This window comes from Myotis myotis, unplaced genomic scaffold (assembly GCF_014108235.1).
Source record: "Myotis myotis isolate mMyoMyo1 unplaced genomic scaffold, mMyoMyo1.p scaffold_m19_p_2, whole genome shotgun sequence".
NCBI classification, from domain to species: Eukaryota; Metazoa; Chordata; class Mammalia; order Chiroptera; family Vespertilionidae; genus Myotis; species Myotis myotis.
Genome location: NW_023416324.1, coordinates 86,210,384 through 86,479,277, shown reverse-complemented (window position 1 = coordinate 86,479,277; position 268,894 = coordinate 86,210,384). Strand labels below are relative to the sequence as shown.

The 268,894-nt window shown below is 38.1% G+C and overlaps 2 pseudogenes; both read right to left on the bottom strand.

The window, feature by feature from the left end:
* Nucleotides 1-11,541: 11,541 nt before the first annotated feature.
* LOC118675586 lies at nucleotides 11,542-15,451 on the bottom strand (annotated as a pseudogene).
* A 22,688-nt stretch (nucleotides 15,452-38,139) lies between these two features.
* On the bottom strand, nucleotides 38,140-192,392 carry LOC118675585 (annotated as a pseudogene).
* Between the last annotated feature and the right edge of the window lie 76,502 nt (nucleotides 192,393-268,894).

The following is a 268,894-nucleotide window of genomic DNA, read 5'->3' as shown; positions in this document are numbered from 1 at the left end:
CCAAGTACATTTTTAAAAAAGCATTTGTTAATGTGCAGTTGCAAAAGCATTCTAGATATCCTGATACATCTTTATATAGTACCTTGGTTATTTAGTAGTATTCTACAAAAACATTCTAGATATCCTGATACATCCTGTATAATAAAAGGCTAATATGCAAATTGACCAAACGGCAGAATGACCGGTCGCTATGACACATACTGACCACCAGGGGCAGATGTTCAATGCAAGAGCTGCCCCCTGTTGGTCAGTGTGCTCCCAGTGAGGGAGCGCCACTCAGCCAGAAGCCCTGAGCCGGGCTCACAGCTGGTGAGCGCTGTGGCAGTGGCGGGAGCCTCTCCTGCCTCCACAGCAGTTCTAAGGATGTCCGACTGCTGGCTTATGCCCACTCTCCAAGGGGAGCAGGCTTAAGCCATCAGTTGGACATCCTCGGAGGGTTCCCGGGCTGTGAGAGGGCACAAGCAGGGCTGAGGGCCTCCTTCACCAACTGCACAAATTTCATGTACTGGGCCTCTAGTTTTTATATAGTTATCTTCATTATTTAGTAGTAAAATTTCATGTATGACATACATTCAGAACGCACAATTGCTTAAAAGTAACAGAGTAACAAGACTGATACTTACAATTTTTCCATTATATACTTAACATGAGGAAATGTACATAGTGAATATTAAAGTTCAAAAAATGAGGTCAAATACAATTTTGGGTTTACCCTATCAAACAGATATATACTTTTTATATTTTAAAACATGTTGCATATTTTGCAACATTTCCTGAAAATTCCATACCAATAAGAATTAAGTTACTTAACAGAAGTAGTTATACTACTATATTATGAGAAGCCTCATTAGTTTTTCTTTGATAATTAGCTATAACTGCACCAAAAATTATTTAGCTATAATGGCTCAAAGGGTCTCAGGAAAGTCAGCACTCATGAATATGTGTTGTGAGTAAATTGAATTGAAAAAGCCTTGATTAAATAATACATACCCGATTTCACATAAAAGTGCTGATTTCTCCTTGAAGAACAATACAGTCTCCATTAAAATGGGAACATTTCATATGAATATAAAATTAATTTTAAAAATGTATTTCTATTATGCCCCTGACTAGAATAAAAAGCATATACTATCTCACACATATTCAAATTTGGGTGAATTAATATTGCTGTCATACATCAATAATCCAATTACCAAATCTTAGTTAAACAGGTTCATTAAATACAATAGAACCAATTGAAAGACTTCTCTTCCCTTAGCACAGTCTTAGAATTTTTTTTATATTATAATTGGATATATACAAGGGTGGGCAAAAGTAGGTTTATAACCCTGGCCAGTGTTTCTCAGTGGTTGGAGCATCTTCCCATACACCAAACGGTTTCAGTTTCAATTCTCGATCTGTCCACATACCTAGGTTGTGGATTCGATCCGCTGGTCAGGGCACTTACAGGAGGTAACTGATCATATCAATGTTTCCTCTCTCTCTCTCTCTCTCTCTCTCTCTCTCTCTCTCCTCCATGCTCTCCCTAAAAATCAATAAAAGCATGTCCTCAGGTGAGGATTTCTTTTAAAAGTAGGTTTATAGTTGTGAGTACACAAAGCACAGAGTTAATAAAGCTATTGTAATAATCATAACCTGCACTTTTCATATGAACCTCTTATTCCATATGAACAACAGTAAGCCTACTTTTGCCCAGCCCTGAATTGTTAAGACTCATAATATTTTTAAAGGAAACTTGGCTAAAAAGAATGAAATGGAAAGCAAAGAGGGAAAAAGAAATGTGAAATAACGTGAGAGTAACTGGAGCACATGCTTCCCAGTATTCATACCGATAGGCTGGACAAAGGCCTTCTTAATGTGCACTCTAAGCACACTTTGGCATATGTATTTCAACACTAGCATCCTTTTTAGTATGAGCCTTGAGGGAAGTTTGCAGATAAATTTCAGACCTAATTTTTATTACACGTTCACAGGATATACTGCATGGTGATGAGACACATGTAAGCAAATAGGGAAAAGGATTTGTGTGATATAAGTATTTGGTGCATCATCCTTCCCTAGATCCCTAATCCAAGTACCCCATCCAGTAATAGTGGTTATGGATATGGAGTGGTCCTTTGCTTCATCCTTAATAATATTCTAGCTCCTCTGCTACCTATAGGTAATGAATTCCTCTCTATGCACAAGGTAATCTGAAGATCAAGCTTAACTCTCCAAGATCAAGCCATCTTCATTTGAAAGTCAGCCTACTTAAACCTGTGATTAACCAGTTATACTGTAAATTTGAACCTAATAAAAAACAATCTAATCTTGGTCCTGCTGTGAGTTCAGGAAAAACAGCAAAAAGATAAAGGAAAGACATGCAATATTATTTGATTGATCTTGATATCTTCTTGTCCAATGTCAAATTTACCAGACAATTATATTAGGTTGTTTTCTGTTTTGTTATATTCATGGGATCAGCCTCCAAGAAAACATTTCCATATATGCTTCACACATCAGTTAACAACCAATATAATTTAGCTGCTATAATTTATAAATGCTATTCAACTTTATATTTATATTATATTTTTCATATATCATTACTCCTCAAATAGATTCTGACTATTTAGAAGTAAACATCTTGTCATAGATAGATTTTTAGTTCCACACCACAATTCTTATGTATGGAAAAATGTGAATTTAAGTAGCTCACTAAAAAATGGTCACACTTATAAATATTAGTTATTGACTCTCTATTAAGTATTGCAGGGGAGTCCAACCAGTTTTAGGCTAGGATTATTAAATGGAGTTGAACTTGTTCGATATTTCTAGTTATTCTAAACTAGGAGTAGATTTGAAGTAATTCTTCTATTTTAAAATTATTTTTCTTCAAAAGAGCCAAGATTAACATAATTGGAAACTGTGACATGCTAACTTCCCAAGATGGGCAGCAAAGTGACTGGTTGTCATTTTGCCCAGCCTTTGTTCCTAAAATAGATGTGTGTGTTTTTTTCCATCATGAAAATTATGACTTTCTTGTTAAAGCTTTATGCATACAACCGGAATTAAAGAAATCTGGCCTGAAATGTTGAAATAAAATAATTTCTGTTTATTTGCCATAAACCAGCATTCCTTGCTTCACTTTAAGGGGATCTGTTGAAAAAGAAAATAGACTCAAATGATTTTCAGATGTGAATGGATTTCTATGTAGTCACCTGGTCTAGGAAACAATCACACTTTGTTTACAATCTATTTACTGTTACAAAGTCCCCATGCTCACCATGCTTCAATGGCCATAGCCTTCCAGACCATTCTTCAGGTTTCCTTGCTCAGGTCAATGGAATCAATACTATTAACTTCTTGCAATGTTGTATGTGCTAAATGAATCCCTTCTTGGAGAAATGTTATCAATGTGCTATGAAAGGAAATGTGAGCTTAAGGAATCCCAGGGTGGGAAAGGAACTCAAGGATCATTTACTTTAGTCCACTGAAATGTGTTGTGGAATCCCCCCTCCATAATATTTGACAAGTCCTCATGAGGTTTGGACAAGAAAACTTTTTTTTGTTTTTTTTTTGTTTATTTTTATTAAATCTTAATTGTTCAGATTATTACATTCGTTCCTCTTTTTTTTCCCCCATAACTCCCCTCCTTCCAGTTCCCACCCCACCCTCCGCCTTCACTCCCCACCCACTGTCCTCATCCATAGGTGCACGATTTTTGTCCAGTGTCTTCCTGCATCTACCACCCCCCCCCCCCCCCCCCCCAAGAATGGTCAGTCCATTCCCTTTCTATGTCCCTGATTCTATTATAATCACCAGTTCATTCTGTTCATCAGATTATTTATTCACTTGATTCTTAGATTCACCTTGTCAATAGATGCATTTGTTGTTCATAATTTGTATCTTTACCTTTTTATTCTTCTAACTCTTCTTAAAGGATACCTTTCAGCATTTCATATAATACTGGTTTAGTGGTGATGAACTCCTTTAGCTTTTCCTTATCTGTGAAGCTCTTTATCAGACCTTCAATTCTGAATGATAGCTTTGCTGGATAAAGTAATCTTGGTTGTAGGTTCTTGGCATTCATCACTTTGAATATTTCTTGCCACTCCCTTCTGGCCTGCGAAGTTTCTGTTGAGAAATCAGCTGACAGTCCTATGGGTACTTCCTTGTAGGTAACTGACTGTCTTTCTCTTGCTGCTTTTAAGATTCTCTCTTTGTCTTTTGCTCTTGGCATTTTAATTATGATGTGTCTTGGTGTGGTCCTCTTTGGATTCCTTTTGTTTGGGGTTCTCTGTGCTTCCTGGACATGTAAGTCTATTTCTTTCACCAGGTGGGGGAAGTTTTCTGTCATTATTTCTTCAAATAGGTTTTCAATATCTTGCTCTCTCTCTTCTTCTGGCACCTTTATAATTTGGATATTGGTATGCTTGAAGCTGTCCCAGAGGCTCCTTACACTATCTTCATATTTTGGGATCTTTTTTCTTTTTTCTTTTTCGGTTGGGTATTTTTTGTTTCTTCGTATTTCAAATCTTTGACTTGATTCTTGGGATCCTCTTGTCTGCTGTTGGATCTCTGTATATTATTCTTTATTTCAGTCAGTGTATGCTCAATTTCTAGTTGGTCTTTTTTCATATCCTCCAGGCTATTTTTTTGCCTATTTTTTCATTGAAAAAAAATTGCATATTGAAAACCCCCTGAAATGCCATATTGTTAAGCCAATTCTATAGTATAACAGAAGCTTACAATTTGGGTTTTGTGGTTTGGCTTCTCTTCTCTTCTCCTCTTCTCTTCTCTTCTCTTCTCTTCTCTTCTCTTCTCTTCTCTTCTCATTTTTCTCTTCTCTTCCTTCCTTCCTTCCTTCCTCCCTCCCTTCCTTCCTTCCTTCCTTCCTTCCTTCCTTCCTTCCTTCTTTCTTTCTTTTTGAGTTTAAAGCTTCCTATTTTATTTTTATATTTTTTAGTTTTTTTCTTTTTTTAATTAAATCTTTATTGTTCAGATTACTAGAGTTGTTCCTCTTTTTTTCCCCATAGCTCTCCTCCACCCAGTTCCCACCCCACCTTCTGCCCTTACCCCTCCCACTGTCCTCATCCATAGGTGTACGATTTTTGTCCAGTCACTTCCTGCACCCCCACACCCTTTTCCCCCCAAGAATTGTCAGTCCACTCCCTTTCCATGCCCCTGGTTCTATGATATTCACCAGTTTACTCTGTTCATCAGATATTTTATTCACTTGATTATTAGATTCATTTGTTGATAGATATGTACTTGCTGTTAATAATTTTTATCTTTACCTTTTTCTTCTTCTTCCTCTTCTTAAAGAATACCTTTCAGCATTTCATATAATGCTGGTTTGGTGGTGATGAACTCCTTTACCTTTCCTTATCTGTGAAGCTCTTTATCTGACCTTCAATTCTGAATGATAGCTTTGCTGGATAAAGTAATCTTGGTTGTAGATTCTTGTCATTCATCACTATCTTCGTATTTTCAGATTCTTTTTTCATTTTGCTTTTCTGGTTGGGTGTTTTTTGCTTCTTCCCATTTCAAATCTTTGACTTGATTCTTGCGCTCCTCTGGTCTGCTGTTGGGAGTCTGTATAGTATTCTTTATTTCAGTCAGTGTATGCTTAATTTCTAGTTGGTTCTTTATCATAACATCGAGGGTCTCATTAGATTTCTTGTAGATCTCATTAAGTTTATCGGTGGCTTCTAGACAGTTCTTGAGAGACCTTAAAAGTGTGGTTCTGAACTCTATATCTTCCATTGACAATTTTGTCCTGTTTCTTTGTCTCCGCATTTTTTATGATTTCTTGGTGCACCCCCTAGTGGTCTTTGTGCGCAGTCTTGTTGTAGTTAAGCCTTGACTGTTGTAGTTAATACTGGGGGGATTTGACCTCCAGGCCAACTGGCTGTGAGAGTCAGCTGTGTCTGCAGTGGGAAAACTTCTGTCCTCTGGGGAGGTGCTAATCTAGCCTTTGCCTGAGGCTATCTGGCAAATGGCTCTGTGCAGGGCTTGGGCGGGGCGGGTCGCACGGGGTCAACAGAGTGGGTGGAGGGAGCCATTATGGCTGCTCTCAGTCCCGTCCCCAGAGGCTCTGCCTCTCAGAGTCCCAGCAACCGCTGCAAACCTCGGAGAGAAAGATGCCCTCGCGTTCCGACCGATGCCAGACAGTCCCGCTTCTCCTGTATGAGTCTGGGTCCCTAGAGACTCACCCAGAACTGCAGCTCAGGGCCTGAGCCTCCCTCCCGATTGAAAACGACAACCGTGCCCTCAGCCACCAGCCCACTCCTCACGCACCTCCGCACCTTTGTATTTTCCACACTGTGCCTCCTCTGAGTCTCAGTATGCTGTTCTCTTTCCTTCTAGTTGAAGAATTTCCCCTCAGCCAGCTTTCCTGTGGTTCTGGGTGATGTCTGTTCCGTCTTTTAGTTGTATTTTTGAAGTGGTTGTGCGAGGCAGCATTCTCCCGTATTTACCTATGCCGCCATCTTGGTTCTCTCGACAAGAAAACTTTTAATGATGTCATTTATGTTCATGTGTAAGGAATAGAAGTATTGTTTCGCTCTCATGGTCTATGGCATTTTCCATGTCTTAGTCAGTGGAATCCACCATTGTCAGTGTAACTCAGCCCTGATAGCTTGGAAGAAGGCCTAGATAGAGTGAAAAGGTTGGGCAACTTTCCTCTCTACAAGACTCTAAGCACACCCAGTTTCCTAAAAGTGTAGAAATTCTTAATTAAGAAATATAAATTTATATAGATTCTGTCTTATCTACCTGGTATAATTTGAGCAGGTCAGAGAAGGCTATTCAAATTGCAAAGCTCATAATTCCACCATAAAGAACCTTTCATTTTGTTAAACAGTAGCCTTTAATTTTTCTGTAAAAAAAAATAATTATGGAAAGGTTTAGGTTATAAAGTTGATTATATCTATCTATCTATCTATATCTATATCTATATCTATATATATATATATATATATATATCTATCTATCTATCTATATATTATATGAATGTCTCTCTTACAGAAATGACTGACCAATATATAAACAATTAGAACAACAACAATAACAACAACAAACTAAAGAAAGGGGAGAAGATGAACCTGGAGAGAGAAGGTACCTATCTAAAACATAGTGAATAGAAATGGCAACTTCAGAACTTCAGGGAAAGCCTGGTCTACATCCACTCTGAGCTACCAGATAGCCTTTTACAAGTCCTTCCATTATACTCTGGTTATTATAAACCAATAGGCTCAATCATATTGTCAGTAGCTATCGCTTAATTTTTCTTACCACTCTATGGAACCATATGACATAATCCATAATAACTTTAGACAGTGGCAGGTGGGATGTGTAATTCCTACTGATCACAGAGTCTCAGACATTGCTATGACCTGGACCCAGTCTCTACAGTCTGTCAGATAGCAAGCTTTTATTATGTACCTGCCATGTGCCAGCCACCAGGTAGAGTTCAGGTCAGGCTCCTGAAAGACAGCGAAAGACCCTGCCCTCATAAGGCTTAAACCCTAGAGATAAAGAGGGACATTCGGTAAGGCACAGAAAGCCTATCCCAAGGACCACCTTATGTCTCTCCCCCAGTAAGAGTGCGGAGGAGTGTTACCTGGAAGAGGTACTGGAGAGCCACAAGTGTACTCCAGGTTCAGGGAACACCATGCCATGGCCTGAGGCAGGAAAGGCAAAGATGCTTACAGGGAAGAAACCAGGAGGACTAGAACAGAGTGAATGGGTGTTCCAAGGGCTGAAGCTGGACATGCACATCACGCAGGGTTTTGTATAGCAGGGGTTTGAGATGTGAGCTTCAGTGTGATATATAGTTATTAAATGACTCTAAACTATCTGGTGACTGTGTTAGAATTATTGTCTTTTACTTTAAGTGTACCTCTGGATACAATTTTCAAATTGAATTGAATAATGTATGATAGGAGGTGGAGGCAGGTACAAAAGATTGGATATTAGTGACCTAAATAGGATATTACCAAAGAAAATATTAGTGACCTAAACAAAGAGTGATATTAGAAATAAAATGAACACATTCGTACAGTATGATACAGAGAAGGATAAATGATATGAGGATGAAGCCAAGGATTTTGAATATTGGGTGTAAGGTGAAACCATATAATTAATAGGGAAGAGAAGGAGTTGCTTTGACTAGGAGGTGGGGAGATCTATGAATAATCATATGGACACTGATTCAAGAGGAATTGTGTGGACGTTTGAATCTGAGAGGTCTTTGGTGCAGAAGTGAGATCTGAGCTCTAAATTAACATTTGGGAAAAGGTATATTTGAAGCCTCCGGAAAGCCACTATTTACTCCCTCAGGGAGTAAATACAAGACAGTAAAAGAGGAGTCCATTGAAACTAGCCTTGTGAATGTCAACATTTAATGACTGAGTTGATCTGAGAGGAAAACAGCAGAGATGTATGGAGGAAAAAAATCAAAAACAGAAAAAGAATCACAAATACCTGACATTAAGGTCATTTAGAACCTAACTCATCCATATGTGGTAAGTGGTTATCTTTTAGAATATTATGGAGAGATTAAATTGAAGACTAAAAAATTTCTATTGATTTAGTGACATGAAGGTCATTGGTGAACTTGGCAAGCTATGTGCAATTAATTAGCAGATATATAAAAACCTCAAATCCTGAAGGAATGATCATTTTGTCCTCAAACTCTTTTAACAGATAGAAACAGGTTTAGAGCATTTAAGTAAGTCTCCCAAAGTCACACAGCCATTTCATAGAAGAACGTGAGCTGGGTCCTCTCCCACCATTCTTCCAAGTACATTTTGGTCACTGATATTTTTTAATCCTGCAGTATCAAGTGTAAGTTTTAATTAAAATGCACCTACGATTACTCAAAACGGTAATAATGGAGTTCAATTATTTAGAACAATATAACTTTTTCCCTAAATATTAATAGGATTTAGTAAATGAAGATATTTCTGTGCAAGAACTCAAGAAGTGCTCTACATCAAAGGGTCCACCAAAGATGATCAGAAGTGTCCAGTCTGGATAGAGTATGAGGCATGTGAAAGACATCTTTTATTTTGACATTTAAGAAAAGCTACCAATGGCTCAGTTAAAAATTACAAACAAACATCCTGTAAAACGTCATGTCAAAACAAAAAGCTCCACACACCATCTCACAGTGGTTTATCAGAAAGTATTTGAAAATGGTTACATGCCATTACTTTTTTCATTTTGGTAAGATGAAAACAACAACACAATTTTTTTGTGTGTGTTAACAATGTACTCTCTCAGACTAAGACCTTGTATTCCAACTTGAAGCCTAGGGCAACATTTTTATAGCTGAATTATAAATCTCTGAAAATAGAGATTTATAATGGAAATTCTACAAACCCATACCTAATAGATCTCTACTACCTGGAGACTCTCTAATGAAAGGCAAGCTCTAAGACTTTCTCCCAGAAAACTTTGCTAATAAGATTAAATGATGAAAGGGTGTCCAGACAAAATATTTAAGATATAACCTTTTTTTTTTTTAAATCAGCCCATTACAGTGGTTATTACACACTGAAAAACATAAACAAAAGAATCTGTTACAGCTGGATAGAAGAATTTAAGATATGAAAAATTCTTTTAGGAAATGATGGGTTATTAAGGTATGGACTATAATATCATCGTCAATCTATAAAACTTTTACAACCTAGTCTTATTTGCACAGAGATTACATCCCCAAAGCTCAGTGCCAAAGACACATGTTAATAAGCTCACAACTTTTAATTAAGCAATATGTAATAGTAGATTCCCATTAAGCTGTGATTTGTGGGCTAGTTCATTACAGTGGGCCCCAACCGCCAGACACATATTCAATACGAATCAAGCAGTCTGCATATTATTCAGCTTAATGTGAGCTTACCAGTAATGTTTTATTGCCAGTTCAGGAGAGTGGTTCATAGAAAGCATTTTTCCCCAAAAGACTAGGACAGAGATCAAAGCCTAATGACCCCATGGTGCTTGTTTAATGAAACGACTCATCTGCATTGTTTATTTGCATAACACAATAATTACTCATAGAGTTAATTATCATACATATGATTATCTGACCTGAGGGGTTAGAGTTTTTATTGTCATAAACCCATAGAGGGCAGCCCTGGTAGTTGGTTTGGGTAGTTGGGAGCAAGATTAAATTCCCTTTCATTTTAGTTTGGTTGGGAAAGAAAGTGTTATGCAATTAATGGTCTAAGGAGAATTGGTTAAGTGCAAAGAAAATGAGGCTAAATCTTTCCTCCATAACGTAAATTCTCCAGGAAGTAAAGTGTTAATTCTAAAAAATAAAGTCATGGAAAAATAATGGGAGAGTATGATCCATAATTGAGAACATTTTTGGTGTAGAGAGGGGGACCAGATAGAGGAAAAACCTATATTTGACTGCATACACAATAAAAACTCTTTACATAAAATATAATTACCAATACCTTTAAAAAATGAATAAGGTATAAAAACTAGAGTAGTAATATTTGAATTAATCATTTAATCAATAATCCAATTACTCATTGAATAAATATTTATTCAACACTAGTGTGCCATTTTATCTGTTACATTTATACATTAATGTACATACAATTATTATTTATTTGATACACACATAGATATATATTTTATATATATATATATATATATATATATCTTAATACAGACAAAAATGCTTTACCAAATATATCAAATACTTTTTTAAATACTTTTGTTAATTTTTTTAGAGAGAGAAGGAAAGGGAGAGAGAGAGAAACATCAATCCATTGCCATCTGCATGTCCCCCACTGGGGATGGAGCCCACAACCCAGGCATGTGCCCTGACCAAGAATCAAACTGTGACCTCCTGCTGCATGGGTCTACACTCAACCACTGAGCCACACCAGCCAGGCTCATTTTTTTCTATTGATTATGCAGTCCTAATCTTAAAAATTCTCTCTACATACTTCTGGGTGTATGGAATGATGCCCAACCAACTGAACCACACCAACCAGAGCACAGACATCAAATTCTTATACTTGTTTTGTGCTTATTTTCAGTTTTTTACTCAATTAAATTTATTTGTCTACTTATATCTATTTCAGTAAAGTATTTTGAAATTAATGCTGTTGTGTGTTTATTTTGCTTCAGCTGCTGTTTATTGAGATACAGGTAGGCTCTGTAGCAACAGGCCCAGAGGCAGCTGCAGTAGTGGGGGAAATGAAAGCGAGGGTGTCTGCACCAGCTGAGTGGAGCAGGAACAGAAGCGCACAGTGCAGGACAGGTGGGAGTGTGGCAAGCTGAGGGGATTGGAGAAGCAAGTGGAGGGCGGGCCAGAGTCTCGGGAAACTGGAACCACTGGCCTCTCCAGCTGGCTCTCTCCTGACCCCAGGCCAGGCTTGGGGGTTCTCTGGAAACTGAAGGGAGTGCACAAAGGAGGAGAAGCAGGATCTTTGCCCTCTGCTAAGCTCTGGAGCATCCAGCCCTACACCCTGCCCCTGTTGCTTGGGTGGGGCCGTAAGATGGGCAGCCTGGCTCTGGGCTACCTCACCTGAGCACGATTTAAAAATGGCCATGTTTACAGAGGCATCCATCTTCTTCCTTGGTGTCCCAGCCCACCAGTGCCACACGGCAGCCCCAAGTGCACTCTACCCTCATTGCTGGCCTAAGGGATGGGTTGTGGGGAGGAGATGAGAGGGGGCTGAATGAGGGGCTCTGAGGCCCATCACTGCACAGGCACCACAGCATGGTGTTGGTGAAGCCTGAGCCGGATGCCACCCAGTCAGCATGATGACCCCATCTCCCTTTTTGAAGAAGCCTCAGTCCTTGCCAGCATTCATGGCCTAGTTCACCCGGAGGTCCACTGGGCCAAGTTCTCAGTCCAGGCATCCTGCACTGGGTCCTTATACACCACAGGGAAGATGCCACGGTACAGGTGAGCCTGGAGGGCTGTCTGATGATTACGGGTCACAGCAATGAGGAGAGCACTGGTAAGTACCTGGTCACCTGATGAGCAGACCTGCCAGGCGTGGTGAGGACAATTATGACCCCATTGGGGTACTTGAAGAAGGGCCCCACAGCGCCCTAAGCAGCGGCTTCTGTGGGGAGTGGGAGCCAGCCAGTTCCTCAAATAATTGCAGGTGGTAGATGCCGCCTCTGCCTCACCCGCCATCAGGCGCTGCATGCACACAGCCTCCAGGGTTGGCCCCCCATGTCCGTCTCTCCGGACAGCATGACGCAGTCGGCTCCATCCAGGACCACATGGGCCACATCACTGCCCTCAGCCCCGGTGGGACCCGCTGCTCTCCAGCACCTGTGTGGCACAGATGAAAGGCTCCCCGGCTTGGATGCACCGTCTGATCATTATCTTTTGAGCAAGGAAGACCTTCTCTGCAGGAATCTCAATGACTAGACCCCCACTGAGTTACCATGAGCGCATCACTGACTTCCAGAATCTCATCAAACCTCCGAACCCCCTCGTGGTTCTCGGTTTTGCGGATTACCTTGATGTTCTTTTCCTTTCTTCCAGAACCTTTCTGACTCAGTGGACATTGGATGCCTTGTGGATGAAAGAGACACCATATCTGCATCCTGCTCTATCCCCAAATTCAGATCCTGGATGTTCTTTTCTGACCGGCAGGCATGTCCACAGCAGTGCCAGGGAAGTTCACACCCTTCTTGCTGCCCCAAGAACCACCATTCTCCACCCCTGTCATCAAGAAGTCAGCACCTTTCTTCTTCGCCTGCAGAGACATAAGTCCACCATCCACGTAGATCTTGCTTCCCACTTGCCGGGAGCCAGTCCATGCTTGCTATTTCAAGGGACCTGGCATATATGGCATACTGTTCTTAATATGTTTGCTCACCTTCTTGGCACTATGTGTTTTAACCAAGGTCTCTGAGAAAGGTTGTTTCCCCAGGTAGGGATTTTCCCCTGAAGTTAGGGAGGGAATAAAACCTCTTAACTAAGTGCCAGGTGGGTAATTAATCACTTTAACTACGAACAATCATGCTTAAGCTACATAATCTTTACTCCCTGGAATGGAGATAAGAAACGCCCTAACCTTTGAAATAGAGATTGATAGGATTGGAATCAACTGGTATAAATACAGATGTAAGAAGACAGAACCAAGAGAGACAGAACCTAGGCACAGAACCTACACAGAACATTCTCTAGAGACAGAAGAACTTCGCTGGAGAGAACATGGCAAAAGTTCCTGGACAGAAACTGGCCTCAGAACCTAGAGACAGAACCTAGCGAGAGAACATGGCAAAAGATCCTGGACTGAACCTGGCTACAGAAATTGGCAAGAGAACCTGACTAGAACCTGGTAACTGAACCTGGCTGGAGAAGCTGGACAGAACCTGGCTGGAGAACCTAGTGAGGGAACATGGACACAGAACCTGGCTGGAGATCCTAAGCAGAACCTCTCTGGAGATCCGAACCAGAACTTCGCGGGAGATCCAGACCAGAACTTGGCTAGAGAAACTGCCTGGGCTGCTGATCAACTGAACGCTGTCTCCGTGTCCTTCCTTCTTCGCCAACTCCGTCCACACCTTTGGGGACCCCTGGACCTGCTGGGGTTGGACCCCGGCACCCACTTCCATCACCTCGCAAATGTTCTTGGAGTCCATCCACACGGTGTTTTCCTAACACTCTCACATATGCCTCATCCAGTATGATCTTGAGAGTGGCCCCTTTTTTTTCAGCTTCTCCTCCAGGGTCTTGCTGCCCTTGATGAGCCCAGTTTGGATCTCAGGTCCTTTAGGGTCCAGGGTCACAGCAACAGGCCGGTAGAGAACAGGATCAAGAGTAAAGCTTTCTGAGGCCCTGCATGTTCTTGATGGTCTCTGCATGGTACTCGTGAGTTACAGGAAAGAAGTTCATAGGAGCCACATTCATTGCAGACTTAATCATCTCCTTCAACATCTCCACTGATCGGGAAGCCGGGCCAAAAGTTGCCAGTGTTCCGAGCTGTGATGAATGGCGAGTCAATGTCAGGGCCACACCTGTGCTCCAGGAACGCGTCAGCCCTGGCCACATGCAGCTGCTGGGTCTGAATGAAGGCAACGAGCACATCACTGTGGGGCTTCCAAGTGGCTCCTCCCTGGTGGTCCAGCTCAGGCTGCTGCAGAGAGAGAGGTTTGGAGGCTCCCAGGGCAGTGGTGTTGCTCCTGTGCCGAAATAAATGCTGTTTTAAAATCCATTTTAAATTATGTTTGCCCAGGTCTCTTTCACTATTTTTTTTCTCTTTTGTGTATTAATAATATAGTGGAATATGTTGGAGATATTTGTTGGGTGGAAAAAAGATATATTCAGGTTTTTTTGCCCATTTTCAAATGAATTATTTGTGTTTTTGCTATTAAATTGTATGAGTTTTTAATGCATATTTGGGATATTAATCCCTTCTCAGATATATGGCTTGCAAATGTTTTCTCCCATTTTATAGGTTGTCTTTTATTTTGCTGATGCCTTTCTTTGCTGTGAAGATGGTTTTAGGTTAGATGTTGATTACTGATAATTTTGTTTGTGCTTTTGGTGTCATTTCTAAAATATGCCAAGATCAATGTGGAGGAGCTTCTTCCCTGTGTTTTCTTCTGGTACTTTTATGGTATTTGGTCTTGTGTTTAAGGCTTTGATCTATTTCAAGTTAATTTGTTTAAATAATGTAAAATAGAGATCCGATTTTATTTTTTGCTCTTTTTTTCCCAACACCATTTGTTGAAGACTCTCCTTTCCCAGTTGGGTGCTCTTGGCTCTTTTATCAAATACTAGAGGCCCAGTGTATGAATTTGTGCATGGGTTGGGTCTGGCAGGCCTGTCCTGCTGGGGGCCCATCAGGCTGGGCCGGCCTGGGGAGGACCCAGCCATCCCCGCCCTCAATCAGGGTGGGGTGGCTGATCCAGGATGGGGCCAGTCAGGGGGAGGAGCCACAGATGGTTGGTGGGGCTGATGGGGGCCCCCGATCTGGCCAGTTGGCTGCCACAGTGTGCGTCATAGTGACTGGTTATTCTGGTTGTTCCGATCATTCTGGTCATTCCCATGTTTTGGTTTCTTGGCTTTATATAGAGAGATTATTTAACTGTGTATGTGGGAGTTTAATTCTGGACTCTAATCTTTCCCATTGGTCTGGTCTATGTATTTATTTTTATTCCAGTAATATATAGAGTATATACCTATTTTTACCAGCATATTTTATATTTTCATGTTTACTGTTATTGATTACTATTTTTTTGTTTCAGCTTGAAGATTTCTGTTGAGTATTTCTTATAAGGCAGGTCTAGTGGTGATGAACTACCTTGGCTTTTATTTGGAAAAGCCCTTATCTCCTCTAAATTTCTGAAGAACAACTTTGCCATGTAAAATATTCTTGACTGGTATTTTTTGTTCTTCATTCAGCACTTTCAATATACCTTTCCACTCGCTTCTAGTCTGCAAGGTTTCTGCGGAGAAATCTGCGAGTTACCTCATGGTAGTTCCCTTATATGTGTGGAATTTTCTTGTCTTGATGTTTTTAAAATTCTCTTTGATTTTAGACATTTTTTTATATAATGCATTTTGGGGAAGATGTCTTTAGGTTGAATCTTTTGGGAGACTTATGAGCTTTATGAACTTACATATCCAAATATTTTTCCAGATTTGGAAATTCCTCAGCCATTAGTTCTTTAAATAATTAAAGAATTAATTATTGCATAGAACTTTCTGTCCCTTTCTCTTTCTCTTCTTCTTTCTTGGACTACAATATACATAGATATTTTTACTTGATGGGAAATAAAAATTCACATGAGCTTTCTTCATTCTTTTTCCTTATTTTTTTCTTTGTTCTCTTCTGACTGCATAGTTCCAAATGACCTGTCTTCCACATCTCAAATTCTTGTTTTCCGCTTGATGAAGTCTGTTGTTGGCACTCTCTCTTTTTCTTTTATTTTAGCCATTGTATTCTTCAACATAAAGATTTTCCATTTAGTTCCTTTAATGATTTCTATCTCTCTGTCAGTCTTCCTATTTTTTCATATATCATTTTTCTGATTCTATTAAATTATCTTTCTGTTTTCTAAGAGGTCAATGAGCTTCCCCAAAATAACTATTTTGATCTTTTATCAGACAAATTGTAGATCTCTGTTTCTTTGGGGTCCATTGTTGAAATATTATTGGGTTTTTGGTGATACTATGATTCCTTGATTTTTTATATTCCTTAGTCTTGAGTTGCTTTCTTTGCATTTGAAGAAGCAGTCATCCATTGCATTCAATGTTTAAGCATTAACTTCAAGGATAAAAACACCTTCTATCAATCCTGCCAAGAATTCCCAGGCTTTCTAAACTTCCTATAAATATAACTGCTCCACATTTCTTCTTCCTCTTGCTGGTGGAAATTCTTAAGAATGTGTGATTTTACTTGATCCTGCAAAGCCAGGTCAGGTTCTGACAGCCTGCTGTTTGCTTTCCCTGGGATGCAGTTAAATGCTCAAGTGTGTGTGCTTCCTCCCAGTCCTACAGTCAGGCTGGATTTTGGCATATGCTCACTAGCTGTCTGCACATATTTGCTCTGTCTACTCTTTGGAGAACAAATGGAGGTCTAACCATGAGGTGGTGGTGCTGCGAGTAGGGGGGTTGTGGGTGAGACAAGTGGAGCACTGGACGTGACCATGGGCCAGTTGGAGAGATACTCAGGTGAGGTGTCTCCAGTGGTTCACGGGCAGAATTCTTAACCGAGACTCAAAGCAATTAGGATCTGCATGTTTTTTATTATCTTTAAGCCCTGGCTGCTGTTCTCCACACCCTTCTTTGCCTTTTAGTTGTTCAGCACACCTCAGTATTTTGGCTGGGGCAAGTGGAAGTAAGGCTCATTGACACAGTTGTGCACAGCTAGAGAAGCTGGGCACTCACTTGCAAACTCATTTTCCTGTGGACAAAATCACTGGCCAAGAGAGTTTCTCCTGGCACTTAGCTGTGCTTCAGGTAAAGTGAAACTGTTCCTCTTACCCTCCTAAATGTGGCTAATCTTGGATTTTATTTTTAACCCAACAGTGTGCTGGACTTCAGGACTTTCACAAGGTATTCTTCCCTGTGTTTGATTATAAAATGTTGTGTGATTTGGGGTAAATATGGTAGAAAAGTCCTGCCCACGTTTTTGCTGATGTTACTTTTCTAAATCCTCCCAAAACAACTTATTGAATCAGCCTTCCCTTACTAAAATATTTGAATGGATAATAAATTCTATCAATAATATTTTTTTAAATTTTTGCTTACTAATATTATGCACTGTATTAATATATTTTAACATGGGGGGGTCATTGCTCAATGATTTAGCAAACCCTATTTAGGAACAGTATATTTTTCTTAATTTAGTTCTATGCAAAACTTGCTAATATTTTCTTCAGGTGTGTAATTATTGTGTATGTGTTTGTGTGAGTGTGTATGGATATGTGTACACATTATAATTAATGGTTATCCATCAGTCTTAAATATACATATACTAGAGTCCCAGTGCACAAAAATTTGTGCACTCGGAGGGGTCCCTCAGCCTGGCCTGTGCCCTCTCACAGCCTGGGACCCCTCAAGGGATGTCCACCTGTTGGTTTAGGCCTGCTCCCCCAGGGTGTCGGGCCTAAGCTTGCAGTTAGACATCCCTCTGGCAGCCCAGGAGCCCTCGAGGGATGTCCATTTGCCAGCAGGGACCAGGCCTAAGCTGCAGTTGGATATCCTTAGCGCTGCTGAGGAGGCGGGAGAGGCTCCTGCCATCACTGCTGTGCTGGCAGCTGGCAGCCTGGCTTTTGGCTGAGCAGAGCTCCCCGTGTGGGAGCGCACTGACTAATAGGGGGAAGCTCTTGCATTGATCGTCTGCCCCCTGGTGGTCAGTATGTGTCATAGTGACCAGTCATTCCCCGTCGTTCTGCTGTTAGGGTCAATTTGCATATTACCCTTTTATTATATGCCTGGTGCATGGGTGGGGCTGGCTGGTTTGCCCTGAAGGATGTCCCGGATCAGGTTGGGGGTTCCACTGGGGTGCCTAGCCAGCCTGAGTGAGAGGCTGATGGCTGTTTACAGGCTGGCCAAGCCCCCCAGCGGGGACCATCACCCCATGAGGGTGTGGCCATCCTGGGTGAGGTGCTAATGGCTCTTTGCAGGCTGGCCACAGGCCCTAGCCACCCAAGCTCCCAGTGGAGGCTGGCTGGAAGCAGGTATCCAGGATTTATTTATCTTCTATAATTGAAACTTTGTTGCTTTTAGCAGAGGCCACAGCCGGCCAGGGCAGGCGGGAAACTTGGCATTCTCCATCGCCAGGGCAACCAAGCCTCCTGCTTGCTCCAGCTCTCTGGCTCCCAGCCACCATCTTGGTTGGGTTAATCTGCATATAGTCACTCTGATTGGCTGTGGCTTGGGGCATAGCAAAGGTACGGTCAATTTGCATGTTTCTCTTTTATTAGATTAGATAGCTTCAGAGTCTTAAAATCATTAGCAACTCAATTCTTCAGTTATCTAGAATCCTATATAATAAAAGGCTAATATGCGAATAGACAGAAAGGCCAAACAACCAAACAACTGAACAACCAGTCGCTATGATGTGCACTGACCAGTGAGGGCGCACGTGGAACATGGTGAGCATCAGCAGCAGGAGGCAGAGTGTGGAACATGGCAGGTGTTGGCTGCAGCGGGATGGTGGAGCAGGTGAACGGGGTCACCAGACTAAGGCGGGGTGCCAGTGGCTGTCATCGGGGTGAGCTTTTGGTGGTTACTGAAAATTCTTTGCTCCTGTGTGCCGCAGTCCAGCCCAGTTCTTGCACTTGCTGCCAGCACCCAGTGCTGACTCCAATTGCCCCTCAGGGCTTCTTCACCTCCCTCCGGCTCCTGAGGGGAGATTGGGGCTGGCAGCCACCTCTCACACCTGCTGTCAGTAAAGATCCCACTCACACCTGCTGCTGGCACCAGAGCTGCCATTCACACCTGCTGCTGGCGCCTGGTGCCCGGTGCCAGTCCTGATCACTTGGCACCATCGGTGTGTGCAAGCAGTGGCTGCCAGCCCTGATTGCCCCTGAGGGCTTCTCCACCTCTCCCTGCTCCTGAGGGGTGATCGGGGCAGCATCCTCCACTCGCACCCCCTGCTGGCGCTGACTCCAATTGCTCCACACCATCAGCATGTGGGAGTGGTGGCAGCAGGAGCAGGGCTGCTGGCAGACAAGAGATCCGGGCCACATTAGGAGGGCTTGGGCAGGGGCAAGAAAGATGGGCTGAGACCCACCCCTGTGCCCACTGCAGCCTCACGGCCCACAGTTCCTTTCAAGGTGCATGAATTCGTGCACTGAGCCCCTAATAATTTAATAACATAGGATTCATCAGTTCCTTAATGAGTTTACTTAAATCAACCTCAAATCCATCTCCTCTAAATGATTTTCTGAAAGACATTTTGCAAAGTATGTTAAAAATGTTTTTCAAGTTTATTAATTTAGGAACTCAATCTCTCTAAAATAAATTTGATACTTTAAATAATTATTTATCCCATTAAAATATTTTTATTATCATTACAGAACTATGTATATTAAACTCTTAAATTTTAACTTCTTTTTTACTCCTGCAGTTATGTCACACTTCTCCGATTCCTAATGTTGTGTGTCTGAAACTTTTACTTTTCTTTTTCAATCTCACCAGAAGAAAAAACTAATATTGAACTTTATCATTTTTTAAAAGTATTAAGATTAACTTCTGTTTCTATTTTCTGAATGACTTTCCGTTTTGGCAGGTTTATTTTTTCTGTCATATTTTTTCTAGCTTCTAGATTTTATTTTTTTAAATAATAAAAGTATTTTTATCTGAAATAACTTTGGCCATATCTCATAAGTTCTAATATATAATATTCTAATTGACTCATTACCATTAATTACTTAATAACTTGTGATTGTGCTGTTTACTTCCACTTTGATGCAGAAGTAATTTTAAAATTTCCTCAATATCTACCTTTTTGATATAAACTTTCATAAGTTTTATTGTTCTCATGCATTATTATATACTTCTGTTGTATATGATTTAGTGATTTTTTGGGGGGTTTAGAATCCTAATATATATATATATATATTCACTTTGCTTTTTACATTTTTATTTTTTAACTTTTTATTTTATTGTTGATGCTATTTCCCTACCTTTGCCCACCTCCACCCAGCACCCATCCCCCCTTCTCTCTGGCCATCACCACACTGTTGTCTGTGTCTATAGGTTATACATATATATATATTCTTTAACGAATCCCTTCACCTTTTATCCAGTCCCTTCCTTCCCCTCCCTTCTGACAGCTGTCATTCTGTTCCGCGTATCATGACTGTTTCTATTTTGTTCGACACTTTAGTTTCTTCATTTGATTCTACATGTAAGTGAGATCATATGGTATTTGCCTTTCTCTGTCTAGCTTATTTCACTCAGCATAATAATCTCCAGGTCCAAAAGGTAAGATTTCCTTCTTTGCTATGGCTGCATATCATTCAATTGTATAAATGTATCATATCTTTTTTATATACTCATCGACTGATGGGCACTTGGACTGTTTCCAGATCTTAGCTAGTAAGTAATGCTACTATGAACATAAGGGTGCATATATTCTTTATGATTGGCATTTTGTTTTTTTAGGAAATATTCTCAGAAGTTGGATCACTGGGTCAAATTGCAGTTTCATTTTTAATTTTTTGAGGAAACTCTATACTGTTTTACATAGTGGTTCCCTTTTCTCTACATCCTCACCAACACATGTTATTTGTTGCTTTGTAGCCATTCTGGCAGGTGTGCAGTGATATCTCATTGTGGTTTTAATTTGTATCTCTCTGCTGATTTGTGATGTTGAGCTTTCTTTCATACGTCTATTGGCCATATGTATATCTTCTTTGGAGAACTGTCTATTCAGGTCTTTCACTCATTTTTTTCATTAGATTATTTGTCTTACTGGTTGGTGAGTTATATAAGTTCTTTATATATTTTGGAAATTAACCCCTAATCAGATGTATTATTGGTGAATATGTTCTGAAAGCTTCAAGTCAGTGGCGTACAGGAAGGCTATATGAATTTATTTAAAGAAAAAGGGTTGGGAGTTGGGGATTTTCAAAGGGAAGGTCTACATAGCACTGAGAAAAAGGGTATTAGGTCTGGGCTGCTTTAGCTCACTGAGAAGTCAGAGAAAAGGGGGCCTTGGAGACAGGTTCAGGAGGGTAACCCAGGACGAGCTACTGCTGCCCATTGCTCCCCTGGTTGCAAGTCTCAAGGGGTCCCTTAGAGGTTGGGAGATACATGCCTGTGTGGGAATGGCACAGCTGTGCTCCTCAGAGGGAGAGCACACCCTGGGTCCTTTGTCCTTAGCATATTTATATCTTTCTTGCAAGTGGAAATCTTAGGGGAAGTCTCAGGGGAGGTTCTTAATAGAATATTAATTAGTTTTCCAGATTTGCTCTTGCAGGGTTTGGTTCTCCACTGATTGGCCAGTGCAAGGGTAGGGGGTCATTAGTCAATTTAGCTGGTCCTGAGGCAGCCAAGGCACCACTTGTCTGCTTTGGCTGCTTTTCTAGGCCAGGAGCTAAAATACAACTAAGGCCTAGGTATCTTTACGGAGGAAAAGGTCAGGGGGTGTAAACTGCCTGATCAGTATATGCTAGAGGAGTATAGGTTACCCTGGGGGCGGGGTTCTTGTTTTGCCCCTTTCTAGGTACACAAGACTTTCTGTCCTGGTGAGTTTGTGTACCTGGCTCATCATCCTTGCTCTGGGCGGAGGGGTGGGAGAGGATCCAATATGTTCTCACATAGAGTGGGTTCTCTTTTCACTTTGTTGATGGTTTCCTTTACTGTACAGAAGCTTTTTTAGTTTGATATAGTCCCATTTGTTTATTTTTCCTTTGTTTCTCTTGTCCTACGAGATATATCTACAAAAATATTGCTACGAGATATGTATGAGATAGTACTGCCTATGTCTTTGTCTAGGATGTTTATGATTTTGCAACTTACATTTAAGTCTGTTATCCATTTTTTATTTATTCTTGTGTATGGTATATGGTAGCAGTCTAGATTAATTTTTTTTCATGTACATTCTTTACACCATTGTATGCTTTTGCCTCCTTCGTCAAATAGTAATTTACAGTAAAGGCATGGGTTGATTTCTGGACTTTCTGTTCTGTTCCATTGATCTATACGCCTGGTCTTGTGCCAGTACCAGGCTGGTTTATTTTTTTAAAAATATATTTTACTGATTTTTTACAGAGAGGAAGGGAGAGAGACAGAGAGTCAGAAACATCGATGAGAGAGAAACATCGATCAGCCGCCTCCTGCACATCCCCTACTGGGGATGTGCCTGCAACCCAGGCACATGCCCTCGACTGGAATTGAACCCGGGACCCCTCAGTCCACAGGCTGACGCTCTATCCACTGAGCCAAACCGGTCCCAGCGACCAGACTGTTTTGATTACAATGGTTTTGTAATATAGTTTAATATCAGGTATTTTGATATAATATATTCTTATAAGTATATCATGAGCAAAGAAAAATGTATTATGTTGACACTGACAAAATTATCCTGTTTTATTGCATTATTCTCTCTCTCTCTCTCTCTCTCTCTCTCTCTCTCTCTCTCTCTATATATATATATATATATATATATGTGTGTGTGTGTGTGTGTGTATATATATATATATATATATGTGCGTGTATATATATATATATATGTATATATATATATATATATATTGAGTGGCCAGATTATTATGACCACCTGACGTTTGTAGGCAAATTAGCTATAATATCGCGCTGAAGTTGCTAGAGGGCCAGACCATTATAAATAGGGAAGCAGGTTGTTTACCATGACAGAAGTGATTATTTTCTGAAGATATGGGTAAATAACGTGATTTAACAGCCTTTGAACGTGGGATATACTGAGTGGCCAGATTATTATGACCACCCCGTAAGTACTTCAGTACTTTGTTGGGCCACCTTTTGCCTTCAATACTGTAAAAATTCTTCTTGGCATTGACTCCATGAGATGTTGAAAGGTGATGCGAGGAATCTGACACCATGCCTGATGAATAGTACTGTCCAGTCTGTGAGATTTGATGGTTGTGGAACCAGCTGCCTGATGGCTCTTTTAACTTTGTCCCACAAATGCTCAATTGGATTGAGATCTTGTGATTGGGGGGGCCACCTAAGCAAGGTAAAGTCTCCCTCATGTTCTTGAAACCACTCTTGCACAATACGAACACCGTGGCATGGCGCATTATCTTGTTGGAAGAAGCCATCTCCATTGGGATACGCCATCAACATGATAGGATGAACCTGATCAGCAATGATACTTAGGTATGTTGTGCTATTCAGACTTTGTTCCACACGAATTAAAGGTCCAAATCATGCCAAAAAAAACATGCCCCAAACCATAACACTGTCCCCACCAGCTTGAAGGGTTGTACACATGCATGTGGAGTGCATGATTTCATGCTGTTTCCACCAAATTCTCACTCTGCCATCTGCATGATGCAACTGGAAACATGATTTATCAGACCACATGACTTTTTTCCAATGCTAGACTGTCCAATCCTTGTGTTCCTGTGCGAATTGGAGACGTTTTATCTTGGTAACTGCAGACAGCAAAGGTGTTTGAACAGGCCTTTGGCTTTCATATCCCGTACAATGCAGTGTACGGCTAATTTGCCTACAAATGTCAGGTGGTCATAATAATCTGGCCACTCAGTGTATATTAGTCAATATATGCAAGTTTTTCATAATTACATTCAATGCATTTTTAAAATACAGATTTCCAGGAAATACCCATGTCCTCCTAATTCACGGTATCTAGGAATTTGTTTCAGAATTATTTATTAAAATCTTGCTTCCTGATTCAATTAAGTTGGAATTTTATTATTTGTTTGTTTTTATTTTTGTTTGTTTCTTCCTTCTACTTCACCTGTACAGATATTTTTTCTAGGGAGAATATTTGGTGAGCAAATGCTTTCAAAAGCCTCTTCATGGGTTGCTGCCTCAGCTGCTGTGCCTAATGCTGGGATAAATAAAAAGGGTTAAATAGACCTTCATAAGAAATAACATAAGACTTAGGGGCTGTGAGACTACAAAAAAAGTACATCAGATTTAGAGAAGTCTCTAATGTGTGGTTGTGAGATTCAGTTTTCAACTAGAGGAGTCAGTGTTAGCTTCAGTGAGAAGGTGCCATTTGAGCAAAGACAAGAGGCAAAAGAGTTAACCACATGGACCACTGAGGAAATTTAACAGTGTGGATATTAGCTTGAACAGAAAGCATGGAATGATCATTTAGGCTGAAAGAACAGCTATGTTTGGGAAATAGGAAAAATTCAGGATGATAGAGCATAGTAAATAAAGGCAAGAGCATGTGTAAATGAGATCAGAAGATGTAATGACTGGGGGATTAAGTGTGACTTGAGGTCACCTTTATGCTGAACTAATGGAGAGTTATGCACTCCCACCTGTGACCATGTAACTTACTTTGACCATAGAAATGGAAGAGACACGGTTTAATGTCCTTCTGGAAGCTTTAAAAGCCCATCATTCTGCCTTCTATTCCTTTTCTCCTCATTGCTATGAACTTGATCAATCTGGACACAGAGTGAGAATGATGACAATGCTGTGCAGTCCCCCAGGGACCTATGATCTATACTAATAAAAGGGTAATATGCTAATTACACCAGATAGACCAGATGTCTTCCAGATGACCTTCTGACATCCTTCCTGACAAAGCTGGGGCCCGGGCGGCACTGCCCGGGGTCCTGGGTGCCTGCAGCCAGCCCAGGTGGTGCCACTTGGGATCCTGGGTGCCTGCAGCTTGCCAGAGGGAGAAAAGCCTGGGTTTTGGGTGCCTGCAGCTGGCCAGAAGGAGGGAATCCTGGATCCCGGTTGCCTCCGGCTGGCTGGAGGAGGGAAGCCTGGGTCCCAGGTGCAAGGGCTGAGGCAGAGGCAGTTAGTGGCGATCAGGCAGGCAGGCAAGTGGTTAGGGGCAATCAGGCAGGTAGGTGAGCAGTTAGGAGCCAGCGGGCCCGAATTGCAAGAGGGTGCAGGCCAAGCTGAGGGACCCCTCCCCCGATGTATGAATTTCGTGCACTGGCCCTCTAGTGTATATATAATAGCAGGTGCACGAAATAACCTTTTCTTTTTAAACTAGTAATTGTTGCCAGAAATCACTTGAAAAATATCTAATGAGCTTATATATCCTAGGATCTTAAAATATGGGGAAAACAGAATATTGGTAGCATGTGTTAGATATACTGACTGCATTTGACAAGTACTACAAAGAGATGAGCTTAAAAAGAATTTGCTGGTTAGCAAACAGAAATGAAAGGGGAGTGAAAAAATGTGGATATTTGTAAAACTGGAATAAGCAACTGCTTTTCCCCACCCACCAGTATAAAATAAACTTGAGAGGGTCTTAAAGCAAAGAAAGCCCTATGGCAAGGATCAAATCAATGGTAAGCCCTTCACTCCCATCGTTATTACCTCTGGGTGGATTATGATGGTACTCAGCTAATTTAGCAGAAAATGATTCAGGAAAACCATGTAGTTTTCCCACAGTGCTTAATAAGCTCAGGGCACCTGCAATTGGTCATGTCTCAAAAAGAACTTAAGTTCTGTTGGAACATGGAACTGACTGGAATCAAATAAACTAAAAACTCAAAAAGTTTTTGAGACAGTTGTGCTGTCAAAAAGAGACACTAACCTGAAATAAAAGACACCATGATTGTTTGAGACTTAAAATAACCTGAGGCCCCAAGGATCAGGAAGCAGTTTGACAAAGCTGCTCAGACTCCAGAGGACATATCCTCTGAAGCTCACTTCAGATGTGGCTACAGAGGATAATCTCAGAGGAAGGAGCTCCCAGAAGGTGGAGCCAAGAGTCATAGAGAAGAGTAAACTGGGGGAGCTTATACCATGAAGCAGAATTGAAGACTAATCAAAAATTATTCCTTAAAACCAAAGAAGAAAGACCTTCCCAACTGTCTCTGGGGTTTCAGTATGGCTCAGGGATTGCCATGTCTCTTTTTGAACAGGAATATCTACTGTGGCCTCATCTCTGTACAACCATCGTATACCTGGTGCAGAACTTAATACCTTTATTTTTGTGGTTCTATATTTCTCAACTGAGTAGAGCTATATTCACACCTGATATAGAGACTACCTGGTACCACCTCTTCCTATTGTGCATCATCAGTCATCTTAATGTATTATTATGAACATTTTAACATATACTCAAAATTAGAAAAAGGAGTACAAATGAACTCTTATATATCTATTATCTAGGTCCAATATTTTTCTTAATGTTGTGCTTTATTTGAATTCTACCCTTTGGACAGCAAATCTTTCTCAGTAGTATGCAATTTAATCATAGTTTGTCTTTGATTCATTTATGAGCTACATCAATTAATGGAGCCTGGTGTTGGCATGAGAATAAAAAATAAATCACATTCTAGGAAAAATACATAACCTATAAGTGCTTATTATACAATAAAAGTGGCATTTAAAAATATAAGAGAAATTCTATAGTATTAAATATAAATGTTAAGAAAACAAAGAACATTACAGATTAAATTACATAAAAATGTAAAGTTCTTTTGCAAAATATATATTAAAGCAAACTGAACAACTTTCAACCTTGGTATTTTTAGTGACAAGAAATATATAAATACTAGAGGCCTGGTGCATGAAATTTGTGCATGGAGACAAGGGTTCCCTCAGCCCAGCCTGCTCCCATTCCAATTGAGGACCCTTCTCACAATCTGGAACAACTGGCTCTTAACCACTCGCCTGCCTGCCTGCTTGAATGCCCCTAACCCCTCTGCCTGCCTGCCCAATTGCCCCTCACTGCCTCTGACTTCCTGCCTGATCACCCCTAACTTCCCTCCCCTGCCGGTCTGATCTTGCCACCAACTGCCCTTCCCTGCCAGCCAATTTGGTTCTGATTGGTCAGTTTCTATGCCAGTCAGCGTCAAAAGCCCCGCCTCCTAGGCAGCCATTGGCTCCTTACATTCCCAGATTTGGTTATGATTGGTCAGTTTCTATGTTAGTCAGAGTCTCTGGGCCTATCAATGGGGCCTGGTCAGAAAGGCGGGGCTGATCAGCAGCCCCAGTGGAGGCCTGGAGAGAAATGGAGGTGTGGCTGTTGGCCAGGCTGGGAGGGAAAGAGAGGCAAGCTCTGATTAATGGCTACCACAGAGGCTACGGATCAGACCCTGCCTCTCTCTCTGCAGGCCTCTCTCCAGGCCTGATCTTCAGCCTCCTAGGCAGTCAGTGCTGGGTCAGGGCACCCCAGCACTGACTTCCGGTCTGGTCGAGCCTTCGGTAGTAACGACCCTAGCTCTTTATTATATAGATTTTCACTGCACTTAATATATAAAGAGCTATTAAAGATAAATAAGAAGTTGTGAGTTTCAATAGTAAAACCATTCATTTTCATCAATCATACAAATAATATTTATAATGAAATGATTTTACATTTTTAGTAAGAAGTTATTTTTACTATTAATACTTATTATTAACAGTAGTCTGTAGAAAGAGGTTATTTCAATTACCATATGTGGATGGCATGGAAATTTGTACAATATTACTGAAATAAAATTAGCATCCTATATAGTAAAAGCCCAGCGACCAAAACAGCAGAAAGACCAGAACGACCAGAGACCAGAACTACCATGGCCCCTCACCCCAGCTGGCTGCTCCCAGAAAGTGGTTAGGGGCAATCAGGCAGGCAGGCAGAGTGGTTAGGAGTGATTAGGCAGGCAGAGGCAGTTAGGGGCAATCAGGCAGGCAGGTGTTTGGAACCAAAAAATGATGGCCAAAACAAAAACAATATAGCTGTAATCTATAACGATCTCCGGTGAACTAAAAAACAAACAAACAAACAAACAAAAAACCACCCCAATAGAGAAATAGCAAATGCCATAAGCAAAAAATTCACAGAAAAATGAAAATAAGCATTAAACATGTGAAATACTTTTGAGTCATTAGCAATCAGAGAAATACAAATTAATTTTGAAATTTTCTTTCAGACTAGAGGCCTGATACACAAAATTTGTACAAGAGTAGGCCTTCCTTCCCCTGGCTGCCGGCACTGGCTTCCCTCTGGCACCCGGGACCCAGGCTTCCCTCTGGCTGCCAGCAGGCACCCACCACTCAGGATTCCCTCACAGCCCCAGCTTTGTCCATCTGGAAGGACGTCCAGTATAATTAGCATATTATACTTTTATTATTATACTAGAGGTCTGGTGCATGAAATTTGTGCATGTGGAGGGAGTCCCTCAGCCTGGCCTGCAATCTCTCCAATCCGGGACCCCTTAGGGATGTCCAACTACTGGCAGTCGGACATCCCTCTCACAATCTGGGACCACTGGCTCCTAATTGCTCACCTGCCTGCCTGCCTGCCTGATTGACAATAACCACCCTGCCTGTCTGCCTGATGCCCCTAACTGCTCCCCTGCCTGCCTGATAGCCCCTGACCACCTCTGTCTGCCTGCCTGATCAGCCCTAACAACCTCTATCTGCAGGCATGGTTGCTCCCAACTGCCCTCCCCTGCAGGCTTGGTGCCCCTAGTTGCCCTCCCTTGCTGGCCTGGTCATCCCTAACTGCTCTCTCCTGCTGGCCTGATCGGCCTTAACCACATCTGCCTCGGCTCCCACCACTGTGGCTTTGTCCAGAAGGATGTCTGGATGGATGTCTGGAAGATGTCTGGCCTAATTAGCATATTACCCTTTAATTATATATATTAGTATAACATATATATATATATATATATATATATATATATATATATATTTTTTTTTTTTTTCTTCCAAGTAATAATTGTGATGAGTTTTTCCAGCTAACAGTTCATGAACAACTTGGGAAATGCCTGCTGTACATTGCTTTGGCTTGTACATTAATTGAAGACTTTCTCTTTTTACTTTTTTTATATGTTAAATATGTGTGTGTGTGTGTGTGTGTGTGTGTGTGTGTGTGTGTGTTGGTATGTGTGCATGTGCACATGTGTGAATACTTAGTGATTAGAATAAACCAATTTGGAGACATCTTGAATAAGCACTTTTAAAATGGAAATGCCATAATGCCATCAATAATTTTTCCTCTGCTTATCCAACCATTATCAGTTGATTTATTTAATAAAACTGAGGACCAAGAAGGACTGAATATACAGCTTTCAATAGAGTGCTCTCATGCTGTGGTTGTTGAAGTGATAAGTAATTTGCTTTTAATGCTAGTGCATACTACTTAGCATCATACTTAACTAAAGGATGAAAATCACTCATTTTTCATCCACTTGCTCAACTGACACTGAGTATGATCTATGTATTGTCACCAAATTTAATACAAAGAACATTTAACAGATCTCACTTTTAAATTTATGGCAAACATTTAAAATTTTAATTCCTTTACGAATTTCATTTCAAATGGATAATATATTTAGGTAATAAGAACACAGTACATACTAATAAGAATGATCTACTAAAAAGGTTCTTTTAAGATATAGTTTTCAATTATAACCATTTTGTATTGTGTATTATTTCTGTATAATAAAATATAGATATAAATGGCACAAGTAAATTTCTAGCTGTTATATAAAGCAAAGCTTGTTTTACTAGTTACATTCTTAAAAAAACAATTAGTAGCACTATAAATTACACTCAATATATGGAGAAAAACTGATGACTGAATTCACAGATATATATATATAGATATAGATATAGATATAGATATAGATATAGATATAGATATAGATATAGATATAGATAGATATAGATATATATATAGATATATATAGATATATAGATAGATAGATAGATAGATAGATAGATAGATATAGATATTTATACACACACACACACACACACACACACACACACACACACACTAGAGGCCCGGTGCATGAAATTCTTGCATGGCATGTGTGTGTACCTCAACTCAGCCTGCACACTCTCCAATCTGGGACCCCTCAAGGAATGTCCAACTGCTCGATCCCTGTGGGATTGAGCCTAAACCGGCAGTTGGACATCCCTCTCACAATCCAGACTGCTGGCTCCCAACCGCTCTCCTGCCTGCCTGTCTGATTGCCCCTAACTGCTTCTGCCTGCCAGCCTTATCACCCCCTAACCACTCCCCTGCCAACCTGATCGATGCCTAACTGCTCCCATGCCGGCCTGATTGCCCCTAACTGCCCTCCCCTGCCAGCCTGGTCCCTCCCAACTGCCCTCCCTTTCAGGCCTGGTCCCTCCCAACTGCTCTCCTCTGCAGGCCTGGTCACCTTATGGCAGCCATCTTATGTCCACATGGGGGTGGCCATCTTGTGTGTTGGAGTGATGGTCAATTTGCATATCACTCTTTTATTAGATAGGATATACTCCAAGAAACCTGTCTTTAATTTTGAAATAACACTTTATATAAATATGTGTATACTGCTAAGGGGATATACTGGTAACTCTTATGTTAGAGCTCTGTTTTGTAGATCATCTATTTATAAAAGCTTCCCAATCTCTCCTTACCTTTGGAATTATTTGTCCAGTTCATGAAGGGCCACATAAAATGAGAGGAATTGATCATAATAAAAGTTTCTTTTTTTCTTTGCTTAATCACTTTACCTTTTGCACCCAGCCTCCCAACCCCACTTCCTTTTGATAGCTGTCAGTCTGTTCTCTGTATCTGTATGTTTCTATGTTTCTATTTTGTTTATTAGTTTATTTTGCTCATGAGATTCCACATGTAAGTGGGATCATAAAGTCTTTTTCTTTGTCTGACTGGTTTATTTCACTTAGCATAATACTCTCCAGGTCCATCCATGCCACTGCAAAAGATAAGATTTCCTTTTCTTTGGATGAGTAGTATTTCATTGTGTCAATGTACTACAACTTTTTTATCCACTCATGTACTGATGGGCACTTGGGCTGCTTCCAAATCTCAGGCAACAGTATGGCGATTACCAGAAGGAAAGAGGGTGGGGGGAGGTGGAAGAAAGCAAATGGGGGATAAATGGTGACAGAAGGTGACTTGGGCTGGTGAACACACAATACAACATGCAGGTGATATATTACAGAATTGTATACCTGAAACGTACATACCAGTAATTTTATTAACCAATGTCACCCAATAATAAACAATATAAAAATATAGATGCAAAACCAATTATCTGCAAATGTAATCAAATTTTTAAATAATGGGTTATTAAAAAAAAGAATACAAAGTTCATTTTTTTCTTTATTTATTTTTCTATTAAGAAACTAATGGTACATGTACATCCAAAAATCTAAATTAAATAAGTTATTTCAATACCAATGCAAATGGGGTGTTTATTTCAAAGGTAAGACAATGCCAAGATCTTATTTCAACATTGGTGTGAATTATAGCACTGAGCCCATGGACATTTGAGTGTTCCTTTTCAATAAGAAAAATTAGTTCTTGTAAAAGCATGTTAGTAAATCTCTACACACCACACACACACACACACACACACACACAATATATATATATATATATATATATATATATATATATATATATATATATATATGTATATATTTTGGAAGTGTGAGACTAACTCATATGTTGAATTTATTATTTGATACTTAATGATCAGTAAGGTTAGTTCAATAGCAAGGGAATAAATATAAAACAACAAGAGCAACAAAAATATTCTATAGACTTGCATTTTAAAATTCTGAACAACTCATGCTGTGCAACAATGTAGTAGGAGATTCCTTGAATTAGGAAATATACTGTAGTCATGGGCATCTTTCAGGGGCCAGAAAATATTGCTTTTCTTAATTACACCCATCCTTCAACTGGAGCCACTAATTCCTAAAGGGAAAACACACAAAAAAAGAAAAGTATCAATTGATTGCTGATCTCTATATTGTTCATTCAATTCATTGTCTTATAGCACAGTAAATATAAAGTTAAATAAATGTGGTCTATAAGTTTATTGTTTAATTCAATAAAAATGTATTGAGCATTTACTAGTTCAAAGTATAGTGTTAAAGGATGAGGGAGGGGAGCAGTAAAGAAAATAGACAAAAATTCCTGCCATCAGAGATCTTAAATTTCAGTAAGGTAAGTATAAAAAAAAAAAATCCCTGCACAGGTAACTCATGGTTTAATGGGGAAGGTAAAACCATGGGCTAAAATACACATCTATTAAGTGAAAGTGGAGGTAAGTACCTAGGGATCAGAGTTATGAGTAATAATATTTGCAAAACTGGAGGTGTGAACGGAAAGAAGTCAGTGACAGTGACACTCAAGTGTAGTCTTAAAGGAAGAGCCTAGTTGCATGAGGTGGTGTAGGCACAATAATTAAAACTCCTAAAACATGTCCAGAATATTTATGAGTTTTTGTAAAGTTGAGATTTGTTGACAGGGATATTAATGTATGTTGATCTGTCTTCAGTAATAGCCACAGAGGATGAAAAATATAGACAGGTATACATATACTAAATTATGCCAATAGAGGGAACACCTAGTGAAATACTTAATGTGTCTTATATTAGCCTGAAGATATCATAATACTTAGACAATGATTAAATCTGGGGATTGAAAAACCACCAGGATCAAATGTATCCCCATGTTTCCTAATTATAGGTATAAATTTGACCCCTCCAATAAGCATTGCTTTCTGTTTGAGAGAAGTGGCTGCACAGAAGATCAGGGCCCTAAATATACACTGTTCGTTTTGCTCTGTAATGAGGACAAAGGATTCCATAATGATTCAGCGTTTATTATGACCCATCAACCCTCTGAGGTTCATTGTCCATTTGTGGTCATAAATTTCACTCTAAACATTCAGCTGGAAGAGAGGAAAGCAAGGGAGTAAAGAGAAAAATGGATAATATAAGAACTGTAAAGGCAGGTGAGCTACTTTGATCCCATTAGAAAAAGTTGAGGTGTATGCAAGGAGTCCAAGTCTGAGCCAGTCAATTTGGGGTTAGGTGTTGTTTTCTTAGAATGTAAAATATCTGCTTTGCTTAACAACTCATTTAAGTAACTTCATGTCCTTGTTATATAACTTTTTCATATTTTTTCTAAGAAAAAAAAAGTGAAAAATTTCCAGGTAAATGGAGAAGGGGTTTATTTAGATTTGGTTATATCATCTTCTGGCCATTCTCCTTATTCCTCGTGAATAAAAGAGTACTACTATAAAAATAATGTGAAAAATGGCATCCTATTCCTCTTCAAATTCCACAGTAGCCAAGCAACTCTTTCTAAGTTAACAAAAATTAGAAGGATTTTATGCTGTCTGAAAACATATTTAGGATAATAATGATTTTTAGCTATTGTTTCTAATACATACAGAAATTAGTGAGGGGAAAATACCTTTTAATTTTAATGGATTCTTCTCATGTTTTTTGTTTAAACATCAAAGGAGTCTTCCAGTGTACTGTTCATTTCCTGTATATGCTCCTGAACAGCTAGGACCACTTCATTAGGGATAAACTTTAATACACTGATAACACCAAACATTTGAAAAAAAAATAGCATATTATCTTACCGTGCTTCAGAGAAAGATTTAAGTAGACTGAATAAAAGCTGTATTTTTTTGCCTATTTTTTCATTGAAAAAAAATTGCATATTGAAAATCCCCTGAAATGCCATATTGTTAAGCCAATTTTATAGTATAACAGAACTTTACAATTTGGGTTTTGTGGTTTGGCTTCTCTTCTCTTCTCTTCCCTTCTCTTCTCTTCTCTTCTCTTCTCTTCTCTTCTCTTCTCTTCTCTCTCTTCTCTTCTCTTCTCTTCTCTATTTTTCTCTTTCCTTCCTTCCTTCCTTCCTTCCTTCCTTCCTTCCTTCCTTCCTTCCTTCCTTCCTTCTTCTTCCTTCCTTCCTTCCTTCTTTCTTCTTTCTTTCCTTCCTTCCTTCCTTCCTTCCTTCCTTCCTTCCTTCCTTCCTTCCTTCCTTCCTTCCTTCCTTCCTTTTTCTTTCTTTCTTTTTGAGTTTAAAGCTTCCTATTTTATTTTTATATTTTTTAGTTTTTTCTTTTTTTTTATTAAATCCTTATTGTTCGGATTACTACAGTTGTTCCTCTTTTTCCCCCCACAGCTCTCCTCCACCCAGTTCCCAACCCACCTTCTGCCCTTACCCTTCCCACTGTCCTCATCCATAGGTATACGATTTTTGTCCAGTCCCTTCCTGCACCCCCACACCCTTTTCCCCCCCAAGAATTGTCAGTCCACTCCCTTTCCATGCCCCTGGTTCTATTATATTCGCCATCTTGGTTTCTCTCTTTAGTTTTTTCTTTATAAAGGTGTTACATATGTGTCCTTATCACCCCATTAGCTCTCTGCCCCCACTCATGCCCTCACCACCCTAGTGTCTGTGTGTCCATTGTTATACTTATATGCATGCATACAAGTCCTTTGGTTGCTCTCTCCTCCTTACCCCCACCCTCTACTACCTTCCCTCTGAAGTTTGATGGTCTGATCAATGCTTCTCTGTCTCTGGATCTGTTTTTGTTCATCAGTTTATGTTGTTCATTATATTCCATAAATGAGTGAGATCATGTGATATTTATCTTTCCCTGACTGACTTATTTCACTAAGCATAATGTTCTTCAGGTCCATCTATGCTGTTGCAAATGATAGGAGTTCCTTTTTACAACAGCGTAGTATTCCATTGAGTGGATGTACCACAGTTTTTTAATCCACTCTGGATTAAAAATGCTGATGGGCACTTAGGCTGTTTCCAAATCTTAGCTATTGTAAATTGTGCTGCTATGAACATTTGGGGTGCATGTATCCTTTCTGATTGGTGTTTCTAGTTTCTTGGGATATATTCCTAGAAGTGGGATCACTGGGTCAAATGGGAGTTCCATTTTTAGTTTTTTGAGGAAGCTCCATACAGTTCTTCACAGTGGCTACACCAGTCTGCATTCCCACCAGCAGTGCAAGAGGTTTCTTTTTTCTCCGAATACTTGCCAGCACTTGTCATTTGTTGATTTGTTAATGATAGCCATTCTGACAGGTGTGAGATGGTACCTCTTTGCCATTTTGGTTTGCATCTCTTGGATGATTAGTGACTTTCAGCATGTTTTTGTATGTCTCTTGGCCTTATGTATGTCCTCTTTTGCTGGAAGCCAGTCCATCCTTGCTGCTTGACACGGTTGCTTAAGGGAAGAAACATCTGCACAGCATATGTCTCGGGGGACCTGGCATATATGGCATACTGTTCTTGATGTGTTTGCTCCCCTTCTGGGCACTACGTGTTTTAACCAAGGTCACCTCTCTGAGAAAGGTTGTTTCCCCAGGTAGGGATTTTTCCCTGAAGTTAGGGAGGGAATAAAACCCCTTAACTAAGTGCCAGGCATGTAGTTAATCACTTTAACTATGAGCAATCACGCTTAAGCTACATAATCTTTACTCCCTGGAATGGAGATAAGAAACACCCTAACCTTTAGAATAGAAATTGATAGGATTAAAATCAACTGGTATAAATACAGATGTAACAAGACTAAAACACAGAACCTGGTTGGAGATCCTAGACAGAACTTGGCTGGAGATCCTGGCTAGAGATCCTGGCTAGAGAACCTGGATAGAACCTGGTTATGATGATCACCTGAACGCTGCCTCTGTGTCATTCCTTCTTCACCGACTCCGTCCACACCTTTGGGGACCCCTGGACCTGTTGGGGCTGGACCCCAACACTCTTTTGAAAAGTATGTATTTAGGTCTGTTGTCCATTTATTGATTGGATTGTTTATATTCCTTTTGTTAAGTTGTATGAGTTCCCAGTAAATGTTGGAGATTAAACCCTTATCGGAGATAACATTGGCAAATATGTTCTCCCATGCAGTGGGCTTTCTTGTTGTTTTGTTGATGGTTTCCTTTGCTGTGCAGAAGCTTTGTACTTTGATGTAGTCCCATTTGTTTATTTTCTCTTTAGTTTCTATCGAGGGGGGGACACTAGGAGCTGTGTCGGTGAAGATATTGCTTTGGCATATGTCTGAGATTTTGCTGCCTATAGATTCCTCTAATATTTTTATGGTTTCCCATTTTAAATTTAAGTCCGTCACCCATTTTGAGATTATTTTTGAGTATTATGTAAGTTGGTGGTCTAGTTTCATTTTTTTGACTTAAAAAGTATTTAAATCATTTTTTACTTTTCAAGTACAGTTGACAGACAATATTATATTGGTTTCAGGTGTACAACCCAGTGATCAGACATTATATAGCTTACTAAATAATCATCCCAATAAATCTCATACCCATCTGAAACCATACATAACTATTAGAATATTATTGACTATATTCTGTATGCTATACTTTACCTCCCCATGACTGTTCTATAACAACCAATTTGTACTTCTTAATCCCTTCACCTTTTTTACCCATCCCCCAAATCCTCTCCTATCTGGCAATTGTCGAAATGTCTGCTGTATCTATGAGTCTGTTTCTGTTCTGCTTATTTATTTTGCTTATTAAAATGTTTATAGATATATATTTATCACCATTTTATTGTTTTTAATTTCTTGCTCTTTTTCTTCTCCTTCTGGCACCCCATGATGCAAATATTGATACCCTGGAAGTTGTTCCAAAAGCTCTTTACACCATCCTCATCTTTTAGGATTCTTTTTTTTTCTTTTTGTTTTACTGATTAGGTGTTTTTTGATACTTTATATACCAAATCACTGTTTTGATTCTCAGCTGTTTTTGATACTCTATTGTTGAGTCCTTGTAAACTATTTTTTTTTTTTCATTTTAGTTACCATAGTCTTCATTTCTGACTGATTCTTTTTCACAGTTTCCACGTCCTTTTTAATGCTGTTGAGGTTCTCACTAAGTTCATTGAGCATCCTTACAACCAGTGTTTTGAAGTCTGAATCTAGTAGATTGCTCTCTCCATTTTGTTTATGTTTCTTTTCTGGAGTTTTGTCTTATTCTTTCATTTGGAACATATCTCTTTGTCTCATAATCTTGGCTGCCTCTCTGTATTATCTAGAGTTGCTATATCTCCCAGGCTTTGCAGAGTGGCTTTATGTAGTAGGTGCTCTCTAGGGTTCAGTGGCTCAGCCTCCTTACTCACCCAAACTGGGTACTCCATGTGGGCACCCCTGTGTAGGCTGCGTACACTCTCTTGATCAGTAGTTAAACCTTGATTGACATTGACACATCAATGAGAGGGATTTATTCCCAGGCCAATCAGCTGCAAGGACTGGCTGTGACCACCATGTCTGCCTCTGGTGCCTTTTAAGCTGCTGCCCCAGCACTGGAACTCAGAGGCAGTGAGTTTGAATTTGAGTTAGTCTGTGCATGGGCCCTCTAAAAGGAACTGCCTGTGACTCCAGCAGTCTCTGTCTCTCTCAGACACATTCCCTGCTTGTTTGTATAGCCAGAAGTTACGAGGACTTCTCTTCCTGGCCCTGGAACCCTGGGCTGGGTCCATGATGTGGGGCTTGGACCCCTTATTCCTCAGGAGGGGACCTCTGCAGCTGAGGAATGTCTCCCAATTTTTATCTGCCACACAATGGCATTGAGCCAGTTCCTTTCACATCTCTGCCCCTTCTACTAGGCTCAATGTAGTTCCTTCTTTAAATCCTTAGTTGTAGGACTTCCATTCACTAGGTTTCAGGTGGTTTAGAATGATGGTTTTTCTGTAGTTTAGTGTATTTTTTTTCCTTTCAAGGGTAATAAAAATTATTTTTGAGGAACTTCATGCTGCACGTTTTTAGAGTCGCATAAGAAAGCAAAAATGTTATCCTCCCCTCATCTAGAAAAAAAAAGAGCATAAAATTACTTTTTAAATCATGAAAGTTGGAAGTTTAGCACCAGCATCCAAAATGAACTAGAAAAGGGAACAAAAAAGCATTTACTATATATTTCAGATTTCTTTGGTTGAGGTTCTCCCCATGTTGTATTAATATTTCTTCTTTCAATTCATATGACCAAAACAGTAAAAACCAAGAAAAAAATATAAACCTAGTGGTTGCCAAAACTGGGGAGGTTGCTCTCTTGTCTTCTGTGCAGGCATTCCAGAAAAATTGCTGGAAACATTGGCTGACATTCTAGTTTTGAACTTGTTTTGTAAAGAATAATCATAAACATTCCAATGTCCACGTCTTGGTTACTAGTCTTCCAGTTTATTGCTTGGATATTTCTTTAGTATTGGTAAGGTTGAGTCTGCTCTTTGTTTCATTTTTTGGATGGTCATTCATTCTTTAGGTCACCCAGTGATGGTGAAGGTGCCTGGGGAGCCTGGTGTTACTGTTCTGCTCAGTGGTCAGAGCAGGGTTCTCAGATGGCACGTCTCTTGGTCTCTTTGCCATCTTGTGAAGGAGCATTGGGAGGATGGGGACGGTGCCGATAGTTGTACGGGCATTGGTATCCGTGGTGAACAGATGGCTGGTTTGGACCATTGGCCTCTTGTTGATTCTCTTTATCTTCATCCTCTCCCACAGCTGGGACAGGTCGTGGGCCAGAAGGTCACCTACAGTACCTTGGATGGTAAGTTGGATTTCGATGAACCAGTCCCTAAAGTTGAGCTCCCTCTGGGACTCCATCCTTGATCTCTCCAATCTCACCAGCATTATGGGGAGGTCCATGGAGTCTGCCATAGTGACCGTGTCTGTGACGGGAACTCCATCTGGGCCAGTCACATTGGCTGCTTCGGCACCCTTCTCTCCTTCGACCACATCAAACCCTACAGTTTCTCCATCTCCCACACTGCACAGGTATTTTCGTGGGCTATTCTTCTTGATAGTGTATAATTTTTTTTTTAATTTTGTAAAATTAATTTTAGAGAGAAGCCGAGAGAGAGAGAGAGAGAGAGAGAGAGAGAGAGAGAGAGAGAGAGAGAGAAAACATCAATGTGAGAAACATCTATCGGCTACCTCCCAAACATACCCTGATGGTATCAAATCCGCAACCTGCATATGTGCCCTGACAGGGAATCAAACCCTCCAACCTTTCGTGTACTGGACGACGCTCCAACTAACTGAGACTCACCATCCAGGATTACTTATAATTTTGATGTAGTTGTGGAGGAGGTGAGTACTGCATTTACCTATGCAGCCATCTTGCTCAGAAGCCTGGTTTCATTTCTATTTTCACAATAATTTTAACACACACCAAAATATAAGTAAAAATGTATATAATATTTACTAGTATATAGAACACAGGAAGTAAAAATTTGTATAATATTTACTAATATATAGAACACAGGGTTATTAGCAGTTAAGACACATTTGAAAATGAATTACCCTAATCTATATATCAAAAAAATTCCAAACTCAAATACAACACTGGGATTTTCTTTTTTGCCTTTAATAACTTTTGTGTGATGAAATGGATAGGAGGGGGAAAAAAAAAAACAGTTGAAGGAAAACACAAGACAACATTCCTTTTAGTAGGAACTCATTGTCCCTAGAGAAGCTCTCTGTATATACAAGACTAATTATCTTTGAGCACCACTAGCAATCATGCCAACATCCTGTTTCCCTTGTCACACACAGTTTGGGTTTATTTCTGGGATGTTTATAATAATCATCAATTTCACTGACTTCATATGTCTCTTCTACATCTTGAAGGTATCTAACATTCCCAAGCAGGCTGTTGAAGAATTGTTTTCTGCAGAACTCTTGGCCTCTTGAACAGGAGGCTATTCTGATGAGAAAGGCAGTGAGGCATGTCCACATCTACATTGGCAAACTGAATGCATTTCTCTGGATAGCAAAGAGGATATCTGCTTATCAGACAAGCTCTTCTTTTGGTTACAGAAGCCATTTTATCTTTTAGAGCTACTTTTCCAGCTCCCATTGGAGCTATAAATCATATATCCAGCCAATCAGAAAGCCTCTCTCTAGGGGTGGGCAAATGGGCAGAAAGTACAGATTGGGATACTAGGGAAAGAAAATGCTCTTCCAAATGCTAGGAATAATAAAAGCCTGGATCTATGCTACCTTATGAAAAGACATACACAAGAAGCCAACATAAATGAAAACAGAAGAGGGAGGGAAGGAGAGAGGGGAGGAGGAATGGAGGGAGGGAGGGGAAGAGGGAGGGAAGGAGAGAGATAGATATTTGAATCAATTTCTTTTAACTGAATTTAACCATTTCATCGAAATATCTATTATAATGTGAATTAATAGATACATTTTGTGATTACATAGAAAAGATTATATGTCTGACACATACAAATAAATAGCACGGAGAAAAATAGGTATCTTTGGACACCTTAATTTTTCCTGTCTTGTTGAATCTCTCTTGCCTGGCCTTCTTAGAGTCCTCTTCCCCCACTGGAACCTAAAATGTTGTGGTCTTTTTCTATCATTTGCTTCCCTGTCATTCTTCTTAACCATCTCTTATATTTATTCTTTATTATATATATTTTTGGACTTACTTGTATATGATCTTTTAAATTTTATTGGGAAATATTCTGTGCCATAATAACATCTATTTAATTGCCTTCTTTTCTTTCATATCAAGACTATCTAAAATGTAAGTCAGAATCGCAATTCTTGAGCTTTGTCCATGCCTCTTGAGATAACTTCCCTTTTAGATCCTCATGTCGTGAACTATGCCAATTGTTCTCAGAACTGAAATACACATTCTTAATATCAAATTGGGTAGCACTCAGCCTTTGACAGAATTAGGAATTTCAAAAAACAAGGTCACTGTGTCCTAAGTGTCCTGTCATTTAGTCTTCCTTTGTTGTTGAGAATTAGATTCAGAGTAACAACTTCAATCATCACTCTATCTTCTAGGAAATGAATTATTGGGTATCTCTATACACCATAGTATGTCTTCATTAATTAGTTTCTCAAAGATTCCACAGTGTGTGGGTAGATAAGGGATGTGGGAGCAGAACTGGTAATATTCGCTGGACTTGTTACCTGGAAGCATTTCTCTATCTGCTGCACAACAGCAGGGCCACAAACCAATAGTATGTAGCTTCTGAGTCACATTGAATCTTCTAATTCGCTCATACAATTTTAACTATGTCCCTTGTCTTCATCACAGCTGCCACTGTAAAGTATCAAAAATGTACTCCTATAAAATGACTTGGATGCATGTATACATCAAATTAACAAATGGATTTTGCTCTGATAAGTTTGGGGAGGAGGAAATACACTATTACTATCCTTAATTACAGTTGCTAAAGAAACTTATTTGTTGTCACTTCTGAGTTAATCGTTGTACAAGACAGTTCACTTTTAATTACTGTAATGTGATGAGAAAGTGATTTTAGAATACTTTTGTTATCAATCTATATAGAGTCATTCATTTCAAATAATTTCTGCTAGAAAATAAGCAAATAATATCTACACTAATAAAAGAGAAAGATGCAAATTGACCATAATCCCGACACCCTTCCCATTGGCTAATCAGGGCGATATGCAAATTAACTGCCAACCAAGATGGCGGCCGGTAGCCAGGCACCTGAAGCAAACAGGAGGCTTGCTTGCTCCAGTGATGGAGGAAGCCAAGGTTCCCCGCCTGCCGCTGCCGGCCTCTGAGCTGCACTCTAAGAAACAATGTTGCAATTATAGAAGCTAAACAAGCTCCAGAAACCTGCTTTCAGCCAGCTTCAGCCTCAGAGCTTAAAGCAGCAGTGATGGCAAGAGTGTTTCAATTATAGAAGCCAAACAAACTCCAGATACCTGCTTTCAGCAGCCGAGGCCTCAAGCTGGAGCCGGCCTCAGAGCTAAAGCCGGCTCTTAGCTCCAGTGACAGCCATAGAAAGTAAATAAATCCCAGAATAAAAAAAAAAAAAAAAAAAAAAAAAAAAAAAAAAAGACAAAAAGGAGAGGCTGGGAAGTTCAGTCACCCACTAGCCTCAAAACGGCCCTCAGGCCCTTACCCAGACTGGCCAGGCACCCCAGTGGGGACCCCCACCCTGAAGGGGGTGCGGGAAGCCTAAAAACAGACATCATCCCCTCATCCAGGCTGGCCAGGCACCCAAGTGGGACCCCCACCCTGATCCAGGACACCCTTCAGGGAAAACCAGCCGGCCCCTACCCGTGCACCAGGCCTCTATCCTATATAGTAAAAGGGTAATATGCAAACTGACCCTAACAGCAGAAGGACTGGGAATGACTGGTCACTATGACACACACTGACCACCAGGGGGCAGATGCTCAATGCAGGAGCTGCCCTCTGGTGGTCAGGGTGCTCTCACATGGGAGGAGCTCTGCTCAGCCACAAGACAGGCTGATGGCTGCCAATACAGTGGTGGTGGTGGGAGCCTCTTCTGCCTCCTCAGTGGCACTAAGGATGTCCGACTGCAGTTTAGGCCTGCTCCCCACTGGCAAGTGAACATCCCCCGAGGGCTGCCGGGCTGCCAGAGGGATGTCTGATTGCCATCTTAAGCCCAATCCCCTGGGGAGCAGGCCTAAGCCAGCAGGTGGTCATCCACTGAGGGGTCCCAGACTGTGAGAGGGCACAGGCTGGGCTGAGGGACCCCTCCTCCCCCCCTGAGTGCACAAATTTTTGTGCACCGGGCCTCTAGTTATAATTATAATTACAATTTTATTTTATGGGTTGCTTTGTTTATTGGGAAGAATAGTGCTAAAAATAAATGTTAAAACAACTAAAATCCCTTGACATACCTGTATATAAAAATGTGTCACATTAATGAACACCAAAAAAAAAAAAAAACCCTAACCATGTAGCACAGTGGTTCTCAACCTTCCTAATGCCGTGACCCTTTAATACAGTTCCTCATGTTGTAGTGACCCCCAACCATAAAATTATTTTCGTTGCTACTTCAAAACTTTAAATTTGCTACTGTTATGAATTGTAATGTAAATATCTGGTATGCAGGATGTATTTTCATTGTTACAAATTGAACATAATTAAAGCATAGTGATTAATCACAAAAACAATATGTAATTATGTATGTGTTTTCCGATGGTCTTAGGCGACTCCTGTGAAAGGGTCGTTTGACCCCCAAAGGGGTCGCGACCCACAGGTTGAGAACCGCTGATGTAGCATTTTTCAAGGACAGAAAATGACAATGAACTATGACATTCAGGTGGCCTCATATTTCAAACATAGCACTATCCTACTAAGTTAAAGTGAGCAGGATCTGTGTGGCTGTAGGCAAAGAGATTATCAAATGTTGTGTAACCTTTCCATTCACTGCAACTGTGGTTATATATTTGTTCACATTTTTGGAGGGCAATTTGAAGATTATCCTCCTTACCATATTTATAATATATATTTATATATCCATATATCATGTAAGTATGTAGCAAATATACACATACATATCTATCCTTTTTTAATTTTCACATCCTTTGATCTAGTAATTTTACTGTCAAAATCTAGCTTTTAGAAATAAAATGGAACATCAATGAAAATGGCAGAGTAAGAAACTCTAAATTCTACCCTTTCATAAAATCAACACAAAAATTGGCAAAAACTCTCACAACCATTCTGGAGGAAAACTAATTCTGGCAAACTACGTGGCTGAGGCTGAAGCCACTGAGGACTTGATTAGCCCTCAGGCCTCTGTCCCTGGGAGTTAGATATTATGATTGTGAAGGAATGGAGTGCAAGTCTGGATACATCTCTGTGCCTTTTATAGGCATTGGGAAGGCAAAAGACTGCAGAGGCAGACAAGGCTCCCTCAGACCATGTGGAGTTGGTATCCAACAGTGAGGCCCACTGCCATGGCCACAGCAGCAGGCTGAGTTACTTCTGTCTTATGCTTGAAGCAGGCCTGTCTCTCTTTGGAGTCAAGAAGTCCCTGGATTTCTTATAAATTGTGTGGCTAAAACAGGCCTTAGGTAAGAGATAGTGAATTCTCTGCTAATAAAGGCAGATATCTATCTCCACAAGTATCTAACTGGAAAAATGAAGCTGACTTTATTTACAATCTAGCTGGTGAAATAGGTCATACGCAGCTGCCAGAAATACAGATCGATAAAACTCCAGTGAGAGGACATTATAAACACAGTGAGAAGGACTAAGATGAGGAATAATAAAATAGATACAACATTCTGGATAACTTTTGTTTTACTTTGCCAACTGTTAAGGACGCGTGTATGCATAACACTAATTCACTGTGGCAGCACAGCAGTATTTGGAGGCCTAGTTAAACCCATCATGGCTCTGGAATGAAATGTACTTTTCTCCCCATGAAAATCAGATTCCTGTGCCCGAAGTACAGCAATCTGAACTAGGGGTAAGTAGAATAAGATCACAACTATAAATTTCAAAACTAGAACTAGAAAGAAATGACACTCTGTGTAAGTAATAGTTGAATCAACATTATTTTAGAGAAAGAATATTTTGCATTTTGAAAAAGTACAGAACAAATGTTAATTTCCTCAATCAGGTGAGTAATGGCCGACATTAGTGATTTAGTGATGATGGCTGCTGGTAGTGGTGGCCGTGTTGATCATCACAGCTGCAAAGATTACAAGTCACAGAATACAATCCTGTCATTTCTTGCAAAAGTATACTTACTTGGTCGTAAAATATTCATAGTTCTTAAGATTAAATATCTGAATATTGTTTCTGAAGGAGCAGCTGTCATCTTAAATCTAAAGTCTAGTTTGTTTACTGACTGTATTTTATATCTTTTAGAAAATGACACAAAATGGCAATAAAATCGTAGTAAGTATTCTGCAGGGGAATATAAATGCCCTTTGGTTACAGTGTACATATCTTTATACATAATTCCAGTTTATTTTTCTTGGAATTATGTTAAATATGTAAAAAGCCTTTTCTCATAAAGGTAAAATGCTAGATGTTTCCTTGTTGCAATTTAGCATTAGTGTCAAGATTGCTTCAGAAAATAAGCTCCTGTTACTGTTTCAGTCTTTTAAGTGTCATTCAGCATTCTATATGTGATTTTGCACAAAATAAACTTACATGGTTTTATGTCAGTGTTTTAGAAAATGTGATATTAAAAATAATTTATTGAGTACAAGTATGTAAAAATGACTGACATTGAGCAACTGGGTTTTATACTGTTTTACCATATAATCATTAAATAATTTGGGGAGGTAATTATGAAAGAATTTGTTCCATAAGCTAAAAAAGAGAAGCTAATACTCATATCTATGGATTCTTACAGAGAAGAAATCAATGCATTGGTAGGTAGTTTTTAGATTAATATTGAAACAATTATGAAAAGGATCCAAATATTTTCATAATATTTCTGTATGTAATTATAAGAAAAATTATGTTAAGGATTTTGTCTCTTGCTTTTTGTTTTTTCACAAGTGAATTCTCTGACTTTTTAAGAAATCAGTTTTAGGCAGCCTTGTCAAATGGAGTCCAGATAAAAATCACTGATCAGCAGTATCACGGCACATTTTGAAAGTGCTCAGCTCAAGCACGGACTTTTGGATGCATGGGTTTAAATTAAATTTATAAGGCAAAAGCTCAAAAACTTTCCAACTTTGTGGTAACAAAATTCATAAATAAAGAGAACCACAAAGATATTTTTCCACATTTAGAAGGTCGCCCTTCAAGACATAGTTTCCAAAGTCCAATACTATAAAAGGTAAAAATACACAGAATCAAAAGTAGACATATTTTTATTCAAGGTAAAACGTTTAACCTTTATTAACTGTGCAAAAGAGATTGAATTTTTTACCTTTATAATGCTTTACCTCTAAAAATCTTAGACATTTATCTCTAAGTTTTAGTTAATATTTTAGTTAGTAAATAGGGTTTTTTTTAAACTATCATTTTTATACTTAATATACCTTCTAAGACATTTCCTATGGTTTGAATTCCTAATAATTTTTTTCTCCAATATAACATATGTATATATGTTATTTCTGGTAGATATATGAATACAATACTAGAACAAATATTTTCTGTGAATTTTCATAAGTTACAATTATTTGGAGTGTAAAAAGAAATCTAAGATGCTGAGGATTATTAGGTATTTTCAAAAATATGTATTTAATCATCCTTTTGCTTATACACACAAATTAAAAAGTCTGAAATCTGTGAAAAGGGAGGATTACTAATAATTGATTGTCTCAAATTATTAGTAAAAATGCATTTTAGAGACATTTAATATTTTAAAAGATTGGATAAGAGCAGTTATTTTAGAAAAGATCTATAGAATTTCAAACATGTTTCTAAAAATCACACCTCAAAATATAATAAATAGACTCAAAACAGTTCTTCATGATTTTCTAAGGAAATCAGACATAGTTATACTAAAATTAATTATTTACCAACAGTTCATATTTGACCTTATGACTGAAATCATTTAAAAAAATAAATAACTACATTTCTTGAAAACCTATGGAATCTTTTGTATTTATTTTAAAATTATAATGTACTAATAATAACAAAAAATGTGATATTTCCCCTTTATAAGTTAACAGTAATATATATAAATGATGAGTCAAGCCTGAGCAGAAAATTACATGACTTACTCCTTTTGAAAGGCAAAACATTTCATGGCAAGTTACACTGACCATTTATTATGAACAAATAAAGTAACTTATTTTAAAACATACCTTTGAGAATAATTTTTCAAGTAGTTTTTAAAAGGTGATAAATTCGTATATATATTTAAATTATTAGCAAGTGCATCTATTTAAATCTTTTCATGATATGAGAATGTCTTGTAAGTGACAGTATATTCTTATGCTATTCTGATAATTAAATTCATCTTCGCTTTGCATTCTGTTTTTTTTTTAAGATATTGCTTGTAACAGGATGTACATTTCGGATATAACAAAATGATGACCCTCTATAGTTCACTAAAAGAGCCCATCAGTCTTAGTGAAAGGAAAATTGGATAGGACCTTACGTTTAAAAATCAATAAAAGTGTCAACTGTTAAGTTTGAATTTGAAAACCAGAAATAAAGACATTATTGTACTTGATATTTTAGCAATATTTTATGCAGAGCTGTAACTATTGCTATTATTACCTCATTTTAATATGTATTTTCAATATTGTCATGTAAGCAAAGTGCCAGAAGACTTACTGCATCTTTTCTGCAGGTGCAGGAAATGTAAAGTGTTCTACATTTGGGGAATGAAAACATGACTTTCTTTCATTTGCATAAATGAATTAAGCTTACTCTTTTCTTTGGGTCAGCCGAAATCTATGTGCCATGAGGAACACAGCCGAAATCTATGTGCCATGTCTTTGCCCCTTCCCATATGCAATGACTTTCATTCAAAAAATTGAACGAATAAATTTCCCCCCTTAAAATGTATTCTATCATGAACAATTTATACGCATTTAATAAATATTTTCTATAGATTCCAATTTTTCTGCATTTACTTATTAATTTCTCTTTCATGTTATTCTCGCTCTTTCTCTCTCTCTCTCTCTCACACACACACACACACACACCCCTCAAACTGGTCATTGTAGCAGATGAATATAAGAATTTCCAAATACACTAGAATATCTTTTCTGAAAGATTTTAAAATAGAAGAGTTAACAATAAAACCGGCAGTTATTTGTATGAAGTTTTTCCCTGCAAACTATGACTCCCCTGTCCCCAGTTATTCAAAGCTTCGTTCAGATTTGCAATATACAGTCAGCGTCATCTGCTGTCTTCTCATTGAGGGTAATGAGGCGAGGTCCAGTCTCTCCACCCCTGCTCTTTGCACTGTGTGGTCACTCAAGTCCACGAGCAGAAGAGAAATCCAGAGCTGAGTAAAACCCAGCTATGATAACATTGCGCTTCCATTTTTCAGTTTTGCCTTTCTTCTCCTGCTGCTTTCTATCAGCAGAGCACTTAACAACCTCTAATTGGTTAAGCTGTTATTTAGGCAAATTTTCATATTCTCATTTTGCAGACAAGGAATCAGGCTTCCTGCTGTGTATCGCCTGGCCCTGGGTAAGGAGCTCTTCAGATGGGAGATTCAAAGTAGGTGAGCCGTCCTCCTGAGGCTGAGAGCTGCCTGGAGCCGCGCAGCAGGGCCTCGCAAGCCTCCGAGATCGCTGAGTTCCTGACTCCCACTTCTCGGCTCAGACCACCAGGCGACACTGCCTCTAATGACAGAAACCCTTTTCCCATTCCACCCAACCAATGCCCCAAGGACTTTCTTAATTGCGACGGATGCCCTGGGATTGAGAAGCTTATTTGTGACTTGATGAATCTGCACTAGTCTTGCCTAGGTTTCTAGGTTTTGTGGCACTAAAAACTTTAGAGTAACTTTGTACTTCCAAAAAAAAAAAGAAGCAAAAAGGAAACCCTCAAGACATCCTACCTACTGAACAGAAACAAAGCATTGTTCTGCGGAGAAACGATGTAATGGCTGATCTCAGAGGAGCTGATGAAAATGGAATTAGGAACATATGCTCAGGCCTGACCGACCCATGACCGTTTCTGACAAACATGGAGATTTTATTTTTTACTGTAAGTAAGGGCCTTGCCATCTTGGGTCACAAACCTGGATGGAAAAAAAATGGGGAAAAGAAAGCCATAGGAAAGATTGTTTGTAATACAACTTCTATTTCAGACTCACGAAATGTGACCTCTTTAGTGCAGAAATCATTCTATTCCAGAAGCATGGCTTTCCACAAAAATCAAAACTTGAAGATAATTTGTTGAAACTCAAATTGCTAGAGTTTTATTGAGCAAAAAGAAAAGGTTAATGTGTGACCTATATTTCATATTAAAGTAAGGACAGGTGTAGAAATCACTCTTGTCACAGGTTAAGTGTAAAAAGAACCCAATAACCTGATACCCTATTTAATGAAAACCCACCATAGAAGCTTTGAGGCTAGAGTTCAATTTATAAGAGTAAAGCAAAATTGTATTCATTTATTTTAGTCGTTTTTTGCCATGTGGATTTTGTAAATAAATTAGGCCCAGACACAGCTGCCTGTTTCTTTCCATATCAGCGTATGTATCACAATGTGGCCTGGTCCTTACCGGTGAGTGTAAGCGTGCCTCAGTCATTTCCTAGGTGTGGGTTCCCTCGATTCACACAACGTGGGCATTCATGACAAGGATAGCGTGGTGCCTAATTACCAATCACATAGTACACTTTGTCATCCAGAATTCCAATGCAGTTAATAGGTTTCTTTGAGCATCATCAATGTACCCAGTACAGAAATAGGCAATTCAAGGACAGAAGTTAACTTTAATCCAAGTGGTTGACTAGTTATAAACCATCTTTAACAGTCTAATAGATGATTGCTTGTTTTTAATCCAGAAAGTAGAATCTACCTAGGTGTTGATATTTGAAAGTTCTCCACGATGCATACATCTTTGAGAAAGATAATACATGAATTTCATTTCTCACTGAGTTTGCAAAAGACCAGTCTCAAATCACTTCCAATTTCAGGGTTTATAGCTTAAAAACCATTAATGGGCCTGGCAGTACCAGTTAGGGGTCAGAAGAGGTATAAAGGAAAGTAAGAAGGTCATTGACTAGCCAGACAGGTGGCTGAAAGAAAATCTGCCTAATCCTCAATATGCTCTGGCATTATTTCATGGTTTCCTCCCTCTAGGAGACACAATTCAATGCCGGGAACAGGCTAAGAAAGGATAGTAAACTCTAGCACACGCGATAAGTGTGAGAGAAGGTGCAATGGGGATAGTTTGGTTCAAAACTGAATTTCATAGAGCAGAAAGCAGGCCACATAAACATGAGAAAGGACTTGGGTAGTTAGCTGGCAGACACAGGGGTGAGCAGGACCCAGTGCATTAGTTGGGACCAGAAAGAGGGGAGGCGACTAAATATTTGCTAGAATATCAGTTAGGCAGAGGCTCAAAAGTGCGCAGGTGCACTTCCACCATCACTGAAAACAGGCAATGGAAGTTAGATGGGCCAATAATACCGACTGCCCCACCACTCAACCCTTGCAGAAGTGAGTTTACTTTATTTTTAGCATAATGTTACTATTTGTATTAGAAAAAAATGTTTATAATTAAATGAATTTTGCATGATCCATATTACTTTATAATCTTTACTGCACTGTTTTTAGGAAAGCTAAAATAACTTTGCAGATATTATCTCATTAATTTGCCCCAAATCCCTACAAGGCAGGTAGTATAAATATTCATAACCCAGTTTTCCAGATAAGGATGTAGGCAGAGTAGTGGGAAATGACTAAGCCAAGGTTCTGAAGCAAATGCAGGAGTGAGTGATTCAAAAAGCCCTGTTGATTGTTCTGCTCATGAGAGCAGGCCACCCTCCCCCTGGGCCTCCAGTCAGGCCTCACTGCTGAAGGGCTGACACCCCTGGCATCCTGGCATCCTGGCTTATTTCAGCTCATAGGGGTACACATATTTAAGCACATGCCTGTGTGAATTAAAAAAAAAAAAAAATTGATGGCAGTTTTGCTCCACAAGGAAGTCTCTAAAGTAAATGCTGCTGAAGTCTGAAAAGGATTATATACAAAAGTACCAACAGCAGCCGTAACCCACGCCCCCAAGGAATGACATCAGATGCAGTCACAACCTGCCTGCCTGCCGCTTCACTGCGGTATATGCAATTCCCTCTGACATCCCGCCTCAGCATGGGAAAGAGGAGTTGAACTGAAGGGAAGATTGATTGTAAGCACATCTGTGCTTTACTGAATAGAGCAGCGGTTCTCAACCTGTGGGTCGCGACCCCTTCGGGGGTTGAAGGACCCTTTCACAGGGGTCGCCTAAGACCATCGGAAAACACATACATAATTACATATTGTTTTTGTGATTAATCACTATGCTTTAAGTATGTTCAATTTGTAACAATGAAAATACATCTTGCATATCAGATATTTACATTATGATTCATAACAGTAGCAAAATTACAGTTATGAAGTAGCAACGAAAATAATTTTATGGTTGGGGTCACCACAACATGAGGAACTGTATTAAAGGGTCGTGACATTAGGAAGGTTGAGAACCACTGGCATAGAGTATCTAAATTACTCAAGCACCCAAACACTGTTGCAGACTGGCGCAGTAGAAAGCAGCACCCTATTTGCAAGACCGAGTAGGAAATCATTAGAAATTTCTTTCAAGGTTATATTCAAAAGGGGTTTTTATGAAGACGCACTTTATCAATTTTATAACAAAAACAACAATGACAAAAGTCCATAGGGAAAATGTGGTAGGAGCAGAAATATTTTTATGCTGCAAGTTCTTACCAACTAATATTGTGCCACTTTGCTGTCAGCAAGACCAGGGAACAAAAACTCAATATGTATTTGAATTTTCCTTCTCCTCTACCCTTAATTTCCACCAAATATGGGGAATAACAATCTTTCAGACTTCATGACTCAACAACACTGATGCTAATGAGACCATATCTATGATTTTGACCTGCCTAGCAGTTTGGATTCTGAGAATATGGTTGCATGTGAGAGATTTTTTCCCCTAGTCAGTAAATTTACCTAAAAACTCTAACTTTTTAAGAAGAAACATGACTTCAAGATCTTTGCCAAGTGCTAACTTAAAAAGCTTTTAAATATTTAGAGATGGGGCTTTTTATTTTTTTAAGATTTTCATTATAGAAAGAAAGAAAAAGAAATGCCACTCTCTGGTTTATTTTGGGTGAGATCACTTAAGCAAAGGGCGGTGCACTTGGCCGAGGCATTGAAGTGTCCATGACCTCAGAGAACCCTTTTTATAAACCTGCTGATGTTTGCAAATGTTACCCGAGCCAAAGTTTTCACAGGCAGAATTCTGAATTATTTCACTTGTTTCCTGCCTCTCTCTCATATAACTATGTGCACAGTCATTGTTTTACCTTATGCCGCACCTTTGCTTCTTTAGGAAACACAGAAATACATCTTCAAGGCCACTATGGTATTAGCAACATTCATTGCAATATGTTCTCCAAGTAATTTGAAGCCTTGAAATAAAGTATAAACACACACAAACACAAATGTACATTTGTGCACTAGAACATACTCAGCATTTACATTAAATATTTTCACATATACATACCTCAATAATAGCACCACCAGGGAGTCTTAGAAAATAGAGTTCTTGGAACCCACCGGGGTAAACGGTGTATATAGACACACGAGAAATAATGTCTCCTGGACCAAGCGCAGATGCAGAAATTGTACTTCGGTGCTGGAGCTCACAGCTGGAGATGCCGGACTGGACACTAGGCTTTTCCAGATATAATCATACACTGCCACCTAGTGAGACACCCCCTGGCCCCCCAGACCCAGAAAAGATGAGAAAAAAAATTAATTAACTTCTGGCAAGAGCATAAGCAATTTTAAATGATTTTACAATAAATCTGAAACTCTGCCTTCTGCAGTGCCTGCACTCCATTCCATGCATATCTTTATGACATATATCTAAATAGTGAAGATAGAGAAATCCCCGGTGTGTGCTCCATAAAGTTAATTCTACACAGATGAATCTGTAATTGGTTCCCATATTAACCCAAAGTAGGAAGATCAAGCAGGCTGCGACAATGACAGTGTTGATTAAAAAAAAATGCTTCTGAATGGTTTTATGAATGGATGTTTGTGCTTCCCCATCCAAAATAAATTTTTGCTCCCCCCCCTTATTGACATTGTGCTAAGTGTTAAGTTTCTGACATCCTCAAAAGAGTGTACAAGGTAAAATAATGATACATTACACTGAAGTGCACAGGGAAGGAATTGTGCATATGTTATGTATATATCTACTATTTTTCCTTAGTAGCAACCTGGCAACCACAACTTTTATTATACTTTATTGGACTTTATTTTCTAGTAGGGTTTTTCAAGTAACAATTCCATTATTTAATACAATGTACCTTGTGGGGCCTTCATCAATGTAAGCTGAATTATGAATGAATTGAAAAGACACTGTCCTATTGATGGTTTAAAATATTGGTGATGAAAATTAGGGTAGTCTGCTCCAAAATTTGTTTGAGACTGATAAACATTCTGGTCTCTAAATATCTTCGTTATCTCTTACTGTAACTGCTGAGCGATATCGGTTCTTTCTATTTCCAATCTCTATAGTTAAAGATACCAGTAGGCTCAGAAATAGAAAGAGGAAAGTATCCAGTGCAATTCTTTCCTCACAAGCTCTTTCTGAGGCAGAAAACACTTGTCTGTTGTTGCACAAAGCCTGTATCAAACACTTTCTCCAAAGTTAATTTCTCCTAAAATGATTTACAAATAGTTGTAAACCTCAGAAATGTGGAAAGATTTAATAATATGAAAGAAAGTTCTGGCCAATTACTGTCTAATTCAAGTCTATAATTGACAAATTCCCAAGACTCTAGCTAGCAATTTTTTTCTTTGAAAATAAAAAGGCAAGATTAAAATCTGGATGAACAGGTAACGAAGTAGTAAATATCCTGAAATGGCTTGAATTAGAGAAAAGATCAAGGTTTGATACAATAAAAAAATGAAGTTATCTGAGGACCATTCTATGCTAGGGTTTTGAGAAAATAAAAACATGCTTCAGGAACTAACTATCTAGCAGGAATTCACAGTCTCTACCAGCATACAATCAACTTAAAACAGTGAGAGAGTGGTGAGTGCACAGAGGAAACTTGCTGAGGACGTAAGGTTTGATCTGGGTCTCAAAACCTTAATGAGATTTCTTTCTCTCTTTATCTGTTTCTAATGACATATTTATTTTAGCTCTTTTATTCGTTTATTTATTTATTTATTTATTTATTTCCATTCAATTTTATTTTGTATTGATTTCAGATGTACAGCTTAATGGTTAGAAAGTCATATACTTTACACAGTATTCCTCTCTATATTTCCAGTATCCCAATTGGCACCTTAAATAGTCATCTCAGTATTATTGACTGTATTCCCTTTCCTTTAGTTACATCCCCTATTTTGTAGCTACCAATCTGTGCTTCTTAATTTCTTCACCTCTTTCACCCAGTCCCCAAATCCTTTCCCATCTGGCAACCACCAGTTCGTTCTCTGTGTCTGTGTCTGTTTGTTCATTTATTTTGCTCTTTAGATTCCACATATAAGTGGAATCATATGACACTTGTCTTTCTCTGACTAACTTATTTCACTGAGCATAATACCCTCTAGGTCCATCCATGCTGTCACATACGGTAAGATGCCATTCTTTTTAATGGCCTAGTGATATTTCATTGTATATGTATACCACCTCTTAGCAGGATTTGAATAGGTAAGAAGAGTGTCAAGTGCTTCTGGCAAAGGAGCAGGACTCACCCAGCACTGATAAGGGAAAGTGCCCAGCAGCTCAAGGGCCACTGAAGTATCAGTGGACGGGATTATAGGAGAAATGTGAGAACCAGCATGTGAGACTGGAAACACTGTCTGGCACTGGGAAGATGCTGCATGCTGTGCTAAGGTATTCTGAATGTAATTCATGAAGGGGAGATGCTGCTGGAAGATTTTGAGCAGAGAGAGGCTTGGTTTGATTTCTTCCCAGAGTAATCCAGAGAAGACTGTGTGAAGAGTAGACCAGAAGTTTGAGAGAGTAGAGTTCATCTCACCAAAGGTAGATGGGGAGATCCTGCATTTGGGCAGTGGAGGTTGAATTGCAGACAGAATCAATATTTTTTTCTTGAGGTAGCATCATTAGAGTTTGGTTGCTAGCTAGGTATGAGCTGTGAGTGAAAGAGACACCTGAATGGTGACAACGGCATGAGATACCTCTGGCTAGTGAGGCCACTAAAATAGGACCATTGCACGCAGGCAGGGCAGGTGTGAGGAGGGACAGTAATCAATTCAGCATTGAATAAATCTGAAGGAGAAACTCATTGAACTATGTCAAAACTGTGGTAGCGAATTTGGGGACATTAATCAATTTATATAATAAATTCTCAATCTGCATGATAGTCTAGTGAGGATGTTAAATGACACCACACATCCCCAGGTAAAATGAGGAGGTAGATGATGACAAGATGCTTTTCAGGCCCTCAAGAAGTCTGTGCACTGAGGCAGGATCAGAACCGAGGCCTGCTAGCTCCCCAGCCTGCATACACAGCTCCAGGCCAGGTATTACGTTTGTCTCATCTCTCCTTTGCAGTCAGCTCATTCACTGATGCCTCCCAGCCTCTGGGTGTGAAAGGACAAACTTCAGGTGAAATGGAGAAAAAGGGATGAGGAGAGAACAAGCATGCTCTGTCCTGGAGAACCACAGGGTCTCTGCTCATTACACCAAGTACTGGGAGGCACGAGTTAGGCAGGAGCCTCTATAGACAGGGGCCCCTCAGCCTTGGAAATGCAATATACTATACAACAAGCCCAGTCGCACCCTTGGACACCACTCACATGGTGAAAGGACTATGAAGATGTATTTATTTGTCTGAAAAGCGGCAACTCTTGTTTTGGAAGCTGATTTCTTTTAAAAGGTAAGTGTTCTTGAAATTTTGGCAGTAAACTGTGCAAAGTAGATTTTTAAAAATAATTATTATTCACTTTGATATGTACTTCCTGCTTCCTCTCCTTTTTAACCATCTCTAATCCTGGGAAAGAGAGGAGTGAATTGCCTCCAGCCCAGACTGATTTCAGAGAAGGGGTGGCTGGTCCAGAAATGATATTCGCACTACTTGGGGCAGTGTACACACACACACACACACACACACACACACACACACACACAAGCGCGTTAATATTCAATGTTACAATTCTGTCAGATTGGTATTATTATTCCCATTTTATAGATAAGGAAACTAAGGTTCATAGATGCTAAGTAACTTGCCCAAAGACACAGTCATATGATGATATTTACTAACATAATCCTTACTCCTCCAGCTTAGATTGCCCTACTCTAGGCTATCTCTCCCCACTTCACTTAACCTCCCCACTCGGGATTTTGAAATAAAAATCAGAGTAGTCCTCCTTACCCCATCCTGCTGTTTTGTCTAGTGTGTGTGTGTGTGTGTGTGTGTGTGTGTGTGTGTGTGTGTGTGTGTGTTGTGTGTGTGTTTTGTTTCCAGGCTGCCCCCCGGAAGTGCCCACATTATCTGCATGTTCATAGTCTAGTTTCAACAACAGTAGGCCTCTTCTGAGATAACTTTGCAGCTCAGCTCTGTCTGTGGGAAGGCTCCTTCGTTATGGGCTGATGAATTAGAAAGCACCCTTGGCTGCTGATCTAGAGTCACATCTTCCAAACAGCTTGTTCGGGAATGAGTCTGACACTTCTCTTTCTTTCAGTCAGGTTACTGTGTTTCCTTAATTTTCTCAAATAGTTCAGTTAGGGAAAAGATGTATATGACATAGTGGTCCCCGGAGGTTCCGACGGGAGCCAGGCAGCTCTGATACTTGAACCCAGGTTGATCTAACCGTTACGCCTATGAGGTTTCAATTACATCACATTGTAAAATGTTTGATCGTACGGTACACTGTTATCACTGTGCAGTAGCATGGATGCAGGATGGGAATGTGTCTGAACATGATTCTGAATGCTGAACTTGCCCGTGAAGTAAGTGGTCATGTGGAAGAATCAGAGGGAAGATTCTTTTATCCTGGGTCTGAGCAGGAACTTTGCAAACATTCTTATTAACTCAAAAGGGGTGCAGTGTAGCTTGTCACAGCATACAGAAATTCAGGCAGCATCAAAATCACCACAGGTTTCACTAATATCCCATGGAAGGTTCTCAAGGTTCTTTGAATTAAAGATTAATTAGAAAAATACAGGAATATGTTATTTCCCCCTTTGGGGGATCATAAAGTTCTAATACTAAAGCAATTGTGGTCATTTCCAGCATTTCTAGCTAGCAGCTCTTGAGAAAGTTGTGATAATCAAACACCTGTCAACAATGAGGCCTGTGGATCAAGTTAAATCCTATTATTTTACTGTATGAATATACACCTCCTTTTGGAAAAGAAGGTAGAACCCAACAGAAGTGAGGGAGAATGACCCATAAAACCTCACAGAAATGGTTAAGAATATGAACCAGATGCTCACACAGAAAATAATATTTTCAGTTACCTCCTAATATATTGAACATTCTCCCATTGGCCATGAATACACTCTACCCTACGGGTAATTGCTTTATATTCTGACTTACAACCAAAGACAGCCTGAAGCAATTGGGGATGCTTAGCATTGAAACCTTCTTAAAATCCTCCCTAGAGTTAAGAAAGTAGGACAAGGTAAAAAAAAGAAAGAAAAAAAAAGAAGAACATGGATATTTTATAACAGGAACTAAACGGGAAGAGAGGCAGATCAGAGGATGATGGACGTGGACGAAAGGAATGGTGAAGAAATTATCATTAGATTTTTCTTAGGTCCTTAGGTTTATTTCTGAATAATCTATGTTCTTTTCGCTTTTAACTCTATTTCTTTAAAACCAGCTGTTGAGTAACCAGGTGCTCAGCAAACTGACCTGTGATATTTGATCACCAATGTAAATGTCCACATGCAATATTTTCCATTTAATTTTACTTCAGGTCATGAAGGCAATTGAAATAGAGGAAGGGGAAGATTTGTTAAGGCATATACCAGACAACCAGACAGTCTCAACTAGAGTAAGTGAAGGATGAGAAGAAGGAAGCAAGATGTGATTTGTATATAAACTGCATTTTCTATTGATGCTTTTGTTTCTAGAGAGTAATGGTTAAACTATTTGGCAGCCTAAATAATATCCATGGAAAATTTTAGTTCACTAGTATTTCTGCAGTGATGGGCCAGAAGACAGCTACTGTGTCCTACAATATCTGAAGTTAGCTCCACAAGTTAACTCTCCTGCCATCTGAAATCTCTTTCATTAGACCAATCAAATATGTCCCTTCATTTCCCGGAGAGCCCAGAGTGAGCTAATAAATCTATGGAGACAAGGGAGTCGAGAAACTGCACATATAGGACACATCTGAGGAGCTAACACTGGCCTTTATCTGGAGGCACAACAGCTTAGAAGAACCCACAGAATGCCAGACCACTTATAGTAATTCTTAAATGAAATTCATCGTTCAACAGAAAAACAAGTTAAGGGCAGTAATTCAATGGTAGATGAAACAGGCCAGAACAGGTTCAAATGCTGCATATTTCACAACAGAGCTTAATTAAAACAGGACTATGAGGCTGTTAATTGCATTATAATAGTTCAGCATGAAATTAGGGCTGATGTGAATGTCCTTTCAGTGGATTTGTTTATGTTATTATAATTACACAGTGGTATATAGATTTACTGCATAGATACAATTGTAACAGCTCTTGGATGGATTTCTTTTCTTTTCTCTCTCAAATTTGCACTCTATTTACGAGTGTGGAAAGTTGGCAAGAGGGAACCAGGGTCAGGAAATTAGGTCATACTGGATGATCCAGTTGTTCCCCTGTGTATTTGAAGCTTAAAACTCCAAATAAGTTGTGCCTTGATGATTGTGATTTTATTCCCCATTATTTAGGAGAGAATATGTCATTAAAAACTGGGTCTCAGTTAAATGGGCATCTTACCCATGAATGCTGTATTTTGTTAGAGAAAGCAATATGTACCTTCAAAATTAATGAGTGCAAATGTGTGACTAAGATTGTGTTTGTAGTTCCACAATATCCTATACTCAGTGTACATAAAATGTCAAAATTTCAGAGATTGTGTCCATAAAAATACCATGGTAGTTTCTGTTCACAGGATGGAAGGACATAGCAAGTGTTAGTATTTCAAATGGTAAAAATGAATGCTCTTCCTTGATCCACTTTGCAGACAAAGACATAACTGATTCACATAAGAATCTAACCTATGACCTTGACTTCAACACTGAAACCTGGGATAACATCAGAAGTTTGGGAAGCATATACATGTTTGCTGATGTTTTTAATTTTCATGCAGCCTATCTACTAGTATATCAGCAAATTTATATATTCTTTATTTTTTGTGTTGCTTTGAAATAAAAGGGCAAAAAATTAATGGAAGATTACTTACAAATAAATTAGGTCAGCAAAAACGATTATGCCTTGATGGTCTTTTTTGTTAACATAACCACTGGAGTATAGAACAAGCACTTAAATATGAACCAATCTAGAGAAAGGTAATAAACTATGTTACATTTTCAGAAAGCCTTACTTCTAAACAAAATTATATGTGCTTAATTTAGATAGAAATTATGCAGTTGGGAAAAGCTAATGTCTACCCGTATATGTTTGCATACACATTGTATAGTAAGTTTTGATATAGTGAACATCTCTAATTTTGGTAATCTCAACATTTTACATCTTGCATCTATTAGCAGAAAGATGTGCTTTTTATACACTACTGCAATATTCTTAAGAAACACACTAGGAGACCACAAAGAACTTCAACTTTTGGTTATGAAAGTTTTCAATGTTTCTGGAGATAGAAATAAATACAGGTTATTTCGTGCTAGTAGAAAGTCACAGAGCTTAGCAGTATAGCCACAATTTTGTGTATATATGTATGCAAATATTAATAATAGTATTAATGCAACTATATGTGAACAAGCTATAGATTTGTTTCAGAATGAGTGTGAGCACAGAGCAAAATCCCTCTGCTACTCATGCTCTCTCACTGTGCATATGAAGCACAAGTTACCAGATGAAGAGTGGATGACCAGAGTGAATACACCCCACCACAGACCTGAAATTAGGAACTGAGAGGAGAATCAAAGGATGACAGAAAGGAGAAAGATAAGGAAAAGGGCAAGACTTGTTGGCACTGGCCATCCACTTCTCTTTGAGATAATCCTACAGGTTGTAAGTATGTTGTTTAAATGTTAAATAGTCATGATATTAAAAGAGACTCTTTTCCTTCTTCTGAATTTCAGTAAGAAGAAAACCATAAAGTTTGGAGGTTATTTATCTGTTTGATCTAATATTTAGTTCCTGGTTTTACAGAACTAAAGAAAAATAATTCAGTTGACTTAGTTAAGGCAACCAGTTTTAGTCCAATTGCCAGCAATGTGGTACATAGACCTGGCTAAAGTTTTCTCAAATCCATTAAAGCCACTAAGCCACTAAATATTGGTAATGTGGACTTCAGATGTCTACGAATATGAAGATTACTTGCCTTTTCTTTTTACAATCATTATTCAGCCAGCACCTCTATATCTGCTTAGATGTGACAAATAGAAAATGGAGATAAGGGTTGTTTTCATGTGTATGTAAGTGTGTGTGTGTTTTACCTTATTTTCAGGATAAAAAAAACAACAACAATATTTAGTTGTCCAAATATTTTTGTATAACTAACATGAACAAAACTATATAAATTATAATTTCTTTAAACATTCAAAACTAAGTAATATAAACTGGCCGAAAGTCAAGGAGGGAGAATTGGAAGGAGCAAGTGTGAACTTACCAAAGACCAAGTTTCTACAGGAGGTTTTGTAATGGCTATTGCAAGAATCCTCCTCAACCATCCACTGGCTCACTCCCTTCCTTCAAGGTGCTACTCAAATGTCACTTTATCAATGGGGTCTCTACTGAACCCCAACATGAAATGCCACCGCCAGCCTCAACCATCCTCTCTGCCTTATTTTCATCATCCTGTAAGTGTTACTACCAAACACATTCTATAATTTCTTGTTGATGTCTGTTTTTAAGCTTCATGAGGAGAGGGAATAGAGAGACTGGTTCATTAGAGGCACTGAATATACTTTGTTAAAAAAAAGTAATAAATGAAGTATGTGATTTAAATGAATTGAGTATTTAAGGCAATCTTTTGTTGTTGTTGTTTTGTGTGTTTTTTTTGTTTTGTTTTGTTTTGTTTTTGTTTTTTTTTGTCATGCCTGTCCTTGAATCTGCTGAAATTGGTTCATTTATGCCAACTGCAAAATTGATATGCAGGACAATTGCTCTTTTATGTCAGTTTTCTAATAGTACTAAGGTCATTCCTTCAGAAGTATCAGTGATGTGAATTCTCTACCAACTTTCCATAATGCAAGTTTTAACCCCCTATTTCTTTTTTTTTATATATTTTATTGATTTTTTTACAGAGAGGAAGGGAGAGAAATAGAGAGCTAGAAACATCGATGAGAGAGAAACATCGATCAGCCGCCTCCTGCACATCCCCCACTGGGGATGTGCCCGCAACCCAGGTACATGCCCTTGACCGGAATCGAACCCGGGACCCCTCAGTCCGCAGGCCAACGCTTTATCCACTGAGCCAAACCGGTTTTGGCACCCCTATTTCTTAATTTAGTGAGTTTGTTCAGCTGCTGTCTTACCACATCACCCGCCTACTCCACCCACACACCAAAGATGGCCCATGTCATAACTCTCCTAAAATAATACCCCTTTGCACGCATATCAAACTTTTACTCCAGAGCTACCATGCATTATGTGATGATTAATTGCCTCATTAAATAGTCCTACAAGTAAGAAAGTATTATTTTGATTTTATGGATAGTAACTCTGAAACAAAGGAAATAAGAACCACATTCCTACCTTTATAAGAATACTGAAGAGACAGAAAAGATGAACTAAGTCTATCTTCATGCAAAACAGATTGTATTTAATTTAAATGTTCCCCTCACAGGAAAGTGTTTTCTCATGATTTTTCACAACTATAAAAGAAATCAATATGTGTAATTTGTGCTTTAAGAATAAATAATTTTTTATTATTCAAAATCATTTTTAATCACTCATTCAAGTTAGATGTCTTGATATATATAGGAAAAAATATATATGTTATTTGCTTACATGAAACTTACACAAATGCAAATAACTATAATTTAAAATAGTAAGTTTTAAATGCCCTATGAGAGATTTAAAAATTTTAAGGCTTTTGATGAGTGATAAATTATATTTGTAAATAATGAAAATACATGGCTCATGTTGGAAATCTGTTCTGGGCTGGGACTTAGAAGAAGGGAGAGAAAAAATACCACATATGTGAAGATACATAATTTTTAATTAAAAATAATAATGGGGCAATTTGGTATTCACTTTACTTTAGTGACTTTCAGTGAGTCCAAGTTTCCAGAATGTTAATACTTTTTGAGATTCCAAGGATATTGTCAGTTTCCCATTTCATTGTCATACTTGAACATTAGATCTCATGCTTTATTTGAATGTAGCTCTCTCTTTGAGCATGAAATTTCCAGAGAAGAATATAAAGGGAGTAAATTAATATACAGATAATTGACCACATCATTAACTATTTTGGGAAATATTTATTATGAATAGAATTACAAATAAACATATTTGGGATTTTTTATGTAAAAACCTTTGTTCAAAGCACAATTCATGCATTAGTTCATTCATTCAACCATCTACTCAAACCTATTTACTGAAATCCTTCTTTGTACCAAAAGAATATGGAGACACAGAATTGAACCACAGAAACAAAGTCCTTGCTCTACTTAAGCTGACATTAATGTCTGAATAAAGTGAGGGTATGAGTCATGTATCTAACAGGAAGAATAGCATAAGAAGAGGAAACAGCAAGAATGATTTTGAGGGAGTACATTTGCCTCATGTTTAAAAAAATGCAAAGAGGCCAAAAAACTGAAGCTAAATGAACAAGGCTGAAGCTAAATAGGAGGTAAGACAAGAGCAAAGAGACTGGGGTTGGGGGGACGGGGAGGAGAAAGAGAGGAACCTGAGCATTTAGGTAGGTGTAGGCCATTGAGGAGTATGGCTTCTGTTATGAACGAACTAGGAAATCATTGCACATTGTTGAACAAAGTAACATATATGACATTATTAAAAGAATATCTCTGGCTGATATTGAGGGATAAACTGGGGATGAAGACAATGTTATGGATTCAATCATGTCTCCCTAAAAGGTATACAGTCTAAATTTTCAGTACCTATGAATATGGCCTTATTTGGGACTACAGTTTTTGAGTTAATCAGTTAAGATGAGGTCAATAGGGTGTACCCTGATCCAGTATTTCTGTGTCTGTAAAAGAAGAGAAAATTTGCCACTGAGACAGAGATCTACACACAAGGAAATTCCCTGTGAACATAAAGGCAGAAATTGGGGTGATGCATCTATAAGCCAAGGAATACCAATGATTGTCAATAAACCACCAGAAGTATGAGCATATTCTCCCTCATTACCATCAGTAGGATGGTGACATCTTGACCTTGGCCTTTGAGGTGCCAGGATTATGAGACAGTCAGTTTCTGCTGTGTAAGCCACACTGTTTGTGGCACTTTGTAATGGTGATCCCAGAAAACTAACACAGTCAATGACCCATTTTATAATAACGACTAGAGGCCCAGTGCACGAACTCATGCATGGGTGTGGTCCCTCAGGCTGGCCGGCGATCAGGCCAATCGAGGCCAATCAGGGCTGGCCGGCTAGTGGGGAGGGGGACCGCAGGAGGTTGGTCAGCCACGAGAGGTTGGCTGTGGGAGCGCACTGACCACCAGGGGACAGCTCCTGCATTGAGCATCTGTCCCTGGTGGTCAGTGCATCATCATAGTGACTGGTCAACCAGTTGACCGGTCATTTGTTGGACTGGCCATAATGGTCACTTAGGCATATATATATATATATAGCATTCACTCCTCATTATAAACTTGGGTGATTATCATTATCACAAGTAAGAAGGGTCAAGTAGATTATCTAAGATGAGAGTTACTTACTAAACTATAGAGCCAAAATATGGCCATAGGCCATCTGACCCCAGAATCCAGGCTACTAAACTCTGTAGCCACTGCCTTTTTAAAAGGCACAGTTTAAAATTGTAAAGTAAGCAGAAAATATTGCCAAAGTGCCCATTTCAATAGAACTAGGAAATTATATTCATTTTAAAACATATATATATATATTACCCAGCTTTATCTGTGCTTTTTATTATTAAGGCTGTGCTGTAGAGAACAAGTGTTTGGAGAGGATTTTGTTGTAAAGAAATATCTCATATATTTGTTTTTCCCTTAGGAAAAATACTGCCCTGGGGAAAAAAAAGGAACAATTATACCTGCCTCAGTCACTAGTAAACCCTGGGTCTCAGTTTCTTCATCCATAAATTGAGGAACTTGGATTAAAAAAAAATTCTAAGACATCTTCTAGGCCATGTATTTTGTCCTCTATTTTGTTTGAATTATGTTTTTGAACGTTTTTAAAGGTAAATAATATATTCACCAATAATATCATACTGCTTAAGATATAGAGCATTTCAAACTACACAAAAGTTTTCCTGTGCCTCATTCCATTCATTACCTACCACCAATTCCTGCCACTTCTGCAGCTTCCTGCCTGAGTAAACAATGATTTAGAACATCTATCAAAGCAGTGTTTTCTCTATCATTAAACTTCAGATAAATTAAACCACATAGTACATACACTTGTGTGTCTGATTTTTCACTCAACATAATGCCTTAAAGATTAATTCGTGTTTGATCAATATCTTTTAATATGTGCGGGTTTTTGAATTATAATAAAATAGGTCAGATTAATCTGTTATAACTGTTTCTACATTTTCAAATTAATGAGTGTAAAAAATTGTCACCAGCAGACCTGTACTACAAAAGGAAATGTAGGTAAATGATAAAATATGAATATTTGTATCTATAGAAAGAATAAATCATGCTGGTAGTGGTAAGTAAATGGAAAAATATAAAATAAATGTTTATTTATTTTCACAAATTTACTTGAAAAACAACTACCCATTTAAATAAAAAGGGGATTATAACACATAGAAATAAAAGTTATCACAACAATTTTAAAAAGAATAAGGGGAAAATAAACAAAATTATACTTTTGCAAGTTTACTGCATTTATGAAGTAGAATGTGGGAAGTGAGAAATGCCAGATATGAAGTTAGACTGGGAAAAAGGGAAATAGGAGTATGAAGTGTCAGATGTGAGATGTGGAGTATAAAATAGTAAACTATTGACACCTTGACTTTAACTAGAGTCTGATAATTTAAGGATGCATACTTTTGTCCTTTAAAAAAAATCCTAAAATCTAATAAAGTAATGTAAAGGAACATAATATTAACCAAACTAGAGGCCCAGTGCACAAATTCATGTACAGGTGGGTTCTTGCCCGCCCACCCCAATGGGAGCCCATCAGGACTGGCTGAGGAGTGGGAGGGGACTCAGGCAGTTGGCTGGCCAGCCCCACTCACAACTGGGGGTGGGGATGATTGGGGCTGGGCTGGCTGGGTGGGGGCGCCAATCAGGCTCCAGATCAGGCTGGTTGGCTGCCACAGTGTGTATCATAGCCATCAGTCATTCCAGTTGTTCCAGTCACTGGGATTTTATATATATAGATATTTTGTATTAACCCAAAAGAAGAAAATAAAGGAGCAACTGAAGAATAGAATAATTGAAGGGACAAATAGAAAACAATGAGATAGTCAGTAGACTTAACCATAAACTTACCAATAGTTACTAGTATATCATATGTAAATAGACTAAAAACTTGAATTAACCATATTTTTCCATGTATAAGACACCCCCATGTGTAAGCTGCCCCCACTTTTTCCAACCCAAAATTAAGAAATAAATGTTTTAAACATTTTCCTGGTTTTCCTCTTAAGGCCTTCTTCTTTTTTGGCATCTTAAGGAGTTGTTCTTCCTGTTTTCTCCACTGTGTGATCATACACTCAGTGGGAGGAGGTTCAAATTATCTCTCCGCAGATCTATTTCCATGCTCTTTTGCATTGCTGATTACATTCCATTTGAATGTAAGACAATCACTTATCAGTATTTATCTGTTCATTTTTTGACATCTTTATGGGCTCAGAATGCTCCGGTCCCTGTTGTATCTGTGTACTCTCCACCTCATCAGCCAGGCCCGATGGGCCCCATTGGGGTGGGCGGGCAAGAACCCACCTGTACATAAATTTGTGCACTAGGCCTCTAGTTTTGTTAATATTATGCTCCTTTACATTACTTTATTAGATTTTAGGATTTTGTTTAAAGGACAAAAGTATGCATCCTTAAATTATCAGACTCTAGTTAAAGTCAAGGTGTCAATAGTTTATGGCATCAGCTGAGGTAGTAACAATAAGGCTCATGATTGGAGGAAGCCTGTTTGACAAGGTATGGGTAGTTATGCATCCCCTGAGGTTCCATCCTTGGCTGACTTCTATATATAAGATGCCCCTCAATTTGAAATTGAATTTTTTAAAAAAAGACCCAATTATATGTTTTTATCAAAATATGTATTTTAAATATAAAGACACTGACAAAATGAATGTAAAAGGGATGGTGGGGAAAATATACCATTTAAACCATAAGCATACAAAAGATGATGAGCTTGTACAGGCAAAATAAATGTCAAGACAAAAAAATTACTAGAGATAAAGAGGAATATTCCCTGATGAGAATGAAGAAATTCACTTGAAAGGCATAGCTATCCTAATGTGACAGAGCAATGTGAATGGAGATGCACGCTATTAGCAGAACATCCCTGTGGAACCCCTCCCAGGACTCCATGTTCTCTTCCACCCTTAGTAATGCTAATGATAGAACAATCCTGAAAGCCACGGTTAGGCAACATTGGGTCCTTCCTGCTTGTCCTCATGGAGCTGAGTAGCCCTCTAGCCAAGAACATCCAGCTCATACTGAAACATGAAGCTGTTATTTCTTAAGCTACTGATTTTCAGAGGGTGGATATTTGTGTAGCAAGCAGAGCAGTCATTCTGTTATAACACTTAGCTTATAGGCAAACCCAGTTTGCAATGGTTTATACTATGCCACAGAATGGTTAGAATTATTAATCTGGTTAACAGAAATTTGAAATGAGGTATTTTTTGACTTCTAAAATATTGGCTCTAGCCCTAACTGGTTTGGCTCAGTGGATAGAGTGTAGGCCTGCGGACTGAAAGGTCCCAGGTTCGATTCCGGTCAAGGGCATGTACCTTGGTTGAGGACACATCCCCAGTAAGAGGTGTGTAGGAGGCAGCTGATTGATGTTTCTCTCTCATTGATGATTCTAGCTCTCTATCCCTCTCCCTTCCTCTCTGTAAAAAAATCAGTAAATTATATTAAAAAAAAAAAGATTGGCTCTAATTTAATGCAAAATGTTATATATGTTCATTTATAAATTATTCTTATTGGTGTTCCCTAAGGCGAGTCATCTAATACATATTACTTACATTAAAAAACTTTAAAGGCAAATAAGAAAATATTGAAAAAATGCATCCCCCAGTTCCTCTCTTAGACTAAGATAAAACCCAACACACTTTAAATATGTTAACCTTGGATTGTTTAGTTAAACCCAGTGTAATCATAAAATATGTAAACATATATAATATTTTAACATTTATTGTAATATAAATATCAATAAACCATTGATTTTGCCGATGCTTCTGGCTTATCATCCTCCCTTATCTCTGGAAAGTAGTCTTCTGAAATAGTCATGAGAAAAAAATTCTAGATTTGAATTCTCTTCATTTGGGCAAAATTCTTCATTTCTCTTTTCTCAATAGTAAAATGAAGTTATTATTCTTAGTGGTTTTTAAGATAATTTCAATATCTGAAATATAGTAAAATATATTAAAGTATGAACTAGAATGAAAATACATATGAAATCTAAATCTGAAGGATATAGTATTATATAAAGTAATATTTATAGTCATGTTCCTAGAGATCAGCAAATCATGACAAACTTACTTTTTAACAAAACTTTTTTTCTTCTACTTTGCTCATATCTGAAAGAGTACAATGCCAAAATACTAAACATGATCCATAAATATGTCCATCTTAGGAATCATAAAATCAAGACTTAAGTGACAGGATCATGATTACCAAGTATTTCTCAATTAAAGTCTACAGGAAATAAAATAATTCCAAAATTTTAGTTAAAAGATTAATTATTATCATGAGTTAATTATAATTATAATAAATTAGAGTTTTTAAAGACATATAAGTTGATTATAAAAATTGATTTCAAGGGGCATCCAAGATGGCAGCAGAGTAGGTAGAAATTACATTCACTCCTCCAAGGACCAAACTGGACTTACAACTAAAATATAGAACAATAAGCCTGAATAACCAACTGAAGACTAGCTGTATAGAAGTCTTATACCCGAGGATTAATAGATGAGGTTACTTTGAGACTTGTAAGAATGGTGAAACAAATAATTCAAAAAATTTTATGGAACCACAAAAGATCCAAAACAACCACAGCAATCTTGAGAAAGAGGAACAAAGTTGGAGGAAATCACTCTATCTGATATCAAACTAATACTCAAAACAGCATAGTATTGGCTTGGAAACAGACATATAGATCAACAAAAAAGAATTAAGAGCCCAGAAATAAACTCATGTCTTTATGGTTAATTAATATTTTACCATGGAGGCAAGAGCATACAAAAGGTAAAGATAGTCTATTCAATACATGGTGTTGGGAAAACTAGACTGATTCATGCAAAAAAAGAAAAAAGAAACCAGACCACCTTCTTACACCACATACAAAAATAAATTTAAAATGGAAAAAAAGACTTAAATGTAAGAGCCCAAACCATCAAACTCCAAGCAGAAAATATAGATAGTAAAATATTACTAATATGACTTAGTAATATATTTTTTCTCTTATATCTCCTGGCCAAGGGAAACAAAAGCAAAATAAACAAATGAGATTACATCAAGCTGAAAATATTTTTCAGAGCAAAAGGAAACCATCAACAATTAAAAGCTAACCAATTAAATGGCAGATCACATCCTTCCATGATACATCTGATAATGGATTAATATCCAAAATTTATAAAGAACTCATACAACTCAACACCAAAAAGGAAACAATCCAATTAAAAAATGGGCAAAGGATCTTAATAGACACTTTTCCAAAGAGGACATACAGAGAGACATGTGAAAAGATGCTCAATGTCACTAATCATTAGAGAAATGAAAATTAAAACCACAAGGAAATATCACCTCACACCTGTCAGAATGGCTATCATCAATAAAACAGCAAATAAAAAGTGTTGCTGAGGATATGGAGAAAAGGGAACCCTTGTGCACTGTTGGCGGGAATGCGGATTAGTGTAGCCACTATAGAAAAGAGTATTGGAGGTTTCTCAAAAAATTAAAATTGACTTCAAAACTCATGAATTAACTAATTAAGTTATTAAATTGCTTTACTATTTTAGCTAAAAGTTAAAAGACTTAACTTTTATTAAATTAGCTCAATGAAGAATATTTACAGACTTTTTAATCAGTTTTGTTGAAAATGCCCAATTTAAGTTTGCCAGTGATTTTGTGGTAAATATCTTGAACTAAGGCAGGAATTTACTTGTGGAAAAAACAGGTGTTATAGAAGAGTAAGCTAAAATCTGGTTTAATATTTGAGTAATTGGGGAATCAATTGATCCACTGGAGATATTTTAAGAATAAGCTAGAAGGCTGTGCATGATGTGCATGATTCACATGAGGCAAGTCATTCTGTCTCAGCCACAGCTCTAGGAATGACTGAGCAGAGCTCTTCAAATAGGCAGCTGCACTTGATATTTTGAATATTTATTCTTTCAGGTGATTTTAATTTGAAGGCCACCTTGTGACACATACAGTTTAATGAGTACAATGACTGATAGATAAATAAGTCAATGCATGTTTATACACAGAAAACAATAGGAAACACTGGATTCAGGATTACAAAATAACCTTGTACCTAAGTTTACTTTAGGTGACTGTAATTGTGTTGTTATAGAAATTTATAAAGACTTTGTGTTCGTATGTGTTTTCTGCGCACGTATAAATTTTTTTGGGTGGTAAAGATTAGAGTGTGTAGATGAGGATGATAAAGAGGAATAGTTGAAGGAGAAAGATATGAAAAAAAACTGGTAAGAATTTACTATTAGGGGCATTATTTAAAGTAATTATCATTACAATTATTAACCAAGGGATAACAATAAGAAGAAAAAGGAAAAGGTAAAGTAATTCTGAAGAAAATCAAGCCAATTACTTATAAGGTGAGAATTCTGAATATAATCATATGATATGTCTTCAGACATGACATATATAATGGAAAAAATATCCCAAGAGGAAAATAAAAATGGCATTAGAATATGATCATTGAAGTACCTGTGGGTTGAAAATCATAAATGTGTTTTTCAACAAGAAAACAATACAAGGCAGGCTAAAAGGGGCAGAAGTTCAAAATTTTGGAACAAATAGTTATCAAAAAAGATTTCTCAAGGGCTAGAAAAGAGAAAGACAGATGCAGAGAGCACAAAAGTTAAAGAAGAAACGAGCATTTAGAGAGAGATGAGGTGGAAGAGCTCAGGAAAGGCTGTCAAAAAACACATATTGTAAAACACATGATGGATCAGTTCTATTATTTAACTTTCCCAAAGATGTAACAATGCAGAGATATGCTAACCTTCGTAGTCAGCATTAATTTACAGTGGGAGAAATAATTAGAATCTCACTTTTTCTGAAGAATAGAGTGAAAATGTAAACAATGCTTCCCTCCAGGCAAGTGCTTTATCAAGTTGACAGGTGCATTTGAATTTCCATGGGTGGGGGATATAATAGGTTATTTATGTGTCATTTTAATAGAAAGACCCAACCATCAAGATGGACAGCAGACTTTATCAGTACTGCTGTTTGCAACTAATCCACCAATTTAGTACCCCATGAAAATACCTGCAACAAAACCTGTCCATTTTTCTTTTACACTCCATTATGGAAAAATCAATATAGGCGCTATTCATCGCAAATCTACTTGGCGGGTGCCTGAGCCACAGAATCGGAAAAAGCCTGACAGTTCAGCACTGTGTGTGGCAGAGCCTATTGCTTATAGTTTTATTCCACCTCTTCCTGCCATCCACAATGATCCAATCGGCCTGAATGTTCTAGGATCTAATATATGTTGGACACAAACCCTGAATCTGATTACTTAAGTTGAACTTCATCTGGAGTTAGTTTTAGAGCAAACATAGGAACTAGTTGACTTTCAAACTTGACAGATTTAATTCCTCTGTTTTTACTATTCAAGCAGTGAATAATAATTGTTAAATTTAAAATAATAATTCAGTCAAGCAACCCATGATACAATAACAATATTTCACTATTCAACCAGTGTTATCAAAGACAATGGTCTATCTATTTTTCAGGAAAATTGTTTTTGTGTGTCCTTCAAAAGAGCTCCATCAGGTTTATATTCAAAATCATATTTTCAATGGGAAGAATTCTACTACATCCCACAGTTTATTACTGTCAGCTACACATATCCAGGACACTAATTATCAAAGTGTTTAAGCTTCAACACATCCTCCATGGAAGCATCTTAAAGGCAGAACGTTTGCTTGGCTCCTCTTTGTTTCCCTCCAAACCACCAACATTACATATTTTCCCAATAATTTATAGATCAATGAATGTTTAATGAGGCAAGGATTTATACATTTATTTTTGCTATTGGATATGTTAGCAAAAGCTGAACATTATAGAAAAATGCTAAAAAATACATACATGTTTCTTATGCAGCAATATTTTAATTTACCTAAATTTAGGGCAATTGAGTATATTTCATGGAGTTCTGTACCACATCCTTCAGACTGGCTCACTCAACATACACTCCAGACTTAGGACTACATTTACAAGACTCCCTTTCAACCACAAGTACCCTTTTTACATTATTTTCCTCTCCAACTAGCCATAGGAATTCTGTTCTCAGCAACTCATAACCCTTACCAATAAGAGGTTCAAGAACTGCCCGTGATGCTTGCTAATTAAATAATAATTATTAATTCCTTTTTGAAATCATAGTTTTGTGTCCTTTTGACTTAAAAGTTGGAATTCCACAAATTTTCAACTCATAATATTTATATATTAGCAACTTTGCTTGCTTTAATGACTTTCTAAAAACCAAGTTACTATATTTTATCAGTGCCTTTCTTTTAATCATAAAATAACTATGTATCTGAAGACATTATCAGAAATAATCTGATGCTATTTCCTAGTATTTGTTGTCTCAATGAAATAATATTTATTGAACATTCTATTATATTCCAGACACATTTTCGAAGCATATTGTGTGAATAAGGACAGAGTCCACAAAGGAAAATAATTTCAAAATGAGTGTTTTATTTTCATGATGTTTGATTTGGAGGCAAGATAAGCAACCTCACATTTTTCAAAGAAAAGCCCTGTCCCATAGACTGGGTTGCCTGTGTGGTGTGGAAGAGAGTGATGTGGAGTATGATACTGAGTCTCCTTGGTCACATTTCATACAGGCAGAGCAGCGGTGCCAACAGGCCAGAAAAATTTATCAGTGCACTCGTTTTATTGGCCTCAATTCTAGGGACTATTTGCTTCCAACAGTTCCTCGGGTGATAATAAAACTGATTCATTTGGAGACAAATAAATTCTCTGATATAAACAAATTCTGTAAGAAGTGACATTACCTCTGAAACTTTTTGATATGTAGATATGCCTCATATCATATGGGCACACATGTTTCCTCAGGGTTATATATACACTGCAAAACCACACCAAACAATTGAGCAATTAATTGTAACTGCTACTCTATGATTGTTTTATGTGTTTAATTTTTGTCTTACACTACTGGCTAGTAAGCATATTTAGTACATACTTTATATGTCTTTACATTCTTCAAGGTATTTATTGTAGTGTTGGATACAACAATGGCCCACTAAATGCAAGACTCACTGTCAAGGATATTTGACCCTTTCAATAATTTTTAAAGATTCAAGTAGGTATATAGTCCTGCGATGTCTTATTAGTAGTATTTTAGTTTCATTGTCCTCTTATAATGACCTGCAGAATTCCTTCATTAATGAGCCAAAATTGCACATTCAAAACACAGCTTCCAGTCTTTTCAACTAGGTGATCAATGTAACCCTGAAGAATTCATGATAACTGAAAATACATCAGGAAAGAGCAAGTGAGGACTTATGGGAGCAAGTAGGAGATTTATTAACTCTCAGCAAATCATATCTGATTAGCGTTCATTTTGTAGTCATGACTATTAATAGCACTGTTCAAACATTGCTGTGTTATGACATACCTCACTCTGGATTTTCTAAATAATTTCAGTCCCTGCCTTTTCTGTCATGTGACTGGTCAACATTGTCTGGGCACAGGTGATATGATAATTTGTTGTAGCTACTGTGTTTTATTATGATGATGATTGGAAAGGATGTGTTCCTAAAACAAAATGAATCATTTTCATTGAACCATTTTGACACAATATAGAGAAAAGAACGTTAATTGCACCTGGGTCAGAATGGTCAAAGTTTGAATGCCATCTCAGTGCTTTACATTAAGTTGCCTGGGCTTCAATTCCTCCATTAAGAAGGTAAGAATTATACTCTACTTTTCATGGTTTTACAAAGATGAGATATGGTAAAGCAAGTAAAATTATGTTGATGTTTTTTAATGATTGTTGTTATCATTATTTTAAAACAATCATTATTTTTGTTAGCAAATAGATAATTATACTTAAGTAATTTATCAAGTTAACATGTTATTAATAATCCATAGGCAATTGAAAATATAAACATTTAATGAATGACACTTTAGTTGGAATTTTTTTGCATAGTAATTTAGAATAAATTTAAAAAAGTGATATTTATAACCTAATTTTTTCTCAATAGGCCTCCACCAAAACAGTATACAGGTATTGACATTGATGTGCAATCTCTTTATAGTGGATTTTGGGCCTCATTTCCTCAAAGCAGGAAAAATCAAACATGGAAATAAAATACACATTTATGCATATTTCTCCTAAATATATATCTCAAGACTGAATGTTTCTTATGAGTTAAGTTTTATATTTTTATTATTTTTTTTATTTTATTTTTTTTTTAAATATATTTTATTGATTTTTTACAGAGAGGAAGGGAGAGAGATAGAGAGTTAGAAACATCGATGGGAGAGAAACATCGATCAGCTGCCTCCTGCACATCTCCCACTGGGGATATGCCCGCAACCCAGGCACATGCCCTTGACCGGAATCGAACCCGGGACCCTCCAGTCCGCAGGCCGACGCTCTATCCACTGAGCCAAACCGGTTCTGGCAAGTTTTATATTTTTAGTTGCATGTTGAGCTCTGGTTTCCCTTTGTTGGAGGCTGTGTTTTGGGGCTTAGATTTGTACACCAAGGGTCACAATGCACTTCTACAATGCAAAGGCCCATCTAGTCTCATAAGGCTTCTCCTTTAGTGGCATAAGGCTCCTCCTTTAGTGGCATGGAAGGGTGGCAGAAACTTTTCAGTAGAGTTATTTATTTTATGCTACTGTATATATTTTTAAAATCTGCTTACCATTGGTTCTCGACCTTCCTAATGCCGTGACCCTTTAATACAGTTCCTCATGTTGTGGTGACCCCCAATTTCATTGTTACAAATTGAACATAATTAAAGCATAGTGATTAATAACAAAAACAATATGTAATTATATATGTGTTTTCCAATGGTCTTAGGTGACCCTTGTGAAAGGGTCGTTCAACCCCCAAAGGGGTCGCGACCCACAGGTTGAGAACCACTGGCTTAATGGCTTCATTGGTCACTTTTAAAATATCCCTGATTTCTTACCTCATTTATGCCATTCTAAAAGAATTTAGAAATAGAGGTCATTGTATTACTATCTTATCTCACCTATTGTGTGGTAGGTTCCCAAAAGAGGTAAAAACTTCATAACTTCTAGGTTTCAGAACTTTGGCAAATAGGTGAAATGATAAACGATGAAGCCATCTTTGATAATTTCTTTAAACTTAACTCCTTTCCCCTTCATTATTTTTTAAATATATTTTTATTGATTTCAGAGAGGAAGGGAGAGAGAGAGAGAGATAGAAACTGCCTCTGGCATATCCCACACTGGGGATGGAGCCCATAGCATGTACCCTGACTGGGAATTGAACCATGACCTCCTGGTTCATAGGTCAATATTCAACTATTGGGCCATTCCAGCTGGGCTGCCCTTTTTTCCTTTAAAAGTTACTTGATTTGTGACTGCACGCCCACACTTTTAAGTGGAAACGATGAGAAGAAATGCTGCATTTAAGGACTACATATTATTATTCTGTTTATCTTAATACACATACTTAAATTCATATTAAAAATAAGATATACTTTTGTCTTGGAGAAATCATTTAATTAAACCACCCTATATAATAAAAGGGTAATATGCAAATCAACCAAATGGTGAAATGACCGGTCATGATAATGTGCACTGACCACCCGGGGGCAGACACTCAATGCAGGAGCTGCTCAGCCACAAGCCAGGCTGATGGCTAACAATTGCAGCGGCAGTGGCGGGATGTCCGACTGTGGCTTAGGAATGTCATGCACTGGGCTTCTAGTTACTTAATGAAAGAGAAAAGTATGATTCCATTTGGAATATAGGTCTCTGAAAACATGTGGGACAACTGCTGAGCCTAACAATATAAACTATTGTCTTCATTGTATAGAGTTGCATTTCCCAGATAACTTCCTTTTGGAAACAATCATATTTTCTTGTTGTGAGTTTCATGGCAGTGAGATACTACACTGTATGTAGAGTAGAGGAGATATGCACAAAAAGCTAAAACAGATTAAAAATAAAACTAATAATTTATTTCTATTACCCTGGATCATAAGGTGATTAAGGGAGGGGAAACAGAGTGTGATTTGCCTTCATGTTATGGAAGGATAGATAAAAGTCTCTGTATTACCTTACACTGATCTTTAAAACTATTAGAAAAAAAACACATAGGCTCAAGAAATTGAGTAGAATTGTCTTGGTTGTAGTTCCTTGCTTTTCATCACTTTAAATATTTCATGCCAGTCCTTTAAGGCCTACAAAGTTTCTGTTGAGAAACCAGCTGACAGTCTTATGGGAGCTTCCTTTTAGATAACTGTCATTCTCTTGCTACTTTTAAAATTCTCTATTTGCCTTTAATCTTTCACATTTTAATTTGTATGTGTTTTGGTGTGGGCCTTTTTTGGTTCATCTTGTCTGGAACTCTGTACTTCCTGGACTTGTGTGTCTATTTCCTTCATCAGGTTAGGGAAGTTTTCTGTCATTATTTCTTCAAATAGGTTTTCAATTCCTTGGTCTCTTTCATCTCCTTCTGGCATCCCTATGATGTGAATGTTAGTATGTTTTAAGTTGTACCAGGGACACCTTAATCTATCCTCACTTTTTAAATTCTTTTTTTCTTTTTTGCCATTCTGATTGAGAATTTACTGCTATTTTACTTCCACATCACTGATTTTATACTCTGCTTTATCTAATCTACTGCTGATTCTTTCTAATGTATTCCTCATTTCAGTTATTGTATTCTTTATTTCTCACTGGTTCTTTTTATGTTTTTATTTATCTCCTTTTATATGTTTTTTTGTCTCTTTGTTTAAGTTTTCACTGAGTTGACCTATTCTTCCCCTAAGTTAACTGAGGATCCTTATAATCAATGTTTTGAATTCTGCATTTGGTAGATTGCTTGTCTCCATTTCACTTAGTTCTTTTTCTGGAGTTTAATTCTGTTCTTTCATTTGGGCCATGTTTCTTTGTCTCCTCATTTTGACTGCCTCCCTATGTTTGTTTCTATGTAGTAGGTAGAGCTGCTAGGTCTCCTGGTCTCAGTAGAGTGGCCTCACATAGTAGGTGTCCTGTTGGGCCCAGTAGCACAGCCTTCCTGATCAATTGAGCCATGTGCTCCAGTTGTTTCCCTTTTGTCAGTTGTGTGTGCCCTCCTATTATAATTGAGCTTTGATTGCTGTTGTCACATCAATGGCAGGGATTGACCCTCAGGCTAATTGGCTGTGAGAACTGGCTGTGACTATAATGGAGGAGCTATTGTTCAGAGGCTGACCCTACAGAGTGAGATTCATTTTAGCAGAGCTCTTGTGCTTAGGGAGTTTGCCCTGGATGTGTCATTGGTGGAGGTAGTAGGATGGTGCTCTGGTGGGGTCTGATGTTAGCCACCAGGTGTGTTGGTTCTGGGGCCTCTTTGGAGGGACTCTGGTGCAGGCTAAGGTCAGATGCTGACTTTGCTCTGCCGGAGGTCACCAAGTATCAGCTACAAAGTGATCTGCAGATGGTTGTTGCTTGCAGGTGCCTGGGAGAGGCTAAGCTTCAAACCAAGGCTGGATGCCACTGGGGGCACTTAGCCAGAAGTACTGAGCTGCTAAGGCCAAATGTTGCTTATTTAGAGTTTGTGAACCTTTGAGAGATTTTAGGATTGTCTGCAGCATAAGCCAAGGCAGGTCATTTGTATGGAAAAGCCACTGGAAATGGTTTGGATGGGCCAGCAAGTTGGGTGGGGCAGGGTCTCAGGGAAGTACCATCGTGGACTAAACAGTGTCATTCAAGCTGATTGAGACTCAGATATGATGCTGTCCTGTGCTTGCAGTGGGAGGGTCCAGCAAAGTAACAAAGGTTTCTGCCAGTACATCTGTCTATGGGAAGGCTGCCATTCTAGCTCTCACCCTGAAGCCAGACAATAGTTCTTCTTCATGTTTCCTTCATGCTCTATGAGTTGTTGCTCCTGAACCAGAACTCAGAGCAAGTGAGTCCATCAACAAGTAAGTCTATGTGCAGGCCCTTTAAGAGAAACACACCTGGACTCCAACAGTTCTCTGTCTCACTTAGCAGTATTATGCTGGTTTTCAAGGCCAGAAGTTTTCGGGGTTTTGGTTCTGGCCCTGGAATACTGGGCTTGGTAGCCTAATGTGTGGCTGGAACCCCTCACTCCTCAGGGGTGACCTTCACAGCCTGAAGTATCCCTCTTGATTTTTATATATCACACATGAGTGTGGAACCAAACCTTTTGAATCTCCTCCTATCAGTCTCAGGTGGCTTCTGTATATTCTCAGTTACCGAATTTCTGTTCAGCTAGACTTCATTTGGTTCTTAAAGATGGTTGTTTTGTAGCTTAGTTATAATTTTGTTGTGGTCCTGAAAGAAGGTGAGCACAGCATTTACCTACTCTGCCATCTTGACTGAAGTCCCAGACACTCAATTCAAATGAAAAACAAGTAAGTGATACTCCTTAGTGCTATAGAAATTATCCTGAAATTATATACAATTTTAATTCTATAAAAGATTAATTGAAAATAAAGAATATAATCATCGGAGCATAAGAGTGGGCAAGAGTTGCCTTACTATTCCAGAAAACTAAAGAGAATAAATAGAAAAAAAAGTCTCTTTTAAATTAATCAGAGAATTCAGAAAAGAAATCAAACACAAGATAAATATCTTACTAAGTTAGTAATTTTCCTATCAAAGATTTAATGTAATAATGTTTATTTGAAGTATATTGAAAACAACTAGGAAATATCTTTTCTTTAAATAATTTTATTGATTTTTTACAGAGAGGAAGGGAGAGAGATAGAGAGTTAGAAACATTGATGAGAGAGAAGCATTGATCAGCTGCCTCCTGCACACCCCCTACTGGGGATGTGCCTGCAACCAAGGCACAACCCTTCAGTCCCCAGACCGACACTCTATCCAGTGAGCCAAACCAGCTAGGGCAACTAGGAAATATCTTAAAATATATCCAACCTATGTAAAAACTATAATATTTCCTTCATAGATATAAAAATGAAAATATTTAATTAATGTATATGCTTGGAATATAAATTGTAAGTTATAAATATTTTAGATGAATATTATTCCCGGATAAGGTTATTGATAAAATATATTCACAAACTAATTTATATATGTAGTCCTCACTTTGCACAGTACTGTTAATTGTATATTGAACAGAATCCTTACTTTGCACAGTCTTGTGGTATGACTTTCAGTTAACTATGCAGTGAGAACTTTCTGTAAATTTAAAGCAATTTCAGTTACAATCCTGATAACATTCTTCCTAACCTTGATAATGACTTTAAATTTCATCTAAAAGAATGTGAAATTGTATGTGATATATTTGAAATGCAGAACAATGAGAATAAGAGTATATGATTCAATATGAGAATTAATGAGAAACAATGAAAATCCTATGGTCTACAACAAGTGATAATGAAGGTAGTAGAATATTTAGCCCCCAAATAGGGCCTAGTATATACAAGTCTACTTAAGAGGAACTTGACTGATAAAGAAGTAATGAATTCTTAACTGGATTCTCCTGATGCTACCCACACACCAAAATAAATTCTCACATACATCAAAGGTTTAAATGTTTAAACAAAAAATGTTTAAAACTAGGAATGATCTTAGCCAATTTAACTAATTTTGGAAGTGGGAAAGACTCAGAAGCCATTAAAGCAAGGAAAAACTCAGAAAGAACTAGTCACTAAGAATTGAAGCTCATTTAAAAAAAAATCATAGTCATTAGTAAAAGGTTAGTGACAAACTGCAAAGGTGTTTAGAACCAAAAAATGTTGGCCAAAACAAAAACAACATAGCTGTAAGCTATAATGATATCTGACGAACTAAACAAACAAACAAACAAACAAAAAACTCCAATAGAGAAATAGCAAATGTCATAAGCAAATATTCACAGAAAAATTAGAATAAGCATTAAATATGTGAAATACTTCTGAGTCATTAGCAATCAGAGAAATACGAATTAATTTTGAAATTTTATTTCAGATAGGCAAAAGAGTGGTTTTTTTGTTTGTTTTTTGTTTGTTTTTTTGTTTTTAATGGGTGACAAATATCACCTTTATTAGTGGTAGAGTCCAGGTTGAAGATGTGATTTTAGGTAAGTAACTCAACAGATTTTATAACATTGCACCTGAGAAAGGTTTTTCATCTTTAAAAAGGATTATACTCAGTGCTGGTGATGATGGGTGAGGATGTACACTACTCTACACTGTACACTGGTGACTTCTGGAGAGTATTTTTATAACAGGCCTTTTAAAATTTTATACTTTTAACTTGCTAATTTGACCACTAGAAAATGAACATAAGAAAATCATCTCATAAGTCGAATAAGATTTATGTACCAAGATGTTAATTATTATTCATAATAGTGTACAATTAGAGAGAAAAGTACTTAAATGCTAAATAATAAGAAATAAATGATATCATTGTTGATACTTCCATGCAATGTAATATTCTATATAAGTATTAACATTATGTTTTTACAGAACCTTTAAGAACACTGAAAAATACTATAAGTATATTGAAACACACACACATACATAGTATGACTTAAATTTTGGTGAGATTTGGATCATCTTTATTTTCTCCTTTATACCCTTTGTTCGCTCTCCAAATTTTTTCTAGATCGAGCATGTATTGCACTGACCAGCAGAAATCTAATAAGCATATTCAAAAATAAATATCTCTCAAGAAACAAAGGTGCTCACTTTGAGGCCCTTGAGATTATTTGTGTAATTTAAGAAAGAAATCATGTAAAGATGTTAACCATTTATCATGCATTGCAAATGAAATACTGGGGGTTTTTTTTTGTTATTATTTTACTGTGGTGTTTTACTTTTTGGTTGTACTGAAGTTTTGTGTTTAACACAATCATGTTCTGTTTTAAAAAAAGAAAGAAATCCTGTTTCTTTAAATTCCAGTTCTGCATTGGGCCGCCACTGGGAGGTAGTGCTGAATATCCTCCATTAAGCAGTTTCCTAAGGAGAAACCACCTGATCAAGCACTCATTGCACCATTTCTTCAGATTTTTAATTTCAAAACATTTCACTTGGCAGAGGCAGACCAGGGAGCCCTGTCAGTGACTGCTGGTATTTGGCAATGACAGTGGAAGCACAGGAAGGAACCAAGCTCCAGAGCAAGCCAGCACACTTTAATCAGCTTCTAGTCATGGAAGAGCCAAGATTTACAAGGGCCCCACACCCTTATGTATAAGCAAAGTGACACACTCCAGTGTAGCTGCGAGCTTTCATAGTGATGTTATCACTCAGAGAACAGAGACATAAATGCAGAAGGGTTGGAAGAAAAGTACATAATGTTTTCACACACTAAGCTTAATTTCAATATTGTTTCATGCTCCTGGGGCTGCCTTATGAATGACTATAAAACTCCATCGTTTTGAAAATTAGTGGATCACAAAGAAAATTGCACCTTTGACGACTCTGGTGTAATGGGTTGGCATGCTGAGGGCCTCGCCTCACACCAGGGCATGCTGAATTGGTCCTAGCTTCAGGAGAAAGATGTGCAGAAAATGATAAAAGATGAAAACTTTTTTGCATTTAACACAAAATAAATTATAAAAGAAAGAAAAGCATAATGCCAAGAATATTCTAAGGAGTCATGGCCATCATTTAAAAATAGCTCTAGGCTATTTCTAACTTATATGACCGGTATGTGCTATACGGGGTTTGGTGACACATGCAGCTTTTGAACTTGACAGCATTACACAGATAATGTTTCCATAATCTCCCCCATTTCTGAACAATTTCTTGTTGTATTATATATTGTATCTACAGCTGTGCTATGTTCAGAGGCCATAAAACCATCCATTTGTGTAATCTCGGGGCAAAAGGCACCACAAAGAGAAGCAATGGGACTGGGAAAATGATCCATCTTCATTTATGCATTTAAAATTTTCCTCACTGTGATAGCCTGGTGAGGTGGATATCTTCTTGTGAAAACCACAGAGAGCCAGCTGCCTCTTCCTAGTCCAACAAACATCAGTAGAGACAATAACATTAAGGATTCATAATCCCACATAGAAGTACAAAACATTACCCTAACTAAATTTTCTCCTTTTGCATGCTCAAAGACTTATTAATACACAGGATAAAAAGCTATGGGAGCTCGAGCTTCCACAGTGTGTGTGATGGATCTCATACTCCAGCTGTTCAGTTTGGAAGCTTTTGTCCCAGATTCATCAAGTTCTAGTGGAAATAAACAGAATGTGGATATCTGACTCTCACAGTTTGCCTGAGCATGCTTTCTTCATTTCTCCTCTTTTCTGTGCCAAAATATTACCTAAATCACAAATGCTCTCAACGTCCTCAATTCTACAGAATTTTATTGCCATTGAGTCTGTGTTTTCCCACCAGACTGATAAATACCTCAAGTATTTCCAGTCCTTTCCTGGGGAAGATACACTGTAGCTACACGGTGATGCAGTCTCCTTCACAAGACCTCTACACGGTGCCTTTAGGTCTGTAGTCTTCTCCCTGTGGGCTCTCAACCCTCTCTTGACATACTCTTCCTAGACTTCAAATACCCTGGACATGCTGATGACTCTCAGATTTATGTTGCTTTTCCAGACTTCTTCCCCAAGCAACCACAGACTTTCTATTCAACAATTGGAATAGAACTATTGATTTCCACCCACCCAACCCTTTTGAAAAGGAAGTTCCTCGGGTCTTCGCCATCCCCTAACACCTGGGTGTCACCTTCCGTTTCTTGCTCTTCACATTCTAAATCCAGCCACTCCATCAAAACTATTTCACAGAGACCTTTCTGAATGACTCACTCATTTATTATTTTTAAAAATGTCCCTCCTATGAATTTGCTTCTCTCCAAAGAGTCAGAAGAGATACTTCAGAGACTTGTGGGAATAAAATATGCTTCAGGTAATGCGATGGTGCAAGGACAAGGAGCAATTGGTTCTCCTCAGTATCCTTTCATGCCCTCTGGCTGTAGAGGCAACCTTCCATACTGCCTGGTCACTGCCTGTCCTGCTGAAGTAAGCAGTTGATGTAACTCAAGATAAAGCTCTCTGGTTGGTGGTGGAGGCCCAGTGGTGGTTCCTGGATGATTCAGCCAACCCTCAGCTCTTACTGATGCTGCTGTGACCCCACCAAGTTTCTGTCATTACCTCTATCCAACCACTGGTCTTGCTGTTTACCCAGAAGCTGATGGTATGGAATGGCCACAGTGGACCTCCATGGAGGCCCAGTGGCACAATGATTGTCTCTCAAAGTGGCTGCTCTTCCAGCTTCTCCCATCAGCACCATGCTCCCAAGAATAGGCAATCTCCCTTCTACCATGGTTTGTATCCTATATTCTTTTCTTTTTTTTAATTAAGTCTGTATTGTTCAGATTATTACAGTTGTTCCTCTTTTTTCCACTCATAGTTCCCCTCCACCTGGTTCCCACCCCACCCTCTGCCCTTACCCCCGAGACCCACTGTTCTCATCCATAGGTGTACAATTTTTGTCCAGTCTCTTCCCACCCACCCCACACTCCTTTCCCCCCCGCAAGAATAGTCAGTCCACTCCCTTTCTATGCCCCTGATTCTATTATATTCACCAGTTTATTCTGTTCATCAGATTATTTATTCACTTGAATTTTAGATTCACTTGTTGATAGATGTGTATTTGTTGTTCATAATTTGTATCTTTACCTTTTTCTTCTTCTTCCTCTTCTTAAAGAACACCTTTCAGCATTTCATATAATACTGGTTTGGTGGTGATGAACTCCTTTAGCTTTTCCTTATCTGTGAAGCTCTTTATCTGACCTTCAATTCTGAATGATAGCTTTGCTGGGTAAACTAATCTAGGTCGTAAGTTCTTGGTATTCATCATTTTGTATATTTCATGCCACTCCATTCTGGCCTGCATAGTTTCTGTTGAGAAATCAACTGACAACCATATGGGTACTCCTTTGTAGGTAACTGATTTCTCTTGCTGCTTTTAAGACTCTCTCTTTGTCTTTTGCTCTTGGCATTTTATTTATTTATTTATTTATTTATTTATTTATTTTTAAATATATTTTATTGATTTTTTACAGAGAGGAAGAGAGATAGAGAGTTAGAAACATCGATGAGAGAGAAACATCAATCAGCTGCCTCCTGCACATCTCCTACTGGGGATATGCCCGCAACCCAGGTACATGCCCTTGACCGGAATCGAACCTGGGACCTTTCAGTCCACAGGCCGACACTCTACCCACTGAGCCAAACCGGTTTCGGCTGCTCTTGGCATTTTAATTATGATGTGTCTTGGTGTGGTCCTCTTTGGATTCCTTTTGTTTGGGGTTCTCTGCACTTCCTGGACTTGTAAGTCTATTTCTTTCACCAGGTAGGGGAAGTTTTCTGTCATTATTTCTTCAAATAGGTTTTCAATATCTTGCTCTCTCTCTTCTTCTGGAACCCCCATAATTCGGATGTTGGTATGCTTGAAGTTGTCCCAGAGGCTCCTTACACTATCTTCATATTTTTGGATTCTTTTTTCTTTTTGTTTTTCAAGTTGGGTGATTTTTGCTTCTTCGTGTTTCAAATCTTTGGCTTGATTCTTGTGATCCTCTAGTCTGCTGTTGGAACTCTGCATAATATCCTTTATTTCAGTCAGTGTGTGCTTAATTTCTAGTTGGTCTTTTTCATAAACTCGAGGGTCTCACTAAATTTATCGGTGGTCTCACTACATTTATCGGTGGTCTCATTAGATTTCTTGAGGGTCTCACTAAGTGAATCAGCGGTTTCTAGAGAATTCTTGAAAAACCTTAAAAGTGTGGTTTTGAACTCTATATCCAGTAGTTTGTTTTCCTCCATTTCTGTCATTTGTGACCTGTTTCTTTGTCTCCACATTTTTTATGCTTCCCTGTGTTGATAGAGTGGCTTTGTGTGCTAGGTGTCCTATAGGCCCAGTGGCTCAGCCTCCCCAATTACCTGAGGTGGACACTCTTGGTGCACCCCTTTGTGGGCTTTGTGCACAGTCTTGTTGTAGTTAAGCCTTGATTGTTGTAGGTATCATTGGGAGAAACTGACCTCCAGGACAACGGCTGTGAGAATCAGCTGTGTCTGCAGTGGGAGAACTTCTGAGCTGGAGACACCCTTCTGGAGCAAGACTTACTTCAGTGGGGCTTTGGTGCTCACTGAGCCTGCCCCCTGAGTGTGTCCCTTATGGATATGAGGAGTTATAAAGTGGATTGTCCCACTCTGACCACTGGGTACACTGGCTCTTGGATCTCTAAGGAGGTGCTAATTTAGCCTCTGCCTGAGGATACCCAGCAGGAGCTATGGAGAGATTCCTCTTCTTTGTTTGGGGTTTGGAGGTGCCCAGATGAGCCCCAACTGTGAAGCAATGCAAGCTGCTGTGGGGCCTTGGACCTTCTTTTGGAAGTTCTGGGTCTCTCTGATTCAGCTGCAGTTTGTTAGGTAATTTTCAGGTTGCAAAGGGCCAGGCCTTTCATATGCAAAAGTCTCTGCCCACAGCTTGGGTGGGGCAGGGTATCAGGGGATCAACAGGGCAGAGCAAACAGCTATGGCTGCTCCCCAGTCCTACCCTAAGAGGTCCCGCATCTCAGTGTCCCAGTAATCGCTGCAAGCACCTCTGAGAGAAAGCCACCCTTGAGTTCTTCCCGATGCCAGATAGTCCAGTTTCTCCTCGTATGAGTCTGGATCCCCAGATACTGACCTGGAACTGGAGTTCAGAGCAGTCAGGAGCTTGAGACTCTCTCCCGATTGAAAAAGACAACTGCGTCCTCAGCTGCCAGCCTTTTCGGCATGCACCTCCGTACCTCTCTGCACTTTACTTCCACACCTCCTCTGAGTCTCAGTGTGCTTTTCTCTTTCCTTCTAGTTGTAGAATTTCCATTCAGCCAGCCTTCCTGTGGTTCTGAATGATGTCTGTTTTGTCTTTTAGTTGTATTTTTGAAGTGGTTGTGGGAGGCAGCAATTTCCGGTGTTTACCTATGCTGCCATCTTGGGGTTTTTTTTTCTTCTGTATCCTATATTCTTAGTGCATGGTATATAGGAGGGAGGGAGGCTTCCCTCTGAGTTTCCATCAGCTACTTTAACCCACTTCCTCTCTGGACCAAAGACAAGATAGAACACAAGATAGAGAACTACATACATGTCAGAGAACCTGCCTCTGTTGGTTCTAATGCTATACCTCTCACTCTTATCTACCAGTTCCTAAGGAACAAAAGGGACAAGCTTCAGGCTCTTGTCCTCTTTAAATAATATACTCATGCACCCAAATTCTGATCTCAAAACTAACTTTATATGAATTGGGTAAAGGAGAGAGAAACCAGCTCATTTACTGGGGAGACTAAATTAGGAAACATTTCAGAAATCTTGCACTGTTGCAATTGCATGGCATAAATAATTACAGGTATTTATGCATATTATTTAAAATGTGCATTTTAATCTTATCAACTAAATTAGAACATTGCACTTAAAATTTTAGGTAGACACCTTGAACTCCTGGGAATATGAGCTGTTACAATATTACACATACACTTTAGAAGAATTTTGCTGGGTGATGTGGCAAATAAACATCAACAGTATGATATGATTTATGAATATAACATCATAATACTAATATAATCACTTGAGGTTTTTTGTTAGTGTTTGTATACTTGAAGTGAGACTGACCTTGAACAAATAAAACCGATATTCAGTCAGATGTAGCAAAACCCCTGGGCACAATGTTTGAAAGAGATACAAGTGGAGAATTCAGAAGGTTTCTTCAGCCATTGTGGGCCAATAGGATGCATTTTTTTTAAATAAATGAAGCTATTCAAAGCTTATCCTTCAAAGCAATGACTGACCTGCATGCACCAATATTAATTATCTCCTAACTGAAAGAACTTTTTGCTAAGGGCTGTGCCAGGGATTTGTGCTTGGTTTGCACATGTGGTTATTACCTTAATTCCAATGTTACTTTTTCTCTGTATACAATCAATATAAAGCCATATCACAACAATGTAGCAATAATGCGATGTCTGTAAAGCATAATTCTCACTACTTGTTTTCTCATCAGCATAACAAATCAAGTAAAAATCACAATCTCTAAAATGTTTTTCTTCATCATTTTACTTTTAATTTATCCATGTTATTACATTTAAAGTAGGTTCCTTGTCGACATAGTTAGATATGTTGTGGGATCTTTTTTCAATTTGATAATTACTGGATTTTAGTTGTTGTGTTTAGACCATTTGAATTTAGTTTCACTATTGATTTGTTTGGGTCCAGGTACACCATTTTATTATTTTTCTCTATATCACCTCTTTTTATCATCTCTTCTTTTCTGACTTCTTTTGGATTATTTAAATATTTCCTGTATTCCATTTTAATCTACATTTTGGATTTTTTACTAATATTTTAGTACTTACTCTAAGAATTATAAATGTAACTCCTAACTTTCCATAGTCTAATACAGTTAATATTTTACCATTTGAAGTGAAACATTGAAGCCTTATACACATATAGATTCCTTTATTCTTCATCTTTTATATTATTGTTACTATACTTATTGCATCTGCATGCATTGAAGACAATGTCATGCTTTAAAAAAATTAAAGTCATGCATACTTTATGGAATTTTAAAGCAGAACAAATTGTCTATTAAATTTGCCAAGCTATATTGCATTGTGTTGCCCTACACCATCATTACTGAATTTTCTAATTTTCTTCTGATATCCTTTCACTTCAGTCTGAACAAATTCCTTTAGCATTTCTTCTATATCTGATCTGCTGGAGGAACTCTTAGTTTTTCCACACAACAGGATGCTTTATTTAACCCTCATTCCTGAAGGATATTTTAATTAGATATCAAATTAGGGCTTGACAGTTATTTTCGTTCAATACTTTAAAGGTGTTCTTTGACTGTATTCTGGCCTACATTTTTTCTGATAAGTAATGCCTTATATGTAATGTTATTTTGCTCCATCTGATTTCATGATTTGTTCCTCTATCTTTGATTTTTAGCAATTTAATTATGTTTCATGAAAGCTTTTTCTACCTTTTTCATGAAACCTTCAATATTTCCATTTATTACAGAGTTCATGAAGGATGATCAAAATAGCTGATTCAAAGTCTAACATCTGGGTCATCACAGGGTAAGAATCTGCAGATCATACTTTCCCTTGAGAATTGGTCATATTTTTCTGGTTCTTTGTAGATTGTGTAATTTTGCATTATATCCTGGACTTTTAGAAATATCTCTGGAGAATATCATTTTTTTTCTTTTATTTTGTTTTATCAAGCAATCAACCCAGTCAGTGTTAGAGCAAGTTCTGTCTCACCTTTGGGTGGTTGTCTTTATAGCAATTTAAATTTCCAAGACCTTGTGAATACTGTTTTCATATGCTGCCTGCATGTGACATTCAGTTTGGTCTAAGACAGCGGTTCTCAACCTGTGGGTCGCGACCCCTTCGGGGGTTGAACAACCCTTTCACAGGGGTCACCTAAGACCATCAGAAAACACATATATAATTACATATTGTTTTTGTGATTAATCACTATGCTGTAATTATGTTCAATTTGTAACAATGAAAATACATCCTGCATATCAGATATTTACATTATGATTCATAACAGTAGCAAAATTACAGTTATGAAGTAGCAACGAAAATAATTTTATGGTCGGGGGTCACCACAACATGAGGAACTGTATTAAAGGGTCATGGCATTAGGAAGGTTGAGAACCACTGGTCTAAGATTTAGTTAATTTCTAAAAGCCGTTGCTATAGCTCTTTAAATCTGTTCAACACACATACATCTTGGTAATGGACTCAGCATTATGTCAGCTCATATACAAGATCCCATACACATCACACACTCTTCACACACCAAGGATCCCTTTGTTCTTGTTTCTCTATCCAGAGCCATGTTGTGCCCAGATTTCATGATTCCCAAGAACCCACAGGGAGCCAGCGAGTCCGATGCAAAAGCAAAGAGTCATTCATTTCAAACCTAGGTTTGGCTCCCCTGCCACACTCACCGATGCAACGGTAAGCTCCAGTGGCCGAGAGAGAGAAAACTCTGTGTGGAGAGAGCTTTTATAGGGGGTTGGGGTAAGGGGAGGAGAAAAGACTGTGGGCCCTGCCAATTGGCCAGGTGCAAGTCGGTGTCTCATTACACAGGATGTGGTCATAGTGATGGCGTGCACTTCCCTTGACTATCTTCCGGGAAGAAGCTTGCTGAGCACATGGCCAAGGTAAGATGGAGGGCATAGCCCTTACCCTGGGGCAAGGTGGAGGGCGTAGCCCTTACCCTGGGGCAAGGTGGAGGGCGTAGTCCTCGCCCTTTCAAGCCACAGGTGTGTTTTTCTTCCCTCAGGGTTTTAAGGCTCCCTTCTGGATGTTTCACGTAAATATAATGATACAATACATGGCATATTAGATTTTTATTGCTGTGTAACAAATTCTACAAACTTAGTAGGTTAAAACAATACCCATTTTGATCATACAGTTTCTGTAGGTCAGAAGTCCAGGCTAATTGGGCCCTCTTGGTCAGTGTAATACCAGCCACAAACAAGATATTGCCACAGCCTTTTGCAGCAAGGGTTCAGGAATCTGGAGAAGCAGCTGTGCATAAACGAATACTAGACAAAATTATAAATTTAGAAGGCATGGGGGAAAGCCAGGCAGAGATCTCACCCTCTAGTGGCGTGGCCCTCTGACTTTCCTGTCCCCTTTGCTTTTATATACTAGAATATACATTTGCCCTTTAGCAAAGCAAACACACATATCAAAGGTAAGGTTTAGTAAACAGTAAGGGGATTCAGATTAGGGGATTGCCTAGAGCCATTCATTGTCTTGACAGAACAATCGGAGCATAGCTTTTAACCCTTGCTAAAAGCCCAAGGTCCTTCAGCCTTCTGAAGGACTTCTTGCATAATTATGACCTGCTGGTCTTAGCCTCCAGCAAGGTATCATCCAGGCCCTTATGAGGGGCCTGACCAAAGAATAAGCCATTTCCATGCACATTTGTTTTTTGGCGGATTTAGTTGCCTGTGGTTGTAAGACTGAAGTCTGTTTTCTAGCTAGCTGTCAGTGGGGGACTGTTTTCGGTTCCTTAGGTTCTTGACACATGGCCTCCTCCATAGGTAGTTAACAACAAGTTTCTTCAAGGCCAATAAAAGGATCTCTATTACATCAAATCTCTCCTTCATGAAAGGCCTGGACTCACATGAAAAAGCTCACCCATATGGGCCCAACCAGATAACTCAGTTGGTTGAGCATTGTCCCATATACCAAAAAGGTTGCAGTTTCAATTCAGTCAGGGCACATACCTAGGCTGAGGGTTCGATCCCTGGTCAAGGCTTGTACACGAGGCAACCAATGGATGTATCTCTCTCACACTGATGTTTCTCTCTCTCTCTCTCTCTCTCTCTCTCTCTCTCTCTCTCTCTCCTCTCTCTCTCTCTCTATAAAAATAAATAAACATACCCTTGGGTGAGGATTTAAAAAAATAATAAAATAAAGCTCACCCATATGGTGACAGAAGGATACTTGACTTTGCAATATATAGATGATACATTATAGATTTGTATACTTTACATCTTTATAATCTTATTAACCAATATCACCTTAATAAATTTAATAAAACAAAAATTATCATCTGAGAAAAAATACATTTTTAAAAAGCAGAATTTGAACTGGTAATACTAGACATGGGCTCTATCCATGGCCACCTGTACAAAGATGTCAAAAAGACACAGGATGCAAATAAAACATTTAAAACTACTAAGATAAATATGGTTTCATGGAACTAACAACAAGAACAATAAAAATTTAAAAATTGAGAAACCCCATAAAGTAAATTTAAAAATAAATACATAAATAAAAAAATTAAATGGTCACCCAATTAGGTCAGGCCCACCCAGAAGATTCTCCCTTTTGATTAATTCAGAACCACATGATTTGTAACCTAGTTATAGCTGCATAATCCCTTTTCCTTTACCGTCACCAGCTAATGGGGATTTTAATGATCTGTAATTTTTGGCCTTTGTGAATAGCAGAGCTATAAGGATTAATGTGCAAGCATGTTATTTTTTTAGATAAACACCTATAATAAAAATTCTGGGTTGTATGATAAATTTAAAGAGAAGCATATCTTATCATGTCCTGATTTCATATCCCAACTCCATTCTTAATAGCTGAGTAATCTTGAGCAAATTATCTAATTTCTCTGTGCTTCAGAATCCTCATCTGAAATGGTACTTATCTAACAGTCTGACTCTGAGCATGGAATAATCCATGTGAAGCACTGGGCATAGCTTGACACAGAATAAACACTCATCATTAGCTACCACTAATATGTATTTGACAACTTAGTAGGCATTCAGTATATATCATGAATGCCTGACATGTTAAAGACGGTTTTGCTGGATGATCTGTCCTGTAACTAAAGCTTCTGATCTATCCTCAGTCTAACAGGGGTTCAGATCTCTTCTTCCATTTCTTAATCATATGGCCTGTGCTTTGGATTAATTTTATGATTGATCCTTTGAGAGGTTTTGCCAAATATCTAACACCTGCAGATCCCCTAATAAACATCACATATTTTTAACTTTCCAAATAAAAATGCAAATAATGAGAATATACAGGCTTCACATTTCTGTAGTGACTTTTATGAAAGGAAGTTTACACATTTATAATCCTATTCCCACATGTGACTTTTAATAACTGATCTATAACGTCAAATAAACCCTGAGGTTTTGGGTATTTGATTTTTTTTAACTACTGGCTGGTGGTCTGTCTGGGACAATCTTTATGTGTGAGGAAAAAATAAAATTTTATTTGCTGCTTGCAGACTAAATAATTCTTTTAAAGAAGAAAGTTTATTGATGTTATAAGCAACATGATGCCTCTCGGGAATGAGGGATGACCTGGCTAAAGCACCTCCCCACCTCCCTTCCTCTCTTTCCTCACATTCTTTTAATTAAGAAGCCTGATGATTACAGGTTCATTAGCAGGCACATTTTCTTTTCTTTCTTTATTTTCACATTTTCTATTCTTGGGAAAATAAGGTTATTTTCAGAAGTCTAACGGGCTCAAGATATTATGTTAAATAATAGTGCCTCCTCTTCTGTGTGGCACTCTTCAGGAAGCATATTAAAACTTTTTCATTTTTTTCAAATTGTCCCCTTACTATGACTTAACAGTATGGTAACCTCCCTCTGCTTGTGGTAATACAAATACACAGTTTCTATTGTAGAAATATTATAATTACTTGAATGGGATTGCTATATCACTGAGCTTGTATGGGATAATTCTGTTCCCAGAAAAAGAAAACTTGAACTTCTCCCTGAATTCAGCTTATTTATCCTGTCAGTCATCATAGGTTTGTAAATCGGCTGTGGAAAAACTGTTTCTCTCAGACCAGAAAACAAACTCAATAAAGATCCTCGTTAGCCACCTTCAAGGACCCTAGGAGATTGTTTTCAATCTCATGTTGGCTGTAAAGAGTTTTCTCTGTTTAGCAGCAAACTGGGAGTTAAAAAGCAAGGAAGTAGGAAGTTTCTAAAAATTTATGTGTTCGTCAGGGTAAAGGTGTGGTGGCTGGGACTCTGGTATGAGGTTTAATAGATCAGGGTCTTCCCACTGAGCAAATTAACTACGGTAGGAGGGTCATAAACTGCTTTGAAAGCTCAGAACCTTTTACATTTTCATCTTGTTTTGCCATTGTTCTAAGTAGTTATTATTTTTGTAAGTTAAGGGCTACTAGAGCTATCTATAAGAAAGGAAAGCGTGCCCGAACTTCTGTTAGTTTGAACACTTGGAACACGGGAGGAAGGCAACTCTGCATTTCAGCCACTGGGAGCAGCAGTAATTCCTGCGAGAATCCAAGAGGAAGATAACAGCAAGGAGGACATGCCTGGTGTCACGTGATGCAACCACTGTCCACATCTGGACAGAATCATTTTAGTGGTGAGATCTGAAGGCTTTTATGTGTAATTTTTAAGAAGTAAACAATTTCTCTCATACTACCTCCAACCTAACGTGGCCCCTGATGCTCCAGCTTCTACAGTACTGGCTCATTATCACATTGTAACAATTGCCTTAAATTGTTTTCTACTTAAAAATGTTTATAATTTCTATCTATTTTCACAGAACAATATGTTCTTTGAAATTATTTGCTATTTTCTCATGAAGATTATAATATACTGTGGGGTGTGATATACATAGTCAACATTTTTAGAAGGTAGATTATAACCTAGATATTATAAAGTTATTTTTAATGTTTAGTTTAGTGATTTAAATTTAATAGATTAAATTGTATCATAGTCAACAAATTAGTAAACTCCATCCAATTCTTTTATGTGAGATACCTTAATGTTAAATCATGTCTTATTATCAAATTCAAACAACTACAGGCAAGAGCTCTGAAGAGCAAACCTGTTTCATTCTGGGCTTTGGTGCTTATCAGAAACTTGTCCACATGTCAGTGCCTTTCTGAAGTCTTCACTTCATTATTAAACAGAAAAATAAAATCCTTCTATTAAGTTAGAGTATGTCATTGAAATTATGAATGTGAAAGTGCTTTATTAAATTATTTACAGTGTGGAGTAGATGCAGTAGTAACAGCAGCATTGAATCAATAATTACATCAGGAACTAACCACGCATTTTTATAAGTTTAGCTAGAGATGTTCTTTAATAGAAGGATATAAAAGTATTACAAGTTAAATACTAAACTTTATAAAATAAAGTAATAATACACCCTAGATGTATTTTATAATATAAACTGAAATAGTCATAGTCACATTCAATTATATCAAATGGCTTAAAGAATATACCCAAATGAGGGTCCCCAATTACAAATTTTAAATTACAAAAATCAAGTAATTTTCCCTCTTCCTTTAAGAGAGCATTGCCATTCAGTAAACAAAAATACATCAATAATTTAACTAGTAATAAATAAGTAAAAAATGCTAATGACAAAAGTGAAAACAAGGCAAAACAAACAAGCAAAAACACTCTAAACTACAACTGAAAATATCCTTTATCCTCCCATAGGTTAATTCTACTTCACACACTAGATCAGGTGTCCAAGCTGATGCTCAAAATTCAGTAATATGCAGTTCCTAAAAAGAGTCATCTATGCTTGCAATGAAACTTCCCTCTTAAACTAACCCAATCTTGAAAGCAGGGCTAATGTGTTTCAGATCTGGCTGTTTCACATGCAAAAGTACAAGTGTTCTTTCCTAGCCCATGGCTTCCAAATATCCCTGCAATTGAAATCCTCAGTGTTCCTTTACTTAACCTACACATTGCTTCAAACACTGTTGTTTATAAAGCAATAATTAAAATAACAAGTCTATAAACCTGAGTTTAACAGCAGGGGCTTGGGGCTCCCAGGTCTTCAGTCCCTAGTTTATGCAGTGATTTATATCTAGTGGAACTAAGGAAACAGTATAAAGAAGGGAACAGTCAAAGAGGCCGTGTGTGTGTGTGTGTGAAAGAGAGAGAGAGAGATTGAGAGAGAGAGAGAGAGATTGAGAGTGAGACAGAGAGGAAGAGAGATATGTGTAAATGTGTTGTCATGGAAAGGAAATAGTGGGAGGAATAAGATGATTTGGAAGAAAAAAGCTCAGAGAACTTTGACCAGGAAAAAACTTGGCTATGACCAAAATATCATGCGGTATCTGTAAATATGCTAAAAACCCTACAGCTATGTGGGGTGACAGAATGCACTTACAGAGTAGCAACTGCAGGTTTTCTATATACATAGGAGGAGGTTGGTGGTATTTCCTGTTTGGAAGTGAGCAAGGGTGTATATTTTGAAACTGTAAGCAGTTTTGAGTGAGGTTATAATTTTGGGAAGATTGTCTAAGGGTGAGAGGCCAATGAAGATAATTGGAAAAAGAGTGACATTTCCATTTATACCTGAATCTTCATTTATATCTAAAGGCAAAGGGACTGAAGACAGATGTACTGTGTGATTTCATGCATTTTCCTGGGCCTTGATACCAACACAAACTTTTTTAAAAAATATGCTTTATTGATTTTTTACAGAGAGGAAGGGAGAGGGATAAAGAGTCAGAAACATCGATCAGCTGCCTCCTGCACACCCCCTACTGGGGATGTACCCGCAACCAAGGCACATGCCCTTGACTGGAATCGAACCCGGGATCCTTCAGTCTGCAGGCTGATGCTCTATCCACTGAGCAAAACTGGTTAGGGCAACACACAAGTTTTTATGCTGCACTTTTTTTGTCATTGTCACAAGGATACAAGAGTGTGTTAAAAGTAGAGAACAAGCCTGGCCAGTGTTGCTCAGTGGTTGAGTGTCAACCTATGAAACCAGAGGTCAAAGTTCGATTACCAGTCAGGGCACATCCCTGAAGTTGCAGGCTCAATCCCCAGTAGGGGCCCTGTGGGAAGCAGCCATGGTTCTCTCTCATCTATGTTTCTATCTCTATTCCTCTTCCTCTCTCTCTCTAAAACCAATAAAAAACATACCTTTAAAAAAATAGAGGGCAAGATATCCAAAGTTATGCAATCCAAATTTTCTTTCATCACCATATATAATTGTTGTTAATCATTGTCATCCCAATAAGTGTTTAATTTAAGAAATAACTAAAGTTACACTATCCGGATCCCAACTCCATTCTGTGAGTTTTTAACTTCCAGTTGAGACAGTGACTCTGAATGACAACATAAAGTCAAATAACTGCTTTGATTGATTTTCTTCTTTTGAACAGAATTGGCCATTGTTTTAATATTGAACTTCAATCTTTGAATTTATTTTTTTGCTCATAAAATAACATTTTCAGCTTTTTTAGTCTTGTTTCAGGAAGACAACTTTAAAAAAACATTTACTTAAATATTTTGAGACACATAAATTATGAATATGACTTTTAAATTTTCCTCCATCAAGGGTGCAGGATTCAGGTAAAATATGCTATTCTAGTCCTGTGAGTGGTCTTCTATAATCTGGAAACACTCCTAACCCACTGAATCTCAGCATGGGTATCTGGGTAGTTCTTTATTGGGTCTTACTACAGGATCAGACCCTGCTCCAGATAAAGGTTTTAGGAGCAATATTTCAATTTCAAGTTGATGTAGAATAAAAAACTAAAAACCCACTCTCTAATGCTTGACTATTGATGTTTGGGCAGATAAGCCGAGATTCCTGTGGTGAAAATCTAGCAGAAAACATTCTACCATTCATCATTTTCAGATTTCAAAGCAAGGACAGCCCAGTTGGTGTAGCTCAATAGTTGAGCATCAACCTATGAACCAGGAGGTCACAGTTCGATTCTCAGTCAGGGCACATGCCTGGGTTTAGGCTCGATCCTCAGTAGGGGGCAGCCAATCAATGATTCCTTCTCCTTATTGATGTTTCTCTCTCCCTCTCCCTTCCTCTCTGAAATCAATACAAATATATATTTTTTTAAAAGGCGAGTAAAATGTCATATAACCTATTTACAAATTATTTACTAGAAATTATAACATTAAAGGCAAAAGGTTCTTATTCAGGAGGGTTTCGTCCCTTTCCTGTAACGTTCTCACTGATACAAAAATCATGCCTAGAACAATGCCCTAGATTTTAGTCCTGGCTGGGACATTTATTATGAGGGGCAAGTCATCTCTCTGAGGCACATGGATTTTCCTCACCTGTGAAATTTCCTGACCTGACAATCTCAAGGATTTTCTAAGAAGCAAATAATTATGTTGACCGCAAGCAAAAGATGCTAATATATGATATTAACGTAAGGTACTGTTATTCCCTTCAATGTTTTAAGTTAAAATATAAAAATTAATTGCATTTACATCAATATTAACATAACCGTGTAGATAATAGAAGTAAAATCTTTTAGGTGGAAAATTTTAAAGGGGCTGAAGAAAAGACATACCCTTCTCTAAAGTGGCTCCATTTTCTTAGGATTGCTTTTCAGCACTGAATTGTGAAGCAATATTCCCATCTATATATTTGTATGACACTCCTACAATATAAGGCAATTCTTCACCCCAAATCAAAGCAGATATAAACATTTCCTTCCACTCCAATGACATAACAGCATAACTTTCTATACTTTGCCACTCATTGGGAAGCAGTTATAAATTAGTTGAGGCTGGGGAAGCTTTTATCGGAAACAACATAAATGAATTACATAAATAAATACTTGCTGAGTGTTTCTGTTTTTTTAACATGTGAAAATCATATTTATACTGCCTCTGATATATCTATTAATGAAAAATCAATTTGTATGTTTACACTATACAGACTATTATTTGCTAAGTCAACAAATTCATAATTATTAGGCTTATGAAAGAATCTAAACACAGATGCTTCTTTCACCATTATATTCTCATTCAGAAATGTCAGGATTGGCTGTCTTGAGGTTGGAATGACAATTAACAAAAAGTGATTCAATTCAATTGTTTAGCTAACTGCCATCATATTCCCTCATTATATCCCACTTTAAAATTTTTACTGGTGCTAATTTTCCCAAATACTGAAAATGGGAAATACCAGTGGTTGACAGAATCATTTCAAAGAACGCATAGGCATTTTCAACATCATAATTGTAAAATGGTTTGCTTAATACTTGAGAGTGAGGATTATATAATATAGCTTTGATTTCTAACCAAAACCAAGAAAGTTGTTATACAGAGAATTGCTCAAAGAATGAAGAAGAGAAGAAAGAAAGGAAGGGAGCAAGAAAGCAAAGAAACAAGAAAGGGAGAGAAGGAGTAGGCAATGAAGAAAGGAAGAATTACTACTGCCTAAGCTAGTAAGTGGCTTAGTCCATCTATAACATCGCCACTTAGTGTTAAAAATTAAACCTTTCTCTAACATTGATTCATGTAGATGGAGGGGATTTGCTTCTCAGTGAATCCACATCAAATACACATTATCCTGGTGTTGGAATCCCTTCACCAAAATAAAGTAAAACAGACTCAAGAAATACATGGTGTCGATGTTATGCTTCGGAGGACTGAATGTCACATTTTATTTGTAGAGGTTACATTTGATATTAATTATTCTTGGTGAAGAGTAGGCAAATGCATTAAACTATAAAGTAAATCAAGTTTTAAGTTACATGAGATGGCATATGCAGCATGTCCTGCCAAGAATAATGGAAATATTTGGCACTGTCAAGAGGACAGAAACCCTGTGAGTTCTCTCCTGTTTACATCAGCCCCTTGGTGACGAAACATTCCTTTGATGAATTTTCAACAGTTTGGCTGATGGACTCAAATGATCTTGGAGAATTTGAGAAAAATGGGAGGCAAAAAGAGATGCAGCATTTTCTTAGCACTGTTGTCAAATAATCTTCAGGACAATCAGTACATTAGTTTGTGACACTAAAGTTCTTGGTGAGTTATGACAAATTTCAGTACAGTATACTGTTCCTCCATGACTGACTCTGGACTCCAATATATTGCAGAAAATAACCACTCCCTTCCAGGTATGGTAATTAAGAGAATGATGTTAATTGGGCTAATCTCCACCACTGTTTACACATAATTATTAAATCTGCTCCAGCATTGAAATTGTTCTATACTCTAGTTAGGAAGAGAAAAAAAGTACTACTATAAATGGTGTTTTAAATAAAAACCGTAGTAGGTTTTAGCTTTGACCTTGAAGTTATGATAAAATGAGAGCTTCAGAAAAGCACAATTTTCATAACAGAACCAATTTCCTTTTGATCCTGATGATCTTAGTGCTACTTCCTCTTACATGGCCATATGCTATGCAACAACGGAACATCATAAGAGCTTTCATGAGGCTCAAGAGAAAAAATCCTCATACTATTAATAACTTTTTTATTATTGAACCTTGGGTTGGAAGTCCTCTAGGCTATGTTGCTCTAAAATCCCCCAAACAACAACAATAAACCTTGGGGTGGGGGGGGTGGGGAGAGACTGATTGGATTCTTCAAGCTTAAAAAAAGAATATAGGTTATGTATACATAATGTTATACATGAATTCAGAGTATGCAAATATCCTATGTAGTAGGCTGATTCCTAGAAAGCAGTGAGGGAGAAGCAAGCAGTGTATATTCTTGTCTCTATGGAATCTACATGAAGCTTCATGGGAACTTGCATGGGAGGGGATTGTTTTTGCTTATTAAGCCCCAGACAAATAAGAGAAGAGCCAGAGATGGCTTTCTCATGAGGAAGTGGGCTTCTACTAAGACATATTTAGTTCAAGGATACATTATTTGAATATTTAATGTATAAGAGTTCTTAGTCTAGCATTGAGAGGAAAACATATTTTGAAGAAATAGGGGAAATAAAAAAATTTAAGAATTTTTGATTACTAAGGAACTAGATAAAATTAACTAAGAAAACTAAAATATGATCAGAATATAGTCAGTATAAAGTTCTTAATTGCTCTGAATACTTGGAGATGGAGAAGTTGATTTCTGTTGGATTGTGAGGTAGATCCTGCAAAACTTGACAAACTAGCTGATATCCAGCCTGCCCCTTGCATGGGGAGGATTTGACTAGACAAGATTGTGGAGAGGGGAACTCCATTAAGGCAATCTGACTGCAAAGGCAGAGTCTAGCATGGCCTTTACATTTTCAGAAAAGCAAATGTCGGATATCTGCTTTAGAAAGGTGTTTTGTTTGTTTGTTTGTTTGTTTTTGTGTGTGTGTGTGTGTGTGTGTGTGTGTGTGTGTGTGCTGAACTCTTTAGAATCCCCAGGTTTGTCCTATACCCTTAGGTACTTGGAACATTGTTACTTAAACTGGGAACCAAATATGTTTTCTCAGAAATCAAAGTTCTATGAGTTTTATTTTTAGATTAAAATTTCTATTTTCATGATAATATTTGAAGTGATAAAAATGTTCTAATTAAATTATTGTGGTGATTGCTATGAACTGGATAAAGACCTCTGACTTAAGCACTTTAAGTTTATGGTATATAAACTATATCTTAATAAAGCTGTTAAAGTTTATTTTACTCATTTTTTCAAAATATATTTTATTGATTTTTTACAGAGATGAAGGGAGAGGGATAGAGAATTAGAAACATCAATGAGAGAGAAACATCGATCAGCCGCCTCCTGCACACCCCCTACTGGGGATGTGCCTGCAACCAAGGTACATGCCCTTGACAGAATCGAACCCGGGACCTTTCAGTCTGCAGACCGACACTCCATCCACTGAGCCAAACCGGTCAGAGCTATTTTACTCATGTTAGACAGGCAAATATATTTTTAAATAATGAACTAAGACCTTCATTACTTAACTCAACATTTCTCTTAGTAGAGTCTGCTGACTGCTATGAGGGTTTTAGCAATATTTTAAGGGATGCCCAAGGATTCCTTTAAAAGGAGTTTTAGATTATTCCTAGGATATACATACAAAAAAAATGAAAATTTAAATATGAAAACTCCAGATTTTAAAAGTAGAATATTGATATTAAAAGAATTGGCAATAGAGACAATTTGATTTACAAATTAAAAGTTCCATTGGCAATACATGCTCTAGAGAAATGGTGTGATTGGAACCAATGCACTGTGTATGTATCAGTATCTCTATCCCTGAGTAAATCGTGACTATTCCATGTAGACTGCCCAGAGTTTGAAGTCAATTACCTTCAATCAAGGGTATTTAACTTTCTCTATTTAGATTATATTGCTCTTTTGTTTTAGATTTTACAATAGCTAAAGCATTCTATATAATAAAAGGCTAATAAGCAAATTGGCCCAACAGTGGAGCAACCGGTTGCTATGACACACACTAACCACCAGGGGGCAGAGGCTCAACACAGGAGCTGCCCCCTGGTGGTCAATGTGCTCCAACAGGGGAAGTGCTGTTCAACTGGAAGCCGGGCTCATGGCTGGCGAGCACTTCTCCTGCCTCTGTGGCAGCGTTAAGGATGTCTGACTGCCAGCTTAGGCCTGCTCTCCATGGGGAGCGGGCCTAAGCCAGTGGTTGGCAAACCGTGGCTCATGAGCCACATGCAGCACTTTGGCCCATGTGCAGAAGTTGGTATTTTGTGGAAGAGCCACACTCAAGGGACCAAAGAGCCACATGTGGCTCATGAGCTGCAGTTTGCCGAGCTGCGGTTTACTGACCACTGGCCTAAGCCATCAGTCGGACATCCCCTGAGGGCTCCCGGACTGCAAGAGTGCGCAGGTCGGGCTCAGGGATGCCCCCCTCTAAGTGCATGAATTTTGTGCACTAGGCCTCTAGTATATAATAAACAAAAAACAACTAAAGGTTTAGTTAAAGCACTGCAGTCTTTGTTTAAAAAAAATGAGCAACTTATTGACATGGCTCATTCCATCCTAATGATGGAAACAGGCTTATTACTCATGACTTTTATGTTCTATGTGTTGACTGAGACAATTAGAAGAGACCCATATAAAGAATATGAGCTAAATGTGAAAAACCAAAGATTTGAAGGCAATCTAGAAGGATCAAATGTTTAGATAGGGAAAGATTTATTTATTTAATGAATCATAGAATATTTACAAACCATCCTGCCTCCCAGAAACACACTTTTCATATCAAGAAATTAAAAATAAGCAAGTATCTAAAGCAAGGGGACAAATGAGCCTTGGACTGAGTTGGTGACAGGCTGCAGGGTGACATTGTGAGCTTGTCTAACAGCTTGCCTGAGAAGCCAAGGGCTCAGCCTGGAAACCAGGAACGAATTGTAGATGGCGTGTGTGTCACTTGGAGTGCAGCATGGTGACTCTGTTCCTGCCAAATGTACAGCAGGAACAGCCACAGCAGCTTAGCTGGGTTTTAGGACCTAATTGAGGCATAAACCACAACTGTTGCTATTGGCGGTGACAGTGGAAACCAAATGGTATTTCTAATTGGAAAGGAGTAATTGGGGACAAAGAAACAACCAACTAAATCTCTCATCTGGAGAAACAAGGTGTGACCAGGTTCTACGACCAAGTTAAGCAAGGTACATGTTTCATCATCTCTTGAAGAAAGCAATCAGAATATGTGAGATACACTATGAACATGTTAGCCAATATGTTCTTAAAAATGGATGCTTTCTGATTTTCTTGCCTCCATGAGGCCAGTATGTTACACACAGATTGTCATGGCTCAGACACCCATTTGTGAGCATAACATGGATTGCTAGTTTTATCTGTCTCATCTTCTTTCTATAGCATAGATGTTCCTCAGTGGTATGCGATAGTGGCTTGTAAAAGATTTTAAATTGTGTCTGATAGTTTTCTCTTTCACAGATCATTTTTATAGGTCTTTTTTGCTAACTATGAAAAAATTCATCAGGAAAATTAGGGTAAAATTTAGAAAAGCACAAAGAATATAAGATAAATGTCCTGTACTCCTACTATATATATATAATTATGACAATTTTGTGTATGTCTTTATAATTTTTTACTTCATTTTATAGTTCTCCCTGAGTCAGATATTTTTGCACCAGCTCATATTTAAGTACTGGGTACTATGGTTTTAGAATGGACACAAAGTTAGATACTAATATATATCTATTCCTTGCCTATTTATCTAAGCCTGATACTTCCTTTTGCCTACATCGGTTATTTTTCCAGCCGCACTAAACTCTTTTCTGTTCTCCAAAATACCATGATAGTTCATTCTCTGCTTGGAGTGCCCTTTCTTTAGGTGCCCAATTGTCCTTTACCTGCTCCTTTTTTGTCCATTACTACTCTCCATCTTAAATACCTATCTCAATTAGCTTTTCCTTTGGAAGATTTTTAATGGCTCCTTTAAATAGGTTAATACTATCTTTGTTCAAGCTACCACCATACCACCTAACATAGCTCCTCTCCATTCTCTTACTGTATTTCTCCTTATATTCTCATCTATTATCTTCCTTACTAGACTATAATGGAACAGATACTGTTTCATATTACAGCACTTTCACTTGTACCTAAGAAGTGGGCCTATTATATAAAACATGATCAATAAAAAAGTGGTAAAGAAATGAATGGTTGAATGAATGAAGGTCACTTATCTCTCTGAGTCCCATTATTTTTATCACTAAAATTAGAAAAATACCAACCATGTATATTTATTATTTTTTTTAATTCTCTTTGATTAATTTCCTAAAAATGTGAGTTTTAGGAGTCAAACAAATGATTTTTCTGAACAGTTAGCAATAATATGGTGACATGTTTGCAATATTAAGTTATCCAAGCTTTGTGACTATTAAAAGCCCAAACAACCCCCTATATAAATTAGGTATAGAAAAAATGAACAAAGAGTAATAAGAGAGATAGCATTTCAATAGTTTTATTTTAGTCTCATTAAAGCTATACAGATACAGGTAAAGTTGAAGAACTTGTGTTTATAAAATAACAGTAAGATATGAAAGAGTGTTTGACTTTCATTCTTCCTAGTAAAGAACAATGTACTCCCAAAAGGGGGAAAAAAAAGCAGACCGTTTAATGCTTTACACAAAATTCCATTTCCTACCACATAATTATTAAAATTATTAGTAGCTCCTGCATTATGAATAAGAATAAATAATAAGATGGCAATTAAATAACTATCATTAATGACTTGTTCATTAATATATTAACAGTTGGCTGTTTTATCATGAAGAGAAATTAGAGTAAGATATTAGAAAAATTCAGTGTATAATGAAACAGAAAACTGTATTGTGGTGCATTTAATTACAAATATATCTGATTTTTAGGGAACTCTAAAAAAGAAATTTGCATACTGAGTACAGAAGTAGTTCAAAGCTATAGGTGCTTTGTTATAAACAAAACTCTCTCATGTCTCTTTGAGTTTAAGTTGTTTACTCTTAGAAAAACTTGATTTCCTGTGTCTGAGGAAAATAAGCTTATAAAAAAAGATGAAAAGGCTGCTATATAGCACTCCAGTAAAGGGATGCTAACAAATTAAGTGTTAATGAATCAAAAACATATGGATTACACTTCACTTCAAATAGAAATAATTTTAGAATCAAGGGGGAAAGTACTTAACAAAATGTAAATGGATTTGTCAACCTTAAAATGCAAACATTTGAGGTATCTTCAGAAAACTCCTAGTTCTTCCTCTCTTTAGACATTATCTATCCTTTCATTTTATAGACAAGATAAATTTCTCCATGACCAAATGGCCTTTGGAAATTTTAAGGATGTATTGGGTAAGTTTTAAACAAATATCCCAGAAGTTCAGAGATTAAAAAAAAAAAAAAGATCAAGGGAGAAATGCATATCATTAACCCAATCCACCATACTAACACAGAGCATTAGCCTCTGTTCATTGCTTATCATAATTCAAGTCAACTAAGCAAAAGAGAAATAGAGAAATGTCAGATGTCATATACCTTTTTCAATCACCCTCATAAATAATAGCTAAGATTTATATTTTCAAATTAGTTGGGTTAATATTAATCTTCATTGTCGAAGAATTGGATTTTTTATAATATTAGTAGTTCTAAATACAATCCATATTTATATAAAACCTTTAAAAGATAACTGTCTTTATGCTTCTGTAGAATTGGGAATTTGTTCAATGCAGGAAAAAATAACACTAGATAACAAGTTCAGAATATATATTTGATTACTGAGCAGAAACTTGCTTATTTAAGATAACGTAGGCATACTTTTGGCTATATTCTTCTGGGTCCCTAAAGTATGTTCTTTACTGAAAAAAAATTAAGGATCTTCTTCAATGCAACAAAGTTATGTTTTTAACATCCCATGTACTGTCTTCCCATCAAAGAGCAGTTCATTTATCTCCTACATTGCTGCTTATGTCTCTTTCACTCAAAATTCTGTTTTGGAGTGCATGATGTCTATTTATTATTGGTGGATACTTAATTCAGTGCCCAGCATTTAGTGTAAAAAGCCTTTCAGTCAATTTGGAAGTGGGACCTCCACAGGTAAAGCCTGTGAATATGATTTTCCTGGAATTGCAGTCAGGGACCAGAAGCATTACATGTAGATGGTTTGAGGGGTCGCCTTTTGTTCTCTTGCTATGATGAATTAAAGTGCTCCTTAGCTCTAATTGAGTTATGTTCCTGCTTCCCATCTCTATAATCAAAGCAGCCTGTTTATGCTTTGAACCATCAAGATTCAAATGTCCTTTGTTTTAAAGTAACTATTCTTGCCATCTACCATTTTTGGTTCAGTTTGACTCCTGATTTCCATTTCTACTATCTCCCACACTCCATTCCTAATTTCAGATTTGAGTAGGTCCAATTCAGCTTGTTATTTATCTTCACCTACCTTCAGGTCTCCAACAAGCTCACAAAATGCTCGAAACCATGGGCCTGTCCTGTTGCTGCAAGCCAGGATAATGACTACTTGATGACACATAAAACACAATCTGTAAGTGATTGTGGGATTGAATTGAATGGGGTAGTTCGGAAATGGCATGGATAACTTAGAACTTCATTGAATAAACACTCTCAATGATGGAAAATTGAACTATGTATTAGACAGGGTAGATTGAATTAATTACTTCCCAATAGGCAAATGTATTAATTGGAGCTTTAAAATAAGCAATTTATAGAGTTCTGTTCAAAGGCAACCCAAATTCTTAACTAAATGAGTTACTTCTTTTCATTAAAATTTCCATTTCTATTTCCTATGATAAAATATAGTCCCCACTAATTGTGCGCATTGGCAATTTCAAGTCTACCTCTACAGGCTGATCTCTCCCCTTCTTCCACCCTCTGTCCTCTGTGCTGATCAAACGAATTGCTTTCAGTTTTCAAACTCGTCTTGGTATTTCCTGTCACTGTAACTCTATTAGCTGTCTTCTTATGCACGGAGAAGTCTATCATCTGTCTCCACCCCCAATCCTTACCAACATGCTTCCATTTTATCTGTTTGCTACCACCTTGCCATTCATGACCCCATCAAAGCTTCTCCTTCTCCATTACTCTATTCCCCAAGTACAAACGAGTAATACTTATAGGAAACACTATAGTCATACCATGACAACACTGTCCACAGTTTTCTGTCAGTAAAAAGGCATAGTTTTACCTCTTCAGTGCTAAATGTAGGTTCAGCTTCTTTAATTAACTCATTTTATTAAAAAATTATAAATTGCAACCCTAGCCAGTTTGACCCAGTGGATAGAACATCTGCCTGTGGACTGAAGGGTCCCCGGTTCGATTCCAGTCAAGGGCATATGCTTGGGTTGCAAGCTTGATCCCCAGTAGGGGGCATGCAGGAGGCAGCCGATCAATGATTCTCATCATTGATGTTTCTATCTCTCTCTTCCTTCCTCTTTTAAATCAATTAAAATATGTTAAAAACAAAACCATAACAAAACATTATAAATTGCATATAACCTTCATAACAGAATTGCATGAAGACTGAACTAAAGAATTCAAGTAATTATGATCACTATCCAAGTGTGCAAAAGGAATAGATAAATAGCAACTCTTATGCAAAGCTGAGGGAACAGGGTATGTTTCTGTGCATAATGTTTCTCTCCACACATTCATGATAAAAGGTGGGCATCTCCTTCTCAGAGAACCTTACATGTTCCCATTGTACAGGCATCTATTAATAAAAATGATTCTAACATACAACAACAAAAATAATCTTCATTAATTGCATATGGCGGTTCTCAGATAATATAGATGCTGGAGAAATAGACATTTTAGTTTTTATTTCCAATTATACTGCTTGAATGGATTTCTAAGTTTATACTCCAATGTCCCATGAAGCACAACTTTCTGTAAACCTCCATCTCTGCCTAACATCCTGCTATTTGTATGAGCCCCAATAGCCCATTTTAAAGTGGTAGTTCTTTAAGAAAATAATTACAATGTAAATTAGTCTTCAACAAATAGTAAGGCACATTTTGGAATTAAATTCCCAAGTATTGAAGCTTTGTTTCCTGATATGTTAAAAAACTATTATATAAGTTTAACCATGCCCATTCAATCTGTGTACCTAGAAATATCATTTCTTCTGTTGCTAATGAAAGTCCTACGGCACAAATTTATTAAAAGTATACATTTGCATGGGATAATAATTGGGTCGATAATATTAAATTCATAGGCTCATTATTTAATTGCAAGGGCAGATTATGAATACAGCTTCTAAAATGTATTTTAATGAAAAACACTACATCCTGACCTAATCATATCAACCTTATGCTATCTAATTAAAGATGCAGAAAATCATTAGAGTTGCAAAATATTAGTTCCAGCTCCATCAGGCTGTGAGCTGCCCCTTCATGAATATATATATTTTTTACTCCATGATAAATAGTTAATGAGGTAAAAATGACAAAATTTGCATGTAGGCAAATTAGTTTAATAGAATGGTGTCTTTTCTGACTACTGAAAGTGACCTTTTCCTTCTAAAAAAATTAGCTAAAATACTTTGAAATTATCATCTGGCTGTCTTTTCACAAATGACAAATTGTATATATAAACAATATAAAAATTACAAAACGCAATAATCTTAAATTCTCATCATACTGTAAATGTGTTCTGTGCTTTTGCATTTATCAAGTTAATAAAAGGAAATTAAGCATATTATAAAGTGTCCATTTATGTAGCAATTTTTAATCCAAAGCATAAAAATGAGAAGCACATGCTTAATAGTTGGCACTATGGCAAAGATCTAGTTCAAAATTTTAAAGTGCAAGAATTCTAGACGACTTACTTGAAATACTTTTATATTAAAATGGCTAATCCACTCTCAATTTAGCATTTTAGATTACAGATAATTGTTCTCAATTAAACTGGCATTATAACTTGAAATTAATACATCAATTATTCAACAGGGCTACCTTGCTTCCCTATTGAAATAAACAAAACAAGCAAAATTTATGTACATCAGAAACCAATATAATATTATACATCAAATATAATTTAAAATAAATTTCAAAAATATTCCATCCGGCTGTTCCTGAGTTATATTAAAATGATTATTTTTTTTTAAAATATATTTTATTGATTTTTCACAGAGAGGAAGGGAGAGAGATAGTTAGAAACATCGATGAGAGAGAAACATCGATCAGCTGCCTCCTGCACATCTCCCACTGGGGATATGCCCGCAACCAAGGTACATGCCCTTGACCGGAATCGAACCCGGGACCCTTCAGTCTGCAGGCCGACGCTCTATCCACTGAGCCAAACCGGTTTTGGCTATTAAAATGATTATTGATAGTTGAATTAATATCTATAAAAAAAAGCGAATATAAAACAGTTTATGAAGAATGACATGTAAAAATTTAATCAGGAAGTATTCATGGTGTAAATGCAAAGTCATGAAGAGACACAACGAATAAAACATGTATGTCTATGGAGCTCAATTTGAGAATATTTCTCCATGCTTACCTAACTAACCCCAACAACAAGAAACAGTAGGTACTCTTGAAATATTCAAATGAGTTCCACAAACGTTTCTGAAATCGCATTACTGATTGATTCCAAGTCTACACATTCTAGAGACAGCAGCGATTTATCTAGCTACATTAATTTATCTGGATATATTAATTTCTGTTCATGGCCCAACAGAATCTAAGCCAAATTATTTTACTTAAGATACAAATGCCTTTGAATAAATTGTCTGATTTAATTACATTTAATCAAATTGTCTTTTCTTTGATTTCAAGGTTTGAGGCCTCTTCCTAAGTTCTACTCTTTTTCTTTTTCTTTGTTGATTAAGGTATTACATATGTGTTCTTATCCTGCCATTGCCCTCTCCACGCTCCACTCAACTCTCAGCCCCTGATATCTGTGTCCATTGGTTAGGCTTATATGCATGCATACAAGTCCTTTGGTTGATCTCTACCCTGTATCTCAACCCTCCCCTGCCTTCCCTCTGAGGTTTGACTGTCTGATCAATGCTTCTCTGTCTCTGGATCTGTTTTTGTTCATCAATTTATGTTGTTTAGTATAAGTTCTACTCTTGTCCTTCATGGGAAAGCTAAGCTATTTTACAAAGAAGGGAATAAACATTAAATGTAAAGAATTTAGAAATTTTACAATCCCCTTTACTTTTCCTTCTAGTACCTAAGAATGTTCTTTTATCCTCCTCTTCCTCCAGATCCCCAATTCTTTCTCCCTTCCCCCCTCCTCCATCTACCTCTATCATCCTCCTCCACTAGCTAAAATAATAAATACTAAAATAATTTTCTATTTTTCTTTGTATTCTCTTGTTAGGTACTATTGTTCAACTCAAATTATTTTGGTACTCAATTTTGGATTGCTTCCAAAGTGCTAAACTTCCATATTGTGAAACTTAATAATAAAATAAAATGTACTCTACCTACCCCAGGCACTTTGTAATTATCCTAGACAGATAATTCTCTTAATTTTAAAGAAAATTTTGACAATTTTGGCCTTTTAAAGATTATGCTGCTAGACAAGAATTTTTGAAGAAGAAGAAACCAACATAAATATATGGTAAAGTGGAATTTGTTTTATTTCATCAGGGACTGTGATCTTGCACATGGCTGCTATAATGATATATTAACTATTAAATTAACAGAAGTCAATACTAATTGAGTATATTAATAGTAAACCCATGTGGAATTTTTTTTAAAATATATTTTATTGATTTTTTACAGAGAGGAAGTGAGAGGGATAGAGAGTTAGAAACATCGATCAGCTGCCTCCTGCACACTCCCTACTGGGGATGTGCCCGCAACCAAGGTACATGCCCTTGACCGGAATCGAACCTGGGACCTTTCAGTCCACAAGCCGACGCTCTATCCACTGAACCAAACCGGTTAGGGCCCATGTGGAATTTTTTAAGCTACTAGTTAGGTTTTTATCAAGTAGAGAACAAGATGAGATAGATTATATGTTCATTATGTAGGCAAACTATGTTCAATTGTTCAATCATTCATACATGCAGTCTTTTATGTATTCAACAAATAGACAGTAAAGATGTGCTACATCCTGCAGACCCTGTTAGAGATTGAGGACACATAGACAGAGAAGCCAATCTTTTATTCTCTAAGAAGATCTGAGTCTAGCCCTACCTGGTTTGGCTCAGTGAACAGAGCCTCAGCCTGCAGACTACAGGGTCCCAGATTAGATTCTGGTTAAGGGCACATGCCTGAGTTGTGGGCTTGATCCCCAGTAGGGGGCGTGCATGAGGCAGCCAATGATTCTCTCTCATCATTGATGTTTCTATCTCTCTTTTCCTCTCCCTTCCTCTCTGAAATCAATAAAAATATATTTTAAAAAAAAAAAGAAGATCTGAGTCCGAAAAGGAAGAGGGATATGCTAACAGATGAGTTTCTTTTGTTCACGTGAAAAGCAAATCTACTTCAACCCAAATCTACTCACCTTCTGTCTTTCACCATTAATTCCTCTCCATCGCTCAAACTTTTTTGACTGTACACTGAGTGGCCAGATTATTATGACCACCTGACGTTTGTAGGCAAATTAGCCGTACACTGCATCGTATGGGATATGGAAGCCGAAGGCCTGTTTGAACTCCTTTGCTGTCTGCAGTTACCAAAATAAAACGTCTCCAATTCACACAGGAACACAAGGATTGGACAGTCAAGCACTGGAAAAAAGACATATGGTCCGATGAATCACGTTTCCAGTTGCATCATGCAGATGGCAGAGTAAGAATTTGGCAGAAACAGCATGAAAGCATGCACCCCACATGCATGAGTACAACCCTTCAAGCTGGTGGGGGCAGTGTTATGGTTTGGGGCATGTTTTCCTGGCATGATTTGGGCCCTTTAATTCATGTGGAACAATGTCTGAATAGCACAACATACCTAAGTATCGTTGCTTATCAAGTTCATCCTATCATGTTGATGGCGTATCCCAATGGAGATGGCTTCTTCCAACAAGACAGTGCGCCATGCCACGGTGCTTGTATTGTGCAGGAGTGGTTTCAAGAACATGAGGGAAACTTTACCTTGCTTTAGGTGGCCCCACAATCACCAGATCTCAATACAATTGAGCATTTGTCGGACGAAGTTAAAAGAGCCAACAGCTGCTGGTTCCATAACCATCAAATCTCAGAGAACTGGACAGTGCTATTCATCAGGCATGGTAACAGATTCCTGGCATCACCTTTCAACATCTTGTGGAGTCCATGCCAAGAAGAATTGCCACAGTATTGAAGGCAAAAGGTGGCCCAAAAAGTACTGATGGGGAGGTCATAATAATCTGGCCACTCAGTGTGTGTATATCCCACATTCAAAGGCTGTTAAATCACGTTGTTTACCTATATCTTCAGGAAAAAATCACTTCTACTGTCATGGTAAACAATCTGCTTCCCTATTTATAATGGCCTAGCCCTCAAGCAACTTCAGCATGAAATTATAGCTAATTTGCCTACAAACGTCAGGTGGTCATAATAATCTGGCCACTCAGTATATAACTTAGCTCCTGATTGGAAATCTCCAAATCATATGGCATAAAAAACTTGGTTTATGCACTGTGGATGTGCTGAAATGCATCTAATATTCAAGAATCATTGTGCAATCTAAGGACAAAATTCATGTTATCTGTTTTTTCCCCAAATATTGTTTACTTTTGTCTCAAAAGTGAGCAAAGGAGGGATAAATGGGGATGGAAAGAGACTTGACTCTGGGTGAAAGTGCACAATGCAGTGTGCAGATGATTTTTTTTCTTTCCTTTTCTTTTTTTTTTAGTTGTACACTTGAAACCTGTATGATTTTTTTAACCAATGTCACCCCAATAAATTTAATTAAAAAAGAAATATAAACCGCTCAAAATCCCACCAATAGCGATAACTATTAACATTTTGTTGAACATCCTTCCAGACATCTTTCTTTGTCTGTATAGATATAATTTCATAACAGTAGGTATTTTCACATTCTGAGTCATACCCTGTTTCTTTTTCCAATAATATTTTCTGACTTCTTTTCACATCAATAAATAAAAATTGACTTGATTTTTTAAAATTATGATTTTTATCAATTTCGATTTATTTAGTTCATTATTTCCATTTCTTTTCCAGAAATTATTTGACTTAGATTTCTGAAATAATTTAATAATTTCCTCCACTAAATAGAATTCAACAACAATCTGGGTTTTTGCAGTTATCTCCAATAACCCTATTACTTCTGAATTTTGATGTCTAAGTAATAGATTGTAGAAATATGAGAAATATTTAGCTATTAACTTCTATTATGACCATCAAATTAGTTCAAATGTGAAATAGTTGTCAAAAGAAGTTTAAATTTTGATTTATTTTTTCTCCATGACTTGGTGCTAGTGCCCTATAATAGAAACTCCATTTGCCGAAACCAGTTTGGCTCAGTGGATAGAGCGTCGGCCTGCGGACTGAAAGGTCCCAGGTTCGATTCTGGTCAAGGGCATGTACCTGGGTTGCGGGCACATCCCCAGTAGGAGATGTGCAGGAGACGGCTGATCGATGTTTCTCTCCCATCGATGTTTCTAACTCTCTATCTCTCTCTCCCTTCCTCTCTGTAAAAAATCAATAAAATATATTTAAAAAAAAAAAAAAGAAGAAGCTCCATTAGACCAGCCCAGTCAGCAGGAAGGTTTTGCTTGGTTGGAAGTTTTCAAATGTGAATCATAAATAGATCAATTTGGGGAAGCACCTAACCTGATGAACTACTTATTTAATCTTTTCCCACTTTCCAAAACAACTCCAAATATTAATTTAGTAAAGTACTTTTTTTCTTGTAATACTAGTAAAATGACAACGAAATATCATACTGTAAAACATTATAAACATTAATTAGATCAATACTTATAAAACATTTGCATTAAATATCCTTAATTTCAGAGAATAGAAACTATATCTTAGCCCGTGTTGGTCAGTATATTTGTTTTAAGATAATGTTAATTTTTACTTTGAGTAAAATTGAAATGCTTGAGAAATATTATAGTCATTCTCCTTGCCTAGAGCATATTTACCTTACCAAGTACATCTGGAACTAGTTTAAGAAGCACAGAATTGTGTCGCTAAATAGTCTGTATATAAAGAATTCTAATACAAAAACCAAGATGGAGAAATAGGTAAACACCAGAAATTGCTGCCTCGTACAAACACTTCAAAAATACAACTAAAAGATAAAACAGACATCATCCAGAACCACAGAAAGGCTGGCTGAATGGAAATTCTACAACTAGAAGGAAAGAGAAAAGCACACTGAGACTCAGAGGAGGTGCGGAAGTAAAGTGCAGAGGTACGGAGGCGCACGCGGAAAGGGCTGGCAGCTGAGGACACGGTTGCCTTTTTCAATCGGGAGGGAGTCTAAAGCTCCTGACTGCACTGAACTCCAGTTCCAGGTGAGTCTCTGGGGACCCAGACTCATACAAGAGAAACTGCACTGTCTGGCATTGGTCAGAACTCGAGGGCAGCTTTCTCTCAGAGATACTTGCAGTGATTACCGGGACACTGAGAAGCGGGGCCTCTTAGGGTAGCACTAAGGAGCAGCCATAGCTGCTTGCTCTTCCCTGTTGATCCCCAGAGACACCACCTCACCCAAGCTGTTCGCAGAGGCTTTTGCATATAAAAGGCCTGGCCCTTTGCAATCTGAAAATTACCTAACTGCAGCTGGGTCAGAGAAACCCAGAAATTCCAAAAGAAGGTGCAAGGCCCCAAAGCAGCTTGCATTGCTTCACAGCTGGGCTCCTGCTGGGTAGCCTCAGGCAGAGGCTAAATTAGCAGCTCCTTAGAGATCCAAGAGCCAGTGTACCCAGTGGTCAGAGTGGGACCATCCAGATTACAACTCCTCAGATCCATAAGGGACACACTCAGGGGGAAGACTCAGTGAGAACCAAAGCCCCATTGAAGCAAATCTTGCCCCAGGAGGGTGCCTCCAGCTCAGAAATTCTCCCACTGCAGACACAGCGGATTCTCACAGGCAATTGGCCTGGAGGTCAATTCCTCCCAATGATACCTACAACAATCAAGGCTTAACTACAACAAGACTGTGCACAAAGCCCACAAAGGGGTGCACCATGAGTGTCCACCTCAGGTAATTGGGGAGGCTGAGCCACTGGGCCCTATAGGACACCTAGCACACAAAGCCACTCTATCAACACAGGGAAGCATAAAAAATGCGGAGACAAAGAAACAGGTCACAAATGACAGAAATGGAGGAAAGCAAACTACTGGATATAGAGTTCAAAACCACACTTATAAGGTTTTTCAAGAATTCTCTAGAAACTGCTGATTAACTTAGTGAGACCCTCAAGAAATCTAGTGAGACCCTCGAGGTTATGAAAAAGGACCAACTAGAAATTAAGCATACACTGACTGGAATACAGAATATTATACAGAGTTCCAATAGCAGACTAGAAGATCACAAAAATCAAGTCAAAGATTTGAAATACGAAGAAGCAAAAAACACCCAACTGGAAAAACAAAAAGAAAAAAAGGATCCAAAAATATGAAGATAGTGTAAGGAGCCTCTGGGACAACTTCAAACGTACCAACATCCGAATTATGGGGGTGCCAGAAGAAGAGAGAGAGCAAGATATTGAAAACCTATTTGAAGAAATAATGACAGAAAACTTCCCCTACCTGGTGAAAGAAATAGACTTATAAGTCCAGGAAGCACAGAGAACCCCAAACAAAAGGAATCCATAGAGGACCACACCAAGACACATCATAATTAAAATGTCAAGAACAAAAGACAAAGAGAGAATCTTAAAAGCAGCAAGAGAAAGACAGCCAGTTACCTACAAGGGAGTACCTATACGACTATCAGCTGGTTTCTCAATAGAAACTATGCAGGCCAGAGGGGAGTGGCAAGAAATATTCAAAGTGAGGAATAGCAGTAACCTACAACCAAGATCACTTTACCCAGCAAAGCTATTATTCAGAATTGAAGGTCAGATGAAGAGCTTCACAGATAAGAAAAAGCTAAAGGAGTTCATCACCACCAAACCAGTATTATATGAAATGCTGAAAGGTATCCTTTAAGAAGAGGAAGAAGAAGAAAAGGGTAAAGATACAAATTATGAACAACAAATACTCAGCTATCAACAAGTGATTCTAAAAATCAAGTGAATAAATAATCTGATGAACAGAATAAACTGGTGAATATAATAGAATCAGGGGCATAGAAAGTGATGGACTGACAATTCTCAGGGGGAAAGGGGTGTGGGAGTTGTGGGAAGAAACTGGACAAATATACTACACCTATGGATGAGGACAGTGGGGGGGGGGTAAGGGCAGAGGGTGGGATGAGAACTGGGTGGAGAGGAGCTATGGGGGGAAAAAGAAGAACAAATGTAATAATCTGAACAATAAATATTTAATTTTAAAAAAAGAATTCTAATACAACACCAATTTGAGAAGTAAATTTTTACAAAATTCCCAATATATAAATTGGACAGTGATTAGAGTATTGGCCCATGGATTCAAAGGATTTTGGGTTCAATTCCTTATCAAGACCATGTACCTTGGTGGAAGTCTTGATCCCTGGCCCAGGAGGCAACCAGCCCATCTCTCTCTCTCTCTCTCTCTCTCTCTCTCTCTCTCTCTCTCTCTTTCCCCTTCTTCCCTCCCTTTTACTTTCTCTCTAAAAAAAATAAAATACAAGATAGTTAAACATCACATGGAAGTGCCTTTGCACACAAAATACAAAATTAAGTATTTTATTTCAATGATCAGAATAAATATATTTTGCTTTAAATAAACTAGATAATCAAAACTAAAATTTATTGATTTCCTATTATAATGGCAATTTCACATCCATTGCATTATCTAACTTTAATTAATCATCTTTTACATGTTAATACACTAAAATGAAAAAGTTAGCCTCATTTATAAGTTACAGAATTTAAACTCAAAGCGAACTTCAAAGTTTATTTCACCCATTATCTTAACTTTCAGTTAAAATAACTGATATAATGCATGTCTTCATTTTATGACCTCTATCTTGATTCTTTCCAAAATAGTAAGATATATTTTTTTGAGTCTAACTTCCAAATGAGATCTGTTTGTCTTTTCCTTTCCAACTGTTTTCATTCATCCCAGAATGGAAATAAAAGCAGAACTGCCACCAGCATCACTGATGGTCCAAGATAGGCCATCTGGCTTGGTGTCAACTTGAAATGCAACTACTACTCTTACTGTGCTTTGAGATTCTAGCTCGGCCATTTGAATGATTTGTTAGTTGCATTTTTAAACAAGAACTAGTCTTTACCATTCTCTTAAGCTTGTTTAATGTAGCATTCATCTTTTTCTTTTACTGGTAATAAGATTTAATGTAGTTAAATTACTCTCAATTTGCTGCCATAACATTTTCTATATGAAGATTTTAAGTGCAGCATTATCAACAATGCAATTAACTTTGAATTAATTAGGAATCAGAGTCCTGTTTCTTCTAGCTTCTGTTTCTTTGGCCCAGAAAATGTCTGTCTCATCCTTATATCTTCTTCATTCTGTATGAAAATATAATTATGTTACATTCACACTAAGATTCACAGGATGGTAAACAAATGTTTTAACAGAGAACAAAATGGCACACTGGAATATGGAAAGCTGTAAAAAGATTAATTGCATTTTAGTTTTGTTAAAAAAGTTTTTTGAGGTTTTTTTTTTGCATTTTTAGTGGCATTTTCATGATGGGTTGTTAATGACTCAACTTACCAATCTTTATTAGTTTTTAGGACATTTTTCAGCTCAAATGAACCAGCTTACACAGACAAGGAGAAAATAGCCTATAATTGTATATGCCAAATTTTAAAATAATATATAATTGTTGATAATTTTGTGATTCATTTGGATAATATGATTAGTCAAACAATATAATATTTATCCAAAAGTGAATTATTTTGTCCTTTTGAATATTTTTGCAGTTCACATTGATCAAAGTTAGTGCTTGCCTATTGAACTTTCACTTTTCTGATTCTCTTAGAAAGTGAGTCCAACTAAATGTTAGGAAAATTTATGTAAAGATAAACATTTTTTAAAAAGTTCCAATTTCATAAGTAAATTGGGCATTGGTAGACATTTATAAGAGAGAAACAAACTATTCTCTCTGTATAGGCAACATTAGAGTAATTCAATAAATATTAAGTTTAAACTTTCCATGATCATATTTAATTATGGAAGTGTTATTTTCATATAGTTCACCAAGAGTCTTCATGCATTTTATGCCATTTTGGGGAGTGTTTAAGTATAAGATTGAATTATATAATATGGAAGATATTAGATCATTTTGGAAGAAAGAAGAGAAAAACAAATAACAATTTAATAATTAGTGAATCTAGGAGAAAAATTATAAGTTCATTGTCCTTTATTTGCAGCTTTATAGATTTGAGTTGTTTTTTAATATAGAGCTAAAATTTTATGATATTCTATTGAAATATACATTATTATATGGTGATGGTTAAGAGTATATCTATTCAGTATGTCTGAAAAAATTTAAATTATTTTTTTCAAAGTGTAATTAAAAGAGAAACTACATTCTACCTGTCTGTAAAGCCTTAGGCATTATTGTTTGTAGAAATAGGTCACATATCATGTCACAGGTTTTGATGATGGCCAATAAAACAAAGTAATTTACAAAGTCCTCTGCCCTGTGTCCTACATTTGCAGCAATTCATTGCTTGGTGAGTGGCAGAAGCTATTATGTTTGGTTCACATCTGAATGTGGGTCATTTACAGAAACCTAGCATGTGACATTTCTTTTAAAGCTAAAAGGACAAGTGTGAACATTTAGCTAATATGGTATTTTAAGTGTCATAAAAAGAATGGAATCTATAATTTTAAATTGTTTTAAATATAAAAATGAAGAAGAATAAAATATGATTGCTTATTTCTAATTCTAAATGTTACACATAGTATTAGCAGTATGGCTATTGTAGTAAATGCACTTATAAGTTGGAAAATTATTATCTACTTATATAATAACATTAGAGGCCCAGTGCACAAAATTCATGCACTGGGGGTAGGGGGTGGGTATCCCTCAGCCCAGTCTGCACCCTCTCCAATCTAGGACCCCTCGGGGGATGTCCAACTGCCGATCCCTGTGGGATCAGGCCTAAACCGGCAGTTGGACATTCCTCTCACAATCCGGGACTGCTGGCTCCCATCCGCTCACCTGCCTGCCTGCCTGATTGCCCTTAACTGCTTCTGCTTGCCAGCCTAATCACCCCCTAACCACTCCCCTACCAGTCTGATTGATGCCTAACTGCTCCCCTACAGGCCTGGTCCCCCCCAACTGCCCTCCCCTGCTGGCCTGGTCACCCCTAACTGCCCTCCCCTGCTGGCCATCCTGTGGTGGCCATCTTATGATCACATAGGGGTGGCCATCTTTTGACTACATGGGGGTGGCCATCTTGAGCTCACATGGGGGCAGCCATCTTGTGCGAGGGCGTGATGGTCAATTTTCATATTACCTCTTTTTTATATAGATTGGAAGGGTGCTGGTATAGCTTTGAACAGACAGCATGTAAGTAGTCAAACTTCTTTTTAGCTTGACCAGCAAATGCTTGCCAAAATTCATTCTTATTTTTTAATGTTAAAATCCACATATCAGAATTGCAACAACTCGATGAAATGAATGACATTAAGATTGACTTTCTAGAAACCCATGAGAACTCACCATTCTGTTAAAAATAAAAATTCAAATAGCTTTGGTTTGAAATTGTACCAAATAGAGGGAAAGGGAAATACAAAGAAGGAATGAAGAGAAGCAAGAAAATAAATAAGGAAAAATAATTTAAGAAAAAAAAAAGAAATAGAGAAAATAAAAATGTGCACACAATGGGAAGTAGTAAAAAACTCCATCCCCATTTCCAGAAACAGTCTTACTATATGTTCCTAGTTATGAAGTATCTACCCTTCAGTATATGTATAGGCTCACGTTTACAAGGGGCAAATCCTTTGAATTCATTCCCTATTAATTTATTCATTCAGTCCACAAATATTCCCATATGCCTACCAAATGCCAAGTACTTGCTAAAAGCTTCCAGAAGGGGAGAGGGTGGTGAGGATTCCAGGAAGGTAGTGGAGAGGAGCTGCATGTGACGATATCAGAGAGATGAGAACTCGGAGTATTAGGGTAGTACATCTGGAGAAGGCAGGGCTCAGGTCAAGAGAACTATTATTATAAGAACAATAGGAAGCAATGAAATGGATTTAAGGCAAGAGTGATATAAAGATTTTTACTTAAAAATCAATCATTATAGTGAGGAGAATAGATTAAAAGGGGCAAGAAGAAATATAAGGAGACTAGCTGGAATATTAATGCTACAGTAAGTAACGGAAGAGATTAGGGCATATTGGACAGAGAAAGGAGCCTGTGTATAGAATGACATGAACAAGACCTAAGGAACTGCCAGAACCTGGAGAAGATGGATATGGAGGATGAGAGAGAGGACAGATTTGAGGATTCTCTCTGGAGTTATTTTCCCTTCACCCCTCCCTTCCTCTCTCCATTCTTCCCTTCCTTCTTTCTACCTTTTCTTCCATCTTCCGTTCCTTCTTCCATTTTTTTCTTTCCAGAATGAGTGATCTTGGCATTTTACTAAGATAGTGTACCCTAGATGAAGAGGTAATTTGGAGAAGACAATTAGTTTCTTTTCAGAATGTTGTGTTTTTTAAAAAAATCTTTACCAGAGGATATGCTCCTATTATTAGTAGTATTGATTTAGAGTGAGAGGAAGGAGGGGGAGAGAAAGAGATCTGTTGCCTCCCATATGTACCCCTACTGGGATTAGAACCTGCAACCCAGGTATGTGCCCTGACCAAGAATCGAGCTTCAGCTTTTTGGTGTATGGAACAGTTACCCAAACAACTCGGCCACTTGACCAGGGCTTAATAATGTTGATTTTAAATCCTGTTGGCATGTATATTTGGAGTTATCAAAGTTAATTAAAGGTTCTAATTTGTTTAGCTAACATGTCCACCTTTAAAGAATTAAATTAAATTGTGTTTTAAATTTTAAAACTAAACTTAGCTGCCTAAATTATAAATTTATTAGAAATATACACTTAAAATCAATGAATTAATTCCCAAATTAGAAAATAAAAGTTTTATGCTTGATTCTACTATTCATATTTAAAGATAAAGAAACAGTCTCAGAGGTAAAACTATTGCCAAAGGTCACACAGTTAGTGACAGAGCAAAATTCAAGCCAGGCCTAACTGCCTTTAATCCAGGTATGGAACCAACACATCATACTCATTCATGTGGAGAAAATTAAACCCAGATGTAAATTTCAAGTAATCTTTTTTTAATTAAATATTTATTGCTGTAAATATTACCTATGTCCCCTTTTTTCTCTCATTGGCCTCTTCTAGCCAGCTCCGGTCCCTCGTCCCAGGCCTTCATCACCCCATTGCCTGTGTCCAGGGGTTATGCATATATGCATACAAGTTCTTTGGTTGATCTCTTCACACCCACCTACCCACCCACCCTTGTCTTCTCTTGTTTAAAAAATGTTTAAAATATGATAGACAAGTAATACTTAAGTTTTTAGAGTTGCAAAGACTGCATGAGAATATCAGCTGAGCCACTGGCCTACTGTGTGATCTCAGCCAAATTACTTAAAGTCACCAAGGCTTGGTTTCTTCACCTATGAAAGCAGATGGCAGTAATGTCCTGAATCACAGATCTATTGTAAGGATTAAATAATCTATATACTGTATGTTTCTCACATAGTGAGTGCTCAGGAAATGGTAGAAATGACAGATATTACTATTCAGTAACTGGAAGAAAAACATTAAAAATGCTCTGTGTAATCTTTAATGCCAATTTACATGGCATATGATGGAATATTTTTTGAACCTATACTTGGAGATTCTAAGATGGTAGTGAGAGCCAGTAACATATTAGTTAGGATTTGGAGTCTATTCTTCCTAATCCGCAAGTTCTACATTCCCATATGGGTACTGATGCAGGCTGTGAAGGTGGATTGGTTTTATTAGAGAAACCCGAACTACAAAGAATAAGGTGAGCCAGACCTATGGCAGTCTTTCTCAGGTCACGCTCATCGGTGGGCTCTTAACCTCTGGGAAAGCACAGAGCTAATAGAGGTGCTGGTCTCATGGTGAGTGTTAGTGGCAAAGAAGGTGCTATTTAAGCACTAGACCCAGACTGAAGGCTGAGGCAACTTCTATCTGTTGTGCAGAATGACAGCTCCTGTGCAAATATGACTAAGATCCGTAGGAACCCAACTGTGGTTTTGAGCATCCAAGCATGCCTCACATTAGCTTACACACCAGATCATTAAAGAGAAAAGACAACTTGTGGAGGGAGGTGGAATATAGGGGTTGGGATAGTGGAATGGAGAGGAGGGAATTGGTAAAAAAAAGGGGGAGTTTAGAGAGCATTCTGCTTCTGTGATGTGGGTCCTTTGAATTTTTTTACATTTACTGCCTAAATGTTTTGCATTTCCCCTGCTATGTACATCACTGTGACCCTTTTAAACTTCTCCTTCCACATTATGCTGCAATTTTTTAAAGTTGGCTGTTTCTAAAGGATTTAAACTAAAAGCCTATTCTGTCCACTTTGATAAGTCAAATTAACACACATGAGAGCTGTGTGTATAGCCTTCACACTTCTTCATTAGAGTCCAGCTGAGTGTTTAAAATGAACTGTGATCCACATTTTATTTGAAAGACAAGGTGCTTTTTCATCACTAAGAAAATGTACTTATTCTAGTTTTTAATTCACCAAAGATTTGTCGTGTGTCTGTTGTGTGCGAGGCACTGTTCTGGGGAAGAGAAAGGAGAACTCAAGGGTCAACAGCCTTGCCCTTCATTCCCAGTGCAGTGTCATGGTTTTTGCCTCTGTATTTTTTATGCTCACTTGACTACTTATATAACATTTAAAATACATGTAAGATTCACTGGCTTCTTGCAGCAAAACAAAATAGCTGTTCTTTTTGTTTGATTATTCGTTTGTTCAATTACTTTAGTGATAAGTATGAAGCAAGTCCTCCAGGAGGCTTTGTAGATATTGCATAGTGCTGGGAGTGAAGTGGGGATTGTCACCGGCTGGTGCACAGTACCTGCTGTCAGGTGCAAGTACTTACACGGAGTGGAAAGGGCAATGTCTCACCCCAGCAGCCTGCAACAAGCTCAAGCCAGGGATTTGGACTGTTCCAATAGGCCTGCACATGGTTACTTCATCTGGGTACATACACTTCTCACATGTGTTTGTTCGTTGATCCAAACTCACTTGCCCATTTTCCCTCAAGTTTGAGTTAAAAATAGAAATTCCAAAAGATTATTTTTTGGTTTCTTTTATCCTAGAAGTATTGAAAGCAGGCTCATTTACCAAAGGCCAACTCATCAGAGGACCAATTAACAATTTATACTTAACTGATCAGCTTTTATTTTATCTTTTTAAGAGAACATTGTGGCAAGGAATGCTGCATTTGTCTCTGACCCAGCTTCCTGCAGCTACAGATGAGGATCATTGAAGTAGAAATAGATCCCTCTGTTTGCTGAAGAAAAGATAAAAGGGGACTCAGCATATAGGCAGCTGCCCACACCAGAGAGCTTAGGGTCTGAGGAACAGTCAGGGGATCCTAGTGGCTTGTGGCAAATGGGCAATCAGTGAATGTATCTCCACCAACAGCAATAAGCTCTTTTGGTTACAATTATTCAGTTTACTGGAGCTCCCACAATGTAACACCCAGATCTTTAAATAGGTGTACCCCTATGCACACGTGCCACAATGTGCACAGCTCACCCTGCCTATCCGGGCACAGAGCGCCCACAGCTAGGTGATAGTTTCAGGGAAGAAGAAAATTGTTTAGCTCTATATTAATTAGATAGCTTTTAGAAAATTTCCTCTACTTGATAAATAATATTTTGCCTTTAGTAAGGAACATAGTAAAGGAGATTGATTCAGAAAATGGAAAACCTTTGATTATCTGATACATATTCCCTAGACAATGAATCTGCTCATAACATTCTCATCAAAACCTGCCTTTAAATTATTTTAATCTAAATTAATTTTTCTAAGTAATAAATGACAGCAGCTAAAACTTATAAGGCTATTTGAAACTATTAAGTCAATGATTAAGAAGGCATCAGCACCCCCACAACTAATTAACTCGAGTACCAACCAGTCTCTCAGACTTGTGTACAGCTTCCAGGAACGGAAAAGCTTAAACAAATCAGACATGTGAATAGTGAGTGTTCATTCTCTGCATATTATAGAAAAATATGTGAGAGCCTGTAGATCTTTCGGACTATTCAGATAAAGGATCAAAAATTAAAGGATCCATGGGTAGAGGGGGGTAGAGGGGTAAAATGGAAGATATCTGTAATACTGTCACAATTAAAAGATATTTTACATACCAAAAAAAGTTAAAGGGTCCATATAATATCGACAAAAGCTTTACTCAGAAGGTTTCTGGGGGATGCTGCAAGTCCAAATATGAAGCAAACATCATGAGAGGTGCAGATGGTCCTCACAGTTTTCCCTAATGCCAATGCCTATAGAGGCCATCTATAAAAGGGTGGTAAAAATGTATTTTTTTTTTTTTAAAGAAGCTCTAGAAAGAGAAGCTCTGTCCATGACACTGGAAACATAGCTGATGAATTTAAATTACTTAAAATAAAACCCAGTAAAGCAAAATGACAAAATTGCTAATATCTAAAGGTAATACCAACTTAAAGAACAGACCAGTAAAATCCTATATAATAAAAGGCTACTATGCAAATTGACTGAATGGCCAAATGACCAGTCACTATGATGTGCACTGACCACCAGGGGGCAGATGCTCAATGCAGGAGCTGCCCCCTGGTGGTCAGTGTGCTCCCACGGGGGGAGTGCTGCTCAGCCAGAAGCTGGGCTCGTGGCTGGCTAGCGCAGTTGTGGAAGCCTCTCCTGCCTCCGTGGCAGTCAGACATCCCCCAAGGGCTCCCAGACTGCAAGAGGGCACAGGCTGGGCTAAGGAGCCAGGCGGCGTTGAATTGCAGGTTTTGGCCCAATCCCCGCAGGCCACGCCGAGGGACCCTACCTGTGCACAAATTTGTGCACTGGGCCTCCAGTAAAAGATAAAAAGATTTCTGCCCTGGCCTGTGTGCCTCAGTTGTTTGGAGCATCACCTCATGCATCAAAACATCTCGGGTTTGATTCCTGGTCATGGCACACACCTAGGATTCAGGTTCAGTCCCCAGTGGGGCTCACGAGGGAGGCAACAGATTGATGTTTCTCACCTCTCTCTCTCTCTCTCTCTCTCTCTCTCTCTCTCTCTCTCTCTCTCTCACTTTTCTCTCTAAAAATTCACAAAGATATCACCAGATGAAGATTTTAAAAAAGATAACTGTGTAGGGAACAGTATCCTAGGCTGGCAAGAGCTTGCCTCTGCCTTGGGCACCACATTGCTTTTGGCCTGCACCCTCATTTCTGCCCTCCTGGTGGTTAGTATGTTGGGAAACTCATCTTAGTTCCTGTGACACAATTGTCTCAAAAGCCATGGATGAGTGTCTGATCTCCGCTCTGGCAGCAGGATCTGTGCCCTTCCCCTGCCCAGTCTGGTGCCTGCCCCACATTGTACCAGATATTGGGTGCTGCACCCCTGCCTCCTTTGCTGTATCTCCCCTTTGCTTCATGTCACTCAGCTCTTACTGTATCCAGCACCACAGAAACCTCAGTGTTTGTCCTTTGCTAGGTTTGGGGCACAAGGAAGCCTTGTGGGTGTGGGAAGAGGCTGTTCTGCTTAGAGTTTATTCCCAGGCCAGGGGCTGCCATCTTCTTCCTGATCCCACCCCACAGACACCCCAGAAAAAGGAAGCCCCTTTGAGGTGAGGACTTCATCTCAACATAGGCTGAGGATGGGGAGAAAGGAGACTTTTTTTCTTTTTCTGTTTTGTCTTCTTGGGTTTTTGTTTTGTTTGTTTTTTTGCTAACATATTAGGAGTTGATGTTGCAAAGAGTAGTTTATATCTTCACTTTCTGGAAATGTTTGAATTTAAGATTGATGTATCTGTGCCAAGCATGCCAAGAGTGGCAGGGGCCTTTGGAGCTTGCCACTTCACACACACCTTCCTCTCCTGGAGATCCAAAATCTGAGACACGAAGCAACAGCCTGCCCAGATCCTTCTCTTCATCCTGTATCCTCCCAGGATTGGTCCATGCCAACACAACCTTTGGGCAATGAACACCACAGAAGGGCTGTGTGGCTCAGCCCTGCTCAGGGCAGGTTTCTCTTTCACCCTCTCCTGAACCTGGGAGCAGATGAACTACCTGTAGAAAGGGGCTGCCGGGCCCTGCCCCACCCTGGACCCTGGGGCTCAGATCAAGGTGCTGAGCCACATGTCTTGATGATTGATTTAGAAAAGAATGTAAGCTGCTCAGAAGGCCCTAGAATTGGGGGTGGGGGGTGGGCAAGGAAGATGACTAGCTAGGGAGGGTTGGTTTTTTTGCCAAAAGCCTGGGTAGAGCAATCTGGATCATCTGGAACCCTCCTGAGTGGGACCCCATAGCATCTCCTATGTGGAGGGTCCCTGGACTTGCCCCAACCCCACCATCTCCTTCAACCATGTTGACAACAGTGTCAGAGAAGATAGGAACTTATAGCCCATTTCTCACTGGAGAGGAAAACATGTCACCTGGCTTTGCAGAGAAGGTTCCACCTTGTGCTCATAGTACATTACCTTACCATGTGCAAGGATATCACAAAGGACAAGCAATGTAAAATACTTGAATGAACTTGTATTATAACAGTAATATTATTGAGAGTATCTGCTTTCCAGGATGATTGATTCATTATTCTAATCTGCTTTAGTCCTTTGTAATTTGTGGTAATTATGCTTTTCTTTTTAATACAAAAAAAGTATAAAAATAAAAACTTGAAAAGACAAAAAAATAAAAGGATTTTTCATTTTTTTATTTATATCTTGACACTATTCATATCAAATGAAGTCTATATGTCTTATATAAGGAATTCAATGAAAAAACTTGAAACTTCATAAAAATAGAAGTAAATAGTTATAAAATTTCTGAATGAGGAAAGTTTTTTTAAATTAGAGAGTTATTTAAATATCATAAAATGAGCAAACTACTTTACTGTATATAAATTATAAATATCTATTTTTAATAAAATTGCATTTAAAATGTAATTATAAAATGAATAAAATATCTTTAAAATATGATAAATTAATATATATGTATATAAATCACATAACTCAGTAGAAAAAACATTTGAATAGCAGTGGTTGGCAAACTCATTAGTCAACAGAGCCAAATATCAACAATACAACGATTGAAATTTCTTTTGAGAGCCAAATTTTTTACACTTAAACTATACAGGTAGGTACATTGTTATTAACTTAATTAGGGTACTCCTAAGGCTTAGGAAGAGCCACACTCAAGGGGCCAAAGAGCCACATGTGGCTCGCGAGCTGCAGTTTGACGATCAGGGCTCTATAGGAAGAAAGGCAAGAGAACACATAAAAGGAAATTCACAGGGAGGAAATACAAATGAATGACACGCACATTAAAAATAGTTAGCCCTAGCTGGCTTTGCTCATTGGATAGAGCATAGGCCCTTAGACTGATTTCAGTCAAGGGCACATACCTCAGTTGCAGACTCTATCCTGGCCCTGGCCAGGGCAAGTGTGGGAGGCAACCAATCGATGTGTCTCTCTCAAATTAATGTTTCTCTCTCTGTGTCTCTCCCCCTCCCTACCACTCTTTCTAAAAATCAATGGAAAACTATCCTTGGGTGAGGATTAACTACCAACAACAACAACAACAAACAAACAAAAAGAACACACCCAAATGTGTTTAATTACCAGTAAACCAAGAAATACAGTTGGAGAAGAATGAGACTCCTTACATTAGATCATTAGAGGTTAACACATGAGGTGAGTATAGTTTGGAAAATTCCCTCATGCATTGCTGTGGACGTGCAAATCCATACAACTTCTCTAAAAAACAATTTTGCAGCAGTTATCCATTGTCTTAGAAATATCATACTCTCTAAATCAGCATTTCTGGGTGTCTAGGACACTATTCAAATAATAATTTAAAATGTGAACAAGCCCCTGTGTCTTAATATGTTCATCAGAATTATTTATAAGATGCACAAAAATAAAACAATCTATTTTCCAAGAATAAAGAAATATTTAAATATTTTATGCTGCTTATATAGTATAAAATATTATGTAGGCATTAAATGTTCATGAAGTAAGTAAAGAATATGAAAATATTTATCACAGAATATTAAGTTTAAAATCAACAGATAAAGTTATACTTACATTATAATTTCAATTTTGTAAAAATAAATATACATGAGAAAAAGAATAAAATACAATTCAAAAAGATTAATAGTGTTTTGTCTAGATGGTGAGCTTGTTGGTGGTTTTTACTTTACTTTTTGATTCTTTTTATTTTTTTATTTTTTTTAAACATATGTTTTTCCTATAATAAGAAAAATCATTTAAAAGATTAATGGTTTTTTAAAAGCCATATAATCCAGTTCAAATAATTACACCCAGCTCAAGAACCTCCTTGAATGGAGGCAAGGAACTGGCATGCCAGTCAACTTTCCTACTAACTACGGGGGTGAGAATTTTTCTAGTAGAAACCCTTCAGCAAGAAATTACTCAGTTCCTGGAGGAATGAGATCCAATCAGCCAAACTCAATAGTGGCCAAGCTGAAGCTTGCTCAGCCAGTCCCCATAATGTGGAGCTTCCAGTGCCCAGAGCTAAGCAAAATTCTCCATTAGCAGCCTGAACAACAGACTTCATCTCCTCTGGACTCCTACAATGCTAGCACATGTTTTGACAGCACTGGTCCAAGAGCCCAGAAAGAGTTAGAATTGTTGCTTAAACATTTGGATTAAGAATGCTAACCTAAATCACTCCACATTCCCAAATCCACATTGGCATTTATCACTAAGTTCTTATGATTTCCATGTTTCTTTGCCTACGAAGAGCAAAACTCCACTTCATTGCCCAGATACATCCGATGAGGACAGTGTGTGTTTCACGGGAGAATTGAGTTGCCTAGCTCTCCACTACTGCAGATAAAGGTATTTTGCAAACCTCAAGAAAGAGAGATTTTTCAGTGGGCATATGGAGTGATTTTATTTATTCATATAAAAAATACAGATATTTTCTCCATGGAAGATCATTGTAATTCTATCATTATCCAAAATAATATTAAGTGCATCTGCTTCTAAAATACAACAAAACCTGCTTCAGGTTACTGAGCATGCCTAGATCTGAATAGGATAGGTTAAGCAAAGAAGATAATTAGGTGCTAGGTTAGGATAGTGAACGAAACTTATTTATTCACCCTGGATCTTTATAGGTTCATTCTCTATGATGTCCAGAAACTTTATCTTTGCTTTTTCTTTAATCAGTTATCCATCCATTATAAACCTTCTCACTTCTCCTGCTCAAATTTACCCATTGGGTAATGTTTCTGTTTTATTTTTAAGACACAGCTATTTGTTTCAGGTAGCAAAAGATTAGAATCTAGTTTTGGGTTTGTTTTTTTTTTTCAATCGTCACCTGAAGATATTTTTCCATTGATTCTTTTAAGAGAGAGTTGAAGGAAGAGGGAGAGACAGAGAGAAACATCAATGTGAGAGAGACACATCAATTGGTTGCCTCCAGCACACACCCCAACCAGGGCTGAAGAACCTGCAACCAAGGTACATGTTGCAGAATCGAACCTGGTACTCTACAGTCCACAGCCAATCCACTGAGCCAAACTGGCTAGAGCAGAATCTAGTTTTTAATGCATACATTCTGAGCTTACTTTTTCATACTTCAGAAGTTATCTGAATAATAAAAATGTAGACATTGGACAAAGAAAATCATAGTTGTAAGTGAAAAGAGATGTGTTGATATGGAAATAAATATCTGATAAATTTTTAATCCTACAAAATTCTGAACTACATGGTATACTATTTTATTTCCTTAACTTCTCTAGTACATCCTAGTCATTTAAAATAATAATGATTCATGGAGAGTCTCTTCTAAGATCTAAACTATGTGTTCTCTTTGCCATGATACACAATAAAATGCCTTAAAATCTAGCAAATAAACATCCTTGCCCTATGGCCATATAAGACGTTAGTAGTCAAATGAAAACTGAATGATCATGGAATACTTCCTTCCCTCTCCTAGGAAAGTAAGTGCTTGGAAAAAATGACATGCAGTGCTCAAGACATGTCAAAGTATAAAGCAAGCCTATGCCAAAACAACATACATCCCCAGAAGAATTAGACAAGTTTACTACAGCTGTGTAAGGGGCCTCTTCTATCTACTGAAGGAAGAATTGAGGAGTGATTTCACCTCCCATTACATAGAAAATTGCCGGGGTCCAACCCCAGCAGGTCCAGGGGTTCCCAAAGGCGTGGACGGAGTCGGCGAAGAAGGAATAACACGGAGACAGTGTTCAGTTGATCAGCAGCCTAGCCAGGATCTCCAGCCAGGATCTCCAGCCAAGTTCTGGTCTGGATCTCCAGAGAGGTTCTGCTTTGGATCTCCAGCCAGGTTCTGTGTCCATGTTCTCTTGCTAGGTTCTCCAGGTTCTCCAGCCAGGTTCTGTAGCCATGTTCCCTCGCTAGGTTCTTCAGCCAGGTTCAGTCACCAGGTTCTAGTCAGGTTCTCTTGCCAATTTCTGTAGTCAGGTTCAGTCCAGGATCTTTTGCCATGTTCTCTCCAGCGAAGTTCTTCTGTCTGTAGGTTCTGTGTAGGTTCTGTCTTCTAAGTTCTGTGTGTAGGTTCTGTCTTCTAAGTTCTGTGTGTAGGTTCTGTCTTCTAAGTTCTGTCTTCTTACGTCTGTATTTATACCAGTTGATTCCAATCCTATCAATCTCTATTCCAAAGGTTAGGGCGTTTCTTATCTCCATTCCAGGGAGTAAAGATTATGTAGCTTAAGCATGATTGTTCGTAGTTAAAGTGATTAATTACCCGCCTGGCACTTAGTTAAGAGGTTTTATTCCCTCCCTAACTTCAGGGGAAAATCCCTACCTGGGGAAACAACCTTTCTCAGAGACCTTGGTTAAAACGCATAGTGCCAAGAAGGTGAGCAAACATATCAAGAACAGTATGCCATATATGCCAGGTCCCTTGAAACAGCAAGGATGGACCGGCTCCCGGCAGAAAATAATAATGGCTATCATATGAGAACCCCCTCAGCACCTTGTCAGGGACCTCTATGTATTTGCATTCACCCTCCTTCTTTCCCTATTACATCAAGAAACAAGACCTTTTCCCTAAGTTCAAGGTTTGTGCTCTATCTTGTGTCTTCAGAGACCTTGCACAATCGTTTATTATCCCCTGTTTAGTCAGTTTCAATATTCTTCTTTCTTTTAGAATTTTCATATATGCACATATATGAGATGGATTAAAGACTTAAATATAAGACCTCACACTTTAAAATTTCTATAAGAAATGATGAGGGAACGCTTCATGACATCGGTGTTGGTAATTATGGTATGGATATAAAAATAGTTTTTAAAAGTACAGAAAAGAAAACCAAAATTGGACAAGGGAGACTACAGAAAACCAAAAAGTTTCTGCACAGCAAAGGAAACCATCAACAGAGTGGGAAAATTTCCTAGAATTTTTTAATACTGCCTTGTACTTGTTGCTTTTCTTCAGAAGATTCATTGCTTGCTAAATTAACAACCTGGCCTGCCAAACTTTTAGATATTCAGGATCAAAGCTGAAGTATGATTCTTCTATTTGTGATATTGTCAGGGGTGAGGAGAATGGGAAGAAAGTGTGTTTGAAGGAGAAAATGAAAGCTTCTCAAAAAAATGTTCTGGAATGTCATTGGATTTTAAGCGATTATCTTTATTTTTTGTTGGTCCTTGGTTTGAAGAAACATGTACTGTATACAACAAACAAATTTATAGCAAAATTAGTTTTCTCTATTATCTAAAAAACATTTCTCTGAAAGTCAAACATTTCTTGACTGGTCTTCATGACAATTGTTACATACAACCAAGATTTCTACCTTAACCATGTAGACATGGTTCTAACTTCTCTACTTTAACCATGTTCTCATCCATAGCCTAACCATATAACAAAATAACTGAACACTCGAAAGAACAAAAGTACTGAAGCACCTTACCTGAGACAATCCTATATAATGAAAGGCTAATATACAAATAGACAGAAAGGCGGAACAACCAGTACTGAATAACTGAACAACCAAATAATCGGTGACTATGACGTGCGCTGACCACCAGGGGGCATGTGCAGAACATGGGCGGTGTTGGCAGCGGCAGGATGGTGGAGCAGGTGAGTGGGGGTGCCAGACCAAGGGCACCAGTTGCTGTCATTGGGCCAGCCTCTGGTGGATACTGAATATTCTTTGCTCCTGCACACCACGGTCCCACCAGAGCTCACACCTGCTGCCAGAGCTGGCCCCACTCATACCCGCAGCTGGAGCCAGAGCTGCCACTCGCACCTGCTTCTGGTTCCTGGCGCCAGTCCAGATCACTAGGCACCATCAGTGGGTGTGAGCGGCGGCTGCCAGCCTTGATCGCCCCTGAGGGCTTCTCCACCTTCTCCTGCTCCTGAGGGGTGATTGGGGCAGCAGCCACCACTAGCACCTGTTGACAGCACTGGCCCTAATACACCCACTGCTGGCTCTGGCCCCAATTGCTCTGCTCCATCAGTGGGTGCAAGTGGGGCTAGCATAGTCAGCGCGTGGGAGCAGCGGCAGTGGGAGCAGGGCTGCTGGCAGACAAGGGACCGGGGCCTACGGCAGGAAGGGTTGGGCAGGGTCGCGGAGGATGAGCTGAGACCTGCCCCTGTGCCTACTGCAGCCTCAGGCCCACAGTTCCTTTCAAGGTGCACGAATTCATACACTGGGACTCCAGTACAAATATAAAATAAAGGAAGCAATGATGAGCAGGAGAATGTAAATCAGCACCATGAGCATTATACCAAGAATCCCCGATTGCTTGGTTCTTACAAACGCCCAGTACAGCTTTTCTGCATCAGCGAAAAGAGTCTCCTCATTATGTGTAAGCCGCTGACAAAAGAAAATATAAATGTAAAACATAAGGATGGAAATATTGATCATCAAGTCAGATTAATTTAAATTCACAAAACTCATATAATACCATGATTTATTTTTAAATAAAAATTTTAAGGTATTGAAGATTACCAGGTCTTCATCTGCTACAAAGGAAAAGAAAAAGACTGGGTTTGCAAGGTTGGTTCACCAAGTTTTTCTCAATTTACTTATAAGCCTTTAAATATGTAAATTCTGTATGCAATTCCTGGCATTTTTTAAAAAATATATTTTATTGATTTTTTACAGAGAGGAAGCGAGAGGGATAGAGAGTTAGAAACATTGATGAGAGAGAAATATCGATCAGCTGCCTTCTGCACACTCCCCACTGGGGAAGTGCCCGCAACCAAGGTACATGCCTTTGACTGGAATCTAACCTGGGACCCTTGAGTCTGCAGGCTGATGCTCTATCCACTGAGCCAAACTGGTTAGGGCAATTCCTGGCATTTTATTTATGTACCATGGAGTTCTGAATTTAGTGAACACAAGATATGAAGAAATTAAATATGACGATGGAAAGATTTCTTTCTGCAGCATGTTTTAGAGGAGTTTAATTTCTGCTATGCATAGCATATGTGGCTTATTTTAGAAACTTATAAAAAATGTTAGCAGGCTACCTACTATGGGCTTGAAATTCAAAGTTTATGTTAGGTCAATTTAACAATAAGTCCTTATTTTAAGCAAGAAAAAAAAATCTATGTTGGGTTTGAAATAAATTCAAGGTCATGAGGTCTTTAAAAACAAATATAAAATGCTATGAAATGAAAGCATTGTCATATGACATCTTTGACCTTTGAGTTTTATAAAACATGATGCTATTTAATTATGATGCCTATGATATCAAGTGGAAGTAATTTTCAATATATATGTAAAGAATTATACTTTTTCTCTAATGTACCAGAGAAGAAAGAATTTCTTTACTTTTTAAACTGACAATTATATAACTGTAGGTTAAAAATGCATGTTCAAAACTAGCTAATACAAATCACATGCAAATAGAAACCTAGAGAGGTTAATTTGTATTTTCCCTACACCAAAATAGCTATTAGTGATTGGGCAGTGACCATTATTTAGGTGCTCCTATTCTCAACTACGGCTTTTTTCATCACCTCACCAATACCTTCTTTTATATCTGTACTTATTAAGTGGTCTACCTCATAAAAATGCGAGTCTGTTGCTAGGATTTTAGGCAGCAAATCTGCAAAGGTTGTCATGGATCTCTCCTATTCCAGATCTCAACTTTTTCTGCTCTATTTTAAAGGTAAAGAAATAGGCATGGGATTCATCAGTGAAACAAACAACAAAACGATATATGTTTGATGCTAATAACATAATCTAATCAATAGATACTAATTGTTCATTTGACCCACATGTAGTATATTAAATATCCACTATGTATCATTAAACTCAAGATAAAAGAGTGAATAAAATTAGACAAAAGCTTTACCTTTTTGGAGCTTACATTTAAGTGTGTTTGTGTGTGTGTGTGTGTTGGGTGGGGGGAGGGAATAAGCATATAAATAAAATGAAGTAATGTACAGGGTATATTAGAGGAGAATATTGTGAAGAAAAATATAAAGCATAAAAAAGTATAGGAGATATGGGGGATATCATTAAATATTGCTATCAGAAAATACGTCTTTGAAAAGGTATCATTTGAACAAAGACCTAAAACACCACAACTGACATTTATTACACACTGCTCATACTACCTCTTTTGTGTGTCTATTTTATTCCCCAGCTAGATTGCAAATTCCTGCCTGGACTATTGGGGCAATGGCTGTTACATATTGCATCATCTACAAAGCATTAGTTACTATTTCATCATAATCCTTACCTTTTTCCTTTAATTTCATATGTATGGTGCTTTGAATTTTTCACAGTTTATACCCAGTTGCTGTCATTTGATTCTTCCAACAATGCAGTGAAATGAGTAAGGTAGGTGTTAATATTTGTAGGTACTATTACTTTTGTGATATATATAAGGAAACTGAAGATTAGTGAAGTTAACTGACTTACCCAGCAGAACAGAGCTATCAAATGGCAGAGGTGGCCCCAGAACCCGGTTCCCCTGATTAAATCTGTGCTCTTTCTGTTACTGCACAACTACTGCTAATGGATTCTCAAGATTTACTAGTTGAAAGAAAATGCTTGCATTTTACTTTTGTTTGATCTTTGTTCTTGCATGTTATTCATATCTATATTGAAGGCAGGCACAATGCCATATTTATTCTGTGTCTTTTAAAATCCTGTGCAGGGAGCATATAGTCAATACACACATGCGGCTCAATTAAGACATTCAATAGAAAATGTTCCCTCTACTTTTTATCTACATTATGGCATAGGCAGAGAAGGAAATTATGAACTCAATGAAACTGGTGAGCATAGTGTCATCAGTGGGGGTCAGGGAATGCATTGCCAACTTCTGAGCCAGCAAACTGAGAGAATAATGAAGTATTATTAGAAACCTCAACAGCCACTCAATGCTTCAACCTCAAATAATCCCACTTGCCACATCTTCTTTAAGATTGCCATGAGAAAAAATAATTTAGAGCAAAAACTAGCAACACCATTAGGTAGTATCTCTTTTTGGCTAGCTGACCTGGATCAAACATAGGTGATCCTCAGCTTGTTAAAATACATTGCCCCTCCCAGAGGCTGGGCCCTTCTTCAGAGTGTTTGACTCAGTAGATTTGGTTCAGGGCCTTAGATTTTGCATTTCTATTATGTTCCATGGGAAACTACAGCTATTGGTCCAGAAACCTCACTTGGTGAACCACTTCTTTGGAGCAGTACTTCCCAAAATTGAATGTGCTGTTGAATTATTGGAAAGCATGTTAAAATGGACATCTTGATGAATTGGTGGAGGGTCCAAGTGTGGACTCCAGTGCTGCTGTTCTGTGGATTATATGCAGCTTCAGACATTTTTAAAGATAGTAAAAGTAGATGTTGATACATGATAGTTTCTAACTGGAGAGTCAATAATTGTTCAAATTGTAAATGAGCCTTCAGCTTTTCTTTCTGAGTAGAGAAAGATGTGGGTTATACTCAACTATTAGCATCCAAGTTAGCATCCAACAATTACAGACTTGTGAACTGGCCATGCTAGAAGCTACTTTCCTTTATATTGCATCAGAGGCCCCAGAATAAATTAGGGCTGCTCAGTTTCTTCAGTTGCCTTAGATAGAGTGCACCATTCAGCTACTAATCTCTCAGGGGGACCTGATTGGAATAAGGGAGAAATTCCTTATGAGATCTCAGAAGATCATAAGGGCCCACTGCTCAGCCTCCCCAAGTGGTGTTACCTGTGGTGTAGCAATAGAATGAGACTGGCACTCCGCTTGCTCCATATGCACAATAAGCCTCTATGAGGAACTGTGAGATGCCATGGGATCCGAGCCGACCAGAATGCAGACAGCATTCATCTCTACATCTGCTGCTCAACTCACCTTGATGGCACATCTCCTCATTAACCTAGAGTCTAAGAGAAGTAGGAATGGGAATAAAATCCAATTGGCTCCAGCTGAATTCATTTGATCAGAATGAGGCTAATCTACAGGAATAGAAGACACAGCCACCTGGACTGACAGGGCTCCCTCTTCTGTCTTGTCATCAAGCTGTTCAATGGTACTGGGGCTTCAGTGTATACTCACAGGCTAGAACCTGAAACAAGTCAGCCTTCCAAGTACTAATATGTTTTCTTGAGACAGGGCTATGCTTGTAATTCCTAGCAGTGGAACTAGAAATTAGATGCACTGATAGTCCCGATGTTCCCTGCCTTTAATTCACTTTAGCAATGTTAAATGATCTATGTGGCTGTAGAGTCAACCATCTCATTTTCCTCCAGTTCCTAAGCATTTCCAGCAGAGGTCAAACTACTCAGAATAAGCAGTCAGGATTCTCCCACAAAGCTTAAAAAAATGATCAGGCTCAGTGCATCAAGGACTTTAAGAGGAGATCAGAAACCCTGAGCACGTGAAAGTCCAGCTTAGCTAACAGCAAAGGGAAGGGAGAGGCCTTCTCAGTAAAGCATCTCGCACCTGGTGTATGGAACTAGAGTGAAAATACTGTTTTTGTCATTTCATAAGTGTCCAAAAGTCTAAATAAATGCCCATAAAGTAATTTCTAAGAAATGTTATTACTTAGAAAAGTTTAAAAAGCTGTTGTTGTTGTTCTTCTTCAATATATTTATTACAGAAGGGTAAGTGTTATATCCCAAAGCAAATAAATAACCTAAACAATTACAGGAACTACTGTATGGTTACTTTTTTCTAAAGTTTTACTATAAAAATCCATAATATTAAAACATAGTTACCAACAAAATGTTATGAAATAAAGCTTCTATGAAAATGTGCCAATTAGCTTGTATTTAATCTCCAACATTATTTTCTGCTAATTTAGCAAGTTTTAATTTAAGATAGTTAAAATTACACTTCAATTGATTATATTACACATCCATAATTTTTATTATAAGGAAAAACTTTAAAATTTCATTTTAAGATAAATATTGAGTCAAAACCGGTTTGGCTCAGTGGATAGAGTGTCGGCCTGCGGACTGAAAGGTCCCAGGTTCGATTCCAGTCAAGGGCATGTACCTGGGTTGCGGGCATATCCCCAGTAGGAGGTGTGCAGGAGGCAGCTGATCGATGTTTCTCTCTCATCGATGTTTCTAACTCTCTATCTCTCTCCCTTCCTCTCTGTAAAAAATCAATAAAATATATTTTAAAAAAATAAAAAAAATAAATATCGAATTAGGCATGCTTACTGAAACTTCCCATGTCAACTGATTCAGGAGCTAAAGCTAAATTCTCTGTCAAGGACTCATATTCCAGTTATTTTATTTGACTTACTCCCAGGACAGTATCCACTATAAACACTGCCAATGGGTCTAGAATTGTCCATAGTTCCACAATAATTATTAACTTTGACAAGACCTCAAGGCAATAGGCAAACAGTAGCTGACAGCCCCATCTGATCAGAACCAAAGGAAGTATCATTGCATTCCGCATTAAAGGCCTCACCACAACTACAAACAGCTCTTCTCTGAAGTGAAGTGATGAAGGTGGGTATCAAAGCTCAACTGTAAAGAGGGGAAAAATCGAACTCATGGGAAAACAAAGCAAATAGTTGTGTAAAAAGGAATTATATAAAATGCCAGGTGTAAAAAACAATTAAAAGAATCATGTGCTTTGTTTCATTTTTTTAATATAGAAAACTTGAAACTTACTAGTACTCCAAAATAAAGTGGTAGGAGTCTTCATATTTTTCTGAACCCCAAGTACCACCTTAACAGCTCACTTTTAAGGAAAAGACAAATTCTACCTTGTCCATTTTTCTTGTGCCATATGCAACCGTAGACAGAATATCAATTTAGCCACTGAGCAGGTCATTCTATAGACTAAGAACTTTCTTATAGTTCACACATACTCATCAGTTGGTTATTTTAAATGCAAAATATACCAGCAGACTTACTAATGGGTCCACTACTAAAAAATTAGAATACAAATAAATCTAGTAATTCTTCAGAGTTTTAGCTTAGCTGATTAATTTTGCTTATGATTTCTCTAGATAGACTCATAATACAATAATAACAATAGTGTTAACAAGAAAAATGTCAAATATATTAGTTGTTCTAAAGGAGGCAACTTGGCAAAACCTAAGGACATAAGGTTTAAATCCATGCTGAGGCCAGTAATTCAAGTAGCCAAGACCAGGCTTTGCCACCTTCCCTCCATGCAAAGTGGGACTTTGCTGCACTCTAAACTTCTCCTCCCCTGCATAGCAACCTTTATAAAGCTGTTTTGTAGTTAATCCTGCTTGTCGATTCTACTTATCAACTGCCCACTAAAAAGTTCTTCATTTTATCCACTCCTAATCTTTGCTTTAAGTTTTATACTTTGCTCTAATGCTGATGTGAATATCAAATAGAGTAAGAGCAGAAGAAATGCCCATTGTTGTTATAGTTGTCGTCATATCTCAAAACTACAAGGTGGGGGATTCCAAAATGGCAGCAGAGTAAGTGGGAGCTACACTGACACTGTCCCAGGACCAAACTGGAAACAGAACTAAAATACAGAGAAAAAAAAAAAAACACCCTAAAAAAATCTATTAAGGACTAGCTGGAGAGAACACTGATAACCAAGGATGGAAAATTGAGACCACATAGAGACTGATAGAAAGTGTAGAGGTGCAAAAGGGCTGACCGAGATCCCACAGGCAGCAGCTGATGTTCTGGAGGGATATCTCAGCTCTGGGGGGAGGGGGTTCCCACTAAGCACTCTGGGGTCTAAACCACAAACTGGGCTCCCCAGACCAGGGAACCAGAACTGACAAAGGTGCCCACATTATAACTGGCTGTGATAAGCAGCAGGGTTGCTGTCTGACAAAAAATGCGGGCACTCTCTTAAAGGGCCAACACACAAAATTTCGTGTGCAGCAACTCACCTTGGGCTCTGGCAGAGGGAAGGCAGGGTAGACTGGAGCTGTGCGAGTGGAAGCAGGATTCGGGGCTCTGGAATTAGAGCTCAGAGGGCAGCCACCCCGATTTCCTATACTGAGACATTCCCTCAAACTGCAGACGACATCTTTCTCCTGAGAACCTTTGCTAAGCAGGAAATTTTTACTTGGGGGGAAGGCAGTTTCCCCACCCTGTTGAAAGGCCTCTCACCCCACCCTGTGGTCGATAACCTGAGGCATATAAAACCTAAGTGTCAATCGGACTGCAGGAAGAGGCAGGTATCTAGATGTTTTGAATCTTTGCCTGATCTAATCCAGGAACCAGGGCTAGGGAAAGCAGACCTTGGGCACATCTTGGTCCTTTCCAAAAGCACCCAGCCCAGCAGAAGGAGGCACAGCTGTGGATTGCTGATAGCCCCAACCAGGGTACTCAGGGCCAGTCAGAGTGTCTGACAATGTCCTGCACTAGAGATTGGGAATTGTAGCAGATCTACCTAATACACAGACACAAAGCCAAACCAACAGCCAAAATGGGGAGACAAAAAACAAGCCCCAAATGAAATAATAAAAGAATTCCCCAGAAGAAGTGCTAAATTAAATGGAGATAAGAAATTTATCAGACATAGAGTTCAGAATAATGATGGCAAAGATTCTCAACAACATGAATAAAGATATAGTAACTATGAGAAATAGCATAGCTGTAATAAAGAACACAGTGGAAGGAATACACAGCATATTAGGGGAAGCTGAGGATCAGATCAGTGAATTAGAAGACGGTACAAAAAAAAAATCATTCAATCAGGACCCCAAAAAAAAAACACCAAAAAAAAAAAAAAACAGTTAAAAAACAGGATAACAGCTTAAGGGAGATGTGGGACAACATTGAACTTAACAATATTCACATAATAGAAGTGCCAGATGGGGAAGAAAGAGAGTAAGGGATGTTTGAAGAAATAATGGCAGACAACTTCCTTAACCTGGTGAAGGAAGAATCACATGTCCAGGGGTCACAGAGAGTCCCAAGCAAGAACCCAAACAGGACCACCCCCAGACGCATCATAATTAAAATGTTAAAAATTACAGACAAAGAGAGACTCTTAAAGACAGCAAGAGAAAAGCAATTTTTTAACTACAAGGGAGCTTCTATAAGAATGTCAGTTGATTTCTCATCAGCAACTCTACAGGCTAGAAAGGAATGGCATGTAGTATTTGAGGTAATAAAAAGCAAGGATCTGAAACCAATATTACTACATTCAGCAAGGCTAACATTCAAAATAGATGGTGAAATAAAGATCTATCCAGAAAAAAAGGGCTAAAGTTTATCACCACCAAATCAGCACTGCGAGGAAAACAAAAGGGACTGCTATAATGAGAAGATAGAGAAAGAGAAACATAGGCATGAAGAATTAATAAGAGCTACCAATAATAACCTTAATCATAAATGTATTAAATTCTATAATGAAACAACATAGGTTAGCTGAATGGATATAAAAACATGACTTAATTATATGCTTTCTACTAGAGACACACCTCAGAACAAAAAAAATTTCCATGCAAATAGGAAAAAAAAAAAAACTGCAGTAGCAATACTCATATATGAAAAAATAGATTTCAAAATGAAGGCCATGACAAAAGACAATACAGGTCACTGCATAATACTAAAGGGCTCAGTCCAGAGGATATAACCCTGATAAACATATAAGCACCCAATATAGGAGCATGTAATATACTGAAAAACTTCTAGAGGACTTTAAGGGAGAGATCTACAACAATCCTATCTAAAAAAGATATGCTAATTGACCCTCACACTGTCACAAAGATGGCGGCGTCCACAGCCATTAAAGAGGGAATATGCTAATTGACTGCCCCACCCTCAAAGATGCTATGCTATTCCTAGAAACATACAATCTTCCAAAACTCAATCAGGAATCATAAAAAAAACCCTGAATAGGCCAATAACAACTGATGAGATAGAAGCAGCAATCAAAAACCCCCAGCAAGCAAAAGCCCTGGTCCGGATGGCTTCACAGGGGAGATTTATCAAACATTAAAAGAAGAACTAATATCTATCCTCCTCAAATTATCCAAAAGAAATCAAAGAGAAATAAACACTTCCAAGCTCTTTCTATAAGTCCAGCATTATCCAAATTCAAAATAAAACCAAATAAAGACACTACAGAGAAAGAGAATTACAGGCCAATATTCATGATGTACATAGATGCTAAAATCTTCAAAAAATATTAACAAATTGTTTCTAGAAATATCCTAAAAAGATCATGCACCATGACCAAGTTTGATTTATTACAAGGATGCAATGCTGATACAATATTTGCAAATCAATAAACGGGATATATCACATAAACAAACTGAAAGATAAAAATCATATGATCATATCAATAGATGCAGAAAAAGCACTCATTTTGATCAAAAAAATTCTCAGCAAAGTGGGACTATAGTGATCATATCTCAACATAATAAAGGCTATATAGGACAAAATTGCAACAAATATCATACTCAATGAGCAAAAACTAAAACCATTTCCCCTAAAGAACAGGAACAAGACAGGGATCTCTGCTTTCACCACTCTTATTTAACACTAGAGGTTCAGTGCATGAAATTCAGGCACAGGAAGGGTCCCTAGGCCTGGCCGGGAATCAGGGCTGATCATGGCCTTCCAGCTGCTGGCCAAGACCTTTCTTCCTCAACTGCTGGCAGCTGCCTGGAGCCTTCCTTAGCTCCACGCTGCCCCCTGATGGTAAGCACACATCATAACGATCAATCGAATTCCCAATCTACTGGTCAAACACCCATAGGGGCAATTTGCATATTAGTCTTTCATATATACACATAGTACTAGAAGTCCTAGCCACAGTGATCAGAAAAGAAGCAATAAAAGGCATCCAAATTGGAAAGGAGGAACTAAAACTCTCATTATTTGCAGATGACATGATAATGTACATAGAAAACCCTAAAGCAGTGGTTCTCAACCTTCCTAATGCTGCGGCCCTTTAATATAGTTCCTCATGTTGTGGTGACCCCCAACCATAAAATTATTTTAATTGCTACTTCATAACTGTTATTTTGCTACTGTTATGAATCATAATGTAAATATCTGATATGCAGGATGTATTTTCATTGTTACAAATTGAACATAATGAAAGCATAGTGATTAATCACAAAACAATATGTAATTATATATGTGTTTTCCGATGGTCTTAGGCGACCCCTGTGAAAGGGTTGTTCGACCTCCAAAGGGGTTGCGACCCACAGGTTGAGAACCGCTGCCCTAAAGAATTCCACCAAAAAACTACTAGATTTAATAAATGAATTTGGCAATGTAGGTGACTACAAAATTAACACCCAGAAATTGCTGGCACTATTATACACCAATAATGAATTCTCAGAAAGAGAAACTAAAAAAAAAAAAAAAAAAAAAAAAAATCCCATTTACCATTGGAACAAAAATATTAAGATAGTTGGTAATAAACTTAACCAAGAACGTAAAAGACTTGTACTCAGAAAACTACAGGACATTGGAAAAAGAGATAGGGAAGATATAAATAAGGGGAAGAAAATGCCATGTTCGTGGATTGGTAGAATCAACATAATTAAAATGTCTGTACTACTCAAAACAATCTACAGATTCAATGAAATCCCTATTAAAATACCAATGGTATATTTCACAGACCTAGAACAAATACGCCAAACATTTATGAAATAAAAAATACCCCAAATATCTGCAGCAATATTGAGAAAGAAAACAAAGTTAGAGGGGTCATAATACCAGATATCAAGTTATACTACAAAGCCACTGTAATCAAAACAGACTGGTACTGGCACAAGAAGAGGCATATAGACCAATGTATGAAACAGAAAGCACAGAAATCAACCCAAGCCATTACCCTCAATTAACATTTGACAAAAGAGGCAAGAACATACAATGGAGTCAAGACAGTCTCTTCAATAAATTGTGTTGGGACACCTGGAAAGGCACATGCAAAAAGATGAAACTAGACCACCAACTTATACCATACACAAGAATAAACTCAAAATGGATAAAGGACTTAAATGTAAGTCATGAAACTATAAAATTCCTAGAAGAAACCACAGGCAGTGAAATCTCAGACATATCTCATAGCAATATGTTTACAGATACATCTAGGGCAGTGGTTGGCGAACTGCAACTCAGCAAACTGCGGCTCGCGAGCCACATGCGGCTCTTTGGCCCCTTGAGTGTGGCTCTTCCACAAAATACCAACTTCTGCACATGGGCCACGAAGTTTCAATCGCACTGTACGTGTGCGCCCGCATGTGGTATTTTGTGGTATTTTGTGGAAGAGCCACACTCAAGGGGCCAAAGAGCCACATGTGGCTCGCAAGCCGCAGTTTGCTGACCACGGATCTAGGGCAAAGGAAACTAAGGAGGAAATAAACAAATGGGACTACATCAGAATAAAAAGCTTTTGCACAGCAATAAAAGCCTCAACAAAATAACAAGAGAGCCCACTGTATGGGAGAACATATTTGGCAATGATACATTTGATAAAGGGTTAATCTCAAAATATATGAGGAACTCATACAACTTAACAAAAGGAAGGCAAACAATCTAATAAAAAATGGGCAAAGGACTTAGACACTTCTCCAACGTATACATACAAATGACCAAGAGACATATAAAAAATGCTCAAAGTCACTCATCATCAGAGAGATGCAAATTAAAACAACAATGAGGTATCACTTCACACCTGTCAGAATGGCTACCATCAATAAATCAACAAATGACAAGTGCTGGCAAGGATGTGGAGAAAAAGGAACCCTAGCACACTGCTGGTGGGAATGCCAACTGGTGCAGTCATTATGAAACACAGTATGGAGTTTCCTCAAAAAATTAAATATGGAACTGTGATTTGACCCAGTAATCCCACTTCTAGGAATACTAGTATATCCTAAGAGCTCTGAAATACCAATCAGAAAGAATGTATGCACCCCTATGTTCATGACAGCACAATTTACAATAGTTAAGATCTGGAAACAGCCCAAGTGCCCATCAGTAGATGAGTGGATACAAATGCTGTAGCATTTTTATACCACTGAATACTATGGAACAGGAAAAAAAAAAGAAGGATCTCTTTTGTCTTTTCAAATACTTTTGAGACAGTATTCGGGGACCTGGAGAGTATTATGCTAAGTGAAATATACCAGTCAGAAAAAGACAAGTATCTCATGATCTCACTCATATGTGCAATCTAGTGAACAAAACAAACTGATGAACAAAATAGATCCAAATACATAGAAGCATGGAACAGACTGTGGAATCTCAGAGGGAAGGCGTGGGGCAGTGTGAAGAAATTAACCAAAGAACTTGTATGTATATACTAGTATGCCTAACCCATTGCCACTGACAATAGGGTGCTGAAGGCCTGGGCAGGGGGTGGAGACAGATTAGAATAGGTCAATGGGGGTCAAAAAGGAGACATATGTAATACTTTCAATAATAAAGATTTGTTAAAAAAAATAAGAACTACAATGTGACATGTAACTAATGTGTGATTCAAGCTGGTGGATATAGACAATAGCCAGCAAAATACCCTATAATACCTCTGTTGCTTAAGAACTTGGCTATACTAAGTTGTCAAAATATTCTTTGGTTTTATTTTATTAACAACCATTAAAGATAGAGTTTCCTTTTCTCTTGAAAAAGTGAAATAGTAAATATCAAAAAGCCACTAGCTCAAGAATATAACATTTGTTATTTCTGCTTTGGAAACCTACAAACAAAAGAGAGAGGGAAAGGGAAAGAGAAAGAGAAAAAAGAAGAGAAAAAGAGAAGGAATATAATATTTATGTAAAAGTTCTCCCTTGAAAATACAGTTGTTTAGTATATATACATTTGCATATTTTCTAATACTCAGATATTTGTAATTTTTTGTAAATGATCAAAAACTGTATGTGTGTGGATGGATGGATATTTTTTCATGGAGTCCCAGAGTTGTTTGAAATCTTCTTAATTGAAACTGTACACACATCTTTATTTTTATATATACCATCTACATTTGAGAAAATAAATTTTACTAGTATTGATATCTGTTTGCCTACCTATAATGTCTATGGAATCATGTTTATGGAGAGATAACCTTTAAAGTGTCTTTTCCCAGAGGATAATGGCTCAGAAAGCTGCCTGAGCTTGAGTTTGTAATTGCTTGAATTCAATCATTTTGCAGAAGAAGCAATCTTTGCTTCTCTGAGTATAGGTGATAAATCATACTTACATTGCTTCTAAAATACCTTTAGCCTAAGTCACTCTGATAAAATCAAAATAGAATAAAATATTGTTGCTAAACTCTGTTTTGGATTTTTCTCAGGTATTATAACATATTTGAATCTGTTAAAGTTTAAACATATATTGATGTACCAGTTATATATTTGTATATATAGGCCCATCAGATGTGTATATAACTGTAATAGACATTTCTGCTCTTAGATAAAAACGTTTTTGTCTTTTCAAATTATACCTGCATTTTAGGTCTTATGGTAAATGGAGGGGAGAGGAGTTTTGTGCTTTCATTGGGCCTATCAAGATGAAAATACATTCCTTTCACTTTCAGGGAAAAGCACTCACCTTGTAACAGGAGTTGAAATGGCCCAGAGGAAAAGCCACTGGCCAAAGTAATGCAGGTAGAGCCTCAGGAACCAGAGACAAGCTGCCAGCAGGATAATGTACCAGAAGGCCTGGCTGCGCCATTGAGCTAATTGAAGTTCTGAGGACACTGACGCCAGGGAAAAATGGAGATGCTTGAAGAAATCTCCAGATCCAGGATGGCCAGCAACTGCAGGAGAGCTACAAACAAAGAAGTGATAGATGAATTCTGGCCGGGAAGCACAACCAAAAGTACAATGTATTGAGAATAAGAGTAAAGACACAGTGAAAGTAAAATGGAATGGAATTATTTCTTAAAGAGTTAGGACTCAGATTATTTATATTTATTTTTGCTACAACGGATGACTGAAGGGGGACATAAAGAACTGTGGGTGGAGAAATACAAATCAAAACCACAATGAGGTATCTCCTAACACCAATTAGATGGCAACTAAACATTTTTTTTAAAAGCCAGAAAATAATGAGTATTGATGGGGATGTGGAAAAATTGGAACTCTTGTGTACTATGGGTGGTAACTTAAAATGGTGCAATTCCTCATAAAATATTTTTTAAAATATTACCATATGTTCCAGCAATATCCCTCCCAAGTATATATCCAAAATAATTCAAGACAGAATCTTGAACAGATATGTGTATACTCATGTTTGTAGCAACATTATTCACAATAGATGAAAACAAACCAATTGTCCATCAAATGGAATATTATTCAGCTTTAAAAAGGGAGACAATCCTGACATGTGTTACAACCTGGATAACTTAGAGGGCATTCTAACTGAAATAAACCAATCACAAAAAGACAAATACTGTGCAACTCCACTTACATAAGGGCCCTAGAGTATTTAAATTCATTGATACAGAAAGCAGATTGGTGGTTGTCAGAGGATAGGAAGAGGAGAAATAGAGAGGGTTTTTTAAAGGTATAGTTTCAGATTTGCAAGATAAATACAGTTGTGGAGATTGGTTAACACTACTGAACTATGCACTTAAAATGGTTAAGATGATAAATTTTGTGTATTTTCAACAATTAAAATTTAAAAACAATATGAAGATGAATTATTATAAACAAAATAGTTATTTTTTAAATCTTCAAAATCTATAATATATTCCTGCTTATTTTACCTATCCATAGTGATCTATATATATAAAAACCTAAGTGACCATCACAGCCAAACAGATGACTGAACAGGCTGCGTGGGGCTACTAGGCCAACAGGGGGGTTAGTGAGGGGCAACCAAATGACTGAGCAGCAGGCTGCATGGGGTGACCAGGCCCACAGAAGGAGCAGTTGGGGGTGACCAAGCTGTCAGGGGAGGGTAGTGAGGGGTGACCAGGCTGGCAGGAGGGGCAGTAAAGGGCAACCAGGCCAGCGGGGGGTGGGGGGAGGAGCAGTTAGGGGTGACTAGGCTGGTGGGGGCAGGGCAGTGGGGGGCAACTAGGCTGGCAGGGGGGAACTTGAGGGTGACCAGGCCAGCAGGGGGGGTGGTAGTTAGGGGTGATCAGGCAGGCAGGCATGTGAGCAATTAGGATCCAGTGGTCCCAGATTGTGAGAAGGATGTCCGACTGCCAGTTTAGGCCCGATTCTGGCAGTCAGACATCCCCCGAGGGGTCCTGGATTGGAGAGGGTGCAGGCTGGGCTAAGGGGAACCACCCCCCCATGCATGAATTTTGTGCACCAGGCCTCTAGTCCCTCTATAATATGATATTTATGTGTTTGCATATAATTTGGTAAAAATTAACTACTGTTTTAAAAATTAAAATGAGTTATTAATATACCAAAAACTATATAAATTTAAAACTTTTTAAAATTCTTTTTTATTAACACAGTACTGATATTTTCTGTTTAAACTATACAAGATATTCTGATTTGACTCTGTTTGCCTCTAGGTTTGGTATTGAGAGCAAGAGATGTTTATTCCAGGTGTACTGGTTAATAATGCAGATTTTTTCAATAGAAGGAGTTACACATATGTTGATATATATGCGATTTGATATGTATGCTATTTTGTTGTATTGACAGCAAGCTTCAATATTTCATATGTCAAATTTTCTGAAGGTGTTAACATCATAGATATTTTTACCCTTAAAAATGTCAAATTTCATGCCAAAAAATAGAGCATTTGTGGGAAGTTTTAATTCATTACTTTATTTTGAAGAAAAGTGCTGCTGAAAGTTATCATGTATTTCAGAAGCCTATGGTGAACATGCTCCATCTCAAGATACTTGTGAACGCTGGTTTAAACACTTTAAAAGTGGTGATTTCAATGTGAAAGACAAAGAACGTCGAGGTCAAATGAAAAAATTTGAAGACCAACAATTACAAGAATTATTGGATGAATATGCGTGTCAAACTCAAAAACAACTTGCAGAAAGATTAAACGTTGCTCAGCAAACAATTTCTGATTGTTTACAAGCAATGGGAAAGATTTTAAAGGAAGGAAAATGGGTGCCACGTCAACTGAACAAAAGACAAATGGAAAACCGAAAAGTCATCAGTAAAATGTTGCTTCAATGGCACAAAAAGAAAGTCTTTTTTTGTATCAGATTGTGACTGGCGATGAAAAGTGGATTTATTTTGAGAATCCCAAGCGCACAAAATCATGGGTTGATCCAGGTCAACCATCAACATCGACTGCAAGGCCAAATCGCTTAGGAAAGAAGACAATGCTCTGTGTTTGGATGGGATCAGGAAGGTGTGGTGTATGATGAGCTTCTAAAACCAGGTGAAACCGTTAATACTGATTGCTACCGACAACAAATAATCAATTTGAACCACACTTTGACCGTAAAATGACCAGAATAGGCCAGAAGACAAAGCAAAATAATTTTGTATCATGATAACGCACCATCACACACTTCAAAACCAGTTAAAGACACGTTTAAAGATCTTGCCTGGGAAGTATTAACACACCCACTGTATTCACTAGACCTTGTCCTTCAGATTAGCACTTGTTCCAATCAATGGCACACGCACTTTCTGAGCAGCACTTCCAAACATACGAAGAAGTGGAAAATTGGGTCTCCGAATGGTTTGCCTCAAAATAAGAAAAGTTCTATTGGGACAGTATCCACAAATTACCTGAAAGATGGGAGAAATGTGTAGCTAGCGATGGACATTACTTTGAAGAAAGCATTTTGATTTTTCTCTTGAAATTATTGTGTTTTCTTTGATTACAAAATCCTCATTATTAACCAGTACCCTGGGCAAATTTTCTAAAATTAGTTTTTTTGCAGGAGAGAGAATGAAAAGGCTATCTGAACATAACTGTAGAGTCAATACTCATTTTCCATTCAGTCCCACAAATTTATTCAGAGAACATATAGTAGAGTTACTGTAGGTTGGTGGCTAACAGTACAAACTCTGGAATCTGACTGCATGGGTATAACTCTTCTATATGCCTTAGTTTCATCATATGAAAAAAGAACATGGTAATACCACCCATATCCCAGGCTCAATATAATGACCAAGTTAACAGATGCAAAACCTTTTGAACAGTGCTCACCTTCTGCTACTATTACAAAGTAATAAATATGCAATCTGCTGCTTATCCCTTTTTCTCCTCTTCTAATATTTACCGAAACTACTTTGAAGTAGGCTGGCCTTCCATTGAGCTCAAGAAGTGTAGGAGACCTGTTTAAAAGATGATGTGGTTACTTTTATTTTTAAATAAATATAAAAATGGATAGGCATATAATTGTCATTTAATTAAAACAGTTAATATTTTGGTATATACCATTATCAGTTTAATAAAATGTTGGTTTTGTTGAGGTAGTAATCAAGATTTATAATAACTAGCCTCCAAGTTCCTGGATTATTCTAAATCTGTTCTTGAAAGATATTCTAGAATAATTTGGTAAGTTTCTCAACCCAAAATCATCCTGATGATAAACATATTTCCAATGAAGAAGCCAGTACCATGGTAAGTAGTTCAGTGACTTTGTGACTAACCATAACAGGTGGAGACAGAGTGAGAACGTAACAGAAATGGAATTTATAGGCAGACAGATTTCACCTGTAAGTGCTCATCTCTCTCTGAAGACTATCAAATATGATGAAAATTGAACTATGAAAAAGAGAAGATAGAAACAAGAGTCTAAAAGGGAGAAAAGGAAAAAAAAACTAACAATAGAAAGTTAAAAATAACTCACTATTCCCCATAGAATTTCAATCCCAAAGAATTTCAATCCGGGACTTTAGCCTTCTGGTTTGCACAGGATTAAGAAGGCACCAAACTTAACATCAGCAATTCTTTTTTGTTGTTGTTTTTATTTTGACATGAAGGTGTAGAGCATCATCTAGCTGAAAACTACGTGCAGTCTTTGTACTAAGCATGCTTTTCAATTATACAATTGAGGAACAGTTACACAGGAAATAGGCCCCCAAGAGGCTTTGGTTTACCAAAGGCAGTATAGTCAGGGGACTGACTCTCTTACGGAAGGATTCCAGAGTACCTGACTACATTTACTATCATGAGAAATGAAACCCAGAACTTTCTATACTGCTAAAGCAAAATATTCTGTGCACAATCTTCTCTTCAGTTAATTATCTGTCACTGTTTTGCCTCTTCAAAGAGAAGAGAAAATCAAATACAGATTTAGTATTGTGTTGTTTGCAAAAAACTGGAAAGTCTCAAATGATGCAAAACAGAAAAGACAGTAGCTTCTTTGACCTTTGGAAATTTCCTGTTCTTTTCATATCCATTGACATCAATGACTAACAATTTAAATGTTTATGCATGAAACCCACTATAAAGTCATGCTTTTACCATTAGTTTCACTGGTAAAATGTTTCCCAACCACATTCAGATACACATATTTGTTTATGGAACATTTAATTTAGGCCAATAACACTAAGACTTCACTGGGTATCATTTACAATTTACATAATTTAAAATTTATAGTGATTCAAAATATTCAGTTATCTTGTACCTAATCAACTAAATTTGAAATTTATTTGTATTTGTTTGTTTAACAATGGTAACTATTGCAACTGGATTCAAAGAATTAGGAAAACCCTGGAATCAATCATTTTAAGTTTTGAAAAATATATACTGCGAAGTTAGAAATTAATAAGAGAATCAGTTATTACTAGATGATGCCAAATAAAGGATATATTGAAAGTCATTAATTGAACAAATCTAGTCAAATACAGCCTTATAAACAAATCCCATTTGAAAAGAAAATATGACAGTGACAGTCCTTTTCTCTTAATCATTTTGAATTTGCACATGAAATTTAAACGTGAACTGATATAGAATTTCATCCACAACTAGTTCTCCAGATATTGTTCTGAACATATATTTCATTCAAAAGAAAATTCTGCATCTGAGTTTCAAAACTGTCTTGAAAGAAAGCACCGTTTTTATTGTTGTAAACATGCAAGGCATATTATAAAATGCAGTGCCATTGTGTAATACCTTCACCCACATTTCAAATGTTCTTTCCTTCCTCTGTAATCTTTCTTGGTTATGTACAAAGAGTATGGCCATCAAAAGGATAATAAATGGCCTCTGCCACTGGGGTGTGTAATACGTATAGAGGGAATTGATTTGTTGGTTATGAAGGAAGCCATAGAGCACACAGATCACTGCAAAATCACATTGAGGCCAGCAGCTACTCCTCAGTTCATGCAGGCAGCTCCTCTATTGCTCACGGGGTGAGCTGCCAGAGGGTGAGAAGAATGGTGAGGTCATCCAGTATTCAGCTATTAAATGAAACCTATTTCTCTGAACTTCAGCCACATTTCATATGACACACATATATCCTCCTTCCTAATAGAGACCTGAAATCAAACAAGATTTCTGCGATCCATCAGTGCAATAATAATAATTTTTAAAAGACCAAAGTTGCTTTGAAAAATAAAGTCTGAAATGCATTCTTAAACGCTCATCTACAATAAACAGAAGTCCTTGAAAAGCTTATGCAAATAAAACCCCATCATTAACAGTGCATAATCATCATTTTTAAAAGTCACTATAAATCCATGGAACTAAAATTGCCACATTCCCTTCTTCTGGTATAACTAGTCTTATTCTAGATATTGCTTTTTTTTAAATTAAGTTTTATTTTCACCACAACCACCTGTAATAATGCTTTATTTGGTACTTCTCACTTGTTTAATACTATGCTCCATTCATCACCAAGTTTTGAGTATAAATATCTTCAGTGGTGCTGATACTTCTTCTAGGACTCAGCATTTATAAGATTCAGCATTTCAGATAGCCATTATAATGAAGGTATCAAGGAAACATGCCTGGGTCATACCATGTTAATGTTGGATAAGACTTTGTTATATTCCCTCAGACTTTTTTCAGAACCTTTATAAAACCCAAACAATTAAGTGACTTGCCCAAGTTTATACAACGGGTAACAAAGATTTTCTAACTATTATATCCTGACTCTCCATTGGAACTCTTCATCAGTCACTTACTGAATCACTTTAGCAAGTAACTTTGAGGCCAAGGAACTCTAGGCTGCTTGAAAGTGAGCCTCTTTCTGCATGAAAGAAGAAAATGTTTCTTACTTTGTAAAAACTTTTAATTGGATATAACTCACTCAACAAATTATCATTAAATGAATGTAGTATATCATGTAGTAGGCAGGTAGTATGATGATGCAGTAGGCAGAATAATGCCACACCTCCCTCAATATGTCTATACCTAATCCCTGTAATCTGTGATTATGTTAAATTACATGGCAAAGGGGAATTAAGGTAGTGCACCCTGTGCTCATTCCCTAGGACTGCCATAATCACAAACCGAGTGATTGCAAACAACAGGATTTTATAGTTCTGGAGGCTAAATGTCTTAAATCAAGGATTTGGCAGGGCCAGGCTCTCTCAGACGGTTCTGGAGTGGGAGGTGATGTGGAAAGTGGAGGGGAAAAATCCTTCCTTGCCTCTTCCAGCTTCCAGTAGCCCAAGGCATTCCTAGGGGCAGCATAAATCCAATCTCTGCCTCCATCTTCACATGGCCTCTTCCCCTTGTATGTCCGAGTCTTCACACATAAGGACACCAGCTCTATTCTATCATGACTTCATCTTAACCTACATCTGCAATGACACTCTTTCCAAATAAGAAAACATTCTGAGGAACTAGATGTTAGAACTTCAACATGGTACTTTGAAGATATACAATATAACTCACAAGACCCCCAAATGCAAATAGCAGCTCTTCTGAGGAATGAGAGGAGTGGAGGGACAGAGATAAATAGGTAGATTTGAGAGATAGTTGGCTAACATTAACAGGACTTGGGACTGTTTGAATACGGGGTCTGAAAGAGAAGAATCAAAAATGGTTCCAAAGTTTCTGGCTTAGGAAACTCATCCAAAGGTGATTGAATGGAGAACATATCAGAAACACACACACACACACACACACACACACACACATTTATGGGAAAGAGAAAAACAATAAGTTCATATTGAACTGCATATAAAAAATGCTTATGATATATCCAAGGGAATTTTCCCAATAGTCAGTTGTACTTATGAAAGTAAAGTTCAACAGGTATAAGAACTGGAAATATTAGTTTGAATTCAGCAACATGGCAATAAAAAACCATCAGAGCGTTTGAGACCAGCATTAATATACAGTATGTGGAAATGACATGAAACCTAAAAATTATAAATGTTGGTCACTAAGTTTAATGTAAATTTTATTTTTGAATGACATTGGCTACAATGACATTGAGCAATATGAACCCAAGCACTCATTGAAGATATCATGCTCCCTTATCCTGGCTTATAACTGTGAACCCACTTAATCTGGACAAAACCCTCCTCCTTCTTTAGTTCCCTGAAAAAATAGTTTATGGGTAAGAGTTTTTAAGGTGAGAAATTTTGGCATAGACAATAATGACTGATATCAGAATAGCAGCTATATGTGCTGAACACACTCAGTAATATAATAGATGTATATCTAATGCACAGGGCCACTTTGGATGACATGTGTTACTATACACATCTGTAATAATAACAGCATAATATGCAAATTGACTGAATGGCCAAACAGCGGAATGACCTTCCAGATGACCTTCCGGACGAAGCTGGGGCCTACTTTTGCAAGAATTTCGTTCATAGGGCCTCTAGTTTTACATATGAAAAAATGAAGACTAAGAAAGTTTAAATTACTTGCTTTAGATCATACAGCTACTAAGAGTTAGAGCCAACCTCAGAATCTAGATTTGAACCTAATTTTAGTCTGATATCTGTGTACTTCCACAATCCATGCTCTAAGTATATGGGGGTTGATGGATTGGCAGGAAGGAGGTTGTCACTCACATATGCCTGGAAGTTAAATTCAAACTGACATTAACATAAGTGACTCAGTGAGGCTGTTTGCTCCATGAAGGCAGGAGCTATCTATCTTCTTACTGCTCTATGCCCAGGTCTTGGCACTGCTCCTTGTGCACAGTGGTGCTTAAAAACAAGTATTTGTTAAATAAATAATATTTATAAATGGTTTAGCTAAAAACTATGATCTGTTTCAATCAGGTCATCTATACCTTTAACTTATCCATTTCAATATTCAGACAGCCCATGCCAACTTATTCGTTTGGTGTCTAAAAAATTAGAAAACCACCCTTAAGATTTTCTAAATGGCAACTGAGAAATGCCTCATAAGCACACCACAATATATAATTAAATAATTTGGCTGGTAGAAACTCTTTGGGAAAATTTATTGAGACACCATGCTTAAAGAAAATGAGGTGAAATATATCAAGTTTCAAGTATTTAGGGAAATATTTTTACAAAAATATTTGTACATTCATATTTACCAACATGTTTTAGATAAAACTGTCATTGATTATTTCAACTTTTAGAAAACTTTATGGAAAGGATAACTTCACAAGTTTATCTTGATGTTAAAACTTTTAAACTAATTTTTTTCCTTAAAATTGTGTCTCCATGGCCAATTTGGGTATTATACTTTTAATATAACACATTGCACTTTTAACAGGTTTAATTCAATTTACAACAAATGCCTCTAATTAAGTTAAAAGATCTTTGAAAATTGCTAAATCTTAGGGGTAATATTACCACTACTGACATTGAAATAATTGATCATTCCCACTGAGGCACAAAAGTGTGAATGTTCTAATGAGAAAACAGAGATTAAAGTATGTTGAAGGAGTCCAAAGAGACTCCCAAACTCTTTAGGCTGTTATTTCCAAAGACCATCTCTGAATGGGAGTGGGAGGACTTGGAGGGGGGGCAGGGACAGACAAAATGTTTCATCCCACAATAGAAAAAGAAAATGAAATCAAACTTTGAAAACAAAGTCACCACTTTGAGACAAGGCAACCAAAATCTGCTAGCCTTTCTGAAAAAAAAAAAATCTATTTTGTTCAATATGTAGGTGTTTGTGTTTTAGAACATCATTTTTTTGCCATTTACGAATAACATCCATCATAAATACTGAATGTGATATTAGAATGCATCTATTTTTTTAAGAAAAATTATCTTAGAGTCAAGAATTAGTAAACATAGGGCTGGCTGGTGCTTCTTGATAATTAAGATGTATGAGAGCTAAGGACACCTAGTGTCTCTGCCTGAACAATGACACCAGCTCAGGAAGCAGAAATGTAGGAGTTTGTCACAGTTATTGTTGACGCTTTCCTTCTGGCTATAGGAAGTCGCTTACCATTGCAGCTAGTTTGTTAGTAAGAAGGAGAACATTTACCTTTTTGGTATTTGCCTGGCCTAATTAGTTAAAGTGTTTACAAAGCACTTCTTAAGTGAAAATGGCAAATTACTTTATGCATAATGGGAGTTTATTAATAATTGGAACAATAAAGTAAAAGCGATTCGCTTTGAAAACAATTGCATTGGTGAGCTGCATGTAAACGCATAGGCAGAGTGGTATATGAGAAAAAAGCTTCACCACTTAGGCGTCAAAATGTCAAGGAGAGGCAAGACACATACAGGCTGAGAGCGGAGAGGCCAGTTTGAATCCTGCTCTTCTATTTACTGGTTTTGTGATATTTTGTAAACTGTCTAATCTCTGGGCCTCAGAAGAAATAAAAAATTGAAATGTCTACATGTTCAGGTTATTATGAGGATTAAATGAGAGACTGTCAGATGCCTAGAAAGTTGCATGGCAGTTTTAAAGGAGGATTGCTTTATGATACAAAGCTGGGAAGTCACTAAAGACAATGAAGGTCATTTCAAGTCACAACGTTGGCTTCTGGTTCTGATTCAACCCCACTATTGCAGAATCAATGTTTAAGTTAAAAACATATACTAATGGAAGAAATCATATTGTGATTCTTCTAATGGCATCTATAAGTGGATCAGAGAAGGTGTATTTTGGGGTTATCTGCTTCTTTCCTAAAACCAAAATTTAGATAGTGTTTATTAGGTAAATAGGATTGTAGTAAGAAGTACAGAAATGGAAATGCAACCCAAGCTATTGAGAATACCAGATGTGTTGAAAATAGGACAGAGAGAAAAAATATACTTGCAGTGTATGAGTTGCAACAAGAAGTTGATATACTATTATCAACTATTAAAAGAACCATAATACTACCAGATACTGTAGTGGGATCAAGTTTAATTTTGCCCTTTTTAGCAAAATGTGGACACATGGCAAATACACTGTGAATCTCACATCATCTCATCCCAACACAAGGAAGAGATTAACCAAAGAATTAATATGCATAGCCCATGGACACAGACCATAGTGGTGAAGGCGTGGGTTGGAGTGGGAACTAGGTGGAGGGAACAATGAGGGAAAGATGGGGACATCTGTAATACTCTCAACTATAAAGATGAAATAATGAAGATGAGGACAAGTTAGGAAAAAAATAATGACAAAATGTTGACAAGAAAGCTAAGGGTGTTATCACTGTCATCTTGTCAGGTGTCTGGAGCAATAAGTAGGTCTTATTAGTGTTCCATAAGATTTGGTTCAACTGAATTGAATCAAATCAAATTGAATTGAAAAATGCACATAGCATAAAGAATATGTTTTTTATCAGTATTATATGACATTATAACCTGGTTGTGCATATATATATATATATATATATGAAAATGTATAGTATCATTTTTAAAGTATAAGTTTTTAAATTATGGACTTTGTTTGAATTTCATCTCCATAACAACATGCTTGTGTGAACCTGAGTAAAGTACTTAATCTCTCCAAAATAAGATAATGCCTATAAGATATCTATGCTTAAAAGATATACCCATTTCAGCCCTGCTGATGTGGCTCAGTGTTTGAGCATCAACCCCATGAACCAAGAGGTCACTGATTCAGTTCCCTGTAGGGCACATGCCTGGTTCAATCCCCAGTAAGGGACAGCCAATTTATGTTTCTATTTCTATGCCTCTCTCTTCCTCTATCTTTAAAAATAAATACAATTATATGCTTTAAAAAAATAATATCTATTCCAAATGTTCAGAGAAAAATAAAAAAGATAATGTAATAATAGTCTCATAATAAGTGTCCAATTAAGATAAACTAATATAATTATTTATTTTATTATCAATAATAATAGTATTTTTCTGACTAAGTAATCTGACTTTCAGTCTCTTCTCCTTCGTTTCTTACAGAGAAGTGTTCTTGTTGTTACAAAAAAAGTTTAAATCCTTCCAATTATGTCAAGAGAAGTTTTAGTGATTATTAATCCATACTTATTTTAAAACTTCAAAATAAAGAGCAAAAAATGGAGGGACATATAGTCTCATAACTTAGAACAACAAAATACATAATATATTAAGTCTTTTTCTTTCCAATTTAATCCGGAGTTGTTTTATTTAGCCACCTATTATAAAAAGTAATTTGTGTTGATAGCTCTGAGGAAATCTAGAAATTAAAGAGCTAATTAAATTCTTTCTGAGTAATTTTTGAGTCTCTGTATCAGTACATGTATGTGTGTGCACATATTCAAACATCTACAAATGGCCAAATACTACTGGATGTTTCTGGAAATTGACCTTCCACAATGTCTAATTTAGCTAAGCATTTCCCCTGGGGGGAAATATCTAACCTCTGAGCCATATTTCCAAAGTAATCATAGTTCATGCACTTGGTAAAACTGAACTGGAATGTCAGAAATAGAAGAGAGATATAAAGAGAAACTGACCTATTTGTTGTGAACTTACTATTTATAAAGAACCTTTAGAAAATATTTACTACATTAATTTAAAAATTATAAATATCCTATACAACATTTAAATAATGGCCCATTTCTATAAATATTTTGATATATTCAAAGTTATATTGAAATGACATTCTTATAAATGAATTGCCTGCATATTGTTAAAAGGGAGTTTTCAAACAATATTATGAAAGCATTACAGGAAAGCTACAACTGCTATAATAATTCCAGGATATCATCCTGAAACAAACAAACAAAATGATCACAACATGCAAAAGACTTTGCTGATCTCAAAGTCATAATTGAAACTCTGTATCACCCTTCTCTACCATAACTCACAGATTCCCCTCACCCTCACAGCACCTCTGCTGTTATAGATGGTTTTCCTGGTGGAATGGTCTGAATGAAGACTACTGAAGGGTCTGAACTCCCAGACAGTATGCTCCTCTTGTGCCGGGGTCCAACCCCAGCAGGTCCAGGGGTCCCCAAAGGTGTGGACGGAGTCGGCGAAGAAGGAAGGAAGGACACGGAGACAGTGTTCAGTTGATCAGCAGCCTAGCCAGGATCTCCAGCCAGGATCTCCAGCCAAGTTCTGGTCTGGATCTCCAGAGAGGTTCTGCTTAGGATCTCCAGCCAGGTTCTGTGTCCATGTTGTCTTGCTAGGTTCTCCAGCCAGGTTCTGTCACTAGGTTCTAGTCAGGTTCTCTTGCCAATTTCTGTAGTCAGGTTCAGTCCAGGATCTTTTGCCATGTTCTCTCGCTAGGTTCTGTCTCTAGGTTCTGAGGCCAGTTTCTGTCCAGGATCTTTTGCCATGTTCTCTCCAGCGAAGTTCTTCTGTCTCTAGAGAACGTTCTGTGTAGGTTCTGTGCCTAGGTTCTGTCTCTCTTGGTTCTGTATTCTAAGTTCTGTGTCTTGCTGTCTTATTACATCTGTATTTATACCAGTTGATTCAATCCTATCAATCTCTATTACAAAGGTTAGGGCATTTCTTATCTCCATTCCAGGGAGTAAAGATTATGTAGCTTAAGCATGATTGTTCATAGTTAAAGTGATTAATTACCCGCCTGGCACTTAGTTAAGAGGTTTTATTCCCTCCCTAACTTCAGGGGAAAATCCCTACCTGGGGAAACAACCTTTCTCAGAGACCTTGGTTAAAACACATAGTGCCAAGAAGGTGAGCAAACATATTAAGAACAGTATGCCATATATGCCAGGTCCCTTGAAACAGCAAGGATGGACCCGATCCCGGCACTCTTGGGCAGTAGACCATTAAAGCTGGGCATGAGAAGACCAGGAAGTGCCCCACATGGATCACCTGAAACTCAAACCTATTCTTCCTTGGCCCCAGTTTGTAGCAGCAGCTCCTCTTCCCATCTTGCCAGTTGTGGTGACTCCTTCCCTTGCCTGCTGACCTCTATGCACAAAAAGTCTGATTTCCCTAGTGAAAACACTTCTCCTCTGGAAACCAGGGCCTCCAGGATTATAAAGTCTAGAATTGTTAAGTCAGGAAACCCAAATCTTCCAAGTGGGCCACTAGGAGTAATTGTGAGGTCATTTTCAGTTCAGCTCTTGGTTCCCAATTATTCTACGTACTGAGACACCCCACGTCATGGTCATTGATTTAGGGTATATCCTCCATCGTGAAGCAATGGAGCCCTAACCTTACAGGATAACATTTTCAAACTGGCATCTCAACTATACTTCTAAGAGAATATTTCACCATTCTATCAGATTAGAAATGTCTGGATAGTGGAGAATGTGTTAGGATTAATGGAGCATGTGCTCATAACTACATCTTCTTTGCAGTACAGCGAATTCCTTGTTCTAAGCAATGTTGCTCCACATTCTAGGTTAACAAACACCGTATAGCCCAGCCAGTGTGACTCAGTGGTTGAGCATTGACCTATGAATCAGAAAGTCATGGTTTGATTTCTGGTCAGGGCACATGTCCAGATTGCAGACTGGGGGCTTGCAGGAGGTAGCCAATCAATGATTCTCTCTCACCATTGATGTTTCTCTTTCCCTCTCCCTTCCTCTCTGAAATCAATATATCTTATATAATAAAATTGTAGTATGCAAATTATCCCCTCTACTGGGAGTTCAAACAGGTGCCAGGGCTGGCCAGGGGGAGGGAGGGAGAACCCAGCCAGCAGCTGCTAAGGACCCTACCAGTGCACAAATTTAATGCACTGGACCTCTAGTATGTATATATTAGTGAACCTGTGCACAAATTTGTGCACATTGAAAGGAAATTAATTAGAAGTTGGCTAGTGGGGCAGGACTTGGCGAGACGGGCCAGACACACCCTGGAACCAACCTCTGGTGGTCCCTCTCTGGCCAGCCACACCTGGGGTGGTGCCGTAGCTTGTAGGGCATTTGTGGAGTGAGTGGGGTCCCTACAGCAGGTAGGACCACCTTGGCCTGGCCTGCAGGGATCAGGCAGAAACCGGCTCTCTGACATCCCTTGAGGGGTCCCAGATTGAGAGAGGGCAGTTCTCATGTTCTCACCCGAGAACCGCCACTACCAAGTCACCACAGCTCGGCAGCTCCTGCATTGAGCATCTTCCCCCTGATGGTCATTGCATGTCATAGCTACTGGTCAGATGGTTGGGCAGTCAGACGGTCACTGTATATATATATATTCTATAAATCCTCATATAGTGAAACTGGCCATACTCAATTAGCAATGAAAACAAATATATATCTTATCTAATAATAGACAAACATGGTTTAACCATACCTCTAACATGCTTCCCATTGGCTAATCAGGGTGATATGCAAATTAACTGCCAACCAAGATGGTGGGCGGCAGCCAGGCAGCTGAAGCGAACAGGAGGCTTTCTTGCTCCAGTGATGGAGGAAGCCAAGGTTCCCCGCTTGCTGCTGCCCGCCTCTGAGCTGCACTCTAAGAAACAATGTTGCAATTATAGAAGCTAAACAAACCCCAGAAACCTGCTTTCAGCCAGCCGGGCCTCGGAGCTGCAACAGTGTTTCAATTATAGAAGCCAAACAAACCCAGATACCTGCATTCAGCAGCCGAGGTCTCAGAGCTGGAGCCGAGCCTCAGAGCTAAAGCTGGCTCTCAGTTCCAGTGACAGCCATAGAAGGTAAATAAATCCCAGAATAAAAAAAAAGAAAGAAAAAAAGGAGAGTTTGGGAGCTTCAGTCACCTGCCAGCCTGAAAACGGCCCTCAGCCCCTCACCCAGACTGGCCAGGCACCCCAGTGGGAGCCCCACCCTGAAGGGGGTGCGACCAGCTGCAAACAGCCATCATCCCCTCATCCAGGCTGGCCAGGCACCAAAGCGGGACCCCCACCCTGATCCGGGACACCCTACAGGGCAAACCAGCTGGCCCCCACCCATGCACCAAGCCTCTATCCTATATAATAAAAGGGTAATATGCAAACTGACCCTAACTGCAGAACGACTGAGAATGACTGGTCACTATGACACACACTCACCACCAGGGAGCAGACGCTCAATGCAGAAGCTGCCCTCTGGTGGTTAGGGTGCTCTCACATGGGAGGAGCTCTGCTCAGCCACAAGACAGGCTGATTGCTGCAAGTACAGCGGTGGTAGTAGGAGCCTCTCCTGCCTCATCAGCGGCGCTAAGGATGTCCGACTGCAGTTTAGGCCTGCTCCCCTCTGGCAAGTGGACATCCCCCAAGGGCTGCCGGGCTGCCAGAGGGATGTCTGATTGCCATCTTAGGCCCAATCCCCCCGGGAGTGGGCCTAAGCCAGCAGGTGGTCATCCCCTGAGGAGTCCCAGACTGCGAGAGGGCACAGGCCGGGCTGAGGGGCCCCCTTCACCCCCGAGTCTACACCTGGCCTCTAGTATATATATATAATTTTACAAGTAAAAATTTGGAAAGTGTGTTGATTCCAATACTGCCTCTTCCAAGGAGAAAAGAGTCCTATATAGTCAACTTGCCACCAGTGGTTGGTTGGTTTCCTTGGGGGATGGTGCTGTGTCAAGGGCAAGATTTCTATTGATGGCAGGTTGGACATTTGGTAGCAATCATTTAAGTCATGGTGAATGGATGCTGAATTAGTTAGACCAATGTATAACTTCCAAATCTTCCACATGTCTGTTTGGCTCATGACCTCATTGTGCCAGCACTAAGGCGGTCAATAATAGAGACTGGCTGATGTAAAACATCTGAGTTTGGTCTACTTGTTTGTTTAGTGCCTCTTGCGGGATGGATGCTACTTATGGGTATTTTCATGCAATACAAAAATCTTCACACTTTGTATCTACTCAAAGGTAAATCCCCAAAAGTCTTCATTCATATTTTCTCATCTTTTTCCTTTTAGGACCCTGTCCAATCAGATAGGACATTTATCTCTACTTTGAGTATATATATACTTGGGTCATGTCACTTTTAAGGAAAAGGTGATAACTAGTTGCACCAGGATGAACTCTATGCACTGGATAATTTTCCCTGCTTACTATCTAGCAGGGTACTCCTGAGTGAGTTGTAATACAGCAGCAATTCACTTGCTGCTTATACCTATCATTGCTGAACAATGCTTGGCCTTTTTTCTCTTCCATTAGCTGGTAGTCAAGGAACCCCTCCCCTATGCTCAGGGAGGGATTTCAATACATCCATGGTACCATGGCAATATAAGTCATCTGTTCATGCAGCTTACTTTAAAAATTAAGATCATAATCATAAACTGTGCTATGAAAAGATCAAAGTAGGATAGATAATCATATAGAATGTGAGTATTGGGTGAATATGGAAGGCCACTTGTGTGGAGGTGGCATTTGATGAGACCTGAATAAAATGGAATGAGCTATGGTTCCATGTCAGATTATGACAATAGGGAAAAGCATTCATGACAGAATGATTGAGTCTCTGGGTCAAATCATCTCTGAGGCCAGTAGGTCAGTTCTATTCTTTATCTTCCACAACTATCCACTGTTACTTTTCCTTTTTATTTGAGCAAATTTATATTAACATGTTGTTATTTTGACCAAAGAATCTTAATATAAATCTTAATATGAATTCAGCATTTGCCATGCTTGAGGGTTGAGGGGAAATTTTTTTCTGTAATTCAACAAAAACAGCTCATTAAAATAATTGCAAGGTTTACATGGACCATGAAGCAATGATTAGTTTGCTACCCAGAAGTACTTTCCAATCTCTCTCCTGCCCACCTGCAACTACAGAAGCAAGAAAAACCTACATGGTCTCTTCTCCAGCTCCCTTTTGCAACTGAATGGCTGGCTATCTGACTCAGTTCTCAACAATGAGAAGCAAGGGGAAGGATGTCCCAAAAATTCTGAGAATGCTAATAATCTCCCCCCGGTAGAAGATAAAGGAGGAGGAAGCTCACTCCTAACTGGAACTTCTTCCTGCCTTTGAATGTGACTTTGGTATTTGGAGCTCTTGAAATTGTGAGGGGTAAAGAGAGAGAATCACAGAGAAGCTGAGTCAGAATCCTTCCAGAGCTAAGCTGCTGAATCAATACCATCAACTGCCTTCTTACCTACTCCTTCTAATGTGAAAAAAATAAACTCCTCATTGTGTAGACCACGGTATTCGGCTTTTCCTTTTTAAATTATTTATGTTTAAATTATCTTTTACTGATACTGATAACCTAGTACATTTAATTTGTAAGAGCTTGCAAAACCTAGAATAGCAATTGATATTAGATAAAAATATATTAAACAAACATAATTAAAATGAATTAAGAAATACCAGAAGAATGTAGAACACATCATTATGTTTGCCTTGATTATGTCACCAAAGTCATGAAAAGTCATGAAATCAAAAAAACCTAAGTTTTTGCTAGTTTTGTTTTAAATACTCAGTACCATTTTTCAGTTGAATAACAGAGGTGAAAGAAAATAATTAAATTATATATTGATTTAGGTGTTGGCATTGTGGTTGCTGCTACACGTTTGTATATTTTTGTAGGTGACAGGATAATCATTAAATGCCCACACTGAACATATCATGAGAAACAAATGTCATTAGAGAAGTTGCCATGAGATTTCCTACACAACATTTCCCAGCTAAGCGTGTGTGTGTGTGTGTGTGTGTGTGTGTGTGTGTGTGTGTTCTGAAACAATTCACAGCACTAGAATTACATCTCCTTGAATGCAATCACAGACATGTACACACAATAAGCTTAGAAAAGAAACAGCATAAAATATGTTATTATGTGGAATGTAACATTTCCTGTAGTGCTATTCCTTACAACTATGACACTACTTATTAGGTCCAACTTGGTAAACAACTACAACAACAACAACAAAAACACTCAGTAGGTAAGTTTGGACTTCAGTGTATTAAATGGCTTGATAAAAGTGAATGAAAGACTTAACTTCTTTCTAAATTAGCTCTGAATGGAAAGATGAATTAGTAAATCATAAATGCCCTGAATTTAGGGGATTTTCAGAATGAGGGGCTAGTGCAATAATCCCAATGTAAAGCAAATCATACTAGAAGACCAAGTGGGGGAAAAGCCATACTGGGAGCTTGAACCCAATTCAATGAAACCAAAAGAGCAAGACCTTATTCCTCCCACGGTGAAGATCTACACAGAAGAATAGTACCTGAGATATCTGAACTCATCTTCTAGTATCTTTGAGTATGTTTGGGAATTTATCCCCATTTATATAGCAGCTCATCAGGTTGTTTTAAAAACAACACGTTATCCAGCATCCTGAAGTCATGAGCAAAGCTTGTGAAAATAAAAACCTTCTTGTTTTCCTTCAATATTGCTAATGCAGTGTTTTTGTTTATTTTCAGAAAGCAGCAGAGGGAGAATAAGGGCAGATTGCCAAATTTGAGACTAGGGATGTCCTTGAAGACAGCCTAAATCAAAATAAACACAAAAGCAAACATATCTACAATTAAAATATAGTAACACTGAATTATAATTAGTTGTCTCAGGAAATAACGATATTTTCAGTTAACTAAATGGGTGACAATTACTTGGATTGTTGTCATACTTAAAATGTCAGTGTTAAATGATTGCTTTAAGCACATAATAATAAATTCTGCATTCTTCAGTGGCAAATACAACAAAGCCAAATATAGAGAAGGTCTTTACTGGAAGCAAAATTAAACATTAACAGAAACCCGCAACACACATTTTAAAAACACAGGGAAGAAAGGAGGAATAGCTGTAGATGAACAAACATGGTTCTGACATTTTACCTCTTTGCTTAGAATTATGAGCAGGTCAAAACTCATGGCGAAAACCTATTTGAGGGCACACCCCTCATTTTAGGAGCAAATGCATAAAGATAAACGACTACAGAGAATTCTACAGAACCTTAAAGACCCCTTCCTGGAAATCTGGGTTAATTATAGCATTTGTGAAAATAGCATTGGTTAATTTCACACCTGCTGTTAAATCCTACATGATTTCCTGGGATATGTTGTGATTACATTATAGCCCTGCAAACCATATTTTCCCCATGTCAGAGTTAATTGTACAGGATTAACAAATAACAAGTATCATTTGCTATATTACTACTGTCGGTAATGTCTACCTTTGTCTCCAACATAGGTTCTTACTTCCTTTTGAATCCCCAAGTCCCTTGAGCAAGCATAAAGCCCTCCGTGATTCAGCTGTGACAGTTTTTCCATCCTGCAAATCGTGCCACCTGGAAACTAATACCACTAAGCAGGAAGTTATATCCAACCTCAGAACTGTGGTCAGGGACAGCTCTTGCCTCTGCCAAATAATATCTGTTTGGATATTTTGGAGATTCTTGTATTCATCACCTATGGTTCAACCAACACTATTTTAGACACTGAGAACAACAAAGCAGAAATGCTGTGGATTCTGTCCCTGTTCTTTTTTTTTCCTGGGGAGAGCAGACATGCTACATACCAATTGTTGATGGCCTAATTGGCAAGTTTTGTATGTTTGGAGAGGATAAACGGCAATGTAGCCGGGAATGCTTAGGGGCCATCTGCTGAGAAAATGGATATTGAGGCAGACTTTGAAGGTATAGTTTGAGAATTATAAAAATATAAAAGCAGAATTGGAGAAGAGGATAGTGGCAGGTGACCAGAGAAACTCTAGCTGCCTCCCATCTGTGATTATTAAATAAAAATTTGAAAGAATTCAATGTTCTTTATTGTTGATATCCTCAATTATATATTTCTTAGAAAGAAAATAAGAAGAAAAAGCTAACTATTATCTCTGCTTTAAAAATTATAATGCTTTATAATGTTCCAAATTATTATGGATTTTCTCTCAGAATTTATATACCCAGGGGAGCTCATTGTTAAGAGCTTCCAAACTCACAATCTTGAAGGAAAATGTATCCCCCTATAAAGTTCAGACTTTCTTTGAAAAGTTTGATTTAATAAACAAATGAATAAGTCAGATGGTGAATTACACTAAATGCTAAATCCAGAGGGCAGTGTCTACATAAAAACATGGCTCAAGACATATATGAAAGCAATCGCTCCATATTACAATGCTGATCAGTAGGCTAACCCAAAATAGTGACTCACAAATTGTGGTTAAATATAAATATGTGATGCACCACCAGTGGCAGGGGTGTCACTTGATATGGCCACATTTATTCATGCTGGATTTTGAAACAGTATGAAAATGAAAACGAAGATCAGGGTTCCCTTTTCAGAAGCTTTTCAAAGTTTTCTGCTTCCATAATGGAAATATTTCATATTTTAGCTTCAGTTGGGACTTGATTTCAATACTAATATTAATTATTAAAACTTTAGGATGAAATTCCTTTTAAATCCTATGATATGGTGAAAAAAGTAAGGCCTATGGAATTGTCTGGGGAATCAGAATCCTCTGGGATAATAGTTCAACTTTGTTCAATACTTAATATTTAAAATATATATGATAAAACCATTTATCTAGTTGGTATTGTACACTAGGGAAAGATCTGTGGAAGTTATGTTTTTAAAATCAGGGAGTGTTAAATAACATATTTTTGAATGTTTTGAGGGTCTGTAAGTATCTTAAGAAGTCAAATGCTTATTTGTTTTCCTATTAATTGCATAACTTAGAAGAAGGCTTAGGCATTTACTGGAAGGCTGCAAGAGCATCACTTAAATAAATATCAAAGCTAAACTATGTTGTTCCCATGGGAAATTGAAGCCTGTGGTCTATTTGAATTAACTATTTTCAGAAATTTCAGTAAAAAAAATCAGAGTATTACTCTTCTCTCTTATCCCATGTACTGAAAACCAGAAAGCCAAAGGCCACCGGGCACTAATGCTGGCATGGCCAATTCTAGGACTTTACACTGCCAACAAGCACCCTCCAAACATTGGCATTTACATCCAGAACTAGGAGTCCATACTGCAGTGACACGGCATCTATATACAAGACAGATGAGTAAATCAATAATAAATGAAGTACTAAAAATGTCTAATTTCCAATACAGTGCTTCCAGCAACAACTGAAATTAAAAAACTGTTTAAACACAGCTATAGAACATACAATCTTGGTGTGAGTGCACTGAAGCAAAGGTTAACAATAAAGACGGGATGAATATGTATTATTAGCTGGTATGTCATGGATGCTTCATATATTCTGGCTTCATAACCTCCTGATAAGGAGCACACATGTCAAATCCTGTATATGTTTGGAAGGATCATGGTTTTAGAACACAGACATTTTCTTCCATTTATTTGGTAATGGAAATGTCAAAATTCAATCTTGATTAAAAACACCTATGACAGTGTTCAGGTTGTCTGCCAAATTCTACACCATGAATAAGCATTGGTAAGCAGCAATTCATTTCAGCAGAACCAGGGCACATATGTCTGCTTGTGTACATGCCTCTGTGTCCAGGGAAGTATTAAGTATACAATCGGCATTCCACAAATATTGCCAGGGCCTGGAATAGCATGCATTTGCTTTTCTAGGAATGTTTATGTTTTCCTATGCTGGGTTGTCAACTTGAATAAACTGGGAATAATGTTTTCTAGACTCTCCTTCCCTATATAATTTTAGGTTAAAATCATCCAAAACAGAGTCAACTTATCCATTAAAAAAATCAGAGCTAGCTACATAACTTTCAAGAACCAGTGCATAACAAAAATGAAAATGTGGGGCCCCGTATTTGTTCATTAGGGCCATAACAAGGTACCACAGACTGGCAACTTAAACAATAGGAATTTGTGTTCTCATAATTCTGGTTACTGGAAGTTCAAGATCAAGGTGCCAGCAGCATTCACTTTCAGGTGGCTTCCTTTCTGCTGTATCCTCACAGTCTTTCCCGTGTCTGTGCATCCTTGATGTTTCTGTGTGTGTCCAATTTCCTCTTCTTATAAAGACACAAGTCCTATTGGATTAGGGCCCAGCCTAACAACCACTTTTAACTTAATCACCTTTTTAAAGATGTGATCTCCAAATACAGTTACAATCTCGGATAGTAGGTGTCAGGGCTTCAGGATAAATGTTGGGGAATATAATTCAGCCCATAACAGATCTCTTGTTCAAATAGCAGGGGGGAGCACCATTAACAGTACTAAAATATAAAACATTTCCTCCCTCTCTCAATCTGTGGTCATTTTTACTTTGCTATTTAATGTTGCACTTCACCAGATGCAGAAAACCCTCTGGTTTAGTGAAAACTCACCGAGGCCCCCAGGGACTCTGCACTGTGATTCACCTTTCACACACGTGTCCACAGCTACGGTTCTCCCTCTGCCTACTGCTGGACACATGTACCAAAGCTCAGCTTGAAGCGGGAAAGTCAGTCCACTTGGATATGCCACCTGGGGCTCTGGGCCCAGGTCACCCCTTGCAGTGGAGGGCAGCACTGATCACGGGGCAGGGTGGGGATAAGGAGGCCGAGCAGGCCCCAGAGCAATACCCACTACTTTTTGAAAGTCTTTTTATGGCCGGTGATAGTGATGGTGAAATACAAAGGTGCTCAGCAGGATATAGTTTGTCCTCATTCTTCTCTGCAATGAGGGTAGCTTTTCTGACCCTGTTGAACAACAGCTGTTTCCTACTCATGACCATATATTTGATCCAAGAGGCCACATTTCTATAGGTGCTTCCGAAAGTTCCCCTTGCTATTCCACTTCAGTGGTTGGCTGTACTTGGCCCCTCAGTTTCTCTTATATGCCCTGACTTGTCACTGAGCCCACATTTCAAGGTGATTGGAGAGTGAATTTTCCTATGGCACTCCTCCAGCTCCCCGTTTCAGATCATCACTTCCCCAGCTCTTACACATTTGTGCACAGTGTAATGCCTATCATAAATTACATATTCCGTGGCATTCTCAATGTCTCTGCTTTCCTGACAGAACCCTATATATATGAAAAAATCCTTCCCAAACCTGTGCACATAGCCCTTTGCACTTTGATTTTCTTGCTCTTCTCATCAACACAGGTATTCCATTTCCCTATTCTTGAATTACAGGTAGCCAGAGGCTTACTTTGGCCAACAGACTGGCAGAAGGAACATTTTACAGTTTCTGAGGGTAGGACTCCAGAGTTCTTGAATATTCTGCTCTTGCCCTCTTGGAACACTGATACCACCATGTGAAGAAGTATAAATCAGGCTCCTTGAGGATAATATAGCACATGGGGAGAGAGAGACAAGTACCAACTGAGAGACACATGAGTGAAGTTATCATAGACTATCCATTCCCAGTTGACCTGCAAGATGAATGCAACCATATGAGTTATCCCAGGCAAGACTAACAGGAGAACTGTCCAATAAGCCTATCAAAAATTGTTACCCCCACAGAATTGTGAGCAAATATAATGGTGTTATATAAAAATCCTATCTAATAAAGATAATATGCAAATTGACCATCACTCCAACACACAAGATGGTCGCCCCCATATGGACACAAGATAGCCAGCAAGGAAGGGCAGTTGTGGGTTATCAGTCCTGCAAGGGAGGGCAGTTGGGAGGGACCAGGCCTGAAAGGGAGGGAAGTTAGGGGCAACAAGGCCTGCAGGGGAGGGCAGTTCAGAGGGACAAGACCTGCAGGGGAGGGCAGTTGGGAGCAACCAGGCTGGCAGGAGAGGGCAGTTGGGGGTGACCAGGCCTGAAGGGGAGGACAGTTAGGGGCAATTGGGCTAGCAGGGGAGCAATTAGGCATCAATCAGGCTGGCAGGGGAGTGGTTAGGGGGTGATCATGCTGACAGGCAGAAGCAGTTAGGGGCAATGAGGCAGGCAGGTAGGCCAGCAGTTGGGTATCCCTCGAGGGGTCCCAGATTGGAGAAGGTGCAGGCTGGGCTGAGGGACACCCCCTCCCCATGCATGAATTTCGTGAACTGGGCCTCTAGTTTATATATAAAATCTTACATATGAAATTTGTATAAAAAATTAGCCATATAAAACTGATTAAAAAACTTGGTACCAAAAGATATACTACAATAGCAAAAACCTAAAACCTGTGGCATTGGTATTAGTAGATGAGATTATGGAAGAAGGCTGAGAAAGTAGCAAGGAAACTTTGTAGAGGGGAAAGCAGTGAGAAAATTGATACCACATGGATACTGAACAATTTGCAAAATCATCATTTGTAGTGACTATGGTAAAAAATATGCATAAAATCTTGCAGATCTGACGGAGAACTTTAGGCAGAGTGGTTAGCTTATCAGTTGGTGCGTCTAGCTTTGTATAACAAAATACTTCCGTTGAAGGTTGCAGAAACAACATGAGATGATTGACCCATGGGGTCAGACTTCAAACCTGAGTTCAGCAACCTTGGTACGTGGGTTCTGGCTAGGAAAAAATTCAGAACCAAGATCCAAACTGTAAAAGAACACTTATTTGGTAAAATCACAGTGGTGGAAGAAGTAATTCCTAGAAGAAATGGACCTATGAAACAAGTTATAGAGGTGAAGGAAGGTCCCTTGGAGCTTAGGAGTGAGGAACCTAATGGAACATGCCTGGAATGGAGACGGGGAAGGAGAAGGGAAAGGGAAAGGGAAAGACCATGGCTGGTTTTATTGCTTATCTGGGACTGGAGCTGAAATATACTGTGAAAGAGATGCTATCTCTAGGGAGGAAAGGTCAGGGGGTCCAAACCACAGGACCAGCAATATGTTAGTGGAGGAAAAGTCATGCTGGGGCAAAGTCCCACCCTACAATTGATTGTCCCTTGCTAGGTACCTGGGGCTTTCCACTCTGGTGATCTTCTGTAACAAGCCCATTGTTCTTGCTCTTCTCATGTCTGTCTAACTGCCTACAACACTTCCAGGGAGATAGGAGCCCCCAAAATGACTATGCATTTTGGAAATATGGAGGGTCAAGACTTGTTAGGTTGATAAATAAAACTGTTTCTCACCTTTTGTCTCTACAGCCAGCAAAAGATTCTCTTGGAAAAAAAAAAAGTCTTCAGAATAAAGAATTAAGGGTCTGACTGTAAGGCCATTTGTTAAGATCTGAAAATAATATACAGCAGTACTTAGCAGACCCCTCACAGTACAAAGGCTAAGAATCTTAAGGAAATTGTTCCTCAGCATTCTGATGAGCCATCCAAAGTAGAACATGACTATATAAAAAAGAAAGGTGGGTGTGGCTTACTTATATAAGAGTCTAACAGTGTGGACATATTCAGTCTAGCACAAACTTTTAAAGAGACTTTTACAAGCATAGTAAAAACATTGAAGAAAAACACTTCAAAATAAAAATGGCTTCTGGGCCCCGAACTTTCTGTGGGCAGGAAGCAAAGTGAGAAGGTTATTTGATTGCAAACATGGGCAATTCCTTATTAAACAAAAAAGACATTCAGACAGCCCAGAACTTAGAGGGGGAAGAACTAAGAGCAGAAGAGAATAATGGTGTAGGAAACTACTTACAAAAGAAAATAAGTGAACTCTAATCAAGAAACATTCCCTGCCCCTAAAATAGAGGATCTGACAAGAATATGAGCCCAGCTGGAAGATGGCAGTGTAGGTAAGTACTGGTACTCACTGCCTCCCTCAACCACATCAAAATTAAAACTAAAATACAGAATAACCATCAATCAGAAAAGCCTGAAATCTAGCTGAACAGGAGTCTTACAACTAGAGAAGTAAAGAAGAAACCACATTGAGACTGGTAGGAGGAGTAGAAGCATGGAATGGATTGGTCTGACAACCATGTGTGGCATGGTTGTTGTTTTTTAAATTTTTTTTCTTTATTGATTAAAGTATTACATATGTGTCCTTACCCCCCCATTGCTCCCCCATCCCCCACTCATGCCCTCAGCCCCCCTGGTGTCTGTGTCCATTAGTTAGGCTTATATGCATGCATACAAGTTCTTTAGTTGCTCTCACCCCCTTGATCCCACCCTCCACTGCCTTCCCTCTGAGGTTTGACAGTCTGATCAATGCTTCTTTGTCTCTGGATCTGTTTTTGATCATCAGTTTATGTTGTTCATTATATACCACAAATGAGAAAGATCATGTGATATTTATCTTTCTCTGACTGGGTTATTTTGCTTAGCATAAGGCTCTCCAGTTCCATCCATGCTGTTGCAAGTGGTAAGAATCTCATCTTTTTTGCCACAGAGTAGTATTCCATTGTGTAGATGTACCACATTTTTTTAATCCACTCATCTGCTGATGGGCACTTAGGCTCTTTCCAAGCAGCACAATTTACCATAGCTAAGGTTTGTGTGGCATCTTTTTAATCAAGAGGAATATCTCAGCTATGAAGGCCTTCTGTGAGAAGCAAGATGTCCCAGCCTCATACCAGCCCCCAATACAGGGTTCCAGAGCTGGGAAGAGAAGTCCCTGTAATGTCAGGCTGTAAAAACCAGTGGAGATTGTGGATGAGTGACAAAGAGACTGCTGGCACATGAACTTACACTGAGCTCCAGTGCTGGGGCAGTGGCTTAGGGGGCATCCAGGGATATACAGGAAAGAACTGGATTGTCTGGCATCAGAGCAAGAACTTGGGGGCAGCTGTCTCCCAGACAGGGGTCCTCACATGGTTATTGTTCCTATTCTCAGACTCCCTGTTCCCCCCTCCCATCCCAGAGCTGACTGGCAGCCATATCTGTGTTTCCATCAGCCTGGCTCACAAGATTTGCTTCACCTTGGTGATTTCCTGAGATCCTGCCCCATCCAATTTTTAGCTCTACCCAAGCTGTTTGCAGTGGCTTTTCCATACGAATGGCCTATCCTGGTTCAGGCTTCAGACTTCCCTACAATCTCTCAAACAAGAAGCAGCAGGCAATAGCCTGTCCCATGCCTATCAATAAGAGGCCCAAGACCTGGCACTAACAGAGGCTCCCTTGCTTCACAGTTTGGCCTAACCTGAGTACTTCCAAGCCCAACACAAGTAGCAGCCATCTGCAGATCATTTTGTAACTCCTGCCAGGTGGCCCCAGGCAGTGACTGACTTTGCACCTTGTGGAAAGTCCCAGCGTGAGTGAACCTGGTGGACAGCTTCAGACTATAGTAGAGTACAACTCTTCACATTCACAAGCAACACACTCAAGGTGTAGACTCAGTGAGCACCAAAGTTCCACTGAAGCAAGTCCTGCTCCATACAGGTGTCTCCTGCACAGCAGCTCTTACACTGTAGTTGGAACTGGTCTTCACAGCCAATTGGCCTGGAGGTCAATTCCTGTAGTAATGCCAACGGCAGTCAAGGCTCAACTATAAGAAGATTGTGCACACAAGGGTGCACCTAGGGTGCCCAGCTCAGGTGACTGGAGAGGCTGAATCACTGGGCCCTACAGAACACCTACTATACAAGGCCACTCTACCAATTCCAGGAGACATAGAAGCTCTTTCTAATACATAGAAACAAACACAGGGAAGCAGCCAAAATGCAGATACAAAGAAACATGTCACAAATGAAAGAACCGACAAAATCTCAAGAAAAAAAAAAAGAAGAAAAAAGGAAACACACGAAAAAAACAACAACACTAAACTAAATGAAATGGAAGCAAACAAACTTACATAGTTCAAAACAATGGCTATAAGGATGTCTAAGGATCTTAATGAGCTTTTTAAGGAACTTAGTGAGAATTTCAAAAACATGAGAAAGGACCAGATAGAAATTAAACATATACTAGCTGAAATAAATAATAATTTATAGGAATTCAACAGTAGAATAGAGCATTCTAAGAATCAAATCAATGATTTGGAATATAAGGAAACAAAAAGACAACTAATCAGAAGAGCAAAAAGAAAAGAGAATCCAAAAATATCAAGGTAGTATAAGGAACCTCTGGGACAACTTCAAGCATACCAACCTTAGCATTATGGAGGTGCCAGAAGAAAAAAAGAGAGAGTAAAATATTGAAAACCATATGAAGAAACAATGACTGAAAACTCCCTCTACCTGGTGAAAGAAAATACTTATAAATCTAGGAAGCACAGAGGATCCAAAACAAGAGAAACCCATAGAGGCCTACACCAAGACACATCATAATTAAAATGCCAAAGGTTAAAGACAAAGAGTTAATCTTAAAAGCAGCAATAGAAAAGCAATTAATTAACGATAAGGAGGCACCCATTTGACTGTCAGCTGATTTCTCAACAAAAATGTTGCAGGCCAGAAGGGACTGGCAAGAAATATTCAAAGTGGTGAATAGCAAGGACCTGCACCCGATTACTCTATCCAGCAAAGCTATTATTTAGAATTGAAGGTCAGATAAAGAATTTCACAGACAATAAAAAAGCTAAAGGAGTTCATCACCACCAAATCAGTATTACCTGAAATGTTGAAGGATATTGAAGAAGAAGAAGAAGAAGAAGAAGAAGAAGAAGAAGAAGAAGAAGAAGAAGAAGAAGAAGAAGAAGCAATAAATACATATCTATAAACAATTGAAACTAAAAATCAAAATAAATGAACAAGGAATCTAATGAACAAATAAACAGATGAATAAAATAGAAACAGAGGCATGGAAACATGGAACAGACTGACAAATCTCTGAGGGAAAGGGGGTGGGGAGCAGGAAGAGATTAACCAAAAAAATTATGTGCATATATGTATTACCTATGGACACAGACAACATGGTGGTGAAGGCCTGGGGTGGGGCAGGAACTGGGTGGAGAGGGGCAATGGGGTGAAAATTTGGAAATATCTGTAATACTCTCAATAGTACAGATTTTTAAAAAACACAAAAAGCATGAGCCCAGCTGGATTTCAAAATTGCTATGGAACAATTATTGATATGTCACTTTTCCTCCCATTTTGAAGAGAATGTCTATAATGGTTACCCTTCAAGGTGTGTGTGTGTGTGTGTGTCTGTGTGTGTGTGTGTGTGTGTGTGAGTTGGAGGCAAGATTCAGATAATCAGACCTTTTGTTCACTGGTCTCTAGATCAAGAGGAGCTATACTTGAGTAGCTGTATCCAAGAAACTTAATTCAGAGCTGGTTCTGATTTAGATTATGAGATCTGGTTGATTTGATTCTGATGCCATAACAGAATAAGGTGAATGTATTTTAGGAAAAAGATAATTGCATTTGTATATAGAAAGGATGTGAATAATGATGGCTAAAGAGTGGACAGGGCTAGGTTCTTTCCATTAAATAACTGATCCATCTACCAAGCTGTTTTATTTACATACTGGAGGCCAGGTGCATGAAAATTCATGCAAGAGTAGGCCTTCCTTACCCCGGCTGCTGGCACCGATTCCCTCTGGCACCTGGGACCTGGGCTTCCCTCCTCCAGCCGCTGACAGGCAACCAGGACCCAGGATGCTTTGCTCTGGCCACCAGCAGGCACCCAGGATCCAGGCTTCACTCTAGCACTGGCTTCATCTGGAAGGATGTCTGGAATGACATCCAGAAAGATATCAAGTCTAATTGTCATATTATCCTTTTATTATTATAGATTTATAATTCTAGGGTCAATGTGCTAGTGGTCAGAATAAAATAGTAAAACAGAGAAACAAACAACAACAACAACAAAACATATATAGTCCATTCCATCATGGAGTTTCCAGTGTAGTGAGGGTAGAGAAATATTAACAAATTTAATTACAAATAAAGGTAAATTTCACCAATGGTAGACATTACAAATGAGAGAAATACAGTGTTATAAGAATCAAAATAGGGATTTAATGTTACACTCATTTGAAAAATGAATAGAATGCAGCAAGGTCAAAAGGAGAGGGAAGAGTTTTTAAGCGGAGTAACCACCTCATAATGTCCCTGGCAGAGAGGGCCCAGAGGAATATGAGTCTAATTGTGATGTTTTTGAAAGAAATTCAAACACTATCTAGAGTTAAAGTTATTCTCAAGTACTGTCAGTAGACAGTTTCAATTCTGAAGCTTAAAAATAAAACAAAACAAAAAAAACACAAAAAACTAATGTTCAAAACCTTTGTTTTGAGGCAAAGTAAATAACAGATGTCCATTAGTCTAGTTCCTGGAATTTCACATTTAGAAAGAATTTAATTTTTCCATGTTAAAGTAAACAAAACAGGGAGCCCTGAACAGAAGTATGATATACCTCTGAATATACATTGAGCTTAGTTATTTGCCAGAATATTATTTACCACCCTATTATTTACTAAGATAAAGGAGATATTATATAAGTTGTCAAGATATATCTCTTATAGCCCTAGCTTGTTTGGCTCAGTGGATAGAGTGTCGGCCTGTGGACTGAGGGGTCCTGGGATCGATTCTGGCCAAAGGCACATGCCCAGGTTGTGGGCCTGATCCCCAGTAAGGGGCATGCAGGAGGCAGCCTATCAATGATTCTCTCTCATCATTGATGTCTCTATCTCTCTCTCCCTCTCCCTTCCTCTCTGAAATCAATAAAGAAATATATACAAAAAAGATATATCTCTTATAATTATTATTCAGAGACATAAATTTTATAAGTAAACATTAAATTGTTTTTATATCAAACAACTACAATGGTTGTTTTAATGTTCTGGTTTGTGATTTTTTTTTTTTTGAAAAATTGTCTTATATGTTGAGACTAGAGGGCCAATGCATGAATTCATACACGGGTGTGGTTTGGCCGGCCTGGGGCTGATTGGGGCAGGGCTGGCTGGGGGCAGGGTCTGAGGTCAGTTGGCTGTCCAAGGGGGGGGGGGGCATGGGAGGTTGGCCAGGTCTGACCCCAGTTGGGGGGGTAGCTGATTGGGGATGGGGACAGATGGGGGGGCACGGGAATTTGAGGGGGAGGCCAATCCAGGCCCTGATATGGCTGGTCGGCCACTGCAGTGTGCATCATAGTGACTAGTCATTCTAGTCGTTCCTGTCGTTCCATTGTTCTGGTCACTTGGCTTTTATATATATAGATTGACAGTCCATATAAAGACCATTACTCATTGCTTTTGAAATTCAAATGTAATGTTTACAGGAAGTTCTTCATTAGTGGGACTGAATGGATATATGTCCATGAAAATTAGTTTTCTGATCATTAAGAAAAAAAGAGAACTTTTTCTAATTATAAAGAATAATATCCACTGTTATATCTGAGATAATCAATATCTCCCAGAAGACAAACATTTATACTAAAGTGCAGAACTAAAATTCAGTAACAGAAAATTCAGATTCTACACCTGGACAAAATATGATACTCAGAATCCACTGTTAATGTTGCCATATTATTTATCATACTAGAGGCCCAGTGCATGAAATTTGTGTACTAGGGGGTGTCCCTAAGCCCAGCCTGCACCCTCTCACCCAGGCTGGCAGGGGGGCAATTAGGGAGTGATCAGGCTGGCAGGGGGGCAGTAAGGGGCAATCAGGCAGGCTGGCAGGGGGTCATTTAGGGGGTGACTAGGCTGGCAGGGAGGCAGTTAGAGGGTGATCAGATCAGCAAGCAGAGGCAGTTAGGGGTGATCAGGCTGCCAACAGGGGACCAGTTAGGGGGTGGCCAGGCCAGCAGGGGGGCAGTTAGGGGCAATCAGGCTGGCAGGGGGGCAGTTAGGGGGCTGCCAGACCAGGAGGGGACCAGTTAGGGGGTGATCAGGCCAGCAAGCAGAGGCAGTTAAGGGTGATCAAGCAGGTGAGTGGTTAGGGGTGATCAGGCAGGCAGGTGAGCAGTTAGGAGCCAGAGATCCCAGATTGCGAGAGGGATGTCCTACTGCCGGTTTAGGCCCCAGTAGGACATCCCCCAAGGGGTCCTGGATTGGAGAGGGTGCAGGCTGGGCTGAGAGACACTCCCCCATGCACAAATTTCACGCACTGGGCCTTTAGTTTTTAATGTTAGTGTTATAGAATAGCAAGAAACTAGAAAAATTCCAGGTCAAGTAGAATAGGGAAACTAAGACAGGTAGTTAAACAGCAGTTTGCAGCTACCTAGTAAATCCTATCTTCCCTAAACCAAGGACACTTAAGAGTAAATGGTTTACACTTCTCTTTCCCAACCAAAGAGTAAATAGCTTAAATCGCCCTACTTAGGAAGACAGATAACAGAAGTCCAATTAAGTGTCATTTACCATCCACACTCAAGGACAAACAAATTAAGAGAATAAATCTCATTTTTTTACATCAGCATAAAGCAGATGATTATTCTATTGATCCACTGAACTCTCCTAAATGCCCAGCCTTTAAAACCCCTGAAAACAAAGGTCCCAGTGTGCTCTCCCCCCAGGGAGCACAACCATCTTTTTCCCTTCTCTTTTTCTCCCACACCACCTCTAAGGGACCCCAGGAGACTTGCAACTAGAGGAGCAATGGGCAGCAGCAACATGTCCTGGGCTAATCCCCTGAACCTGTCTCCAAGGCCCCCTTTTCTCCCTCTTCTCTGACTTCTCAGGGAGTCAAAGCAGCCTAGCTTGGCTCTTCTTTTGCTTCCTCTATGCCCTTCCTTGTTTCATTGCTCTAAGTATGTTTTTGTTGCTGTCAATACATTCTTGCTTGCTTTTCTACATGTTGTCTCCTGATTGAAATCTTTCCTTCAAGAAGACAAGAACTGAGATCTCCTCATCTCCTCAGTAACATTAGTAGCCTTAATGAAAAAAATGAAAGGTTTCTGAAGTTAATTTGGAGCTTATGAAGAGAAACTAGTGTCACACCATGCAGGCCAGTTGTTCAAAGTAACTAAGAACCTTTTATGTGAAAGGAGAAGAAAAAAAGTGCTGAGGAAGCACTTATCTAATCAAATTACAATAGTCTTATATAATCAAGTGTTAAGCATAGGCCTAAATAGTAAATGGAAGCCTTATGGAGGCAAAAAGTGTCCTGTATGTATTAGGCACATGACTAATGTTCTCTAAGCAATAATTTATTATCCTACATAATAAAATCCTCATATGCAAATAGACTGAATGGTGGAACGACTGGTGGAACAACCGGTTGCTATGACACACACGGACCACCAGGGGGCAGATGCTCAATGCAGGAGATGCCCCCAGCCAAGGTGGGTGCCAGTAGGGCCCCCGCCTGATTACCCCACTGGTCACCCGCAGAGGGAAGCGACAGGGAGGTGGGGTTGGAGAGCGGGAAGCCCCCTGATCACCCCACTGGTCACCCCACAAATCGGCCCTGATCACTGGCGAGGTCTAGGGACCCTACCTGTGCATGAATTTCATGGATTAGGCCTCTAGTTTTATAAATAAAAACGAAACATGGAGAACCAAGATGGCGGCATAGGTTAACGCCAGAGTTTGCTGCTTTGAACAACTACCTCAAAAGTGAAACTAAAAGACGGAAGGGACATCACCCAGAACCACAGGAACGCTGGCTGAGTGGAAGTCCTACAACTAGGAGGAAAGAGAAACGCATACGGACACTCAGAGGAGGTGCAGTGCTGAAGTCAAATTCTGAGGTGCGGAGGGTGCGGAGCGGGCTGGCGGCGGAGGGCGCGGTTGGCGTTTTCAATCAGGAGGGAGTCGCAGACTCTGAGCTCCAGATACGGGCGAGTCTCTAGGGACCCAGACTCAAACGGGAGAAGCGGGACTGTCTGGCTTTGGTCAGAGCAAGTGCAGCTTTCTCTCCGAGCTTTGCAGCGGGTGCTGGGACTCAGAGAGGCAGAGCCCCTGGGGACAGGACTGAGAGCCGCCATAACTGCTCTCTCCGGCCCACCCTGTTGATCCTGTGTGACCCGCCCCGCCCAAGCCCTGCACACAGGCATTTGCCGGATAGCCTCAGGCAAAGGCTAGATTAGCACCTCCCTAGAGGACAGAAGTTCTCTCACTGCTGACACAGCTGATTCTCATAGCCACTTGGCCTGGAGGTCAAACCCTCCCTGGTATTAGCTACAACAAGGTTTAACTATAAGACTGCGAACAAAGACCACGAGGGGGTGCACATGGAAGCATAACAAAATGCGGAGACAAAGAAACAGGACAAAATTGTCAATGGAAGATATAGAGTTCAGAACCACACTTTTAAGGTCTCTCAAGAACTGTTTAGAAGCTGCCGATAAACTTAATGAGATCTACAAGAAAACTAATGAGACCCTCGATCTTATATTGGGGAACCAACTAGAAATTAAGCATACACGGACTGAAATAAAGAATATTATACAGACTCCCGACAGCAGACCAGAGGAGTGCAAGAATCAAGTCAATGATTTGAAATGCGAGGAAGCAAAAAACACCCAACCGGAAAAGCAAAATGAAAAAAGAATCCAAAAATGCGAGGATAGTGTAAGGAGCCTCTGGGACAGCTTCAAGCGTACCAACATCAGAATTATAGGGGTGCCAGAAGATGAGAGAGAGCAAGATATTGAAAACCTATTTGAAGAAATAATGACAGAAAACTTCCCCCACCTGGTGAAAGAAATGGACTTACAGGTCCAAGAAGCGCGGAGAACCCCAAACAAAAGGAATCCAAAGAGGACCACACCAAGACACATCATAATTAAAATGCCAAGAGCAAAAGATAAAGAGAGACTCTTAAAAACAGCAAGAGAAAGAAACTCAGTTACCTACAAGGGAATACCCATACGACTGTCAGCTGATTTCTCAACAGAAACTTTGCAGGCCAGAAGGGAGTGGCAAGAAATAGTCAAAGTGATGAATACCAAGAACCTACAACCAAGATTACTTTATCCAGCAAAGCTATCATTCAGAATTGAAGGTCAGATAAAGAGCTTCACAGACAAGGAAAAGCTAAAGGAGTTCATCACCACCAAACCAGGATTAGATGAAATGCTGAAAGATATCCTTTAAGAAGAGGAAGAGGAAGAAAAAGGTAAAGTTACAAATTATGAACAACAAATATACATCTATCAACAAGTGAATCTAAGAATTAAGTGAATAAATAATCTGATGAACAGAATGAACTGGTGATTATAATAGAATCAGGGACATAGAAAGGGAATGGACTGACTATTCTTGAGGGGGAAAGGGGTGTGGGAGATGCGGGAAGAGACTGGACAAAAATCGTGCACCTATGGATGAGGACAGTGGGTGGGGAGTGAGGGTGGAGGGTGGGGCGGGAACTGGGAGGAGGGGAGTTATGGGGGGGAAAAAAGAGGAACAAATGTAATAATCTGAACAATAAAGATTTAATTAAAAAAAAAATAAAGGTTTGATTGGTGCACCAACCAAAAAAAAAAAACAAAAAAAAAACGAAACACATTCTTCTATGATTGTTTAGAAAATTGGATAACATATGTTAAAATAGTTAGCCTAACTCTTTAGTGTTATACAAATACTATATATCATTAATAAAAGAATCAACACCATCACTCCCATTATGACCTTTATTCACAGTACTACTGCACAGTGTGTACATAGAATCAACTACACTTGATCTTACTTGGGAAATTATTTTAAAATTGCCTGTTATCAAGATCTGATTTTTACCAGTGTTACTGTAGACACCTAATCACTAGCTATCAAGTCATATTACTGTGTAATTTCTTTATTTTATAATTTATTTTACTTCTATGATTTAACAATTCACCAGAAATATTATTATGCAGCATGAGGAAAGGGGCACAATAGTCTGTAATCCAGTCATTAAAAAAAAATGAATGAATGCTCTGACCAGAATTATGACTTCCTGATATTGTCATGCCATGTCAACTTTGTAAATATTGTGAAACAAAGAAAAAGTCTTTTTGAGAAACACTGATACTCAAAATGCTTTCTTCTAGCCTTGGATGAAAACCCACTAGCTCATCAGGTTGAGTTAAAAAGGGAAAAAGCCTTTCTCCCTGGAACTCACTGTGGTACCACCGGATGCAGAGTGGAAGATGTGACAGTAGTTCACATGTGATGGTGGAAGTAAGACACACGACTCCTTTTGTAGCATCACCCATGGCCATCCTCAACCCACTTATTAATTCCTTCTAGATTTTCAAGTAATAACCTTAAACTCATTTACAGGAATATGAAATAGTCTTTCCAGGAATGGAGATAATTTTAAGAACAGTGATTTATTTCATAAAACTTTAGGATATTGGCTTAAATTATTTTTTGAAAACTGTGGCAAAATTTTAAACTCACAAAAGCACGTAAATTTCTTTTCAGAAATGAAGAGAGCATAAAGACCAAGAACCCATTTTAAAGGCTTTATACATTTTGCTTTCAATTCTTTTAAAACTGTAATAAATACAAATTAAAACTATCAGCCTAAGTAGAGAAATAGTACATCCATTTATAATTGGCATCTATCCCCTTTTTAAAAATAGCATACTGGACACAGGAGGTCAAAGTGTCTTCCTTTATTGAAAGAAAACTTCAAAGTTAAGGGTAATTTGGGGATTAACTGGTAAACAATGCATCACAAATTACATTAGTAGGTAGTTAAAAGCCCTATAAAAATGGTTTATCCTGTATCTTTAAGTAAAAGGATTGATCAAGAATTTCTAACACATTAAAATGCTGATTCACAAATGAATTATTTCAAAGAACCAAATACAATTCTTTGCACCCCCACATAAAATTGATACTGCTGTAGTGCCTCAGAAAACAGAGAAAATGGAGGCACAAAAAGTTTAAACTTATTCTAGGGCATCATTAATTGATAAAGTCAAGATTCAAAACCAAGAAGTAATTTACATACCTTGTGCTCTTAACCACTGAGCTAAGCTATATTTCTAGATTAAAATGTCTCCAAGGGCTGGGCTGGTGTGGCAGAGTTGTTGAGCTTCGAACTATGAACCAGGAGATCACAGTTTGATTCCTGGTCAGGGGTTCAATTCTTAGTCAGGATACATGCCCTGGTTTTGGGCTCGATCCCCAGTAGGCAGCTTCTCATAACTGATGTTTCTATTTCTCTCTCTCTCCCTCTCCCTTCCTCTCTGAAATCAAATATATATATATATATTAATGTATATATATTAATGTATATATATTACATTATATATATATATATATATATATATATATATATATATATATATATATTAATGTAACCAAGGAACATCCCACAAAAGTACAGAAAAATAAAACCATCTCAAACCAATGGCAATTATGAGTTAAACATTTTATTTTGCATAATTACAGTTGGTCTACATGAAGCATAATATGTTTTGCTCACTTGTGGTTGCAAATGTTTAGTTAGTAAAGTATCCTTTTCAACTCTGAGGTTTGATGATGCTTTTAGTTCCTACAAGGAAATAGTGCATGTTGATTTGATAAAGGCACTTATTCTATTAAATCTGTATCCAAATACTTTGAGGAAAGCATTCAAAACATACTTTTTCAAAAGAAACTAGATAAAGGATAAAATGATACAGTTTGCTCTATGTTTTCTAAACCTAGCTCTCTAAACATAGTAACTGAGCATTATTAAATCCCTATGGCCTGGCTTGTCACCCCTCCCACTCCCAACTTTAAACCAATCCTGGCGCCAGGAAGGAATTTATAATAAAAAGTCCAATGAAAGATGCCTCTCCTTTGGCATAAAAATCTGTTGCTGTGGGCTCTATCTGTCCTCAGTGCCTACTACTCTAGCAACTGTTTCTACAGGCAAAACTGGCTGGTTCCTCAGTGACTCAGGATCCTCTTTTAAAGCTCCCTCCCCAGGTGATGAAGTTCCTTCCCTATTCCTCCAGTTTCTTTATGACTAAGTCACTGATGTTTGGGTAGCTGCATCATTGTGTAAAGAGCTCATGACAGAATTAGAAGCCCTGTATCTAACTCCTATGTATGATAGTTACTATATTAGCAAACTTTGGTGAGTTACTCAACTCTCCTAACTCTTATTTACTATATCTGCAAAATAACAGTACCCATAATAGACTCCTGGCCCTGAGTAAATGGTTGATATCTTGCTGGTAGAGGCTGTTCCTGATACACTTTTTGTATCCGCAGTACCCACTCCATAGCCAATGTGATCTGTATCCTTACATTGAACAATGAATAAATAATTTTCCTCTTTATCCTTTGGTTCTTCCCAAATAAAAACTCTAGAATTACCCAGTCTGCCATGTCCCATTGGCTCTTAAGTGCTGGTCATACTCTGACATCTAAGACTGTATGAGTATTGGTGTAGGTTTATGGATCTGAGTCAATCTCATAAAGTAATATGGAATACTGAAGGCTTGATCTGATATGTTCTCTTTTTGGTTTTTGTCCCCCAACTAATAATACAACCAAAGCTAACTATATCATCATAAAAATTAAATTCTAACCCTGACCGGTTTAGCTCAGTAGATAGAGCATCAGCCTGTGGACTGAAGGGTCCCAGGTTCAATTCCAGTCAAGGGCATGTACCTTGGTTGCGGGTACATCCCCAGTAGGGAGTGTGCAGGAGACACCTGAAGATGTTTCTCTCCCATCGATGATTCTAACTCTCTATCCATCTCCCTTCTCTGTAAAAAAACAATAAAATATATTTTAAAAAATTAAATTCTGTTCTCATGGACAGCTCTGCCCCTCCACCCCCATTCGACAGTCAGCCACCACTAAAAACTCTAAGGCCGTGCTCCAGACAAATGCTAATGGTTGTGCTGAAATGCATGAACATACAGGCTCAGAGATGAGTTGATAGTTTCTTACCAGAGCCACATCATTATGAGCTGGCAGGAAGTTAGGTTAGATATGGCCAACACCTGGAAAAATCACAGAGGCATCCAGATACTGCCATCCATGGCAGAAACTCAAAGACTGGAACTGAATTTTCTCCATACCAAAGCAATGAAAAGTTGGATAAGGAGATATAGATTCTCTCATTAAGCTTGTGAATACATCATTGGGAAGCTTGTTGTTCAGGATGTGGCAACAATGTAACATCAAGATACAGATGAAAATTCATGTCTCCAGAGCTGTCCTATCCGCACAATTACTTTAATGTGTCCCAGATTTGAACTCATCATTGATGTTCCCATTAGTTCCTGGACTGATTCCAGTAGTGCCACCAAAGTGCCACTCTCCAAGTCAAATGGCAGTATCAAATCTCCACCAGCAAGCCCTGGAGTGTGTCCAGCCTTTAGAGGCTGAGGCCAAACTAATCAAATGGCAGCACTTTAGGGAAAGGGCTTGTCAGCAGAATGGATGAAAAACTAATTCTACAGCTTTCGTGATAATCTACAGAGGGTAAAAGAACAGAAGTGATAGAACAAAAATACTACAACTTAAAAAATACTCACTGAGCAATTACATGTGCCAGTCATTGTTCTCAGTGATACTGTGCATAAAACATGACAATGTACAGACTCTGTCTTCAAGGAAATTACAATATAGAAGGAGCCTCCTTTAGAAAGTATAGAGGAGAGAGCACTTATGAACTTTGAGGTTAAGGAACCTTAATGAGAATCACAGCTCTGACTAGTCCTTGCTTATGTCACAAGACAAATTATTTAAATGCCCAAGCGTCAGTTTCCCCATCTATGTGATAAATAATAGACATGCTCTTTTTCAAAAGTGTATATTTTTATTTATTTCAGAGAGGAAAGGAGAGGGAGAGAGAGATAGAAACATCAATATTGAGAATTATTAATTGGCTGCCTCCTGCATGCCCCCCACTGGGGATTGAGCCTGCAACCTGGGCATGTGCATTAACCAGGAATCAAACCATGACTTCCTGGTTCATAGGTGAATGTTCAACCATTGAACCATGCTGGCCTGGCCAAGACATACTCTTAAGTAGATATAAAAGGGAAAATTGGTTTGATATGAGGATTAAAAGTAAAACTGGGTTAAGTGAGCTCCAAATGGATTGATATGTTAATGCAATTAGTAAATTATAATGCTAAAATAAGAAAATGTAAAATAATATATGTTGATCTACAATGCAGAAGAACTTTTAAGTATAACTCAAAAAAAGCATAAACCATAATGTAAAAAGTAATGGAGTGGAATAATATTACAATTAAACATTTTAATTTAATAAGGGCCAACAGAGAAAATTTAACAGCCATATGACTAGTTGAGAAAAGGTATAGTAAGCATCTAATACTATCAAGGTACAAATATCTATATTTTACTAGAAATTTCCACAAATTAACAAGAAAAGTGCAAAAAACTCAATAGGAAATGGACAAAGTTGAAATAGAAATAGAAATAGGAAATGGAAAATGAACAAGATTCACAGGAGGAGAAACCCAAATGACCATAAGTATATTAAAGATATACCCAAGCTCCTTTGTAATTAGAGAAAAGTTAAAACAACAAAATACCAATTAAAATTGATCATATTGGCAAAAATTAGAAAACTGGGTAATACCATATGTAGGAGGATATGAGAAACAACAGTATTCTCATGTGCCTTTGGCAGATATAAGACTTGTGGCTATAAGCACAGTTGTACACTATGACTTGGCAATCCTACTTGTAGGTATATTTTCTCAGAAAGGGACATATTTACTTCAATTTGTTACTGATAATGTTTTTGGAAGTATTGTACCAACAAACAAACAAAATGTAAATGCACACCATGAAATAGTGCACAGCTCTTAGAATCTGTTATAATATTACATGCATTATATTAGTTATTGAGATATTATACACATTGACATAGAGCAATCTTCAAGACATAGGGCTGAGTAAAAAGCGTGAGAAATAAAATATATGTTGCCCAATACCTTTAAAGTAAAGCCATACAAAACAAAAGGAAAAAGGCAAAGGTTCACACTCCCTGACTTCAAATTATAGTACAAAGCAACAATAATCAAAACAACAGAACAGAATTGATAGCCCAGAAATAAACCCACATGTATATGGGCAAACATTTCAATAAAGGAGCCAAAAACATACAATGAAGGGGGAGAAAAAGCTTCTTCAATAAATGGTGCTGGGAAAATTGGAAAGCCACATGAAAAAGAATGAAACTAGACTGCTATGTGTCCCCATATACAAAAATCAACTTAAAATTGATCAAAGCCTAAATATAAGACCTGAAATAAAAAATTACATGAAAAAAAAATAGATACTTACAACTTATGGACCCTCGTCTTAGAGAAGATTTTATGAATTTACCTCAAAGGCAAGAAAAGTAAAAGCAAAAATTAATAAATGGGACTATTTAGCAAACCAAAAAGCTTCTGCACAATAGAAGAAATCATCAACAAAACAAAAAGACAACCAACTGAATGGGAGAAGATATTTGCAAACAAGACCTCTGATAAGTGGTTAATATCCAAAATATATTTAAAAACAACCATATTTAAAAAATGGGTAAAGAACATGAACAGTCACTTTTCTCAAGAAGACATGCAAATGACCAACAGATAATGAAAAGATGGTCAAATTCATTAGTATTAGGGAAATGCAAATCAAAACTACAATAAGATACTACTTCACACCTGTTAGAATGGTTATTATCAACAAGACAAGTAATAACAAATGTTGGAGGGTTGTGGAGAAAAGGGACCCTTCATACACTACTGGTGAGAATGTAAACTGGTAGAGCCACTATGGAAAACAGTAAGGAGGTTTTTCAAAAAATCAACATAAGAGTTACCATAATACCCTCTTCTAGGTATCTACCCAAAAAAAATTTAAAACACATATTTCTGAAGATATATGTACCCCTATGTTCATTGTGGCATTAATTACAGTGGTCAAGACATGGAAACAACCGTTCTTCAGTAGATGATGGATAAAGAAGATGTGGTACATATATACAATGGAATACTACTCAGCCACTATGAAAGATGAAAAATACTGCCATTTGTGACAACATGGACAGATCTTGAAAATATCATGCTAAGCGAAATGCCAGATGGAAAAAGTCATAAACCAAATTCTTTCACTCATATGTGGGATATAAAACTGAAAGCAACAACTGAGACAAACAAACGAATAAAACAACATAGGCAACGGTATGGTGGTTACCAGAGGGAAGTAGAGTGAAGGAGTAGTAAAGGTAAAAAGGGGGCCAAATATATGGTGACAGAAAGACATGTGGCTTTTGGTGGTAAACACACAATGCAATATACAGATAATGTATATTAGAATTGTACACTTGAAACCTATGTAATTTTATTAACCAATGTCACCTCAATAGATTTAATAAAAAAATAAAAAATACATGTTTGAAAATGACACACAAAATTTAAGAACAAACATCAAATACATAATGATGGATAAATGACCATTTTAGTCATCTTTGTATCTCCAGAACTGAGTACATTCATTGGTACCCAACAATTATTTTCTGAGCAAATCAATGATTCAATACAGAAAACAAAGGATAGGGAAAATTTAGATTCCAAAATTTAGAGTGAGTACAACAATAGAGACCATTTGCAAGTGATTTGTTTTTCAGATTAGGAAACAGATCTGGTTGATGGAGAAGGTTGGTGAGTTCAGGTTAGTATCTTTTGACTTTGAAAGACTGATAAGGAACTAGCATGCAATCTTGGTCTAGAACTCAGGAGGTATTTAGATTTGGGTCTCAGCTCAAAAGATGATAGTTTTAGAAATAAAAGAAATAAAAAATAAAGTAACAAGTGGATGAGCAATGGGATGAAGTAATGCAGACATATTATTAAAATTGTACAAGATGGCAGAAGATGGTATGTGTTTGAAAGGAAGAATAAACTGGTCAGCAGAGATGAAAAGACTATTTACTAGTCTCTGTGGAGAATGGGGTGAGGTGGAGTGAGGTGGGATAGTATGAGAGGGAAACATTAGTAATAGAGGTATTTGGTGAGTAAGAGAAGCTAAATTAAATCTCAGTTTTGGGGAAAATCTGAAAATAAGCTAAGCCATTTATTGTTTGCCTTAACTGTTGAGGAGCAAATTTAAAATTGATAAATAGGGGAGAGAAAGAGTGGAGGGAGAGGGAGAGGGAGCACATGCAAGCAGAATGGTCATATATCAAACTAAAAATAAGAATAAAAATCTCTATTTCCAAATCCATAAACTGAATTACTGAGAGGAGACTTCTGAGGCCTGATAAATCCCCAAACAACTTTAATTTAAAATATCCTAAGTACCGCTATTCTTAAGTTATTCCCTTGATTCCGATCTGCTATCAGCGAGAATCAGAGAATCAGTACCTACCCAAGATAAGAATAAAAATTTGAGATTTACTATTATTAAGCCCAATTCTCCTGTTCTACATCTACAGGGCACAACAAATGTTTCTCCTAAAGCAGCGGTTCTCAACCTGTGGGTCGCGACCCCTTTGGCAGTAGAAAGACCCTTTCACAGGGGTTGCATAAGGCCATCCTGCATATCAGATATTTACAGGGGTTGCATAAGGCCATCCTGCATATCAGATATTTACATTAGATTCATAACAGTAGCAACATTACAGTTATGAAGTAGCAACGAAAATGATTTTATGGTTGGGTCACAACATGAGGAACTGTATTTTAAAGGGCCAGAAGGTTGAGAACCACTGAAAGGATTTAAAAAAGAAGAAGAAAGAAAAAGAAACTCTTTCACCTGTGCTCTTGTAGTAGAGCCCACACTCCCGACAGCCTCAGCACAGTCCTTGGCTTTCTCCCACACAGGTCTTTGCCATAGGACTCAGTGGCCATGTCTAAGAACTCCACCTATCTGACATTTGGAGGTGATGCCTGCTAGATAGTCCTCACATCCTATCTGCTGTGTTAAAGAATTGTGTTAAAGCAGTTACTTGTTATTTTCATTCACAGCTGGAAGCAGCACAGCATGGTGATTCAGGTTTAAGAAATCCATCTTTCTAGTTAGTGTCTAGGATGGATCAGGAGATTAGAAGAGAGAACACCACAATAGGTGAACCACACACACACAAAAAAGCAATGAAAAAGAGGGATGTTTGTTTAGGGATGTTACAGGGAAAAAATATAAAGTTCTTAGGTACTGAACTGATATAGAGGTTGGAGGGGATGGGGGAGTGGACAGGTTGCTATCTCAAATTCAAAACAGTGTGAGAAGGAGAATAAAAATTTAGTGACAAATATGTAGATGAGGGTAAAATTTTTATTTTTATTTAGAGAGAGGGTTGATGTCAGGATGTACTTTCATTATAGTCAGACAAACAGAAATGTTAATGCTTACCCCAAATTCATGTATATTGATGCATTTATAAAATTTTATAAACTATCGTCAAATAATGGCAAAATATGAAAAAACCTGCTTATTGGTTCCTGTCTACATAAGAAAAAAATTGCCAATAACTGTTTTAAAACTAATGCTAGACTAATAATAGGCTTTGAAGTCCAACTTCTTGCCCCATATGTCAGCCCATATAGGGAAACTTCTGTATAGGGAAGCAAGAAAGGTGTCCTACCTGGTAATTTTCCATAGTATGAGGTAAACGAAAGCTATAATCTGGGTTTTGATAGAGCTAAAAAGTGGGCATTCATGGGTAGCAGCCCTCTAATGGGTTACATTTCTTAAGCACTAAGACCTGTTCTGAAATTGAAAAGATGCTTCTGGAAACTACAATTGTCCTGCCCAGTGCTGCAAATTAGTAGCATCCTGAGGGCTGGGAATTGGTGAGGATGATATTATACTTAGAAAAATGTTTATTTTCCTTAATATAAACATAGACTGGACTGTTCTAAGAATATGAGCTGTTTTTGAGGTGAATGTGTATGTGTGCATGTACTATTTTGTGTGTGTTGTATACAACAGTTATTCACTGACTATCAGGCAAAACAGGAGACAAAGCTGTACCTCAAGCTTACAGAGGCTGAAGAGAGAAATGCAGCCCTATCCGGTTTGGCTCAGTGGATAGAGCGTCAGCCTGCGGACTGAAGGGTCCCAGTTTTGATTCCGGTCAAGGGCATGTACCTTGCTTGTGGGCACATCCCCAGTAGGGGGTGTGCAGGAGGCAGCTGATCGATGTTTCTATCTCTCTATCCCTCTCTCTTCCTCTCTGTAAAAATCAATAAGATATATTTTTAAAAAAGAGAAATGCACTTGGAAGGGTCAAGTGCACACTGGACTCTTATCTCATTCCGTAGCTATCATTCTCATTCCATAGCTACTATCTCTGGGAAACTTCCTTCTAAGGTAGTTTTGAGGCCTATTGATTGGCTGGGGAGAGAGAGAAGACTGACCATAGGGGAAAACCCCATGTGAAGAGAATGGGGTTTTCATAAAGGAGAGTGTAAGTGGACATGGTGAAGATTGATAATAAAGAAAAGGAGACAAGATTAGGAAGACAAGTGAGGAATATCCATGTGGGAATTTCCTGTAGATGGTTTAATTTAAAGGCTATATTTTCCCCCTTGAAATTTGAGAGCAGTTATATTTAGCATGAAGTTCTTAATTGATTCTCCTACATTGTGTTCTCTTCCGTTACTTCAACCTCTTAGAGAATCCATTATAATAGCAAGCCTCTATGATTGTATTATGGGAAATTTATGAAAGAGAATGGGGGTGTGGCCTGAACCAGATCACTCATTCAAAGAGGCCAGCACAGAAATACATCAACCCAAGAATATAGTTACCCAAAAGGCTGGGTGGTGAAGGGCCCAGTAGAACCAGTGAGATCAAAGGGGAGTTGGGAAACGCTAACAAGAGCATGGCAGCCTTGGAAAAAGTATTGCCATAGATGACAATTCAGAATCAGAAGTGAGATGACTATAGTTTTTCCCAACCATACACAGGGAGATGGCTTTTGGACATATATGTTGAGTGGAAAAATGAAGATGTTAATTATCAAATAATATAACTATTAATATCACATATATTCATTGTTTCTCTCTTACTGCAACATTCACTTGGATATTCTTGAATAATATATTCAGAGGTTTTGGAAATTTTCCCAGTTTAAAATTGTTTCTACAGAAAATTGTATCACTTTCATATTTGTAAATGCAGAAGACATATTAACAACTTCATCCTGATGTTTTGAGAATTAAATAAGATCTTGTGTTAGGTATAGATATGGCAGTTTGATTAGGCTCACTCATCATTAGCTAAGGGACTCACTTTCATACACTAGACCTATCACAAGTGATTTCAAAACAGTTTCTCAAGAAAATTATAAATTCTAATGGATACAGACCTTTGGAGTTGATCATTGTATTAATTAATGTAGACTAGTTTATGCTATGGTAACTTATGTAATCCTATGGTAAGCTAAATTGTGCTATAGTAGCCCACATCTTAATGACTTAACACAACGGAAGTTTATTTTTTATTCATATAAAGTTAGCTACAGGACAGTTGCTCCCAGGATGGCTCTCTTTAATATAAGAACTCTAAAATACAAGTTGCTTTGATCTGTCTATCAGACCATCTCTACACAAGGCCTCCTCCCTAACCACCATGCAGGGGAAAGGAGAGAGCAGGGCTCACACCAGCAATTAAGTGCTTTGCACAGGAAGAATGAGCATTCCTTCTGGTCCTAACCACTTAGGCAGAAAAATTCAAATAAACTGGCCCAATGCAAAGGGACTAGAGAAGGCAATCTTCTGTGTCTGGAAGGAGAGACTTAGATATTGGGAAGCAGAGTAATGCCTACTAAATCCGTAATAGACTAAACCATGATATTTTTCAGTCCATACATGAAAAGAATATACTGTATTCCTTGGGCTCCTATAGGGTGGGAACTACATCCTTGAGTTCTTCCAAAGCTTCTCTGTAGAGCCCTATTTTGTGAAGTTGCTCATCACTGTAAGGGGTGATTGGATAAGAAGGTGAGGGATATTGAAATTGAGATATGATCATCTAAAACTAATTGATTTACATATATTTAACAAATCTTTAAATGGTGAGATAGACGTTTGAAAACATAGATGATGGCAGGAAGGAAAGGAGAAAGGAAGGAAGAAAGAAGATAAATAGAGCAATAAGTTGATTGCTTTTTATATGGGATTTTAATGAACCAAACTGTCACTAATAATTTTAAAAACAGGGACATGGATTTTAACTCAATATTAGAAAAAAAACTTTGAAACTGTCAAAATGTTCATAATAAATTGGGTGGCCTTGAAATATAACAAGAGACCCATCCCTGAAAGTATTAGCATAGATTGTTATGACAACTCAACCGAAAATTGCCAATAAGCATCAAATTTTAGGTAGGATGGAGTATGGCAGAAAGGAGGGATTGAGAGGTAGAGCATAGTGTTAGTATATTCCTGTAAAACCCTATAAAATAAATGAAGAAAATATTTAAAAACAAAAGCATCTTAAATATTAAGAGCCACATTATTATCTATGCCATATAATGTAATAATTCTGTAGTTAAGCTAAAATTAAACTTAAGATAAACATCCGATTGTCTCTTTAAAAGGCAGATTAGACTATAATTGATATCAATTGTTTTCCTTCCTAAGAATTTCCTAGTTACTCTGTATCTTTTCAACAAGACACATTTGGTAAACAGATCACTGATGTATATTTCAAAATTTTTTTTATATACCATCAGCATATTTCAGACCTTTAATTTTTTGTTTGTATTTGGAGAAATAACAGTGTAACTTTTATATGCTGAAAACACCAATTGAATTAATGATTCTGAAATCATATAAGCTATTGCCATATTACAATTTGAGTAAGACAAAATTCAAAGCAGTTTAGGTAACATAAAATACTGAATAATCATGAAAATTAGTGGATTGTGAAATGAATGACCACCTACCGTCACCGATGAAGCTGGCCCAAGACTCCCCAGTTTATTAAAGAAGGCATAAAGTATATGAGAGTGAAAGAATTTACAATGCCTGAAGCTCAAAATACACCCACTCAATTGTTTTCTTGATGTTGTTTGCAAACATTACAACAGAACGTTATCTATTTTACTGGTCATTTGAGTTTTTACATTAAATAGATCCCAACATTTCTTCATGCCCAGCTTTGCCCTTTCATTGTTTAAGTCATGCAGCTATAATTTAGACTAACTCATAATCTGGAGCTCCTGCATATTTAAATCTTATCACTGATGTCCTTAGGTTTCCAGACAGTTGGCTAAATTAATTCTACTCACCTCATTCTCCACCTCCCCAGCTGAATCAGAGTGGTATCCATGGAGAAGAATCTCCTGCACCATACTGTGCCCATTTTCCAAGTTGTACTAAACTAAAAAGCAACTAGTTACACATTATGCTTCAGTGGGTTCCAGACAATATGAAAGTATTCTGAAACTATGTGTCCAGAATCTAGGGCATCACGTAAACATGATAAATATTGAATGAGAAAAAAACACCAGCTCCTCAATGCATCAGAATTACATTAGTAGAGGTTCATTATCTCAGTAAGATTGCTTTCAGCTATGAACAACAAAATGGTCATCCAAAAGTATTGACCAATATGTGCATTTAATTACCTCATGTAAAAAGAACCATGGGATAGGTAGAAAAAGGTCATATGCAATGGGGGGCTGGCAACATGATGGGGGGCTGGATGAGTTTCTCTCCTGTTTTCTTCCTCTAATGCTACAAAACATCTTCAGGAGCTGCTAGCATCAATGAATGAGAGGAACCGAGTACGAGAGTGGTGAAAGGGGATTTCCTTCTTGCTTGTATCCCTTTTAAGAGGAAGGAAGCCCAAGCTGGTATCTTCTTATATATCATCAGCCAGACTGGGTCCATGACCACCCATAGTGCACAAGAGACTGGGAAAACACCTACCATTTTCAATCATTGGAGGTGGCACCACCAGTTAGAAAGACAGAAAAGGAGAATGACAGATGTGGTGCCACCAACAGTGTCCACACAACATATAACCCTGCTTCTATTGTAAGGGTTAAAGCCTTAAATTAACCTAGGAAATGACAATGGTAAGTAAAGTATGCATTGTCATTTTACTTTTGCAGACATAGATGAGGAAAAAGGTGAGGTGATGTTTTTTATTAATGTAGTGGACTACGTGGTCCAGGAAATGGGACCATTTATCAGAGTTTTTATAGCTTCTTATATCTAAATTTAAAGATTACCAGAGAGAAACCCTTTTAGGGAATAATCTTTAAACTGAGTTAATTGATCACCAATAGCACTATAAAAATTAGACATGAAATTTAAACCCCAGAAGAAACGCTATTTAGGAAAATATAACCACATTAACCTGTATAAGAAATAATAGGTACATGGTCACATACCAAGGCAAAAAGACACTAGAGTATAACTGAAAAATCTTCTGAGAGATAGGAGGGAGCATATAGAACATGGGGGGCTATGGGAGATCAATCATAGACATGGCTCATTTCAGCCTCAGGCCTAGAAAAGAAGCAGGTGCAAATTTCAACTGAAAGGCAAACTAGATTGCACTCGATATGCAGTGATTCATTTTATTGCTGGTAGAGAGACAATTACCCAATACCGCCACAAAGAGCAGCAGCCCATCTGATCATCTTCCTATCAGCATAGACAGATGCGGATCCCATGAGCCAGTCCCCATTATTCCTGCCCCTTGGTTTTAATTCTCTATATGACCCTCCTGGAGTGTGGGTGGGACCCATGACTAGCTTCTAGTCAACAGAAAATGGCAAACGTGCAGGGATCAAGTTAATCAAGTGAAAGATTATCCAGGGAGGCCCTGACTTAATCAGGTAAAAGCCATAGGGGTTCTCCCTGAAGTGAGAGACTCCCCTGTGGGCTTTGTAAAGTAGTGGCCATGATGATGCAGAAGCTCTACTGCATAGGACTATGGGAGGCCTCTAGGAACTGTGGGCAACCTCCAGGCAATAGCAGGCAAAGAGCCTGGCTCTCCATCATACAGCCACAAGGAAATGAATTGTGACAACAACCCGAATGGGCATGAAGGGAATTCTTCCCCTATTAGGCCTCCGGATGAAAACACAGCCCAGCCAATGCCTTGAGTACAACTTTTTAAGATCCTGGGCAGAGAACCAGCCAATCTATGCCCAGACTCCTGACCTATAAAAACTATGAGTTTTTTTAAAAAAATATATTTTATTGATTTTTTTACAGAGACGAAGGGAGAGGGAATAGAGAGTTAGAAACTTCGATGAGAGGGAAACATCGATCAGCTGCCTCCTGCACACCCCCTGCTGGGGATGTGCCCGCAACCAAGGTACATGCCCTTGACCAGAATAGAACCTGGGTCCCTTCAGTCCACAGGCTGACGCTCTATCCACTGAGCCAAACTGGTTAGGGCACTATGAGGTTTTTTAAGTGATATTTTATGCTACTAAATTTGTATAACTTGTCATGCAGCAATGGAAAACTCACACATTGTGTTTATTCTTCTTTTTCTACTACTAACATCCTATTTTCTTACTGCAAGTTTTTTAGTTTCTGGCAATGTTTCCTGCCCCCATCCAAAAACAAACAAACAAACAAGAAGTTGTTTTAATCATTAAAATAAAGCTGGAAAGCATATAGATGTGGAGGATAACAGAGCGAAAGAAGCCTCAGTTATAATATTAGCTAGCATCTATTGAGCATTTACTATATGCTATAAGAAGTTCACCGTTATTTTATTTTTACATACATATTTGAACTCATGAAAATAAGGTCAGTGCTACTAGCTCCATTTTACAAATAAGTATTTTTATAGGAACTGAGGTAAAAAGAGTTTGAGAAATTTATCTAAGTTTACTCAACTTGTAAATCAGAAAGTTAATTTGTTTGAGTTTAGATATTATGGCCCAGAGCCTGTATTCTTAGTCACTAGGATTTATTCCTTCTCAGTAGGAATAGATTGTCATGCTTTAGAAACAGATAATAAGGTAAAGGTGCCAGTCAATAAATGTGTACTTGTATGTGAATCATTGATAAATAACTTTCAGGGATCTTCTGCCATCGGGATTCTGCTCTGATGGGCCATTCTGTGGCTAGCTTAGTTAGCTTTCCCCTCCGTGGCATCTTATCTTCACCCCACATCCAGCCAGCTCTCTTAGACATGCAAGAGGAACAAACTTTAAAATATCAAATTTTGAGAACTAAATGCAAAATGCACAAACTGAAGTCTTCAGGTCCATCTAAGGCCAACCAGGAAGGTAGGTATCATGCTACAGAGGAAAGAGAACTGGATAGGGATGCAGACGAACTAGTTGTGTGCTGGTATATAAGCCATCTATTCACTCTGGATTTCTGCTTTATAATCTGTAAAATGAGGTTAATAATACATCATAAAGTTGTGGTGAGCACCAAATGAAAAAAGAAAGGTATAGGACGATTAAGAGATTTATAAACTGAAAAATTCTACAAAAATAGATGTGGTTAGCCTATTGTCATGGGAGTGGGCACAGACATTATTTTCTCTGTATTGTGCAAAATAATTCTGAAGGGATAAAGTTGGAGAACTCAGGAAAACTGTTTAACATAAGGACTTTATATTTAAAATTTCCTGAGAAACAAACAATACTATTGTCCAACCCAGATGAGTAACGTTTTATTCTGGGAACAGTACAGATACAATATTGAAATATTAGATATTTGGGGCTGGTTCCTTGGGACAACTCTGCCATTCGTTTTACAGTTAGGTCTCAGGGTATGTTTAAATGATGAAAAGTAAATATATATTTTTGGTGATTGGAACTACCCTTCTGTTTTCTGCGATTGTATGTGCCGATCTATTTAACCCTTAGGAAGTGGTATGAAATAAAGGGACCCTGGGTGTATGATGAGAGTCTTTCCTAAAAGGCAACATTTATTTTCAAGTGTTTAGATTGCTGAGACAGGATTTCTCTCCAACGTACAATTCATCATCCTCCTTACTCACTGTAAAATCAATCTGTTCTGTTTGTATGACATAAACAACAAGTCATTTCTCAGGAATGAGGCAGACCATATGTGAAGGTGTTTTGGAAAAGCACAATAGGGAATACGCCAATCAAAGTAGCATCTGCATTTTATTTCAGCGTCAAATCACATGTGTGTTATAAAAAGAAAAGTGTATCATTTTATTAAAGAACGACTTTCCTGTTGTGATGTTTATGGTTAACTCATACTTTCCTTAAGCAACAAATTCAGGTCGGTCTCATAAATCATTGTCTGAGAACACACAAAGATCTCACTCTGTGTGGCCAGCAACATGTGTGTTTTGCAAACATCTTGGCATCTGCCCACTCCCCACCCCCATGGCAGGAGAAAACACATTAATCCATTATTTGCATTTTCTCAAAAATCAGCACTTTCTCATCATATATTGATAAATACCGAAACAGCTTACAATTGAGACACAAACAGGAAACCATAAAACACTAGCTGAGTTCTAGGGAGCATTTATTTTTTATAATTGGGACTGGATTGAGATGGAAAGGAGGTGGGTTCTATGGTTATTTCCATTACTTATTAGTTGTATGACCTAAGGCAAGTCACTTAACTTCTGTAGGTCTCAGTTTTATATGTGTGTAAACCGACAGGGCTGAACTAAATAATCCCCAAGATGCCTTCTTGCTCCAAAAGTGTGTGATTCTCTGGTCGCTTACCCACCCAGTTGTATTTGAATGGTAATGGAAACATTTTAAGATTGTCTTGTTGCTGAACCTTCTCCCCAGTTGGGTGTTAGGTACCTCTGAAAAGTATGTTAACTTCTTTAAACCACTGGAGTGATATCTACAGCACAAGCATTCATTAGCACTACTTCCAGAGGAATTTCACACATAATCTGACTTACTTCTTTAAAGAAGCCACTGTGCAAACATTAAGGTACTGCATTAGGAAACAGAGAACCCAATTCACTCCACAGGCAAGGAGATCCTAGAGTTCTGTTGACCCAAGCAAATGAGTTGTCATTTATGTAAATAACTGAATGGACATTGTAAAATTTCTCACTGAATTTCTTCCCCTCATAGGAAAATAAATTTAAAAAATGTCCCTGTGGACAGTATCTTTTTTTACTTAAAATACATGTTCTCATATAGGCATATAATTTTATCCATATAGACCCATCATTAATGCGAATTTGAGTAGTCTCTCTGATGCAGCTTTTATTGGTTTTCCTTTGTATAGAATAGAATACGTGTCACCTGCAAAGCTTCATGAGACTTCTACGTATATTTGTTTTAAACAGGCCATAAATGAAAAACATCAACAAGAGGAGATAGGGGGAGTAGGGGTGGTAAAAAAGAAAGGGTGGCCAGGGCCACAAGGAATATCAACCTAGATCATTCCAGGTTAAGACTGTGGAGAGAAGAAAGAATTTCTATTGCCAAGTAACAAAATATAAAATCCTGGGATAGGGCTTGGGCAGCCTGGTTTAGTTCATGCCCAGCCCTGAACCAATCATAGTGGTCATAGAAGCTTAATATACATCACAGACCAACCCCTTGGGATATGTGTTGTGGGTAGGGTGCTCTGTTATCAGAAAAAGGAGTGAGTGGAAGAATTCTTGGGGGAGAAACATGCTCACCAGGTAGAAACAACAACCCCAGTACAAAAACTAGTCCAAGACATCTAAAGTTAAGTTTTACGCCATTGGTCTTTTACCCAGATCTTAATTCTGAAAATGTCAACATTCTTATTTTGCCCCTCACTTTTTAATATATTAATTTAATAAATATTTATTAAGTGCTTACAATTTATTAATCATTGTAGATAGGCCAGAAAGGACATGACTGACTTAATCTCTGTTTCTATAAAATGTACAGTTAAACTTTAAGTCTGATGGGGAGAGCAGGATACTGGACACCCAAAATTCATATGTTCAGTTGTACACAAAAAAAAATATGTGGGTATCATGGGAGCTTAAGACAGATGGAAATAAAGCATCTACTACAAAAGTATTGAGGTACACACTTTTGATAGCTTGTGTTATCTAAAATGTTAGCAAAAGATAGTCATCCTATATCGCCATTAAATATATCTTAAAAAAAATTAAACATCCTTTGGCCCAGAAAAGATGGCTATGATTCCAACTCCACCAGGAACAGCCAAGAGGACCCTTGCCTATGATCACCAGACACTGCTGGCAGCAGGCCCACCCACATAAAATGTTCTGGAACAGTGTTCTCATTTACACACTCAGAGGCAACTCAGTTGGGTACCTTTCTTTTTTATTGAATTTATTGGGGTAACATAGGTTAATTAAAGTATATAGATTCCAGGTACACAAGTCTATAACTCATCATCCGTATATTATATTGTATGTTCATCACCCCAATTCAAGTCTCCTTCCATCACCACTTAACCCTCCTTTACCCTCTTCTACCTCCCCCTCACCCTTCCCCTTGGTAATCATCATAGAGTTGTCTGTGTCTAAGAGTTTGTGTTGTTGTGTTTTTTTTGTTTTTGGTTTTTTGTTGTTGTTTTTTGTGTGTGTGTGTGTTTTTGTGTGTGTGGTTTGTTTTTTTTTTGTTTTTGTTTTTTTTGTTTTGTTTTTTGCTTAATCCCTTCACCTTTGTGAAATATAATGAACAAAATAAAATAACAAACAAAATAGAAACAGACTCATAGATACATAGAACAGACTGACAGCTATCAGGGGAGGGGGTTAGAGGGACTGGGTGAAAAAGGTAAAGGGATTAAGTTGGCTATCTTTTTTGTTGAGAAAATGTGACAGTGTTAAAATTATATTTTGGAAGTATTTTTTCATTATTATTTGTAGCTACAAATGAGATAAACTTACATTTGACTAGCTAAAGGTCCTACACTTTTTTAAAAAAATTAAAATCTATTACTTACTGAATCTTTAGCAGCTTACCAAATTTACCCAAATCAGCAAGTTCAATTCAGACATGGATGGGAGGAGGATGAAGGGAGGAAATGGACCATATAAGAGAGAGAGAAAGAAAATGCATGCTTTTAAGTTTGCTGCATTGGAGCACATACTTCCCACACAACATCCTATCTATATCTTTGAAGCTGGGTAGTACAGTATTCTGTGTGAAAACTATTTTATGGGGATTTGGACAGGATTTCAGTAAGGGATGCCCCAATAAATGATTTACCAGCTCTAATAAAACATCAAGGAAATTGTTCATATTGTATGTCAGACCATTTAAAACTTGAGTTTATAGAGGTCTCAGTAGCCCCCGTATCCTCAAATCTGCTTTAAAAAAATGTATATAGTGGTTAATTATCCCATATTATTTTTTTAATGGTAGCAATCTCAAGAGAAGTAAGAGATTGGAAATAAATAAATAGGTATGACAGCCCAGAGAGTTGAGAAAGAGAGGGAAGCTAACTGGTCACTCATTCATACTTTATTCATTCCATATTATTTACTGATTGCCTATTATAAACCAGCATTCTATACCTAGGGCACAGAGACCCAGGTTTAAGCAGACAAGACAGGTTCCTGCCTACCTGGAGCTTCTATTTAGTGAGAGTAAACAGAAATAAGCAAATAAATAAAATAAATATAAAATGTTAATTTAAGTTGTGATGAGTACTTTAAAAGAAATAAACAAGGAGATGAGAAAGTAAACAACCAGAAGAGGGGTGGGTACTACTCCATGCAGCATAGATAGAAAAGGACTCACTGGGGAGGACAGATGATGCTGAGCTCTGCAATATGTGCAGCTAACCACACCACTGAGAACTGAGAGAACATCCAGAAAAAGGAGGCATCAAATGTGAAGGCCTTTATGTAATAAAGAGCTTAATGTGTTTGAAGAACAGAGGGGCAGTGGTAGAAAGTGAGAAATCATTCTAGAGTGACCTATGCCCTCTAATTTAACCTTGGAAAATACATTTCCCTCAAAATGTATTATTATGAATGTTAGTAAAACGGTTTCCTTTGTTAAAAATCTACATCTTCCAATCACTACACAGGCTACTTTAAATACATTATCTCTCAGCTTTCATAAAAACCATTCAATCCACAATACAGGCATTATTATTCCAGTTTGATAAGGGACAAAACAGTGTCAGAAAATTTAAGCAAATTGTTCAAGGTTACAGAGCAGTGGCAAAATGAATCCATACTTAGGTCTATCTATGAAGCTGACAGTCTTTCATTTCTTTTAGCTTATTTGAGAAATATTTGTTGAACACTATGCTATAAGCTATGCATAGAGAAATGAATGAAGCAAAATTCAGTAGGTAATGTTTCAATATATTGAAACCCCTCAATATATTTCTCCCAAACATGCTTATTTGCAATGTCACCTTTCTACTCTGGCATCAAGAAGTAGAGTCTATCCCTCCTCTTTCTGACCCTGTGACTTGTTTGACTAACAGGATACGGTGTAAGTCACTGTGTAACTTTGAAGGCTTGGCTTTAAGATATCTGCAGTTTCCACCTTCTGGGTTTGCAAAATGCCACTTGGAATCCAGGCTCCATGCTGTGAGGAAGCCCAAGCATCAGTGGAGAGAGACCCAGGTGGAAAAGTGAGGATCTCAGTTGACAGCAAACCCAAGGCCCCAGATATATGGTCCCAATTAAAGACCCCAGCTAACCGAGCCACCTTAGCTGAAGCCTCCGACATGGTGGAGCATGAATCTTCCATGATGTATCCTGCCTGAATTCCCAATCCACAGAATTGTGAGCAAATAAGATGGCTGTTTCAAGCCACCAAGCCTTCAGTGATTGATCATGCAGCAATAGAAAACCGAAACACATAAGGATCCTGACCTGGTGAAGGAGACAAGCATATTTATATTTTAAACATAATGTGAGTGTCAGGAGAGCAAGTGTGAGCAAACTTTTTGGTAAAGAGCTAGGCAGTAGACATTCTAGGCTTTGCGGACCACATTGTCATTGCCTTAACTATTCCATTCTGCCATTGTGGGGAAAGAGAGCCAAAGACAATATACAACCAAGTGAGTGTGTCTGAGTTCCAATTAAACTCTTATTTACTAAAACAGATGGAGGACAGAATTTGTCCTTGGAGCTGTACTTGCAGTCCCTAGTCTTGACTTTGAGAATGGGGAAAAGTTTACTAAGAGTAACACCTCAGAGTTGCACCTTAAAGGATCTATCAGAAACAGAATCTCTGAGATCCTTGTAAACTCTTAATCTTTTAAATCTATGTGTAAAATAATAATGATATTGTGAAATTGCATACACTAGGTCATCCCAACCAATGCAGACCAACAGAGACCTGCATCATCAGAGATAACCTAGAAAAGCAACAGGGACAAATGGAGGAACTAGGAATCTAAGAGCTTAATTGAGCTGCTTCGACAGTCCAGGCAAACCTCAAACAGGGGTCAGGAACTTAACACATGACTGAACAGAAGCTCCATCTCTCTCATCTGCACACCATAGTCAGTAGCTTGCATCTGCTCTTACTGATATTTTACTGAATGAAATTTAATGTGTGTGTACTTGTCATCCTTCCCCTAGAAACTATTACCTACCAAGATTTCTTAAGAACAGAGAGATTGTCTTTTTCTTACTTGAAAATTGCATTAATTGTATATGTTTTCATTTTTAGAAGAGACATGCATATTTCTTGCCCTCTAGGTTCTTGGCTCTCCTTCCTGCCTGATATTCCTTAAGCATAGGCCTGCATCTCTTGACCCCAGGAACAACTCACTGTTTAGCCTGAAGACCACACTTCAGCTGCTAGAGGAAAGCTTTGGTTAAAATATTTAGACTTTTGAATTTAAGTGAAAACCAGTAGGACTTATAAAAAATGTGACTGGATAAACAAAACTTGAGCTGATACCAGGTCCTCTCAATAGTGGTTCCAGGATGGAAGCGTAAGAGAAAACTCCTTAGGAAGCAAGTCTACTTTACTTATTTATAATGTAGACAAAAGGCCAATGGAAAAACCATTCAGGGCATGAGTCTTGAGGTGGGCAGTAATTTGGAACAGAAGATTTTGACTAGCTACTCCATATTCTCCTTTCCTCCACACATCCCTCACCGATGTTCCTTCCCCAACCACTGATGATTACCGCCATTATAAAATCCTGTAATCTTTACTTCTGAAAAGCTCCATTGCTCAGTCTTTCACATATATTTCCATATTTGTTATATGCATGCTTTCATAGACAGATATACCTGTATATACGCCTCTAGGTAAAGAGAGCAATAACTAGGATTTGCTTAGATACACAAGTGAAATCATGTTTACAGCATGTGACAACTGTAGCCATGCTTTTCAATTCCATCTCCAGATACTGTCCACATAAAACTGTCGCCATTTCTCCACTGTAGTCTTCTCTCCAAGATTTGGCTCAAACGTTCTCTGAGAACTTTTCACTATTCTTAAACAATTTGTTGATCATTTTTTCCATGTGTATATGTGACAATATGTGCAATTAAAAAGTAAGATTATCACATCATATTATTGTTTTTAAACATCCATATACTTCATTGGACTATGAGCTTTCCCAAGTCACAAATTGTATAGCCTGTAATAGGCATGCAATCAATATTTGTTGGATAAAGGAATACTGAAAGAATAGAATGAGTAAAGATTAATTGAATTCAAAAAATGTAAATTTAAAATAGAAAGATGTAGTTACATATCAAACTGAAAATCTATGTTTGTGCAGTTCCTCTAAGTAAGATATATCCTGTGAATTACCTTCAATTTCTCCTGTTCTCCAAGCAGAATTGTCAGTTAGGCTTTCTCCCTTATCAGTGAAATTAAAGAAATGGGAAAGAATGAAGTTTTTTAGGAGATTCAAAGTTTATATTCAGTGATACTTTCCGCAGAATGACTTATAGAATCACTGACTATACAGAAACACAATTAGCCATAGTTTTTTGCATTGAAACTATTGCTTTACAATCCAGATTGTCTCACTGAATTCTCACATCTGTGATGGCAGACTGTGTCACGCACATGCTTGTCTTATCTCACATGAAACAACTTCTATAAATGTTGTTAGAACTAAAAAAAAAATGGGGCCATCGTACTGGTATTAAGGCAAGAATACTGGTTGCAAATAAAAGAATTTCAGCTTGAACTAGTTTTCAGTAAAAAGGAATTTGAAGGAAGGTTTGAACTACCAACCTATGGAGAAGGCAGGAAGGCAGCTGGATTTCAGGAACATAGGAGCCAGAGAATTGAAGGCCACCAGGACTCCTTGGCAACCTCTGCTCTCTGCTTTAACAGGCCTCTTCATTCTAGCACTGCCACCCAAGTTCCTCAATTCCACAGCCTGTGACTCTCAAAAACATAAATTTAAGCCCGAGACTATACAATGTCTGTGGAGCTAATTTACTGGACCTTGAGAGAATTGTGTGGCCCAGGCTGATGGGCCCAGAAAACACATTATCCCATTGGAGAAACAGCCCTGAAGTTCTACAAGGGATTCCTGGGAGTCCTGCTATGGTAGGAACAGAGAAAGGGAGCAGCTAACCTAACTGAGCTTTTCTCCCTCTTCCACCAAAACAGTTCAACTTTCAACTGTTTATATGTTGAGAGCTCCTATAAGATTTTATTACAAAATGCTACTGCAAAATCATTTGAAAACCACTAGCTTGCAGAAGAAGAAAATTAGGCATGACTTGTATTTATAAGATCATTGTGTTAAAACTCTTTCTCTCTTTTCTTTACATACTTCTCAAATGTTTTTAATTATCATTAGCAAGAGGATAGTTGCCTGGAATTCCTTGATACCAGTTCACAGATGGTTTTCACAATAATGTAGCTGAAATATTTTGAAACTGCAAAATGTTGCTTTGGATTCACAGGCAGGTTATAGTAGTCAGTAAACCTTAGAGCAGTGGTTCTCAACCTGTGGGTCACAACCCCTTTGGCAGTTAAACGACCCTTTCACAGGGGTCGCCTAAGACCATCCTGCATATCAGATATTTACATTACAATTCATAACAGTAGCGACATTACAGTTATGAAGTAGCCACGAAAATAATTTTATGGTTGGGTCACAACATGAGGAACTGTATTTAAAGGGCCAGAAGGTTGAGAACCATTGCCTTAGAGTGAAACACAGGGGAAGTAATGTGTCATTGAATCTCTAGAGCCCACAACCCAGGCATGTGCCCTTGACTGGAATTGAACCCAGGATACTTCAGTCCACAGGCTGATGCTCTATCCACTGAGTCAAACTGGCTAGGGCTAGTGTAAGTATTTTTTAAATGGCTTAAGTCACTTTATTTTTCTTGTATAAAATTATGTGGTGGCCACAGCTGGAGCCCAGGTCCTCTGCACAAAAACTTTTATTTACTTACTTATTTGATGTGGATCTTTACAAAATGGTCAGTGAGTTCCTGATAAGGAGACTTAGTGAACATGGTCTCTTTCCAGAGGTCGGGGGTGAGATAGTTGTAGGTCTTGGAGATGGCTTCAAAGGTGGCCTTGGCTAAGTTCCTCAGGGAAGCAGTGCAGCACCTGATTGAGGTCTAGCAGTTGTGGATACCGGCCAGCAGCAGCAGCTTCTTAGGCACAGGGGCTCAGTCGATGCCAGCGGCTCTGGGGGTAGGGATGAGGCCACCAGCACAAAACCACAGTGGCCAGTCACCTAGCAAGGGACCGTGTGGGGCTTGCTAATCTTGTTCTCCTGGTCGCCTTCCTGCACAGGGACAACAGAGAGCTTGCCCAGGATGATGACCAAGCACAGACGGCAGTAACACCCAGATCGACATGTCCATTGTGGTCCCCAGTGACTTGAAATGGGTCCTCTGGCCAGGGTGGGTCTGCTTCTGCATGGGCATAATCTTCAAAACCTCATCCTTGAGCACTGCCCCCAGGAAAAAGTTAATGTTCTGATTCCTTGCTGATCAGGGAGGAAACAGATCTCCTCCAAGGACTTGACTTTCATGTCTTTGACCTGGCGGCCCAGCTTGGTGACGGGAATCAATTCTTGTCCCCAGCCTTGCCTCTGAGAGCTCTGTGGCCTTGGCCCTGGCCGTCACTCTGGCTGCAACCTTGGTCCGGATGCCAGCTGCCCAATCCTTCATAGAAGCCTCTGTGGCCTCCCATCCCAGGGCCCTGGGGCCTCTGGGCCCTCCCACAGTACCAGTGCCACTCCCATCTTGTATGTTCTTAGAAAAGAAGCCAGTGTTAGTATTTTGAATTATTTGATTCCTGAATAAATTAAAAATTGTCAAAATTCTTTTAAAATATGAGAGCTTTGAATTGTCTAGCGAAATATACTTGATTTGCATAGCTTCATGAGCTGTTCAAATACTTTATTCAATACTAGAGGCCTGTTGAACAAAACTTGTGCAAGAATAGGCCTTCCTTCCCTCTGGCCGCCTGGGACCCGGACTTCCCTCACAGCCCCGGCTTCTTCCAGAAGACATCCAGAAGGATATCTGGTCTAATTAGCATATTATACTTGTATTATTATTGATCATTGTATAGAAAATTGAAATTGCCACCCAAAATTGCACCATATATTTGTTTTACCTAAAGTTCCTAATTTGTTAAAGTATAGCTGTTTTATTATAGAGTGCATGAATTTGCTTTCTATTTGTTTCATCTGTGTGTATGTGTCTTTATTATTCATCTAAATTCATGGTGGAAATGGGATGCAGTATATTTGTCTATCTTTCACAGTACCTAAAATGGTAATAAGCATATAATAAATACTCCAAAATAGCTATTAGAGGTATTTCATTAAGTACTTATACCAAAATAACAACAATGAATTCCATCTCCAGCTGTCTAGTCACAAATAAAAACACCTGTGGATTCTAAAAATAGCAAAAATTTTATGAATCTTTGATTTTTAAAAGAATATCTTAATATGTTTTAAAAAATCCTTCAAATAGATGTTTTAGAAGACATAAAATTATAAAAAATAGTTCATCTCCAAAGAAATGAACCTAAAAAGGAACAAAAACACAAAGAAATGAAAGTTTTTAATCCAAAAAGGAGGTGAATATGTTCAGGAAAATTCTCCTGTGAGCCCGGCATGTGGGAGCCTCTTCATGCGAAGGGAGTAAAACAATCTGCCAATCACAAACTTCTGTCTTGAATCTATACCTGAGAATAACACTTTAACTAGGATATTGTCAACATTCAGAAGATACAAAATAGATCCATTACAGTTCTAAGTCCTCTTTATACCCTAAAGCCACATAAAATCATCACTTAAAACACAGATTATTTCAACAGTAATGTTTTAGAACAATGAATGCCTATATTTAAAAGAGAAATTGGTGGTGCAAATTTGTTCCTGAATGTCGCATTTTATATACTATGTCTATGACTGCTCAGAGTCTGACCCACTGAAGAAATCAACAGGAAATATTCAAATGTAAACTGATAAAATTCAGACTATGATTTTCAAGTTCATGAACTAAAAACTTGCTTTATGAGGCTTCCCATTCTTATACAAAATTGGTAAAAAACAAACAAACCAAAACCAATTAATTAGCACTCTTTTAAACACAACATAAAATGAGAGACAAGAAGTGTTTTAAAATTCTTTGGAAACTAAAGAGTACAGTGTTGCAGTGAAAGGGCCAATAAGGGATGTTTGGAAGACATGCGAGTCTACCCAGGATTTTTGCAACTTATATTATTTAAAATCCATGAATTTAATTTTTTTATCTTAAAATGAAGATAATGTTTTTTCTACATAGATCATAGGATTTTTATGAAGACAAACTGAAATAATAGCTTCAAAATATTCCTGGGAGTGGCAGTATAGCACTTAATGCTTTAGAATATTAAGGATATAAGTAGCATCAGGCAAAATGCATTGTATGTAACATGGGTGATCAATGGAACATTTAACATCCTTTCTTGCACATTCATTACAGCATTTCTATGAAGCTGCTAAGTAGTAAACATTGTAAGAAGACAAAATATATTTAATCTCATAGCCGTGCATCTCATGACATGATAAGCCCATTTAACTGTGCTGTATGGTAGGAAGCAAAGCCTGGGGTCCCTATCCTGTTCAGAGTTTTGCCCCTTGACCATAATTCTTTCCATGGGCTAATCAGTTAATGAAGAAGAGTGACAATGATGGAACCCGTGAGAGGGCAAGTCTTTGTGTGGAGAAAGCAGGCTTGCAGTTCACAGGCCAATGGCAGTGCAGTGGAAAAGCAATATGGTGCTAGCATAATTAAGCTCCACTTAGCAGTGGCATTTTCCCCAAACCCTTACAGGATCTTTATGCAGGGCTCTGCGGAGCACTGTTCATCTGCCCATCTGGACAGATGAAGAGCAAGGGGATTCTTTCATCAAAAGAGAGAGCCTTAGAAAGAGGAAATAGTGACTAAAGGGCTGAATCCTGAGGATTACTTGTGCTTTTGAACTGCCCTGGGAAGATCAGAAGTCAGCAGCATGAAGCTTTAATGCCTGCCCCAGTAATGTGCACTTTAAAAAAAATGCACAGGAGGAAGGTTTGGGGTGAGGGTACTCTGCTAAGAAGCTGTGTTAATAAGATCACAGAATTGCACGTCATAGATAACAACAAACACCAGGTGCATCTGAGGTATCAAAGCAAATAAATATGACATCATGTTCAATTCCATCAGTGCTGTTATTATCATCCCCCCAAAAAAATCATAGCTCCAAATTAAATCCAGCCTAAATCCTGAGACCATCCAACAAGAATACTAGTTCTCCTTTATTTAATTCATGTCTGATGTGTTTACCAAAGAATTTTTCAGGACAGGCTTTCCATTAGCAGTATCCAGAGGTATCATACCCTGTCCGTGTAGCTCAGATTCACCTGGAGAGACTCCTCAAGTAACAACCCTGTTTCTGTTACTGCCCTCTAGGAAAACAACCAGCATTTCTGGACACTTCGGACCACAAATTCCAATTGTTTTCTGGGCATCCGTTATTTGAACAACTGATGCTTCATGTGTAAAGTGCATTAACTCTATTTTTTTCACAGCCACTCTAATAATTTTCTAGGTTAGAATTTAATATCAGTTGAAGACCCAAATTAATTCCTAATACCATGAAAAGATGAAAAAAGGGAAAACACTTAATTTAAATAGGGAGTCTCAGACTTAGATTTAGTAAGCATTATAATCCCCCTAGTCCATAGCACTCAGTCACTTGTAACTTGAATGTGTTTTTGTCTCTGTCTTCCCACAACAATGAACTTATTGAGATAGTCCCAATATGCACAAGCTGATTCCTAAAGAAATTCAGACTTAAGTCACCTTCTCAAAGTGCCTGATTCCCAAGGAAAAGCTTGCTTTTCCAAGCAACTGACTCACATTTAAAATATATACATTATTAAAGATGAAATTAGAAAAGGGAACTCCTTAATTAAACATGTAAACTCAAAAAATAGAGTTTAGGTTTTGTAGTCTCTCTCACCTTACCCACTTTAGCCTTCCTTGTAATCCCAAAGTTTAAGGCCAAAAATTGTATGAAAATTGTACCAAAAAATATTAAAGGCTAATATTAGATCAATAATATCTTAGAGTGTCAAGGAGATATCCTTTCTTTAGTTTCCCAAAGAGTATACATAGAAGTACCTACTACATAATATGTATAAAGTATGTGAATTTTTTTTTCTCATCAAATGGTCCTTTGTTTTCATACGCTAGCCCTTAAATTAATGGTATAAGATCCAAGAAGTAGAAAGCATATACCTGGATGAAAGAATAAAGAAATACACAACTCTTTCAAAGTATTATTTCATGATGGGTACACATATGAGCTCTAGAAACAGAAAGGCTGGCTCAACGCCCATCTATATATTTATTAACAAGGTTATTTTGGCTAATTTAATCCATCTCCCATTCCTTATTTTTTTGTCTGCCGTAAAATAAGGAAAATGAAAATAATTGTAGTATCTATCCCATTACGTTGTGAGAATAAGATGAGTCATTTGATAGAGAAGACTGAGAGCATAACCTGGCACCTAGTAATTTTCTAGCACTCAATAAATATTATCTTCCACTGTTACAAATTTCACCAAACTTTGGATTTCTAAGTTTTCTTCTTTAATACAGACTGCAGTATAGAAACAACCACAGTTGTAAATGCATCTGGACATTAAAAACTCAGTCATTTATTAAATCAGATGGTTGTTCATTATTTAAAGATAAAAACAAAATTTATTTTAAAGATAACAGCATAATACTTGTCTCTATGTTTATTTTTCAGAATAATGGAGAATTAAGATAATGAGTCACATCATTTGTCTTGGAAAGGGTAAGGTTGGAGGGCAATCTTTTCACTTTAATTTTCCATCCAAGCTAAATTTTCTGAATATTTATAACTAAAAGTCACATGGTCTACGTGAATATAGATTTTGGTAATGGTTAGGTATTTAAAAACTGGATACAGAAATACCAGTAAAATTAATTTAACTAGCATTTGGAAGCCCTAGCTATGTAATTTATATAAACTTATCAAGATATTTTCTGGACAGACTTCATGGCAGCCTTGATCATGCCAAACAAAACACAGGACAATCAGCACATTTTCTAATCACCCTGCCCAAGCTGGAAAAAGGAATGTAGACTGATTAATTTTACTAACATCTTCAACAGCTTAAAGAAGTCTGATTCGGATGTAATAAAAATTTATTGGCACTACTGATTTCATAAGCGTCAGCTGTTTTAGCGTGTCCTGCACTTCAAAACCTCCTTTGAAGACCAAATTACATTCTACCTGGTAATATATTTTAAGAAATCATAGTTAATAATCAGGGACTGCTGTTGTCATGATCTTTTCAAAGCCAACTTCTACAGTCTTTATCTTACCTTATTGTGCAATTCCTGGTCCTTTTCTAAGATGCCAAGACTGCAGTCCAAAGGGCACGAACAAATTTTATTAAAAATGCTTCCTGGGGTTAAAAACAAAAAGTGCAAAAATATATTACAGATTTTCACTTCAGAGGATATGTAAGCTTACATTGCTGGAATATAAGTGCTTACATAAGACCTGACAAGTGGGGGTAAAAGAAATGATACTAAGAAGGAGGCTCATAGATGTTTTATGCTCCTGGTTTTAATTCAATGTATAAACTTCAAGTAGAAGTCTACTATGGGTCTCACCCCAGGGATGCAATTGATGAGCAGCAGCTGTGTCTGATCTGCTTTCCTGCCCTCATCCCAGTAAGGTTCTCCATCATTAGCTATATTTCTGGGATCAAATTTTCAAAGAAACTCCTCTGTACCTCCAACCAATGATTCAATATAAAAACTCGAGATTAAGGAGTTCTGTTCTCTGCCTGTACCCAGTGCATCCCACCTGAGATCCTTTTATTTTTTTCATATTTTGCATGACTTATTTTATATTATAGTTTCCCAACCTCAGCACTATTCATATTTTGGATTGATTGGATTGAATAATTCTTTGTTGTGAGGACAGTCTTGTGTTTTGTTATGTTAATATGTTTAGCAGCATCCCTGGCCTCTACCCACTAGATGCTATATCACCTTCCACCTAGATCAGAAACTCCTTGCATACAAGGTATCCTGTTTACCTTTGTTTCTCCTATAATCTTGAACACAGAGATCAACAAATGTTTCTTAAATTATAAACAAGTGAAGAGAGCTATCAAAAAAATCAGGTTTTAAGCTCTATGCCTCTTAAGTCATTGACTTGACGACCCCTCATTTAATGAACCCATATGCCAAGGTGTGCCCCAGGGTCTTCTAACAAATAGCCTGGCCCAGAAGCTGCTGGAGATTGGAGTGCCTCCATAGAACCACAGCTTTGACAAAAAGGTTGACCCAACATCTTTTTCTTTTAATGTATGTAAAGAGTTTATTTATTTGTTTTAAATTTATCTTTATTGTTGAAAGTATCACAGATGTTTCCCCCTTCATTCCCCCGTTGACCTCCTCCATACTATACCAACCAACCCCCAAGCCTTCACCCTATTATTATCTATGTCCATGGGTCATGCATATATGCGCATATATTCTTCGGTTAATTTCTTTCTGTTCCCCCTCCCCCCTTCACTCTGAGATTTATCAATCTGTTCCATGCTTCTATGCCTCTGGTTCTATTTTGTTCAACAATTTATTTTGTTCATAAGATTTCACATATGAGTGAGATGCTATGATACTATTGTCTTTCTCTGATTGGCTTATTTTGTTCAGTTTAATCCCTCTGTGCTGTCTCAAAGGGTAAGAGATCCTTCATTTTTCAGCAGCATAGCATTCTATTGTGTAAATACACCACAGCTTTTTTTATCCACTCATCTACTAATGGGCACTTGGGCTATTTCTAGATCTTAGATGTTGTAAACAGTGCTGCTCTGCACATAGTGATGCATACATTATTTCTGGTTGGTGTTTTGGAATTTTTAGGATACATTCCTAGAAGTGGGATCACTGTGTCAAATGGTAATTCCATTTTTAATTTTTGAGCAACTCCATTATTGGCTGCACCAGTCTGCATTCCCACTAGCAGTGTACTAGGGTTCCCTTTTCTCCAAATCCTCACCAGCACTTGTCATTTGTTGATTTATTGATGGTAGTCATTCTAGCAGGTGTAAAGTGATATCTCATTGTTGTTTTAATTTGCATCACTCTGATTATTAGTGACTTTGAGTATTTTTTCATAAGTCTCTTGGCCATCTCAATGTCCACTTTGGAGAAGACTATTTAGGTCCTTTGCCCACTTTTTAATTGGATTGTTAGTCTTCCTTTTGTTAAATTGAATGAGTGCTTTATATATTTTGGAAATTAACCCCTTATCAGATGTATCATTGGCAAATATACTCTCCCATAGAATGGGTTCCCCTTTCACTTTATTGATGCTTTGTTTTGCTGTGTAGAAGCTTTTTAGTTTGATGTAGTCCCATTTGTTTATCTTCTCTTTTGTTTCCCTTTCCCTAGGAGAAATATAGGCAATATATTGCTAAGAGAAATATCTGAGATTTTGCTACCTATGGTTTGTTCTAGGATTTTTATGGTTTTACTACTTAGATTTAAGTTTTTTATCCATTTTGAGTTTATTCTTGTGTATGGTGTATGTTGGTGATCTAGATTCATTTTTTCTTTTGCATGCACCTGTGCAATTTTCCCAACACCATTTATTGAAGTGACTGTATTTACGCCATTGTATGTTCTTGCCTCTTTTGTCAAATATTACTTGAGCATAACGTCTTGGGTCAATTTCTGGGGTTTCTTGTACAGTACCAGGCTGATTTGATGACAATGGTCTTATAGTGTGATTTGATTCTTTTTCTTCCTTTTGTTAAGTTGTATGAGTTCCCTCCTACTTTATTCTTCTTTCTCAAGATTGCTGCAGCAATTCAGGGTCTTTTTTTGGTTCCACACAAATTTTGGGAGTATTTGCTCTTGATTTGTGAAATATGCCATTGGTATTTAAATAGAGATTACATTGAATCTATAGATTGCTTTGGCTTCTCAAGTGAGTTTTATCAAACGTTCAAAGAAGAACTTACACCTATTGTCCTCAAACTATTCCTAAAAATTCAAGAGGAAGAAAGACTCCCAAGCTTTTTATGAGGCCAGTATTATCCCAATTCCAAAAAAAGATAAAGACACTGCAATGAAAGAAAATTACAGGCCAGTACCCCTGATGAAAATAGATGACAAAATCCTCAACAAAATATTAGCAAATCAGATCCAGCAATATATTAAAAATATTATTCACCTTGACCTAGTGGGATTTATTCCAGGGATGTAAAGCTGGTACAATATTCACAAATCAATAAATGTGATCCATCACATAAACAAATGAAAGATAAAAAGAACATATAATCATATCAATAGATGCAGAAAAAGCATTCAACAAAATTCAGCACCCATTTTTTTATAAAAAAATCTCTCAGCAAAGTGGGAACAGAGGGACCATAACTTAACTTAATAAAGGCCATATATGACAAACCTATAGCCAACATCATACTCAATGGGCAAAAACTAAGTGTTTCCCTTCAGGTCAGAATCAAGACAGGAATGTCTGATTTTACCACTCGCATTCAACACAGTACTGGAAGTCTTAGCCACAAATATGAGACAAAAAGTAAAAAGAAAAGCATCCATATTGGAAAGGAGGAAGTAATACTGTCATTATATACAGTTAGCATCATATTGTACAGTGGGGCCTTGACTTACGAGTTTAATTTGTTCCTTGACGAAGCTCGTAACTCAAATTACTTGTATGTCAGATCTTAAAGTGAACGAGTGAGACACGTGATGCTGGGCTGATGTTGTGGCGTTCACTGTGACGTTTGTTGCACCAACTAGCGGTGGGGTATCTGAAGCTGGCTCGTAACCCGAATTTTAGCTCACAACTCAAAGCAAAAAAATCGGCCTAGAGACGGCTCATATCTTGAAAAACTCATTAGTTGGGACACTCGTAAGTCAAGGCCCCACTGTACTTAGAAAGCCCTAACGACTCCATAAAAAAACTACTAGATTTAATAAAATTATTTGGCAGTGTAGCAGTATACAAAAATTAATATCCAGAAATCAGTGGCATTTTTATACACCAATAATAAACTCTCAGAAAGAAAAACTAAAACAAAACAAAAACAATCTTATGTACCATTGCAACAACAACAAAAATAACATACCTGGGATTGAACTTAACCAAGGAGGTAAAAGACCTGTATTCAGAAAACTGCATGACATTGAAAAAAGAAATAGAGGAAGACACAAACAAATGGAAGAATATACCATGTTCATGGATTAGAAGATTTGACAGCATCAATGTGTCCATACTACCCAACATCTATATTTTTTTGTATACATGTGTCATATACCATGAGCAGGTAAAGCCTTGCTTGCCTGCCCTCTTCTCTTCATCTAGAGTTTGAATACTGCCAGCCTTTGCCCTTTGGAATGGCCTGTGTGCGCATTTTTTCATGATATTGCCAGAACAATATCATAGTCTCCATGTCTGCAAGCTTTTTCTCCCTAAAGGTGACCCAGCCAACCTCTTTTCCCCAGCCAAGTTCTTTATGGATTATTCATTTTGAACATCAAAGGTTTCATTGTATCTTTTGAACCTGATATAGTGCACTGTACCAAACTAAAGTCAGAAACCAAACAATATCCTTCTTTAGGGAAAGTCAAATGTGATAGGTACTACTTCTTTGACAAGCCTGACACTTCAGTATTTGAGATTGGGATCATGTAAACCATTGCAAAAAGTTCCTTGCTTTGAGTCTAAGACAGAATTCATTGATGGTGCAGTTGATATGGCCAAAATTAAGATGAGAAAGGGAGTAGAATAGAAGAAAGCAGAAAAAAATACAAACAAAATATAAGAAGATCTTTTTTCCCAAACCCTTTGCACCAATGAATCAGCTTTCAACAATTAATTTATAATATTATTAGATTACCAGTGGCCCAGTGCACAAAATTTATGCACAGGTAAGGGGAGTGTCCCTCAGCCCAGCCTGCACCCTCTCCAATCTGGGACCCCTCTCGCAATCCAGGACTGCTGGCTCCTAACCACTCACCTACTCGCCTGCCTGATTGACCCTAACCACTCTGCTTGCCGGCCTGCTCACCCCCAACAGCCCTCCCCAATGGCCTGATCACCCACAACTGCCATCCCATCTTGGCCTGATCACCCACAACTGCCCTCCCCTCTTGGCCCCTAACCGCTTCTACCTCGACCCCGCCATCATGGCTTTGTCCAGAAAAACATCCGGAAGGTCTCCTAGTCTAATTAGCATATTACCCTCTTATTAGTATAGATAGAGGCTTGATGCATGGATAGGGGCGGCTGATTTGCCCTGAAGGGTGTCCCAGATCAGGGTGGGGGTTCCCTTGGGGGGCAGGGTGGCCTGGGCAAGGGGCCTGTGGTGGTTTGCAGGCTGGTCATGCCCCCATTGGGGTGGGGGTCCCCACTGGGGGGGGCATGGCCATCCTGAGTGAGGGTCTGAGGGCTGTTTTCAGGCTGGTCATGCCCCCCAGTGGGGACCGTCACCCCATGGTGGCATGGCCAGCCTGGGTGAGGGGCTGAGGGTCGTTTGCAGGCCCCTCCCTTGGCAGCCGGCCAGGGCGACCCAGCTTCACGTGCTCATGCCGGCTCTGTAGCAGCTGCCCACAGGCCCCTCCTTCAGCGGCCAGCCAGGGCAGGAGTGAAGCTTGGCTTCCTCTATTGCTGAGGGCAACCCAAGCCTCCCACCTGCTCCAGCTGGCTTCGTGGCTGCCACCATCTTTGTCCTGCTAATTTGCATACTTACTCCTGATTGGCTGGTGGGTGTTGCGAAGTGATGGTCAATTTACAAATTTCTCTTTTATTAGTGTAGATGGTCAGAAAGGGTGCTTCTGTTATTGTATTTTGTGTGTATATATATATAAAACATTTTAGGTTTTATAGTCAGCTGTTCTGTTATTGGTGCACATAGGTTGTATCATATATCTTTTTATAAATTATAAATTTACACTAAAATAATGTATTTTTTTACTGCTTAGATTCTTTTAAACCTTAAATACCAACTTACCTGATGTTGACATTATTTCTAAAAAACAGCTTTTATATTTTTTTAAAATTTTCTGGTATCACTTAGTTCATCAGTAGGTGTTCAGCTTCTCTTTTTCACTCTCACGTATATTTACTGTAAGCACTATATAGCTGGAATTTCCTTTTAAACTCAGTGTGACACTGTCTTTTATTGAGGGAATTATCACATTTTATATAAGTATGTTTTATTTTATTGTTTATTTTATTTTTCTACTTCTTCCTTTTCTTTTCTTAGTGTGCTGATTAGCTTGTGATAATATTCATTTCTCCTTTCATTTCCCTTCTTAATGTTGTGTTCTATTGTGTATCTCCATTCAGTTATGACTACTTTCTTTCTCTCAGCACTCACAGTCATTATATATATATATATATATATATATATATATATATATATATATGAAACAAATTTAGAAGTGTACTACTAAATGTGTAGTTCTAACAAAAGAGTGGCAAGAAACCGCCAAAGAGAGGGATCCCTGATAAAAAGAAGGACATGGAAGGGGAATGTCTAAACAAAGCAGGAAAGCGTTCCATGAAAGAGTCATATTTTCAAAAACCTAACAACTCCTACAATTATGACAGCACCAGAGAAATAAACCCTTCTCTGCCTTCTCTCCCTGCCCTGCCCCTGATCAAATTCTGTAGGGATCAATAACCATTATTCTCAAGATGGAGGAGAATGGATAGAAGCATAGCACTCAGAAATAAATAAGTATCCAACCAAGTTCTGCCCTCCTTCTAATTTTTTTAGGGCCAACATGAAATAAAGAAAAAAAAGACATTGAAAACATTTTTTAACATTTTTTAGCCCTGATTAGACATATGAACCAATCATTTAAGACTGGAGACAGGGGTGCTAATCAGATCAACAGAGGACTGATGGTTCTCCACAAACTCCCTTTACAGATCTCACCTCATTGCTTACACTGTGCATGATATGTTCATGCTAAAAGGTAAGAGCAAGGACCACTTCATTTTTTGCTTGGATTATAAACATTTGTCTAGCATCATGATGTCATTGGCAACTTTGCTACCACACACTCTGCATTTCCCTGGGCTAAATCCAGAATGCCTTAATGTATTTTTATTTTTAAAATTAATGTGTTGAGTTCTAACTTACACTGAATAAAATGTACACATTTTAATTCAATGAGTATCAACAAACTGTGTGGCTCCTACCACAAGTAAAAATCTTAAACACTTTGTATAACACCCCCCAAATTTCTCCATGCCTTTAGGAGTTAATTACCCTATCCCTAACACACACACACACACACACACACACACACACACACACACACTTCTGGCAAACACTCATCTTATTTCTATCATTACAGATTAGAATTCTGTTATAAAATTTCTTACATATGTAATAATACAGTATTTGCTCTGTTCTTGCTGGTTCCTTCCACTCAGGATAGTATTTTCAGTCTCATCACTTGTTATTGCTAAGTAATATTCCTTTTGAGGAATGTCCTAAAATTCATTTATCAATTCATCTATTAATGGATGTTTCAGCGTATCAAAGTTTTGGCTGTTGTGAGGATAGTCACTGTGAACATTTATGCCCAAGTGTTTTGTGGACACATGTTTTTATTTCTCATGGAAAACACATAGAAGTGGAATTAATTACTGGGTCATATGATAAGTGTTTAATTTTTAAAACTATAAGATTTCCAAAGTAGTTGTACCATTTTTACTCCTACCAGTAATGTCTGAAAATTTCTGCCAAATCATCATCAGTACTTGATGCTGTCAAGCTCTTTAATTTTAGTATATTAGTGGATGTGAAGTAGTAACACATTACAGTTTTATTTTTGTTTTTTTTTATGTATTTTTAATTGATTTCAGAGAGGAAGGGAGAGAAAGAAAGAGAAACATCAATGATGAGAGAGAATCATTGATTACCTGACTCCTGCATGCCCCCTGCTGAGGATTGAGCCCTCAACCAGATCATGTGCTCTTGGCTAGAATTGATGCCAGGACCCTTCACTCCATAGGCTGATGTTCTATCCACTGAGTAAAACTGGCTAGGGCACATTATTGTTTTAATTTGCACTTTCTGATGACTACAGATTGTTAGGCATTATTCATGAATTATTTGGACATTCCGTATCTCCTTTTGTGAAACTTCTGTCCAAATCATAACTTTTTAAAAGTGAGCTGTTCTTGTAAGTAATGAATTGTAAGAATTGTATAATCTGGATACAAATTTCGTCAGATACAGGTACTCCAGATGGTTTCCCTCAGTTTGTAACTTGCCTTTTATTTTTTCTAATGGCAACACAAAGAGAAAAGAGTTAATTTTGTTAAATCCAATGTATCACTTGTTCTTTTTTTTAAAGTAAATAATTTTGTATCCTGTCTAAGAAAACTTTGCCAAGATTATGAAGATTTCTCTTATGTTTACTTCTAGAAGTTTTGTTCTGGCTAAGACTCGAATATGTAAAATGATGAGATTAGACATCCTTGCCTTGATATATATTAATCTTGCTCTATTAAGTCAGAGAAACATGTCCTATATTTAAATTTTTTGAAATATATTAAGATCTAATTTCTAACCTACTGTATGATCTGTCTTGCAAGCATTCTATGTTCCCTTGAAAAGAATGTGTATATTGCTGTGTTAGATGAAGTGCTTTGTAAGTATCAATTAGATCAAGTTAGTTGATAGTATCATTCAGATATTTATATCTTTTTTATTTACTTTTTGTCTCTTTGTTTTATCATTTAATGAAAAAGGATGTTAAAATTTCAAACAATGGTTAAGGATTTATCTAATTTTCCCCTTTTTTTTGCCAGTTTGTGTTTCATAATTTTTGAGGTATAATTGACATATCACATTATATTTGTTTCAGGTGAACAAGATAATGATTTAATATATGTGTATATGTTATACAGTCTCGTGAACATCCATAACCACACATAGTTATATATTTTTTCTTGGGATGAGAACTTTTAAGGCCTACTTTCTTGGAAACTTTGAAATATGCAAGAGAGTATTATTAATTTCAGTCACCAAAGGGCTCATGGGAAAGTCCCTATACTGATTTTGGGTTCTCCTCTGCCTATCTCCCCGCTCTCTCTACTTTGCAGATCCCAGCTGTTTCAGTTGCCCTGAATGCCAAACGCTGTCTCCTCAGTTCAGAGGAACTTTCTCCACTTGAATTCCATTCCAATTCACTGGTCTACAGTTAGAATACTGTGCCCAGGTAGAGAGCCAGGATTTGTCTCAAAAGTTTCTATTCTTATGCTTTCCGATGGCCAATGCCCCCAATCAATTGTTTCATGCATTCTGCTCAGTTTAATGGTGGATTAGAGCAGAAGAGCTAGTCTGGCTCCAGCTATTCTACCATAGCTAAAATTGGAAGTTGCAATATTGCTTAATTTTTTAATTAAAAAGTGGAAATGGATACATGCATTTGTCATGGGCTAACTAGCACACATGTCTATGTGTTAATAATACAAATATGGATTATTTTGAAAGTCCATTTTATTTCATGTGAACTATTACTCAATTTAATTATCAGATCCTTGTATATTGAGAAAAAGATCAAATAATTACAAATAACAGTAACCTCCTGATGCCTTTGAAATGTGTCAGTGGGGACAACCTAGAAAAATAAATGAAACAATCATATTTTTAATAATGCATGAGGTGCACAAGGAAAACACTTGTCAAAACTGTAACGTTACAGTACCCTACCTATATATAAATGCATATATTTATAAAAGTGTGTTTTCCCTGAGTTGTGCTAATCTTTTTACTTGGCATATTTTTAATGGTTTTTCCAAATGACCTTTGTAAAATTAATCGAGGATCTGACACTGTCCTTTGGAGAAATACAAAGAAAGAATGCTGCTTATAATAACTTTTGCACGAAAAAATATTCAGGAAATGACAAAACAGAGAAAACATTCATACTGAAAAAAAATTAAAAGCTTAAAAGTGGAACTGACTTTTTGTCAGCAATATTTTTTGTGGGTCATTGAAATTTCATTTTCTCTTTGTTTTCTATACCATTGTCATTATTTGAAATAAGATTTTTCAAAACAAGTAAAATATAGCACTATTTTTCAAGAGCTCTAACAGTGAAAATCATCTCAAAGATTAATAAAATGTACAGAAAATATGTACACAAATACAAAGATCCTTTAAAAATGCCTGCAATTAGACAAGATGGAAATCTAAAAGGAAATTAAATTTAGTTGAAATCCATTTCCTATTCTTTTCTTTGAGAAAATTACTACTGAAGTGAGGAATTCCCCCCACCCTGTAATTTAAATGTTAAGCTGCCAGATGTGTGTCTCATGCTTGAAGAGTCTAAGCTTTGCATTATTTAGCATATTAAGAATCACAGAATTTTAAAAAGGGCTCCTTTATTGCCTCGAGGTTCTAATTAAGTAAACCTTAGCCTGGTACATTTAAAACTTGCAATACAAGAGATTTTGCTCTTTTTTTCCCCCTGCAGTCAAGTCACATCTATATAATAAATATGGAAAATCTTTAAGATGATATAATTTTTCTTTTCCTTGAAGAATTAAAGCTATCTATTATTTTAAGAAGTTTTTAATAGAGGCCAGCAATCTAGAAGACAACTAAGGATTCAAAATACTTTTTAATCAATGTAAGTTGCTTTCCTTATTTATACCAAAGAATATGTGTTCCATAAAGGCAGCTCTATACTATCAATCTTCCCCTCTCTTCCTTACTTTCTCTGTCTGCTATGGTCTCAACTGTTCTCTTGTTAGACAGAGGCAATTCTAAGAAGCAATGTGATCACAGGTTTTGGATTGATATTATTTTTGTGTGTTTCTCCGTGTGTGTCTGTGTTAGATATCTGATCACACAGCACTAATTAGTTGCCCTCTCAGCAGTTTGTGGAAAGAGTTTTAGTAGCTAAAACAAAAACCATAATCAGATGGAAGTTCTGTAGGCACACAACATTCATAAATCATGCCCTTAAGTACAGCTATTTTTGCCATTTTAGAAAATGTCAAAGGTGTCAACTCTGTCCAAATATACCGCTTAACAGTGACTATTTTAGTAAATTGACTTGAAATGTATTTAGCTAACTGACAGTCAGAAGCACATAATCTAGTTCACAGTACAAATGAACAGTTTAAAGGCCAAAATGAGCACCCAAGTATGAATTCTCAATGGCATGTTGCAATGACCATGGCTGAAACCACAGACCAAAATCTTAGCCTTGGTTATCTACACCAGAAATAGATGCTCAAATTTTTTTTTAAATGTGATATTTTACACCTGGTTTCTAGTTTAAAAAGCAAAAAAGCAAAAATGTTTTTAATCACTTTCTATGCAATGATCTAATTATCTACTTGAACAAACCAGAGTTGATAACATTCTTTGTGAGCATCATGGTTTAAACTTATAATCAGTAATGTCTTGGATGCTGCAAACATAGATGGATAAATGCTTGACATATTATTAGGAAATTCTCTTTTCTACCTGGAAAAAATAAATCAACAACTTGATATTCAAAAATTTAGCTGTTGACAAAGGGCAAGTACTGTATCATAAAATTGGAGTATAGGTTTGGCTAATATTATTCCCTCCAAAGTCCAAAGTTTTTAAGGAAAAGTAAAGTGCATAAATTAGTTTCACAGAAGTGTTAAGAAGTTTAATGGTTTCATGTTGAGGATGTTTAATATCATTGGCAGCAGGAATGCAATAAAAATATCCCTACTCACACTTCTATCCAAACCACTTAGCCACAATCTGTCTGCATAGAACCTCAAACCTATATGACACTTTGGTGCCACTTATGAATATCACAGTCAGTTTATCAATAGTAACACATAACTTATATAGTACTTTTCAGTTTACAAAAACATATTTGCATATGTTACTTATTTAATTCAAGATATTTTGAATAACTATTGCCAACAGAGAACAGCAAATATTTTTGCCATCATATTAATCCAGTAGCAATCTCCAAATATTTTGCTTTGTAGGATATAAACAGATTCATACAAGCATGTCTTGCCTAATAAAATATTGCATTGTAAGAGCAAAATATACTTGGTAATTCTTTCCAAAAATAATTTTAAACATCACCCATTTCTGTCACCCTTACAAAGATTTTACCCTTTTATGAAAGTCAGTATCTTTTTCCTTATTCTTAACAAATATTAAACTCTCCATCTTAAGCACAATGAAAGAATTCAGAAATTTTAATATGCTGGTTATGAGCATTCTTGGTTATCATCATTTTAAGAGTTTCACTTAACTTAGAACATCCAAAGCTATTTAGAATAGTAAATTCTTTTACCTAGTAGTAAGTCCTATTGCTAAGAGAAAATTACAGGTAAGGAAAAAGAGAGTCATTGACCAATACCACAGTTAAGCAGGATATATCCAAGTGTGTCTAACATGACGGTGATTAACTCCATAACACAGGAGTGATTTAGTAAGCAGCTACTACATCTTGTATGAAACTTTACATACATAAATTATCACTACTCTACAAATAGGGCCTGTTATTTTCATCTATCGGTGAAGTAACAAAGACTAAGAGATTAAAAAGCTTGACAAAAGACACTAAATGATAAGAGTCAAGATCTGATTTAAAAAAAAAAAAAACTTTATTGTTGTTCCGTTTTCCCCTCTTTACATATGTTCCATCTTCCCCTCATTGACTGTCTCCAGCCCGCCCCCGCCCACCCCGCCCATCACAGGCCTTCTCTAACCCTATTGTCTGTGTCCATGTGTTATATACATATGCACACATGTTCTTTGGTTGATTACCTCCCACCTACCCTCCCCTGCCTTCCCTCCAAAAGTCCACACTCAGTTCCATGTTTCCATGTCTCTGGATCCACTCCATTCATCAGTTTATTTTGTTCATTAGATTCCGCATATGAGTGAGATCATGTGATATTTGTCTTTCTCTGACTGACTTATTTCACTTAGCATGATACTCTCCAAATCCCTCCATGCTGTCTCAAAGGGTAAGAGATTCTTCTTTTTACTGCTGCATAGTATTCCAGGGTATAGAAGTACCACAGCTTTTTTATCCACTCATCTACTCACTTGGGCTGTTTCCAGATCTTAGTTATTGTAACTTGTGCTGCTATGAACATAAGCAGTGATGGTGAACCTATGACAAGTGTCTCAGAGGTGACACGCAAACTCATTTTTTGGTTGATTTTTCTTTGTTAAATGGCATTTAAATATATAAAATAAATATCAAAAATATGTCTTTGTTTTACTATGGTTGCAAATATCAAAAAATTTCTATATGTGACATGGCACCAGAGTTAAGTTAGGGTTTTTCAAAATGCTGACACGCCGAGCTCTAAAGGTTCACCATCACTGAACATATGGATGCATACATTCTTTCTGATTGGTGTTTCAGGTTTCTTCAGATATGTTCCTAGAAATGGGATCACTAGGTCAAATGGCAGCTCCATATTTAACTTTTTGAAGAAACTCCATACTGTTTCTCATAATGGCTACACCACTCATTTCCACAAGCAGGGTTTCCTTTTCTCCACATCCTCGCCAGCACTTGTCATTTATTGATTTGTTGATGGTAGCCATTCTGATAGGTGTGAGGTGATACCTCATTGTCATTTTAATTTGCATCTCTCTGATGATCAATGACTGAGCATTTGTTCATATGTCTCTTGGCCTTCTGTATGTCCACTCTGGAGAAGTGTCTATTTAGGTCCTTTGCACATTTTTTAATCGGATTATTTGTCTTTTGTTAAGTTACATGAGTTCCTTATATATTCTGGATCAAATGTATCATTGCCAAATAAGTTCTCCCATACAGTGGGCTCCCTTTTAATATTGTTGATGCTTTCTTTTGCTGTACAGGAGCGTTTTAGTTTGATGTAGCTCCATTTGCTTATTTTCTCCTTAGTGTCCTTTGCCCTAGGAGATGTATCCATAAGCATATTGCTACAAGAGATGCCTGAGATTTTGCTGCCTGTGATTTGTTCTAGGATTTTTATGGTTTCATGACTTACATTTAAGGTTTTTATCCATTTTGAGTTTATTCTTGTGTATGGTATAAATTAGTGGTCTAATTTCATTTATTTTTGCATGGATCTGTCCAATTTTCCCAACACCATTTATTGAAGAGACTGTCTTGACTCGATTGTATGCTATTGCCTCCTTTGTCATTATTAATCGAGTGTAATGGCTTGGGTCGATCTCTTGGGTTTCTGTTCTGTTCCATTGATCTGTATTCCTGTTCTTGTGCCAATACCAGGATGTTTTGATTACAGTGACTCTGTAGTATAACTTGATATCTGGTATTGTGATTCCCTCCAGTTTTGTTTTCTTTCTCAAGATTGCTGCAACTATTCGGGGTCTTTTTTGGTTCCATATCAATTTTTGGAGTATTTGTTCTAGAACTGTGAAATATGCTGTAGGTATTTTAATAGCGATTGCATTGAATCTGTAGATTGCCTTGGGTAGTATGGACATTTAAATAATGTTAATTTTACCAATCCAGGAACATGGTACATATTTTTACTTGTTTATATCTACCTCTACCTCGTTTTTCAATGTCCTGTACTTTTCTGAGTAGAGGTCTTTTACCTCCTTGGTTAAGTTTATTCCTAAGTATCTTAATTTTTTTGTTGCAATAGTAAATGGGATTGTTTGTTTAGTTTCTCTTTCTGAGAATTCATTATTGGCGTATAAAAAAGCCATCGGGCAAAACCGGTTTGGCTCAGTGGATAGAGTGTCGGCTTTCGGACTGAAAGGTCCCAGGTTCGATTCCGGTCAAGGGCATGTACCTGGGTTGCGGGCACATCCCCAGTAGGAGATGTGCAGGAGGCAGCTGATCGATGTTTCTCTCTCATCCATGTTTCTAACTCCCTATCTCTCTCCCTTCCTCTCTGTAAAAAATCAATAAAATATATTTTAAAAAAAAAAGAGCCATCGATTTTTGGGTGTTGATTTTGTATCCTGCTACATTGCCAAATTGATTTATTAAATCTTGTAGTTTTTTGGTGGAGTATTTGGGGTTTTCTATGTACATTATCATGTCATCTGAGAATAATGAAAATTTTACTTTCTCCTTTCCATTTTGGATACCTTTTATTTCTTCTTCTTGTCTGATCGCTGTGGCTAGGATTTTCAGTAGTATGTTGAATAAGAGTTTTGAAAGCAGACATCCCTGTCTTGTTCCTGTTCTTAGGAGAAATGGTTTTAGTGTTTTTCCCATTCAGTATGATGTTGGCTGTAGGTTTGTTACATATGGCCTTTATCATATTGAAATATGCTTCCTCTATTTCCACTTTGCTAAGAGTTTTTATCAAAAATGGGTGTTTGATTTTGTCAAATGCTTTCTCTGCAACTATTGATATGATCATGTGATTTTTGTCTTTCAGTTTTGGGGGGGATGTGTCAGATTTATTGATTTGTGAATATTGTACCAGCCTTGCATCCCTGGAATAAATTTCACTTGATCATGGTGTATGATCTTTTTACTGTATTGCTGGATCTGATTTGTTAATATTTTGTTGAAGATTTTAGCATCTATGTTCATCAGGAATATTGGCCTGTATTGTCTTTCTTTGTACTGTCTTTATCTGGTTTTGGAATTAGGATAATGTTGGCTTCATAAAATAGTTTGGAAGTGTTCCTCCCTATTGTTTTTTTTTTTTTTTTTGGAATAGTTTGAGGAGTATATGTGTTAGTTCTTTGAATGTTTGGTAAAACTCCCCTGTGAAGCTGTCCAGACCCAGGCTTTTGTTTGCTGGGGCTTTTTTTTTACTGCTTCTATTTCATTAACTATTATCAACCTATTCAGGTTTTCTGATTCTTCCTAATTCAATTTTGGGAGATTGTATTTTTATACAAATTTTTCCATTTCATCAACATTGTCCAGTTTGTTGAGATATAGTTATTCTTAGTATTTTCTTATAATCCTTTGTATTTCTGTGGTGTCAGTCCTTACTTCTCCACTTTTTTTCTGATTTAATTTATTTGGGTCCTCTCTCTTTGTGTCTTGATTCATCTGTCTAATGGTTCACCCATCTTGTTTATCTTTTCAAAGAACCAGTTCTTAGTTAAATCGATTTTTTGTATTGTTTTTTAGTCTCTATCTAATTTATTTTTGCTCTGTTCTTTATTATTTCATTTCTTCTACTTACTCTGGGCTTTTTTGTTATTCTATTTCTAATTCTTTAAGTTGAATGGTTAAATTGTTCATTATTAATTGTTCTTGTTTTTTGATGTAGGTCTATAGTACCATGAACTTTCTTCGCAGCACCGCTTTTGCTGTGTCCCAGAGATTTTGAGTTGTATGTTTATCTTCATGTGTTTCCAGGAAGTTTTTTTATTTCTTTCTTGATCTTATGGGTAACCCATTTACTGTTTAATAGCATGCTATTTACCCTCCATGTGTTTAACTATTTTGGGGTGTTTTTACTGGTTGATTTCTAATTTTATTCCACTGTGATATGAGAAGATGCTTGATATGATTTTAAACTTCTTGAACTTGTAGAGACATGTTGTGTCCAAACATGTGGTCTATCTTAGTGGATGACCCATGTGCACTTGAGAAGAATGTGTATTCTGCAGCTTTGAGGTGAAATGTTCTATAAATGTCAATAATATCACCTGATCCAGTGTGTCCTTTAGAGTCACTATTTCCTTGTACACCTGTCTGATTTCTGTATGCAAGTTCCCATGAAATTTGCACTATCTGATTTCTCCCTATTAATTATTTTGTTGCATATTTCCAGTAGCAGACAGGCATCAGGGCTAGTTGTCACAAAAAGAAACAAAAACAAAACTGTGCTCAACATCCTAACTTCTGACTATTAGTTATTTGTGCTAGGGAGAAAAGGAATAATAAAATCCAGAAGAAAATAATAATAATTAGCTAATATTGTTGAGTTCATACTGTATACCAGGCTTTATAAGCTTTAAAGTCCCAAATTAGCTACTAATTTTAAACCTTTCTCCTCAAAACTGTTTTGAAGAACTTCAATGATTAATGAATGTTACCAATTCAAATTTTACCTCCTTCTTTAAGACATTGTGCTAAGTGAATTTAGCCAATCACTAAAGGATTAATCCTGTATGACTCCACTTCAATGAGATACCTAGAATAGTCAAATTCATAGAGACAGAAAGTAGAATGGTGGTTGCCAGGGGCTAAGAGAGGGAGGATACGGTGAATTATTGTTTAATGGGTATAATTTCAGTTAAGGAAAATGAAAAAGTTTTGTAGATGGATTGAGGTAATGGTTGCACAATAGGAATGTACTATAAATACCACTGAATATACACTTAAAAGTAGTTAAAATGGTACGTTTTATGTTATCTATATTTTGGCACAATTAAACTATTTTTTACTTCCATGTTCCTCTAATCTTAAGTGAAATGTTAACAAACTTTTAAAGTGCTTTAGGGCCCTACAAAAAGGAGGGGGGACGTTTAGTTGTGGCCACAGGCATAGACTCATTTGTCCCTTCTCCTTCCCTCTATGTATAACTATATACCTTGGAAGTGTTGTGGAAGCAACCAAAGGGGGATTCTGGAAGGTATAAAGAGGAGCCCCAGCATTGGAGTGACAATAAAGAGCAGGGGATCTTCTACCCACCCTCACCCCTCCCAACAAAAGAAATTAACCTAGACCCAGCATCTCTGATCCCATCCTATTAGTAGATAATGATCCAGGTAGGCTCATTTATCTACCCACCAAAAGGAAGTTCCAACAACACCAGGTGAGTCCAGCATCACTGGAGAGGAAGACAAATCAGGAGCCCAACTAAAATAATTATTCAGAGGATGTTCTCCTCTTCCCTGCTGGAGGACATAGTCCTCCCCCACAAGAGCCAGAGGGAGATCCCACCACAGCTAGTGCCTGGTCTAGGAAGCTTCCTAACACCTTGGGGCTGGAGACTCCCTTCCTTACTCAGAAACACCAAGTGTCCAGGCATGGGAAGTTCCTCTGTCCTCTCAGGCATCACCAACAGGGGCCAGTGGGAGCCCCAGATGCACAAGCTGCCTTGTGCAAACCAAAATAGCACACTTTTCAAGTACTGAAAGAAAAAACTTGTCAACAACAAATTCTACATCCAGTGACTACCCTTTAGGCATGAAGGAAAAATACAGTCTCAGATAAAAGAAAACTAAAGAATTATCACTAGAAGAGGAACAGAAGGAAGAGAAACAGAGGACATAATGAAAAAACAAATATTAAAATGATTGACTTAAGCTTTAATGTATCAGTAACTACCTTAAATATAAATGGTCTAACTATACCAATTAATAGGCAGATATTGGCAAAGCAAATTTTAAAAATGATCTAACTATATGCTATTTACCAAAAATGTACTGAAAATTTAATGACATGAATTAAAAGTTTTAAAAATATACCATGTAGACATTACTTTTTAAAGGTAAAGTTGGCTATAATATTATTATATTAAATAGAAATCAGAGTAAAGAAATTACCATACAGATAGGAACATTACATAATGATTAAAAAATCAATATACTAGTAAAACATACTAATCTTAAATACATATGTACCAAACAGCTGAGCTTCAAAAGACATGAAGTAAAAACTCATAGAACTGAAAGAAATTTTTTTAAATCCCAGTTGTAGTTAAGGACTTTAACACTCCCTTCACATCAAATAATAGTACTACTAGAATCAAAATCAGCAAGGATATGGAAAATCTAAATAGCACAATTAAGAAAGAAAACCAAATTTAAATACACATACAAGTAAAACACTTCACCAAACAGCTCAGCATACTTTTTATTTCCCAAGTGATCATAGATCATTCAAAAATATTACATCCTGAGCCATAAAACAATTGCAACAAATTGAAAAAAAATTCAAATCATACAGAGTATGTTTTGTGATCAAACTAGTAATCAATAATAGGAAAATGAGAGGAAATCATTAAACTCTTAGAAATTAAACAACACTTCTCAATGATCTGTAGGCCAAAGAAGAAGTCTCAAAGGAAATATAGAACATAACTGAATAAAATGAAAATACAACATATCAACGTTTCAGAGATGCAGCTAAAGAAATGCTGAGAGGGAAATTTATAGCACTAAATGCTTCCATCAGAAAAAAAAAAAAATCAGTAATCTAATACTTCATGTCAAAAACCTAGAAAAAGAGAAAAATAAACCCAAAGCAAGTAGGTGAAAAATATGGTGAATAAAACCAGAAATCAATGAAATTGAAACAGGAAATCAATACAAAAAAGAACAACTGATTCCTAAAAAAAAAAAATCAATAAAACTCTAGCAAGACTGAAAAAGAAAAAGAGAGAAGCAACAACTCATTAATATCAGGAATGAAACTGAATATCATTATAGAAACTACAGCCATTAAAAAGGAAACCAAAGGAATTCCTGGAATAACTTTAGGCTGCTACATTCAACAACTTAAAGAAATAGACCAACTCCTCAAATACTATAAATAACCAACACTCAGCCAAAATGAAATAGATAATCTATACAGTCCTATAGCCATTTTAGGACTATTATTAATTTTCAAATCCCAGGCTCAGGGGACTTCCCTAAAAAATTCTGCCAAAATTTACCAGAGAACTAACACAAATTTTACATGATCTTTTCTGGAAAGTAGATGAAACATTTCCTACTCATTTTACGAGGCCTTTATAACTCTGGCAAGAAAACCAGAGAATGCCAGTTTATGGAGCAAAACTACAGATTATTATCTCTCAGAAGCTTAGATGCAAAAATACTCAACATAATATTAGTAAATTGATTCCAACAATATATTAAAAGAATTATACAGCTTTAATGTGCAGCTACAGTAATCAAGACTGTGTGATACTGGCAGAGAGACAGAGGTATAAATCAATGGAAAGAAATCAAAAAGCCAGAAACAGGTCCAGAAAATTATGCATAACTGCTGATTTTTAAGAAAGTTGCAAAAGCAAGTCAGTGGAGGGAAGGTAGCTCTTCAACAAATTGTATTAGAGAAATTGAACATCTATAGGCCAAAAAAAACAAAAACAAAAGCAAATAAAATGAAATGAAAATTTACCTAAACCTCACTCTTTATATAAAATGTAACTCAAGATGGATCAGTTTTTGAGAAAAATAAACAGGTGAGAATATTTGCTGTATAGAGCTAGGCATAAAATTCTTAGACTCACACCAAAAAGAGATCCAATAAAGAAAAAGTTGATAAATTTGGCTTCATTAAAATTAAAAATCTTTACTCTGTGAAAAACCCTGTTAAGAAGATAGGAAAGCAAGATGCAGACTGAGAGAAATTATTTGCAAACCATGTATCCAACAACTACTAGTTTTATCAAACATGACCTGTTCTATAGAATTTTTTTTTTTTGATCAAGAGGATCAACTCCTATTCTCTACAACAACTAGTTCACCACACTTGGTTAAAAGTATATTTCATGGCAATTATTCACACACATGATGCCTAATATCAGCAAGTCGGAAAAAAGGAAAAAAATGTTTTATTATAAGTCTAGATGAAGGTATAAGGAGACATAATTAATTATGCTTCCAAAAGAAAATGCTTACACCTTTTAAATATTTGGCCTGAGGAAGTTTTATGTGTGATTAATATCATTTTAAAGCTGGAGAAGACAGCTTTTAAAACAGTATACTGGCCTAACTAAACAAAACTAATGAATAAATCTGGAGAAAGAGGGTGATATAATGAAAGATGAAATTTAGTGTTTTGGGGCTCTTTATTGTTTTTCACTAAATTATTTTTCCACAACCTATTTATCTAAACTACATTACAGGAGCTATCAATGTCTTTAAAACTAACACTATTTCCTTTATATTATTATTTCTATGTAAGTCAGAAATAATACAGGATTTTTTCCCTAAAACTTCAAACCTGCAAAATTCTAATTGCTCAAATTCTGGTAAAATAGTTAAGCTCCAGTGTTCATTGAATTTTTAAATTCAATGTAAAATAAAAATATAGCAAATAAGCTTAACAAAAATAGCAGTGATTTTACAAATAAAAGTGGGTCAAACTTGTTGACTAGTAATACAAAATATTCAAAAACAATCAGTCATGTGTTGGTGCTACAAAGCCCCACACCCGATGTCCCTCATTGACAAGGTGTGAGCTTTCACGAACAGACTGATTTCTCTAAGAAAATGAATAGAATTCCAAAAGAGGCTAATTTTCTCCTATCTCATGCCAAAGGAAATAGTTAACTGTTTGACTCAAAATCCTTTTTTTTTCCTAATTTATATTTCCTTTTTCATTTGTACCATCTATTTAGATTGAATGGATCATTCCAGATAAAAATGCTGTCATTTTCTGCCAATTTTTATTTCAATTATTTCGACATTGAACACAGTCAATCACATACTTATACCATGTTAGAAACCGGAAGAAAGGTAGCAAATCAGTCATGCTGTTAAAGTTTTGAAAGCCAGCCTCATGTTTAGAAAGAGTAAATGAACCCATTTATTTTTTATTCCCACTTATAATTTTATCAGTTGACAAGGACCATACTTAACTAATGGAAATGCTACCCCGCTAAAGACTTGTCAAACTCATAGAATCAGAATAGAATGTTGGTGGCCAAGGGCTGGGGGAAAAGAAATTAGTTGCTAATAGAAAGGCATAAAGTCTCACTTCTGCAAGATGAATATGTTCTGGAGATCTGCTGGACAACAGATTTAACAATACTGTGGTGTACAAATAAAATTTTGTTAAGAAGGTAGATCTCATGTTAAGTGTTATTATCACAGTAAAATAAAAATTAAGAGTCCTAGTGAACACCAATGCTATACACTAGAACAATTGGAAAGCTAAGCTGCTGCTTTGTCATGTCTAAGGAGTAAATTCTTCCCACTCAAGCATAAAAATCACATATTATAAATATGGAATAGAAGAACATTATAGCTCTATAGTTTCTTCTTTCCAACTTATCCAAACTGTGCATTTAACTATGGGTACTTCTAGAAATGTTCTGGTTGAACAGTGGGGCCAAAGATAAGTCCATCTTGTCGCAGGTCCTCAGTAACTTTCCTAAACCACGGCTCTGGAAGCTGTTCAGATATGTTGGCATTTTCCTAACCTGCTGGGTCACTTGTAGTGTCTCATATCCAGTCAATATCCACTTCTGCAGTATTATTGTGTGAGGACATTTGTCAAATATTGAGGCACTGGGTATCCACAGATCAAATGAGAGTGGCTGAGAACAAAAGAAATTCTTTGCGTGGATATTACATCTGTTTGAACAATTGCTGAATACACATGGCATGCTTGTGTTTCTTAACATGTTCACCATAATAGATTTAGGAACATACACACACACCCACAACCACATCTACAAAACAAGGCGGGGGTGGGGAGTAAGTATTTACTACCCCTGCATTAAAGCCCACATTCAGAAAAGTATGCATCCTGAAAAAGGTTTTCAAGTATTTGAAAAAGAAAAGGAAGTACTTTCAAAACTGACTTTATGAGTGTCTCCTAAAATATTGATAATGGAGCATTTTTTTAAATGGTCTATGTTGATTCACTGGAAAGAAAGGTACACCAGTTTGAATGATAATACACCCAATTGTCTTCTTATGTTCCTTACTGCACTGTTTAATAGCACAGATGCAGGGGAAAATTGACTGTGATGAATATATGAGAGCAAATAAAATGTTAAGGGTGTAAAATGTCCTGAAAACACCAGCTGTAATCTGATGTGTGGATCTAATCCACACACACTCTGTAATTAGAAACACACTGGAAGAAAGCAGTATACACACATTTGGACCTTTCCCTCAAACCTTTGTTTTGATCATTCACATGTGACACATTCATTTTTATTGCCATTTCCACTTAAAAAAAAAAGATTTTTGAAATGTAGCTTTTAAAAACCTCATAATGTTTTAAACCCTTCCAAATAATTTTTCAGTCTTCTTTCAAGAACGGAAACAACACAGCAGAAGATTCTAACCTGCTGGAAACGTTTTAAGCCCATCTCGTCTCTCTGTCCCCCAGATCCTTTGACACACCCTCCTCCCTCCTTTCTTAGTGTTAAACTGCTTCTCCACTTCCTTTACATCAGTGGGAACACTTCCCTTATGGGTGTCAGGATCTCTCGGAGGGGTCAGGGGCTGCCCTGCAGAGGAAATGACAAGCTGTGAAATGTAAAAGAACAATTCCTTCCACATGTTCCTCTGCTCCTGGAGCAGTGAGGGGCTGTCAGCTAGCATCACTCTGGAACCAAACGGGACTTTGCATCGTAGTTCTGTCAAAACGAATTTACAATTAAAGACCTGCATGACTGTTTAAAGCTTTTTCAATTCCAGCAGTTGTCTGAAATGACTTTGAGATTCAAGTGGATCAAAACAGATGATCTACTTGAATCTTGTTGTTGTAATTAACCATAATGGATGGTGAAGAAGTTCACAAAACAAGACAATGCTTAAAACAAATCATAATTTTTTTAAATAAATCACTTAATGGCACAATCCTTACTACACCTCCAATTAACGTCTGTGTGGACATTTTCCAGTTGAGGCCTAATTTGGTGAGTTTAATGTTGCAGCTATTGGAAGTCTTATTCAGTTTGTAAATGAAGTTACAAGGTGATAACTTCATTTATCTAAAAGGGAGGGAGGAAAGGAAGGGAGGAAAAAGGAAGGAAGGAAGGAAGGAAGGAAGGAAGGAAGGAAGGAAGGAAGGAAGGAAGGAAGGAAGGAGGAAGGAAGGAGGAAGGAAGGAAGAAGGAAGGAGGAAGGAAGGAGGAAGGAAGGAAGGAAGGAAGGAAGGAAGGACTTTCCTTGAACAATTGATGCTTTTTAAAAAATATTTTTAAAACTTTAAAGTATTTTGATACTTTTTCATGACATATTAAAATAAGGCATTTAAAAATTGCAGGTATTTATCTTTTGTGCACATTGATAACTTTGAAACATGCCATGGTTCCCTCAGGCTGAATTTTGCATTCAGATAACTGACATCCATTTATGCTGTTTGAGAATTTAAGAAATCTAAGAAAACAAATGCTATCTCTAAAAATTGCCCCAACTTTTCACCTAATGGTGACTCTGAAGTGGCCATTCCAAATTCTTAAAATCTTATATATATTTTTTATAGAAATACTCATTCCTTACAAGCGATCTGAAAGTAATTAGACATAATAGGAAATTATTTCGGGCCATCTCTCCACGAATTCAACTCCAACTGTCAAAAGCAAAGTCATATCTTATATTTTCAAATATCAAATTCATAATTCCTCCATAGAAGCAGGGTAACAACTGACTCACAAATTATTCACTAAAAGTATGCTTCAGTATGATAAAGGTAATTATTAGTATCTGAAAATTGCTTTCCTTATCTCCTATATGAGGAAATGGGGGCCTAAGGACTTCAGGCAACACGGTGTGGTGGCTTGTCTAAAACTGGCCACATCTACTCACACAGATCTCTTAATGAATGCACATCAATGAAATTCTAACCAGCCTGTCCATTGCTTCCTGTTCTAAGTTTTACGGGCCTTCAACTCTTCTCCGTCTGAGCTTCTGCTCCCACTGCTACTAATTAGTTTGTCTTCTGTTCTCTCCAGAACTTAGAGAGGCCACAGCCTTCTCACCAGGCCACCCAATAAGTCCCTGAGATAGAACCACATACGTATGGCCAACTGATTTTTGGCAAAGGTACAAAGCAACTCAGTGGTGAAAGAATAGTATTTTCAACAAATGGTGCAAAAACAAAAAAACTTCATCCTTAACCCCGACTTTATTCAAAGGCTAAGTCCAAATGGATCATCAATCTAAATGTAAAGTATAAAACAAGAGAACTTTCAGAAAACCAGAAGAGAAAACCCTGAGATTTAGGGTTAGGCAAAAAGTTCACATACATGATATCAAAAGTATAATCTATCTAAAAATGATTAGTTGGACTTAATCAAAATGCAAAACTTTTGCTCTGTGGAAGACAGTGTTAAAAAATAGAAAAGCAAACTCCTGTTAGGGAAAACGGTTTATAAACTACATATTCAACAAAGGATTTGTATCCAGAATGTATAAACTCTCAAAACTCAACAGTAAAACAAACAAGCAAACAATCTGTGAAAATTAATAAACAAACTTCATTTAAAATGGAGTCAGGCCCAGCTGGTGTGGCTCAGGGGTTCATTGTCACTTATGAACCAGGAGGTAATGGTTTGATTCCAGGTCAGGGCACATGCCCTGCTTGGGGTCTCGAACCCCAGTGTGGGGTGTGCAGCAGGCAGCCAATCAATGATTTCTCTCTCATCATTGATGTTCTTATCTCTCTCTCCCTTTCCCTTCCTCTCTGAAATCAATAAAAAGAAATTTTTTAAAGAGTGTATCATTTACAGCAAGACTGCAATTTGCACATAACTAGGCCAGCTCTTGCCTTGCTAATAATCTTTAGGAACCAAAACAAGAGAGGACCCAGAATTTCTGCTTGCAACAGAGAGCAGTTTCAGGTAACACAATATCATCAAACTAATTTGAAAATGAATGGATCACTTTAACATTTATTATCTTATTTTATTCTCCCATAAATCTGAAAGTAAAAAATTCAGCCATCACTATTCATAATTCTCATGCATGAAAAACTTTCTCACAGAGGTTTCACAAATATTAAGTAGTCAACTGGTGATTCATGCTGGTTTTCTGAATTCAAGTCTATTCCTTTCTATTTGCTGGCTTTGATAATCTACAACTGCCTAAGGACTTCATTAATTCACTCATTTATTAAACAAATCTTTATTGAGCAATCCTATGTGCCAGGCACAATAGTGAAATAAGCAGCTCTGGTCCCTACCCTCATGAGTCATGTAGTCTAGATGGGGAAACATACAAATGGGAAATACTAGGACATAATTGCTATGAAGGAAACGAACATTGGGGTAAGTCACCGGAGGCACTGATAGGGATTTTCTGAAAAGGAAGTTGCAAGCTAGATTATAAAGGATAAAAAGTTCATGTCAGTAAAAGACCCTTCCAGACAGAGGACACAGCACGAAAGAATACCAGCAAGTAGAAACCCATTGCTATATGTTAAGGAATTGGAGAAAACCAGAGCCATCAACAGCTGCACATCAGTGTTTCTCAACTTTGGCTGCACATTAGAATCACAGGACGTTTGGGGTTTTTTGCTTTGTTTCTTTGTTTTGTTTTTAGAATAATAATGTCCACGTCCTGTCTCCAGAGAATTTGATATATTTGTTCTGGGGCAGAGCCCAGACATGAGTATTTGTTCTAAGCTTCACAGAAGATTCAAGAAGCACCGTTTCATTAAGTTTGTTGAATGATAGACACAGGCAAATTTATATTTAAGTATGAATATACTTCTTTCAGAATTTATTAACATTTTGGTTGATTTTGAGTGAAACTTAACACTTTTTTAATCAGTTAGGTTGGATAGTCTGTTTTTATACTTAAAAAACACATAATATTAATTGATTTCTATGTGTGGTACATGATATGATAACCAATGATTCTTTGTTTCCTATTATGTATGCTACTATATACATTATAAGCATGGCAAGGAATCTCTAGTGAAAAAAGAGATCATGGCATCATCAAATATCTATACTCCAAACAAAGTAAACTTACAAAAGTGGGTGAATGTCCTAATGGCAAAGGAATATAGCTTGCATAGAGTACCAACAAGGGATCACTAGCTGAAGCAGAAAATCATCATATACCAAAGTTAAGGTATGTTATCTCAAAGGTTCTTTGAATTGGCTTCCTGGATACATGGTACCCTTCTTATGGGAGTCTCAGAGTGTGTATATTTGACCTGTGTATCACTGAGACATCTGTAAGCAGTAAAACTCAGTCCCAAATTTTCTTAATAATGTTAGATGAAAAGAGAGTGCCAAAACTCTCATGCTCTGAGTAAGTGCTTTTCTGCAGTTGGGTGGCTCGGCCCTTCCAGCGGTCTCAGAGCCTGATTTCTGCATCCTTATTTTGTCCTCAAGCCAAAACCTATACCAACTGTGAAAGCAATCGCTTATCTTCAGAGGGACCAGAAGGGAAACTATTTAATAATATTAAGACATTTAAAATTAGAATTCCAGAGTACATCATTGTTCTTCAGTGATTTATGATTTTTCCTGAGTTTCACAAAGGTGTTTTTTTTTTTTAAGTTTTCTATTGTTGCTTAATTTTACAAACATTTTCTCGCATAGAAAACATTGGAGGGGATTTTTTTAATCTACTCTGCATTATTTTCTCTATTATTCTTACCTCAGAGGAAGAATTATTCTTTCTCCTTCCCAATACTCACCAGTCTCCTCTATCTTGTTTATGGTGGAAACTCATCCCAACAATTTCCCTCTTTCTCTTTTGTTCTCAATCTTGCCTCCTCCAGGTCTTTCCCCTTTGTTTATGAAGTGAGAGGTAAGGGTCCATCCTAAAATCTACAGCAAACTTCCCTCAACTCATCACTCCGTTAAGCTTGCTCTTGAAAATCTCTCGTTTATCGCATACTCAAGAGCTCCCCCTATTTGCACTGCCTTTGTTTCCTCTCTCTTCCTCCCTCCTGTGGCCATTACAGTTTGGTTTTGTTACTGGAGAATTAAACTCCCCGGTCACTCATGGGAGGTTCTTGGGGTACCACCGTAATAAGCATTTTCAGAAGCCCCCACAGGAGGATGGGATATAGAAGGTTTTATTTGCATGGAGTTACATGTCTCAGGTTGCAATGTCCTATTTCCCCCAAGCCAGTCCTGACAGGGGGCCAGGTGGGAGTTAGCATTCAGGACAGATGAAAGTCTATTAGTCCATGTGTGGAGTCCATCATGGCCGTGCGCCATGTGTGCGCAGGAGAGTGTGCCCTGCAAGAGGAGCCACGGGAGCCAGGCACCCTGCAGCCAAGACCAGAGAGAGCTTTCTCTGTTTTGAAGTTATATATGTATTTAGATTTTGTGAGCTTGTAGTGGCCATGCCCATACTGGCCAATTATCTATTTCCAGGTGTGTGTGATGGGCAAGCATTTTTCCACAACACTCAGACTTTGCTGGGCATGCATCTAAACTGCCTTTATCTAGTCCCTTCCCCCATCAATCAGTGGGGAGCAGAGTTGGAGAATGTTAAATGCAGCTTTTTTGCAAAGCTGTATCAATAGCACCCCTATATTATCTGGTATCCCCCCTTTTGTTCCTTTCCTGTTAAATAATAACCAGGTTTTGTGCCCTCGTTTCTTACTATTCTCTCAAAGAGTATCAACATTCACTTTATTGTCAAAGCAAACTATGCTTTCATCTTTATCCTAGTCAATATTTCCAGAGCCTTGCTAAGGCAAAATGAGGTTCATACACCAGCAGCACATGGACCTGCACCGTGTGGAAACTTTAGGATCGAAACCCCATCTCAGACCTGCGGAATCCGCATTTTCATTTCGCCTAGATCAGTGGTTGGCAAACCGCGGCTCGCCAGCCACATGCGGCTCTTTGGCCCCTTGAGTGTGGCTCTTCCACAAAATACCACATGCAGGTGCGCACGTACAGTGAGAAGTTGACTTAAAACTTTAAGTAAAGTTTATTAAGTTAATTTTAGGGAACATTGTGGAGTGAAAGAAGATGTAGTGTCGAGGATTGAAAAAGGTATGTTCAGATGGTTTGGACATATAGAGAGGATGAACGAAAGGAGTTAGATGAAACAAGTATACAAGACGAGTGTGGATGGGAGAGTTGGAAGGGGTCGACCTCAGCGAACGTACCTCAATCAGATTGAGGACGTTTTTAGCAAAGGCTAGCTTGGGAGTACCCTAATTAAGTTAATAACAATGTACCTACCTATATAGTTTAAGTTTAAAAAATTTGGCTCTCAAAAGAAATTTCAATCGTTGTACTGTTGATATTTGGCTCTGTTGACTAGTGAGTTTGCCAACTTCTGGCCTGGATAGTTGGGTGATTTGTATGCATGTAAAGTTTGAGTAGCACTGCTACAGAATATTTTGCTTATGTAACCACCCTCTCTCTACTTGAGACTTAAAATCCCATGACCTCTATGATGTCATACCTCCTAATTTTTCTCCTACTTGTTTGGATTGCTCATTTGCAATTTACTTTGTTCTTTCTCTCATCTATTCCTTAAATAAAGATTTCCTACACTTTTTTCACATTTCTTTGGTAAACTCACTCATTCCTATTGCTTTAGTCTCCCCCTTTATCAGTATAAGACCATATGGTTCTTCTGAGCTTTAAGTCCATTTTCTTAACTCCACGCTAGTAATTGTCTTTTTAATTCCACCAACACTTTAAACTCAATTTGGCCCAAACCATTGGTAAACATTTATCTGAAACCAGCTCCTTTAAGTACCTCATCTCTGATAAGGGTAGTACTATTTTTCTTACCTGAGATAGAAATACTCAAGACTATAATTTCATGGATTTTTTAAATTATGACATAAATATTCACCTACCAAATCCTGTTGATTCAATTTTAACATGTCTCTTAAATTTTCTTAATTGTATTATCTTATATTACTCTAATTCAGGCCCCACCCATCTCTTCTTTGAGCTAATGTAATATACTGGACTTCTTGCCTTAAAGTTATCCTTGGCCAAATCCATCCCTTCATGTATGCTGGAATCCAATGGTTCCTAATAGTTACTCAAAGATACTTGGTGCCATTCTGACTTCCTAACTTTTCTCATGACTTTTTTTTTCCATTGTGTTCACCTTTTGAACTACATGTTATCTTTGTCCAAAGCACAAACTAGTCTTGTCCTTGTCTTTTGGGTAAAAAGACCCAGGTTTTTACCCAAAAGAATTTCCATCTATGTTTGCCTTTCCCTAGGACATGAATGTGAAATTGACATACAGTTCCCTAGATCTTACCAATATAGGATTTAAATTGGGGTTACATTAAAAAGAATTTCAGGCAAATTTCAACTGCCCTCAAAAGCTCACTCATTTGTTTCTGGGCATCTGCCAAGCTCTCTCATATGAGCTCATAATCTACTCATTTATACTGTCCCACAGTGGCCTCTGTAACTGTAATTGTGTATATAGTATGCCTTATTGTCTCATAGGATAGTATAGACAATAACAGTATACTTCCTGTCTTATAGAAATTCAATGAGAAGGTTTTCTCTTTTAGCAGGTTAGAGAGTGTTTTCATGCAGTTCCATTCTCCTGGGGAATCCCACACTGAAATGGTGAAATAGAAAACAAATCTGATAGACAGAAAACATGCATTTCCCACAACCTCCCTTCTCACCTAACAACTAAATCTTTGCTACTTAGCACTTAAATCTGCTTCACTCCTTTGGTCTCTCCCACAAAGCTTTCTGGTCCTGAATGTGAATAAAGTGCTGGTAGGCCCTCCCATCATCTAGTCAGCATGTGGACATGTACAGATCTCAGTGGTAGAGTGGGCATGAGATCAAGTAAACCCCTGGAGGCCAGGGATTTTATGTTATTTTGATTAATAATCTCACATCATTTAGAAACATGCTTTGCTGATAGTGGTAGCATGATAAAACTCTCCTGAATTAAATTCTACATCACAAAACACATAGATCGTGCCAGAGACCATTGTTAATGCAATGTAGACACATACAAAATAAAATTATTAAGCATAACAAATAATTCCCTAGTTTGCTTCCTAAAAAGTAAGACAGCCTAAAAATGGTAATAACCCAAAAGTCATATCATAGCTCTTTTCTTCCAGCATTTCATAATTATTTTTGGCCTTAGGCATCCACCTCTTTGCAAAGCTTATCAGCACTTAAAACATCAACTATCAGATTAAATTCAGAATCTTCTTGAAGTGTGTGCATGCGTGTGCTGTGTGTGTGAGAGCACATGCATGCACATGTGTATTTAGAAGTGAACATTAAAGTCACTTTTTTTCCATGATTTGGGGGCTGTAGTAGATTCAGCAGATTACATCTGGAGCCTATCAATGTGGGACAGCTTGTGGAAGATCATAAACATATTTTTCAGAGGGAAATGTTGCAGCCATGAACACACACCACGTGGTCACCCCTTCCCTAAGGTCTGTTCCTTTAATTGTAAATAGCCAGAAAGCCATCAAGCCAGAGTTTAATAAACTTTTAATTTGAAATGAATTACCACATGTTGTGTTTGTTTACCCATTATTAAATCTCTTAGCAACATATCAGTGGCAGAAACAGCATACTGTATCACAGTCCTGATATATTAGAAAACAAACCCATGGGGGATATTAACTGCTAATAATATGTTTAGGAATCCTCCAAGAAAAATAAATAAATATAAGCAATGTAGCAGACATACATTCAAAGATATTTTATGTTTTATTTTTGTGTAAATTTATTCCGAATTGGAGCAAAACGTCCCTGCGCAGTCTTTCAATGTGAGGCTTCAATCAATCCCTGAGCTCAGAGCAGAGCAAATTAAAATCAGCCTTTTCCAAAGCATTCTTCTAAAGCATAAAACATTCTTCCTCTCATGGTATGTAGTGTCCTTTTATTGAACATGTCAGTATTCATGTTTCTTGGGTGTTACTTATCTTCCTTTTAGGGAAACTGGGATCTGCATTCTAGAAGCCAAGTTCACAGCACAGTGAAGTAGGTTTGGAAGATATAGCCACAGTGCCCTGAGGAAAAACTAGAAAACAAGAATGATCTGGTAAAAAATGGTCTAAAAGTAATTGACATAGTACTGGAAGTGCTAACTATAGCAATTAGACAAGGAGAAGAAATAAAAGGCATCCAAATTGAAAAAGAAGACATAAAACTGTCATTATTCACAGATGACATGATACTGTACATAGAAAACCCTAAAGACTCCATCAAAAAATTATTGGACTTAATAAATGAATTCGGCAATGTAGCAGGATACAAATACAATGCCCAGAAATCTATGGAATTTCTATACACCAATAGTGAACTTACAGAAAGAGAGATTAATAAAACAACCCCATTTACCATTGCACCAAAAAAATTAAGATACCTAGGAATAAACTTAACTAAGGAGGTAAAAAGACCTGTACTCAGAAAACTATAGGACACTGAAAAAAGAGATAGAGGGATACATAAACAGATGGAAGCACATACTGTGTTCATGGATTGGTAGAATCAACATCATTAAAATGTCCATTCCACCCAAAGTAATCTATAGATTCAATGCACTCCCCATTAAAAATACCAATGGCATATATCACAGACTTAGAATGAACTCTCCAAAAATTCATCTGGTATAAAAAAGACTCCAAATAGCCAAAACAATCCTGAGAAAGAAGAACAAAGTAGGAGGTATCTCATACCAGATATTAAGCTGTATTACAATGCCACTATTTTCAAAACTGCCTGATACTGACACAAGAACAGACACATAGATCAATGGATTAGACAAGAGAACCCAGAAATTGACCCAAACCACTATGCTCAATTAATATTTGACAAAAGAGGCAAGAGCATACAATGGAGTTAAGACAGTCTCTTTAATAAATGGTGTTTGGAAAAATGGACAGATACATGCAAAAAAATGAAATGACCACCAACTTAAACCATACACAAAAATAAACTCAAAATGGATAAAGGACTTAAATGTAAGATGGGAAACCATAAAATCCTAGAGGAATCCACAGGCAGCAAAATCTCAGACATATGCCTAAGCAATTTCTTCACCAATACAACCTCTAGAGCAATAGAAACCAAAGAGAAAATAAACAAATGGGACTACATTAAAATAAAAAACTTCTGCACAGCAAAAGCAACCATCAGCAAAACAACAAGAAAGCCCACTGCATGGGAGAACATATTTGCCAATGTTATCTCGGATAAGGGTTTAATCTCCAACATTTACAGGGAACTCATACAACTTAACAAAAGGAAAATAAACAACCCAATAAAAAACTGGGCAATGGACTTAAATAGATACTTTTCGAAAGAGGACATAAGGAAGGCCAAGAGACATATGAAAACATGCTCAAAGTCACTAATCATCCGAGAAATGCAAATCAAAATGACAATGTAGTACCATCACACACCTGTCAGAATGGCTATCACCAACAAATCAACAAATGACAAGTGCTGGCGAGGATGCGGAGAAAAAGGAACCCTCGTGCACTGCTGGTGGGAATGCAGACTGGTGCAGCCACTGTGGAGAACAGTATGGAGTTTCCTCAAAAACTAAAAATGGAACTCCCATTTGACCCAGTGATCCCACTTCTAGGAATATATCCCAAAAACTAGAAACACCAATCAGAAAGGATACAGGCACCCGTATGTTTGTAGCAACATAATTTACAATAGCTCAGATTTGGAAACAGCCTAAGTGGCCATCAGCAGAGATTGGATTAGAAAACTGTTTTACATCTATGGAATACTATGCTGTGGTAAAAAAGAAGGAATTCTTACCATTTGCAACATTATGGATGGAACTGGAGAGCATTATGCTAAGTGAAATAAGTCAATTGGTGAAAGATAAATACCATATGATCTCACTCATTTGTGGAATATAATGAACAACATAAACTGATGAACCAAAACAGATGCAGAAACAGAGAAGCATTGATCAGACCATCAAACTTCAGAGGGAAGGTAGGGGAAGGTGGGGGTAAGGGGAAGAGATCAACCAAAGGACTTGTATGCATGCATATAAGTATAACCAATGGACACAGACATCAGGGGGGTGAGGGCATGAGCTGGGGAGGGGGGGGCAATGAGGGGGATAAAGACACATATGTAATACCTTAATCAATAAAGAAAAAAAAATAAAATAAAAATACATCTAGTTTGTAAAATAAAATTTAAAAAGTTAGTAAAAGTAATTGCTTCTCATCTTCTCAGTATCCTAAAACTAGGTTAAAATGTCTATCGCTGAAATAACACTACTAAGTCAGAACCTACTTTCTCAAAGTTAAACATTCCAACATAAGATTTGTAGTTCCATGCTTAAATCTAAAACATTAAATGAATAAAAAAGGAAGTAATAAATGAAGAAATCCACATTGCAAATGCCTGATTTAAGTGTCCCACATGGTGGCTTCAGAGTTGACAGGACATTTAAACTTAATATTTTAAACAAAAAATCAACTGTGATAGTGTTCTACCTTTTTGTCTAGTGAGACCATAATCATTTCTTTTACTCTCTTAATTTATTAATTATGTCTTAAGAATATGACCTGCAACTAACAGAAAACTTTTAGATTTGTTCTTTCCCATGGGCTGGCCTTTTATGCACTACTAGATGCCTGGTGTACGGAATCTGTACACTCACGAGGGAGGGGAGGGGCATCCCTCAGCCTGGCCTTCACCCTCTTGCACTCCAGGAGCCCTCAGGGGATATCCAACTGATGACTTAGGCCCACTCCCTAAGCCAGCAGTAGGACATCCCGCCACCACTGCTGCATTCTCCAGCCATGAGCTCAGCTTCTGGCTGAGCAGTGCTCCCCCTGTGGAAGCACCCTGACCGCCAGGGGGCAGCTCCTGTGTTGAGCGTCTCCCCCCTGTTGGTCAGTGCACATCATAGCAACTGGTCATTCTGCTATCAGGTCAAAACTGGCTCTCCAACATCCCCTGAGAGGTCCCAGATTGCGAGAGGTTGCAGGTCAGGACGAGGGACCCCACTGGTGCATGATCAGGGCCAGGAGGGACACAGGAGGTTGGCCAGACAGGGAGGGACCGCAGGAGGGCTCCAAGGCATGTCCAGCCTGTCTCGTTCAGTCCTGATTGGCAGAACCCCAGCAGCAAGCTAATCTACTGGCTGGATCGTCTTCCCCCTAGTGGTCAGTGAACATCATAGCAATTGGCTGAGCATCCTTAGCATATCATTAGCATGCTATGCTTTGATTGGTTGAAGGGTTGACTGGACTACTGGACACTTAGCATATTAGGCTTTTATTATATAGGATTTGGTCTTTCTCAAACCGCCAGTACCGTAGGCTCATTGTACCCCCCTCCCTCCAGCTCCTCACTTTCCCTTTATGCACACAAAGCATATTGACAACAGCACACATATTGTTATCCACCTAGGATATTTGCATCTAAAATAGAAAATTAAAGCCTTAAATTTACTAAATTCCAACAGAGAATGCTTAAAATTGTACTTTCTGAGGACTGCTATCTCTATTCATTATCCTCCAAAATCAGACTATGATGTGGGTCACCTCTTACCTTCTCTGCCTATAAGTAAAGCAAATCCAAGTTCTCAAGTGTAAGAAACAATACACTTTAATTAGGTTGCTTTATAAGTTGGCATTTATTACCTAGCTTCATTACATATTTCATTTCTAATTTATTTTCACAAATATTTGTTTAAAGCCAACTGGCATAATTTGATATATATGAATTCTGTGTATAAAATTTCAACATTTTCAGGTATACACAACTCTAAAAGTCACTTTTAGTTGTCAGGAGGCGGTTGCATTTTAGTAATCATTAGCTGATAATAATGGTTTACTCAAAGGGAACCAGGTCAGGTATGGATACCAAAGCTTAGGGTTTTGCCCAAGGGCTCTAGAAATTGAGCCGAGGAATCAGTGGAGCTTGTATTTGACCCAACAAGGCATAATCACTAAGAAATTTGGAAAGCCCCAGCCACAGCGTAAGAATATGGAGATTGAACATGAAGCTCTGTGTTGGCCAGCTCACAGGCAGAACAAGACAGATAGGCAGATGTCACCTAAAGAGTCAGTGTAGGTTTTGAGTCTGACCATTATGGTAGAAACCCCAACATCCTTACACAAAACACTGCCGTTTCCTTGAACTATGCCCTCAACCCAACACTTCTATCACTCTACATTCCTTCTCTGGTTGAACTCAACCACTCCAGCTAGAGTCTGTGTGTTTATGCCTCTGTAATATACTGATTCTCCTTCTCTACTCTTCAGCTCTCTTCTGAGCTTCACCTACACATTCCCAATGGTCTCTTGAACATTTTATTTAGAAACAATATAATAACAGTAGGTCCAAAATCAAGCTCATGGATCTTTTTCTAATCTTATCCCCCCTTTTATCATCTGCTGTTTGATATCCACATCTATCCATGCTAAAAAATTAGGAATCATCCTTAATTGTATCTCACTAATTAATCAACAGGAACATTCTTATCCTTAGTTCTATGATTAGTTCTACTGCACCTCTTTAATATTTTATAAATGTATACTCTCTTCTACAACTTTATATCTCTGCCCTAATTCAGATCCTTATCTGTTAACTGGACCAATCTAAATCTTTTCTAATTGATCTATTTCTAGATATGTCCTCTTCAAATAAATTCTCCTAAACATTATGAGAGGGATCTGCCTAAAATAGAAATGGAAATAAATAATTTCCCTTCTTAAGATTCTTTAATCTCTCCTCAATACCAATTTCTCATCAGCCACAATAGACACAAAAAGAAAATGGATCAAATAGTGAGGAAAAAGTATTACTGTCCTAAAATTTTATACGTGTATAATGTATCAAAAGTGAGATAAAATAATGATTTTTGAAGCTTACAGTGGCTATGATAGTTTACCACTCACAGATCCAAACTAAATGACTTACTAAAAATTTATTTCAAAATTCAGAAAAAGAGAACCAGAGTGAAGACATGCTATATTAAAAATATTTTGAAACACAGATATCGATCCAGAATGTCAGTAAGCCCTAACCGGTTTGGCTCAGTGGAGAGAGCGTCAGCCTGCAGACTCAAGGGTCCCAGGTTCGATTCCAGTCAAGGGCATGTACCTTGGTTGCAGGCATATACCCAGTAGGGAGTGTGCAGGAGGCAGCTGATTGATGTTTCTCTCTCATTGATGTTTCTAACTCTCTACCCCTCTCCCTTCTTCTCTGTAAAAAATCAATAAAATATTATTTAAAAAAAGAATGTCAGTAAGTTAATTTTCTATAGAGAATAAAAATGTAATTACACTAGAGGCCTGGTACACAAAATTCGTGCACTGGGGATGTCCCTAAGTCTGGCCTGCACCCTCTCGCAGGCCAGGACCCCTCGCTCCTTACTGCCCGCCTGCTCTCCACTCCTTACCACTCAGTTCACTGCTCAATAGCCCTGCTGTGGAGGTGGGAGAGGCTCCTGCCATTGCTGCTGTGCTCACCAGCCATGAGCCCGGCTTCTGGCCGAGCAGCACTCCCCCTGTTGGAGCACACTGACCACTAGGGGGCAGTTCCTCCATTGAGTGTCTGCCCCCTGGTGGTCAGTGCACATCATAGTGATCAGTCATTCTGGTTATTCACCTTAACAATTGCTTTTATTATACAGATTTTTTCTGCTTAATTAAGAAAAACTGAGGAGAACCAAGATGGCGGCATAGGTTAACGCCGGAGTTTGCTGCTTTGAACAACTACTTCAAAAGTGAAACCAAAAAACGGAAGGGACATCACCCAGAACCACAGGAACGCTGGCTGAGTGGAAGTCCTACAACTAGGAGGAAAGAGAAACGCATACGGACACTCAGAGGAGGCGCAGTGCTGAAGTCAAATTCTGAGGTGCGGAGTGCGCGGAGCGGGCTGGCGGCGGAGGGCGCGGTTGGCGTTTTCAATCAGGAGGGAGTCACAGAATCTGAGCTCCAGATCCGGGCAAGTCTTTAGGGACCCACACTCAAACGGGAGAAGCGGGACTGTCTGGCTTCGGTCAGAGCGAGTGCAGCTTTCTCTCCGAGCTTTGCAGCGGGTGCTGGGACTCAGAGAGGCAGAGCCCCTGGGGACAGGACTGAGAGCTGCCATAACTGCTCTCTCCGGCCCACCCAGTTGATCCTGTGCGACCCGCCCCGCCCAAGCCCTGCACAGAGGCATTTGCTGGATAGCCTCAGGTAAAGGCTAGATTAGCACCTGCCTAGAGGACAGAAGTTCTCTCACAGCTGACACAGCTGATTCTCATAGCCACTTGGCCTGGAGGTCAAACCCTCCCTGGAATTAGCTACAACAATCAAGATTTAACTATAAAACTTCGAACAAAGACCACTAGGGGGTGCACCAAGGAAGCATAACAAAATGCGGAGACAAAGAAACAGGACAAAATTGTCAATGGAAGATATAGAGTTCAGAACCACACTTTTAAGGTCTCTCAAGAACTGTTTAGAAGCCGCCGATAAACTTAATGAGATCTACAAGAAAACTAATGAGACCCTCGATCTTATATTGGGGAACCAACTAGAAATTAAGCATACACGGACTGAAATAACGAATATAATACAGACTCCCGACAGCAGACCAGAGGAGCTCAAGAATCAAGTCAATGATTTGAAATTCGAGGAAGCAAAAAACACCCAACCGGAAAAGCAAAATGAAAAAAGAATCCAAAAATGCGAGGATAGTGTAAGGAGCCTCTGGGACAGCTTCAAGCGTACCAACATCAGAATTATAGGGGTGCCAGAAGATGAGAGAGAGCAAGATATTGAAAACCTATTTGAAGAAATAATGACAGAAAACTTCCCCCACCTGGTGAAAGAAATGGACTTACAGGTCCAAGAAGACCGGAGAACCCCAAACAAAAGGAATCCAAAGAGGACCACACCAAGACACATCATAATTAAAATGCCAAGAGCAAAAGATAAAGAGAGACTCTTAAAAACAGCAAGAGAAAGAAACTCAGTTACCTACAAGGGAATACCCATACGACTGTCAGCTGATTTCTCAACAGAAACTTTGCAGGCCAGAAGGGAGTGGCAAGAAATAGTCAAAGTGATGAATACCAAGAACCTACAACCAAGATTACTTTATCCAGCAAAGCTATCATTCAGAATTGAAGGTCAGATAAAGAGCTTCACAGATAAGGAAAAGCTAAAGGAGTTCATCACCACCAAACCAGGATTATATGAAATGCTGAAAGGTATCCTTTAAGAAGAGGAAGAGGAAGAAAAAGGTAAAGATTCAAATTATGAACAACAAATATGCATCTATCAACAAGTGAATCTAAGAATCAAGTGAATAAATAATCTGATGAACAGAATGAACTGTTGATTATAATAGAATCAGGGACATAGAAAGGGAATGGACTGACTATTCCTGGGGGGGAAAGGGGTGTGGGAGATGCGGGAAGAGACTGGACAAAAATCGTGCACCTATGGATGAGAACAGTGGGTGGGGAGTGAGGGTGGAGGGTGGGGCGGGAACTGGGAGGAGGGGAGTTATGGGGGGAAAAAAAAGAGGAACAAATGTAATAATCTGAACAATAAAGATTTAAATAAAAAAAAAAAAGAAAAAGAAAAACTGAAAGCCTACCTAATACTAATGTAAGAGTAGATGGAGGTGTTTAATGGGTAGCTAAAGCATACCAAAAGCCCTTGCCTCATCCAGCAAGAGAAGAGAAGTGCTGGATAAACTTAGATTTTAATGATAATTTATAGTTAAATGTGTAGTTAAGAAAATTAAGTATAATGTTTAAAATAATTAACAAAAAAGGCTATAGATTTTAAATAGCAGAAGATAAGTAAAATAAAGAAAATTATTTTGAATTAAAAAGAAATTAATATAAAAGGTAATTTTTTAAAAAAAGCAGAAAAATAGAAGACAAAAATAAAAACTTAAATGTTATCAATAAGTACAAATATAACAGAAAGCAATAATTATAAAAAAGTAAACTTACCTATTAAAAAGCACATTATCTACTTGTCTAGTACACACACACACAAAAAAAAATCTAGCTTTATGGTGCTAAGACAAATCCCAAACAGCATGATAATGAGTTTTATTTTTTAAAAATCTATATATATAAAAAAACCAGGGGCTGTGATGACCAAAACAACTGGATAACCAAACAGCAAGCTGTGTGGGGCAACCAGGCCAGTGTGGGGGGTGGCGCAGTTAAGGGCGACCAGACTGGCAGGGGGGGCAGTTAGGGGCAATGGGGCAGGCAGGCAGGTAAGCAGTTAGGAGCCAGTGGTCCAGGATTGTGAGAGGGATGTTCGACTGCCGGTTTAAACTGGCAGTCGGACATCCCCCAAGGGGTCCTGGATTGGAGACGGTACAGGCTGGGCGGAGGGGACCCCCGCATGCACAAATTTTGTGCACCAGATCTCTAGTATAGTTTATGAAAATAATATATGTCATGAAAACATTTATCAAGAAAATTCAGATTGTAGTATTAATAATAGAAGAACTACAATATAAATCCAAAAGCATTCATAGATATATAGAAGGAGACTACATCTATATGAAAGAAATAATAACACCACAAAACTATAACAATTATAAACTGGAATGTACTTAAAAGTAGAATTAAAATATATAAAACAATAAATTTCAGTGAAATCAAGTAATTCTAATGTTGTTTATCAAACAACTACTTTTCTTGACTTTGTAAATTTTAAACATCACTTCTTGATTTTATCTTAAACATAAGATATGTATCTCTTTATGGTCATCTAAAGGCTGGGTGCACAAAATTGGTGCACAGTGGGGGTGGAGGGGGTGTGTTCCCCCAGCCCGACCTGCACCCTCTCCAATCCAGGACCCCTCAGAGGATGTCCAACTGCCAGTTTAGACAGTCAGATATTCCTCTTGAAATCCAGACTGCTGGCTTCTAACTGCTCACTTGCTTGCCTGCCTGATTGCCCCTAACCAGCCTGCCTGCCTGATTTCCCCTAACCACTCTGCCTGCCTGCCTGATGCCTTTAACTGCTCCACTGCTGGCCTGATCACCCTTAACTGTTCTCCCCTGCCAACCTTTTTTTTTTTTTTTTTTTTTTCTTCTTTAATTAAATCTTTATTGTTCAGATTATTACATTTGTTCCTCTTTTTTTCCCCCATAACTCCCCTCCTCCCAGGTCCCGCCCCACCCTCCGCCCTCACTCCCCACCCACTGTCCTCATCCATAGGTGCACGATTTTTGTCCAGTCTCTTCCCGCAACTCCCACACCCCTTTCTCCCCAAGAATAGTCAGTCCATTCCCTTTCTATGTCCCTGATTCTATTATAATCACCAGTTCATTCTGTTTATCAGATTATTTATTCACTTCATTCTTAGATTCACTTGTTGATAGATGCATGTTTGTTGTTCATAATTTGTATCTTTACCTTTTTCTTCTTCTTCCTCTTCTTAAAGGATACCTTTCAGCATTTCATATAATCCTGGTTTGGTGGTGATGAACTCCTTTAGCTTTTCCTTATCTGTGAAGCTCTTTATCTGACCTTCAATTCTGAACGATAGCTTTGCTGGATAAAGTAATCTTGGTTGTAGGTTCTTGGTATTCATCACTTTGACTATTTCTTGCCACTCCCTTCTGGCCTGCAAAGTTTCTGTTGAGAAATCAGCTGACAGTCGTATGGGTATTCCCTTGTATGTAACTGAGTTTCTTTCTCTTGCTGCTTTTAGGATTTTCTCTTTGTCTTTTGCTCTTGGCATTTTAATTATGATGTGTCTTGGTGTGGTCCTCTTTGGATTCCTTTTGTTTGGGGTTCTCCGGTCTTCTTGGACCTGTAAGTCCATTTCTTTCACCAGGTGGGGGAAGTTTTCTCTCATTATTTCTTCAAATAGGTTTTCAATATCTTGCTCTCTCTCATCTTCTGGCACCCCTATAATTCTGATGTTGGTACGCTTGAAGCTGTCCCAGAGGCTCCTTACACTATCCTCGCATTTTTGGATTCTTTTTTCATTCCGCCCCTCCGGTTGGGTGTTTTTTGCTTCCTCGCATTTCAAATCACTGACTTGATTCTTGCGCTCCTCTGGTCTGCTGCCAGGAGTCTGTATAATATTCGTTATTTCAGTCCGTGTATGCTTAATTTCTAGTTGGTTCCCCAACATAACATCGAGAGTCTCATTAGTTTTCTTGTAGATCTCATTAAGTTTATCGGCGGCTTCTAAACAGTTCTTGACAGACCTTAAAAGTGTGGTTCTGAACTCTATATCTTCCATTGACAATTTTGTCCTTTTCTTTGTCTCCGCATTTTGTTATGCTTTCTTGGTGCACCCCCTAGCAGTCTTGTAGTTAAGCCTTGATTTTTGTAGCTAATACCAGGGAGGGTTTGACCTCCAGGCCAAGTGGCTGTGACAATCAGCTGTGTCTGCAGTGAGAGAACTTCTGTCCTCTAGGGAGGTGCTAATCTAGCCTTTGCCTGAGGCTATCTGGCAAATGCCTCTGTGCAGGGCTTGGGTGGGGCGGGTCCCACAGGATCAACAGGGTGGGCCAGAGAGAGCAGTTATGGCGGCTCTCAGTCCTGTCCCCAGGGGCTCTGCCTCTCTGAGTCCCAGCGACCGCTGCAAACCTCGGAGAGAAAGCTGCATTCGCTCTGACTGAAGCCAGACAGTCCCCCTTCTCCCGTTTGAGTCTGGGTCCCTAGACTCGCCTGTATCTGGAGCTCAGAGTCTGTGACTCCCTCCCGATTGAAAACACCAACCATGCCCTCCGCCGCCAGCCCGCTCCGCGCACTCCGCACCTCAGAATTTGACTTCAGCACTGCGCCTCCTCTGAGTATCGGTATGCGTTTCTCTTTCCTCCTAGTTGTAGGACTTCCACTCAGCCAGCGTTCCTGTGGTTCTCGGTGATGTCCATTCCGTCCTTTAGTTTCACTTTTGAAGTAGTTGTTCAAGGCAGCAAACTCCGGCGTTAACCTATGCCGCCATCTTGGTTCTCCACTTAATCATTTTTATCTTCATATCCTCACATGAAAAATGAAGTATTAATAATACCCTCTCCTAGGTTGGTTGGGATATTTAAGAGAAATATGTGTAAAGTGCTCAGCATAATAAGGACCCAGTGTATAGTTGTTATTATTTTCTCATCCTCCAGTATGGCTAAATCAATATGGCTTCAATACAGACATGAAAATGTATCAATGATCAATACCTAGTATTGGCAAAGGTTCATTGATCAGACACTGGCTCACACTGATTATAAATCTGAAACTGAAGTTCAGTTATCTTTCTGGAAAGTAAATAGATAATAGCTGGGGAAACAAAATGGTGGCCAAATAGGCAGATGTGTCCTGTACCTTCTCACAGAGCAGATAGAAGAAACAACTAAATCAAAGAATATCCACCCGGAATTGGCATATGAAACACAGCTGGTAAAACAATCCATGGCCGGAAAGGACAGAGGATGCCTGGAGAATGGTAGGATCAGAGATCTGGGCTGGAGAGAGAGAGAGACACGTGACCACGGGTCTAGAGGATCAAAAGGAAACTGCACTGCACCAAGTCCGAGTCCCTTGGAGACACGCATAACAGTCGACTGTGGAAGGGGGTCCACATGGCTGCTGGCAGCAGGGGACTCTAGATCTAAGTCCACAGCCATGGGAGGCTGTGCCTAGAAAGGCATCCTGAAGAACTGCACTGGCAGCATAGTGCCAGGAGGAGAGAAGTGTGCAGCGGCGTAGTTGCTCTGCCTTCAGTATATTTTCCTTGCTTTTCCTTGCTAAACACAGTACATAGGATTTTTCTTTTCTTTCTTTTTTTTTTAATTAAATCTTTATTGTTCAGATTATTACATTTGTTCCTCTTTTTTCCCCCTTAACTCCCCTCCTCCCAGTTCCCGCCCCACCCTCCACCCTCACTCCCCACCCACTGTCCTCATCCATAGGTGCACGATTTTTGTCCAGTCTCTTCCCGCATCTCCCACACCCCTTTTCCCCCCAGGAATAGTCAGTCCATTCCCTTTCTATGTCCCTGATTCTATTATAATCAACAGTTCATTCTGTTCATCAGATTATTTATTCACTTGATTCTTAGATTCACTTGTTGATAGATGCATATTTGTTGTTCATAATTTGTATCTTTACCTTTTTCTTCCTCTTCCTCTTCTTAAAGGATACCTTTCAGCATTTCATATAATCCTGGTTTGGTGGTGATGAACTCCTTTAGCTTTTCCTTATCTGTGAAGCTCTTTATCTGACCTTCAATTCTGAATGATAGCTTTGCTGGATAAAGTAATCTTGGTTGTAGGTTCTTGGTATTCATCACTTTGACTATTTCTTGCCACTCCCTTCTGGCCTGCAAAGTTTCTGTTGAGAAATCAGCTGACAGTCGTATGGGTATTCCCTTGTAGGTAACTGAGTTTCTTTCTCTTGCTGTTTTTAAGATTCTCTCTTTATCTTTTGCTCTTGGCATTTTAATTATGATGTGTCTTGGTGTGGTCCTCTTTGGATTCCTTTTGTTTGGGGTTCTCCGGTCTTCTTGGACCTGTAAGTCCATTTCTTTCACCAGGTGGGGGAAGTTTTCTCTCATTATTTCTTCAAATAGGTTTTCAATATCTTGCTCTCTCTCATCTTCTGGCACCCCTATAATTCTGATGTTGGTACGCTTGAAGCTGTCCCAGAGGCTTCTTACACTATCCTCACATTTTTGGATTCTTTTTTCATTTTGCTTTTCCGGTTGGGTGTTTTTTGCTTCCTCGCATTTCAAATCATTGACTTGATTCTTGCGCTCCTCTGGTCTGCTGTCGGGAGTCTGTATAATATTCGTTATTTCAGTCCGTGTATGCTTAATTTCTAGTTGATTCCCCAATATAAGATCGAGGGTCTCATTAGTTTTCTTGTAGATCTCATTAAGTTTATCGGCGGCTTCTAAACAGTTCTTGAGAGACCTTAAAAGTGTGGTTCTGAACTCTATATCTTCCATTGACAATTTTGTCCTGTTTCTTTGTCTCTGCATTTTGTTATGCTTCCTTGGTGCACCCCCTAGTGGTCTTTGTTCGCAGTCTTATAGTTAAATCTTGATTGTTGTAGCTAATTCCAGGGAGGGTTTGACCTCCAGGCCAAGTGGCTATGAGAATCAGCTGTGTCAGCAGTGTGAGAACTTCTGTCCTCTAGGTAGGTGCTAATCTAGCCTTTGCCTGAGGCTATCCGGCAAATGCCTGTGTGCAGGGCTTGGGCGGGGCGGGTCGCACAGGATCAACAGGGTGGGCTGGAGAGAGCAGTTATGGCGGCTCTCAGTCCCGTCCCCAGGGGCTCTGCCTCTCTGAGTCCCAGCACCCGCTGCAAAGCTCAGAGAGAAAGCTGCACTCGCTCTGACCGAAGCCAGACAGCCCGGCTTCTCCCGTTTGAGTTTGGGTCCCTAAAGACTCGCCCGGATCTGGAGCTCAGATTCTGTGACTCCCTCCTGATTGAAAACGCCAACCGCGGCCTCCGCCGCCAGCCCGCTCCACGCACTCCGCACCTGAGAATTTGACTTCAGCACTGTGCCTCCTCTGAGTGTCCGTATGCGTTTCTCTTTCCTCCTAGTTGTAGGACTTCCACTCAGCCAGCGTTCCTGTGGTTCTGGGTGATGTCCCTTCCGTTTTTTGGTTTCACTTTTGAAGTAGTTGTTCAAAGCAGCAAACTCCGGCGTTAACCTATGCCGCCATCTTGGTTCTCTCCCCTGCCAACCTTATCACACCTAACTGCTCTCCCCAGCCGGCCTGATCCCCTTAACTGCTCTCTCTTGCCAGCCTGATCGCCCCTAACCACCTCTGCCTCAGCCTCTGCCACTGTGGCTTTGTCCAGAAGGACATCTGGAAGACATCTGGTCTCTCCGGTCTGATTAGCATATTACCCTTTTATTAGTATAGATAACTTTACCATATAAATTATGTTTTACAAAAAAAGTTACTGATAATTTTCCATGCCATAATTTATAGAACACAGAATTTTAAGTACCAATTAATGAAAAAGTTAGAGGAAATTTATAAATACCTTTCACATTAGCTAATAATCTATACCACAATTTATTTCCTTTTATGGTTATATTTTCATTTTTATCTCTTGGTACAGTATTTAAGTCACTGGTTTGTTCAATATTTTCTGTAACTTTTCTATAGTTTTCTTCAAATTTTGGGTGATTTTTCAATACTACCTTGAATTCATATGAGTTGGTTTCTTAATAGCATACCTAGACTACCCCAAAAAGATATTTAAGGTAATCATTATAATGGAATTAGCTAAAAGAAAAAATTGCTAGTGAGTTCAACTTAAAATAAGTAGAAAACAAGAAAGCCATCACATAAGAAGGATATCAAACTGCTAAGTTGTAGACCAAGACTATGTGCTTTCTGGAAATGTCCATGTTTAACAATTCCATCAGTTAGAGTTGAGAGGAGAAGGGGGTAGAGACTGAAAACATAAAATATTAGGTAAGGAAGAAAATATCACAATCAGGAAGAACATATTTGGACATATAGGACAAAAATAAACTAAATTTTTTTTGGAATGATTTATACTTAGTATGCTATTATTTTCTCTTTTAGATCCTCCATGGTGTTTGCCTTGAATAATTTTATGTAATGGCATTTCTGCTAAAAGACTTGGTTATAAAATAGAATTCCAAATATATATAAACTAGAGGCTGGTACGAATTTGTGCACCAGTGGGGTCCCTTAGCCTGGACTGTGGGATTGGCTGAAACTGGCTCTCTGACATCCCCCAAGGAGTCCCAGAATGCAAGAGGGTGAAGGCCAGGCTGAGGGACCCCACTAGTGCATGATCAGGGCCAAGGAGGGACATAGGAGGTTGGCCAGCTAGGGAAGGACCATGGGAGAGCTCCAGGGCATGTCTGGCCCATCTTGCTCAGCCCTGATTGACCGGACTCCAGCAGCAAGCTAACCTACTTGTCAGAGTGTCTGCCCCTGCTGGTCAGTGCACACCATAGCAAGCAGTTGAATGGCCTTAGCATATCATTAGCATATTATGCTTTGATTGGATGAATGGATGAATGGGCACTTAGCATATAGGCTTTTATTATATAGGATAAATGGTGTGTGCCCAAGTTTTTCTTTTTTTGTTTGTTGTTCTTTGTTTGATTTGAGGTAAAGAAGAGAGCTTGCTTTGAAATGATATGTATGGCAAAGAGAGCTTTTTGATGTCCACTCACATGCTATAGAAATCTATGAACATTTTGTGTGAACACATGTATGTCTCATCAAATAAATGGCAAGTAACTTGAAGGCAGAAACCAAATATTTTTACTTTTGTATTTTGAGAACAATCAATGACCAACACACAACTGAAGCTCAAAAAGCACTTTTGATAAGGAAACATACCTTAACTCTGTCCTCAGGAGACTCTAAACTGAAAATAAGGGGCTTGAATGGGTATCCTAGCCCATTCTTTTCTTTTTAATATATATATATTAGAGGCCCGGTGCACAAAAATTTGTGCACTCGGGGGAGAGGGGGATCCCTCAGCCCGGCCTGTGCCCTCTCACAGTCTGGGACCCCTCGGGAGATAACGACCTGCTGGCTTAGGCCTGCTCCCGGGTCGCAGAAGGCAGGCCCAATCCCTAGGTGCAGGCCCTGGTCGGGCTCAGAGCAGGGCCAATTGGGGAGTTGGGACGCAGCCCGCTGTCATGCACAGAGCAGGGCAGATCGGGAGGTTGCGATGCCACCCTCAGTCATGCTCAGGGTAGGGCCGATTTGGGGGTTGGGGCACTGCCCCCTGTCACACTCAAGGCAGGGTCGATGGGGAGGTTGCGGCGCCAACCCCTGTCACGCACAGAGCAGGGCCCATCAGGGGGTTGGGGCACTGCCCCCTGTCACTCACAAAGCACGGCCCATCAGGGGGGTTGGGGCTCTGTACCCTGTCACGCACAGAGCAGGGCCCATCAGGGGGTTGGGGCGCCTTCTCCTGTCATGAACAGAGCAGGGCGGATAGGGAGATTGTGGCCCCGCCCCCTGTCACACACAGAGCCGCAGGGCAATCAGGGGGTTTGGGCACTGCCTCCTGTCACTCTGATCCCGGTGCCAGGAGGCCTCGCGGCTATGCTGATCCTGGTGCTGGGAGGCATATTACCCTATTACTATATAGGATAGAGGCCTGGTGCATGGGTGGGGGCCGGCTGGTTTGCCCTGAAGGGTGTCCTGGATCAGGGTAGGTGTCCCCACTTGGGTGCCTGGCCAGCCTGGGTGAGGGGATGATGGCTGTTTGCAGCTGGTCACACACCCTTCAGGGTGGGGGTCCCCACTGGGGTGCCTGGCCAGTCTGGGTGAGGGGCTGAGGGCTGTTTTCAGGCTGGCAGGTGACTAAAGCTCCCAACCGCTCCTTTTTTTATTTTTAATTTTTTAATTCTGGGCCAGCTTTAGCTCTGAGGCTTGGCTCCAGCTCTTAGGCCTCAGCTGCTGAAAGCAGGTATCTGGTTTGTTTGGGTTCTATAATCGAAACACTGTTTCAACTCCAGCTCTGAGATCCCAGCTGGCTGAGAGCAGGTTTCTGGGGTTTTGTTTAGCTTCTATATTTGTAACAATGTTTCAAACTGCAAGCTCAGAGGCCGGCAGCGGCAGGCGGGGAACGTTGGAGTCCTCCGTCACTGAAGCAAGCAAGCCTCATGTTGGCTTCAAGCTGCCTGGCTGCCGGCCGCCATCTTGGCTGGCAGTTAATTTGCATATCGCCCTGATTAGCCAATGGGAATGGTAGCGGACGTGTGGCTAATTACCATGTTTCTCTTTTATTAGGTAGGATATATATATATATATATATATATATATATATATACACACACACACACACACATATATATATATGTGTGTGTGTGTATATATAAAGGTTGAATATTTATTAGCAAAGTCAGAGGTGAAGAAGAACTGTTATAATAAACTATTTAAAATAATCGGGATTTCTTAAAACCATTGTGAAAGGAATATCTGTATTTTTTTCTTTATTGATTAAGGTATTACATGTTTGTCCTTATCCTCCCATTGCCCCCCATTCCCATCCCCAACATGCCCTCACCCCACTGTTGTCTGTGTCCATTGGTTAGACCTATATGCATGCATACAAGTCCTTTGGTTGAACTCTCCCCCTTACTCCCACCTTCCCCTACCTTCCCTCTGATATTTGATGATCTGATGGATGCTTCTCTGTCTCTGGATCTGTTTTTGTTCATCAGTTTATGTTGTTCATTATATTCCTTAAATGAGTGAGATCATATGATATTTATCTTTCTCTGACTGGCTTATTTCTCTTTTTAATATACTTTTATTGATTTTATAGAGGAAAGGAAGAGAGTGAGATAGAAACATCAATGATGAGAGAGAATCATTGATTGGCTGTCTCTTGCACTCCCCATACTGGGGATTGAGCCCGCAACCCAGGCATGTGCCCTTGACTGGAATCAAACCTGAGACCCTTCAGTCCACAGGCCAATGCTCTTTCCACTAAGCCAAACTGGCTAGGGCACCTAGCCCATTCTTAACATAGAAGTCTGGGTTAAATTATCTTTAAGATTCCTGCTAACTCTAGAATTGCATTCCTTATTTTTAAACATACATTTAATCTGCATTATCATAAATCAGCATTACAATATAATTACTTTTAAAGGCTTATGATTTGTTGAAATTTTCAATAGCATGAAAGGAAGCTAAAGACTTGAGAGAAGCAGCTTTAGAAAAATCTTAAATTATTTTTCTACTTACAAAATCATACTACAAACCTGAAAATAGAGATTGCACAGCCAGTGCTCCAAACCAAGGCAAATCAAACCTCCAGTTTTCCTGAAGCTGTTGAGTTCCTGGTCATAATGTCCTTGGAGAAAGGGACACTTGAGTTTTCCCTCCACTGTATCAAAGTTGTTATCACACAAAGGGAAGGCTGATCAGCTCACAGCACAATCAAGTCAGACATACTTCCCATGAAGGAGAAAGAGTTCAAATAACAATGCCATGCCAGGTTTCACATCTTTCTTAGGAGGAAGAACCAAGGAAAGATATTAAGACAAGGAGAGATTGGGAGGCTTGGATTTAGAAGCACGCATATTCAGTGATGTCATAGACAATTTAAAGTAAAAGGATAGTTTGTACTTCTATTTTTTGCCCTTAAAAACTTTCCATTGAATGCATTCATGTATATAACCTATCCATCCCAAGATATTGAGCAACCATAGCACAATGAAAATGAAACCCATATAACAAAATTTGACCTTGTCGGTTCAACTTCTGTGCTTTATGATCTTCAGGAATCAAACTTGTAATGCTAGTACATTAGCTAACATGGTATATTATACTTTCCAGTCCTTTTTGCTTGAACTGGTACTTCTATTGTATAATTGTTTCTATATTCTGTCATAGTCATTGTTTTACTTGCCTGCCATTCATCTTTGTATCGTTTATGTACCCAGCATAAGTGCTTGATGCAGAAGAAATTTTTTTTTAAAAAAAGATGGTTGCATATCACACTCCAGGGAAAGTAGTCCTAGGCATAACAATAGCTTGAATTACTATTACAAGGTCTACCTCTTCAAGGAAAAATAGTGTCCCATTTAATTTTGTGACTATTCTGTTTATTTCAGTTGACACAATAATGCACATCATTGTATAAGCAATTTGTCAGTGCTAAATAAATATTGTGAGGCATAAAGATGGATGAAATGATCAAATTGACCAAGTCATTGCCCAGGGTCCCAGATGTAGAGATGGGGCCTACCCTTGGGCCCTTATAAAAAAATTCTTTAGAAATGTGCAAGACATAAATAGTCTTTTTTAAAAATAGAGCATAGTATAGGATTTTTAAAAATTCTATGTAAATAATTATGAATGGGCAAAGATAAGGACTTGCCTAAAACTATTTTATAACCATATATTTAGCCAAAAGTGTATAGGCATATTTTATATGATTTATGTAAATATTCCAAGACTTAGTTTATGTTTAAAATGAAACAGAAGCATCTGTTGAAAAATGCCATAACCCTGTGGCAGCTGCTATTAAACCATTAACAGGATCAGGTTTCATTTAAACCAGATTTACCATTTTCTACAACAGCCCATGGGAAAGCTAAAAACATTAGGCACAAATTACTTGACAAGAGAGATTCTTAATCAAGCCATACTTTTCATTTGGCTAGTTGGCTGTGAGTAACCTCTGTGATAAGGAAATAAAAGCTAAATGAGGAAGAGAAGAAAAATTGGAACCAAAAACCTATTTTGAACTATCGCTTAAAAATAAAGCTGAACTGATGCTATTTCAATATTTTTATTCCTATTTTTAGGAGTGAAAACTAAGGTTTCTTTTATATTAACCTTATCTTAGTGGATGTGTTCACTAAATAAAATAGATGAAATAAGAATCTGACTGGTATGTATCCAACTCTATAATGAATTGTCTTATGTTTTTGGATGTCACTTTTCTTTTTGTTTCCACTCCAGTTTCCTCATCACAGAGTTAATGAATTGTGAACTTTTATAATAAATATAAATATAAAAGTGTTCATAAACTATGAAGTGCACATAACTATTATTTATTTTAAGATTTTTTTAAATTGTTTTATTGCTTAAAGTATTACAAAGGGTATTGCATATGTGTCCTCTTTTTCTCCCCGCCCTTTACAATTCCCTGGCTTCCCCTACCCCCCAGTGTCTTATGTCCATTGGTTATGCTTATATGCATGCATACAAGTCCTTAGGTTGATCTCTTACCCCCCTCCCTCCTGCCCCCCAACCCTCCCCGGCCTTCCCGCTACAGTTTGACAATCAGCTTGAGGCAGCTCTGCCTCTGTATCTATTATTGTTCATAAGTTTATAATGGTCTTTATTATCCATGAATGAGTGAGATCATGTGGTATTTTAAGATTTTATCCCAACTATTTCTAAGATAACTTAGATTGAAGTTTATTTTAATAAAGAAGAAAATAACCTATTAAGGTTTAGGCTCATCTATAAACATGTAAAACATTGTGTGCATGACAAACATAACCTAGTACACCACACTGCTTTGTGTTACCTGTAATGATGTAAAAAATAAGTCAGTGCTCATGCACAAAAGAAACTTCACTTCAACCTGTTTTACAAGATAGCTCCCAAATAAATTATATAAACAAGACTAAACCTAGGCATTGATATTGACTGAAAAGGAGGAGAAGAGACATATGTTATCAAATAAAGGACTTTATCTAACAAATTTTTTTCTTTTCTTCTCTGGCAAGAAAGGATCACTAAGTTTCAATGTACCTTTCCACACACCTGAATATTTCTATAGCTATCGTATGATGTGACATTTCCATGAATATTTTTAATAAACTTGTAATTGAATACTATATATTAAGGGAATAAATATATTGGGTCTCCAGATAACTATCAATACCATCTCATCATGAGGGTCCTGTTAGCTGGAGGTCATAATGCCCTCATAGAATCTTTACTTTTTTCGTACCATGAAGAGTGTTTTTTTCTGAAGGAAGAGACACTGCTAGCTGCATTTCACTGTATACCATGAGGGTGATGCATGTTATCTTCCATATAATACAAGGTGTATGTGAAAGGATAGTGGAGAACAAGCAGAATCCAAGAAGCAAACAAAAATGTTGATGGCTGAATTTGGCATGGAGGACTGAGAAAAGAGAAAGCAAAATATTTTCCACTTAAATACCAAATACTTTTAAATTGATGCAATTCAAAGAGGATTAGTGTAGCCTTACAAAATAAAGAAAGCATATTGAATGAAGTATTCTTCAATATTCTGGTCTTTCTAAAATTTTTATAATGATTGTTGTTTTTAGAATAAGAAAAAAAAAATTGATAAAGTGATTTCAAAAACAGAGGGCCATCAACATTCTGCTCTGTGTATAATAAACATGATCATGCTTTCACCATAACACAGAAAAAATACCAGTTAAATTTGAAAATTATGTATATTTATTAACTGGGGAGTTGATGGATATTTAAGAGAAACTAAATATCAGAGTGGGATAAGCTCTAGGATAGCTCTAGGCAGCTTCGAATCCAAGGTAACAAGTGAAGGAACAGAATTGTTATTGGGTCAGAGACTTTGCCAGTAAAAATTGGCTGAACTTCTAACAACCTTGGGCTAATGTGAAATACTGGATACATATGAGCCCCAAACACAGAGAAAATCTTTACTATTTACCAATTCTCCACTTCAGGACTTTTATCTGGTGCTCAGCAGCATGTGAGCAATTAGGTCCGAGCTGGAAGTCAAAGAGGGATCTCCAGTGGGACAGAAGTCTTGAGGCAGGACTGGAGAGCAGAATAGCATCTGATACATGGTGCTAGGAGGCCACACCTAGCTAAAAAGAGAAATATTTTACACCTCAAAATGTTTAAAACTACTGGTAAGGGATTCCTAATATATGGTGATGAGAGAAGATTTGACTTTGGGTGGTGGACGTGGTGCAATATCAGATCTTGTAACGTTGAAACCCACACCTGAAACCTATATGATCATGTTGATCAATGTGACCCCCCAAATTTAATTAAAAAAAAAAAACTAAATAAAACTACAACCTAACCCCAATTTAGCTTAATTATAAATTAGAGATATCAGCCTCTCACCCTAGGTGTCTGACAGAGGCAGTTTTTTTGAAAGGAGGAAAGAATAAATATTTTCTACTTCGGTCTTTACAATTCATTTATACACAATGTGTGGCATATAATACACAACTATGGGACATTCATAAACGCAGGAAACAGTGATGCATAAACAAAATTAAATAGTCAATGGAAACTGAACCATAGATGACTGAGATATAGAATTAACAAATACAGTAGATAATCATTACAATTAGGATAAAGAAAAAATGGAAAACATAGAAATAATCAATGAAATTGAGGAAAATTTCAGGAGAGAAAACTTCAAAATGTTTTAGAACAGAAAAAAAATGAAAAATCTATTCAATGGTCTTATCAGTAGAAATGGACATAATAGAAAAAGGATAGGTCAACAGTAATATCCTAAATGAAGCACAAAGGCAATAAGAATTAAAAAAGAAAACACAGATTAGAGTATGCAAGACCTGTGGGACAATAAATTCTAAAAGAAGAAAAATATATGATGCAGAAAAAATGTATTTGGAGAGACAATTGCTGAGAATTTTTCAAATTTGATGAAAGACATCAATCCACAAAACCAAAAAGTTTAGAATCCTAAGAAGAAAAAATAAAAAGGAAATAATACTTAGGCATATCATTGTGAAACCAATTAAAATGAAAGATAAAATCTTAAAAATAAAGGGTCATCTATGATATTTAACAGAAAAGCTCACTATTGGCTTTGTTAAATATCCATATTGTCTTACCTAGAAATTCTGAATTTAATAAAAATATTTTATGTCTTATGGAAAATTCTACTTTCATTTTTTGCCTAGCTTCTTTGCTAAAAACTCTGGCCATAGAGTTACTTTTATCACCGGCCCTGAACAAAAATTTCCCAGAAAGTTTGATTCAGTATAAGTCTACCTTTTTGTTCCTTAGTAGGCTGTTTCTTACCTAATTGACATCATATTACCACTTTATATTTACCATTTAAATTGTAATTCCTTTGCCGAAACCGGTTTGGCTCAGTGGATAGAGCGTCAGCCTGCGGACTGAGAGGTCCCAGGTTCGATTCCGGTCAAGGGCATGTACCTGGGTTGCGGGCACATCCCCAGTAGGAGATGTGCAGGAGGCAGCTGATCGATGATTCTCTCTCATCGATGTTTCTAACTCTCTATCTCTCTCCCTTCCTCTCTGTAAAAAAATCAATAAAATATATTTTAAAAAAAAAATAAAAATAAATAAATAAATAAATAAATTGTAATTCCTTTGAATCACATTAAAACCATAATGCAGCCTCACCACAATATAATCTTTTAGTTTTATTTCTCATTAAACATATATTTGAATACATGTTAATATTCACTACACATATAAATCAATTTAAATATTGTGGTGAAAATTTTCTCAAATGTCTGCCCAGATACACACACACAAGCACACACATAGTACACAGTCAATATTATTTTCTCATGACAGCCTCTTCATCAGAAAATTTCTCTTCTTTCCCCAAGTTTTGCTCATTATAACTAAAGATTCTTGGTGTCTTCACCTTGGACAATATATTTAAGGTGATCATCTCTTTTTTAAAAAATACTTTATTGTTTAAAATATTACATATGAATCCTTTTTCCCCCATTGACCTCTCCCCGCTTGTTCCCACCACCCCCCACAACAGCACATGCCCTCATCCCCCCTACTGACTGTGTCCATGGGTTATGCTTATACGCATGCATACAAGTCCTTCGATTGATCTCTCCCTCCTTCCCGCCCCCATTCCCTTCCCCCTGAGGTTGGATGGTCTGTTTGAATATCACATGTTTCACTCATATGTGGAATATAATGAACAACATAAACTGATGAAGTAAAATAGATTCAGAGTCATAGAAGGCGATCATTTCTAATCCTCAGGTTCCCAAGCAGAAGTATAGGAAGAGATATTGGTGGGGGCCAAGACATAGATTGAGGACTTACAAGTTTTCCTAACAATTTTAAGATACTCTAAGAATTTTAAAGCACTTAATACTTAAAGTAAATAATAGAAATAATAAAAAAGTTGCAAATATACAGTGACCTCAGAAAAGAGCATTTCAAAAATTTTGTTGAAAAATACAAATTATCTACTAAAAATGCTGGTGAATATACAACACAAATTTTTAGAATCAGTGTTATACTCAGTCCCTTGGTCACATATCTTTCCTATAATCTACAAGACAGTTGTTCATTCTTTACCTGAAACCTGCACCGATGGGAATGTTTACCAATTCACAAGGTAAATCCATCCACTTGTGAACAGTTCTTAAGAAAGCTCCACTCCCTCCTCAGCAGCCAGTGTCATTACTGCAGTTCATAAAGTATTTACACATTTTCACCTTCTAAGCATGTGATAGGATTGCATTTTCAAGCCCCTTTGTGGCTGGACGGTCCATTTGACTAGCTCAGGCCAATGATCTGAAAGTGGACATAACATGTGCCACTTCTGGACCACAGCATTTGTTGTGCTTAGTTCTACATTCTCCAGACTTGTCTTGTCTTCTCCTTTGCCATGGTGATAAGTAACACTTCAGATGGTGATCTTTCAACCAGTCTTTGACTTAGAATGAGAATGGGTAAAGCAGAGCGTCTAATTGTCTTGAAGCAGACATGTAGTTTTAGTGAAAAATAAACTTCTATTATATTAATCCACTGAGATATTTGGATTCTTTGTTATTGTAGAGTAACTGAGCCAATTCACTGGCCTTGCACTGGATTTATTCAAGTGCAGCCTTACCTGTTCTATGAACATGATTATTGTGCCAAGATAACTTTCATGACTTAGATTTAAGTCACAAGATATAAACTCAAGGATCTAGTGGGTTTTTGTCAGGGTAATGATAAAGCCATTAGTAGAGAAACATGCAAATACTCATATATCTGCACGTAGGTAGATAAGCGGAATACCCAATAATGCTTCATGGTAAGCTTACAATGGTGATGTTTGGACATTTGTTTGATTGCAGTTCTTCTAGATACATATTAAATGGTTCTCCTGACTTTAAAGATAAGTTATTTTAATCCTAGTTGTTCAATTATGCCTGTTCAAATGCTTTTCTAATTTAGAAGTGAAGCTATTTATCCTAGTGGTTAAAAACATGCTTTGGCATCAGACAAAAATAATATCAAATTCCAATTTACCACTTAAGTAAGTAACTTACCATCTCTTAATCTTGGTTTCACTATTTATAAAACACTGGTGGTGGTACTGGGGGTGGGGGGAGGGGGTAAGAAAGGCAGTGGTGATGGAGGGAAGGTGGCAAGTAGGGAGAATGAGAAATGAACTAAATGGTTCCTTCCAGGTTTAACATTTAATAGGGAATAAGGGTAGTCAAGGAAGTAACCAAATATACATAATTTGCATTAGAAATAGTAAAATAATCCTTTTTAATAAACTATGGGCAAATGAGTAGAAATTTATGCCACAGTGCAAGGCAATCTAGGTTATCTAGTGAGAGTTTTATAGTACCATTATTTTCCTTTCCATTCCCTCAGTCAAGATAAATAAATAGGCAAATTAGCTCTAAGCCCCAGTCTTTCCACTGTGAGATAAAATAAAGTAATTATCCTTGGAAACTTATCTTGGCCTAGGGATCAAGAACAGAAGTGGGAACAGCTATAACTATCCTAGCTTCTGAATAGAAAAAGAGAAAATATTACTTCAAACACCACTGGAACCAGTTCTCTCATGTGCAAATATAATAGTTCCAGTTTCCTGTTTTAGATTTTTTTTTAGTTCCTTAATCCTGAAAGTTAGTATAATATCAACAGTTAACATTTACTGAAAGCTTACTAAATGCAAGGTACTTTTTAAATTTCTTTATCCTTATCAACTCAATCACCAAAATAATCCTATTAAGTAGATTTTACTATTAACTCCATTTCACAAATGATATAACTGAGAAAAGGGGACCTGTTCCAATGTCACACAGAACATAGATGTAGAAGGTAGAACAAAATTTGATTTTTGATTTGCTACAGAGACATTCATGCTACCCTTCCTGAACGTGGGAGGTGCAACACCAGACAGCCTACCTAAGACTCATGGTGAAAAAGACTAAAGGTCATTCCTCTCTACCCTTTTGACTGCTCTTTGTGATTCCTATAAACTAAGGAGCTAGGGCTCTTCTTCCACATGTTTTCCTCTATTAGGCCTATTGTCTCTTAAATTGCTCACTTTGAGTTCAGGCATCAGATAAGAAAAAGCAATCAAACACCATTATTCAGGATCATTTAAGAATGAGTCTTTCTGAAGGGTTAGATTCAACAGGTAACTTACATATTAGTAATTCTAAATAAAATGTTTCCTAAAATGAGGGTACAATTCTATGATCTTTCAAACTAAAAGTCTCTATAATTTTATGATTTCTCAAGAACTAGTTTAATTATTTGAGAAATATCAGCAATTATACAATAATGTTCTCAAGTCCCTAAACTGTCTCCAAAATTTAGTTTGTATAAGAATAACATAAGGGTGCTTATTAAAATGCAGATTTTGAAGCCTCATTCTCATACTTGAATCAGTAAGTCTGGGTGAGATTTGGGAATCTGAATTTGCACAACAATGGGTAATGGTAATTCAGGAAGTTGTTCAGACCACACTTTGAAAATCAAGGCCAGGGAGCCAGTTCTAGTCAAAATGGTGGCATAGGTAAACACAGTATTTGCATCTTCCCACCACCACATCAAAATTAAAACTAAACTATTGAACCACTATTATTCAGAACCACCTGAAATATGACTGAATGAAAGTCCTACAACTAGGGAATTAAAGAAGCCACATCGAGACTGGTACCAGGGGCAGACATGCAGAATGGGCATGTCACACCCACATGTGGTAGATAAAAATCAGGAAGGATATCTTGGCTGTGGAGTTTCCAGCCCTACATCAGGCCCCCATCAGGATTCCAGTGCCAGGAAAAAAAAATCCCCATAACTTCTGGCTGTAAAAGCAAGTAGGGATTGTAGCTCACTGAGAATGAGGGCTGCTGGAATCCCAGGCAGTTCCTGTTAAAGGGCCCTATGCACAGACTTACTGGGACGCACTCACTCTGTCCTCCTGTACTGGGGTACCAGTTCAAAAGGCAACAGGGACATATGGGAAGGAACTGAAGTGTCTGGCATCAGGGTGAGAGCTAGAGGGGCAGCTTTCTCCTAGACAGAAAGGTTGGCAGGGGCCATTGTTCCCTTTCTGAGTCCTTCGCTTACAGAGCCTACAAGCAGGTGCCATATCTGAGTCTCCATCAACCTGACTATTCCCATTCATCCCACCCTGGTGATTCCCTGACAATCGACCCAATTTGTAAGCCCACTCAAGCTGTTTCCAGTGATTTCTTCATATGAATGATCTGTCTTGGCTCATGCTTCAGACTTTCCTAAAATCTCTCAAATAAGCAGTATCTGGATGCAGCACATCCTTTACTTTTTAATAAGTAACCCCAGGCCAAGCACTAGGGGCAGCAAGACTTGGTTCACTGCTTGACTTCTCCAGGGAACCTCCAAGCCCAGCATAAGTAGCAGCCATCTGCAGATCATGTTGTAGCTCATGCCAGGTGGCCCCAGCAGAACACAGGCAGTGGCTAACCTTGGTTTGCAAATCCTGGGAGGCCCCAAAACCAGCACATCTAGTGAAAAAGCTTCAAACCACATCAAAGTATCACCAACCAACTCCGTAAGTGACATACTCAAGGGGTGGTGGACTCAGAGAGCATCAGAACCCTGCTGAAGTAAATCCTGTTCCATGGGATGGGTCCCTGCACAGCTGATCCTCCACAGTGGTCACAGCCAATCCTTTCTATGACAGACCTTGGGCATAAATCCCTATCACAATGTGCCAACTGCAATCAAGGCTCAACTATAACAGGATGGAATACACAGTCCACACAGGGGGATGCATCTCGAGTATGCAGCTTGTGTGAACAGGAAAGCTGTGCCACTGAACCCTACAGAATACCTACTACATTAGGCCACTCTACCAAGCCTGGAGACACAGCAGCTCTACCTAATAATAAACACAGACAGGCTGCCAAAATGAGACGATAAAGAAACATGTTCCAAATGAAAGATCAGAACAAAACTCCAGAAAAGGAACTAAACAGGATGAAGACAAGCAATCTATGAGATGCAGAGTTCAAAACACTGTTTAAAAGGATGCTAAATGAATTTAGGAGTAGAGTAGATGAACTTAGAGAGAACTTCAACATTATAAAAAATGACATGGAAGCCATAAAAAAATCAGTCACAAATGAAGAATACACTAACTGAAATAAAAAATAATTTATAAAGAATCAGTAGT